Below are 288,358 nucleotides of genomic sequence, written 5' to 3' on the forward strand. Positions count from 1 at the left end.
GAATCCATTGTAGTTTCCATTCCAGGGACCCAACTGGAGAAGACTCTTAAGTTGGGCAAGCTGTGGGGTTTCTTTATCTTTGCAATCATCTTCTCCACAATTTGCTCTGGTTCCTATCAGTTCCATAATGTTAGCAGGAAAACCTGAGAATTTATTTTATATCCCTTTGGCTCTTGTTGTTGTTGTTTTGATTTGCTTTTTGTTTTTGAGGACAGCAAGATAGACCAGCTGGAGAGACAAAAGCCCACTCTCAACCTCGGGCCTGGTGACAGCACGCCTGTGGGATGTGCACTGCCTGGCCTGGTTCTGGGATGATAAGATTAATGCTCAGAGAACCCCCCCCCCAAAAAAAAGAACCACTTAAGAGCCAGGGCTGAGCTGTTTAGAAGCCCCCATGCAGCTTCCAGGCAATGGACTATGTTCTTCAATCACAACGGATGCTCGAACTGGAAAGGGTCATCCAGGGATAGTCTTGGTTTGACTTTTTAACATAGATACTACTAAATTTATTTCTAATGTTCTAGTTTTTTTCCCCCTCTTTTCCCTTTTGCTCTATCAGAGCTGTGTGAAATTACTAGAATGCTAGAAGTGATTTGTCAGTGTGTCCTGTCAGAAGTTGAACATTGTCTTCTCTGTGAAGAAAGAATAAACCCCTACCCCTGGTCAGGCGTCTTTGAGGGTGTCCTCTTTTCAGAAGGGTGCACTCTTAGGTCGGGTGGGGTGGACAGGCTAAAATGAAACCGCACCTGAATACAAACAACTGTACGCACAGGGTGAAACTGGAGATTTGGGAGCGTCAACAATAGACAAAGTCAAGATCAAGGTTGTACCAGCAAAAAGAAGGAAAATGGACAGGGCGGGAGGGTGAGCTCTAGAGAGCAGAGTTCAGGCGGAAGCTCCACCCTAAGCCCCCTCCTCCATCTCTCTGCAAACCTTGCTGCATCTCAGAAAGTTCGCCAAGTGATGACTTCTCCTGGAGAGATGCTTAAGACCACCACATGGTATTTAAACTGCCCCCCAGAAAACAGACATGTGATTTTCCTGTCTTCCTTTCCCATTTCTTCTCTGGGGGACTGGAAAATCATCCAGGAGTTTTTTTTGCTTTTTTTTTTAAACCTGAGCTTTTTCTAATGTGGTTTGATTTGGTCTGATTTAGATTGCTGCTTTCCACGGAGAGGCTTATTGGGGGGGGATACAGAAACTTCTCAGGAAGAGGAGTATTTCTGACTCTTGAATTTGTGTGTGTAGGGGAAGGACAGGAACCATGGCTCAGTGGTTTAGGAACCATACCACTCTGGTAGAGGACCAAAATTGGGTTCCCATCATCCATGTTGGGTGGCTTACACCTCCTCCAAAGAATCCAACGCCCTCTTCTGGCCTTTATAGGCACCTGTACTCATATGCACCTTCTCCTCTCCCCTAATTAAAAATAACACAAATCTTAGTTGGACAGTGGTGGTGTCTGCCTTACTCAGGAGGCAGAGTACCTTTAATCCCAGCACTCAGGGGGCAGAGGCAGGTGGATCTCTGTGAGTTTGAGGCCAACCTGGTCTACAAAAGCTAGTTCCAGGATAGGCTCCAAAGCTACAGAGAAACCTCTCTCTAAAAACAAAACAAAACAAACAAACAAACAAAATAAACAAAACACAAATATTATTTAAAAAAAAACAAACAGCAGAGATACAAGGAATGGAATCACTGAAGTGACTGGGGAAAAAAATTATAGCATTGGGTTGGCATAGAGTCTATAGAGAGAATTCATTTAAATACAGATGTAACCTGGAGAGGATCCTACCAGACAACTAGCAGAAACCAGCAATGACGATTTTAGTATTAATTAATTTTAAGATTGGCTAGCAACTTCCTAGAAAAGAGAAGTTGGAAAGCCAGGGCTGCGGCTGGGCACAACCAAGAGCTAGAAGTTAATCCTGTCCCCCTCCACTTCCCCTTTCAGAATGTTGGCTTCTGTTCAACATTACTTCCCCCCTTTTCTTTTCAGGGCTAAGCCTGGTGTCCCCCCCCCCCCAGTTACTGTAAGAGAGATATCAGCTAAAATGGTGAGCTTAGCTGCCGCTCTCAACTCTTTCTGAGGTTCAAAGAACTTTCGAGAGCCACGCCAGTCACTCTACAAATGATCTTGAAGAGAGTGGACACTCAAACCATGTTCATTCAGCTGGTTTCCACCAAACACTAGGGAGTATAGGCTCTTTTCAAATAGGCATATTTGGGCATGGATGTATTTGGAAATCGACCCTCTGTACTTGTCCATAGAATAAATTCTTTATAGTTTTCAAAGGATGAATAGCATGCAGAATCCAGCTCACACTTGACTGTTCAGATTTAACCAGGGATAATATTTTCTTAAAGAATCAATTTTAAATTGATTTTTTTTTATTTAAGCATGTACCTTTGTATGGGTATGCACATGTGAATCCAGAGGCCTACAGAGGCAAGAAGAGAGTGTTGGGTCCTTTGGAGCTGGAGTTACAGGTGGTCATGAGCTGTCTTATTAATCACTGAGCCGTGTCTCCAGTCCCACACTCCTCATGAGTCATCTCACCAAGCCCAGGGATAATATTTTTAGTAACAATACGATATTATCAATGACTCCACCTACATTTTGGAATCTGCTGAATTGAATAACAAAACATTTGTGTTGTGTTATTTTATGCTAGGTTGCGTTGAAGGTTGGCTAGACTTTGGCCAAAGGCTTCTCTTACAGCATAAAGTTCCTTTGCTGGAGTTATCTCTTCACGAGGGCGGAAGTGGGTGGTCCCCAGGTTTGATAAAGAAATGATAAAAATGTGGCCTGGGGCTTCAGAGTCAGATTTATAAATTACAAAGTAAGGCTAATCCTCAATTTTACCCTACCGGCCCTTTCTGTGTCTTTTCTCACAGCACCTTCCCAGGAAACTGAACAGTGGTAAAGCCGCACATGTTAACCCTTCCAAAAGATGCTTGCTTGCTTTGCCTTTTTAGGACTATGACCAAACCCAAGCTCTTGGGCACACTCGTAGGTGCTCTACTACCGGGTTACTTCCCTAATTGAATACTGTTTTTTTTTCAATCATAAATTCTCAAAATCAATAAGCTCTGAAAACTAAAGTATGTAAATAAGTAATTAGATGAATGAACAGGGCTGCAGAAATGGTTTAGTGATTAAGAGCATTGCCTGCTCTTCCAAAGGTCCTGAGTTCAATTCTCAGCAACCACATGGTGGCTCACAACCATCTGAGATCTGGTCTGCAGGCATATACACAGAAAGAATATTGTATACATAATAAATAAATAAATAAATATAAAAAAAGAATGAGCAATACTGTGAGCTTCCTAATGCTCCTTTCCCATATATTGTCTGCCTAAGACTGTTCTTGCTCCTTCTTTTACAGGGCTATCTAGAATTTTTTGATCATTGCTTTAGTTCATTTTTACTCAGCTCTTGCCTCATGTTTCCAAAGTATGTGAGGTCACTTACAATAACAAGTGACCGACTTGGAACTAGTCACCTATAACATAATACACACGGACTTTAAAATAGCAGCCTATAAATCAGGCCCAGAGAAATAAGAACCAGAGTAGAAAGTCATGGCCAGGCATGAAAGGAGAACTCAAGTGAACCCCCAGAGTTAAGTTTCAGGACTGGTCTAGGATTCCAGTGGAAAGGGAGACGTGATCTGCACACATCGGTCTCTCCTCACCTTTCTCAACACTCAGCTTCTTAGGGCAAATACACGCAGCTTTGCCTAATCCAGGGCCCCCAGAAGAAACTTCTGCTGGGAAGCTGTATGTTTCAATATCATCCCCGTTCCCACAAAACTAAAAGCGAGGAAGTCTTAATTGAATAAAACAACGAGTGACTATAAGCCGTGCTTGAGGTATGAAGGAAACAGTGAGTGTACATGCTATGACTCAGGAGACCTGTGTTTGTTTACCAATTTATGTCTCAGGAGCAAATAACTAGGGATTTAAGAACTCTCGCTTGTGTGCTCTGGAAACATCAGGCAATCACCTGCGCTGTTGCATCATTCTTTGATTCATGTGGAGAGAGCTGAAATGATGTTCACCTGACAAGTGCTTGCTGAATGATACAGATCCTGAGTTATTTTACTGTGCGTTTATGTTGCTCTTCACATAATGAAATACTTTTGATCAATGGGCCATGAAGAAAATAATAGTAGTGTCTAAGGCAAAGTTTTGTTTACCCTGTTTAGCTCCATCCTGGACAATAGCGACGAAACTGTAATAGATGCTAGGCTGGCAGGGGTTAATTCAGACATGTCTCAGCCCATCTTGATCATATCACACATTGGCCTGGAACGCCCAAATCCCCTTCTGCCTGCCTGTGGGAGTTTCCTGGGCCACTTCCTGTTCCCAGTCCCTGCTCCTCTCTTGTTCTGACCCCAGCTAGGACCTTGGCCCAGTTTCCTGGAGACAATCTGTGTTTAGCCTCTGGCTCCTTACCCCGAAGGTCTGTGGATGGGGGCTCCTGCCTTGCTCTTCTCTTCAAGTCCCAATGCTGGACCAGCTTGCTATGCTTCTTTGGATCTGTGTTTGGGTCTGTGAGTGGGTGTGCAACCAAACTCAGCTCCTTCCTGAGTGTGCTGGAGTCAGAGAGTAAACCACATGGTGATCACAATGATTTAACAAAGTGAAAATATTCAAAGGTGTATCCATACACACACACACACACACACACACACACACTCCCCTACCTGAAATGTTCAAACATGCATCCTTCTGTCCTAGTTACCTTTTTGTTGCTTTGATAAACACCATGACTAAAGAGTAACTTGAGTGGAAAGGGTTTATTTCACATCACACTCCCATCACTGAGGTAAGCCAAGGGAAGAAATCAAGGCCGGGAGTCTGGAGTTAGGAAGTGAAGACCATAAAGGAATGCTGCTTGCTAGCCTGCTCCCTCTGCTTTGCTCAGCTATCTTTCTTATACAGGCCAGGCCCACCTGCCTGGAGATGGCGTTGGCAGAAGTGGGCCAGACCCTCCTATATCACTTAGCAGTTAAGAAAATACCCCACAGACACAAGCCAGTATGATCTGGTGAATTCTTAAGTTGAGGTTTCCACTTCCCAGATGACTTAGGTCTGTGTCAAGTTGACAGCTGATCTAATATGACATCATTCATCCATCTCTTTGCCCATCCATCTGAAAAATGTTCAAATGTGTAGCCGTCTATCCATGTCTCCATTATGTGCCTGGCACTGAGATCATGGGAGTAAGTGTGATACTGTTTTTCTTCATAATCTTATATTAAAAATAAAGGAGATTTTAATTTTAAGACTTTTTGCTATGTATTTTATCATTTAGCTATAGAGAGGAAATAACTAAGCAGGCAATAGGAAGGTTGATATGGTAAAGATGATGTGTTTTCTATAGAGATTCTCAAAATGGGGTGATCTTGCCACTCTGAGACCTTCTACAACAGCTGAAGTGGTTTTGTTTCAGTTGTGAAGAGATGATACAGTGGCTGGAAGTCAAAGATGCCCCTAACCAGACTACAATACACAGGAAAGCCCCCATTGTGGAGGGCCGGACCACATTCTCCATTGCTTCTAGGAACAAAGGTAGAGATTGACCTCTGTGACCCCAAGGTGTGGCGGCACACGCTTTTAGTCCTGATGCCTGGGAGGCAGAGACAAGCAGATCTCTGTGAGTTCAAGGTGATGTAGCACACGCCTTTAATCCCAGCGCACGTGCTTTGTAACTCTCTACCGTCCCTGCCTACTCCCGAGGCATCATCTGGGATAATGGGCAGTGGACCCATCCAAGAGTGACACGTCAGAAGCGAGGACTGTTTCCTTTATAAGGGTTGGGTTCCATCTTATCTGGGTCTCCGCCATGTTGGCTGATGCCCGCTCTCCCAAGGGGCATTAAAGCTTTACTGCAGAAGTATCCTATGTGTACCGCGTGGTTCTTGCTGGCGAGACAGTAGCGCGGGACACCCCATAATGTCGCTAACTCTCCCACGGTACACAGAACAGCCCCTCAATATCACTAACTATGCCACAGTATACAGATCAACCCCCATAATGTCACTAACTCTCCTACAGTACATAGGACAACCCCCCATCAAATGTCAGTAAACTTCCCACAGTACACAGAACAGCCCCCCCATATGCCACTAACCATACCACAGTACACAGGAAAGCCTCCCATAATGAAGAATTATTGAGACCAAATTATCAACTGGGGGTGTGACTCAGCGGGAGGATGCTCACCTGTCATATACGCAAAAGGCCTGGGCTCTGTCCCTGAAGAAACTGTGAACAGAACTGAGGTGTAAAACTCCCGACGACTGGATATGCTGATCCAAACGTGTCCAGTGGAACCAGTCTACAAAGTTTCCTTTAGCCTAATGCCCATTGAGAGTTCCAATACTAGTGTCCGGCATTTGTTGCTCGGGCTATGGCAGGCATTCTGGTAATACTTTCAGCTGATTGTGTCATTGAACTCCGAAACCACCAAAGGATAGACATCATTATTAGCTTGATTTTAGAGGCGAGATGAGTTTGGCGGAATAAAGAAATGCACACAAATCCTTACCTGCCAGGGGAGATACCATGGTAACGAGGAGGGCTTTCCCAGGGTGAAACTTATCCAACACACACCAGATGTGCTGACCCCCGTGACTGCCACAAACTCAGCAGCATACTTGATGGCAGTGGGGGAGCTGGATACACGTTCTCCCCTGTTGAAACGAAATTTTCCTAACAAAAGGAAGAAACCCACGCAAGGGTGTGTGTGAGGGAGTATAACAGCTGCCTAGCATGCGTGAAGCTCTGGGTTCGATACCAGAGCTGCCAAAGAGACGAGGCACTAAGAAGAAAAGAAATCCCAAAGCTTGGCCCAAGGGCTCACTGACAGTGGCAGAGCAGGGCTTTCTGTTGACCCCAGGAATTGTGCCTCTTCATCTTCACCACAAGTGACCCCGTTAGCTCAGATGTGGAGCTCCCCCTTGAGCTCGCTAGCAGCTGCCTTCATGAGCTTGTGTGGGCCACAGGCTTCTGGTGGGAATCCGAGGGAGAAGAGGGTTGGCATACAAGTGCATACATTTAATCCAAATTTGGGGAAAGAGTGTTTTACACTTAAAAACAACGACATCTAGTTGAGATGGTTAATTAATGGTCCTCCCATGCAACTGTGCCGTGTTCCTATTAATCCAATCTAATTAAACCAAATCAACCCAAACTGTTAGTCATCTCCAGTCCGGAGATGGCTGTGTTGACACAGAGTAAACGGTAGCGCTATAAATAGCAGATGCAGGCTGACAAGCTCCTGCACAGCCGGTCTGCCTTCATTGCTGAAGATATCACCGCTTCGGCCTCCCCCGCCCCCACTTCTCCTTTACTAACAGCCCCCGGGCAGTTATGATTTAGAAAAAAGTTAGTATCGGACTGCATTCTTTGTCAAATTTTGGTGTCTCCTCAATGCAGGGCCCTTAGTGCACCGGCTTCCACCCCGCTGCTTGCACTACTGTGTCTGAACACTCACAGACTGTAAGCTGATCAAGTTCCTTAACCCCATAATCTAACCGATAGACGGTAATCGAATACCACCTCTGCCCATGTGATAGGGACGAATTCCTCTGTCTTCTCACCTGAGTACAACAGGCCTGTGCCACCCAGAAGAATGAAAAGGTAACTCAGAATATGTGGGGTCCGTACAGCCCAAGAGGATATCCCTATGAAGAGGAGGAGGTATGGGCCCCACAAATCGCAGGTCAGTGGGAATTCAGAATCTAGAACTCAGAGGCTGTTTTTCTCGCTCCTCGTGAGTTTTAAAAATGACTTGTGTTTGCCATAACCCATTGATTTGCCTGTTTCGTTTTGGGGATTTTTGAGACATGTGTGTGCCTGAGGGTGTCTTTAACACACCTGGAGGCATTTTTAGACAGGATAACTTGACTAGAGTTCATATCTGTTCGGTTGCTGGTGAGTTGAAACGCCTTTATGTGCGTGGTCGATAGCCATGTCTAGTGGGTTAAATGTCAAAGGTGTTGCCCTCTCTTGAAAAGGCGAGCTTGACAGGTGTGGGTGTTTCTGCGAGCAAGTGTCCCTTTGTCCTGTTTGTCATTGAGACCAGTGCAGCACTTTTCTCCCATAAAAATTAGAATGCCTCACAGAAACCATTTCATTTCTGACTTCTCTGAATCCATTGCGCAGTAGATGGCTGCCCAATTGTGTGTGTGTGTGTGTGTGTGTGTGTGTGTGTGTGTGTGTGTCTTCCATCCTTTAGAAGCTATGGAAAAGTTAAGTACTCTTTAAAATGTCAAGGTCCGCCACACGTTTAGGTCAGTACTATAGTTCTACATTTTAGAACCTTTCAGAAGGTATGCAGAGGTCCTGCTGTTAATCAGCCTCATTCTACGATACCCTTCACACTGCTCATACGCCTGCCCGCGACTACAAATATTCAGAGTCCTACTGGGTGAGAACAGGAACTGGCATCTGGTGCCTGCAACCTGTACCTGGAATGCTTTCTCAGTCCAGGGCCTCACGGCCCTTTCATCTGTTCCCATTTGACAGAGGAGACAGGCATGGTTTCTATGAGGCAGCACAGATGGGTCATCCAGCAAAGCTGCAAAGGCCTGAATGAGGGGCTGTGCTGAAGCCACCCGTCAGGGGCTCCCGAGTGGGAACTGTCCTCTGTGCTCAGACCTAGGGTTTCGCTGAAGGATTGCGAAGGAGGGAGGCAGTGGAAAGAGAGGTAGCACAGGAAAGAGAAGGCTGATGTGGGAATCAGGTTACCTCTAATTTTCCTCACCTGAGCTTCATAGCAGTTGTGAAAGAAACAAATTGCTCCAGAAAAGTGGATATCCTTTCTAAGTATATCTTGTCTACTGTTAATTTTATTGAGAACTTCATTAGTTCATATAACGTTTTGATTACCCCTTCATTCCTTCCTCTTCACTTCCTCCCCTGCCACCCACGTCACTTTTTCTCCAAATTACACGTGTTCTCTCTCTCTCTCTCTCTGTGTGTGTGTGTGTGTGTCTATCTGTCTGTTTGTCTCAAAGCCCCAAATAAACTCTTCTCTAAGTTGCCTGGTAATGGTATTTTATCACAGCAATAGAAAAGTAACCAAGATACTGAGTAGCTAAGGTTAACCTTGCATCCACACTCCTGCCTCTGCCTCTAAGGGGTTGGGATTATAGGTGTGAGCTACCATTCCTAGCTCTGAATATAGAGTTAAGATGCAGGTGGCAGGGTGTGCTGCAGACTCAATGTGTCACGTGATGTAAAGGAGGTTGTTGAAGATAAATCCAAGGTCTAAGGCCCACTGTCAATAAAATGAGGTGATTGCACAGGGAGTACGCTTTTTATTTTTAGCATCAGAAGTTTTGGGCTTGAAGAGTAATAACATTTGCAAGATTGCATGCAGATCATGGTCAAGAGCCTTGGGACTAGATGAGGTCATAAAAGGAGTGGCTGAGGCAGAAGCACATGCGCCCTGAGCTCCGGGTGTTCTGGTTTTAGAAAGCCAAGAAAATAAGGAGCGGCGTCAAGCAAAGAAGGGGTCCTCTAGACAGAAAAAGGACCAGCAGATTAATAGGAGAAGCCATGGAAGGGTGTGATTGGAAAGGGAGAGAACAAACAGCATTCAATGGTGCTAGTAAGTCAAGTAAAATGAAGAGTGAAAATTAGGGTGATTAGCAGGGCCCTGGTGACTGCCATTAGGATTAGCTTTGATGGCTTTGGTGTAATGTGCCCAGAAACCTGAGTGCAGTATGTTCAAGTGAGAATGAGCTGAGAACATTTGGAGACAGAAGCTAGAATTTTTTTTTTGAAGATTTATTTATTTATTATGTATACAACATTCTGCCTCCATGTATGCCTGCAGGCCAGAAGAGGGCACCAGATCTCATTACAGATGGTTGTGAGCCACCATGTGGTTGCTGGGAATTGAACTCAGGACCTCTGGAAGAGCAGCCAGTGCTCTTAACCGCTGAGCCATCTCTCCAGCACAGCTGGAAAATTTTTGAAGGATTTTGCTAGGAATGACAGCAGAGGAACCACACACACACACACACACACACACACACACACACACAGAGGTATGCTAGTGTGTGTGCACCCAGATGCATGTGGAAATCAGTGGACAATCTCGGTGCCCCCCTTGTCTATCTCGTTTCGTTTCTTTGTTTTTGTTACGGGATCTCTCACTAGGACCTGGGCTCATGGATTAGGTGTGGCTGACCGGTCAGCAAGCCCCAGTGGCCCCTCTCCCAGGCTTCCTTAGCATGGGATTAGACCTGTGCCACCATACCTGGCTGTTTGCATGGGTACTGGAAACTGAGTTTAGAGACGGTGGTGGCTTGAGTAGCAACACTTTACCAGCTGAGCTATCTCCCCATGTCGGAGAAACAGCCTTTTATTTGAGTAATGCAGAGACGCTTATTCTGACGCTTTTTCCTGGTGCTGGGGTTTGAATCGGGGGTCTCTTGTAGGCAAGGTGAAGCATTCAATAGACTCAGCTTTATTTATCTCACACCTCCCTGTTGTCTTTGGTACAGCACACTGTACCCATTTCTGGCGTGCCAATTTCTGTATCTCTCTATGCCTGGGGTTGTTTTTCTTTCTGGAATCTTGCGGGCGGGCAGCAAACAAAAGTGCCAGGATATGAACCAGGGAGCAGCTCTCACCAATGGGTGATGGGATCTGGAAGGTAAATCTCCTCTTTTTGGGGGGAAGAGGAGGTGGGTGGAGCTTAAGGTACTGTGACGCCACTGTGGAGTGAATCCACGGGAAAGAAGTTCCAGCTGTTGCCAGGGGTTGCGAGGCTTGCAGACAACATCCTCTATCGATTGTCTTTTCTTCCTTCCTGGCCTCATTGTCCTCTACTCTCCAGATGGAGTTTCCTGTAACTTCCAAGTAAATTACTTGTGCTTGAATCTTGGTTTCAGGGGAACCTAAGTTAAGATGTTTCATATTTAAATGCCATCTAAAACTCCAGGCAGCTCTGTGGTTCCATGTGCTGGAAGGACCACACTAGCAAGAGCGTGGAAGCTCCTTGCTTCTCCGCACCTTCCTGATTCCTTGCTCCAGCGGACTGTTCCTGATTCATGTCTTTTATAGTAAATGCTAACTTACGGTTTAGAGTTTGCAAAACTTGTGCTTGAAGGTCTCCGTCTCAACAAATGCTTTTCTGGGGGCCAAGTTCACTCAGTGTATCAGAAAAGTGCAAGATTACAAAACTTCTGCTAACAGTTCCTCGGTTTCTTTTCCTATCTGTGGCAATAAAGCATGGACATATTTGGTCTTTGTTCCTGGTTTCTGACACGGAACGTTCAGGACTCTGAAAATCTCCTCACTAATGAGGGTGATAGAAACAGCTTCTGTAATCTGTAAACGGCTTTAGACTACAGCTGAGTTCATGTTGCCGGGATGACCCTAGATGGCTTCATGAGGGTGGATGGTTGCTAGAGAAACCAAGCTCTCGGTGCAGTCGGCCCTACCCGTCTGAGGAGAAGCGAGGGGCTGGAGATTTAATGGAATCACGAGTACCTAGTGATTTATCAACTATTCCTTAAAAATAGGAACTCTCAATAAAACAAACACAGGGTTCAGAGAGCTTCTGAATTGGTGAACACTTGGGGATGCTGGGAGGGCGGTGTACCCAGACAGAGTGTGGAATCTCTGCTGTTCGTCCACGCCATTCCTGTGCCTCTCCTCAGTGGGCTGGGCTGTTCCTGACGAGTCCGTTATAATAAACAGGCGGTGGTAAGCAGCTTTTCTCCTGAGTCCTATGAACTATTCTTGCGAGCCACTAGACAGAGGAGGAAGCTGCCTTGACGAGTAGTTAGCTGATCAACAAGAAGTGTGGGTGGCAACCCAGGTCAACCGCTGGTGTCTGAAGTGAGATAGCCTTGGGGTAGGCAGTCCTTGACTGGTGGGATTGGTGACTCCAGATAGACTGTGTCAGTATTAAATCGAATGACAGGACACCCAGTCCATGTTGGCAGAGAAGTGCTTGGCGTGGGGAAACCCTCACACATTTGTGGTGGAAGTGCTAGGAGGAAAACTAGCAGGGAACTCCCACAACATAAATTCTCTTAAAAACATGCTTATTTCTTTCATTTTTAGTCATTAGTGCACTATGAGCCTTGCCATATATGAGGATGAGGGGAAAAGGTTAGCTTCATGCCAGGCATATTAATTTTGCATCTGTGATGTCTAATTATATAAAGTCTGAGGAAATTATTAGACAGTAATTCTCAGGGATCTTGGGCAATTTTTCTTTTAGGATACTCTATGAATATCAATTATTCAACCAGGAATCTCTGAGGGAGACAGCTAATTTTCGACTCGAGTAGGTTTTTAACTCTCCTTGAGAGACTAGATTTTTTTCTCAATGTAGTATGGTCACTTGTTATTAAAATAGACTTCTTCTAAGTATATGAAGAACACCAGATACCTCCTTTTATTGCTGCTAAACATGTAATTTCTCTTCTCTCTAATTTCACATTAGACTCAAATGTGTTTTCAATGTAAAATAATCTGTCAGCTTGCCCGTTAAATTGAGGAGGATCTTGCACTAGGAGCAGAGCCCTGATTCTTCTCCCATCTGTGCTTCAGTGTCCTCGTGCCCATGTCTCCTGAGAGGAGAGAAGCTGGTAGAAGTGTTGCATCTGTTCTTTCTTTACCGCGTCTTAAGATGTTGACAGGGTCACCAAACCCTAAACCAGCACAGCGCACCAATCTCTGATGGGACAAGTTTTGCAAAGGGGACTTTATGTATAAGGCTTCTGTCATGTAGAGACCAGCAAAAATCTCAAGTCTGTCTCCTCAGGGTTACGGTGTAGGAGATGGCTCAGTGGGCAAAGGCACTTGCTGCGCAGGTCTGGAGACCCAAGTTCAATCTCTGGAGCCCACGTTTAGGTAGGAGAGAGTAGACTCCATCAATGCTGTCCTCTGATCTCTGCATGTGTGATCATGGCATGATTGCCTGATGGACATACAGCAAGCACACACACAATAATCATGAATAAAATTAAAAAGAGAAGCACAGAAACAGATTCCTGAGTTGTTGGGGAAGGCAGGTGATAGTAAGCAGAAGCAAAGCTATTGGCCGGGTGCTTACGCTCAGCCAAACTATGCTCTCCATGGGCCCTTGTGCTGAAGATGGCTGTGTTTGCACAAACTGAGTGTGCAGGTTTTGCTCACGGAAAGTCAAAAGTTACCCAACAGACACTGGGGCTCAGGTGAAGAGACAGCCGTTTCAGCCGGTTTGAGATAAATGGCCTCCAAGTTCCCCCAAAGCAACTTGGGAGCCATCTCCACCTGATGCATGCATCCAAAGTGTCATATGCAGTCAAGTCACTGGGGCTCTAATGTTTAGATACAAGGCCTTTAAATTTGGTTAGAAAGAAAGTATAAGTGACTGAGAGGACAGAAAGATCAGGAGTTAAAAGTCAGCTATAGAAGCATAGCAGATTAGATGCCAGCCTGGCTGCATTAGACCCCATTTTAAAAAGCCAAAACAAAGAGGAAACCAAGCTAACTAACCAAGTAGCCAATCAAACAAAGCCACAAAACTAAAAGCAAGTGAAACTAGAAAGTTTTATTCAGGTTTCTCTTCTACTTATCTATTCTCCACAAAAAAAAAATCTGCTTTTTGAAAGAAGAGTTACTCTATATATTCTTTCTTGAAGAGGATTACTTGAAAGACATTTGCAATGTGTACTCTGATTGCTGTGTGCTAGCAAAATGGTTTCATCTTTGTCACATGGTAAGGTGGGCACTCTTCTTGTTCCCACCTTCTGAACCTGAAAGACACAGACAAGAAGCCATTGCCTTGTCCGAGTTTCCACTACTAGGTGGAGGGACAAGCCCTCAGCTACAGATGGTCTCAGAAGACCATGCTTCCACTCCCTATTGGAGAGTCTCACACTGATGGGTTCACTCTCCCCTCTGGAGCATCTGCTCTCTGTACCCAAGTGCTTCCTAGGTGTCTCCACCTCCCTGGCCAGCAAATGCTTCACATTCTACATAACACAAACTGTGACCGGAGCCCTGGTTCCCCTAAGAACACCCCATGACTCTGTTTTAGAAAATGACATCATCATTCAGGGAGTAAAGGCTCAGAGTTCTGGGCATTATCCTCGGCTCATCAGTTCCCCCTCAGCGTCTGTCTACAGCTGTTTTGCATATTCTGTCAGGCCTCTTATAGATAGATGTCTTTAATTTTCCCCGCTGTCATCACCTAGGGGTGGTGTAGCTTGTGCATAAATCACATCCACCATGGAGATTCATACATTTGGACATTGATGAGCCAGTGAAGTGCTCTCTCCCTTCCTCCCTCCCTACTTCCCTTTCTCCCTCCCTCCCTCTCTCCCTCCCCTTTTTTTCCCTCTCCCCTCTGTTTTTATTTTTAAGGCATGCTTTCCCAGGATGATTTCAATTCACAACCCTCCCTCTTCTGCTTCCAGGGAGCTGGGATTTCAGGCATATGCCACCATATGTCTATACAAAATGTCCATACAAATGTCTATCTGTAAAAGGAAGAAATGGAGTCTATATGGAGATGGGGTGAATTCAATGTAATGGAAAGAAGTGGCTGATGAGTTTGCCCAAGTAACCAAGTGAGGTTTCTAGTGTCTGATAACAGAAAGGTGTTTGTCACATCGGAAATTCAGCATCATCTGCTTGCGGTACCCTGTAGTCAAATGCTGTATAGAAATGGAGTCTTGCAAGGGAGTGGCCCTTCATTCTGGGTTCATACTTTAATGTTTCTTGTCTATTTGCTGATGTCTTAATTTTGATCTTTAAAATGACATTGCAAGAGGGGAGGGAGAGATGTTCCATGATGAAGATCATGTGCTATTCTTGCGAGCATCCAGTCCCATTCCAGCATCCGTGTCTAACATCTTACAACATCTATAGCCCAACTCTAAGGGACTTGGTGCTAACGGCCCCTATAAGTATTGGCACTCACGTACAGATATCCACACAGATGCACATAGTTAAAAATAAACTAGATCCTAAAACAGCCGGGTGGTGTTGGCATATGACTTTAATCCCAGCACTTGGGAGGCAGAGGCAGGTGGATCTCTGTGAGTTCAAGGCCAGCCTGGTCTACAAGAGCTAGTTCCAGGACAGGCTCCAAAGCCACAGAGAAACCCTGTCTCAAAAAACTAAAAATAGATAAATAAACTAGATCTTAAAACTTAAAGATTTATTTAAAAAATAACTTAGGAGAAATTATAAATGTGAAAAGGTAAAATATCACATAACTACCTGTCCCAAACAGCTATTTCTATGGCTTGATGAACATGAATCGCTCTCTGGATGAAATGTGAGATTTTATTTTTACAATTATATATTAAATCATCAATGAAGTTCATAAATAAAATGTTCATAAACTTTATTCAAATGTGTTTTGTTTTTAATCAAGTTTTCAGAGTAGTTCCAGAGATAAGTGGGGTGATGTTTTTTTTAAAAAGAAAGACATTTAGCTGAGTGTGTTGGAACTCATCTGTAATCCCAATATTCAGGAAGCTGAGGTCGCAGGATTGATAAATTCAAAGTTAGCATCAGGTTAGCTTTGGGCTATAGAGTGAGACCCTGTCTCATACAGTAACAGCAAAACCAAAATTGGAGACCTTGTTAGTTCTAAATTTTTATTTCCGGTGATGGAGACTGAACCCAAGGATCTGTGCATGCTGGACCAGTGCTCTATCAGGAGCTCTAATCAGGTCCCTAGAAAGCTTTAAATCACAAAGCAACAGATGTTAAAAATGCAGATAATAAGCAAGCCATTTATAGATGAGCTGTTCTAAAACTATCACTTTAGTGTGTCATCTTTTAGTCATCATTTAAAACCTGTCTGTTTCTTAGATGATAATATTTAATATTTTTAAGATGAAATTTAAGAAAGGTTTGTTTTTATTCTGTGTGTATTTGTTTGCCTGAGTGTATGTTTGTGCACCACATATGCACAAGGCCCTCAGAGGTCAGAAGAAGATGTCAGAGCCCCTGGAACTGGAGTTACAGTAGGTTGTGAACCACCATATGTGAATGTAAGAGCTGGGAACTGGACCTTGGTCCTCTGCAAGTAGAACCAGTGCTAGTAACTGCTGGGTCATGTCTCTAACCTCTTAAAATTACACTCTACCTCTATCTATCTATCTATCTATCTATCTATCTATCTATCTATCTATCTCTAGTGTGTGTGTGTGTGTGTGTGCCTGTTCGTGTGTGTGCCAGTATATGCCATGTGACGGATGTGGCAGTCAAGGAGTCAGAGGGCAACCTTGCTCCTGAGGAGTTACTAAGTTAACACAGTCCCTCCCTAGCCAGTTTAGCCTCTTCCTGGCTGGGCTTGTCCATCTCTGTACCTCTTCCTCCCCCAGAGTCCCCCAGGTCCTTAAGTTTTTGTTGTCAGGTTGTCTCAGAAATAAGAAAAATAACAAACATGCATATTATACAGCTTTTCACAATGGAAATATCAGTGTCCCAAAGTTGAAATATAAGGCCTTATTTTACCTTGTCATCTGCAAATTCTTTTTTCTAAATCCTTTGGTTAGTGGATTGTCCATACTGAGTAGCAAGAAGCAAGCATATATTCTAGTTTTTACTTGGAACTCAGAGATCCCAACAGGGTTTCTTCTGTAATCGAGAGTTATTTCATTGCTCACAAAAAAGTTGACAAAATGGAAGCAGAAGGCTGTGGTCCAGTACTTATGCAAGTGTAAGGACCCAAATGTAATCCCCAGAACTCACAGAAAATATGGACAGAGTAGTCCATGACTGTAATTCCAGCAATCCTAAAGGGAGATGGGCAGTAGAGACAATCTCTAGAAGATTGAGGGCCACTTAGTCTGGGTATACAACAGAAAAACAACAGACACCCTGTCTCCAGCAAGATACAGAGTGAGACTGTCACTGAGATTATCTGCTCACCTCCACATGCATGCTTTGTCATACATGTACCCATGTACTTGTATTCACACACACACACACACACAAACACATACACACAGAGAGAGACAGGATCAGAGATGGACAGAGAGACAGACAGAGACACAGGGACAGAGAGACAGAGATGGCAGGAAGAGGGAGAGGAGGAGGGGGGAAATGTGTGCTGAATATCAGCTGATGACTATAAATCTAGACTTTGTGCTGCAATACCTAGTTGTTTATATTCATGCCTTTCCCAGAGCTCTTATTTGTTACTTAAAATCTTTTTACTGTTTTATGGCTACTACACAAGCAATTGCCATCTGGTTATATGGCTTCCAGTCTTTAGATGTTTTCTGTGACTAGCTTTGCTGGAAGGATCCAGGGTCGATTCCCTTTGAGCGATGCATTAGATCATTGGCAATCTGGTTCATGTCTCGTTTCCAGCCCCACCTACACTTTCTTGGTCTAACCAAAGGAAGCTATGTCCTGGTCAAGCATCCTAGCCTGGTTCATAAGAGCATGACATTCAGAGTTGGGGAAGAGCAAATGGGATGAGTCAGGTGAGGCAGATAGACACCTGGAGACCTTCATAGCATTCGGAAGGGAAAAGCTGATTCCAGTTAAAAATCACTTGGCCTACATTTCAAGGATTCAACAGGGAAAGATTCCAACTATAGTCTTTGGGTCCTAAAGGCTAAATTTTGCAGTTTTTGCTATGCTGAGATCTAGGGGAAGATGTAATGTTGTCTGGGAGGCTGATGCTGGGACTCAGGATGCATTCTGAAGACAGAGCAGGCAAGTCACAGGAAGTAGCTGACTGTAGGGGATACAGGAAAGACTGGAATTGTCTTGAACGACTGGATAGATGAAGTGTGCACAGAGCTGGAGAACTCTGGAGGTAGAAGAGTGTAGAGGAAGGATGAGCACCGGCCTGCAGCAGATCAAGCACTAGGAGAGGGTAGGGCAGACTTTAGTGAAGGTTGCACTAAAGTAGGTCCCACTAAAATAGGCAGCTGGGACTATTTACTACAATGATGTTCCCAGAGGATAGCGGGAAAATGCTTGCCTTTTGATTGGACAAGGTTCTGGGTACAAAGCGCAGCAAGACAGAGAGAGAGAAAGAGAGAGAGAGAGAGAGAGAGAGAGAGAGAGAGAGAGAGAGAGAGGGGATGCTTCTAAACTCACACTGAGAGGTATGACATGAAAGGCAGGAGTGAAGCAAAGCCCTCTGGGATAATCTGAGTAGGCACACTACCAAAACTAGCAGGAAAGGCTTCATTAAACAAAGGCACAGGGACTATGTCTGCAGCTGTTGAATGCCCTGCTCCTCTTATGAGGACTTGGGGGTGTGATCTGCAGTGCAGCCCCTCCCCCAAACAAAGCCTCTCAGGAGCCCAGGACTCCTGGCTTACTTGAGTAAGCATGGTACCTATGCTGACCCATTATTTCTTTAAGTTGTTTAAAAAAGATTTATTTTTTTGTTATTTTTCATTATGTGTAGTGTGCAGATGTGCATATGGGTGTCAGCCACCACAGGGTAACTGGATGCTGGCACTGGATTTTCCTTGAGTTAGAGTTACAACTGTGGGCTGTGGGATGTAGGAACTGGGACTTGAAGTCTGGTTCTCTGCTGGAGCACTATCCCCTCTCAACAGCTGAACCATCTCTTCAGCTCTTGGAAGTTTCTTCTTTCTTTCTCTCTCTCTCTCTCTCTCTTTCTTTCTTTCTGGATAATTTATTTATTTAGAGACAGACTCTCTGGCCATTCTTGCCACTTTTCAGAAGTCCATTTCTCACACATCCCATACTATTGTTAGTGAAATATTTCAATAAAGAGTAATTTTTGTATAATCTATTTTTAAATATTTGCTTTTCACTAAAAAGGTCAATGTTTAAAAGAAATATATTCTATCATATCTTCGTTTCTCTATGAAAATGAAAGTTCAGTTGCGGAATGGTGGTGTATACCTTTAATCCCAGCACTTGGAAAGCAGAAGCAGGGGATCTCCAGCCTGGTCCACAGAGGGAGTTCCAGCCAGTGAGTCAGTGATACATAGAGAAGCCCGGTCTCAAAACAAACAAACAACAGCAAGAAAAACAACAAAAGAAAATGAAAGCTCAGGAGTCTCAGACGGCTTTTCTTCTGCATTTGCTTATGTTCCGTGAATACTGGTCAGGTTCTCTTGTTGTTTGAGGGCTAGAGACAAGAAAAAAATAAATGGTTCTTTTCAATGGCCCTCGGTCCATATTCCTGTTATAACTGCTTCCTTAAAGATTATTCATTGACCTTCAGTCCATTTACTAGTATGATTACTGCGTAGGTCTTGTGGCAGGTTTTAGATTCCTACCGATGGCACTGTTCTCACCTAACGTAGTTCACAGTGCTGTTCATTGCCTCTCGAGAAGGTCTGACTTTTTAAAAAAGATTTAAAACATTCATATGTACATGCGTCTGTGTGTGTCTGTGTGTGGGCATGAGCATTGATTACAGGTGTCTGTGGAGGCCAGAAGAGAGACTTGGGTCCCTGGGGTTGGAGTTACAGGTGGTTGTGAGCCAACCAAAGTAGGTGCTAGGAAAGATATTTGGGTCCTCTGCCAGGGCAGTGCGTGATCTTGGCCATCAAGTCATTCCTTTAGCCCCAAGTTTAAAGTGATTTTTTGTTGTTTAGATTCTCTCTCTCTCTCTCTCTCTCTCTCTCTCTCTCTCTCTCATCTATCTGTTTATTTTCCTGAGACATTCCTCTGTGTTAACAGTCCTGGCTGCCCTGGAACTACTAGCTCTGTAGGCCAGGCTGACCTCAAACTCACAGAGATCCGCTTGTCTCTGCCCCCGGAGTGCTGGGAGGCTGGGAGTAAGAGAATGCACCACCACGTCTGGCAATCTCTCTCTCTCTCTCTCTCTCTCTCTCTCTCTCTCTCTCTCTCTCTCTCTCTTTCTCTCTGTGTGTGTACACGGGCTGCAAGTGCTGTTGGAGGCCACAGATATTGAACCCCTCTGGAGCTGGAGTTACAGGCAGTTCTGAACCTCTCAAAGCAGCTGCTGGAAACTGAGCTCAAGTCCTCTGCACGAGCAGCCTGCACCCTTGACCACTAAAACTTCCCTCCAGCTGCAAGTCTCAAGCTTTAAGCCGATTTACCAAAGTTGTCCTTTCTCTCTTTCTACTTTCTATGGTGTTGGTGCCCAGTGCCTCTGAGCAGAACCCGTTTTTTGATTTCTTCCCAGTCCAAGTGTGTATTGTTCCCTCAGTTCGAATGCCCTCCTTGCTCTCCCTTCCCATCCCCCACAGGAACTTATTCACCCAGCAACCTTGTTACGTAATCCCGCCTAACTCCTATTTTGCATCTCCGCCTCTGGTGATGATGCTGTGGGAACCCTTCACTTACTCTTCTGTTTTGCTTCCTCTCGCCAAAGCTCCCACTGCCCTGTCCTCACTCTACCTTCTCCCATCTCTTGATATGGAGTCTGACTGCCCATCCAGAGCCTTTCTTAGAATGCAAATTCTTTAAGAACAGTGCCAGACAATAGAGTGAAGTAAAGATTTGCCGACCGAATGCAAAGATACAAAAGTACATTGATGTCCTAAGTAAAACAGGAAAAGGTTACCTAAAATATGTGGAATGTTTTAGAATAAGTAGAAAATGTTTTGCTTGCATGTACATTATACTATTCAAAACACTATTATTAACAATTGTTATTGACAACTATGAGAACTAAGTTTACAATTTGAAGACTAAGCTTGCATGGGAAAGCTTGGTCATACTAAAGATGTGAATTTGATTTTTCCATCTGTGAGAATTGATACAATTACAGGTGCTGTCAGCAACAAAACACTGCCAGAACTCGGTTCAGTTTAATAATAATAATAATATAATAATAATAACAATATAATAGTATTTTTGTTGAAGAAGTAGAAATTAAGGTCTCCTGCTAGTTTACTGGAAATAAATTTCTTTTGGAGTTTCTACCTAGGATTAAGGTTCCAGAAAATATATCGTTACAATGTGCATGAAGGAACACCATGGAAACCAAGGGAGACACATCATTTATGTCCCAGGCTTCTGAAACAGAATGACTGAAGGAAAGTGAGCCAGATCAGGGAACTTTCAGAAAGCACTGAGGATGCCTGAGTGGGGTCCTTAGCCTGGATCACACCCTAGAGAAGGATCCTATGGTTAGAGACAGTCAGAAATGGAACATATTGTAGCCACAGGACCCTGTGGCTTTATCACCTCTGGATGATAGAAAGAACATCTGTGTAAGTGTGTGTATTTCATGTATGGTCTTATTTTGGAGTGAAAAAAATAACAGTATCTACACCCAAATAGATGTAGTTATAGGAAGCTTGGGAAATTAGATTTCAAAAATAACTTTCTATTTCTAGGTCTTGGTTTTAACAATGTTAGCCACCGCTTGCATGTTACAGCACTACAATGTGACATCTTATTTAGTTCTGTTATTACTGTGAATTAGGGATTATTATAAAGCCCTGTTTAGTAGCAGAGAATATTGTGTCCGAAACAATGCTCATACTGGGCTTCCAGATATGCCTGAAATTCAGGTTTCTGTTATAAAACCAGTGTTTTCAACTATTTTACGTATCTTGATGACTCTGTGAGTTTATCTCTTCACATTTAAATTACTCATCTAAAAAATTAATTTTTCAAATCTTTGTTGAATAGTCGCTTTGAGTCTATTTTCTCTTCTTTAAAATTGCAGTAATAACCATATTGATTTCACAGGCAGGTGGCATGGAACCTAACGTGTTCATTGTTCTGACTGGTTTCCTTAACTTTGTTTTCTTGAAACCGGGTCTCAGGTAGTCCAAACTGGCCTTGAACTCACTGCTTAGCGGAAGATGACGTTGAACTCCCGATCCTCTTGACTCTGTCCTTCCAAGTGCTGGGATTACAGACATCTGCAACTGTGCCTATCTTTTGTTTCCTTGATTATTATTATTTTCCTGGTAGAAACATGTTAAGTATAGCAGAGATGTGTTAAAATACTCATTCGGGAGTGAAATTCAAATTATAGCATAAAGCTCCCTAGTGATATTCCCCAGCATGGTGATAGTGGTAGAGTGGTCAGAGTTGGGTGATACTTTATGTGGTGAATATTACGTATTTAAGAGAAAAATTTCTTTCGTTATAATATTTATTTATTTATTTATTTGTTAATTAATTTATTTAGAGTAGCCCAGGGTAGCATGGAATTCACTGTGTAGCCCAGGTTTGTTTTGAACCCTACCAAATCCTAGAGACTTAGACTGTGGCTGGGTTTATAGGCATGATCCCCCACATCTGGCTTCACTTTTACATTTCTTCTGTAATGAGAGTGTGAATGGTAAGTAATTATAGGTAGATACATTCTATAAAATGCAAAAATGCATTGTCATTGGCTTACCTGAGAATGTGAATTATCCAGTCATTAGACCACTAGTAAATGTATGCACCTGACCATGAAGGTGCCATTTTTTTATATTTATTTATTTATTATGTATACAACATTCTGTCTGTGTGTATGCCTGCAGGCCAGAAGAGGGCACCAGACCCCATTACAGATGGTTGTGAGCCACCATGTGGTTGCTGGGAATTGAACTCAGGACCTTTGGAAGAGCAGGCAATGCTTTTAACCCCTGAGCCATCTCTCCAGCCCCGAAGGCGCCATTTTTTATTGGTTGCCTTAGTCAAGGATGAGATGACCACTATTGAGACTAATATTCATTAAACTAGTTTTTCTTCTTTTAAAAAAGCATTTACTTGGTATTGTGTGTGTGTGTGTTGTGTGTGCGCATGCACGTGCGTACATTCCTGTGCCGTGGCATGCATGTGGAGGAAGTTCAGAGGACAATCTGCAAGAGTCCATTCTCTCTCCCTCCACCACGTGAGTTCTGGGGATCAGACCCATGTCGTCTGACTTGACAGTACATATCATTTGATTTTTGTTTTTCGAGGCAGTGCCTCATGTAGCCATGGCCAAATGCTATGTCTACAGGTGTGAACCACCATGTCTGGCTAGTCAGATAAAGGAGGTTTAATCAACGTTGCTTCACTGGGAAGTGAAGATGTAGGGGGTTCAGTAATCCCGAACTTCACCTTGCGGGTACTGAAACTATAGGCTTAATAGAGGAAGAATTGGGGCAGGGTTTGAAAGGTGTATGTGTGTGTGTGTGTGTGTGTGTGTGTGTGTGTGAAGCAGCGTTCATCAAATGTGTTGCCCTGACCATTACCCTGGCTCCCGTTCTGTAAGGTGATCTGACGAGATCTCTAGTACTCAAGCCTCGCTGTATAATACATTACAAATGAAATCTATCACGGAAGCCCTCAGCATTCCTCAGCCATCCTCCATCCCTCTTCCCAGATCTGGTTACTGCTAAATCCTTTGGACTTTATGCATCGTATCTGAAAATGGAACTAAGCGATCGTTCACATTCCTTATGGTTCTTTGATTCCACTTTGGAATCCTTAAACAGTCATTATTGTGATACAGAACATGGCTGAGCAACACCAAGAACTTAAGGTCTTTGTGGGCAGGTATTTTTTTTTTTAAGATTTAGTTTTTAATTATGTGGGTGTATTTGCACAAGAGTAGAGACATTCTATAATACTCAAAAAATGCATTGTTGTTGGCTTACCTGAGAATGTGAACTTGCTGATAACTAGAACACTAGTAAATGTATTCACCTGGCCACCTCGCTTCCCCCTTTACTGCTACCAGTTTTTATTGGTTTGGATTAGTCAGGGATGAGAATGTACCCTCAGAGGCCAGAAGAGGGTGTCAGATCCTCTGGACCTGGAGTTACACGTCCTGGGGTTACACGTCCACAGTTGAAAGCCGTGGACCCTCTGACATAGGTATTAGAAACCAAGCTTAGGTCCTCTGGAAAAGCAGTGGTTGCTCATAACCACTGAGCCACCTCTCCAGCCATGGGCAGGTATTTTATGAGCCACAATTACTTAAACAGTTTTGCATTTCAGTTCTAGTATAATAACAAATTTTGTATATGTATTTTATTTTTATTTATTTTAATTACCTTTTGAGGTACTTGGGATTGAACTTGAGGCCCTCAGAATGCTAGGCCAGTGCTTGGCTGCGTGACATTTTCAGCCTTGCTTATGTATTTTGCTAAAAGCTGTTTTTAGTTGGTTTTCTTTCTCTCTCTTTCTCTCTCTCTCTCTCTCTCTCTCTCTCTCTCTCTCTCTCTCTCTTTCTTTTTGGTTTTATGAGACAGGGTTTCTCTGCAGCTTTGGAGACTGTCCTGGAACTAGCTCTTGTAGACCAGGTTGGCCTTGAACTCACAGAGATTCGCCTTCCTCTGTCTCCTGAGTACTAGGATTAAAGACGTGTGCCACCACTGCCTGGTTTAAATTGGTTTTCATATCATACTGGGGATTATCAAACTATTTGTTCAATTTAAATTATGCCAAATTTAAATTTCTCGGGCCTTGTTTTATAATCTAAAAGTAAATTATAAGAAGCACTCATCACTTATTTTTTTAAACCTTTTTAGATAATATCACTACTGACTGGACAAATATGTTTCAATGAAATACTCTAATGATAGTAATTAAAACAGAATATGTAAATTTCACAACCATCAACCCTTTGATTATCTCGAGTTAATTTTTCCTTGACTTCTTTCAACGAAAGGGTATTTCTCTTTTAATCTTTACAGCTCAAGGATCATGCTTGATTTTAATGGCGTCTACTGTTGTTCCCACCAGGGTCTTCCATTACTTTTTAAAAATTTTATCCTTCCTACCTCCATGTGCCATAAGTAGTCACACCAACTCTGGATTGGCCTGCGTGCCTTTCTGGGACACAGTTCGGAAGAGCTGGGTGCGTCGGTGAAGGGCTCGGAGTAGAAAGGGAGGAGGAGGAGGTTTGGTTCTTGGGAATATGAGGAATTTAATCTAAGAGCAGCCAAAGAGGTCCTTTGCATTCATTTCTGAGGAGCTGTTGTGTCAGAGTGACTAGGGATTTCTGGCATAGACTTGAGGGGAACACTTGGACAGCAGGGTTGGCAGAATTTGAAGCTGCATTCAGCAGTATGTTTTCTCTCTCTCTCTCTCTCTCTCTCTCTCTCTCTCTCTCTCTCTCTCTCTTTTCCAGACAGGGTTTCTCTGACTTTGAAGCCTATCCTGGAACTAGCTCTTGTAGACCAGGCTGGCCTCGAACTCACAGAGATCTGCCTGCCTCTGCCTCCTGAGAGCTGGGATTAAAGGCGTGCACCACCACCTCCCGGCCGGCTCAGCAGTGTATTTTCTAAGCTGTCTGCTTGCTAAAGGTGCAGTGGGAAAGTTCAACATTTCCTTCCTACTCTCTTTCTGTCCCTACCTGCTAAATTTCTCTCTCTCTCTCTCTCTCTCTCTCTCTCTCTCTCTCTCTCTCTCACACACACACACACACACACACACACACACACAGTCGCCTTCCTTTTCCACATGAAGGGACATCGTAATTCTCCCACTGTTCCTCATGTGTGACATGGCATTCTTTATGCTGTATGACGTGGAAGCAGATTCCTTACTTGGAGTAACTTGGGTGATGGGGAAGACGTTTCCAGCGCTCCCTTCTCCACGGGCGGGTAAAAGCACGCCTTTACTATGAAACTACGACAGGAGGACCTTTGACCTGGGACACCTGAGACAATAATGTCTTCTGTGATCTCATTAGAATCTTGGTGTATATGTATGTGTACTGTGTGCACACTGGTGTGTGTTTTGCTTGCAGATTTTTTTCACAGTATGATTTAGAGAGGTCCTATTTAACTGACTTTCTGTTATGCACAGCATAGTATTAAAGAATTTTGTCATAATGTATAGTAAATATGCTAAGGAAAAATAACTTTTTCATTTTGGTTTGGGACATCTCACACTGTAATCCAGGCTGACCTCCCAACTCTTGAAGTACTGTTATCTTAGATTCTCATATGCTGGGGGGGGGGAGTTATACACACACGATAGGTTGTCCATGTCTGTCCCCAGGCATGGTTTCCCAGTAGCTTTGGAGCCTGTCCTGGAACTCACACCACAGACCAAGGCTGGCCTTGAACTGACAGAGACCAGCCTGTCTCTGTTGGGATTAAAGGCATGCACCACCACCTCCCGCCCAACTGAAGCACTCTTCACTGCTGAGTCTTCTCTTCAGCCCCCATCTTCACTTACTTTACAAGGCTTTTGTTAGGTCACAATTCATTCCTCATGAGCAAAATCTCCAAGGAGAATTTTATGAGAGGCAATGTAAAATCACTTGAGAAAGCAGCAGGACGGTATCCAGTTAAATCTGGGCCCTCTGACAGTGCTTTGCGGGTCTCCTGAGATTATGAAAATGACTGTCACGTGACGGTTAGATGCTGTAACCGAGGCCTGTAGTCCTGGATGGAGGATCAGGAGTTCACCATCACCCTTGTCTACACAGAGTTCTAGACCACCCTCGGGCTATATGAGACCTATCTTAAAAAACAAAAAGCAAAAAACAAAAAAGAACAGCTGGGGGTGTGTGTGGGGTGCACGCCTTTAAGCCCAGCACTTGGGAGGCCGAGGTAGGTGGATCTCTGTGAGTTCCAGGCCAGCCTGTCTCACAGAGCTAAATCCAGGACAGTCAGGGCTCTGTTACACAGAGAAACCCTGTTTCAGAGGTATGGAAAAAAAAAGAAAACAAAGCAAGAGCCTGTGAAATGACTTGGTGGGTAAAGATGTTTGTGTTTGTCACCAAGCCTGAGGACCTGAGCTCCAACCCTACATGGTGGGAGGAGTAAATGCCTATGGCCATTATAAATAAACACAAGCCACCATATCTGACTCCAGCTTTTATTTTTAGTGCACTTTAAGAAAATATATTATTCAGATAAAAAATTCTCTACAAGAAGTTTAACCCAGCAACTTTAGAAACGGGTTCAGAGTTGGCTGGTTTTCTAGACAAAGGTGTGGTCGGTTGCGATCCATAGATTTTGTTTTTCTCTATCTTTTGTACAAAAATTTCAATTTTCTTTTTTAGCAAAATTATTTTGAATTGTTCAACATAGCAACACCGAGGTTTGGGAGAGTAAAGATGACTCGGAGAGGTCTTTGTTCTTAACTCTAGGCCTTGTGGCTCTTAGAATATGTTACACACTTCCAAAGGTTCAAGGCTCATTATTTTTCAGGACTTTTGACCATTTTAATTTTTTTTTGTCTTTTTCTTCTACTCTTACTATTCCCCATATGTGAAAATGAGGCTGTTGTACCTTGTTCTCAATGATTTCTCTGGCTTTCCATGTGTGAGGTTTTGGGGTTAACTTGGATGTTGCAAGGATAGGGTGTGTTTTTAACTATCTCACCAGCAATGTGTTTGGCTAGAATTACTGAAAAGCTGTGAAATATTTTTCTGCATATCAAGTTCATATCCGCTTATAGTTCTGTGCTTGGTTAGCTTTCTGGAAAGCCAGCAAAACAGGCTAATGGCGCCTAAGAACCCTGAGTTGAGTTGTCTCCCTGGCGTCAGGATTCCAAGTCACTTAAGTCGGCTCTTCGCTCGAGCGCCCCTTCTCCCCCTAGAGGTCAACAAGCAACGGAGAACCAGAGCCTTGCACAGACAGATCCCTGTGTCAAGGAAAAAGCACTCAGAGCGCATGCTCTGCTGATAGTAACTCAGTAGCGCCATTTTCGTACGGGAAGGACTGACCACTAATTACGTCCTTAGGGCGCACAGCACTAAAGTTGTTCAAACTGGATCCTTAACGTTGCAGAACAAGTCCGGGGCCTCTTAGAGAGGAACCTTTGTACTCCCTGCAGCTCTCCAGCAGAGACTAAAGACATTATCTTCTGTTTATTTCTCTTGTGGACAAGTGGTCTTTTCCCTCTCCTTGGCTTCGCCCAGGATAGCCTACAGTACGAGACCAGAGCCTTCTTAGACTTTTGTGATGATTTTGCGCTCACACCGGTGGTCAAAATGACAGGATTTGGAGAACTGGATGGCAATGTTCTTTCCCTTGAGAACAAAGCCCAAGTGAGAGCAGAGTCTAGTACGTGGAGGACATCAGTCCACGTATTCCTGAGCTAGGAGGTAGCACTTCTCTCGAAATTTTTGCTTATATAAAGAAAGACACACAGATCCCGTCGGTGGTGGGAAAATAGGGGTTGATGGAAAGATAGCTGGCTGTATGACCCGACAAGGAGAAGGTCTGAGGGTTTTCAGTGTGAGTGTGTGTGTGTTTGTTTGTACGCGCGCGCACAGAGAAGAGTTTAGAAGAAACTGAGTGAGTGGAGCGTGAGAAAAAGAGTTTGAAAAGGGATAAGAAAAATCTGACGATGAAGAAGACTTAACGAATGCGGAAAGGGTAGTGGAGACAGAACATCCCAGCTTGCCAGTCTACAGCAGCTTCTTCGGAAGTATCCAGGTCTTTCTACCCATCTCTTTCATTCATAAGTTTCTGGCCCCGCCTGACATCCCCCACCCCCACCCGGGCTGAGGGCTAAGTTTCCTGTGTAGCAATTGGTGAAAGGCAACAAAGCCTTAGCAACTGGCTCCTAGTGACCCGCGGGGCGCCTGGTAACTGGGGCCCGAGGCCGGCGCGCAGAAAGAAGCCGAGCTGTCCCTTTAAGGGATGGCCGCGGAGCCGTGAAAGTGGAGGGGGACGAGGGAGGGCGGGGAGGCAGGTCTGGGGGCGGACCTAAGAGGAGGAGGAGAGGGAGGAAGAGTTGCTGTTGAAAGGAGGTGGCGAAGGAGGAGTCAGAGCAGCTGCTGCCAGCCCCGCGGGCACCACCGGAGTCCTGCCCGCTGCCGCACAAGTGGCCACGGGCGCGATCCGGGCCAAACGCCTCGTCCTCCATGATCACTTTGGGAGCCGGGGGAAGACTTTGCTCGGCCGTGAGAACTGGTGTGCGTTGCCCAGGCTTGGCGGAGACGGTACAGCGGCAGCAGCTCGAGCAGCAGAAGCTGCAGCTGGAGCATCAGCAGCAGCCGCCGCCACAGAGTCAGGATCTCAGCGGCTACAGTCTGGGGCGTGTGCGTCCCGCGCCCAGCGGGCTCGGTTCCCCACGGAATGTCCCCGGGGCGCCCCGCGCGCTGACCCTGCAGCCGCCTCCGCCTTGGGCGCCCGCCTCCTCCCTCAGACGGGCTCGGTGATCGGGACCGCGAGCTTCCCGGCTCCTGGGCATTGGGGGAAGCCCCCGGGGGCGGGTGACCTCAGTTGGCCACGACCCAGCCCTCCCCCGTGCGGATCTCGCTTAAGATGGCAGCGGAGTCAGGGGAACTAATCGGGGCTTGCGAGTTCATGAAAGGTGAGGAGCAGCCGCCCAGCATCCTCCGGCCCTTCCACGCCACTCCCCCCAACTCCTCACGGCTCTCCCCTTTGTCCCAGCTTCTGCCCTGGGTTTCTCCTCGGCCCTTGTCCCGCAGCTACTGCTGCTTGGCGCTTGGGCCCCTTCTCGCCACTCAGCTCCCGGAGGACCCCCTGCTTCCGGCTTCTTTCTCGCGTCCTTGCTGTCTCTGCAGCTTCCTCGTACCCGGACAGTGCGGGCTTCTCTGCCTGAGCTCCTCCTCCAAACCTCTTTTGGGGAACCTGCTCGGTTTAATCATCTGTCTGCTAATCCTCTACCCCTCGGTGGCAGGCCTGCGCTTTCAGGACACCCCCACAACCACTACCACACCCCCTAGTCTTTCCTTCCTTCCTCTTGAAGTCTGCTAAACTGCAGGGGAAGAAGCTCGCCTCTCCCCGTTCCGCAGCAGCTGAGGTCTGGAGGTTTTCGAACCAAACTTGTGTCTCCAGTTTTGCGGGTACCCACAGCTCCTGTCTGCACCCGCCCGCACGCAACCAAGGGGTGAGGGAACATTGAAGATGTTCTGCCCCCTGCTGGGTCCTCGTCTAGCCACTTGGGAAAGTTGTGCTTTAGGGGCTGTGTTGCTTTCTGGAAGATCGTGTTTCTACAAGAATCCCACGTGTTAAAGGGCCTTTAAATGATGCCTAGCAATTATTAATCTTTCATGCATGATCTGCGATCTCAGCCCCACTTCCCTGTTTCTCATGTTTTCTTGTCTTTTAAACTTGTCTTTCAGATCGATTATATTTTGCTACTTTAAGGAATAGACCAAAAAGCACAATAAATACCCACTATTTCTCCATCGACGAGGAGCTGGTCTATGAAAAGTAAGTTTCCCCCCCCTTTTTTTTTGCACACCCCTCTGAACTATTTAGCTTGTTGGTTCTTTCCCCCAAGAGTCCAGGAGGCATTAGTAGCTTTTTAAGGACCATAGTTTTGGGGAGGGGTGCAGACAAAATTTACATTTTGAACCTGTCAACATTGCAGTCCTTTCAGAATATCATGGGTATGAATTCTTCCTACTCCCACAGCGATTGTGGATTCCTCACACTCCCAAGAGTGGGACCAGGCAGTCGTACACACTGTCACCACCAGACCTGTAATTGGCTTGTGAATCAGTCACTAGGTATTTATGGAGCACCCACAGGGTACAGAGCAAGTGTGTGTGCTACAGGTGCTTGGGCTTCGCAGTTCACAAGGCTCTGGTTGTGTGGCAGGATGTTTTTGTTTGAGCAGTCTGTTTTCATAAAGTGGACCACAGGACTGCAGGGGGCTGGATCCACATTGCGGCTAGAAGGGCGGTTTCCAGTGTGATTGAGTTATTTTAGTTAGGTGCCCTGACGTGATGGTATTATTGTTTTTTCTACCTTTGAGTAGTAGAGAACTGCCTAAATAGCAACATATATTTTTTTGTTGTTATTTTGCTCCCCTGGATTAAGATCTGAGAGTGAAAAATCAGAACCCGGAACTGAGTTCTGTAAAAGCCCACGGATGTAAAGGAAAAGGCTATTCGGATATTTTAAGCACAGTAAAACATTAATTGGAGAGATCCATTTCCTTTCGATGGAAGCAGTAAATCTCAAGAAGTAGCAAGGCAGGACCGACTTATATTCTCCTACTAAAAGAGCTGGCATTTCAGAGCCGGCCCACACCTCTGATTTAGACATTTAATTTTACTTTGTTGCCATCCTAGTCAAGTGGACAGTTAATGAGTGGAGTTAAAGGAACAGTAAGAGCTGTCTAGGGTTGGTTCTGTTAAAATATGGGCAGTTCGGATTTAGGGCTGCCAAGGGGCCTTGAAGAGGGATGAGTCTGAACCTTCAAAACCCTGTCTTATGTGACAGAAAGTAATCCTTGGTTGTCACTTTATCCTAGGGGGTCTTGGGACTGATGTCCTCAGGACTGTCACCAGGACGGGTCTCTCAGTAGTGCTGGGAGGAGGATGCTTCTTGAATGGCTGGAGCGAGGGCGAGGGCTGGAATGAAAGAGGCTTTTGCTGCTGTTCATGAATGCCTCGAGCTGCCCCAGCAGAGAGGTCTGAGTCCCCGGTGTCGAATTACAGTGCAGCTCCTAGACAGACCGGTGTTCTGAGCAGCCTGTTCCCTGACCCTGTGCACCTGGATGATGTCACCACCATCAGTGTTTATTGAGTGGACACTCCATTGTTGGGCACTGTCGTGGCTTTCTTTTTGTTAGCTGAGGGCCTAGGGACGTCTTGTGTGCCTGAGGGTAGGGACTGCGTATGCGTGCTATTATGTGCACTTCTGCAGGGACGAAAGTTATTAATATGCATTTGAACAAGCTATGGTTAGTGAGGGCTGAGTCACATCCCTTGGGATTGCTAGGTGGTAGACTTCACAAAAGATTACAGTTAATCAACTAAACACAGTGTATCATGACTTTTTAGAAATTCTAATAATGAAAGTTGTATGCAATTTTAGTGTTTCTACTTTAGGATACAAATTGTATGCCATATATATATATATATATATATATATATATATTTTTCTTTTTTCCACCATGTTCCTCGTGTTTTCCAAGGACAGACTTGCTTAGCAAACCCATCTGGTTCACTTTGTGAGTTTGGACGTGAACTTGAAGCCACGAGAAACTGAGAATGGTGGCACCCATTTAATTCTAGCACATGGGGAGCAAAGGTAGAGGCAGGTGAATTGCTGTGAGTCTGAGGACAGCCTGGCCTACTCTGAGAGATTCTGACCAGTTAGAGCTACATAGTGAAACCCTTTCTCAAGGAAAATAAAAACAAAACCAAACCAAAAACTGGGCATGGTGGCTTATACCTGTAATCACTTGAGGGACGAAGGCAGGGGGTTGCTTGGAGTTGGAGGTGAGTCTGAGTTATACAGTGACTTCCAAGCCAGCTATAGAGTGAGACAAGGAAAGATTTTCATCCTGAACATGGCGTGTACTTGCCCTGGTTTGGTGTGCCATACCGTGCCACAGTAGCGGCTAGGGTCCTGATTACCTGCACAAACCCATCTTTTCATTTTCCCAGCGAATCACACTGTACTTGATGGTACAGAGAGTGACGTGATGAGCGTCCACGTTGCTGTCAAGGCTTAAGGAACTCCAAACCTACATGGTGGGTGGCTAAGGGGACCGCAATGAAAGGGGACAAAACTACCCGAGGGGGAACCTCACCCCTGGACTAGGAAGGGTGAGAACATGTCCAGCCGACATGCTCATAAGAGGTTCTGTGGAGATGCTAAGACTGACTTGAAGGATGGACAGGTGTGCTTTTTGGATATGGGTGTGAGAGAAAAGAAGAGCGAGGAGAAGGAAGCATAGTGCTCAGGGCATAGTGAGTCTTTCATGGTGCCTGGTGTGTATACAGGTCACACGGGGGAGGTGTGGAATATGACACTGAGAGGACCAGTGGGGACAGACGGAGTGCCAGCGCGAGGAGCCTGCAGTCACCCCGGTGTGCCTTGAGACTGTTCGAAGGGCTCTGGGACCGAGATGGCACGGCTGGATGCAGGCTAATTGCAAACAACGGAGTTCACAGCACATCACCCTCTGTGTCAGATGCTCTTGGAGGTGTTCTGTGTGACTACAAAGTTCACATTTCCCCACAATTCCACAATGCAAGCATTACTGCCGTCCTTTGATACAATGATGCCAAACAAAAGGGACGGTGAGGTTGGGTACGATGCCCACAGTCAATGAAATAGTGCAGAGCTGAAATTTGAAAACGAACCATCTAGTTCCGGAGGATATACACCCTCCAGCCAAAATATGGTGTAACAGCATTTAAGGCCCATTGGAGATGGTGGAAGAAACCACGCAGAGAAACGTCGAGATGTTTAGGAGGAAAGAGTCAGTGCCCGAAGTGAGGTGGTGTCAATGAGGATGGAAAGGTGGGATCTGAATCCATGTGTGGGTAGTTGATGAAGATGCTGAGGAAAAGGAATGGGCGGTTCTCAGGACAGTCTCTTTACAGTGAGCCCGAGAGCATCATGAGCTGGAACAAGGAAATGGGGCAGTTGATTGGCTTTGGTGATAAGAACAGGTGTTCTGTCTTGGTCAGAATGAATTTGAGAAATGTAAGGGACAGTTATATCATTTGAAAAGCATATACCTTAATTAATTAATTAATTTTTTTCTTTATTTTTTAAAAATATTTATTTATTTATTATGTATACAACATTCTGCCTCCATGTATGCCCACGTGCCAATGAAGGGTGCCAGATCTCATTACAGATTGTCGTGAGTCACCATGTGATTGCTGGGAATTGAACTCTGGACCTCTGGAAGAGTAGCTGGTGCTCTTAACCACTGAGCCATCTCTCCAGCCCATTTTTTCCCCCCGATTATTGATAGTGATCTAGTAGCAATCGCTTATCATCAGAGCACCAAACAGGACTCGAACCCGGGTCCTCTGACACTAGAGCAGAGCATAAGGCCGCTCAAGCTGCTTTAATTTTCTTTTCAAGATAGGGTTTTCTCTGTGTAATAGCCTTGACTGCCTTGGAGTTCATTTTGTAAGTTACTAACTCGGACTCACCTTAGAGTTCTAGGCTGGCCTCAAACTCACAGAGAGCCACCTGCCTCTGCTTCCAGAGTGCTGGGATTAAAGGCGCGAGGCTGCGTGCACACCTTTGAAATACTTTGAAATACTTAAAGTTGGAAGTTTCCCAAGGACACCATGCAGTATAAAGAGTGGAGCTATTTCTGAGGAAAAAGAGGTCAAGGGTTTTCAGGATGAGGGGAGTAAAGGAAGACACCATAAATAATTAGCCAGCCAGGAGTCAAAACCTGAAGGGAGAAAAGAACGGAGAGCGAGTGACTGTGGAATACGTCTCTTTGGCCTGTGAGTCCATGGGGCCCAGTGTAGTAACCTGGATTCTATCTATGGACTATGTCCTGGGGGCAGACACCCTAATGTCTGTCTTCAAAGAATGAAGTGTGTTTAGATACATCATCACAAGGGGCCTCATATAGCCCAGTCGCTATAATTATTTGCTGACTGTTCCAATGAAATGTCTCCTGTCTGAGTAAATTATCACCTCAAAAACTATTAACTGGGCTCTTTAAATGAGAGAATATGTTTAGTTCAGATACAGCTCTGTGTTTTGTGTAGAAGTTTGTTGAGTTATTTAAGGAGGCTCGAACTCTGTGATTGGAACAATGACCTCCTGGGAAGCCCTTGAACAAATTTAGCAAAATGGCTTCATGAGGTCAGACTATGAGATTGAAAATTCGAACTTGCTTTCTCTGTCTCTGTTTCTCTATCTCTCTGATTTCACTACATATCCCTAGCTGGCCTGCAACTTAATTTGTACAGCAAACTGGTCTCGAACTCACAGAAATCCGCCTGCTTCTCTTGAGTACGGGGACTAAAGGCTTACACCATCATGCCTGGGTTCTACTTGGTTCTTAAGAGACTATCTTGTTCCATGAAGGTCTGAGACGTCTTAATAAAACACGGATGATAAGAAATCATGCTTTATCCTTGGGTTCGGCGTGTTTTCATAGGCCAGAGTTAAAACAAGAGACTAGGCTGAAATACTAGTGGTTCAAACATTAGTTTCAGACCTAGAGCCTGGAAGTTTACCTGCATTGGATTGAACTCCCCAAAGCATACTCCTCTCCAGAAGAGCTGATTCTTTGGTACTGGAGATGAAACCTGTCATCTAAATAGAGGCTAACCTTTAGTAACATGGGTCATGGGTTTTGGCTCAAGAGTTAGCAAAGTGAAAAGTGTTCATTGTCAGAACCCTTGTATTCTTTTAATGGTGATCTTGGGTGTGGCGTTGGATGCTTAACGGTGTGGGAGGCCAGTTTGCGAGAAGGAAAGAGTGTAATATCTGTTTTCGATCATATGCTTTTTCATTTTTTCTGCCCTTGGGTTTTGTTTGTTTGGTTGGTTTTGTTTTTTGAAGAAAGGCACTAAAATTTCATGACATAGTATTAAATAAAGATGCCAAGACTGAATGGAATGCCTTTGATAAATCCAAGGATTGTCACCCAAGAGTGGGCAGCGTTGGCTGGGGTTGTACCTCAGCGGGGGAATTTTTGCTTGGCATGGACAAGGCTCTGGGTTGAACCCCCAGCACTGGAATAGAAGATTGAAGGGTGGACAGTCTTGGTTGGATGTGACGGCTCTTGCTTGCTTGGGAAGCTGAGGCAGTGAATCCTTGAGTTCAAGGCCAGATTGGTGAGCTCCTGCTTTAAAAAAACAAAGCAAAACAAAACAAAGCCGGGTGGCAGTGGTGCACACCCTTGGGAGGCAGAGGCTGCGAGTTTGAGTCCAGCCTGGTCTACAAGAGCTAGTTTCCAGGACAGGCTCCAAAGCTACAGAGAAACTCTGTCTTGAAAAACCAAAATAAATAAATAAATAAATAAATAAATAAATAAATAAATAAATAAATAAATAAAAACAGGGGCAAGGGATGTAGCTCAGCTTATAGAGTGCTTGCCTAGGATGTGTGAAATACTGAGTTCAATTTCTTGTGTTACATAAACCTGGTATGGTGGCACATAATCTTAACACTCAGTAGTGGAGGCAGGAGGAGGGTCAGGAATTCAAGGTCAGCCTGGGATGCACGAGACCAACTAAACAACCAACTAACCTACCAAAACCCTCAGAATGGCTCAGATCTTCTTTTTTCAAATAAGAGAATATATTTTGATTCAGTTTTTGGCAGTTTAATACATGTAAACAATGCATCTTGATCATTTTGATGTACTCTAATTCCCCTCTTCCACTCTTCCCAGGAACCCCCAACGCCTTCTCATTCTCTCCAGTCACTCCCAACATGCTCTGATTTTGTATCCTCTCTCTCTCTCTCTCTCTCTCTCTCTCTCTCTCTCTCTCTCTCTCCCTCCCTCTTTCTCTCCCTCTCTCTCTCTCTCCCTCCCTCAATAACCCACTAAGTCCAATGAGTGTTGTCTATTGGAAGACTGATCTTGTCGACATGATCTTGTGTAGCTAATCATGACTGCAGTGATGTCATGGGCACAACATCCATGCCGAGTTCCAGGGATGGCATTTAACAGAACTCCCCATCCTCCAGCGCTTAGTCCAGTTCTTCCTGCCTCTCTCCCATGATGTTCCAAGAGCCTTGGGTTAGGGGTTGATATTGATTAATTCGGGCTGAGCACCCAGTAGGCACTTTATCTTAGTTCTTTGCATAGTCTCTGCATTAACCACTGACCACTGCAGAGAGGAACTTCTCTGCCAAAGTTGAAGGCAGCCCTTATCTATGGGGATGAGCATAAACCTTTAGGAAGAAGTCTCACAATATCTTGGTTAGCAAAGCAGCAGCAGTAGGCCCCTCTCTAGGGGTCTGTGACCTCCAGAGCTATGATTTACAACACCAGGCCTGACTGCCTTCCTGTGGAGCAGGCCTCCAACAGCAGTTGGTTACCTCCTAACCTTCATGCCGCGATTGCACTGGTAGGTGCATCTTGCTTCACAGTCTTGCTTTTTGTTCCTCTGTCCTGAATGCATAAGTTGTAGGTGTTTACTTGAGTATATATGCACCCGTGGTCACTATTAATGTTACTCTGTAGCCTGCATTATGAGACAGTGCATGTATAGATATACATTTATGGTCAATTCTTCCTCTTCCTTTTCTTCTTCCTCTTCCTCCGGCAGTGCTGGCGAATCAAACCCAGGATTTCATGCGTTCTAGATAACTGCTCTAATGTTGAGGCTCTAACACTCCTAGCCCTCACAGTTAGTTCCATTTTTTCCCTTTTTTTTTGTTTTTCTGAGACGATGTCTCACTTTGTAGCTTAGGCTGGCCTTCAGCTGACCATGTAGCCTAGGCTAGTCTTGCATTCTTGATAATCCTCCTGTCTGAGCCTCTGAGGTGTAGAGATTGCAGAGAGAAGCCTCTGTGCTCAGTTCCATTCTGTATTGTGTGACCCACCACCGCCAAGCCTTACTTTCATATTTCTTTAAGAACTTTCTGTCTTGACCTCTTTCTTAGGTTTTGGCAGTGTATATATAGTTGGTCCTTGGTCTCCATAGTGATAAGTTGTTACTCAGATTTTTTCAGCTTGCCGGAGATAACCCTGGAGAAAACACACGTGCACTCAAGAGCTGAGGAGCCTTCTTCCAGGGTTTGCTTCTCTCAGGCAGCAGGAGAGAGTGATCCAGGCGGGCTGTGGGAGAGGGCGCTCTGTGCCAGGTCACCCCAGGGCGGTTTCATTATTTCGTTTGAAGTAGACTCCTAAGATATCAGATGCTCTCATTTGCGAGTTCATAAACACATTCCCAAGTCCAAAGCAAATGACTTATTTACTTAGCCACAGCTCAAAACAACTTCGTGCTTAAAAAAAAAAAAATTGAACATTTTTTTTTTTTAAATGGGACGTAAGGTAGCACAACTTGACATTTGTAAGTGGCTGGAAATGGCCGTGCAAGAAAGTAACAACACACAGATGTAGTGCAGGGCACTGTGCAAACTCATGTGTTGGAGAAACCCAGGGAGACGAGGAGACAGAATGGAGGTCAGCGTGTGAAGCTGTGGTCTTCTGCGTTCGCAGTGAAGACAATGAGAACTCCTTGCTGCCTTGGTTATTGAAGACGGACGGCTTCAGAGAGCTGTGTTTGATGTGTGATGAGCACGGGGCATTTTATGATGTCTGAGGGCCAGTACTACCAGTTTTCCTTCACTGTCACTAGCCCTAGACCAATACTGTGCTTGGCAGAAGAGCGCGCGGGGATGGGGGGGGCGAAGTTCAATTGGAATGAATGAGTAAGGGAGGCAGGCAGGGAGGGAGGAGGCAGGGAGGGAGGAAGGCAGGCAGGGAGGGTGGGAGGCACGGAGGGAGGAAGGGAGGCAGGGAGGGAGGGAGGGAGGGAGGCAGGCAGGGAGGGAGGGAGGGAGGGAGGGAGGCAGGCAGGCAGGCAGGGAGGGAGGGAGGCAGGCAAGGAGGGAGGGAGGCAGGCAGGGAGGGAGGGAGAGAGGCAGGGAGGGAGGGACGGAGGGAGGCAGGGAGGGAGGGAGGCAGGCAGGGAGGAAGGGAGGCAGGCAAGGAGGGAGGGAGGCAGGCAGGGAGGGAGGGAGGCAGGCAGGGAGGGAGGGACGGAGGGAGGCAGGCAGGGAGGAAGGGAGGCAGGCAGGGAGGGAGGGAGGCAGGCAGGGAGGAAGGGAGGCAGGCAGGGAGGGAGGAAGGCAGGCAGGGAGGGAGGGAGGCAGGCAAGGAGGGAGGGAGGCAGGCAGGGAGGGAGTGAGATTTCAGTCAGAGTCATCAAAGGTATGTTCAGGAAGAGCAAGAGTGTGTTTGGAAGAGGCAGTTGGAGAGCAGGCACGCATTTGGCCAGCTGGGCTGTGGGATGCTGTGTATCAGCCGCTTGGGCTTCCTGATGAATGGGAAGGAGCAGACCCATGCTTGGAGCACAAGCGCTTCCGTAGTTAGAGAGGATGAATGTTGGAGATACAAGTTTCTTTAGTTTGGACAGGCTAAGTAGGTTCCTGGGTTTAAGCCTGAAGGAGGAGCGACTTGCCTGTGGTTGTGGTTGTTTTGTGTTGTGAGGTAGGAAACTGGGAGTAAAAGGGGTTCCTTGTAATGGAGTCTTTGACTTTTGTGGTCTTAAAGCAGAAAATAGACAATCCCTCACCTGGATACTTGCCAGTTACTGGTTTAAAGGCTGAGGAATTGTGTGGGACCGCTGATCTCAAGGTCTCTGGAGTTATGGTTTGAGTTGGACCTTCCAAACTTAATTGTGGAATTTATTGTTTAGTTTTATAGGCTCTAATTTTAATTTAATGAAAAAAAAGTTGGTTTAAAAAAATTAGCCCAGTACTTGCAGGACCACCAAAGAAGTGTACATTGGGTGGGGCCATTCGAGTTATGTTGTTCGGGTTGAAACGTTTAATCCTTGATGACCTAGATGAATGACATCTGATAAATGACCATGACTATTTGTGCTTGGTGATGGGGTCCTCCATAAGAAATGTTTGTGTTTGCTAAAGGTAGTAAGTGGCTTATGCCTGTGATCCTAGTGAGTCTGAGGCAGGAGGATTCCTGTGTTTCAGGCTACAGAGGGAGAGCTTGCCTCTAGCAAACGAAAGTTTGTATTGAACTGTAGTTTAATTTTTTTTTGTTTATTGTGTGTGTGTGTGTGTGCACACATACACCATGGTGCAAACGTGAAGATCAGAGAAGAACTTTGTCGAGTCAGTTTCTTCTTCCCACCTTTCCATGGGGTCCAGGGATTGAACTCCGGTTGTCAAACTTTTCATGGCAAGCACCTTCACCGGATACACCATCTCCTCAGCCCCTGAACCACACTTTTAGAACGAAGCCTTTCTGTTATTAATCAAGTTAGTGTTTTGGTTTTCAACATATTCCTATCTCGTTGATGAGTGGAAGAATTTGCTAGTTGGGCTTTCTTTTGTTATAAGATATAATTTTCTTTTGAGGTCTAGAAGAGGTGCTTTGTTTCAGATTGGTCTCCTTCGTCAATCTCTTGAAGTAGAACATTTATCGTCTTTCATCTGAGATGCTGACAGTTCTCTAAGGTACCTCATACAAAGAACTAGAGAGTTCCATGTGTGTCTTTTGGAAGGGCTAGAGCCCAGCTCATGACTTCACCTACCCTAGGCAAGTGCTCTATCACCAAACTACATCTTCAGCCCACAGAAACCTTAGCTGAAATGCCGTATAGCCTTAGCCTGTTCTAAAATGAACCTGTTTCTGTCTTAATGAATGGACTGATTGTGTTCTGCAGCAGTCAGACTCCATGGTAAGGAGTCCATTCACTAAACAGTTCACTGATTCAGGTTTAAGGCTTTCTAAAGATTAAAGGCCTGGGTGGGTGAGGCGGCTCAGAGGGTGAAGATTCTTACTGCCAAGTTGGGTGAGCTAAGTTCAGCCTCTGGGACTCACAGGGTGAGAACTCTCTCAAGTTGTCCTTTTATCTCCATATACATGTGGCGTGCACGTGCATATGGACAGATAAGCTAGGTAGGCAGACAGACAGACAGGCAGACAGGCAGGTAGACAGACGTACAGAAACACACACACACACACACACACACACACACACACACACACACAGAGTCCTGCACTTTTCTTCTATATCAATGGCTCTTGTTAGCTAGCACTTTGTCTTCTGTTGGTGTTATTTGGTTAACTTTTATCAATAACATCTATAAATGAAGCTTTTTCTTTCCCTCTCTCCCCGCTCCCACCCTTACTCCTTTCTTCCTTTCTTCTCTGTTTTCCTTTAGACAGGGTCTTGCTCTATAGTCCACATGAGACGGACTTGAGCTTGTGATGATCCTCCTGCTGCAGCCTCCCGTGTACTGGGGTGACATCTGTGTGTCGTCATAGCTGGCCTTGAGTCAAGTACTTTGCTTGCTCACTGGGTTAGTGCACCTGCCTCTGACAGCCGCTTGCACCTTGGTCTACTGCTGAGACTAACACACAGTGGGAGAAGACACCAGAGATCTCATTTTCTGAGCACTGAGTCTGAAACAAGACTGGACGTTGTATGAGACTGAGCCCCTTACAAACACAGCTCAAGGGCTTGCATGGGTTCATGGGAAGCTTTAAACAAAAACAATCCCACTTTGGTGTTTTGCTTACTTATGATTTGGGTCCACTTGGATTGCAGATTGATGAGATTCCTGAGCTAGCAATCCTAGCATAACTGTTTTCTTTCTAATACTCATTTGTGTGCTTATAAGCTCGCCTTGTTTTGTATCCAAGTGTGATGGATCACCTCACTCGCCACACTCAGCCTGGCATAGTTTAGGATGCTTAGAATGAGGCATGTTTTTTTCTTTTCTTTTCTTCCCTTGTTTTTCAAATGAACCAACCATGTACATGTACCAATCCTTTATTTATTTATTTAACCGTCTCTGGATTGGTGCTAGGGATGCCCAGGAACTGACTTTTAGCTCAGCTGTTCCATAAAGCTTGTCCCGCAGTGGGTTTTAGACAATACGCTCGTTAAATGTTAAAGACTTAGAGCATTGTGAGCACTCTGAAAGGGGAGAGACTTAGAGCGTTTTTCTCTTTTGGCAGGGTTTGATGTATCCAGGTTAGCCTTGAATTTACTATGTAGCTGAACACGACCTGTTATGTACCTTGATGCTCCATTTTGTACAGTTTTGGGGATGGACCCAAGGACTTTGTGCATGCCGGGCAAACACTCTACCAAACGAGCTGCGTCCTTCAGGTCTTTGTAGACGCAACAGAGTCTGTGGAGTATGCATATTTGGGGAGCGACCAAAGGGGTGGGGATGAGAATGGAATTCACTGAGGAAGGATGACTGGACTGAGAGAGACCTAAGGCATGGGTAGGTGTTAACTATGGGCGGGTAGTTGCATAGGCTCAAAACACTCCTCCTGGCTTGAGCTTACTGGTGGTACAGTGAGGAAATATTGTGAAAATAAATCTCCAGCCTGGCGGTGGTAGCTTACTCCTTTAATCCCCGTGGTGGTGGCACATGCCTTTAATTCCAGCACAGAGGCAGGAGAATCTCTGCGAGTTCAAGACCAGCCTGACCTGCAAAGTAATTCCAGGACAGCTAGGGCTGTAACACAGAAAAACCCTCTCCCGAGAAACAGAAACAAAAGCCAAACAAGCAAAAGTCTCCAAAGAAAGAGCCGGTAGAAGCTGCACCACCTGGGTCCCTGGAGGCAGGGTTGAGGGTGCTGGTTCTAATTCCAGGGGCTTAGAGAAGTAACATGATCACTGCTAACCACTGAAACAACTAAAGCTCGGGAAAGTGCTTTAGAATCTTTTTTTTTTTCCCTTTTCAGAACCTGAGTGGCTTTCAGAAAGGCGAGAGTTAGCCTTTTCTGAACGGTGGGCCGGCCGTCACTCTGCTTCCGCCAAAGCCACGGGAATACTGTCTGCTTAGTCCCCTTGCTTTCAGTAGCTGCTGGTGAAGAACGGGGTTAACTTGCATGGTTTGAGAATGTTCCTGTGGGAGGGAGTTTTATTCTTAGCAGAGCATTCCTGGAGAAGCCGCCTCTTTCATTAATTGGCATCTTGAAGGGACTTTCCCTTCATTGTACTTGCTCCAGAGCGAAAACACATGAAATTATAGAGCTGTATGCCAGAAGGTTCCTTGTTTCTTGGCTTTAAGGCTGAGTGGTCACAGCGCTTCTTTTACAGAAGCAACAACTGAGGGCTTACACAACCCCACTGTGCCCCCAGGGCTAAAGAAAGTGTTAAGTGGAGGTTCCTCACACTTTTAGCGGGAGGCAGCTGGGATTTCCTGAGGATATATCCAGGGACTGGAGGGCTGATAATGAGACCAAGGCACCTAGGGATGACCCATGATCAAATCAGGACTGGAATCCTATAGTACCAAGTGGCCTTTAGTTCTTTTCGAGGTTGCCCTGTGCACTGTGAGCTTGTTAGGCCCACAGCTACTGGCATCTGTGACTGTGGCGGGTTGTGCTCTAAGGGCACGAGCGGGCTCTCGGACTTGTGCCCCAGTGTCTTATGTTAGTATTCACCAAGCGATTAGGAGCTTCTGAAAAGGTGATCGTTAGGAGTTTCTGTCATGACCAGAACCATTTGGTTGGAGGGAAGCATCAATAGTAAGGCAAAGATTAGCTGGTAGATGAGAGGCAGTACTGGTTAATCTCAAAAACAAACAAACAAACAAACAAAACAACAAAGCAAAGCAAAACTGTAGACACATGGACATCTGTATAACCTGTGTGTTGGAAGGACAATGCTAGTTTAGCATTATATGTATTTGCTGTAATACTTCCTAGTTTTCTCTGCAGGTGGTGAATTACTTGTATGTAGGGAATGGCCAGCAGTGGGCTCTCAGCAGGTCATGGAGAGAGCAAATGAACAGGCAGAATCAACAGAGCTCTTAAAAAAGAGTTACAGAGAAACCCTGTCTCAAAAAACCAACCAACCAAACAACCAGCCAACCAACCAACCAACCAACCAACCAACCAACCAACCAACCAACCAACCAACAAATCAAACAAAAAAACCCAAAACAAAAAAGTTAAAGGTGGGCTGGGCAGACACTCCAGTGGGTAAAGGCTTGTCTGATAACCAGAGTTTCCATTGCCAGAATGCACAGATGTATCCAATGTTATAGCACAAGAGTCTGCAATTCTAGCTTGCTCCTTGATGGTAGGCAGAGACAGGGAGCTCTCCAGAAGCCCTTGAACCAGGTATTCTGGCTCAAACAGCCATGAAGAGACTGACTCAAACAAGGAGAGGTGAGGACCAGCTCCCGAAGGTTGGTCTCTGATCTCCACATGCATCAGAGGCTCATGTGCAGACCCACACAAAGCATGTCCATACGGACATACAGACACACATACACACACATGCACAAATGAAAATGTGCATGCCTTATGTATGCCTTATACTCTTATGGTATTTTTTATTCTATTTTTTTAAAAAGTAATACTCTTTTTGATTTTATAAGAACTCTTTAATGTTAACTTGTAGCATCTTGCTTAGAAGGGGTGTCCATGAATTTTGTGGTGGTGGGAGTAGGCAGTGCTTGCCGTATTGCATTTCTTTGTGTCGAGGGGTTCAACAATTTCACACAAAACTACTGCTTCTTCTTCTTCTTCTTCTTCTTCTTCTTCTTCTTCTTCTTCTTCTTCTTCTTCTTCTTCTTCTTCTTCTTCTTCTCCTCCTCCTCCTCCTCCTCCTCCTCCTCCTCCTCCTCCTCCTCCTCCTCCTCCTCCTCCTCCTTCTCCTCCTCCTCCTCCTCCTCCTCTACAGGGTTCCTCTTTAAAGCAGCCCTAGCTGTCCTGGAACTAGCTCTTGTAGACCAGGTTGGCCTCAAACTCACAGAGATCCGCCTGCCTCTGCTTCCCAAGTGCTTTGATTAAAGGTGTGTGCCACCACTGCCTGGCTTCGCACGAAGCTTCTAATGTGTAGAAATACATATAGTGGGGCTTCCAGTGATGGTCTTCCTCAGAACAGACTCACGTAAATTACAGCTCACTAGAAAAAGCAAAGATAATGATAAGCCCTAGGTTTTGTAAATCTTGTGAGAAGAGCAGGACGCACTGGCGTGACTGGTGGTCTCTAGGCTCAGCTTCTATTTCCCATCACACTGGACTCCACACCTGTGGGCAGCTGGTGACTTCGGAAAATGTTTTATCTGTTCTTTGACTTCTCTCCCTTTGTCCTGACAAGGACACAGCCTTCCTTCTTTTCCCCCTGCTGCCTTCCATCTGCAGGGCTTCATATGCTGCCGTTGGCTCTTTGAATTTCTTTGCTGTCAAAACAAAGCCATGTGATTTTAGCTCTTTCCACTTATTGAGTGAAGAAAACCTGTTGCCCTGTGTTCATTTCTTAAGCTTCTCGGGATTCATCTTAGTTACTGATCTAAAATTTGCCGACTTTGTTAGAGGAAATGAATATATTGGTGGGGAGATTGGTTTGTTTATCCCCTCATTTGGAGATGAAGGTGCTATGATACAACGAAATGCTATATCCAACTCTTCCAATGAGACTGGAATATTGTCCCCCTCCTTCAAGACAAACAGGGGCAGGGTCTTTGCTTGCCATTGGGTCTGGAGGTACTTTGCTGGAATTCGACCAAACAGAGAAACATTGACTCGTGAGTGCTTGGACTACACGTTCAGGAGTCCACTCCACCTTCAGATGTTTTTCTTCCAAAAAATTAAATTAATGTATGTGTGTAGTTCACAGACTAAATAAAAGATGCCTTTCCAAGTTGCTTCCCTCACTTATTTTTTGGAATAGTATTTCTCACTGGAAGCAATTTATCTGGATCTATTTTTTTGATGCTTATCAATTTCTTAATGTGTGGTGGCCATCTTTGTTCTTATATTTTCATCTTGATTGATATCGTCCATTATTGCTCACCACAATCCAGTTCTGTGTGTATATTTTAGTGGGAAATGCCTTCAGTTTTCAGATATGAAAATTGAAATTTTAATTTATTTGTCATGTTAAGTAACCCTACACCCATTTGCCATGTTGGAGAGTTCCGGATCATTGGAAAGATGAGGTCCACATTTTATTTATTTGATTTTGTGTTATTGGAGGAGATCCGCTACCTTCCTGGAATTTGGTAAACTGGTTCTGTTCTTTAACCATTCTGCTTCCAAAAGTGAATTTATGTAAGTGGACTTCATTGTTCACCCGTGCAGCTCTGCGCGTGAGAACGAAGTTGATGTGTGGAGCTGGAATTACATGACTTATTCTTTGTGCTTCTTGTGTTTTGTTTGCATGTATCTGTGCACCGTGTGTGCAAAGCACATGGAGGCCAGAAAAGGGCATTGAATTTCCTGTGACTAAATTTACAGAGGGTAGTGAGCCACCATGTGGATGCTGGGAATTGAACCCTGGTCTTCTAGAAGGGCAGCCAGTACCCTTAACCACAAAACCGTTACCTCTCTAGCCCCAATTTTGCTTTTCTGAAGCTTGTTCAGCATGAATTTTAAAAGCTGAGATAATCACCAAAATTCCATATTTCATTTAAAATTATACAAGGGTCAATATATATGTTCCGATAGAAAAAAATGCCAAGGTATGTTTGTTAAATAGTGTTACTTCCAATGAACCCAAGAACAAGAAAATCTCTGCTGTAAAGATAGCGTTGCCCTAACCAGTGCAGTTAGGCACCTAGTTATATGTGGTTCTTATTTCCTCTCCTGGTCCTGGGAGTTGAACCTATGCCTTGTGCTTGCTGGCTGTGTGCTGTGCCACTGAGATACACCTCCAACACCCATTTTAGTAGTTTTCAGTGGATTTTTCTTTATATTTATAGCTTAACACCAACTGGGAACTTTAGAATAAAGTTAACACCACATTGCAAACTTTAGAAATAAATAAGGAACTTCAAATCGTTAGAAATTTCTCTTTCTGGGTCATTTTGTGTTAGATTATTTTTCCATGAACCCCGGGTATAAAGGCAGCCAATTTTAGTTCTATATGTTCCAAAGCATCCCCACCTTGTTTACCAAGGATAACACACACAAAATCAGTATTTTTTTTTTAAACTTACCTGAGGCCAGTAGGTATTGCCAGACTTGTAGTTGAAGTGACATGTAATTTGGGTGGCAGAAAAGATTTAAATGTCTTCCTCGGTAAGAGGGTGTTTCGAAGATGGGTCTCTGCAAACTTGATGGTATTTAATATGTTTGCACTCAAGACTGAGTTGAATTTAGAATACTAATGAGCATTTCTGCGTGGCGACTCATTTTTTATTGTACTGCATCTAGGACGTGCTTCCAAATGTGTAAGATACAGATACCCCCCTTGATGGGGAGGCCCATGTCGCAGCTGCTTAGGTGGAATCTTCATGTAACATTCTCCTAATATGTGATGTTGCGGGCATTTGGCTGAATGAGTCACTGAAATGAGGGAGTTTTGAGGACTTTGAGTCAAGCTTTAGTGAGGTTCCCCGAATGTGACTGGGAAGGCCTTGTGGAGCCATCTTGAGGAAGCTAAGGAGAGGGACAGGAGAGAAGAGTATTCTCTGTAAGAGGGCTGACCAGGGGCTGGAGAGATGGTTCAGTTGTTAAGAGCATTGCCTGCTCTTCTAAAGGTCCTGAGTTCAATTCCTGGCAACCACATGGTGGCTCACAGCCATCTGTAATGAGATCTGGTGCCCTCTTCTGCCCTGCAGGCATACACGCAGAAAAAATATTGTATATGTAATAAATAAATATTTAAAAAAAAAAAGAGGGCTGACCAGGGTGGAGGGTGTGAGGGTGTGGGGGTGAACGGTTGCAGTAAGAATGGGTGAAGTGTTTGGAGGTAAGGTGTGGATGTGTCCTGTGGAATGGAGATTCTGAAGGGGACTTGTTAGGAGACGGGATCAGTCTGGAAGACAGGAGCACAATATGTTAAGCTTTGGTTGCTGGCTGGTGGAGTCGTCCTTTAGTAGTGAGGGGCCACTCAGCAGTTTTGAGTAATGGGAGGAGATGAAAGCAGTGAGGTTAGCTGCTTGGTGAAATGCACCATCATTGGGAAGGAGGCTGCGAATTCAGGCAGAGTGTGACTAAGGTGAAGGGCGGCTGGGCTTCTGATGTCTCGGAGGGACCAGAAGGGAAGGGACATATGAGAATGGCAGCTTATTTGGTATAATAATTGTTTCTGCTGTACTATGTTTGAGAGGTTTTGTGCTTCAGTGACTCAGAAAAGCTTGGGGCTATTTTGAAGGAAAGGTGGTTTTCGGTGCACTGAGTTTGAGGTGTTGGAAGGCCTGTAGATGGTGGGTCCAGCACAAGGCTGAAGGTGAAGACCAGTGCTGGGTCAGGGGTGAACAAGAGCTCTCTTTCCCATTAGGTCACTGATTAGACTCTTGGCAGGAGATGAGAGATTTACATTCAGGTTGATGACTGTTTTGGAGATGTCGGGGGAGGGAAGGGGAGCCAACATGTCTTCTAATACAGGAAGTATAGGAAGAATGGGCAGGGAAAACGAATGGCTGCCTTTAAGATACCTGAGTGTTGAGGGTTTAAAGACATAGAGTCAGTGAAGAAGTAAAAGCAGGAAAGAGTCCAGTGGCAGTGGCGCACGCCTTTAATCCCAACGCTCGGGAGGCAGAGGCAGGCAAATCTCTGCGAGTTCGAGAGATTGAGGCCAGCCTGGTCTACAGAGCTAGTTCCAGGACAGGCTCCAAAGCTCCACAGAGAAACCCCATCTCAGGGGGGAGGGGGAAGGGAAGGCAAGAAAGAGTGTGTTCCACATGAGTTAATTCACATTCCCCTTTCCCTTAGTTACTTTTCAATCCTTTCTCTAAATGACAGCAAGGAGTTAAAAGGACTGAAGACTGAAAATTGCCCCAACAGTTCTCTGTGAAGAGATTGGTTAGAACTGTAGGGCACCAGTAGGGTGGAATTATGAGGTACCTCGGTTGGCACAGAGCAGACTACTTAGGTAATGAACCTATTCCTGAAGATAATTGAAATTTGATGACAAATTAGATGAAATTAAAAGTGAGCATCTATATTACTGAAAACTGTGCTTGTACTAAATGCTATTTTATGTGTGTGTGTATCTCAGTTTCTATGCAGATTTTGGACCTCTGAACTTGGCAATGGTGTTCAGATACTGCTGTAAACTAAACAAGAAACTAAAAGTGAGTATTCTAGACCTGTCTATGTTTCACAATTGCAATGTTTAAACCAGGAAACCTGCCCCGTGGGATTGCTTTGCGCACACACACTGTTTAATCAGGTGATTGGATCTTCAGAAGTTTGTGAGAGTTCACCCAGAAGTTGAAATCGATCCTCCCGATGATAACAAAGGACATATTAACCTCTTTCTTTCTTCAGGACAACGGCAACATGAGCTGCATGAAGTCATTGCAATGGTGACCTAAGAAAGGGGCACAGCCTTTTAGGTTGTTAATGAGTTTCTATCAGATTCCCTCAAAGGAGAATTTTTTCCAAAGCCTTTAGACCTGCTTGCAGATGCTACTATGGGGTGATGAAGGGTCTCATCAGGCACATAACCAGCTTTTGTTTGGTCAAGATGGAAAATTTTGCATATTTGTTGAGCGTCATCTCCATAGATTTAAGAACCAAGTGAGACCCATGAATCCGCAGTCATAGATTTACCCGCTGTGGCGGAATGTGGGCAGGCCTTCAGTCTTAGCCTGCTGTGTTTATATTCCATGAGATCCTTCTCATTTTCTGTATGCGTATGTGGATTTTGTCATGTAGACTTTTTCCTTTTAAACTCTGAGCGGATAAGAAAAAATGACATTGACAGTATTGAGTTTACTACATGGAAACCATTATTTATATTTTTTTTCCTTCCAATTTCTAAATGGACCTCTTGAACGTTTCAGACTGGGAAACAGTATACCATAATGTATGGTCATAGGGTAATCACAGACTTCTGATGCTTAGTGTTTTATTTTTTTATGTCAGATAAAGAGTCTCTGTTCTGCAGTACGGTGTCTTCCCCGCACAGCTCAGCGATTGCCTTTGGGTTTTTGGTTGAACTTCGACATAAATGTAGTCTGGCAGGGCATCTCCTGTAGAATACATTGTGTGCTTTATACATTTACAGATTTTTGCCCTTGACATCACCGTGGTGTCATCCAATATGGTCAGACAATGACATTTCAGTCAATAACTACATAGCACGAAAACTTATCATACACAATTAAGGAATTAAGTCATGCAGTTTTATCTGACTTGAAAATGTAACTTCATTTAAGCAAGCAAGAGCCAAGGAGCTGTTGTTTGTAGTTTAGGGAAAGAGATATTTTGATGATCATAAGGGAAGTAAATAATTTTTAAAAATGAACTTGAAATGATTGGAAGGATCACTAGTCAATGCCTGAACCTCATGTTTTCTTTGGGAGGATCTAGAAGTTTCCTAGCTTTCTCTCCCTTTCTCCTCTCTCTCTTTCTTTCCTCTCCCCCCCTTCCTCTGCATACATATATGTGTGTGTGGGGCTGGTCTGGCAGAAGACATTGCGTGTCCTGCTCTATCACTGTCCTCCTTGTTTCTTTAAGACAGAGTCCCTCATGATTTATGGACCTGCATCATATATCAATACAGAAAGTATGTAATATTACCAACTACATTTTAAAGAATTGCATATAAAGTTTACGAGTGCCACAGGATTGTGGATTCTTCTAAAATAATTTTGCTTGTCTATGTTTCTACTTTCTTTAAGAAATATAAATTTTTATATAGTTAGTAATTTTACAGTAAATAAGATGTGAGTTGCTGGGTGGTGGTGGTGACACACGCCTTTATTCCCAGCACTCGGGAGGCAGAGGCAGGCGGATCTCTGTGAGTTTGAGGCCAGCCTGGTCTACAAGAGCTAGTTCCAGGACAGGCTCCAAAAGTTACAGAGAAACCCTGTCTCGAAAAACCAAAAAAAAAAAAAAAAAAAAGAGAGAAAAAAGAGATGTTAGTCAATATTTCTTAGTATAAATTCAGATAAGTAAACATAACATTATCTATTAAAAAACAAGAGCCTTTCCCAGAACCTGGAGCTGACCATTTGGTTGTGCTGGCTAGGACAAGTTTCTGGGATCTACTTGTCTGTCCTCTAGGTCTGGGGTTACCAGTCCATGTGGCTTCCCCATACCCTACTTTTACATGGGTACAGTGGTTTCAAATTCAGGTCCTTACACTTGTATAGCAAATGATCTTTTATCCACTATACTACCTCCCAAGCTACTGTTTCCTGGTTATGCTATCATGGGAACTAAATACTATCTGAAATTACCAGGGGAATAAATCATTAAAGGAAGATGAATTTCATGCATCTAACGCAAGAGTCTACTTACAGTGATTGTTTTCTTCTCTATTATATTTTATATGTAACAGTGAGTTGGTATAGAGACTTGTTTAAATTTTCTTTTATTTCCTAAACTTACTTACATCATTATGAAAATTCAGTAAACTTCAGACAACCCCCTTGGTTCATCCCAGTGATCAGCTAGATGCCTGGAATGACATTTTTAGCTTTGATAGAATTAATTAATTAATCTGTAGCTCTCTGAAGGATTGACTTTTCAAAATTCAAATATTAATTCTGTGAACCACACCAGATAGAAACTCTATATCAGGAGACAAAGATTTACGCTAGCAATCCAAAACCGGAGTTGCTCTGTACTTGTGGAATCTGTTTCTTCTCTATAACATAGGAATTCTAGTCAGGGGTGGTAGCACAGGCCTTTAGTTCCAGTTCTCAAGAGGCAGAGGCAGGTGGATATCTGTGAGTTTGAGGCTGGTCTTCACAGTCAGTTCTAGGGCAGTCAGAACTACATAATAGAGAGATCTTGTCTTAAAAAAAATTCCAGAGCTTTATGGAATGGTAGTTAGGATTGTCTCAGAGAGTTTATATGAAAGATTATGTTCCTAATGTCACTTCTGTAAGTTCAGACAGGGAATCTAATCATAATTCTGTGAAGTTTCAAATACCTGTTTCAATCTTAGTGCTGTCATTTGCCTACGGGAAAGCTGGTCAGCATATTTTCAGGAATCTAAATGACAGCTGTCAATCAGAGCGAGATCACAAGGAGAGGTGGGAGGCCTGAGAGAGACGTGTGACCAGTGTCCCTGGTGAAGTCAGAGCTGGGTGTCATTGTTCACGCTCTTCTCTTTGCTTTGGGAGTAATCTGGGCCTTGGGTTTAGGATCCTTCTGTGCTTACTGACCCAGGTGTTTCCGGGCCTTCTTACCTGTCCAGTGGCTGTGGCAGCCACCCTGGCACCCTGGCTGTGTTATTTCCAGAAAGTTTAGACTCCACGCCCTCCTATTTGCAATATGTTCTTTCTGTTACACCCGTCTCACGGCAACTCTCTCTCTCTCTGACTCTACCAGCAGCATCTTTACACTTGCAATCTCCCCATCCTCCCAGAGCATCGGTACCGGCTGATGCCTCTCCTTCGCTAACCATGCTTCCTCGTGCTTCCTCATCTTGATCGGGGGCCAGGACACCTGGTTACCGTACCTTTCAAAAGTCTGAGCTTGCCAGCTCCACCCTTGACGTCTTCTTGTGGATCATTTCATGTACTGATTTACTGGGAATGAAGGTATTCTTGTCACCCGAGCCTTGCACTTTACCCCACTCAGGCGTTCAGTTCATCACCATGGCCTGCCTGTCTGAATGCTACATCCCACTGGCTTAAATCCTTGGTGTGTGTGTGTGTGTGTGTGTGTGTGTGTGTGTGTGTGTGTGTGTGTGAGAGAGAGAGAGAGAGAGAGAGAGAGAGAGAGAGAAAGATGCTTGTGATGACGTGTGTGTAGAGGTCAGAGGACACCTTCCAGGAGTTACTTTTCTTCTTCCATTGTGGACATTCTGGGGATCAAACTCAGGTTGTTGGGCTGGTGGCAAGTATCTTTACCTGGTGAGTCATCTTACTGTCCCCCTTTATAGTAGTATTTTAATTAGTTACTTCCTGTTAGAATTCTTCTCTTTTATGATTTCTTAATTTCTTTGTTTTTTTTAACATTCAAAATTTGATTAATTTTTAACACTGTGATTTAGGCACACATTATTTAATAGTCTGGAGACTTTTATTCTTTCAAGTTATGATTGTATGATTTTTTCCTTCCAATTTCATGGCAAAAAATGGATAATTTTTGCCCTGAATTCTATTCCAATTCTCAAGTTTCTTTTCTTTCTTTCTTTCGTTCTTTCTTTCTTTTTTTCTTTCCTTCCTTTCTTCCTTCCTTTCTTTCTTTTCTTTCTTTTTTTTGTGACAAGGTTTTTCTGTGTAGCCCTGGTTGTCCACGAACTTGCTTTGTAGACCAGGCTGCCTGGCCTTGAACTCAAAGAGATCCTCTTGCCTCTGTCTCCCTGAGTGCTGGGATTCAAAGTGTGCATTGCCACACCCAGCTTATGCTTCTCATTTCTTAAATGTCACAGATATTTTTCAGCTCAATGCTTTGAGATGATGTATTCCAAATTTACTGATTTTTTTTGATGTGTCTGTGCACATTTGATTCCCAATGACTTGACTTACGTTGGTCAGAATGGAAAATTGCCTATTACTTGAAGTGCCCCAAACAAAAGGCATTATCCCTACCACCGATAAAAGCATCTGCTTGTTTTACACTGCTTAACAAATTGTTACTAACAAGGTATGCAACCATATTAGGTCAAAGTGTGCTATTTCTGATCAATTCTTATTGTGGAGAAGCAGCAATTGAAGAGGAGAGACTTAAATGGCATGGGAACCATTGAAAAACCGTGGTGTGCTGTTTAGTGGGAAATGTCCTCAGTGAGGGCTGGGAGGGCAGGAATTGTCAATCTGCTATTTCAAGGGATCTATAAACCATGAAATCACATGTGCGCTTTGGTGTGTTCTTATATTTTCTTCTGGGAAGACTTACAGCATCTTGTTAATTCTCAGAGGTATCCTTGGTTCACTGAACTACAATATAAACGCTTTGAGGCTGTGTTAGAAGGAGACAAAATTGGCAGTAATTAAAAAATAAACACTACTTTCTCCTAATTTAATCAGTTAAAAAAAAAATCAAAGCTAATTGAAAAGCCCGAGAGTTTAATAAAAGTCATACAATTGAGCAAGGTTTTCTTAACGTAGTTGGTACTTTATTAATCACTGGTTTTATTTTTCCTCAGAGAAACAGAAACTCTCAGCTTGGGTCAAAAAAAAAAAAATTAGAAGAGAGGAGACGTTTTCTAGGGCAGCCACTTAAACCGAAAGCAGCTGCTGCTGTGAATCAGCAGGACAATTACAGTAATCTCGGACCGTGCAGAAAGGATTCAAAGGATATTCAGACCTGTACAAAGCTCCCCCATTACCTCTGCAGGATAAAAGCATGGGAAGAACGGGCATCCTGGAAGAAAGGGTTGTGTTAAAGCACTGAGGGGCCGGGCAGGGGCTGGGCTCTGGGAATGCCCTTGTGGCTGAATGAACCAGGGCAGTAATTCTGTCCTGGAACCCCGGCAGCTGCCACGCTCTCAGGTGCTGGTACACAGGAGCTCTTTTAGTGCCGTGATAGACACCGCCTTTCTATGACCACGAAAACACGTCGCGTCTCCTCCTGCAGCGCTCTCCTGTTTCGGGTTGATGGGCTTGCGGGAGAAGAAAAGCCAGCTTCATTCTGGAGGCAGTCCATGTAGTTTTTAGAGGTAGTGGGACCTTAACTCATGGGAACAAGCACATTTGGAGTCCATCAGACAAGGCATGGATCTTGCGTATGCATTCAGAAACTCTCAGCCGGGAGACCCTAAGAGAGTTCTCAAGTGCCTTCAAGTGTGTGAGCCGAATGGTGAAACACGCATGCACCTGCACACATACCTCCCTACCCTTTGGGGACAGGGTCTCACGTAACCTAGGTTGGCCTGGTTTAGCTGAGGATGAAGATGGTTTTGAATTCCTTATCCTCCTACCTCTACCTACTGAGAAATAATCTTATGAGTGATTTTTTTTTTGACCAAATGTGGCATTCATCAATGCAATCTACTGGGTTTGAAACAAAAATAGACCCTAAAGAAGCACTTGTTTTCTTTGAAAATAAAAAATTCAACCTGTTTTCATCTGAGTTCCAAGCAAAACATGAACCATATTTTATTTTGTACAGCCAAAGAAAATGTTCAAGAATGTCCCTTTCCTGAGAAAGCTGGAGGTAAACACGTAGAGTCCTGGTGCTCCCTGGAAGGCCTGTTCACTTTATTGCTTTGGTAGTGACCCCTGATGGCTGTCAAGGTGCTGATTGCCATGGCCATTGCTTGGCTGACCTAGTAAGAGAATGATGCCTTGGCCACCATGGTCCCTGAGCTGTGCTCTCCTTAATCTGACCACCATCACTGGCAACGAGATGTGCATGGGCTGTATTTCGTATTAAGGAGTATATTAATCTGGCTGTACTGGTATCTTCCTTACCGTGGACTGATTCACTTAGCTTCATTAGACACACTATCCTAACCAAATGACTTAGCTATTTTACTTCTAGCATGGCGAGCAACATTATTGAAAGGCTGCTTCAGAATCAACGTGGCTTGATGTGACCCATTAGCTCTGTTTCTGCTAGTTTTGCTCCTACCCGCATCACATTTTGCTGTTGGATGCTTACCTGGTTCGTGACTTCCCGACCTAAACAGAACCCGTGCATGATTTGTGTATGTCGCTGTCAGCCAAGGCTAGCCTGTGCTAGTCTCTACGTTAGCATGCCTTCCTTTCCTTCTCCTCCTGAGTTTCCACGGCTTGCTTGTCTTGTAGCGTTGCTGCACCTGAATGCAACCCTTCACGTAGCTTTTCATTCAAAGACAGAAGATGTGTATGTGGCGTCATCCCCTTGACCTTTGTGTCGATCTGTCATGGTGTCTCTTTGCCTGTTTGACAAGTACCATTAAATACGCTTGATGATTGTGATTTATGTGAATCTCGCAAGATTCTGATTCTCAGGTAAGTAAAACAGGTCTAGGAGTCTCTCTAGGTTTGACTATGTGAGTCAACAGAAGCTCCCCTGTAGACTATTTCTTTAGCTTGCTAAACAAAATAGTTATTGTGTGGTGCCTGCGTAGTTGTTCCCTTGTTTACAAGAAGCCTTAGCTGATATTTTGCATCAGATATTAACTTGAGATCACACCTGTGACTAGAGACAGGGTTTCCCCCATAAAATTATTTAGTTTGGCGACTGGGCACAGCAAAGTGGCTGGCATTCTGTCTACGAACATGCCCTATGGTGGCTAAACTCTCTTAAAAAATAAATTTGAGCAAGATGCAGTGACATGCACCTTTCATCCCTGCACTTGCAAGGCAGGGACAGTGTAGATCTCTATGAGTTCAAGGCTAGCCTGGTCTGCAGAGCGAGTTCCAGGCCAACCTGGTCTATAGAGCACGTTCCAGGGATACACAGCAAGTCTATTTTTTTTTTAAAAGAAAGAAACGTAAATCTGTGGCCAGCATTTATGACAGACATATGAAAATGTACACAGAATTTTGAATTGTACCTTTTTTCATACATTGAAGGATCAGACCGTGCTCTGCCCAGTTCTTGCATGGAAACAGCAGGGTTGAGTTTCACGTTCTTTGATTGGAGCTGCTTTGATTATTTGTCACCTGGCCCTCTCTCCAAGTTCTAGGACCCTGTGACTATCTGAATTTTAAGCCTCTGGAATAACTCTGTTGAAGGTGGCTTAGTTACAAGACCCCTGAAAGACCCTGTTTCCCAGGTGGTGTCTCCCGTGATGGATGTGTTTGTTCATTGGGGCAAAGGTTTCTTAGGAGTCTGTGGCAGCTTTTCTGTAATGTGCCTTTAGAAGGTAGATGGCGTGACTTGGAATTCTTTCACAAGGGACTTTGTTTTTCAGGAGGCAAATTGATTAACTGCATGGTGTTTCAGGATCACAGATTTTTTAAGGGGGCTAGGTGGTGTGCATCATATCCGCCTATAATATTCTTCCACAATTTATTAAAAAATGTAGACTAGTGAATCTCTCAGGCTCTCTTCTGCTGAGTCAGGAACTCTGGGTGGGCCTAGAAGTCAGTGCCTTCTAAGTTCTCCAGGACCTTCTGCAACCCTGCAATGGAAAGAAAAATATAATAATAAAATATAATGAAGTTTAAATTTAAATTTATTTTATTTATTTTTTTTATTTCTGAAAAATTTTCATAGTGCTGATGTTTTTCAGCCCAAGACTTATTCAATAAATTCTGAGCCACAAAATTTGTTATGGCCTCATAATTGTGATTTACACCAATTATCAGTCTCAGTGAGAGAGTTCTGGATTCTTCCTGCCTCCCACACTTGGCTGTGTAAGTGTTTGCAGCAGGCCTTTCCTGGTACCTGGCTTTTGTTTTGGTCAAATGCAACATGCTTATTGCATTCAAGCCTTGCTTGGGATCTCTTCTTTGAGAAATACTCTGAGTGCTGTTGAACCAGACCCCTCTGGCATCGTTCCTGTTGCCTTGGGAAATGATGGGATGTAGCAAATGGCCCACAGATATTTGCTGCTGTTGCTGCTGCTGCTAGGGTCCATTGTCTGCTTATCTTGTGAATGTTCAGAAGGTTATACATGCCAGTTTCAAGATGAAAATCTAAAATATCTAGATGGGCAGTGGCTATCGAGTATGCTTCGTCAATGAGCAGGCCAGAGGTCTTTTACCTTAGCATTCCTTCAGAGACATCTGTTTTTGTGTTTAAGACCGGCTTGATTTGACCAGTATTTACATTTTACAGTGTTTTTGTTATTTCTAAGCATCTCAGCTGAAGGAACCAAAAAAAAAAATCTATAAGAATAGGGCTAGCTTACTGAAAGCCAGATGTATGCTCTTGGCTTTGCAAACGTTCTCTTTGAAGAGCCAGGTCTACCTGAGAGACTACAGAGGAGATGGACCAGAGGGATGAGGAGGGTGATGTTCTGCCAGAGGCATGAGGCTCTCTGATGGACCTACGGCAGAATCTCAGAAAATGTCGGTGGGCTTCTTTATAAAGCAGAGCCTGTTGCGCCTCAATTCGGTCTCTCCCCGGATGGTAAAGTTTTTCTCTCTTATGTTTACTTTCCTGTTGCTGTGAGCAGATACCCAGGACAAGCAACTAGATCACAGAAGGGTCTGGCTGGCCGTCCGAGGAGACAGTCCATCTCTGCAGGGAGGCCTGGTGGCAAGAGTGGGAAGGGCTGTGCAAAAAGCAGAGAGGCGAATGCTGTCACCCAGCTTCCTTTCCTCTTTTGAATTCACTGTGGGCCCCTAGCCCACGGACCGGTGCAGCCCACACGCAGGCTGGCATCGTTCACACGCAGGGTAAAGCTTCCTGGTAGCCATGTCTGGAGGTCTGTCTCCTAGGGACCTTTGATCCTGTCAGTATGAACCATCGTCTTCATGAAAGATCTTGAGAGCTGTGTAGGTGTGTCCCCACCTACACAGGGGACAGGGGTCCTCCTTTTGTGGTGCTTGGATTGCATAACAGATCGGGTATGTTTTATTGAAAGGGCAGTTTTTTCATATTCGAAAGGGAAAATATTAAAGATTTTTTTTCTTGTCAGTCCAATCATACAAATTATTAGCCGAATAGCTGACAAAACGTTTTATTATCTCCAGCGCTTTTCACAGCAGTGTTAGGGTGTCCTCTGTATGAACATCGTCACTGGTGCCCATAGGGGACAGGGTGACTCTAGGAGGGAGCTTGGCTGAGGTAAGGGGACATTAGACAGGGCTGCAGTTCACAGGGCTCTTATCTTCTGTCATCTGCCTTGATTGGTTTTGACTTGTTAGGCAAGAACTGCACTCCCTGTGGCCTGACTTGGGACGGGACAGTGACCAGACTTCACTGTGGTCTGACCTAGAGGATGGTGTGCACGCTCAACTGCATGGGACCATTTCTCAGCTATAGAGCTTTGAAATAGTCCAAAAGTGTCTGAGCAGGATAAATGCTCCAAAGGTTCCTCCATAAGTTGGCTGTAAACTCACAACAAACCAAAGTTTGCTTCCCTCGGCGCGTTTCCATGGGGACTATTTTGAGATAGTTAAAGTTTCTAGGGCCAAGGAGATGGCTCACACGGACACACGCTAGTCTCACAAGCCCAGGGACCCAAGTCCATTCCTGGAAGCTGTGTGAGGAGCTGGATGTGGTGGCGTGTGTGTCTGTCATCGTAGCATTCCTATAGTGAGATGGGAAGTGGAGCTAGGAGAATTGCCTGGAAGATTGTGGGCCAGCTCGCCTGGAGCACACAGCACATCAGCAGAAGCAGTCAGAGACCCAGCTTTAATATGGTGGAAGGTGAGAACGGACTGCAAAGTTGTGCTCGGCCCTGCATGTGTGCCGAGAGGCACCCCTCTCATGCACAAATAAAGGAATAGTTAGCATTTCTGGATAGATTTTTTGAGAAGAACACTATCTCTTGCCGTTTCTGAAAGCTTGTGAATTTTCAGATTTTGTGAAGGATGCTGTGTGTGGTCATTTTTAAATGCTTGTGGAATGTAGAAAGTTGTAAGATTTTTTTTTTGTTTTTTGTTTTTTTTTTTTTTTTAAGGAAAATCAACTTGTGTGATCTTCACTTTAAAAACATTTATATACCCAGCGTTGAGAAAGTCTTCCTCAGAGCTCTGTCTTTCAGCTTCATGGCTCCATCTCAAGGCAGACTTCATAGCCTACATAATTTAGAATGAAAAAGAGAAAGAGAAGGAGAACAAGAAAGCATAGAAATTCAAAAAAGTCTTACTCAGAACCCAAAATAAAGCAGCAGAACCATGTAGCTGGGTGTGATAGGCACTCAGGTGATCTCTGCACCTGGGTGGGAGGGAGGAGAACACAGTTCAAGGTCATTCTTGGTTCCAAAGTGAGTTCAAGGCCAGCCTAGCTTACTCTGTGTACAAGAAGACAAAACGATAACAACCAAACACTGCAAACTCCACCAAGAGAGGAACATTCATAAGGAGAGAGAAGCAGTATGCGCTGTCACTCTTGACGAGTCGATTGATGCCACACCTTGAAACCTTAGTTTTGGTGTTACACCGAAATGCTTGTTAGATAAGTGGATCAATCTAGGGAATCCAGGCTCCAGCATTAGACTGGTGATGGTTTCCTCCTCCCAGTGGTTTGGGGACACAGGCCATACAAGAGCAGGCAGCAGGGAACTTTTGAGTTCCTGTGCTCAGTCTGACCCGTGTACAAAGCCTCATTGGTGTAAGGCAGTTCTTAGAGATGGAGACTCAGAGACCAGGGAAGTGTTTAAGATCCTACTTGATCATAACTTATATTAATGGAGAACCTAGTCCTCAGGAGGCAGAGGCCAGCTTGCTTTAGATAGCAAATTCTAGGACAGCCAGGGCAACATAGTAAGACCTTGTCTCAAACAAGACAAGACAGACAAACAAAGAAACGGATATCTCAACTTATTGGTGAAAAACAGGAAGTGGCATAAAATATTAACTAACAAATAGTAAAATTAAATAACTGCCAGAGACTCAGTAATTCAAAATCGAGAAAGCAACAAACTGTAGAAACAACATTGATAAAAACCTTGAAGTCTTCCTGTTTTTGTCTTTTCAAGACAGGGTTTCTCTGTGTAACCCTGTCTGTCCTGGACCTCACTTTATAGGCCAGGCTGGCCTCGAACTTACAGATATCCCTGTCTCTGCCTCCCGAGTGCTAGGCTTAAAGACATGAGCCATCCCCACCCAGTCAGCATTGAAGTCTTTAGAATAACTTCAGTATATACACTTGATGAAGTTGAATTTGACTCTACTTTTTTCATCTCTTTACTTCATACTAAAAAAGAACATTGGTAATCGCAGATTGAATCAGACAGACATTAATTTTCTAAAACTCAGTTAACAAGGACATTGCTATTTCAGACAATGTGATTTGGAATTATCCATGTTGAGGAGGGGGTATTTGAATAATCTCTTGACTTCCAGCTGGGACCTGTGTAGCTACCAGGTTTCATGAATAATCCACAAGGATGCACCTTGGTTCTTAGACTTAGCTTCTTTACTTCTAGAAAATAACATGGCAGTGGATTTTTTGTTGTTGTTGTTGACTGTGTTCAGTGTATAGGGTATAAAAATCCACTTCTGTTTTCTGTGTGAGTTTACAGACAGAATTCAAAGGCATTTGTGTGCCTGTATTGACTGGGCTGTAGAAACGGTCCCTGCAAGTATCGTCTTATGTGCCTACACTTAAATTGCCCTTTGTCACTAAGCCAGAACAGTCTTGCAAGCCAAGGAAATTGTGTAGATTTAATTGAGCCACATCCATGTGTTCTAGATTTGAATTGTGACTAATGATTTGATTTAATCTAGTAGGTATAATTATTACTTTTCATGTTTAGCATGTGCTCAGCAAACCATTTGGGTTTTATTTTGGGTTTACTTTAATACTTGAGCATGTTGCTTATTGCCTGGCATATAACAATTGCTTAATGATCAAGCTTGTGAATTTAATATATGTTGGTTTATGATATTCATTGATATCCTTTCGACGGTGCCTTTTCCCCATTAATCACTTACTTTAAGCTAATTAAAAGGGGGTACTTAAAAAGAAAAAAAAATTTAAAAGGGGTATTTGAATACATACTAGAAAGAAAAATTTAATTTTGGTCCCTAAAAATGAAATTTTTGGAGAAGAGAATAGAATAGTTGACACAGCTAAAACTGTGTCTGTGAAAGGAACATCAACATCTCTTGGAGTGTCATAAGTGAGAATAGAGTGTCATCCTGAGAATGAAAAGAGTGGCTAAGTCATCTCTGTAAGATCAAGAATAATTTACCGGAAATGGTTCCCGTGAATGGAGAATCAACAGTTTCCAACTGCACTGGTCTCCTTTCTCAGAGACATCCACGCTTGCTGTTATCAGTTCTTACATTAGGATGGATTCCAGAAGAGGGTCCAGTAGCCCCTCTCCCGCAGTGAGCTCCCTCAGCTAGGAACACTCATGCCCAGATACCGGAAGCTGGGGTTGAAAAGCGGTGCCTGGTAGGAACTGCTTCTCATGCTAAAGCTGAGAGAAGGTGGTAGCCTGCGCCTGTTTGTCCTGTGGTAACTCTTGTCCTTTCCTTCCAGTCCTACAGTTTATCAAGAAAGAAAATAGTGCACTACACCTGTTTCGACCAGAGGAAAAGAGCAAACGCAGCATTCTTGATAGGTGCTTATGCCGTGAGTACTTCATTTGTGATTGTTTCCTGTGGTCAAGTCGGTGGAGTGCTAATGCCGGTCTTGTATCCCAGCTAACACTGTTGTTAGATCGCAGGCCGCCTTCCAGTGGGATGGGAGGTGCGTCATTAGCAGGTTAGGAATGGATTGGGACTGGAAAGTGGACTGCCTTAATGGAGTACCCACTCTCTATTGTTGTTGTTGTTATTATTATTTTGCTTTTGATTGTTCTGAGTCAGAGTCCTCTCCATGGCTAGCCTGGCTTACTAGATTGCTCTTGAATTCGAGTTAGTCTTCTTGCCTCAACCTCCATAGTGATAGGATTTCATGCGTGAGCCATCTCGTCTAGATAGAGGTTTACTTTTGGGTAGTTAGTGAGAGACTCATGGAATCATGATGTGTAGCTCAGATTCTACTGTTACCAGCATTTTAGTGCAAAGAACATTTGTACCTAGTGAGGACATACCCAATGGAAAAAGGTATGTATCTGAGTGAAATACAATATTATGGAAAATATGAAACCTGCTAAAGTGTTCTTTTTGTGGGGGTGGGGGAGAGAGAACACATTCTAGATGGCAAAGGAGAGAATTATTATTGTTACTTTTTATCAATTCATACATTCATCTATACAAGAATTTGCAATAGAAAAATGAAATATAAAGCATGCCTATATTACAGCATCCCTGCTGACTCAATATGATCTTTCCAGAAGTTAAGTCTGAGTAGAAGTTTTGTTCTCTGGAAGCACGAAAGTGTCAGTATGACTTTAATTTGAGCATGTCACAGGTCCTGGAAGTTTCTGGATAGGCTGGGACTGATCCAAAGGAAGACAGGTATCATCAGGGCGCTAAGGTACCCGCTCCTCATGACTGTGTGATACCCACTGAGGTATATGCTGGTTCATCGGCAAGGGAGGATGCTGACATTTTTCCTCACCCCTAGGAAAGGCCGGGTGTCTCTGAAACCTGAAGCTTGCTGCTGTGTGACCTTTCTAGGCCTCATTTGCAGACTTTGATGCAACACACCGTACTCCATCATACCGAGCCCAAATTTCTATGGGGAGGGGCCTAGTGACACCGCTGGGAGGCCATCACAGTTACAGACAGGATGAGGACAAACCGAGTCATACTGTGAGACTGGGTCTTGCTTCAGAGACCTAAGTCCCTAGTTCTTTTCATTTCTTTTGTAAACCCTGGGGTCATCCCTGGTGGCTTCTTTTTGTCTTGTTCTGTAGACGAGTAGAGGCTAAGAATCAATAAAACATGGCTTTCTCATCCTGAAGGGGGCTCTGCGCTGAAAGGGTCAGGTCACCTTCTCTCTCTGTTTTCTTTTACTTGACTGTGATTGGACGCTATGACTCTGAAATTTCCATCCAGGTCTTAGGATACCTAGAGTTATTTGTAGTGTCAGCCAGGCTATTGTTTCTAGCTTAAGAGCACACAGAAAAAGGCAGCCATTAGGGGAAGGGTTGGTGAAACGCTAGCAGCTGAATTCATAAACAGGCATGCTATTTTTTTTTTTAACCTTACACTGATAATTGATGCTCTCTTGATTGACAGTGTGATTAAATATGAAAAGACTGTACCGATCTCTTGATTCAAGCCATGAACCAAGCATGTCTTTCCTATGGGGCTGTGTGATGTTTTGTGAGCATGTTATTCTTCGGCCCTTTGTCATAAAAGACCTCTGTCAGACTATCCATCTTCCTCCCTCCCTGCCTCCCACCCACCTCTCCTCCTCCCTTTTCTTTCTTTCTTATTCTTCCCTTCCCACGTATTATTCCAGTTTTGTTTAGAGTGGTCTCGTCTTTCACCAGTTACAGCTGGAGTTTTGAAATGAAGTCTTAACTATTGCATATGCTTTGGTCTCGTGAGAAAGGAGCCTGAGAGAAAACAAACCTGTTTCTGTCACTTTAAAGCAACCCTAGGAGAAAGAGCAGATTCGGCGGGAGAAGTGCTGAGCACAGCGCGAGTTTGTCTTACACCTAGTCACAGTCCCGAGGAGAAAGTGATTTTTTTTTTTGAATTGGCCATTTCCCAGCTGACTTTTCTGATTTTGTAAGTGTGCTCCTTGAGGGGGTGGGGGAGAAGCTGTTATATAAAAATGACATTCAGAATTGTGGTCCTTTCTTAAAGAGAGATTTATGCTTTTGCTTCTTGTATCTGTATGCATTAATTGTTGCCACAATCGTTATGAGACAGTAATAGGAATTACACATATCAGTTATATTATTAATGTGGCTAGGAGGAGAAGTTACTCTTATGAGGGAATCTTCTCTGAGTATGAGCAGGCCTCGAACTTGGGAGCAGTCATGTAAACCCTGAGACAAAACAGGTATATATGTTTTATCAAAGAGATAAGGAGTGAGGACGATTCTCTCTTTCAATGTGCCATCGGCCGTTGTTCAAGTGGCATTGGCTCACACTTTGAGACAGGTCTTCTCTGCCCACTTTGAAGAATTATGAAGACATTGAATTGTCTGTTGGATAGCACTATATTATGTATCTAAATTATCACAAACTTGTTGTGATGAAACATACCCTTCCCCTATCTGTCCCTAAACTGACTTATTGCCTCAGTAACCACCCCTTTCAGAAAAGCTAACCCTGACTATTAATGAGTCAAATTGAAAGTTAGTGGCCACTTCTCTTCCTTCGTCCCTCATCACATGTGACACTTAATCAGAAGTGAGACCGCCTCTAACTCTTGAAACATATAATGAACCAGAATGCGTCTTCCCACTTAATGCAGTTCCTAGACCAAGGCACTGCCACCATTTTCCTCGATTACCTCTGTAGCGCCATGCATTTCTTCCTGCTTTCCTTTTTTATTCTTGTTAACTTTTGATTTTACTTTCCATGCGGTTGTCAGGGTGGTCTTTACAAAATAAAAATGAGATCATCTCATGACGCAGGTTCAAATCTGGCGGCTGACTGTTCTTGGCCATCTCTTCCTTTCTGATTGGAACCCGTATCCTCGGGACCTCCGTGCTCATTGTCCGCCCGTCACGCTGGCCTCCTAACTGAATGTCACGCGCCTTGATGTTTTGCCTTTTTTGTTTGTTTGTTTTAAGCCTAGAACATTCTTACTCAAGACCTTTGCATACCGGTTCCTCCCCCCACCCCCAAGTTAGTGTCTTGGAGTCTTTTCCTCAAACTCTGCCCTTCTCCCCAACCCTTGCTCATTTCCTACATCTTCACTACTTTATTTTCGCCCAGCCTTTGAAGTTACTCATGTGTTCCTGCATTTACTTGCTTATTATCTCGTTCCCAGACCAAAGGGTAGGGACCTTATCTGTTTGGGGCACTGCCCTGTCTAGAGGGTGATAAAACATTTAATGAGGGGTTAGGCGCAGGCATTTGCTGGTTGAGTTGGAAGCTGGCCACTCGGCTGAGGCAGGATTCTTGAAACTTCCCGCTGTGCTGAATCATGGGTAGGTCTAGGATCGGAGGCCACCGCCGGGAAGACACTAGGATGTCCAGTGTGGAGGGGGCAGGTGCTGCGAGCAGCCGCTGTTTCCTAGTTGTGTGTGGGTACCAAACATCCATGCAGGGCCACACCGGCTGTCAGGTAAACAAGGCAAATACACACTGAAGGAATAAACCCACCGTAAAGTGGCAAGCTGGACATACAGTGTAAGTCCCTTTCGCATAATATCTGAGGTCATGTGTGAGCCAACTGATCACACAACAGAGTCAAAGGTGATAGTTGGTGTGATAAATAAGAATGACTTGTCTTCTTAAAAACAAACGTTCCTTTTTCTGTTTCGTTGTGGTAAAAGTACACATTTCCTATGACATTATTAGAGACAAAACAAACAAAACAGCTCCCCCCACCCCCACAACAAACTAGGACCTTATATGTCTGGGGCAGCTTTTTTTCCTATTTATTTATTTATTTATTTATTTTATTTTTTATTTTTCCAATCAATTATTCAATTATTTACACTTCCTTCCCTCCTCCCAATCCCCTCCTACTCCCCCACATCCCTTCTCCCTTTCCAACCCTGATTGAGAGAGGGCAGGGAACCCTGCCCTGTGGGAAGTCCAAGGCCCTCCCCCCTACATCCAGACCTAGGGAACTGTGCATCCATATAGACTAGGGTCCCCAAAAGCCAGAACATGCCGTAAAAACAAGTCTCTGGGGCAGTTTTTAGCCAACTGTCACCAGGCTGACTCTGAACCACTGTGCCCTATGCCCTATGTCTATGCAGGGCTTGGGATCGAACCCACGATGTCAGGTATGCTGGAAAGCAGCAATCCACAGGCCAGAGGTGTAGCCCAGCTCTTGGAACCGTTCTTTTTAAGTGGCTAGTTCCATGTATTGGCTACCTTCCCGAGGCGCGGCTTTGTTTACAGTTTCTCTCTTAGGTGGTTTCCAGCGTGGCTTAGAAGCTTTTTGTGTTTGTTTCCTTATCTGTAAGCATGGAAAGTCTAGTTAAAACCCTTTCTTCGAGAACTGTTGTAAGGATGGGAGAGAGAGAGAATATGAGAAACCTCATGTTCGTTGGGGACCCACAGGAAGGACTGCTCGTGACGCTAGGCTGCTGGATGGATGTGGTCACTGGGGATCTTAGCGGCACATACTGGTGAGGTCTCGTCACTCTCTGCGCTGTGACTCTGGAACCGGACGGCTCACATTTGAATTCGGTAGTTCCTTTCCAATGCTTTACTCGGTGCAGCTGTAGAATCAGGATGCTGAGATCACAGGAACTCCCAAACATTCTCACATGACATGAAGAAAATAGATTTCAAAACTGTGAGGGGCTGGAGACATGGCTCAGTGATTAAAACCACTGACTGGTCGTCAGGGGACCTGGGTTTGAGTTCCTGGCCCCACAGGGCAGCTAACAATTGTCTGTAATTCCAGTTCCAGGGGGATGCTGTACCCTCTTCTGGTCTCTGTGCATACACACATGCAGTCTAAATACTCATGCACATAGAATAAAAAATATAAGTGTAAATCTTAAAAAAGTATAGTCATGAGACTCTTGCCATGAACTTCAAGACTAAGTTCTTACTCTGTGTTACTGTATTTAGTTCACGGGCCTATAGGTTAGGCCAAGGAGAATTTGGTCCAGGCCATAATGTCTGAAGAAATGGGGGACAGGGATGGATTTATATAAAATGATATATATTATATATAAGCATATATGAGAAATTACAAAATTTAAGTTCAGAGTTAAAGAAGTAAGAATTTTTGGTTTGCTATAGTGGTGAATGCCTGAACACCCTGGATTTGGGAGGCTGAAACAGGAGGAACGGTGTGCTTAAATTTGCCTGGACTACGTAGTGAGTTCAAGGCCAGTCGGCCCGAGTTACATAGCAAGCAAATTATTTTCAGAGATGCAGAGGATGCTTAAACAGAGGTGGTAACCACATTGTCGCCTCCTTAGCTCACCTTTAAATCTTTGCCTTGCTGGAGATCTACATTACAGATTAACTGGGTGTCGCCTGAGTCAGACATTATGTCTGCACTGTGGATGACCGGGCTGAGGTTTGTGGACTTTCTAACTCTGCTTGTCTGTCTTTTATTTTGTAGACTACACATAAGGCTGTTACTAGGGTTTTAGTGTGCTAGTATGTCACCTTCTAATTGGAAGGTGCCATTCCCCATCTGGCTGGAAAGCAACCCTATGGCACAGCTGCAGGCTTGGCTTTGATCCCACTCTTACTCATCTTTAGGAACAAGGATAATAATTCCACTCTTAACAGTGGCACGGAGGCAGGCGGGAGGGGGCCTTGCCTGTAAAGGTGACATTGTGACAGTATTCTAAGCATTTAGAAATCCCTGGAAGTTCTGAGGCAGGACTGATGTGTGACTTTCCCAAGCTTCCCTTGTCAGTTCCCTCCTCCCATTCCCTGTTTTGGGCTTAGATCCTAGACAGCAGCTCTGAAGGTCTGACAGCCAGCTCCCTCCTTTTGTGTCCCCATCTTCCCCATCAGCCCCTTGTGTGCATAAATCCTTCCTTGTCTCAGTAGCAATCAGGTGGTTGTCATCTGATTTTTTGCTTAATCTAGTTCTTCAGCTGTGAATGTGAGCTTTTTTCTGTTGCTCCTTCTAGGATGGGATTTTCGTGTTTAAAGGAAGAATCTATTTAAATCAAATGACTTGCTCTTGTGAGATGTGGAGTTTACTTCAGTAAATATTTTTTTGGGTTCTATGAACCCCGCCTGCCACCACATTGGGTTCTAAAGAATATAAATAAGTAAAACAACAACAACAACAACAACAAAAACCCAGGTTAAAATATGGCCTTTGATCCCAGCACTCAGGAGGCAGAGGCAGGTAGATCTCTGTGATTTTGAGGCCAGCCTGTTCTACAAGAGCTAGTTCCAGGACAGTCAGGGCTGTTACACAAAGAAACCTGCCTTGGAAAGCCAAAAACAAACAAACAAACAAACAAACAAAAAAACCCCTTCCTTGCTTTCTTCCTTTCTTTAAAGCTTACTGTTTAAGGCTTATAGAACAGATTGTTGTACGTAAACTAGTTTATACAGTTGGCATTGTGTGAAATTTTAAATTTTATGCGTGCCTTAATTTTTTTTATATTGATTTGTGTGCATGACAGACAGCAGCCCGAGCGTAGAGGTCAGAGAACAGATAGGATTTTGTTCTCTCCTCCTTCTACCCAGTGTCTTCCAGGGGTTGAACTCAGGAGGCAGGCTCCAACGTAGCGTGCATCTTTATCATCTGAGACATCTTTCTGTCCCTATGTGCTTATCTGTTGGGTGTGAACCTTACAGCTCTGGAAATTTAATTGCTAAAAACTGTCACTTCATGATTTTTTTCATGTTGTTGTTTCTTTTGTTTTTGATATAGGGTATTACAGAGTTCAATCTGGCCTAGAACTCACTGTGTAACCCAAGCTGGCTTTGAACTCCTTACCTGCTTCTTATCTCATAGCAGACCTCTTGGTCCTCTGGTTCCTGCATTCTTTCTGCCTCTTCTTTCATAATGTCCCCCGAGTCCTAGGTGTCAGGGTTGTGTTGTAGATGTCCACAGTGGGTTAAAACAGAATTAGTTAAAGGTGGTTAAAATAAGTGTTCATGTGTTTAAAAGACTAGAAATTGATGTCTGGTTGGCTAACTGCCCATTCGTTTTGCTCTTCCGACTGACCTTGTTACTTCCTTTCTTTATGAACTTAGAATTCATCTGTGAATTATGATTTCTGAACTGCTTTAACTTATCACGAAATCTGTAGATTCAACATGTTATTAAAAGGGTAGGCCGAAGTTATCAAGAAAAGCACTGGTTCAAAATAATAAGGACATTTATATTAAGCGCTTATTAAAGCAGTATCTCTGCAGATGGCAGAGATGAGCGGCCTGTCATCCTTGCCCGTGGCTTCCTTGTAAATCTAACCATAGCATCATGCAGAGAGGAAGGGAGGGGTGGGATATGGTTGTGGCTGACTGGTTTCCTGTTGGCAGTTCCTTCCTTTAGAGGGTTGATAGGCAAGTACTCTTTTGTGACATTGCTTGTAAATGGGCCAATTTTTTGTTCTTGTAAGCCTGTGTTTTTGGTGACTTTGCAGCAGCCCAGGCTCCCTAAAAAATGGTACATCATTCTTCAGTCTCTCCAAGACTGGTGTTCTGTTTGCCTCTTGCACAGGGGAAGCCCAGCACCACCATCTCATCGTCAGCTCCCCGTGTGTTCCCGCTAGCTGTGAGCGAGGAAAAGTAGCTCTCCCTTTCTGTTGGCAGAAGCCGTCGTTCTCAATTTACTGCTTAAATATTTTCAGTATTTTGTTTTTAATCTACTCCTGGTGGTACGCTGAAAACAAGCTTGCTTTGTGCTCAAGCAAGCTCCCAAACACATCTGCTCATCACCGTCACCGAGTGAACTCACTGACTGAGCACTTCCCTAGCCTGTTTTAAAGTCTAGGTTCAGTCCCTACCACTGAGATGGCTCAGCAGGGAACGGTGCTCGCTGAGCAAACAGGGCATCCTGAGTTTGACTCTAGAACCCACTTAGACATGGAAGGAGGGAATGGGCATTGACAGAGTTGTCCTTTCTCCCTTTCTCCATATGTGACCCCTCTCTTATGTACACAGCAACATTGGAGAGAGAGAGAGAGAGAGAGAGAGAGAGAGAGAGAGAGAGAGAGAGAGCGAGCCAGCTAGGAGATAACAGATGTTCACACACCTGTTATCTTTTTATCTGTTAGCTTTGGAGTCTAAGAAGGAATGATTGCCACAGGTTCAAGGCTAGTCAGCTACAGATTGAGATCCCCCCATGTGTTTATGCATATATAACTACATATTTTTATTACATGCATTCATTAGGGAAGTGAGAATTGAAAAGCTCCTTAAAAATCCTTATGAAATTTCCTATGGTAAGACTGTGGCTTTTGATGTATTTATCGTGCCTTCAGTGAGACCATGTCCTGAGCATGTGTCCTTGAACATCCCTGGCATTTGCTGTTCCTTTTGCTCTGGAAGGAGCAAGCTCACAGGCAGACAGGCGCTCATGCGGGCCCACAGGCTTCCTCTCCAGTAGGACAACTTTACTAGGATCTATGAAGTCGGAGGTAAAACTCCCAAGTTTTATGCAAGGTGATGTTATTTCATGATCATGCTGGGGTAAGATTTAATAGCGAGTGGATGGGATGGTTTTGCTCTTTTGCGTCAGGCCTGCTAGATTCCCAGCTGGATAGATCCCATGGCTTGTCCAAGATCAATTTCATTTCTTGAAGAGAAAGACCAGAACCGAGTCCCTAGGCTGGAGCTTTGTTCAGGCGGAGCTAACAGAAGCTCCTCTTTGGGTCCTGGCAGCTACAGGATTGAGGCTAGCATGCCAGGAGGAAGGTACTGCGGTGTTTCAAGTACCCAGCCCTGTGGCTCTTCCAGGTGACAGCTGAGTGTTGATCCTGGCTAACTTGGGGAGCATCCATTCCCCTCTGTGTTCCAGCAAGGCGCAACCGTAGCTCTTTTTAGATTTGCTCTGGTGCTGTTTGTGGTTGACCTAGGGGAGTCCGGCTGAGTGGAGTGATAGGGGAATGGCGAAGGAAGTGGGTGAGGCTAGTATCTCAGGACAGAATTTGTCCCCTTTCCTCCTTACCCCACATTTGCACATGCCATTCACAGGTACAATTGAAGCCAAAGGTCTATGAGTTCACGAGGCAGCTCCTTTCTTCTCCCCGCTTCCTTGTTTGAGATAAGGATCTCGTGCAGTTTAGGCTCAGACTCAAGTGGTAGCTGAGGATTGACTTGCATTTCTGATCTAACTGCTTCTACCTTTCATGTGCTTGGAATTACAGGCGTGTGCCACCACATGCACTTATGCGTGGTGCTGGGGACTGAAACCAGGGCCTTGTGTATGCTAGGCAAGCACTCTGCCAAGTGAGCTGCACCTCCACATTGATTTTATATATGGAAAAATATAACAAAAGAAAACAGTATGCCTCCCACATTGCAATGTGAAAACCTCCCTCCCCTCCCCATTGGCTGGAGATGTGGCTCATTTGGTGAGCTACACCTCCACATTGATTTTATATATGTAAAAATATAACAAAAGGAAACAGTATGCCTCCCACATTGTAATGTGAAAACCTCCCTCCCCTCCCCCATTGGCTGGAGATGTGGCTCATTTGGTGAGCTACACCTCCACATTGATTTTATATATGGAAAAATATAACAAAAGAAAACAGTATGCCTCCCACATTGCAATGTGAAAACCTCCCTCCCCTCCCCATTGGCTGGAGATGTGGCTCATTTGGTGAGCTACACCTCCACATTGATTTTATATATGTAAAAATATAACAAAAGGAAACAGTATGCCTCCCACATTGTAATGTGAAAACCTCCCTCCCCTCCCCCATTGGCTGGAGATGTGGCTCATTTGGTAGAGTGCTTGCCTAGGATTCATGAATCCTTGACTTCAAGCCCTAGCGTCACATAGGGCATAGGGGCAGATGTCTGCACTCCTAGCATCTGAGAGGTAGAAAGGATAGGAGGATCTGGACCTCACAGTCACTCACTACCCTACAGAGAAGTCAAGGCCAGCCTGACTACACGATAAGACTGTGTCAAACAAAACAAAATCAGGACTGGGGATGTTTTTGCAGGTTTTTACGGGCCTGAATTTTGGCACTGCATGTGTGGGCAGTTGTTTGGCTTAAGATTAGCCCTCAACTCTCATGACCAAGTTGAAGGGAAACCGCCAGTGCTTTGAACTTCTCAGAGGCTTGCACGGCTAAATGACGGACTCCTGAGTTCCAGGTGGATTTTAGTCAGCTGAAGTTGGAGGCATAAGAAAAGCTGTTTGCTTTAAGTGCTCAAATAATAGAAACTTATCCTTATCACGTTATCATTTGAATCACTAGTTACCTTCAAACATCTCCCAAGGCTTTTCCTTCCTTCTTCCTGGCAGCCAAATAAGGCCTGCTGGGAGTAACCTTGAATAAGAAAAGCCCATACTTGGGTGTCAACTTGGGGCCCTGAACCGGCGGCAGTCTGAGTCTGCTAAGTCGGTATTAAAAGAGTCTGAATGTTCTCAAACCTTATACTTTAGATTTATAATGGATTTTGGATCGCCTAACTTTAATGTGTGAATTTCAAGACTCCCCCTCTCCCCTCAAGCTGAATGTATTGGCACACACATGTAATTCCAGCGTTTGGAGGCTGAAGCTGAATGACTGTGAGTGCCAGGCTAGCCTGGGCTATAAAGTGACACCCTGTCTCAAACAAAAGAACAAACTCCTTCAAATCTCTCAACCCAAACCAACCAACCAACCAACCAACCAACCAAAACTCAAAAAGAGTGACGTTCTATTTACTATAAGGGATTCAATTATATTTACATAATTTATATATTATATATTAAATGATATTCTTTTTCCATTGTGGAAAGTGAACTAATTCACTAAAAATCCTCCCCGTCTGCAGCTTCCTGAAGTTTTAGAGGAGGAGCCAGCTGCTGCTCCTGTTCAGTTTGCTCTGTAGACATCTCTAAGACTTATCGCTTGAGATGGTTGCTATATTAGTAAACATAGACCGGGCCCATGTGAGCCACTTGGTCCCCAGGTTACTGCTTGATCTTCTTTTCTCCTTTCACTTCCCACTTCCTCTTCCCCTGTCTTCCTCCCTCTCCCTCTTTTGCTTTCTTTCCCCTTCTCCTACACTCTGCCCCCCCCCCCCCCCGCCCCCAGGTCTTGCTCTGTAGCCCTGGTCAGTAGCATCAGTCTCTACTGACCCTTCAGCCTCTGCCTCCTTGTGTCTTTATTAGCTTTTCTTACTCCCCTGCCTTAACCTCCTTGCTGGCCCCTGTCCCTGCCTTTCTAAGTCTTCCAGGGCAAAGGCTTGAAGGGCTTTTGACCTTTCATTGTGTAGATCCAGGTTATATTTATTTATTTTTTTATTGATAGTGTAACCTAAAGCTAACAATTTAGTTTGATTGCAAGTAGCTTTGCTGGGTGTTTCCTTCACCTTTGCCTGCAGGAAACACTTTAGTGGGGTTTCACATTTATGGTTTATGCCTTCAGACTAATGAGCAGAGAGACCAGCCTTCCTGTGGGACTATGCATGCTGCCGGCTGAGTCACACCTATGGTTCTGTTCGGGAGTAGGTGTGAGTTATTCAGTGGGCTCATTTGGGGGAACTTCTTATTTAATCAAAATAATACAAACTTTTTTTTTTAGACAGTCTTCTTCCGGGTGTTTCTCCTCCATGATCCGTCTGCCCGCCCCCTCCTGTTCCTGTTGTCTGCAGCGTCATTTCTTACCATCTCACGCAGAACAAAGCTGGAGTATGGCTTTTCTCCAGTTGCCCCTAGTGAGCTCTGACGAGCTTCCCAGAGTCGCTCCTGTGTAGTCTCCCCTCTGCTAGAGCGAGTTTCTAGAGGATGATGATGCTCATCCATGTCCCCTGTGCCCAACTTAGTATCCGTCTCTGTGGTTTCAGTGAGTAAGGGAATGAATGAGCTAGGAAACCTCCCTGCAGGGATTCCGAGTCCCAGACCTGGGTGATCACGTGGTGAGCGTGTAAAAATGGTGCGGATGAAATTCCAGCTCAGTGTCTCCATCATTATAATATTCCATGTGATAGCCAATGCCTCCTTATCCCTGATGCCACTTTCTGAGATTTCAGTCAATTGTGGCCCTAACATATTAAACGGAAAATTCCAAAAATAATTCATAAGTTCTAAGTTGTGTACCATTTCAAGTAGTCTTATGAAGTTTCTTACTTCCTGGTTCTATCTCATGGAAGCTAGGACTTGTTCCTGCATCCAGTATATCCATACTGTATGTCCTACATGCTTGATATTACTCGCTGTCTTATTTTTGGTTTCTGTTTCTATTAAGAAACACCAGAACCACAGCAACTCTCCTAAAGAAAACATTTGGTTAGGGCAGCTTATGGTTTCAGAGGTTCAGTCCATTATCATGGCAGGGAGCATTGTGATGTGCAAGCAGGCACGGTCCTGGAGGAGTAGCTGAGAGTCCTACATCTTCCAGGCAACTGGATGTCAACTGAGACACTAGGTGGTATCCTGAACATAGGAACCCTCAAAGCCCACCCCACAGTGACACACTTCTAACAAAGTCACACTCGCTAGTAGTGCCACTTTCTATGAGATTATGGGGGCGAATTACATTCCACGCCCTGGCCCCCATAAACTTGTAACAGTATCACAATGCAAAATGCATTTAGTCCAACTTCAGAAGTCCCCATAGTTTATCACAGTCTCAACAATGTTTAAACTCTAAAGTTCAAAGTCTCTTCTGAGATTCAGGCAATCTCTTAACTGTAATCCCCTATAAAATCAAAACAAAGCAAAACAAAACAAAACAAACCAGATCACATACTTCCAACATATAATGACACAGAATATACATTACCATTCCAAACATTCCAAAACATAGGGAAGGGAGCATAGTAAGGAAATATTGGACCAAAGTAAGACTGAAAACCAGCTGGGCAAACTCTAAACTCTTCTTCAGCTTTATTGTCTGCAACACACTTCTCTCTTGGGCTGGTTCCACTCCCTTTTAGGAGTTTTCCTCAGCAGGTGTTCCATGACTTTAACATCTTCGGTTCTCTAAGACAATCTAGGCTCCGACTTCACTGCTTCATGCAAGGTCCTTCCATTCAGGGACACCCTGACACATACCTGCCTCAGTGGAAGTTGTGGGAGGAGATTTCACAACCCGTCTCTTCTGTCCTTAACTCTAAAGCCGGAATCACATGGCTGAAGCTTTCAAGGTTTATTGCTTGCTGGGACTAGAACACGGCCCCTTCACTTGATTACGTCTGTACCGTCTTTCTGTCCTTCACTGTCTGAGTTAGGCTGTCCTGACACTGGGTCTCTAGATCAGGCTGGCCTCAGACTCAGATCTACTGCCTCTGCTCCCAAGTGCTGAGGTTAAAGGCATGTACCATCACCACTGCCCAGCCCAAGAGTTCCTTTTCACTGTTAGAAATTTAGCTGGGTGGGATTTTGCCCTGAGGTTACCATTCCCTTTATTCCATTTCTTAATCTGTTTATCTCCTTGAATTTAGGATTTATCTTTATTCCACATCCTGGTGCTTTCTTGCTCAATCTGTACATTTTTTTTTTTACTAGACTTGCTTCTTTTCATTATAAATTTCCATGACAATTGCCACTAATCACACAACAGTCTCTTCTAGGTTGTTTTGAGATTTCTTCTGCCAAAGGAATTAATCCAAAAGACTTTACTTTAGCATCAGGCAAACTCTTCAGATAAGGGCCAAAAGCAGCCACATTCTACACCAAAATATCACACGGAGGATCCCTAGGTACTGTACTAAAATTCTTCTCCTCTGAAGCCTCTTGAGCCAGCCCCTGGCAGTTCAAATAACTATCAGCACCAGTGTCTTCCATGCTTCGACTAGCATGGCCCTTTAAGCAGTGCTTATGAAAGACTCCCAGTATGGGGAAACTCACTCAAGTCTCGGGTTAACACGACCCCCAGGAACTCACAAGAGACCGTCCTTGCTGCAGTCACACGAGGTTTATTGACAGGACAGGAACCAGTGCACTGGGGCCAAAATTCATTTCCCACGCAGGGGTAGAGAGTTCGACCCCGAGTAGCTGGGAGAAGGGGTATTTAAGGGAAGAAACCATAACCCAATAATCCCAAAGGGGTAGGGAGGGCATCATTGGAAAATTCTGAAAATACCAGTGATCATTGAAAAATTCCGAAAATACCAGTGATAATCACAAGGGGGTAACTCCCTTTTTCTCAAGATTATTCTCAAGATTATAATCTAACTTTATCTTCAGCTAGTTCCTGAAACAGAGTCACTGAACCGGCTAATCTAGATTTTTGATTCTTCTCCTGCTTAGATTTTTGGCTCTATTTTTTCTGCTAGAGGGGTCTAGATTTATCCAGGTCTTTCCCTTAAAGCATCCCACTGCTTTCCTAACCCAAAGAACCAAAGTCCAAATTCCTACAAACAGAAACATAGTTAGACCTGTTACTCCTGGTACCAACTTCTGTCTTAGTTAAGGTTTCTGTTGCTGTGTAGAGACACCATGACCACAGCAAAGCTTAGAAGGAACACATTTAATTAGGATGGCTCACTTAGAGCTTCAGAGGTTTGGTCCATTATCATACCATGGGGAGCGTGGGGGAGCACACATGGACAATAGCTTAGAGTCCTGCATCTTGCAGGCAACGGGAAGTTGAGTGAGCTACTGGGCAGCATCCTGAGCATAGGAAACCTCAAAGCCTGCCCCACAGTGACATATTTCCTCCAACAAGGCCATACATACTCCAACAAAGCCACACTTCCTAATAGTGCCACTCCTTATGAGGTTATGGGGGCCAATTACATTCTAACTACCATACGGTCTGTCTGTCTTGTATCTAATCTACTGTCTTTTCTATCTCATTGTTTATACTGCAGTGACCCTTACCATGTTACTACACCTGCATTATCCACCTCTCTTCATCTGGTCATATACGCACAGGGTGAAAATGGTCTAAGGAGATATTGAGAGAATGCATAATGCATTCACATTGCTTCTATTATAAAAGGATGTTACAATTTTTTTCTGTTATTAGTTTTTGTTGTTAATCTTTTATTTGGCCTAATTCATAAGTTAAGCATTATCATACCAATCATGACAAAAATGTAGTTCGCATTTTACAAAGTTCTAAAATAGTTTGGTTTCCTACCTCCAAAGAAGTGTATGTATTTGGAAAAATTAAGTTTTTTTTTCAAAGGATATCCTGGCTTTGGCCTGCTGCTATGATTAGCACAGAGATTAACAAATGTATTAGATACTAGATTTTGTATCTGACATATTGTACTTCTGAATTCAGGGAAGAGGAAGTTGTTGATTAAGATCTTCTATTACGTCATTGGGTGGTGGCTCACAAATCTCAGTACTTAGGCAGAGGCAGACAGGTCACTGTGAGTTCGAAACCAACCTGATCTACATATTGAGTTCTAGACCAGCCAGGGCTGCATAATGATATACTATCTCCAAACAAAACGAAGTCCCCCGAATCTGTTACAAATAAATTTTGAGATTTAAGGAACATTTGTCCCAGAACTTCTAAATTCATACGCTTTATGTTGGCCTCTGACTTTTTTCTTGCCCACTCCAGCAGCCTGGAGAATCATTTCCTCTGCAGAGTTGCTCCGGTGGCCCTGGACATAGTCACAGTATAGAGAGGCTTTCTCCATACCCCAGCCTCCAGCCTTCCCAGTCTCCATCCTCACTGCACCAGGCTCAGAACTTTTCAGAGGAAGCAGAGCCAGGAGGGATGGGATGGCGAGTTAAAGCTGGCGTTCTGGTATCCCGTGCTTTTGGCTTAGCAGCCTGGTTAAGTCCAAGTGCCTACTCCGGCATGAAATAGCCAGCCTCATCTTCCTCGCCATTTCAGTAGACCTCCCTCTCCGGCTGTGTTCTTTCTCCCTCCACTTCCAGCTCTTTCTTCTTCCCATCAGGCTGCTTCGCTCCTGCTAACTTTTCCTTTCTCATTCTCCTCCTTTTCTTAATTGGCTAATGCATAGAATAGCAATGTTGTGATAACTGGAACCTTTTCGTTCCTTGGCACAGAATCTTAGACTTACTCGAGTTTAAACTTAATAATGAGGTGGTGGTGCCACACGCCTTTAATCCCAGCACTCGGGAGGGAGGCAGAGGCAGGCGGATCTCTGTGAGTTCCAAGCTAGCCTTTTGTACATAGTAGGTTCCAGGCCAGCCAGGGCTACATGGTAAGACTGTGTCTCAAACAAACAAACAAACACAAAACAATGCCCCCCCCCCAGCTAATAATAAATTTCCAGGTAGCTTAAGCAGGAGTATGTCATTTATTTATTTCAATGGGAAATCTTTGACCTCCCTCCAGTCTGGCCCATTTGCTCATTCTTTCACTGAACAAGTATTTGTGAGCACGTGTGCTAGACATTCATCTGGGCTCTCAGGTGGTCGCGATGAGCAAAAGGATTTAAATCCCTGCCTCTCTGGGTTTATATTTTGCTGGAAGAAGGAAGGGTTTAAAAAGTCAAGACACGTGTGGTCGATGGTTGCCTGCTTCATATTGCAATCAGGGAAACCCTCTCTGAGCAGCTGACAGTTAAGATAAATAAGAAGAATATTTTGGGCGGAGCTATTAGCATATCTCAAAGGCTTCAGGCAGGGAATGAGTGGGGCGGGAGGGGAGTGAAGGGCAGGCCCAGGGAGCTGCAGTGTGGTGTGCGGCACAGCACTGACAATGAGCTCTGGGGTCTCTGTCTAGCTGGTATGTAAGGATGATGCTGTTAGGGAGTTAGCACGGCTTAACAGCCTGTTAAATTCACCTGCTCCTTGATGATTTACCTTCATGACTGAAATTTATAGTCTTCCAGCAGGACAATGTAATTGTTTACATGCTTGCCCTTCCAGGTCTTAACTTTACGTTCCGAACATACAACTCCATGTCTACAGGTTGCCACGCGAGCAAAGAGGTGGACGTGGGCCTTGAGTTGTAAAGGACCTTAGCACAGCCTGTTGGGACTCTCATTGGCTTTCTATTGTTGACACTGTCTTGAAATTTCATTGATTTTCTGTTCCATTAAGGCTGATAGATGCATACTGATGTTCAGGTCTGTGGCATAGCCTAGGTGTTCAACTTTAGGATGATCATGACAGGGGTCTTCAGGCATAACTGTATGTCAGAAGTACCCATAAATAATCGTAGCCAGACCTCGTATTTAGTGAGTTTGAATCTCACTAAATAGGTCCAGATGGCTGGATCCTGAAGTAGCTTCAAGGTTTTTGTTGTAGCTTATTAGTTGACTGAAAACTGGGAGCTCTTGCTGGGTTGGAAGATCAGAAATATATGTGCACGGGATGGTCTGTGTGGTCAGAAGCCTTGATTCTGGCCTTGTCTGTGATTCCTATGTCAAAGCAACTCTTTGTTGAACCAAGCTATGACTTGTCGGTGTCGGTGTTGGAATTATGGGGAATTCTCTACCTCACTTCTTTTCCTGTCTCTATCCCTTCCTCATTTTCCTTTCACTGGTAAACCTGAACTGCAAGTCTTGCTGCTGACACGAGAGAGAAACAGCCGGCCTGGGGTATGTGTTTGTGTGTGTGTGCATGTGTGTGTGTGTGTGTGTGTGTGTAGGTGAACATGTGTGCCGTTTTCTTGAAGAAGTGAAGTTGACCCCCAAGTGAGCCAGAATGGGGTTAGAGGTGTAGGTGGGGTAGGGTGTGTGGGAATGGGGATGGGAATTCCCAGTCGCTAGGGGGGAGGAAGACGGACTTTGTAAAAAGTCGGCGTGGGGTGGATCTGTGGTTGCCTTTCCTTGTCTCTGCTCTGTTTGCGGAAATCAGTAAGCTACGGTGGGTAGGAACTTGGCTACTTAAAAATAAAATCTTTGCATGCTTAAGAGGGATCAATTCTTTGATTTTCTTGGAGGACAATGCTGTCATGTGGCCTGTGTTTGCGAAGTTTAGGCTAATGCACGGGCAAATGACCACAGGATCTGGTCTGCAAACTCCCGTCTAGTGGGCCAAGCTCTTGTTTCTCCTGCGTCCTCTAAGCAACAACCCTTTTGTACATACTGGAAGAGAACAACCAGTTCCTTGTTTGTGCTCATTGTTAGTTTTTCTGTTCCTGAGCAGGTTCAAAGAACAGGAGGAGCTTACAAGTCACTAGGAGACTTGAGACCTGAGGTTTAGTTTGCACACAGCGTGGCTCTGCTCCAACTCCCCTGCAAAGTACTCAACACTCAGAGACGAACAGGATAAATACATTTGAAAATTCACTACAATTATTTCTTATTTATTTTTTGTGGGAAAGGTCTTGTGATGTCATCTAGGCTGGCTTCAAACTTGTGGTCCCTCGTCCTCAGCCTCTGAGTGCTGGGATCACAGAATGCCCCACTACATTCAGCTAAAATTTTAATTTAAAGAACAACGTTGTTGTTTAAAGTTCCTCAGACACATGGTCTGGTTACTAGATGGACACTGAACAGTCTGATCTGTCTACCTTCTTGCTGCTGGGAGATCAGGCCACTGTTTGGTGGGAAACAATCAACCTTGCCTGGGTTCTGTCTCTACTTAGCAGTCTTCCTCCTGTGTGTTTAGGAAGTGCTTTTTGTCTAATATTTCTCATTAGTTGTTGCAAGAATATCTCTTATCTTTGTCCTGCCTCTCGTTGTCCCAAGTTTTAAATCAGTCCTAATGAGAATACCGAATGTTGAGGAGTATGCACTTTGAAGTAAAATTGATATAAATATAATAAAGTAGTATTAAAGTATTGGAAAGAATTTGGGTTTTAATTCGGAATCACTGAAAATGTAGTCATTGGTTTTTTTATTTTTAGAACTTTACTATTCTCTATGGTTGCTATGTGTGTGAGTGTCTGTTCACGTGTGGGTGCAGGTGCACACGTGTTCAGGTGAACACAGGAGTCGGAGGACAGCTTTGCGGACTGTCCTTTCATTTTTCACGGCTTCTGGGGATCAAACTCAGGTTGTCAGGCTTGTGGCCGTCGCTGGCTCCAATTTTGAATTTTGATCGTGGGAAAATATTTCCAGAAATTGAGATATTTGCCTTTATAAGTAAACGTTGAAGTTTACTAGTTCATTTGTAAATGAAAGAATTTTTATACCACATGACTGGTGTTTGGGAAGTTTAAATGGTGAATCATGGGCCTGGTCTGTTACCAGCATCTCGTTTCTAACCATGCTCTGTTCCCGTGCTTTTGGGGTCTGCTTTTGGGTTTTGCCCAGAGGTGCCTCCTGGAGTGGATGATAGGTCATACATAGGCTTATGTTTCCCTGTGTGTTGTAACACGTGACCTGTGGATGCTCGTGTAACATGAGGAACTGAGGTGTTCTTAGCGGCCACACATTTTCTCGCTTCCTTCTCTGTCGGGTTCTTTAAACTATCCGGTGTGAGACCCCTGGTGTGATTTTCTTTGCCAGAGGCTTGTCTGTGTCCTTATGATTCAGTGGTGTCTGGGCTGTCTCCGCGGTGGCTTGCCCCAGGCACGAGAAGGCTACAATGTCATTGAAACAGCACTAGCAAGAGAAGTGCAACGGTCCCAGCTGTATAATCAGTTCTGGAAAGACATCTGTTCAGGCTGATTATGAAAATTCTGCTTTCCATCAAATTAAATGGGGAGACACATGTGGCTAATGTCTGCGATTCTCCCAAATTGCGCTCAGAGAGCTCCCACTGGCTCCACTCTGATTGTGCCCACGAGAGGGGTGGAAGAAGCGTTCCTCATCCAAATGAATTCTGAAATCCATACAGTCATGTCTGCTGCTTGTCAGCTGTCTGCTACTCCAAACCTCAAATGGACGTGTAGAGATGCCATATGAGATGCATTTCAGAGCCAGCACAACCTCAAACAAAGAAACACATGACAGTCGCTTCTAGATCTTGTTCTCCAGAAGATGCCAGATGGAGTCTTTACCCTCAAAAGACATAAGCAATGGGTGGGAGTGTGATACCCACTTCTTCCTGTCTCCTCGAGTGCACCTTGCCTCTTTGTCTGGCAGAAATATTGTGTTCTCCATTGCTGACCTCACGGTCTGTGAGTTCTATTGGACTGGAAGGGCAGAAGAATATCTTGTTTTCTTTTATACCGGGGTTCAGCCAGAGTGTGTAGGAGACATGATAGTCTTATTTTCCTTTTTTAATTAGAAGACTTGAACATGGTAGATTTAGAGCAGAACCAAAATCCAGGCTGTTGCGAACACAGTCTCATTCCTGCTTTGAAGCAGCAGGCTTGCCTATTTAATGTCAGCGATTGTCCTACGCAGAGTAATTTCCATTGCTGTAAGTTAGAACAAAAGTGGGATTGTTTGTGCATCTCAGAAATGTGTGCCTTTTTCCTATTTTTTTTAAATTACAAAGTTGAATGCAGATATTGTTTTATTTTCCTAGTACTGAATAGAATGGGAGGATAGGAATACGAATAAAATGTGGCAAAACATAAAATTTTAAACGTTATTGTTTATGGCAATCAAAGTTTAAATAAGTCTTCAGGAAAAAGTAGTTTACAAATTAAGCATGTTGACATTCAAGAAGTCTGAGGACCAAGTCTTAGATATCAAGGACAGTGCGTTAAAAGTTTTATGATGGCAACTCTTTACAGAGTTTCTTGGTGGATACTGTCTTTCATAGACATGCTCTCTGTGGGTATCTGTAGCTCGTTCTTTGCAGGTAACTGGAATCGCTTTCCTCTCTAGTCTCTGTCACCTTGAGTTTTTTTTTTTTGTCACAAAAGTGCAAATACAAAAAAAACATGAATAGTAACAGCAACTGTCCCTCCTTTGCATGCACTCAGTTGGAGAGACCCATGGGCCACCTCAGTGATCCTGTGATATTTTGAGAGTGGATTTCATAAAGCAGGGGTTAGTGCCATTTATTTTAAGGTTGTTCATGCTAAGATATTGTGAGACTTGGAGACAGAAGAGGCAGGATGGGGAAAGGGACCAATATCTGCACTTTAAAACAAGAGGGTTTCACTGAATGGCGGTCTCATTGCCATGATCTTAGCACTCACAAGGGGCATTTGCTACTGCATGTCTTGATGTTTATATGCCTGGATAGCCTTTTGGGTTTAGTTCTGTGAAATATCCAGATCTGGAGTCACAGAGAAACAGATGGTTGGATCAGTGTTCTTGTCACTGTGGCAAAATAACTGACAGAGCCACCTAAGGCAGGCTTTATTCTGTAGCATGGTTTTGGCAATTTTAGTGCATTCATCCAGATCCTGTTGATTCAAGGGGAGGCAGAGAATCTCATTGTTGGGAAGGTGGAGGAGGATGTTGATCATCTCATGGTGAACCAGGAGCAGAGAATGAAGGAGGGATTGGGGTACAAGTATGACATGAGTAGTCATACCCCTTCATGACCCTCTTACTCCAAGGAGGCCCCACCTTCTAGAGTTCTTTGCATCTGTCAACAAAGCACTGGTACCTGGACATCCAATCATATGAGTCTATGAGGGGCATTTTGTATTCAAATTGTAAGAGTGGGGAACAGGAGAAATTGTGGGACCAAATTTATCTCTTATTTTTTTAATCATAAACTGATTGGCCCATTAGCTCAGGCTTCTTATTAACTCTTATAACTTACATTGGCCCATTATTCTTATCTGTGCTAGCCACATGGCTCAGTACCTTTTTCAGTGGCGTAATCACATCTTGCTTCTTCTATATCTGGATAGGACTTCAGAGGGAGTGTCCCTCTTCCAAGAATTCAGTTCTTCTTGACCCACCTCTACTTCCTGTCTGGTTATCCCATCTATACTTCCTTCCTGGCTACTTGCCAATCAGTGTTTATTTAAAACACAATTGAAAGAATATAGATAATTGTCCCGCACCACTTCCCCCTCTGTCCATCCACAGTCCACTTTTTGGGAATGTGGGTGTAGTTTTCCAGGCTACTTCCTGCTGATTGGTGGCGCTGATAATCTTATGGGGACCTAAAGAAAATTTAGAATTATGATCAGGTCCTGACTGGAGAGTATCCTGTATGTCTTGATCATCTCAGGCAGCAGTCTTAAATTTGTTCTGGATGTAGAACTCAGACATCCGGGCCATCTGTTCCTACTGGAGATTTCTCAGGTGGTCTTTCTTGATCAAACCCAATTTTTCTTAACTCAAAATGAATCCACAGCCTCTTATTTCCCTTTTTAGCAGCATAGTCATGTCTTGCTTCTTCTGTGTCTGGATAAGACTCAAGTTTATCTCTTCTGTAGTCTCTTGCTATGGTAGACCTATATGTCAAGGGCAGTTAGGAGTAAGCTACATGTATGTTTCACTATTTTATCTTCCCGACAAACAGCATACAAAGGTCGGTCATACTATGACCTTCTGTCAGGGAAGTTCATGGTCCAATAATGTCCCCTCTTCACACCTCTGGAAATGGAAGTGTAGAGAATTCATGGTGCCCTTCATAGCCAAAAAAGCCTTGACTGAACCTTGGGCAGTTGGGTCCTAACCTCCCTCCTTTGTTAACATGCTCCCTAGTCTGGTGGTCAGGGCTTGTGAATGTTGTGTTTCTGTACACAGAGATCCTTCTTTCTGTTTGTTGTTTGTTTGGACTGTGATCAACTCTTTTAGAGCACTGGCTATATGCCTTGTGCTCTATGGAACCATGAAGATCCAAAAGATGTGAAAATTACCTTTATTAGTATATACAGTCTAGCTGGGGACACAGACAAAATCAGATAACCATAGAAACAAACTATGGACCAGAGAGATGGTCCAGCACTTAGTTTGAGGTTAGCCTTGGGCTGCATGCGACTCTGTTAACAATTAAGTCGAGTGACCTGAGATTTCTGGGATCTGCGTGGTTAGCCTCTGACCTCCACACGAGCCCTGGTAAGCATGCACATGCGCATGCGTGCAATTTCATTTTTTAAAAACTAAGTAAAGAAACCTGTGTTCCTGTTAATCATATTTGTGATTTAGAAAATAAAAATACCCTCGAGGCTTTAATCAGTTTTCTCAGAGAGTAAGTACCCTTCAATTTCAGCAATTGAATTTCTGTTATTTTTCTTAATAGTTTGTTCAAAAGATGGCAGCAAGAGGTGGGAGTGGCCTTTCCCAGGTAGGCTCTGCCCCTGCACCACTGCCATGATGGCTTGAAATTGTCATTCTAGCCATTTCTTTTTTTTATTATTATTTAAAATCAAATCCTTAAGCTTGATTGATAAACCTTTTCTTTAAGATTTTATTTATTTATTATGTATACAGTGTTCTGCCTGCATGTATGTTTGCAGGTCAGAAGAGGGCACCAGACCTCATTACAGATGGTTGTGAGCCACCATGTGGTTGCTGGGAATTGAACTCAGGACCTCTGGAAGAGCAGACAGTGCTCTTAACCTCTGAGCCATCTCTCCAGCCCTCCAACCGTTCTGAGTCAATTAAATTTCTTCCAGAAGAGATCTCCAGGAAACTGATGTTAGCAGTTGAAAGAGTTGAGAACTAAGGTTACCTGGGGTATGGACAACACTCTTTCCCCTAAAAGAGACCTCCTTTAAACTCTCAGGCTGGATGGTCAGGCTTAGAACCAGGTGGCTTTACCCACTGAGCCCTAGCTTCCTTTTTGAGGTATATGTAGGGTATAAGTAAATATGTTTATTCCAATAGGAAACTTTTTTCTTATTTAAAAAAAATAATGAGACACCCCTCCCCACAAATAAAATTAGAAACACAGTAAGGCTTGAAGCAGTGTCTCCATGGTCATTATTACCAAATTTATGGTCTGGTTTAGATGTCTGTGTGAAGGCAGTTAGAGTTTTTTAAGAATCACAGATTATATATTGGGGAGAGTAAATCATCAGGGCTGCAAATCCCAAGATGCTTCTGAAAACCATATATATTATCTTTTATAGGCTTTATGAATCCAGTGACATTAGCCTCGAGCTTAAAAGATAATTTAAAAGCCTTGCAAGCAAATTCTGAGTACGTTTTAAGTAATGACTTGTGGTGGTCTGGTGTTCTGGGAAGTTAAGAGAGATTTGTTATTTGACACGTCGTCAGTGTGTGATAGACACACAAATGCTTCAAAGTTTAAGCTGTGTGCTGATTCTGTGACAGAGTTTCCATGTGTAATGATATAAACACTTTAGATGGCATTGATTTATGCTACCGGAGGCGCTGCAAGAAAAGACTTGGTAGTTTCTTTATATATGATGTATGTGGCAGAAGAGTTAGTCTATGATAGCTGAAGTCTAGGCATCACTGGCTTGTTGATAAACATTACAGATTATTTTAGTTTGTAGTGCTATAATTTTTCGTGTGTTTTAAAATAAAACCCCTTTATCTCTTGATAGTTTGTGTTACAATTCTGCCTCTCCGAAATCTCATATGTAACAAATGAAAAAAAATCTCTGGTGCCTGGCATGGAACTTAATTAAATAGAAAAAAATCACTTTAATTAGCAGACTCGTGTTCAGTTAAAGAGAAGTAACTTGTATGTGCCACTCACTAAATTGGAGTGGAATAAAACACTGTCTTTGCCAATGATTTTGTCAAGTGGTATCAATCAGAATTAGGGAAAATTCTACTTGTTGGATTATGTATGTTAATAGCTAGTGAGTGGAGTAGAAAATATATACATACACACACACACACCCTTTTAAAAGCCAAAAAATAAATCAAAATATTTTGCTTTGAAATTAGCTTCAGAAAACATTTTTAGAAGTGCTAGGCATATCTAACACAACTTTGGGGCTCTTACTATCAACTATTTTTAGAGAAAAGATATATTAAGCATTTCATAACCACTTCCCATTTAAAAAACAAATTTGTTTACACCTGCACAAAAATAGTAATAGAATAGGATGATCTCTTTTCTCCAATTCGTCGTCACCTCGATCCCTCACAAACCTCTGTTGTTAACAGTTTGAAATCACGTCATTTAAAAACCCGTGAATAGTTTCAGGAACTGGGAAAAAGGAGTCCTTTCCCCAGGATGTTTGGAGTCGGGGCTGTGTTCAAATGCCTACTCCACTACAGAGTGAGGGCGGGAATTTGGAACAATCTGTACATTTTTGGACTTTGGATTCATTGACTACAAGGCTCGCAAACGTTAGTTTCCTTCCAGGCTTCCATCAGGCCAATCCCCGCTCTCTCTGTCTCTGTATCTCTGTCTCCCTCTCCCTCCCCGCACCCCCTCTCACCTAAGAAGATCTGGCATTGGAACACATACAGCATGCGTATGTCCTCTTGCAAAAAGATGGGATTTTGTATTTTAATGAGCGACCGTGCGAGCATCTTTCAACAATGAACTCTTGTCTGAGGAGACTATTTTCCCACTCTCCCTAAGTACTTCCCTCCAGACTGTAAAAGGTCAGCCCAGAACAGACGCCCCAGGGATCTTCCTGGAATTTAGACGGGCTCTGTTGGGTTTCACTTTGCACCTATTAATAATTTAGCACTGGGATAAAAATAAAAACAAAGGCTCTCATCTTGCAGCGTGAGAGCATGGCTCATGTGTGCTAAGTCATGCAGGTGAGGTGGGGAGGGGGGCCCGGTGGAGCAGGCCCTTCTGAAGAGCTCTTTCATGTGGGCCCTGGTGGCTGCCTCCCGCAGCACTCTTGCCTCAAAATGAAAGGGAATTAGTGTAATTGCGCTTTAGGAGGAGATGTAGTTTTACTTTTCCATGGTGACTGTATAAACTTTAATTATCTTATCTAAACACAGCAGCTTTCCCTGGTAGCAGCCATAGGCAACTTTCAAACACCCATGGCCTCCTCGAGCTCGAGAAAACACTGTTTCATCACCGGCTCCATTACATAACCCACCCAGTAGGGTTAGTTACTACAGATAGTACTTGAAGCTAGGATTGGTTTAAATGGACTTTTAAAGTGATTTGAGCTGCAATTAGACTCACGATTCTCAGCCTGCAACCCCAGTGACTCCTGCCAGTGGCAGTCCTGTGGAAGGCAGTTCATCTTGGGTGGTGTTTGTACGTCAGAATCGGTTCTCTCCAGACCTTCTCTTCATCTGGCAGTGAGATGGGAATTTGCTCTTGAGGTTAGGTATGCTTGTATGGGGGACACACACACATGTGCATGTCTCTGTGATTATGCGTGTGAGGCCAGATGACAGCCTCAGGTGTCATATCTCTGCTGTGGTCTTCCTGGAGACTCTGGTGCTGGAACTTGCTAAGTAAGTAGGTTAAGATAGGCTGGCTGGCTAGTAAGCCCCAGGCATCTGCCCATCTCTGCCCCTTAGTACTGGAATTATAAGCACACAGCAGCACACCCGGCTTGTCTGTCCGTCCGTCCGTCCATCCATCCATCCATCCATCCATCCATCCATCCATCCATCCATCCATCCATCCATCCATCCATCTATCTATCTATCTATCTATCTATCTATCTATCTATCTAATCATCTATCTATCTATCTATCTATCTATCTATCTATCTATCTATCTATCTATCTATCTAGCCTGTCTGTCTGTCTGTCTATCTATCTAGGTGGGTTCTGGTGATCGAACTCAGGTCCTCACGTTTGCAAAACGACCACTTTAATGACTGAGCCATCTCCCCAGCTACTAGATATACTTTTTTTTGGTCTTTGTCTATTATTTTCTAATATTTTCTCTAATATTGTACCAGTATTCAATAGAGAACCGGATGTGTACTGTTTAGGCAATATGTTACTAAATAGAAGTTGTTTATGTTTTTATAAATTCCTTCTTGTTGGTTTATATATGTTAGTTTATCGATTTGTCTTTGGCATTAGGAACCAGGGTTCTTGTGTTTTCCAGTGCTATATAAATTCCTTCTTGTTGGTTTATATATGTTAGTTTATCGATTTGTCTTTGACATTAGGAACCAGGGCTCTTGTGTTTTCCAGTGCTTTTCCCAGTATTCATAAGTTCCATGATGATTTCACCAAACCTGTAGAGAGCCACACCAGCTTTCTTTGGGACAGAGGTGTCCCTTGACATCCATGGGAAGAGTGCTCACTGTGAGTACTGAGTGTCATACCACGCGCTGAGTTCACTCCTGGCCATCTTCTATGAAGGGCAACGAAGCCACTGCTGGGCTTTGTGAGGAGACCCATGACGGTGGTACAACTCTCACCCCACACTGTATCTGTTCAGTGGAATCTGTGAACTCTAGCTGGCTTCTTCAAGGACCTACCCCCACCTCTAAACACCCACCCCTTTGTCAGCCTAAGGCTGCTCATCTCAAGCTGAAAGGGGATGTTGGCGACTTGGCTGGCTGTCCAAAAGGCAGCAGGCCGGGCATAGAGGTATATATACCTGTATATATCTGTGATCTTAGCAGCAGCTGGCCAGGCATTGAGGTATATACCTGTAATCTTAGCATTTGGAATGGAGAGCCAGGAGGTCCACTGTGAGTTTGAGGTCAGCTTGGTCTGGGTAGTGAGTTCCAGGCCACAGAGCTACAAATTGAAACCCCGTCTCAAAACCAAAATAAAACCAAAGAGCAAAATAACGAAAATAGAAATCTAAAACACGCAAGAGAGCAACAGCTTCTCCATGGCTTGGGACCTCACGTGGAAGAAACAAATACAAACTTGTTGAGTAGTGAAATCGGTTTGGTGTAGTGTTCTAAATCTTCTTTATTGTTTGTCTGTTGTAGGTCATCTACTTAAAGAAGACACCAGAAGAGGCCTACAGAGCACTCCTGTCTGGCTCAAACCCACCTTATCTTCCATTCAGGTACAGCTGCTGCTGGCTTGGGCTACACTTGGCACGACCATTTCTTAGAGTAAGGGTACGGGGTTTTGCAACAACTGTCTAACCATTGTGACCATGATGCTGTCTGACCTGAAATGAGAACTTTTTTTCCCCTCTTCTTTGTTCTGAGGATAATTAGTATTTTTTTTTTTTAGACTCTTCCCTCCAACTAAGAAGAAAAAAAGCATGGCTTTTTCTTTTTTAGAGATCTTCCCCGACCCCAAATCTTTTTTTTTTTCTTGTATTTTGACAAAGTACCCAAGGTGCAGAGGTCCTGATTTATGAACTAATTAGATTTCAGTAATTACACTGCAGGTTTATCCAGCCAGTCTTTCCCTGCACGAGCATGGATTGAGCTCTGTCTGCCTGGCAGGGCTACTGATAGACGCTGGACCCACAACTACATCCAGGGACCCAAGATCCTCTGTTTATTTCTGTTTATTACACCCATCTTCAGGAAAGTTCTTCGTCATTTCAGCACTGGAGGGGACTGTGTTAGTGTGTGTTGGGAGTTTGGAAAGTTTCCTCAGTCTGTCTCATGGCTGTGCAATGTACAAGACAGTATCTAACCACTCTCCTACAGTCAGATCTACAGGTCATTTCCTGTCCTTCCCATTGTGGCTTTTCATTCACGTCGTCTCAGGTGTGTTTTAAGAAGCTAAAGCTACCGTAGAGAGTTTTACTGCGCTGTTAGGCATCAGGACAGAACAGTCGTCAGTTGAAAGGTACTCATTACGAGAAGAGGACTTCTTAGGCGTTCAGAGGTGCTGGTTCTCTGGTTAAGGCACTCGTGTCTTACTAGAATTTTGACTTTGACCGTGACTCCAAGTCGTTTTTTCCGACTTGGAAAAAAAAAAGTTAGGTTTACACTAAACTGTGTCACTGAGCCCAGCCTCTCTGCACACTGTGTGTGTGTGATGTAGACAGCGCGCCATGTGGTGCATTTGGAGACAGTGAGGTGTTCAGATGAAAGGATGCTATTGCTCTTCTGGAGGTGGACAAAAGAAGTCACCTGCGGGCTCCCCCCTCCCCCTGCTAGGAAGTGAGTTGTTTCTAGTTAGAGACTGCCTGAGGCCATGGAATGTTTTCACAGACCTCTTCACACCTTTCTGGGTACCCACTGTGACCTTGGCTTCATTTCCGCCTAGGTTATGACATTTGCAAGGCTTTTTAATGCTCTTTATTTTATGTTGTACTTTTATCTTCATTGTCTAGACAGTCTTCAGTTGTTGCTGTTATGTAACTGCTGTTAGCATTTATTCATTTAAAAATTTCCTTTTAAAAATCATGTGTCTGTGTGTGAGTCTGTATATGTATAGTGTGAATAGTGTATATAGTGTGTGCATGTGAGTGCTAATGCCAGCGCCAGTGTTAGTGGAGGCCAAGGGCATCGGATCCCTGGGATCTGGAGTTAGAGATGGTTGTGAACTATTTGTTATGGGAGTCGGGAATTGATCTTGGGTTCTCTCTAGAGCGCTGTGTGCTGTAGACTGCTGAGCCATCTCTCCACCCCACCCTAGTTATCCATTTAAGTGTAATTTTTTACTGTTTGCATTTTTTTTCTAAAATGGACTTTTTTGATAGCATGTTGAAGGTGGGGTTGTCATTTTTGTCTGTGCTCTTCTTTCTCTGAAATGTCTGAGTTCCCATATGTATTAGTTATTTTCCGTGATAAGACACGGTAAATGTGACTTCGAGAAGGAAGGGCTTATTTGACCTTCGGATCCCAGAGGGATGACAGCCCGTCATGGCAGGGTGCAGGCAGCAGGCAGAGGGCAGCAGGCAGAGGGCAGCAGGCAGAGCAGCTAGCAGAAAGAGCTCACATCTTAAACCTCAAGTCCTAGCAGAGACTGTTGAATGGGTGAGGCAGGTGGCCTTTAAACATAAGAGCCCATCCCCAGTGACATACTTCCTCCAGCTACACACACCACCTAAAGTTGTTGTCCAAATAGCACCTCCAGCTGGGGCCGAGTATTTCAAATGCCCAACCCTAGAGAAGATATTTCTCATTCAAACCATCACTACTATTTGAACTGTATATTCTCACTATTCCTAATAAGAGTCTTTTTTTTTTTTTGGCTAATGTGAACTTAAATAACGCTCCTCTTCAAAATTTTGTTCATTTAGCCTACATTTACTTGAGCTGGCAGTTCTATGAAACCCCATTTCCTACCTAAAACGTTGACAGTCCTCTTGCCTGTAATTCTCTAGTACATTTTATACATCATAATATTACACAAACCATGGAAGCAAACTTCTTATAATTATTTATTTGCATGGATGACTTTTCTTTTGGGAGTGGAAATTGATGTTTTCCTATTTGTGTTGCAAGAGATTTTTTTACACACACACACACACACACACATAATATATGTATGTATGTATTGTTTTTTTTCCCATACCAACTATGGGAGTCTTGGTGATCTAAAGACAGTTAGAATTCGTTACCACCACTCTACAATACAGTAGAGTGTATATAAATAAATAGGCATAGGAAATAATGCTAATGTCCTGTTAGAGTTCATATGGAAACACCAAGGACAAAGATTTGGCCATGGAATTGATGAACAGAGGTGAGATCTAAGATAGCCCCGTAGGGCGCCTTTCATGGTAGGATGAAAACTGGGCCCATGAGCCCAGGGGTTGATTTTTGGGTACTTTAAAATTCATATGGCATAGGCTTTCAAAAAATTATGTCGTGTTTAGTAGAGTACTAAATCATATGAGGTTTGTAATGTTTGGTATCAGTGCATTATTAAAATAAAATAATTGATTTATGTCTTTTTCTATTTGAAGTCATAGTTTAACTTTGTAGCTGTAGCACTGTATGCACCTGACTGAGGTTTCCCTAAAGGGCTGGGGCAGATAGCTAAATTGTCAAAGTGCTTGCAGGACAAGCATGAGGACTGGAGGTTGGTGCCCAGAACCCGCATGGAAAAGCTAGCTGCTGTGGCACGCGCTTGTAATCCTAGTGCAGGGAGGCAGGGGCAGGTGGGACCCTAGCCAGCCTAGCCTGATCAGTGAGCCCTCGCCTCAACTAAATAAGATGGCCAGCCCCTGGAAACGGGTTCTGCACGCACCTTCACATGCACTCACACACACATAACCATGCAAACGTGCCCCCCCAGTGCACTCACACAGGACCACACCGACACGCAGACTCACACAAAGTCCCTGAAAATGGGACAAGCTCAGAAGAACGAGTTGTGCACTGTTACCACTTCTTGATGGACTCAAGTGTGTTTGTCTTTCGTGAGTTGGTCATCCCTGGTGCGCTGTGGCCCTTTAGAAGTAACATTGGTGGGTTTACTGTTTGAAGTCATTCTTGGGGTGCTCTCCTGAATGTTAAGGTGTTTGTGTTTAAAATTTGTTCTTTCTCTTGTACTAAGAATGGCCAATGTGTTTATCAAGAGCGACTGTAGCTGAAAGCTGGAGGGAAGGGATATTTTCTTCCTTTGAGTCTGTCTGTCCTCAGGACCGGCTTGGCAGCTGGCGTTTATGGGAACAAGGGACTTACAGTTCTGGGGCAGAGCCAGCAGAGTTTGACTTGGCAAGCCTGGATGAGTTTGGTTGCGGCTTCTCCTTTTCAGCATGCCCCAAGCTAAGTCTATGCCGTTGGTCAAGCATTTTATAAAGTCGGATTATTTGCTTCTTGTCTAAAGACCCACAAAACCCCTGTCCTTAGTGAATTGTTTTTGTGGCTAGCCAGTGTTAATGGTTGTCAGATCTGCACTTTGAGATACTCATGCAATTGTGAAAGCTTCGGGTTTTACAAAAACAACAAACATTGACTAAATTGCATACTCTTGAGATTTACGCATGCATGTGTGCGTATGTGTGTATATTCGCATGCATGCAGGTACACACAAGAGGAGGTGTGCTGTCTTCAGGTGCTGTCTGCTGGTTCTCTGAGTTAGGGTTTTTCTCTGGCCTGAAACATGTCAAACAGGCTAAATGTGCTGGCTTGTGAGCCCCAGGAACCCACCTGTCTCTGTCCCCCCCATACTTTGATTACAAGCATATCTGGGAGGAGTTGGGAGAGGAGAAGCCACAATCAGAATAGAATGTATGAAAAATTTCCTTTTCAATCACAAAAAAAGATCACAAGTAGAAAAAAAATATCTTTGAAGTCTCACCCAAATCGTTCCAAAACACTACCACCAGTAACCAAAAACCAAACCAGACCAAACCAAACCAAACCCCAAGCATGCATATAGCATTGTGCTATATTTGGGTTCTGATGCTCAAACTCAGATCTTGCCTACAAGGCAAGCTACCTTGCCAACTGTGCTGCTTCCTTGGGTCGCTGGAGTTTTTAAATTAGTTTGGTAAGGTTTTTTATTTTTATTTGTTAGTGATCATTCCTAAATGTGCCAAAGTCAATTTGTGTTCTATGATAGCCCAAGGCTACACAGAGAAACCCTGTCTTGAAAAACCAAACCAAACCAAACCAACCAACCAACCAACCAACTAACCAACCAAACAAATCAAACCAAACCAAAGCAAAACTGAACCAAACCAAGCCAAACCAAACCAAACAACAATAAAACAAAAAAGAAAGGAAAAGAAAAACAAATTAAGGGGAATAAAGTCACTCAGAAAATAAGAGCCAGGGTCTTAGTTTTAAAGACTTATTCAGGAAGCATGGTAAGGAAAAGATTGCCAGGTAAAGAGGGACTCAGATGGCCTCTCTCTAGCTGTCGGTGTGTTGTTTTGTCTTTGGGAGTTCTGGGTAAGTCCAGAAATAACATTTGTGTGCCATGCTCCTTCTGACTCCCCTGACCCTAGAGTCCCCACCCCCAGGCTTGCCCAAGAGTCTGGAGTCTCTGGCTCTTAGGTCATGGTTCCCAGAGTCATGCGCCCTCCAACTTGTCAGAGTTCTTCCGAAGTTTTATGATGGTATCGACACTCAGGTTCCACTACCGGAAGTTCTGATGCAGTTGACGCCAGCTGAGATCTGGGTATTGGCTTCTGAATGCTTTCCGTGTGACCCTAACGTGTGACCTTGTAGCCACTTCAAGAAATGCTCTCGGATGATAGAGGACATGAAGCACAAGCGGAGTGATCAAAGTTTAGAACTTCTCTCTTGGGAGTTTATAAAGCGTATTCCTATTTAAAAGAGTTGATTGGTGTTGAATAATAATCTGTTTAACCCGAAAGTTTCCAATGTATAGATTCCCTCCCGATTAACACAAGGCAGAACTATTCTCTGGAACATTCTAAGGCAGGTTTCCTGATTCACACCTGGGTGGAATAAAATGATTCCTTGGGATCAGAATAATTTGCTATGGTTTGTAGAACTGTTTTTGTGCCGTTTCTGAGAGTCTGGGAAATAAAAGTGGCTTTTCAAATAGTGACATTTTTATGCACTATGAACCGGGCTAGCCAAGCTTTCTCCCAGAACATCCTGAGATCAGTCTGCCTTAGCCAGACTCTAATAAACCTCCCACTGACAATCCTTTAATGCCACTTACTCTGCAAATGGACTCCTAGTGTTTGTGTTCAGGGAGGTGTTTGTTGTGTTTGCAGATGACCCTTTGTGATGACTTGGTTGCTGAGCTATGAGGCTGAACCTTAATGGGAGATCTCAAAAGCAATTATTGTAGATCTATTGGGCATGCCAGAACCTGCAGTTCTTTTAACAAAGGCTCAGAAGGGTCAGCCACTTAGAACTTGGCACAAGGATACCTTCTTCTGAAGCAAAGCAAACATTTGTTGGTAGATGTTGGTGATTATAAAGCATATCTCTTCACATTAAACGTACAAGATACCTGCCAGCTTAACTATGGCATCATGATTGTTGGTCAAAGTTTGTTTAGTAATTAACTTTTTACTTCAAAGGGTAACAGTTCCTAACCACATATATATTTTTTCTCTTGAGTTTCCAAAATGTGGAAACAAAAATGTGTTTTGTGATGCCACTTGTTTTTTGGGACAATTTAGTCCTGACTGTCCTGGAACTAGCTCTGTGGACTAGGCTGGCCTTGAACTCAGAGAGCTCCTTTTGCCCCTACCTCCAGAGTCTGAGATTAAAGGCGCATACCATTGCATTTGGCTAAAATGTTCTTTTGATTTTTGGTGGTCTTGGGGGTCCATCCCAGGACTGTGTGGATCTTTTATAAACTGTTGATTTGGGTGCTTCGCATTGGAGAAGAATTCAGGGAGGTGTGCAACAGTTGACCTCTACTGTCTAGCCTGCTTAGTCTGTTCTGAGCAGCTATGTAATATTTTCTGGAACTTGGGTAGCCATGGAAAATGAACTCTTGCCATGTTTTTCTTCTTAATAAAATGGCAGTTAAACACCATTTACAGAGCCTGAGACCAGAAACAACCTAAAGTTTTGTGACCCCTTAAACTCACAGGGAGACGAGATCCAGCTCTCTCTCTCTCTCTCTCTCTCTCTCTCCTTCGTCATCATCATCACCTGCTCCACAAATCATATGACAGTGATTTGTGTTATGAAAGTTGGTTCATACTATTTTTTCCTATTACTACTTTTGTGATTACTGCTACCGAACTTTCTGTAGGGCAGCCAGTGCCAAACTTTTTCGTCCTCTCTGTGTCTAGCAGCCTCGGCTGTTAAGGTAGAATGACAAGGGATTGTAACCATTACCTTTATGACAATTTCCCATTATCTTTCTTAGTTTAATTTTTTTTCCAAGACATGGTTTCTCTGTGTAGCAGTCTTGAACTCACTTGGTAGGTCAGGCTGGCCTCAAACTCACTGAGATCTGCCTACCTCTACCTCCTGAGTGCTGGGATTAACATTATTTTTATTTTTAAAGAAAAGTTGTGGGCTGATGGGATGGCTCAGTGGTAAAAGAATTTATTTATCTGATGAGGATCAGAGTTATGATTCCCAAACCCATTGTTTATAACCCCAGTGCTGGGGATGCAGGCATAGAGGGTGGGCATGGGCAGATTCCAGTGCTTGCTGCCAGTCAGTATCGGCAAATCTAGGTTTAGAGCGAGATGCAGTCTCAGAAAGTAAGTTGTGGGGCTGGAGAGTTGGCTCAGTGGTTAAGAGCATTTGTTGTTCTTGCAGAGGACCTGGGTTTCATTCCCAACACCTACACTGTGGTCCACATCCATCCTTAATTCCAGTTCCATGATATCCAATGCGCTCCTCTGACATCCTTGGGCACCAGGCACACACATGCACAGAAATACATGTAAACAAAACACTCAAAACATAAAAAATAAATTATCAAAAAATAGGCTGCAGGGAACTGGAGAAATGGTTCAGCAGTTAACAGTACTGTTGCTTATACAGAGGATGCTGGTTCAATTATTCTATGAATGTCTTCATGCTCATAGCCATTTATGACTCCAGTTCCTAGGGACCCAAAGGCCCTCTTCTGACTTCTTAGGATACAGGAATGTATGCGGCACACACACATGCAGACAAAATATTCTTGCACATAAAACGTAAATATAGATTAATAATAAAAATAAACGAGAGCAGTAATGAAAGACACCCAATATTGATATCTGGCCTCCAAACATATGTACACACACACACACACACAGAAAATCTGTATTGTTAAGTGGGTGTCAGTCAACAGTTGGTGAGAGGCTCAGAGCAGAGCTCCATGTCTGTCTTCTGGTGCTATAGCTGGTCCTGCACAGGTCTGTCTTGCCTGTTTGCTGTGACTTTTAAGTCGTGAATTAGAACCAAGTTCTTATTTATCTTTATTTCTTTAGATGAGCCAAGTGATTTGTCTGAAATAGGATGTTAAGTCTGAAAAGTGGGAGACTGTTTCACTGTTTACAGTACAGGTTGGAAACAGCTTTGGACCCTACCCCCATAAGGTTATTTGACTTTGTTCTTTCAAGGGCAGCTTTGTTGTCTCCACAAAGTTATTTTCATCTTGTTGATCCAAAAGCTATAAGCAATGCAGTCTGTCATTCCCTGCAGCGCTCACTCATACACAGTCCATCTGCTCAGAGGTTGGGAGTTCTCAGATACAATGTAGTATTATGATATCATGTAAGATGGACACAATAGTGTCCAGTTCTCAGGGATTATATAATACAGGGTCATACAATATAGACACAGTAGTGTCCAGTTCTCAGGGATTATATAATATAGGGTCATACAATATAGACACAGTAGTGTCCTGTTCTCAGCGATCATGTAATATATAGGGTCATACAATATAGACACAATAGTATCTAGTTCTCAGGGATTGTATAATAATATAAGGTCATACACTATAGGTACAATAGTGTTAGTTCTCAGGGATTATATATAGGGTCATACAATATAGACACAGTAGTGTCCAATTCTCAAGTCTAGGGCTGCACTGTTCACTATGTGCTCCTGAACACTTGGAATCTGTCAAGTCTGAATTGAGTTTGATTACAATTGGACATTAAATCGTGAGCCAGTGGGGTGGATTAGTGTGTGAAGCACTTGCTGCTGGACCGGATGACTTGGGTTAGGTTTCTGGGGACCTACATGGTGAAAGGAAAAGTCCTCTGACTTTCATGTGTGCACCGTGGCACATGTGCACACCAATGTGAGAGATAACACTCACATATGAACACATTGAATTTAAAAAATACTTTTTTGAAAGAAGGGAAGCTATAACTCTATTGAATAGGTACTGAAATGATAACATATAGTTGATTAAGCAAAATATATTATTAAAATTAATTTGGTTATTTTTACGTAATTGCATATAGTAATGTATTTGCTTCGATTTTACGACTGTCACTATATTTCTATTGGTTAGTAATGATATCAGTTACATTATGCTGTTTTGAAAAATAATTTAAACGTATAGCTTTGAAAGACCAGTGGATCCCAGCAACTAAAGGAGTTCAAAATTTTATGAACGAACTCCTAGTGCACCCATCATTTATTCTTCCCTTTGTTTGTTCAACAACACGTGCAAAATAGCTGTGTGCACAACTCTGTCCTGTTCCCTGGGCACACAGACAAAGGCCACGCTTTCTGTCTTTAGGAATGCCAGTCTTGTGCTTGAGAAGCACTTAGAGAAGCGCTTAGATGACGTTTGGGATCATTTCCAGTCTACCACTTTCCAATCAGTCCACGGTTCCTGACTGCTTATTATAGAGCCTTTCCAGAGACCCATGGGCTCAAAGCATGTGCAGATGAGAGCCATTTGTTGGTACCTGTTAGTCCGCTCACCGTCAGTTCCTTTGACGATGAGTCCTCACGTTGCAGAGCCTGTGCTTTGTCTCCATTCTTCACTTGGGACATCTTTGTGTCTCACGTGATTGACCTTCACACTGTTTCTTCACTCTGAGTGGTTTCTTAAATTCTTAGGTTACAGAAGTGGTGTGTTGGCAGCTTAGCTCTACAGAGTGTCCGTGCTTGTGTGAAGGCAGTTATTTTCAACTGATCTAGGCTTTCAAGATTTCTGAATATTTTACAATCAAGGCTTGGGAGCCTATTTATAAGACATGTCTGATGTCTGGGACCTGAGAAAATCAGGCCCTTTCATCTGTGAGTCTAGTCTCCTTAAGTATTTTTTTTCTGTTTTTCTGAAAGCTAAATACAAAAAGGAAAAGAAAACACGAGGTTAAAATAGTCTCTGTTGTCCATTGTATTCAGGCATTCATTGTCTGTTTCTTGTTTGTTTGGATTGATGCTTTCAAGATCACTGTAGACTTTGATAATCACCCAGGAGCAGCTGATTCAGGTGACTATGAAGCCAAAAGTCACTTTAGAAAGAATTGCCAGGATGGGTGAAGTTCAGATAATGCTGAAGAGTGAGGCAGAGCTAAATCTGTGTTTAGATGTCTCTAGTCTGAGGTTGGTGGTAACGTAGTCTTCTTTATTGAAGGCTAGCTATGACTTTGTCTTCAGCAGCGGACAGGCGACTGGGCAGTTAGATGTAGCACCAATAATAAAAACCCACAGTCAGATATTGGGGTTCAACCCAAAATCCAGAAAAGCAAAGCAGCCGAGCCACTAGAGAAGTCTTACCTCTACCAAGGTTGGGCGACCATAGATTAAGGAGACTAAGCAGCCTATGACTCTCTCTCCTCTCCTCTCATTTTATATTCCCTCTAGTGCTGGGATTAAAGGCGTGACTCCCTAGTACTGGGATTAAAGGTATGAGCCACCACCATCTGGATTTGTTTCTCCATTGATCCTGTGTAGCCCATGGTGGCCTTGAACTCACAGTGATTCATCTGTCTCTGTCTCCCAAATTCTGGGATTAAAGGTGTGTGCCACCACTGCCTTTAGTGGCTTAGCTTTGCCCTTCTGATCTTTAGGCAAGCTTTATTTATTAAAACATAAATAAAATATCATATGTTTAGAAATTTTGGGTGTTTAGGTTTTGTCTTCTTTCCTAAATAAAGAGCAGTTTTTGCTCACCACTCTGCAGAGTAAAGATGTGGTCAAACTATCAGTACAGATACTTCTTAGGGATGTAGTTTTCCCAGGTAGCCAGGGTTGTGTTCATTTCCCCCTCCTTTGAGAGGTAAGTGAGAAAATGCAACAATGATGTGGGAGGTCCTTCTGCATATGTGCTGCTTTTATTGGTTGATGAATAAAGCTTTTTGGGCCAATGGCTTAGCAGAGTAAAGCCAGGTGGAAAATCTGAACAGAGATACAGGGAGAGAGTAGGCAGAGTTAGGGAGACACCATGTAGCTGCCGAAGGAGACAGACGCCGGATCCTTACCAGTAAGCCACAGCCTCATGCCAATACATAGATTAATAGAAATGGGTTAATTTCAGGTGTAAGAGTTAGTTAATAGGAAGTCTAAGCTATTGGCCAAGCCGTGTTGTTATTAATATAGTTTCTGTGTGATTCTTTGGGTCTGGGCAGCTGGGAAACTAGCAAGCAGTCTCCTTTTACACAACACATCCTCTTACTTCCTGCAATAAATATTTGGTTCAGTGGATGCGAATAAGAATGAATGGACACGTGGATGAAATATGAGTGATGAAACAAGCCAGGAGTGAAGCACAGCTGAAGGATTTCTGCATACTCTCACCATGACCTAGCTGCTCAAACTTCTATTTTGTTTCCCTACAGCACATCTGTTTTAGTACTCTGACGAAGGAAGAGTACTGCCTGGAACATTGCTTTCTTTTGGCTTTGTCAATCAGTACTCGTTGATAGAGAAGACAGAAAATAATGACCATGAATAGACAGGAAGGATTTGAAATTAATGCAAAGAAATTTGTTCTTGCTACTGAGAAATGAGGCTGTAGGCTACTTGAGTTAGCCAAAGGAACCCTAAAATATTATAGACCATTTTCTCAATGAGTTCCCAAGCTTCTTTGTCTAATTTGAGTATGTAATCAGAGACATTTATTTGTTACCTATTTTGTACCAGGTGCTGAGGTGACACTGATGAACAATAAATGTATAGTTCCAATACTATTATAGACACCGAAGTCAAGAGTCAAAATAAGCATGCCAGGAGACAATTTTAAATTGTAATTACATCCAAGTGTAAGGGATAGAAGTCTAGAAACCAGATCTAGCTCAAGGTAGGGTTGGAGGCCTCCCAGAGAGCTGTGATCTTTGAGCTGAGGTCAGAAGGTACCCTAAGTAGAGACGAGAAGAAGGTATATGGAGATACCCCGAGTAGAGACGAGAAGAAGGTATATGGAGATACCCCGAGTAGAGACGAGAAGAAGGTATATGGAGATACCCTGAGTAGACGTATGGTGTGGGAAGTCCTCCTGTCTATGTGTTGCTTGTATTGGTTAATGAATAAAGAAACTGCTTTGGCCTATAGCAAGGCAAAACTTGGCTAGGCAAGGAAAACTAAACTGAATGCTGGGAGAAAGAAGGCAGAGTCAGAGAGAAGCCACATAGCCCCACTGGAGACAGACGCTGGAACTCTACCTGGTAAACCACAGCCTCATGGTGATACACAGATTAATGGAGATGGGTTAATTGAAGATATGAGTTATCCAGAAATGTGCTTAAGCTATTGGCGCACAGTATTACAAATAATATGGTTTCTGTGGGATTGTTTTGGGGCTGAGCAGCAGGAAACGAACGAACAAGCGGCCTCCTACTACAGAGGCGAGAAGAAGGTATACGGAGATACCCTGAGTATTCGTGAGGAGAAGGCACAGGCACCATCAAAGGCAGGGGTTCTGTGGAGAGCCACGAGTGGCCAGATTTGAACTGCAAAGGGAAGGCCACCGAGGCAGGAGACGGAGTGAGTGGACCAGGAGAAAGGATGCTGAGGGGCAGGCGAGGGCATCCATGACAGGGCTATGGTCCTGTTGAGGATTTAAGCTTTACCTGAGGAAGTCAGGAAGGAGATGTGCTTGTAAGAAACACCCCAGTTTCAGTGAAGAGAACTGGTGAGAATGTCTAGGAATGGTTACGTTGCTAGAACTGGGAGTAGAATGCTTTCTGGCGACCCCAAGAGGGAAAACAGGGATGCAAGTAGAAAAGGGGTCAGAACTTGATGGATGGTGGGAGTTGTGTTATTTCATTTTGTTTTTTACCTACGATGCCAGAAGACTAGATTATTGTTGCTAGTGACTTTGGGTAGGGGAAAGATTTCAAGATTCTCTCTCTCTCTCTCTCTCTCTCTCTCTCTCTCTCTCTCTCTCTCTCTCTCTCCTTTTCTTCAAGCTGAATCTGTCTTTGAACTCATTGTGTAGCTAAGAATGATCTTGAATTTCAGTTGTTCCCTACCGTGCACAACTTTATTAAGTGCTTTGGATCCAATCTAGGGCTTGTGCATTTTAGATGAGATTTCTACCAACAGTGCGATATTCCCAGTTCAAGAGATTTTGTTCTTACACAGTGAATTTAAGGCACCTAAATGATTATAGTATTTTCCAATACTATAATTTTTTTTGTTGTTGTTGTTAAGATGAGATCTTGCTGTTTATTTTAGGCTGGCCTCAAACTCATAGAAAACCTTCTGCCTCAGTTCCCAGGTCCTGGGATCCCAGGCACGTGCCCCAGCACCTGGTTGCTGTACTCTTTTGGAGTTTCTAGATGGTTTACTAGAGAGAGAGATTTGAGGGCCACTGCAGAGATGATTCTGAGTTAGGAGGGTGTCCCCTCCTGCCTGTAGCATCAGCACCAGCTGAGAGCTCTAGAAATGCAGGGCCTCAGGCCCTTAGACCTGCTGATACAGAAGCTCCACGTGGCCTATCTGCCTGATTTTAAGGAGCCGCCCAGGTAATACTGTTGCACGTTAAAGTCTAGACAGAGGGTCTGCAGCGACAGGAGCTGGGGCCTGGGTTGGCGCTTGCTCAGGCCTCCCTCTGAGACTGTGAAGGATAGCATTGCAAGGGGGTTTGGGGAGTAATGATAGAGAAGTAGAATGAAAGCCCGGGGTTCTGAGAAGAGAGTATCAAAAGGAGAGGGTGACTTCTTGCTGAGATGATGCTTCCAGAATGTCCCAAGGATTGAGAGTGAGCAAGTAAATCCAGAGACGCAGCAGATGGGTGGTTGCCACGGGTTTGGGAGGGGAGTGGCTGCAGAGGGATAGTTTCTTCTGGGCGTGGTATCAACGTTCTGAACTGGATGGCCACAGGATCGTTCTGTGCTCACACTAAACATCATTAGAGAGATCAGGATGGTCTGCAGTGATCTCATTTCTAAGAGAGAGTCAGACAAGGTGTTAGCTGAAGGACCATATGGAATCGAGCAAGTTCTGGATGACTGGCTCTTTTTCAACGATGACAGAGGCCTAAAAATATTTAAGTTTTGTTGTGGAGGGGAGTCATATGGAAAGGAAAGAGAGAATCCAAATCCTTGAGTAATGACTCAGGACCAGGAAGGGACTTTTCATCAGAGCCCGGTATTTCCCAAGTTCCCGAAGTCCTTTTTTGTTTTATAGCACAGATTAAAAAAGAACATTGTTGGCATGGGCTCTTCCAACTCTGCAGGTGTCTTGGTGGCTTTCAAGGGCATCTGCTCTGTTTACAAACATTTTTTACTGTTCTGAGGGTGATGAATATCCACAGCTCGGGTTGGTTTCTTTGATGGGATGTAACACTGCTCCCATGGAGTAAAACCTTTCAACTTCTTCAGTGAACTTTCAAAGCCTGTTTGAATCAATTCCTTCAAGCTCACCTCAGGAAGGACTCAGTGTGACCACTTCTCCAGCCCTTCGAGAACTTTTCTGTTAATTACTTAGTATTTTTTTTTTTGATCTTCTAATCTATTTTCTATTTATCTACCTGATTTCCAGTTTAAAGACTGTGCACCCCTCCCCACCATCCCTGTCTGGCTTGATTTTGGCAAAAGGAAGCCGTTAGCCAGAGTCGACAGAACATAGTAGATGCACGGGTCAGGGTTCTACCTTCTCTGGTCTTTGTTTTTGTGTGTGTTTGCTTTGGCCATCTCTGTCCTGTTTACTTTCCTGCAACTGTGTATGAGCCAGATGCCCCTGATAAGTCCCGTCTCTCTTGCTCAGTCTGGGGGCAGGATGTAGGATCCTGTGGTTGTTAGCTAACAGTCATGGGGCTCTATGCATGACTGCGTCTAAGCCACTCGGCACAGTAGGTTCTCAAGGCTTGTCGTCTGTCCTGGGATGGAGGATAGACGGAGGATATTTGCTTCCCTTATTCTACTTCACTTTGCAAACCTTTTGTCTTTTTAGCCTTCAGTGAAAGCAGCATGGCGCACCAACCCTGTCCATGGCATGTGAACTTTCCTCTCACTGAGTCACCGAGCTTGCCTGTCAGTCCCTTGTAGTAGTGGGGCTGTGAAGGTCCAGGAGATGTCATGGGAATATCGACATTCTCTGCGGACATTCGGGCAGCCTGGGTCAGGCGCTTCCTCCAGCACCTCGTGTTTATATACCTGTTCAAGTGCGTCTAGGGGGAGGGTTGGGCTCGGGGTATAAGGACCCCCGAGTCTCTCTCTTCTATGTGCACACATGGTGTGTGCACTGCTTGTATATGAGCATGCCCACATGTTTTTGAGACAGGAACTCTTGCTGGCCTGCAGCTTGTAAAAGAGGTGAGGCTCTCCTGGGCCCTGTCCCTGTCTCCCTAGTCCTGGGATTACAAGTGCACCACGCCAGGCTTCAAACAAGACAAAGTAAAACAAACAAACAAAATAGAGATTCTGGGAATCCAGTGTAGGTTCTCAAACTTACAGGACAAGGAATTTCTCACCTGAGCTCTCTCCCCAGCCCTTAAACTCTAAAACACTTAAAACAACAGCTTTTAGCCTAGATTTTCTAAGAGAATCCAGAGTACAGTGAATCTGGAAGAGAAAAACATTGCATTTTCAGTTTCCCTCTCCTAGTTTCTGAGATCAGACTCAATTGCTAATGTTGGACGTTAGCTAGAGTGGGATCAGCAATGTGGCGGTCACAGTAGAAACCACAGGCAGACACGTTATCACATTGCCGATCTATCTTAAGATACTATCTATACTTATACTGTCTTGAAAATTAAAGCAGTTACCAAATCCGAGCATGGCGAGGGGTGGCCTGGGAGCTTCTCCGTGCCGGGCAAGCACGCTCACACTGCCACATCCCCTCTGCAGTTGCAAAGCACTCATCAAGGTGTTGTGCATTCTGACTTTATATTTTAGTTAACTTGGTTTAAATTTAATTGAGTCCCCTTCCTGTTAGTCCTATGTCTTTTATCTTGTGTACAAAACATGTACTACAATGAAGAATGGGTCTGTAGACACTATCAGATTGCTGGTTAAGGGGTTGCTGAGATATTTAGCTTTAAGATAAGTCCTCGTCTCCTAAAGAGACTTCCTGTTCACACAGGCTGACAGAAGTGTGAGGGCTTACGGGACATCTCTGTTAAGCTGTGCTAAGTCACCCTTTCTATGCTATGCTATCGGATACTGAAGCTCCGTCATGAAGCGGTTGCTTTTTAACTCACGGCGTAGACGCCACAGGGTCAAGCTTCCTTGGATAGTTGGTGACATAACACTTGGTTTTGTGTTAATTATGTGTGAAAGGCAGAGTTCTTCTGGCACCCTCCCGGGATGCTGCCCTTGAGCCAACCTCGTTGGGGACATTTGACTGTGCCAGGTTCAGTGCTTGGCAGTCCTTTTTCTTGGGTCAGCAGTGGGGCCCAGCTGAGGGACTGAGAAACTCAGGGTCAGGTTTCTTGCTGTGGACACCTCGGAGCGCTGCTCCTTTTAAAGCTCCAGGGCCAGTTCTTGCTTGACCCGAACTTGATACTTGAGGTTTAAGTTGCCTGAAACAGGCCTGTTAAGCCGCTCTACAAAACAGCCCACAGCCCTCAGTCTTCAGTACAATAGGCTTAAGTATTATTTTTAATTAGAAACATGGTTTTGGACTGGACAGATGACTCAGTGGTTGAGAACATAGATTGTTCGTGTGGAAGACCCAAATTTAATTCCTAGTACACGCCTCAGGTAGCTCACAGCTGCCTATAATGACACCTTTAGGTGTGTCTGACCTCAGACACACACACACACACACACACACACACACACACACAATAATTTTGGTTTTGGTTCCTAGTCTTTTTTTAAAAATTTATTTATTTTGTATGCTTTGCACGTGTATCCCACGGGAAATGGAGTTACAGACAGCTTTGAGCTGCCGTGTGGGTGCTGGGAATTGATCGTGGGTCCTCTCAGGTTCTCCCAACCACTGAGGCATTTCTTTCTTTCTTTCTTTCTTTCTTTCTTTCTTTCTTTCTTTCTTTCTTTCTTTCTTTCTTTCTTCCTTCCTTCCTTCCTTCCTTCCTTCCTTCCTTCCTTCCTTCCTTCCTTTCCTCCTCCTCCTCCTCCTCCTCCTCCTCCTCCTCCTCCTCCTCCTTCTCCTCCTCCTTCTTCTTCTTTTTTTCTGAGACAGGGTTTCTCTGTGTAGTGTTTGCTGTCCTGGAACTCGCTCTGTAGAACAGGTTGGACCTCTCAGACTCACAGAGATCTATCTGCCTTCCTCTGCTTCTCGAATGCTGGGATTAAAGGCATGCACCCCCACCACCTGGTGGTTCCCCAGTCTTTCTGAGAACTGTTCATAGTGCATTCAGAGCTTCTGTTGCTGCCAGGAAACTGAGCGAATTGTTGGGTGGATTAGCTGCATTTTACTTACTTTCTGCTTTGTTGTGGAGGGATGTCATACATGTATTAAAGTAACTTCCAGGTTCTGTGGACCCGCGTCTGTCCCCCGCCCCCGGGCTCTGTACCTTTTTAGGCTTGGATTAACTGGTTCCTGATGGGAGGTTGTTCCCCTCCCAGAACACTTTTATAGTCACACATACTTCATTTGAAACAGCCCCATTCACTGTTATTAAGAGTAGTCATGGACTAAGTGTCCTGAGATGCTCTGTGATCTCGGTTCTTGGGAAACAGAAACAGAGAGATCGCTACAAGTTTGAGACCAGCCTGGTCTACACAGTAATTCCCAGTCAGCTTGGACTATATAACAAGATTGTGTCACCCCTTCCCCCAAAAGATAATAGTGGCTATAATATTTAAGTGAGTATGCAGTGCCAGTCATTAGATGGAGGACCTCACATAATTTTTATGACATCTGATAACAGTCCTGTGGATGATAGAGACTGTCATTATCTTCCTTTCATATACTAGGATACCAGGTTTCTGGTAGGTAAAGGTACTCCTTCAAGCCTGTACCCATGGCAACAGGGTGGAAATATGAATGAAGGCTCGGGCTCTTGAATCTGCTGTGAGGTCCAGCCTGCAGGCCCAACTGACTTAGTAGTTTCTCCTTTGAGAATCTGGATGCACGGTTCTAACGTCCTTTATTTGTGCTTGCAGGGATGCATCCTTTGGAAACTGCACATACAACCTCACCATCCTTGACTGTTTACAAGGAATCAGAAAGGTAAGGCTCTCTCTCTTCGCCAAAGCTGGGAAGGGATAATTGTCAACCCTGTGCCTGTTGTTGGAAGGCTCTAGAGTCAGTAGCAGAAGGCTTTTCACTTCCTGGATAATTAATTGATCTGTAGAATACAGTCAGTCCTCAGTTTCTGTGCTTTTTTTTTTTTTAAATTAAAAGGTTTATTTTTCTTATTCTTTGAAAATTTTATACATGTCTATAATGAACTTTTGTCATTTTTTTTATCCCATTAACCTCTTTCTCCCCCTACCGCCTCCTACACGTTGGTTCTTTATTCCCAAATCCAGTCAACCTTAGATTGAAAATATTTGGAAGTGGAGAACCCACTGGGACAGGAAAGTGGTGGGCGGTGGGGGAGGGGTGGCAGAGAGAGACCACCCTTCCCGTTTAAGCCATTTATTTGTACTCGGAGACAAATTTGCTCCCTCCGTGTGTTGCCGTGACCATGGCATGGCTCCATCGCCCATTTGCCTCATTTTCAAGCTGACTCTTAGTGTGGGAGGGGCACGAGGTTATCTAAGCCACTGTTGTCAGTGGTTGGCCGTATGCCAGGCCGAACTGAATCATAGAGTCTCAGGGTGGGACCCTGTGGTCTGTGTTTGAACAATACCTCCGGGTGATTGATGCTCTGTCAAGTTAGTTAATTAAGCATAGTTATTTAATTATTTATGGGCCTAATGGAAAAGTTAAGCAATGTCTGGCCCAGGTTTAATTTACAGCCCGGGAAACTGCAGGCTGTACCGTGAATGCTGTAGAGGGACCAGGCACAGCTACTTGGTGAACCGACAGCGGGCATTTGTCAGCCAGAAACGTGGCTTTCCGTGACCTGTTCAGCTGTGAATCTAGTTGCAGGGTTTTTTTTAGTGCAAATTTCTTTTTTTCTGCTATAATATAAAATGGACGTTGTCCTGTTTTGAGAAAACCAGTTTAAATATGCTATCTATTCAGTGTATCTGTTTTTAGATACACTGTATCGGTAATGTAACGGTATGTGTAACGGTAATGACTTTACCGTTCTTCAGCAGATTTTCTTTTATTTTAAAGAACTTTTTTGTGTCTGAGTGTTTTGCCTGCACAATAGGTATTTACATCATGTACATGTAGTGCCTGTTGAGGCCAGAAGAGGGCGTTGCAACCCTTGGAACTACAGCTACAGCGGGTTTTGAACTGCAAATGCACACTGGAAACTTTACCTGGGTCCTTTGCAAGAGCAGCAAATACTCTTGACTGCTAAGCCAGCTCTCCAGCCCCTTAAATAATCTAACTTTGTTTTGTTTTGTTTTGGCTTTTCGAGACAGGCTTTCTCTAGAGCTTTTTGGAGCCTGGATTATAACTTGCTCTGTAGACCAGGCTGGCCCTGAACTCATGTAGATCCACCCGTCTCTGTCTCCCAAAAACTGGGATTGAAGGCGTGCACCACCACCGCCCAGCAAATAATCTTAAACTCTCAAAAACTTTAAAGGAGTTAAAATTACAAAAAAACAAAATAGCAACAATAAAAACTATGGAAGCATTCAACCCCACACTTGCCAGCGTTACAGCCAAATGTTCACCCATAAATAGTAGTCTAGAGTTTTATGGGCAGGTTACCCAACATATTATAAGCCACTATTAAAATATTTAGGAACCACGCCTGAGGGAAGAAAGCATTTATTGTCCTGGCTGTCATTATTTTGCCTCTCCTTGCATCTGACAGAGGCTGTCTCTTTTGTAGTGCTTGTGAAATCCACAGTTCCCTCTGGACCATCCCTGCCCTATTATGGTATCTGGCATCTCAATATAGAAATTTATGACATCCTTCCTGCCCAACAGGAAAGGTGTGACTTTATTAATGAATAAAGGCTTTTCTAAACATAGTCTTTTCTCATGTTGGAGTGTTCTTAAGTACAGATGATGTTTTAAAAGGCTCTGATAGGTTTTTTTTTTTTGTTGTTGTTGTCTCTGACTGAGACACACGTGCCCGTGTAGAGTCCCTTGCTTAAGGTGACACATGCAAGGCTATTTTCATGGTACCGAGTGCATATCCTTTTGGGAATGTATACAGAGCGTGGTCATGTTTTTGCCTTTTAAGGGTATTTTTTCAGATTTTGATATACTTCCTTTATCATAACACTTTGTTCACGTATTTATTTATTTATTTGTTTTTTTGTTTCTGTTTTTGTTGTTTTTTTTTGTTTTGTTTTGTTTTTCGAGACAGGGTTCTCTGTAGCTTTGGAGCCTGTCCTGACAAGGCTGGCCTTGAACTCACAGAGATCCACCTGCCTCTTGTTCATGTATTTAATATGCAGGAAAAACATAAACATAAAGGCAAAACAGTACACTGAGATTTCTCTGAAATTAATAGCTGTATGGATGAACTAATTAGCTATTTATTTTAAATAAATTAATTATTTAATCAATTAATTACTACTATTTTTGAGATAGAGTTTGGAACTTGTTATGTGTACCAGTCTGGCCTTGAACTCACAGAGGATTAAATGCATTGCCACCATGCCCAGCCTAATTAGATTTTTTTTTAAAAGATTTTATTTATTATGTATACCATACAGTGTTCTGCCTCCATGTGTGACTGCATGCCAGAAGAGGGCACCAGATCTCATTGTAGATGGTTGTGAGCCACCATGTGGTTGCTGGGAATTGAACTCAGAACCTCTGGAAGAACAGTCAGCGTCCTTAACCTCTGAGCCACCTCTCCAGCCCTGCCTAATTAGCTTTTTAAAAGTTGAGATAATTATAACTTATTGAACGTGTTCAATTTACTTTGTAGGACTCATTCAGTTGGTCATTGTTGCCAGAATTTAGTATGTGTAAGATCCATCAGGGAAAACATGCTAAAAAACTGCCTCTGAAGTGAGGGTGGCTTTCAGACTTTGACGTACTGCCATGATCATGTATGATCATACCCAATTGTGTATATGTTGTATGAACATACACAGACAACCACATAGTTTAAAGATGAAGGGAGAAGAGGTGGATTGTTGAGTTTTCTTTGGACCTATTAGTGTTTGTGTCCCTAGTCTGGGGCCGCAGCTCAGCTGGTAGCATGCCTGTCTAGTGTGCACAATGCCCGGGGTTCGATCCCCAGCACCACCTGCATTGGTTATGGTGATGCATACCTGCGGTCCAGCGTTCAGGAGAGGGAGGCAGGGTGATCAGCCAGTTCAAGGCCAGCCTAGGCTACGTGAGACTGGGTCTAAATAAATAAATAGCCTGAAGAAACTCATCTTGTACCCTGATCCCAGAGAATCTGATTTACACTCTGGGAAGGGCCCAGGAGCCTATTTTATACGCAGTCTTGGTGGTTCTGGTGTGGAAGGTCCAAGTCCCACGTTTTGATATGCACTCTTATCTCCACACACTGCAGCTTGGCTTTCTGGCATCTGTCTCTCCCCCCACCACCGAGATAGGGTTTCTCTGTAGTTTTGGAGCCTGGCCTGGAACTAGCTCTTATAAACCATGCTTGCCTCTAACTCACAGCGATCCACCTGCCTCTGCCTCCTGACTTCTGAGTGCTAGGATTAAAGGTGTGCGCTACCACTGCCCGGCGTATCTATTTTTAATGACTCAATCATAGAACTTTTAAGTGTATCTATGGTTTTATATTCGGCTGTCATCTCTATAACTTCCTGGTGTATATATACATATGTACATGCATATACATACATACATACATAATACATACATGCACACATAGTTCTATTTTCCTGCAAATATTAGGTGTGAACAAGCTAGCTAATTTTAAAAGAGTTTTGTCACCGCTTAAAAAAAGTGTATGAAGTATTTCTTTTGTTAAAAAAGTTCATTCTTCCTTCTGAATTTTAAGAGCAGATGGTATATCCTCAGGCTAGCCCAAACTACCATTAGAGAGCAAATGCCTCCAAAACAGAGTTTTAGAAATTCAGGGCCATTAAGGAAAAAAATGCCCTTTGTGGTAAATATTTTGTTTCGGTAAATATTTTATTATGGTTGAAGGAAGACAAGTTTGTCTAAGAAGAACTGGTTTTGCTCCTGTGTGAGAAGTTAATCGCTGTCATATATTTTGTCCTGAGTCTCGTTCCCGATAGGTTTTGGCTATCGCTTTTCTAGAATGCTCCATTTTATGTGTGTTCTTAGTTTTGCATAGAGAACGGATATAAACTGGGGAGGAAGCCCCTTTTCTGCGGCACACGTTCCCGGTTCCTGGAGTATATAGTTCCAAAGTTGTCACTGGTATAAGTGCCCTTGAGAGGCAGTGAAGAGCTCAGGTCCGAGGCTGTCACACCGAGGTTGGGGGGACCATTCTGGGATTAGACATTCCGGAAGGGACGAGGAGGGTGTCGCTAGTGCTGTGTACAGACAACTAACTCGGTTCTACTTTCAGGGATTACAGCATGGATTTTTTGACTTTGAGACATTTGATGTGGATGAATATGAACATTATGAGGTTTGTACACTTAATTATTTTTTTAGAATATAATTTCATGTTGGTTCATTTTTTTAAAAAAATCAAACACTATTACTTGTTAAATAAAAACCATTTATCATTTAAAAAATAGTGGTCAGCTTTGGTTATTAGGGGTCATCAAGTTTTAATTTATATAGAAGAGCTCTATCTATCTATCTATCTATCTATCTATCTATCTATCTATCATCTATTTATTATCTATCTATCTATCTATCTATCTATCTATCTATCATCTCCCTACCTACCTATAGATTCATTCTCTTGTCAAACTTCATTGACAGTCTCTTTGTAATTTTGAAGTGTAGTTTGGTAGTGAAATTCTAAATTACCTATGCATTATAAGGTCTCAGTTAAGGCAAAGTCAGGTGCTATAAGACTCTCAATGAAGAGTCATTGAAATGCAGTTGCTTGCACTCAGTACCAACGCTTGGCCACTTGTTTCCGTTGCGAACCCAGCTCTTTTCCCCACAGCACCATTGTGAACTCTGCCTGCACAGTGATGAATAGTGTTCAGGGATGCTTGTCTACCCAGGGGTGCCATTCAGAAGCGCTGAGGAACACTTTGGGGTAGGAGGAGGAGAGGTCCAGAAGCATCGATATTTCTGTGAGCTGAGGAGCCTGCAGAATGTGAGGGGACCGACATTGCCTGAGCATAGCTCGTCTGTTGAGTTTTTCCAGGAGAACCATCAACTCCATCAGTCTCCCTAGCAGGTGAAGCTGACTTCTCTGCTTGGGCTGGTGTCCGGAGCATGTCTATTTGAGTATCTTGCTTGTGTGTCAAGTCCACCCTGTGCTTGAATTAAACTGTTCATCTTTCATTCAAACTTGTCTTCTGATCCCATCATCTGTGCTAATGGAGGGGCATCTTGTTGTTTAGCCAAGCTCAAGACTAGAATGCCCCCTTTGCCCGCTCTGAGCATTGCGTTCCCGTGGCTGGTGACGGAGGATGCCCTTCCGTCGTTCCCTTTACCCTGGGTCGGAACTCTTCTCCCTGGACTGTTGGAGTTGCTCTCTACCTGAGCACTGGTCCCTTTCTCAGGCTCCTTCCACAAGCCAAGCTGGATGATCTTAAACAGCACTTCATCTTGTCTTGTTCTTGGCCCCGAGGTGAGCTGTGTCCCACTACTTCAGCTCTGTCAAGCTCCGTCTGCCTCTGGAGTCTCCACGGTCCTGTTCCTGTCCTTCCGAGCTGCCCGCTAACCGATTCTCAACCTCCTCTGTCCTGACTGAGATTGCTTTTTGCAGTTCTCCGCCTTTCTTACGTCCTCCTCTCCCTCCTCCTCCTCCTCCTCCTCCTCCTCCTCCTCCTCCCTCCTTTTCATTTCATGCATTCAGAATCTGTGGAGACCAGATCACCCTTCTGGAATACCATCACCTTAGTTTCACCATTCACAATTTGTGCCTATTTTTCTAACATCAAGGCTATTTACATACAATTTTAATTTTCTTTCTAGTCTGCAAATTCCCTATAGATGGGACACGACTTAAGGGAAAAACATATTCTGTGTTCTTGCATAGAAATCCGTAAGTTCAGAAACATTATGTCTAACAAAGTTAATAAGTTTAGTATTTTTTTTTTTTTAAAATTGAGTCTACTGTTCAAACTGTGTGTGTGTGTGGGGGGCATTTTTAGTACTGGCAGAAGAATCTTTTCATTTTAGAAAGAAAGAGAAAGAAAGGAAAGAAGGAAGGAAGGAAACTCCAGATAACTAGAAATAAAGGGCAGTGTGTTTCTAATGGACAAGACTGGTTTAAACATATACATCACTTATGCAGTCATTTTAAAAGGTAACTGACCTATACTTCTTCTCCTGGAATGATTTATTTATTGGAAGGATAGTGCTTATAGTTTGACTCTTCTTTGCAAAAATAAAACAGGTCCTAAAAGTCCGCTCCCGATCACACATGTATGCATACAGCCATAGTGTGGGTTGTGTTTTCTCAGAGGCTAATGAAGCACGGATTGTATAACCTCTCACTCACATAGGGGCCTCTTAACGTTGTGTACCTAACTGTGCTCATCCCCAAAGAGCTCCAGGCCCTGGATCTCTGCCCTACGCGTATGAGCACGGAGAACATACCATTAAATATGCTCTTAAATGCTAAAGACATTTCAATTAAAAGAGCCGTTGAGGTGTGTGGGGTAGAGGGAGAAAAGGAGGCCCAAACACTGTCACACAGAGAAAAACGACACAGCACAGAAACCTAGCTGACGTCCCTCTCCCTCTCTACATGCTGATGCTGAGACAGCTGTTGATCAACAGCGCTGCGTGCTTCTCACAGCCAACCCAGCAGCCGGAATCTGGTAACAATGTGGTCCTCCTGCTGTCCCCGGAATGAAGAAGAACCCAGACAGCAGGAGGAGAGCACTGGATTTTGGTGACTGTCTTGGAAGGATGCTCTGTGGCCCAGGCACTCCTTGCCAGGATGCCCCCTGCTGTTTACACTGCTCCAGGGAGCCTGGCCATTTGGTGAACTGTGAAACAGCCAGATTTGTGCACCTCACTTTATACAACAAGGCCAGTATTCCAGGAGAGGACTTGTAGGTTTCAAAGTAAGCTGTATTGTTGATAGCAATTGTGAGACTCGCTGGGAACAATCTGGGGATATTCAGGATGTCTTTTCATAGGCATTTTTTTTCTTTTTATTGAGAAAGATGTAATCCAGGTAGTGGCACAGGGCTACACAGAGAAACCCTATCTTGAGAAACCAAAAGAAAAAAAAAAAGATTCCCCCCCTCCCTTTTTCCTCCACCCTCTTTCTGTCTCTCATTAGAAGACAAACAGGCTTCTAAGGGATATTAATAAAATAATATAAAGGAAAAGAAAAACTAACACCAGAATAGGACAGAACAAACAAACTGAGGGAAAAGAACCCTAAAGAAGGCCTAAGAAACAGATATAGAGACCTACTGGGTTACGCAATCAGGAAGCCATACTATATACTTAAAGGACCTGTATGGTAAAAAGAGGGAAGAAAGACAAAGTACATATAAATAAGATAGAATAAAATAAAAGTAGAAAATAAGATAAAATAGAAAGAGAGAGAGAGAGAGAGAGAGAGAGAGAGAGAGAGAGAGAGAGAGAGAGACTGACCATCTACTGCTAGGTAGGTGCAGCCTACTGTCTTAGTTAGTGTTTTGTTGCTGTGAAGAGACACCGTGACCATGGCAACTCTTATAAAGGAAAACATTTAGTTGGGGCTGGCTTACAGTTCAGTTCAGAGGCTTAGTCCATTATCGTTATGGTGGGTGCCATGCAGGCGCACATGGAGCTGGAGAAGGAACTGAGAGTTCTGGCGCTGCAGGCAGCAGGAAGTGGATTGTGACACTCAGTGTTGCTTGAGCCTGCCCAGACAGTCACGCTTCCTCCGGAGGTCACACCTCCTAATCACGTCACTCCCTATAAAAGCTATTGTCTTTCAACCCACCAAACCCACCCTTGGAAGTAGTTTGCTTCTCCAGTGAGACTTCCTCGTAGAAAACTAAATTTTCCTTTGCAAGTGATTATCAATTGGAGATTGCCTCTGGCTTAGGAACGAGGGCTTGTATCCACTTCCTTCAGTTCTAGGACCCCATCTGGGTCAGACCGAGCAGGTCCTGTGCCCTGTGTGTGCTGCCTCAGTCTCTGAGGGTTCATATGTGCGTCAATCCTGTTGATTTAGAGTCCTGTTTTCTTGGCCCTCTGGCTCTTTCCCTCCCCTCTGTCTCTAACACACTTTCCGCTGGAGTGTTCCAAGGTCTCCAACTTTCTGCTTCTTGTCTGTCAGGGTTTCTGTATGTGTCCTGTGTGCTGCAGGAGGAAGCTTCTCTGATGATTTCTGAACAGGGCACTTATCTATTAGTACAGCAGAGTGTCATTAGGTGTCATTTTATTGCTACTTTTTTGGGGGGGTAGAACAGTAGTATTTGGCTTTCTCCTAGGTCCCTGGGGTATCTACTCTCAGGTTCTTAACCATCAAGGCAATGCCAGGTCTGGGTTCTGTCTTGTGTAGTGAGTCTTAAATCGAATCAGATGTTTGTTGGTTCCTTTTACAGATTTCTGCCACCGTTGCACTGACCTATCATGCAGGCAGTAAACCTTTGTAGATCAACAGGTTTGTGGTTGGGCTGATGTTTACCTTTCTCCTGTGTAGCATGCAGAGTACCTTCCTGTACCAAAGATGCTAGCGGAGGGGTGGAAATTATAGGTAGGCCCCGACTTGACTTCTCCGAGTTCAGTGAGTTGTGTAGGTGTTGTCTTCGGCAATGGGGCCTTCTTGTCAGTTTATCTTGGCAGCAGTGTGGCCAACAGCTCAATCAGATGTAACGCAATCCTGGCTTAGAAGCTTCATTTTGTGACAAGAGATGTTCAGATGGGGCCCCTCCCCATTATTTGGTGATTGAGTTTAGACTGCCTTTATATGTATATGTTTTAGGAAGCGTCTGCTGTTAGGTTTTCATACTACCCCCATAGGCTGTTTCTCCCCATATTCCCTTGCTCGCTCTTACCTCCCCATCCTTACTTGATTCTCTTGTTCCAGTCCCCACCCCCCGTCCACCCATAGCTATCTATTCTATTTCCCTTTTCTAGGGCGATCTTTCTGTCACCCAGTCCCCTACTCTGTACCTAATCTCTTCCCCCTCCCACTCCAGATGGTTTCTTTGTGTAAATGCATTGGCTGTCCTGGAACTCCCTTTGTAGACCAGGCTGGCCTTGAACTCACAGAGATCCAACTGCCTCTGTCTCCCGACTGCTGGGATTAAAGGTTTGCCCAGCCCTCTATATCTTCTTTGTGGTTATAGCTTGGTTATCATTGACTTAATAATAGCTAAATCCACATATAAACAAATGCATGTTGTGTTTGTTTTTCTAAGTCTAGGTTACCTCAGGATGATTTTTTTCTAGTTCATTTACCTGTGGATTTTATGATTTAGTTCCATTTACCTGTGAATTTTATGATTTTATTTTTTTAAGTGGCTGAGTAATACTCTATTGTATAAATATACCACAGTTTAAAAAAATCTCTCTGTTGAAGGACATCTAGGTTGTTTCCAATTCATGGCTATCATGAATAGAGCAGCAGTGAACATGGTTGAGCAAATGTCCTTGTAGTGGAAGTCTTTGTAGTGTAGAGGAAGTCTTCTTTGAGTATATACTCAAGAGTAGTATAGCAGGATCTTGAGGTAGATCAATTCCTATCTTTCTGAGGAACCACCATATTGATTTTCATAGTGCACTCCCACCAGGAGTGGAGGAGTGTTCTCCTTGCTCGACATCCTTGCCAGCATGAGCTATCATTTCTCTTATTGATCTTGGTCATAGACACTTGTTTACTAAACTACACTTAATATATAATATGGCTCGAGAAGTTCAGGCACTTGGGAAGCTGAGACAGGAGGATTATCATGAATTCAAGGCTAGCCTGGGTTACTGACATCCTGTGTCAAATAAAACCAATTGACCAATGAAAAGAAACAAAAGAAAAAAACCCTTAAGTCAGTGAGACCACGACTCTGTGTGATAGCAAAGAGTTCTTCCTCCATTTTTATGTTTGTATGTGGTGTGACCATATGCACAGTTTGCACGTATGGGGGCACACATGTGTTTGTATGTATACAGTGAATGTACATGTGTGTGCCTGTGGAGGCCTAAGGTTGATAAATCATCCACTATTCTTCTACGTTATTCATTAATGAAGAAATTGGTCTCTCAGTCAAATTCAGAATCCATCCATATGCCTCTTCTATGACTCCCCTGTCTCTGCCGATGGACGCTAGGATACAGGCAGACCGCCACGCCCACCCGACATGTGGGTTTCTGGGGATCCAGTGCTGGTCCTCTCACTTGTGTGGCAGGGGCTCTAACTGTTGTCATCTCAACCTTTTACAGGAGGTTCTTACGGTCAGAGCGCTACTTATAAATACAGATGATGGGTCAGCAAGGCAGAAGTACCTGCTGCAAACCTAACGCTGAACTGACGTCCGCTCCTCAGAGCGTGCCCCCTTCCACCTGCCAGTCAAGGCTCTAAAGCACGCCGTTTGTAATCAGCCAGATAAATAGTTTAAGCATTCCAACAGCCATATTTAGGAATGCTAAAAAATGGTGAAAGTGTTTTAATTAATATATTTAAGTAATATATTAAGAAACAATTAATATATTTAAGTAATATATATTTAAGTAATATATAATGTAGTACTCCCACATATTTTAACATACAGTTAACACAGAGATCATTAATGAAGTATTTTACTTTTTTTTTTTAACGTTAGGTCTTCAAAGTCTAGTGTGAAGTTTGCCCTCTGGCATACCTGATTTTGGTCTGTTCACATTTTAAGTTATAGTAGCCATGGGTATCCAGAAGAAAGATCCCACAAGAACGACAGGCTTGGCTGTGTACATCACGTGTCCTCCACTGTGACACGTGACGCGAAGCCTTGGGGACGCCAGACAGGGTTTATCTTCTTGCTCTCTCTGATCTGACTATTCACGTGAGAGTCCTTCACGATTGTCCAATTTGGAAGGTTTGGAGAAAGACGTCTCAGGAATTTGGCTGTTTTCATGTGACCCACACACAGATGGCTCATTCCCTTCAAGACTGAGAAATAGCACCAGACATGGGTCTTGTAAAATGCCCTCCAAATGCGGTCTCTCCAGGGTCCATGCCAGCCCGTCTGTCCTGCTGCTCACACTCACAGTGCTCAAGCAGGCCGAATTTTGCAGCAGTACTAGAAATATCCAGAAACAACCAGTCAGGCAGTCAAACAGTCAAAGTCACCAGACGACAGTCTGCGAGCTCCCTGAACAGTCAGTGTCAAAACGTGTGCGGTTTCTAACAGGGCTCGTGAGGTATTCCCAGTGAACCCGAGAACTAAGACAGCAGCCCCTCCTTTGAAATCTAGCTATGGATCAGCTCAGAAAGATCACATAGACCTTGTGTCCTAGGGAGAAATGGTGACGCTGAAAGAGCCCTAGTGTTCAGTTGCCACTGACTCTGTGTACCTGCGTATACATGGACAGTGCGCCCTCTAGTGGTGACGCCGGTGCCGAACCTTCCGCTTTGAGGACCCTGGCTTAGTAAATTGTCTATACACCTCGTGTGTGTCAGCGTTCCCTGTGTTAGTTTGGGAGGAGATTGTTCCTGCCTAACAGACCTAAACTCTATGGGTTTAATTTCTATCCACCAGGGAGGATCCAAAGTTGGATCATCGATTTGTTCCCTCTGCTTTCCAGAAGGTATTCTGTTTTTGAATAGTGGCCCTTGAGCAGGTGACCTCCCAGGATAACACAGAGGGGGATTATCTGCTAGCAGTACCTTGTTACTACTAACAAGGAGAAAGGAGCTTCAGCGGTGACGTTTAGTGTGTGTGTGTGTGGGGGGGGGTGGATAGGGGGGTTCTCATCCCTGTCATTCACATTTATTACCTCTCTTTTGGTCCATGCAATTCCAGAGTTGCCCTAAGTAGGTGATTAGGTTTAAAGTTTGAGATCAGCTTCAGAACTTAGCAATGAGATTGCTTTCTTTGAACTGCTTTATATCTGTCACCATCCCCCACCCTGATAAAACTGCCCCGTTTTTGAAGAACACTTCTTTGTGAAAGGGCACTGTCAGATGGAGGGGCACTTCCCCCATCCCCCGCAGACTGTCTAGTTATTGGTGACTTGACCTTGTTCTCTTAGGCTTTGTTGATCTGGCCACGTCTTGACCTGGCAGTGAGAGGCACCTGCCTATTGTCTGCTTGAGCACAGAGGTGCTGCTGCTTCCGCAGGCACAGGGCTTCTTATTGGTTTTACCACGGCGCCCAAAGAGCACGATTATATTTGTTCAACGCCCAGTAAACACAGGTCACACCTGTTGGCAGCTGAGGCCTCCGCTTGTCCCAGCCCCTGCCCAGGCAGCTCCGTTCTGATCACTATGACGAGGAAACTTTTTTCAAAAAGTGACACCTGGACTCGGAAGATGGCTCAATCCGAAAAATGTTTGCCCAGCAAGCATAGAGGCCAGATTTTAGATTTTCAGAACTTACCCAGAAAACTGGCTTGGCCGTGTGCAGTCTGCAATCCTAGCACTGGTGGAGGTGGAGGAGAGGGTTGAGAGGAGAGGGTTGAGATAGGCAGCTCACTCTATTTACACGGCTCTCCTAGAAGCCGTTCCCAGCCCTTGTCGCTCATCTCGAGTAGTGTTAGGGGATACTGTTTCCACGTCTGTGTCTTCCGTGTACCCTGTGTACTCTGCTTGTGGGCAGAAATGGTGTCTTATTTGTCTTTGCGTGAATAAAGCTACCCCCTAGCAGAGTAGACACACCACAGGCACAGTTGGTGTTTAGGGAATGAAATAGCGGACAGGCTGATGAGTCCGAGAGCTTCAAAAGCAGAGTGCAGCGCCGCTCAGGGCATCTCGGGAGAGCTAGTTTCAGTGGAAGCTGATCAGAACCTTTTGCTTTTTTGCTTTTGAGATTATAATTTTATTACAACATTTCTCTCTAACCTTTCCTCCCTCCAAACCCTTCTGTGTACCCCTCCCCACTCTCCTGCAAATTCATGGCCACTTTTGTCCCTAATTGTTACTGTGTGTATCTGCATATACATATATCTCTCAATATAAACTGCTCAGTCCATATGATACTACCTATAAATATGTTTTTAGGGCTGATTGTTTCCGTTCATGCTCTTCCCTGGGGCAGACCAGGTCTCCCACTTCCCGATTTCATCAGTTGCCTGTGTCGAGTTGAAACCTCATGGGCTTCTTTCTGTTCAGTTTGGTGTGTTCATTGGTGTAGCACCTGTTCAGCTCACAGTAAGGCAGTCGTGTTGGTAAGACTTTATGGGTGTAGCTTCCGATATTGCCAGGAGACACTATCTCCCTGCAAACTCTCTAGACCGAGATGTTTAACTAAGAACCCATTCTGATTTTGTAGTACCCTTCCAGGGAACAGATAACTCCACTTAGAGTATTTTTTAATCTAACATTCTCCCACCTGAGCTATTTCGACTTTAAACTACTCTTTGAAATGATGTACTTTTTTTCCCTCATTAGCTTATCTGTATTGCGAGACTTTATGACTTAACAAAATCAATTTGCAATGTAGATCTAAGATCGGGTTCATATATGATGCCAACTTAGTTTCTTATATGGTTTGGGTATGTCAAGGCTGACCTTGTTCTTCATTACATAAGTAAACTGTTACCCTAACCAGTGGATGTTGACTCTTGACTTTCCCCCTTAGCGTACTCTGTGAGACCCAGTGAAGTTTGTTAGGTCTTCCATCCCATGTCCACAGCTGGAGTCAGTGTGTGCTGGGGCAAGGCTGAGCTTGGGAGTGGCTCTGTAGAACAAACTGGAATGGAATCTGGATGCTGCTTAGTCTGTGATCTTCCCGTGTTTAGAGACTGTGGGCAGGGCGGTGTACTCCTGGCCTGGGACTGGGGTCAAGCAGGCCCCAGAGTGCAGGTGTGTGGGCATGTCCTCTACCATCTGGCGCAATTATGGAGGTACAGCTCCCGTGGGGATCTGGCTATGAAAACTATTTGAAGCATGTTTCTGGAGCCATCCTGTTGTATTTTTTTCTCCACTCAAAGGCCACAAGTTTAAGGAAGTCAGATTCCTTCCTGGCTACTCCAGCTGTTGCTGGGAAGGGACCCAGGGTTTCCACGTGTGCTAATAAATCACGCACATTGCCAGTTACACATCTTATTGACGAAGTCTATAAAATGTTTTAGATTTTCCTCCCCTAGACAATCCCTCATGTGTTTTTCCTTCCTTTTAATTTATTGTCTGATTTCTTTTCTTTCCTTCCTCTTCCTTCCCTGATTTATTTCTTCGTATTTTTTTGTGTTTGGATTTTGCTTTTCTGAGACTGGGTCTCACTGTAGCTCAGGTGGCCTGGAACTCATAGCAGGCCCCCTGCTTCAGCTCTCTGGGTGTTGGGATGACAGTTACCTTCTTTTACTAACTTCCAAGCTATTTGAGATGTGGTCTCTAGAACTAGTATGGTCTGATGTTCCTGCCGGCATAGGAATATTCCCAAACCTAATAGGTCGGGTTTGGTCTTCTTCCTCGGGCAGCTCCGTGGCTCATCGCTAATTGTGAAAACATTTTCCTTCCTTACTTTGGAAGGCGGTGGGGCTTACATTTCTCTTGCTGCCATCTCTGGTCATCTTTTTTAACCTTTTAAGTCTTTTTGTTCCCTTTGCTCACGTTGGGATCCTGCTATCATACGACCTCATGATTTCCGGTTGAACACGCTTTCTGTGTTTTGAGTACACTGGCTTTGAAGTTTCAATAACAGCATGTTACTTCTGTTCCCAGGCCTCATTCCTTGAGCATTAGAAATGACATCAGCAAGCATACTGGAGTTTTGTATCCTGTGGTTGAGTCTGCAGGGGTTGTCCACTGGCTGAGATTATTGGGACAAGCTCTCTCTCTTTCTCCCATCCCTCTCCCTTGCCCATGGCCTGTCTTCCCTACTGTCTGTCTCCCTTGCTCTCCTAGGCAGCCCACAGTGGACACACCCCAGGTCTTCCACCACACTCCCATTCAAAAGCAGAGCTTACACAATAATCTGGAGTTTGCTGCTTCTCCAGAGCCAAAGAGCATGGAAACTTAATTTTAACCCAACAACTCAGATACAGATTATACTTCCAGCTCATAAAAGGTCCAGCTTCATGGCACTGTTTACATTTTGTAGTGAAGCTGTGCTATTGGTGTGAATTCACTGTTTTGGAGCTTAAGAAAAATGCAAAAGCATCTTTAAGATGACTTTCTAGATAGACATTGCACTCTATCTGCCCCCCCTCCTGTCTGGGGATCCTTTTGGGTGGTACCCAGCAAGTCTGGTGCAGCTCCTCTGTAACGGAAGAGGCGGACAGTAATAGTGCTCTCTTCCTGGGGTGATGGCAGGGATTAAATGAGGGGCACGCTGTAGTGTTTTGCAGAGTGGAGCTGTAGCTCATATTTGCTGTTACCATTCCCAAATCAAAGCGATGAGGATACCTCTACCTATTTTATGTGTTGCACCAGGTTACAGTTCTTAACACATGCGTTCTGGGAAAGCATGCATGATAGAAGAATAGGAATGTAACGGCCGGCTAGACGGCTGATAGTGGTAGTCTCGGCATCAGCCTGAAGGCCTTTTGGCTTTTACTGATGACCTGTGGCAATGGTAACAAGTCCAGACATTTGGACTGGAAAGGGTATTTGTGAATAGTACACCAGAGATACACATGTATTTCTCGCAAGTGTAGAAGCATGCTTTCAAGTTAAACTCCATTTTAAGAACAGCAACTTAGCTATTCAAGAGAAATTGTAATCTTTTGTGGCCTGGAGAATCCTAGAGCATGGTCGGTTACAGCATCTAGACACATCCATTCGAGAAATATGACGTTTGTCCGCCTGGGGCTCTTCTTGTAGTGTAGATCATCTGCCGTTTTCTAACTGGTATCCGGTGGTAGCTTTACATCAGCCTAGATGCTGAGCCAATGGCCCTTGTCTCATCCTCCCTTAGATGTTTCTTTAAAAAATGGTGTAGGGCTGGAAAGTATCTGAAGTTTCTGTTTGATCTCGATTCTTTAAAGTTTAATCAGGAAAACAGGTTTGTGTCATTTTAAATATTCTGTCATTAACACCTTAGGGGCATGGATGATGGTTCTGGGACATCACCAAAGCAATTTACGTTGTATTAGGTCAGCTAAAAGCCGTAACCTTCTTACTATTTTTCTTTCAAGCTTAAATCTAAGACCTAAATCCTATTGTTCATTCTACAAACCTTTCCCAGGCTGCTCAATAGAGCCTAACATCACCTAATGCTTACCATTTAAGGTCGGAAGGTTCACAAGCACAACTCTGTTGATACTGTAGTGAATTTATCTTGCTGATGTACTATAGTGGCTTTAGCTCACTGCCTCTATCCAGTGACTGATTATACAGGGTTACTGTTTAACCAAACAGATGGCTATAATCAAAATGAACAGATACTGTAACACAATATATTCATCTAACCTCTTTAGGGGTCAAGGACACAGAAATAGTGAAGACAGATAGCCACTGCCTTCTACTGTTGATAAGGGATTGCTTTTGTCTGTTGAAAATTGAAGTCTATGCTTAGTCTTGAATTTTTACAGTGTATTAAGCTGACTCAAGGGCATTTTGAATCTTTCACTTCGACTGTTTCATTTAAACAAGAAGCTGTTTAATTTCTTAGTGTAAAGTTATACATTTGATTCTTTATTGCAATTGTTACAAAGAGATAGCTACATATGTGCTTATATGTCTGTAAGATCTTAGGGTCTTATGAAGAGAGTATGTTTATTAGGATTAGGCTACTACAGGGGCTATATTTTCAGGATGGCGTGTAAAGTTTCCTTAGTATCTTATGATTGGAAAGATTTTAGGAATTAGCCAGCCACGTTTTGAATTTCGTGGCGGTGGAAATGGGTCACACAAGCGAAGCAGTTCCTCTGAGTTCCTTGACGTTCAGATGCATTTGATGTGTGTTTATTTTGTGCTTGCTGAAGAGTTCAAGCACTGGCTCAGACGCCTATCATGGATGCCCTCTTATAAACCAGAGGAGGAGTTCTTTACATGGAAACCGTTGCTTCCCTGATGAAGATAGAGACATGGAACCAGGGGTGGAGTGGTTTGTGTGCAGGTGTGAATATTTGTAATGCATTACCCAGAAGTCTCCCAGTCACCTGCAATGCCTTGGGCTATAACCCATCCCTGTTCCATCCCTGTTCCAGTTAATAGCTCAAGGAAAGGAAGAAAAAGGGAGGAGGTACTGGAACTAGGCAAGGTGACCCATCTTCTTGGTCTGTAGGCCTTTTCTAACAATCACTTTGAGTATGGAGACCAAAGGCTAATGCTAACCAATCATTCACCCTGCAGATACATTTCACTTGGTTTCATAGGAGTTAAAAGCTTATCGAAAGAAGGATTTCACGGAAAAATCTAGTTGAAAGATCTGACCCAGTAAATCAGCTTACCAGGGTGATTAACCAGAGCTACAAGTGGCTGTCCTATTGCCAGAGGTTTTGAGTGAATTCAGAGGCAGTGGTTTGCAGTGGTAGTCTATGGGTCGTGACCCCTGGGGGTTCAAGCGACCCTTTCACGGGTATCGCTTTAGACCATTGGAAAACACAAATATTTATATCATGACTCATAAGAGTCGCAAAATTACAGTAAGGAAATAGTAACGAAAATAATTTTATGGTTGGAGGTCCCCATAACATGAGGAACTGTCACCACGAGGTGGGGTCTCAGTACTAGGAAGGTTGAGAACCACTGCTCGAGGGTATAATGTGTCCCATTCCGCCTTCCTGACAGTCTTTAAATCGGCACCAGAAGTAGACATCAGCTCCACTCAACAATAACAAAAGCAACCAGGAAAAGAGGGGAATGTGTTTATTGTGGATTATTATAATGATTATTACCATGGTCATGAAAGGACTTAGATTTTACGTTTTCTCTTACCTCAGCCTATATATTTTATTTTTGTTGGAATAAACACTATTTTCATCTTACTTCATTGTAGACTGACCAGGAGACATAACTTTCAGACAATCTAAATATTTTGTCGTTTGGGTAGAATGCAGGGACTTTACAAATAGCGTTTTGTAAATCAAGTGCACCTTGAAACTGCTGTCAGCTTTTTTTCGTTCAAGACCCGTTGATCTAGTACTGAAAGCATGATAAGTGGTTTTATTTGTAAAGACTGCTTAAGTTGCATAAAAATTATAAACTATTTTCTTTTCTTTTTTCTACAAATTCTGCCAGCGAGTTGAAAATGGGGACTTCAACTGGATTGTTCCAGGAAAATTTTTAGCGTTTAGTGGACCGCATCCTAAAAGCAAAATTGAAAATGGTAGGTTGTGTTCTCTTTTACCAACTAAACGTTTATTTTAGTTCAATTTCATTACTTCCTCTATTTCTGAATCTGTTCTTTTCCTTTGCTAATATCTTTTAAGGAATATTTGTTTATAAGTTTCAAAATTAAATGGTACATTAAATACTAAACTTATAGTATGTGGCACTACAACCTGTTTTATTTTTATTTTTTAAAAGCAGATTTATTTTTTATGTGTATGTGTGCATGCATACATGCGTGTGTGTGTGCCTGTGTGTGTGTGTGTGTGTGTGTGAGAGAGAGAGAGAGAGAGAGAGACAGAGAGAAAGAGAGAGAGAGAAAGAGAGACAGAGAGAGAGATAACTGTCCCATTTAGGGTTGAGCACTCAACTTATTCTCAGCTTCTAACTGAATGTATGAACTCTGCACTGACAGCTGCTCACAGCTTCTCTGACCGTGGTTGTGAGCAGTACTGGTTTGTGGCTTGAACAGATGTTTAGAAGGCAGTTTAGCAGGGTGTTCAGTTAGCAAGATGACAGCAGTAGATATCTCCCCTGCCTCCCACCTCCCAGGGCCTATGACAGCCCCAGTTTTGTCCAGGTTTATAGTTCCAGGCATGGGTTCCCTCCCATGCAATAGACCTGAAATTCGAGCAGAAAGCTGTTGGCTGCCCCCGTAGAGTCAGGCGCTGTTGAACACACAGTGGACACATCCTTGCCTGACAGGTTGGTCCTGTAGTCTGTAGGATCCACAGCTGGGTAAGGCGGTTAATACTTTCTTTCTCAGTAGCCTGCATCTTCTGATGTTCTGAAAGTTAGCTAGCAGGGAGGGGGTTTTCAGGTTAACTCCAGTTTGATTTTCCTGTGTCCTCCATCCAAAGTAGGCTGTGTCATCAGCAGTAGGGTCTTACGATCCAGCTATGGTGGACAGCCAAGGAAAAGCTGTTGCTAGGAGGAAGCCGTATAGTCAGGAGAGTTGTTGTTGAGTCTTCAGGGTGTGTTTGTATGAGCAGAGAGAGCAACTAGGGCATCCATTGAGCCACCTTAAGTCACGCTGTTTTGGCAGTGGGGAAAGAGCAGGCCTCTTTTTTTTTTTTTTTTTTTTTTTAAATAAGTTTGAACCAATGATTTATAACTATAGAATGAAACACATATTTTGGATTTTAGATTTCAAAACTTTTTTTTTTAAATGGACAATGCCATACCCCCCCCCCCCCCACCACACACTCTCGGGGGTTGGAGGATAGCTTGAGACAGAGAATCCTGGAAATCTGAAGTCTTAGTAGGGAGGCTGAAGCCTGGCTCTCTGTCCCTTACTGGTTGCGGGACCTGCAGTGAGCTTCCTAACTTCTCTGAGCATCGGTTCCTTGTATAGCCCAGTGTGGGGAGTTGATGCTCACCTCAGGCATCTAGTGAGGATTGGAGGAGATACCAGATGAAGGGTCTTAAGGCGTCAGGTCCGTTAGCGGCTACACAATTATATTTTTATCACTGATGAGCTAACCAGCACATTATCATACACGGACCAGTCGCTTCAGCCAGCTTTTCTTCACTTTCCCACCCTTAGAGCGAGTGCTGGGAAGAGATGAACTGAAGTCTCTTTTAGCTCTGAAATTGTGTGTGGTTAGCCTGCTCTTTTGCGCCTCTGGGTCCTGAGCCTCTCTGATGCCATGTCGCCATCTAGTGGCGAAATGGAGTAAGGGTTGGGTGAGCCACCCATCAGCCCTGGGTAGACTGATAGGTCCCAGCAAACCACATTGCTAAAAAACTAGTTCCTCATAACAAGTGTCCGAACGCGATGATAACACTGCCACACACTCGTTGAGAAGTCATAGGATGTTTGGATTATTTCTTGACTTTAGTTAATTCAAAGACATTTTAAGAGTTTCTTTAGTTTGTTTTTAAAAACCCCATGCTATTCCCCTACTTGGTTGTAAGTTGAGCCTTACCCGAAATAAGCACCGGCCCAGGTGCTGGATCTGAGAGTGTTTAAACGCTGCCTAGCTACGTGAGCCTGGACAGTAAGCCATCCGGGCATTAGTTATTCTGTAATGGTGGGGTTTACCGAGATAATCCATATGGGGCACTTTATATGGTGCCTGGGGCACAGCACGTGATTAGGTATTGTTACTGTCATCATCTCAATGTGCAATACCATGTGTTTACCAGTATGCCCCAGGTGCTTTCTCCAAAGATACCCACGGTTTCCCTTATAGTTTAGGTGTCTTAGCCCAACCTTCCATCTACTCCTCCTGAACATTCATGTATAGGCAGAAATTCTCACACCTTGGTGGTAGAGACACCAGATAGGCATCAAACTTGGCAGGGGCCATCAGGGATGTTCAAGGGATGCCAGGAACCCATGCAGCTGCTACAGCCAAGCAGGGCTTCCCATGGACTCGGAGTCCCTACAAAAGCTTTTATTTCCTCACGACAACCCTTTGCCCTGAGCTGGTTGTTTGGAAATTATCTTACCAAGGAAACCAATAGGGAAACAGATTTGACTTCCATAAGTAGAAAAGCCCGTGCTTTCTCTCTGTGTATAAAATTACTGTGTCCACACAGGAGATAAGTAAGCTTCTTGTAGCCTGTTCTCGCAAATGTCAGGCTGGGATTGATAAACCCTGCCTTCCAGTTCTGCCTCCATCTTTGTTGACCGCGGCCAAGTTCACCAGCTAATGCTCTTCCTTGCAGGCAGTAGAACCAGTTCTGTAAATGAGCTAAAATGACATCTCTTGGCCTACGTGGGGTAGCTCACAGATGCCAAGAGAAGCCCGAGAACTAGAAAATGGGCAGTGACCAGAAGAAATAGAATATCTTCAGGGTTCATGTAGGAGAATGGGAGCCACGCCTGGAGACTCCAGACAGAAGGAAATTTTATTCACGCATTTTTATAAGACTTTTAAAAATTAGCATACATGGTATTAGATATCATTGTGGTATTTTGGAAAAAAGTGTGTTTGAGTAGAGTTGCTTCTCTACCATCCTACCTACTGCCCCTATACCCCAACTTTCTACCATCTTACCTGCTACCCCATACCCCAACTTTCTACTATCTCACCTGCTGCCCCCTATACCCCAGTCCCCCACCATCTCACCTGCTACCCCCATACCTCAGCCTCTCTTATTCCCTCCCCCAGTTTCTGTTCCCACTTTCACGTCTCTGTGCCCCTCTGACCGTCTTTCCTCTGCTTCCTTAGTGCCTCCTTTCACCCTCTCTTGCTCTTCTCTCTAGTTTTCTAGCTTTATTTGTATCTCTGTCCATAGCTACAAATACAAGTATACTACAAACTAGGACCCACATATGAAAGACAACATGTGGTTTTTGTCTTTCTTAGCATGGGTCGCCTTGCCCAATATTATACTTCCCAGAACTGCCCATCTTTATTTTTTTCCTTCAAATTTCATTTCTTTACAACTGAGTAAAAGCCATGCAAATTGGTACCACATTTTCATTATCCACCCATCAGTTTATGGACATTTAGGCTGATTCCAATTCCTTTCTATTGTACATAGGGTAGCAATAAATGTGAATGTGTACATATCTCTGTAGCAGGATTGAAGTCCTTTGGATATAGGTTCATGAGTTACAAACTAGGTCTTTACGGTCGATCTGTTTTTAACTTTTCGAATGACCTCCATGTGGCTTGCCATAATGGCAGTACTAGAGTACACTCAACCCACAGCGAATAAAGGCTTTTCTTTCCACATATCTACAGAAGCACCTGTTGTCTGACCTGATGTCAGCCACACGCAGGCAGGGAATTTAGTACAGAGTGTTTGTCACAGTGAAAACTAGCAAGAAAGACAGCCATGAAAAGTGGAGCGGGTTCTGGAGAAGGCAGGGAGTCCTCTTAAGGCTGGAGATGGGAGGACTGAGGATCACGGAGGCTGGGGATAGGAGGCCCGAGGACCATGGAGAAGGAGGAGGAACTTCAACAGGTGCTCAGAGGGACTACCCACTGCTGTGTAGATTTGGGGTTTGAGGAGTGGGCACCCTGAGGCTCTGCTGCCAGAGAAGACATCTGGCTTGTGCAGGGCATGCCGAGCTAAGCTGGGAGTTCTGACGGAAGTGCTGTCAGAATAAGAAGAAAGCCTTTCTTTGGTCGCCCTATCATCTCTCCTACTTTGAGAGCAAACAGGAAGGATGCTGGAGACGTAATTTGCATATAGACTAGCACGCAGTCTTAGAATTACAGAGTATGGCCTTGAAGGGCTGGCTTGGAGCCGAGAGAGAGAGAGAGAGAGAGAGAGAGAGAGAGAGAGAGAGAGAGAGAGAGAGAGAATACCACTGACGGGATGAGCAGGCCACGGAACCAGGAGCACAGTGTGCAAACCCTCTGGCTCACTCTCTGAAGCCCCTCATCCCGGTGAACTCCACATGAGGTCAGTTCACTTATCTGGTCTGCCAAGAATCTGCCAACAGTTGGTGAGCCCTGAATGGGTGAATCCCAAATGACTGATAGGTGGTAATTGGTGTCTTAGGAAATTAGTCTTTTTAGTTCCTGGGGTTGCAAGGGCTTACAGTGGTCCAAATTCCCAGTGGTCACTGTGGATGATTGGCCAAGAATAGATCAGTGGCCCAGTTCCCTCCGAAGCTCCCAAGAATGCTCACTTAGTGGGGGGCATGCCAGGGCAATCCGGAGATTGTCTCCCCCACCCTAAAAGTGTTTCCCAAAAGTTACCCTCTTAACTTCCTTTGAAATGCTAATATTTTCAGTTGAACACACATATATTTATGCTACACGTATGATTGATTATACCAATGTATACACTGTGGGGTGGCTGTCAAATTTAACACGTGGATCCAGCCCAGCACACTGCTTTTAATTATAGTCAACATGTACACTAGGTCATATTCCTCCTGTCTATTGGACCCCTGTGGCCACCATCTGCCCACATGTTATTGTAAGGAGGTAACTTTGAGAAATCTTATATGCTGTGATTTGGACATTGCAAATAATAATGAGTCATAACCCTGTTTTGCAGGGAGTCATACTGTAGATGGAAACTGTAGCTCTGGCTGCAAAAGAGCTCTAACTGTAGATGCAATACATTTGTTAAGTAAAGAACAGTATTCAAGGGGGACTATCGCCACGCCAGTACTGCCCCGCACATCTGAATACTTCAGAACTGCCTTTGTTTGGGGCTCCAAGACTGTGCGCCAGCATTCGGATAACAGAGGTTGCTACTTTCACCTTTAATGAACTCTTTCCAATACAGAGAAGGTTTTGGGTTTTTTTTTTTTTTTCGTTGTTGTTGCCCCTGGTGTTTACAGTTAGGTCAGCCGCTGTTTTGCCGGCTCCTCTGTGAACTTTCACACTCTCCTGAAACAATCTTAACTTCCCGAGAGCAGTGAGATTCGAACACTGTACTGTTTATTCGAGATGGACTCCGCCTCTCTGCTCACTGCCCCTGTTTGCCTATAGGTTACCCTCTCCATGCCCCCGAAGCCTACTTTCCGTATTTCAAAAAGAACAACGTGACAGCAATCGTGAGACTGAACAAAAAGATTTACGAGGCGAAGCGCTTCACAGACGCTGGCTTTGAGCACTACGACCTGTTCTTCATAGACGGCAGCACCCCCAGCGACAACATCGTGCGAAGGTTCCTGAACATCTGTGAGAACACGGAAGGGGCCATCGCGGTCCATTGCAAAGGTGTGCTCGAGGTCTCGGGGGCTGTGCTTGGGAAGGGCGGACCGGTGCAAGACCGGGGGTGATAGAAAACAGCGGGGTGCTTTCTTTTGTATTAGACTGTTGGGATTTGAGCCTATTTGAATAATCCCTTCCTAAAGGAAGGATTAATCGGATTAATCGCCTTGCTGGTGGCCCAGCTTTCTTGACAAATCAGAGCTTGGAGTTTTTCTAAGCCCTGGCTCTCTGATCATCAAAAGTAGGGGAAGCACAGGGGTGGCCTCAGGCCAGAAAAATCATCTTTCCTTTGGGAACGTGTTGAGAGGGAAACGCTGTTGGCCCCTTGTCCCCTTTCCCTTCAGAATTATCTCTTCTCCATACTCTTCCACCGTCTGATGTTTAGTGCTTCCGTGTTGGAGCGTGAGTGTGTGTGTGTGTGTGTGCTCACGCGTGTGTAGGTCAGAGTTCGTAAACAGGTGTGTCTTCCTCAGTCACTCTTCAAGGTGGTTTCTTTTTTTATATATATTATTTTTTATTGTTTTGAGACAGGGTCTGTCACTGACCTAGGATCCTGCCTTTTTGGTTGCACTGGCTGGTCAGTGAGCGCCAGGAATTCTCCTGTCTCCCCCTTTTCGACTCTGGATTATAGGTGGTTGGCGATTACAGTGCCTGGCTTTATTGTGGATCCTGGGGCTCTAATCGTGGGACCCCATGCTTGTTTGGCAGACATTTTACTGACTGTTGTCCTAGCTCCCCTCCATTGCTTTGTTTCAATGGTTTCTCCACCCTCTTCTACCCCGATTCCACCCCTCTCCTAAGTCCTATGCCTTATAGAATGGAGGGTCGTTCCACCTGCTGTTTGATGTGGGGTTATTTTCGAATTAACTGGTTTAGCTGTGCAAGGTTTACCTAGCCTCTGGAATGGGCACCCCGATCAGAGTATAGCAAGTGTAGGCCTGTTGCAACAAATCAAAATGCAGGATTCCCAGTTAAACTTGAGAGTTGCGTAAACGTCGAAAGAAGCTCAGATTCCGCTGCAGGTTTTCCAGTTTTGCGGTCTCAAGATTTCAGCTGAAACAAATCACTCCTGCGAAGGGAGCCTCTAGTTCGCCTCCCGCAGCTCTTCACGGTGCCGCGAGGTGGCGCTGCTCACACGGCTTTGTGTCCACAAAAGGGTTTTGCATTTTATGCAAATCGTCCAGTAGGTGTTGGGGATGGTACAGTTCTTTTCATGTGCGGAGCGCTGCTGTAACTGCCTTATTCAGACAGTGTGGCTTTGCTTCTGACAGAAATTAAAATACCATTTTGTAGGCCCTTGTTTCTATGTTTAAGATTTGAGTAGGTGGAGGAACTTTGCTGAACATGTGAGCTGTAACAGCGATGCGAAGCTGCATTCTCCCAGCAGCCTGGAAGCGAAGCGCACGTGGCCCTGGATTTAGGAATGGCTCCCGAAGTGGGGCTGCAGCCACCTTTGACGCAGCTCTTGTGCGGTCCTCCTTCGCGAGGGGTAAAGCCTGGCTTGCAGGACAGTCCTTTGGACTAGGTGCTCCGTTCTCACTAGCTTGTTTCTGGGCTCTTTTCCCCAGGCAGGGAGCTGGCTTGTTCTGAATGTGTTTCGTGGGCACCCTAAGTTTGTTTTATTGTAACCCTCCCGGCAGGAAGGAAGATACTCTAAATAGAGTCTTGTGCCAGCTGCCTTTGGCTCTCAGGCTGTTGAGATAATGGACCCCAAGAAATTGAATTTTCCTCAGGAATTTCGTGCTGGGAGAAGGAAAAGTCTGAAGCCTGGTGTCAGCTAGAGGGATAGCTCTCTCTCTCTCTCTCCTCTCTCTCTCCCCCTCTCCCCGTGGTGTGTATGTATTTCACATCACTTGAGAGCTTGTAGGATCAGGGTCACTTTGCAGGTCTTAAGGGGTCACTAGACCTCTTTGTTCCTCCGCGCACTGAAGCGCCTTGACCGTATCTCCTTTTCCGATTTCTGCTATCAAATGTATCTTTAATTAGACCCCTGAGGAATGGGTGACTGAACCTGGCTCGTTTTGTGTGTGTGTGTGTGTGTGTGTGTGTGTGTGTGTGTGTGTGCAGGGCAGGGGTGCTGTTGGGGTTCAGGCTCCGACCTTAACTCTGGTAACAGCATTGCCGTATTGTTTGCTCAGACACAGACAAGGCCGGTGTTTCATGTGTCAGCATAACCCGAGGGCTTGTGGATTGTGGTGGTGAAGGCTCAGAAGGAGATGCTCCTATCATCTCCTTCAAAGTTTCAATGTATATGTCTGTCTGTCTATCTATCTATCTATCTTTCTATGTATAAAATCAGCATTTTTCCTATGAAATTAATTTGGCCTTTCCTCTAGTCAATTGTTTTACTATTACTAGGTCATGTGTCTATTTGTGTGCTTATAAGCCATATTTTGACTCAACAAATTCAAGGGAGAAGGCAAAGCTTTCATTTTTTATTTAAAAAATATTCATATAGTATTTTTTTAAAAAATCATTTCTCCCCCTCCTCCGACTCCTTCACTATCCTCCTTACCTCCCTACCCACCTACCCTTATGTTCTGTTTCTCTCTCAGGACAACAAGAAAACAAAACAAAACAAAAAAAAATGAAAATCAAAACCAAAATCAATAAGTTCAAACAAAATAAAATGAAATGAAAACCCCTACCCCCACAAAAACATGGCCAACTACTTCTGGGTATGGGATCTGCTCTGAGGTGGTTAACATATACAGTGAGACTCCACTGGGTTGAACAGATTTCCCTTTGCTGGCAGGTGTCTATTGCAGATAGCTTCTCACTTAGGGGTGGGGCCCCATGTTCACTTCCCCTCTCACTGATGGGACCCTTTCTAGCTTGAACATGTGTGCAGATCTTGTGACTGCTGGGGCAACCGCTGTGGGAGTGCTGGCCCTGCCCTTGTGAGCTCACATGTGTGCGTCAGTCTTGTTCTGCGGTAGATGGGAATGAATAGATCCTCCAGTGTGCAATGTGCAGAGAGAGAGATACTTTGGAGCACTTGGTCCTAAATGGGATAAATTTTTACCCCCCCGCCACACCACACATCACACATATACATATATACACCACACACACACATACACACACCACACACACACATACACACACACACCACAACACACACACACCACATCACACACACACCACATACACATCACATCACACATACACACCACACACACCACATCACACATACACACACCACACACAGTACACACACACCACACACACATATATACACCACACCACACACATACACCACATCACACACACACACACACCACATACACCACACATCACATCACATATACACCACACACCACATCACATATACACACACACCACACCACACACACACACCACATCTCACACATACACACACACCACACACACCACACACACACACCACATCACACATACCACATCTCACACACACACACATACACACACACACATACACACACACACCACATCACACATACACACCACACATACCACATCACACACACACACACACACACACACACACACACACACACACACACAAGGTTCAGGGATCTAAGTGGAAGCGGAGGTAGAGCAACTGTAAGAGCCAGAGGTGGTGGATGACACCAAGGAAACAGTGTCTTCCAGACACAGCTTTCATTTAAATGTAGTGTCTCTCTTGGTAGTTCATCACGTCTAAGACATACTGGGGAAAGAAGGCTCTGGGGTTCAATATTTTTGTTATAGGTCTTCTTTGTATATCACTTACCTGTGAATGTTTGCCTCTTAAGAAATAAATATAGTCCAAAGCTACACAGAGAAACGCTGTCTTGAAAAACAAAAACAAAAAAGAATATTAAAAAAGAAATGTTTATACATTTTTCCCATCACAGATTTTCCCCAATATTTCCACGTCACTTCTCTAAGGTGTTGAAGTGAGTTTTTATGGAGGACGTCACACTTACATGAGATGCTACTTAAATATCAGGTGGCTCCATCCTTTCCCCCCACTTGTTCACACATGTAGGATTCTTCTGTGAGGTCACGCGAACCTTTGGCTTAATTGCAGATGTTTTATTTTTAATGGCGTACTTAGCTACCTGGGCTTGCTAATTACTTTGACATCTGCCCTGATTAAGTCAGCTTAATTTTCTGGAGAGTCGAGCAGCACTTCGTGTTTTAATTGCGCTCAAAAGAGGTGGAAGGGCGCCTCCTCTCCTTTGCTAAATGAACTCTCATGGGGACTGCAGAGAGTGTCATGCGTCAACATGCAGGGTTACATGGAGGCGTCCGACACAGCCTCGTGCAAAGGTGTGAAACCCACAAACCAGTGTCCGCGGTCCCGTCTGTGGTTGGTCACAGGGATGGCTGTGAATACAAGACATTTTCTAGCAGGAATATTAATCTCCAATGCAGCACTGCTGCTATTCTGTTGCGCGCATTTTGATGCCCTATTGGGAATCAAAAAAGGACTGGCAGTCTGAAGCACTTGGAATAAATAGGGCACCATGCACCCTTGCCAGGCTGTGCCAGGGAGCCCTTTAATTATGGATGCTTTCACATTTTTGCTAAAGTTTTAATAGAAACTTAGCGAAGTACTCCTATTCTGTTCCCTGTGGTAAGAGCTCCCAACTATTGAGTGCTAAGTAGGTTCTTTTTATAGACCTAAAATTATAGACTCCTTGCAAAAGGGGGGGGAAGCAACTTCAGTTTCAGAGAAATTTGAAAATTTGCAGCACCACCTTTTGGGTACGAGTGGGATGGGGGAACCTGGCTGGGGGCACAAGGCAGCTCCGTGCATGAGGAGCGGTTGGGGGCATCTCCGTGAAGAAGCCCACCTGCTCTGCAGACAGGGACCCAACCTGGAAAGCGAGGAGACTGGCTGGTCCTGGCACCTGCTCTACTGTGCTTGGCTGTGTTTCCTCCGTGCCGTTAGCTCTCCAGAGAATCAATCTAGCAATTTCTCCACACTAAAGCGAGAGTCCAGCGCCGACTGTGTTTAACTTTATCTCTTATTGACGTCGATGTTTGGTCTGGGACAAAAGGGTGCTTGACCGTAGGACACACACGCCTGCCTCATCTTATAACAGTGGATGTGTGCTTTCAAAACGGAAAGGTGAACGGGAGGGCCACACCAGGCGCTAAGGGCATGAGCAGGACTGCCCTTTGTCCTTTCCTTTTCCTGTTTGATGCGCATTCTAAGCGGTAGCGCTGTCAAGTGGCTGGACTCCTTGTGTTGGGTAAAATCCTTTTTATTTTTCCCTGCATAAAGTACAGATTTACAAGCGGGGAATAGGTACCCGTAGCAGTGCAATATCATGGTGGGCGATGAGAAGGAAAATGTCTATAGATGCCCCCGGGAAGCGGTAATATAAAAAGGTCAGATGGCTCAGCAGGTAACGACGCTTCCTGTCGAGTCTGCCCACTTGAGTCTGATTTCTGGATCCATGCGGTGGAGGAGATAGCCGGCCCTTGAAAGTTGCTTTCTGAACTCTACATACACATGCATACCACAGATAAGTAATGTCATTAAAATAACTACGGAAAACTGACTTAAAGACATTCGTTTTCTATGCATTGACACCCCTTTAATTAGATTGGGCTTAAAAATTGATAAACAATAGTGTATATTTCACCATGGGACATTATGACTGTTTAATGTTGCATTACATAATCCTGGGAGATTAGATCATCTTCATTATTTGACCAAGGAAAGCAGAGAAAGGGGCCTTTGAAAATACAATATTCTGTTTCTTTTTCTTAAGTCAGTGGTATTATTTATGTATTTCAGCACCAGGGATTTGAACCTAGGGCCTCATGCATGCTTGACAAACTCCCTGTCACTAAGTTAAGAGTCCTAGCCCTAGACTATTTAGAAACAAAGCTATTAACTAGAATCTCTCTCTCTCTCTCTCTCTCTCTCTCTCTCTCCTTCCTCTTTCTTTCTGATAGGGTCTCACTATTTATCCCAGGCTGGCCTTGAACCTCATGATCCCCCTGCCTCTGTCTCCTCTAGTCTAGGATTACAAGCATGCACTGCCACACCTGGTTTTTCTATTTCCTTTTCTAATGAAATGTTTTTAGGGATGAATTTCAGGGTTAGAAATTTTAGTCATTTTAAAATTCACTGTGACCCAACCAAAATGTCTTACTAATTCATCCGTCATTCCTTATTGCTGTATCCCAGCCCCTCTTGATCATCTTTGCACCCCTGCCTCCTTCCATCCTTCCCTTCTGCCATCCTTTCCTCCCTCCCAGCCAGTTTCCTCTGCCAGATCCACTTGTTTCTATCCTGTCTTTCTCTTACCCTAAAAGGCGGGGCAGTTTCATTTTGTGCTTTCCATTGGTGAAAGAAAAATGTAGGTGGTTTTGTTTTGTGTTGTTTTGTCCCCTTTTTACAGACTGGGGATTGAACCAGGGGTGTTGTGCATGCTTAGCAGGTGCTTTGCTATTAAATCACATCTCCAGCCTGAAAAATGTATACGCATGCACACACACACACACACACACACACACACACACACACACACACACACTTTGGTTTTCCAAGGCAAGGTTTCTCTCTGAAGCCCTGGCTGTCCTGGAACTCACTTTGTAGACCAGAGTGACCTCGAACTTAGATATCCTCCTGCCCCTGCCTCCTGAGTGCTGGCCTCAAAGGTACCGTCCATTGGGGGGAAAATGTGTATTTTTACATGAGAGAAATTGTGGGAACATCAGCCATGGCTGCTGTCATTGTGCTAGAATCCAGTGGACAGGGGCATCCCCCTGTTTTTGTGGATACAATTGCTACACTCGGCATTTCTTCTGTTTCCTTTCCTACAGCTGGTCTGGGAAGAACCGGGACGTTGATAGCCTGTTACGTCATGAAGCATTACAGGTTTACACATGCTGAAATCATTGCTTGGATCAGAATTTGCCGACCAGGCTCTATCATTGGACCCCAGCAGCACTTCTTGGAAGAGTGAGTACCCTTGCCTGTGACTGTACTTCGTTCTTGCCCCTGGTCCTTCCTACTTCTTGTTCCCCAGCCCTGGACCGATTATGAAATGGCTGCGTTGTTGGAGAAGGCGGTGCCTCGGGTGGACTATTGTTGACTTGACAGCTAAGGTGCTCTGATCCCGTACTTTCTGTCTCTCAGATCAGGCGACAGTGAGAAGAACACACCATCCCTGCCTACCCCTTTTCTGTCATCTTCTCTGATGTGGCTACAGCGCAGTTTTTGTGTGTCATCTCGCTTGGCACTGTTCATTCCCTTCTTTTGTTTGCGTGTCTAAAAGCAGAATGACTTAAAAAAAAAACCCTCACAGCTGGGGTCAGTCACTGGGTTTAGGGAGACGAGCAAGCTGCTAGTGAAACTGCAGCTTCTGGCTTCGTGCAAGAAGGTGTGGAGGAATGGAAAGGTAAGACGAGGTGTCCATCCTGGTCCAGGTCGCCGCCGGCTCTCTGCTCGTCAGTCGGGAATCCCTTATACATCCACTGTGCTTCTGCCTTTCCTTTCGACCCCAGGCCGCCAGGTGGAAAGGCACGCTTTGTAAGAATGCTCTTTCTAAAAATATGAAGCACTTTCGCCAATTTACCAACAAATGGGGGGGGGGGGGGTTTGATTTGTTTTGAGGTAAGGTAAGGTTTCGGATAGCTCTGTTTGACCTTTGTAACATGAGGGGCTGGCTTGTTTGGGTTTCTGTCCTGCCTGGCCCCCCAGCTGTTTAGTCCCAGAGAAAAATCACACTGAGATCTCTATAAGTTATAAAGCTGATTGGCCCATTAGGTCTAGCCTCTTACTGGCTAACTCTTTCATCTTGTTTAACCCATTTTTCTGATCTATTTTAGCCATGTGGCTCAGTACCTTTTTCAGTGGGGCAGCTCACATCCTGCTGCTTCGGTGATCTGGGCAGGAGTGGGAGGAATCAACTTCCTCCTCCTCAGAATTCTCCTGCTCTCCTTGCATCATTTCCACTTCCTGTCTGGTTTTCCCACCTACACCTCCTGCCTGGCCATTCAGCGTTTATTTAAAACATGATTGAGAGAATACAGACAATTCTCCTGTACCAGACCTTGACCTCAATATGTAGCTGAGGATGACTTTGATGCCTTTGCTTCTACCTTCTGAGTGCTGGGATGGCAGGTGAAGTGAGACATGGCGTTGGGGATTGAACCCAGAGTGTTTCGAATGCAAGGCAAGTGCGCTAACCACAGGGCAACACTTCCGTTCTCACAGGGGAGGAGATGAAGTGGTCCTAGTTGCCTTCCGTCCACTTTGAACTTTGAACATACTCTCCATTGCTCATATCTTAACGCAGACACTCCCATCCTTTGCTTTCCTGTTGGAATGACTCTGTTGACTAACTCTGTCTTTTCTATAGAAGGATTCTATTCTGACATAAGTCAGTTTAGTTTGGATGAGGCGACCTACGTTAGAAAGAGATCCAAGGAAGCTTTTAAGATCTGAAATGATTAAGAAGTCTGAGCCCGCGGGATTATTGGTCGACCAGTCCTCCAGGGAAAAACTGCTAAGAAAACAAGTATCGGGAGATGGGCAGGAAAACCTCTGCCTGACAGCGGGAGGCGAAAGTGTAATGAGTTTTACAGAAAACTTATGCTTAGATGGGGTCGTTAAAAAGACAGACATGTCTAGGCTTTCCCCCGTGGGAACAAACATAATTAATCTGTTGTTAGGGTTTATTCTTAATGAGACTCCCAACCACAGGCTTCCGCTGGTTGCCTGTCATGCATTTTATGCCTCTGCAGCACGGGGTGAATGCCATGTGCCTATTATATTAATTGCTTGGTAATATTGAATAAGTGGCCTCCAGGTTCAAAACTCGAAACCCAAGTGTCCCTAGACCTAGTTGCTTAAGCCATTTTCTCAGTCTCAAAGTGACCTGTTGGAAGGCAGCTTCTTCGAAAGGTACATCATTTCCTTCTGGTTCTCTGCTGGGCACAGCTAGGACCCAGGACACCACTGTTTCAGGTCACCGTTTTATCCCCCCCTCACGATGTCAGGGTTCCCCATCCTCCCCCTTTCTCCTCGTGTCCACCTCCCAACGCTCTCCCCACCCCATTTTTCTCTGCCTTCTCTCGGAATGGTACCAGAAGAAATTAGGGTCACCAGGCAGCTGTGCTCTGGCTTGAAGCAATGCCTTTCATCTGTAGGTGCACACACTATAAGACTTTGGCAGCATCCTTCGATGTGAGTCATACTACAGTTTTCAAAGTATCTGCCTATGCAAACTGGTGTGCGGGAATGACCTACTTCCATAGCTAAGTATTGTGATGCTTGGATCAGAACCTCCCAGAAGGTAGATTTCTTTTATACTTAGTGAGAGGTTTTAAACTTGCATGGACTAATGCCCGTGTGGCTCATGGGTTCTCCCAGCACTCTCTTAGCTAGTCTTCTTCAGGATTGTGTGGTCCAGGGCTGTTCTGCCAAGTATCAAAGAACTTCTTACTGTCTTGTTCTCTCCTCTTGGGCCCTCTGTTTTGCCTTTTCCTAGCCCGTGATTGGTGTAGCTCCTGGGGGATGTCATTTGGTGTAACTGGGACACACATTGATTCAACAGCTGCGTATTGTTTGCAGGCTTGTACCAGACAGCCTTCTGAGGACTCTGAAGGGCTGCACTGGATAAATAAGTTTACTTACTCTCCCTCTCCCCATACTTCCCGTTATTAGTCTTAGAAACTTTATTTCAAATGCCCTTTTCCTGCCACTTTAAACACAGCACTGAGCTTTCTTCTAGGCGATTTTGTGTTAACAGCGATTTCTCTTTGGCTCTTTTCCTGTGTTGCTGCTGAGAGCCGACAAAAGGCTTTCTCTGTGAAGTGTAAACAGCTCAGAAGAGAGCTTGTCTCATCTTTTTTTTTTTATCATGCACCCCTAAGTTCCTCACGAGGGGACTTCGGAGTAGTTAGTCTCTGCCTCGCTTCTCTGGTGTCCCAGTCACTGGCTAAGAATTAGCCTCCCAGGAAGAAAGATTTATTTGAACTCATGGCCTCCGAGGCCCATGATTGCTTGGCCCTGTTGCCTTTGGGTGAGCTGCAAGGCCGTGCATCCTGGCAGGCGGCCGATGGAGGAGCAAAACAGCTGGTTCCACCTGGTTATGGCTGGGAAGCACCCCACACCCAGTGACTTCACTGGTGACTTAAGTGACTTAACTTCCCTCTATGTTTCATCCTCCCATGGGACAGGGGCCAACCATAGAGACCTTTGGGGGGGGCGCATTTAGCATTTTTTGACATTTGCTGTTACAATTGTCTAGGTTTTGGGTTTTGCTAATAATATTTCATTTTCCTGTCGAGATCACTCTTGTCTACCTTTGAGATTGTGTCAGACACGGCAGGGCCCTTCCTTTCCTCCTTCCCACCCTTCGCTCTTTCCTTCCTTTCTCTTAAACATGCATTGAAAGCCGCTATAGAGGCACCTGGGAAGTTTCAGCAGAAGTGACAGCTTGGTTTTTGACCCATAGAGTTTATACTCTGGGGTTAAGGAGAAACGTGCAAGCAGAAAATGTCTAAATTACACAGCATCTCTGATGGATACCATGCAGAAAAATAAACCAGGAGAGAAAAATGCGGTGGAGGTGGAGGAGAAGGCAGCTGTAAATAGGGATTGCAGTAGAAAGCACAAAGCACGTGGAAAACCTGGAAGACTTTTTCTGATTTTATCTTTTTCCTTCTGGTTTAGTTTTCAGTCTGACAGGTAGACGGCATATACACGTATGGTATGCACAGTGGTCTGAGCTGTGCATGTATTATGGAGTGGCTGACTAAGCGGATTAACAGATGTCTCTCCTCACTTACTGTCATCTGATAAGGCACAAACATAAAAATCCACTCTTTCAGCAATTTTCATGTGTATGGTATGTGGCTGTTAGCCGTCGACATCATTCTGTACCAACAGCCTGGTTGAGCGTATTCTTCCTAACTTTGGTCAACATCTCCCAACCCTTCACCCCCAGCCTCTGGCGGCCATCATTTTTCTCTCAGCTTTTGTGAGTTTGATGTTTTAGTGTTTGTACAGCAAGGGACTGCGGCATTTGCCTTTCTGTTCTTAGCTTATTTCACTTAACATAGCCCTCCAGGCTCTTCTGCTTTGTTGCAAATGGTGGGATTTCCTCTTTTTTTCTGTTTGTTCACTTAAGTCTGAATGCAATTACAGAATACCCTGCTTTCTTCGCATGGATGGATACTTGGTCTGATTTCTTGGTTATTGTTGCTTATGCTGTAGTGCAGACAGGCACACAGGTGGTTCTTCAACGTACTGGTGCAGTACTGAGTTACTCAAACCATCTTGCCTTTTTTTTTTTTTCTTTCGAGAACTGTGCATACTGTTCCCAATAACAGCCATGACTTACGTTCTCCATGGGGGCAATGCGGCCAAGAGGGTCTCACTGAAGGAACAACAGTTGCCCATGAGAATGTCTGGGAGGCCCTTGGGTTACAAGGGAGAGGAATAGCAGGTGATACCAGAAGGTATAGAGGTCAGGCCACTCAGTGTCCCGAGATTTCATCAGCTCTTTTTATCTATTTATTAGTTTTCTTTATTTTGTGGGATTGTGAAAAGTCAGTGAAGGTATCAAAAACTTTTATTTTAAGGTAATTGTTAATTTGCGTATATTCAGAAATAGTAGTGAGAGATCCAGTGTGCCCTTTGCCTGTTCCCCCAAGTCCCTAACCCTTCCTAGACCAGAGTGTGGCTTAACCAGGATGTGGATGTTGGTGCGGTCAGTGGGGCTTGTCCATCCCCGCCAGAATCCCTCGCTGTTCCTGCTTCTTCCCAACTCTGCTGTCTAAACTCCTGGATGCTGTGGGACACACACAATCTCACTCAGGCCTTGGAAGGCTGAGGCAAGAGCAGCCCAGGTTTGAGGACCCAGCCTAGACTACATAGTGAGACTCCCTGTCTCACTCAAATAAAGAATAGCAATTTTATGGAAATTTATATAAATGTGCATAACCGTGGGGATCAGTGCTGTCTATCAAGTGTGATTCTCTGAGAGTCACTTTTCAAGGACAGTAGTCCTTGATGTAGACATACCTATTGTCATGCTGAAGGTCACCTGAACTGTTTCGAGTTTTTTGCCTTTACTGTCAGAGATGTCATAAAGGTGTAGGCTTTTATGTGAACATGTGACCACATGTTTTCATTTCTTTGTGCTAAGTATCATTTGTGTGACCTCTTTCCTCATACCTTTGAGAATAATCTTGCCTGTATCTGCAAGCAGTCTTGCTGGGATTTTAATTCCACAATGTTAAATGTTGAATCTTGACTAATGACAAGACTTCTGATCCATGAAAGTATCTGTGTATCTCAGTCTGTTTTGGTTTCATCGGCCATGTACAGTGTTCAGACTTCATGGCTTCTTTGCTTTACATTTAAGTCTTTGCCTTGATGTTTATAAATGCTATATTTCCACATCACCACGTTCATTGTGAGTAAGTAGAAAAACGGTTGATTTTTTAAACGTGTATTTCATATCTTCAAAACTAGGAGGGGTGTGTGCACGCCTGTGTGCATGTACATGTGCTTCTATGTGCATATGTACATGTGAATTGTATGCAGGGGATGTCTCCATATATAGTGGTGCAATCCATCAACAGGACAGTTCCTTTTTCCTGTTCAGTCTGTATCCTTCTGTTTCTTCTCCTGCTGTGTAGACTAAAACGTCCAGCAATTTGATAAATGAGAGTCAAACGGACCCCCTTGTGCTCTGGATCCTCACTCCTCGGGGAGTGAGGTGCAAATCCAGAAATTTGTCATTAAACTGGTGAGAACTGTTGGAGTTTTTCTGAAGATACTCTTCATCAATTTGTGGACCTTCCCTATATTTCTGGTTTTTTTCCCCCCTGAGTTTCTATTAGTATTAATTTCGATTTTTTTCAAAATCTTTTCCTGCTCATTGCTATGATGACCAAGACTCCCCTTCTCCTTCCCTTCTTCCCCTTCATCCTCATCTTCCCCCCTTTTTTTCCTTTCTCTTCCCTCCTTTTAAAGACAAGGTTCCACTGTTGTCGTCCAAGTTATTCCAGAATTCATGGTGTCGCCTTGCCTAGACTCAAATCTGTGATCCTTGAACCCCAAGCTTACGAGAGCAGGCGTCACCTGTGCAATGCTAACCTGGCTGCTGTTTTCTTCTTTAGCCTATTGACATGGGTGGTTTCATGGATTGGGTTTTGGATGTGGATGAGCCCTATATTTCTACACTAAGCCCCATGAGGTCATGGTATACAATCCTTTGTGCATATCTGTGAATCCTATTTGGTGTCATCTTGATACTAGGGACTCTTATATCTCTATTCATAAGTGGTATAATACTCTTTTTTTTGTGTGTGTGTGTGCTATGTTTGTTTTTTGTGTGAGGCTGATACCAGCTTTAGAAGGAGCCCTGGGTCTGGCTTTTGCTCTTCTATTATAGAAAGAGATTATATGCAATACATGTTAATTCTCACTCTCTTTTTGAGACAATGTTTTGCTGTGTTGCCCAGGCTGGCCTGGGTAACTCTCCATCCTCCTGAGTGTAGGGATTACAGTTGTGCACCCCTCTGCCTGACTAAAACTGGCACTCAGTATTTCAGTACTTCCTAGACTTCTTCCATGTTTCCGATTGCCGAGCTTTTCAGCCTTGGTAATACTTGTATGTGGGTTTTCAGGTCAGCATCCCTGATCTGAACTCTGGACCCAGAGCAGCTCAGGATCCGCGACTTCAGGCGGAGGTGTGCTCCCTGGCTACCATCATTCCTGACGCCTTCTGTGCCCTTTTGTTTCTGTCAGTCTGGTTAGAAGTTGATCTTTATACCTCCTTCACCGGCTTTTTTCTTTCGTTAATTTTTAAATATTGATTTTTGGTTTTGTTCTTTCTGTTTCTCACCTTCTAGAAATAAAGTCTCTCTCTGTGGCCCAGGCTGCTGTAGAATTCCATATGTAGCTCCACATTTCATTGATTTTTTTTTGTTCTACATGTTTTATTTGTTTTTAACCTCATTGATTTATAATTTCACATCTGCTATTTCCATTCATTTCTCTTTTTAGTTTACTGTGCTCTTCTCTGAGTGAATTCTTAATGTGTGACGGAGAACGTTGGTTCAAGACATTTAATTCCTTACTAATGTATGCAGTTAGGTATCTTTATTTGAGACAGGTATGCTCTGGGTGTCCTGGAACTCATTCCTCTCAGGATCTACCCTACAAGTTGTGATGTGCTATACTTACCTTCCAATCACATCTGTCCATCCATCCATCCATCCATCCATCCATCCATCTCCTGACTCTTCTTCTACCTTCTTTCCTATGTTTTATATTCACCACCCCCTATCTGCTATCTAATCTAAAATGCTGTCTTCTTGCAAGTTTTTGTGGTGTCTAGAGAAATGTTAGCCTACCCTCCCCATTTATTGTTATTTTAACTATCTCTCCAGTGAACACTTAGAACCACAGTGGAGGGCTTCATAGTCTTGCTTCACTGTCATTAGAATGCAGGAAGAAAATGTCCACTTTGTTCATCCTTGTTATTCGTGACTGCCACGGTTGTTCCTTCATGTTGTTTGAAAATTCCTCCTTCTAGCCTTCTCTTTTGGTTTAAGGAACTTCTCATGGTGATTCTCTTATCTTGAGTCATGTGTATGTGTGTGCATGTGTGTGTATGAATGCATGCATGCCATAGCACACACTGGGAGGTCAAAGGCCACCTTTAGGTGTTCTTTGACCACAGAAGCATTGAAGGAAGCCATGTAATGATCCAGGTAACGAGGTCTTGCAAGCAAGGCCCCTGACAATCCTGGTAGGGGTGGGATTCTAAGATCCCATCTTAGTCTTTGCTGGTACGCTAGAATAGGGACACGTTTGTTTTGCCTTTTTTCTTTGTGGTGTTTGGTTGTTCTAGAACATTCACTGTGGAAAGTTTTCCTGTTTTACTAGGCTTCCCCTTTCTGGCCCTTGGATTATAGAAAGCAAGATTTTGTTCATGGGAAAAACTGTTCATCATTTGTGGCCCATTCCCTTCTTTAGAAGCAAATATGAGATTTACATACAAAAAGAAACCCCTGCAACCTCTTTGCTATGTTGTCTCTTGAGTCTCATGGTTCTTAACTAGTTTGTCTTCATTCATTTGTTTTATATATGGGATTTAAAAAATTGATTTAGTGAGAGCAATGAAGGAGAGTATGTACATTTTATCTTCCAACAAATGGTGCTACTGCCTTGTCTTGGGAGAAAATCGGCGTGGCTATAGTGTTTGGTCTGATGTCTGTTATGATAGGTTGAATTGATGTGCCTGACGGGACACATCATAATCTTTTGTTCCTGTTGGGTAGCCTTAGAAGGAAAGAGGAACTCTGCAGAACTGATTAAGGATTTTGGTTTTGGTGGGAGTATCCTGAACTACCCAGTGCCTCTGCTCAGATTTTGCAGCCTCAGAAAAGGTTCAGAGATTCATTTAGAGAAGGCAGTCATGTAGAGAATACATGGCTGTACTTTGAAGGTGGAGGAAGGGGATGTATGTTAAGGAGCTTGGTAGTCATTGGACACTGATAAAAATGAGAAAACGGATTCTCTCCTCAGAGCTTCCAGAAGGAACTAGTCCTGCCCACACTTTGGTGCTAGCTTACTGAAACTTTGATTAGAAGCCCAAACTGCAGAGCCAAGCGGAAGTGAACTTTTGTGTCTGTTTGAAGCACTGTGTGTGTGTCCCTCTACAGAAGCTCGTGCATCTTGGCGTACTCAGGAAATGCTGACGATAAGATGTTCAGGTTCCAGTGATAGATGAGGTTATTCTGAACTTCTTGTGGTTGTCCTACTTTTTAGCAGCGGGGGTGGGGAGGGGGAGAGGAGGGTCGTGTGGTGCCAGAATTGCTCAAGGAGGACTGGGCTGCAGCCTGTACGAGATGAATCAGATAGATGGAGGTCAGCCTTGGGAAGGCTAAAAAGGAGCCTGCTGCAATCTGTCAGGGAGACAGGCTCACTCAGAGGCTAGATATGGGCTGAAGAGTTAGAGACACATACCAGGAACATTTCAAGGGGAAAAAAACTAGGCTTTGAAGATCGATTCTATGAAGGATGGAGAGTATGAAGTCAGCCATGACGCAAAATCGTGAATAATTAACAGGGCCATTAGGGGAGGAATGGGGGTGACAACTGTTCCCCAGTTTCTCCATCTGTCACAAGTGATGGAATAGGCAGGAGGGACTGCATTTTTTTCTTTTGGAACTGAAAAGCCAATCAGGGCCTTTTGAGCTGTATCAGTTCTAAATCTGTGTCTGTAGAAAAGCTGGTTAGTCATATCCTAATTTCCTTGAAAATTATAAAAGTCTATGTCCAGGTGGATGGCTGTGTCCTGGATATGCACGCTTCTCTGTCACTGACGGCACTGATGCACATGGCCAATCAACCATCACATCAGCAGTTCCGAGCCTCTTTGTTATGGTCTGGTATTTCTCTATTTAGAGATTTCCCCGGGATATAAAGAAAGCCGTGTTTGTTCAAAATACGCATCAAGTGTTTTTCTTAAACTTGAAACCAAAAATACCATTCTTGAGCTATAAATATCACCACAGGCCCAAAATGTTTCTTCTTTTAAACGCCCTCTAGATTCATAAGATGACAGTCAGATATTTCCAGTCTTAAATCCGTGGATTTCCAGCTCCACCATCCTGCTTTCCTAGCATGGCTATTATGCGAGCTGCCATCAGAGACTGTTCTGCATTCTCAGGGAGTTGCAAGCCCCCTCTTCAGGGTCCCCCCCCCCATCAGAGAGCTTAAGGGTCTTTTGTTAAACACTCACCCTGACTGAGCAGATCTGGTGTGGCCTTTGAAAGTCTGCATTTCTAACACAATTCACTTGTGTGCCCCCATGCTGGTTCTTACCCCACATTCAGTTAACAGGGAACTTCAACTCACTTTTACTCTGTTCTACCCTGTCTTAGTCAGTTCCGTGAAGAAACACCAAGGCCACTGTTATAAGAGAGAGGACTTAGTTGGCACTGGGTTACACTTTCACGGTTTAGTCCATTATCATCATGGTGGGCAGCATGGCAGCGCAAAGGCAGACAGGCTGCTGGAGAGGTAGCTGAGAGTTCTGCATTGGGATCCGCAGGCAGCAGGAAGATAGAGCCACTGGGCCTGGCTTGGGATTTTGGAAACCTCAAAGCCCACCTCCGGTGACACACTTCCTCCAATAAGGCCACTCCTCCTAATCTTTTCTAACAGAGCCACTTCCTGGTGACCAAGCATTCAAATCTATGAACCTATGGGGGCCATTCTCATTCAAACCACTATATACCACAACTATATACCACAAGTTGCCAAGTTACACCACAGCTTTTTTTGGTGCTTAGAAAACTGGGTGAATTAGTCTCACAGTTGGGTTCAGCTGGATGAGAAACTAAAGTAGTTTAACTACTTTTTGTTTTAGGAAATTTCTGAAAATACACACACACACACATGCATATACACACCCACACACCCCACATATGTATACAAGCTCAAAAGAAAATGGATTAGGTTTCTATATCAAATGACCAAATCATGGATTTTGATGGACACTGAAGTTAAAGTTGGTTCATCCTGATCAGAAGTGTCCTGGATTGAAGGAATGGTAGCACGAAAGAGCCGGGATTATGCGATACATTATTGGCTCGCCGTAAGGCAGTGAGGAAGAGTGTGTGATCCCCAAGGAAAAGCAGCTGAACAGTGACTTTTGTGCAGCCTGTATTCAAACCCAGAAATACTTAGAACGGTGCAACTGACCTGACTTGCACTAACAGCAGGTATTTACAAAGAGGCATCGAAACCATTTACCCATCGGCTCCCATTGAAGCCGAGTTATTTACTTATTTTCTCATCTCCCGCATCGTTCCAGCCCAGATCCGACTAATTTGGGCCAGGATGTGGCCAAAATCAATTACCCCAGTCCTGGCTACATCTCTCTAGGAGGCTGCGTTCAAATCAAGACACATCTCTGCCTGTTGCTTCTAAGAACGTATTAGTGAAGGGCCAGTCGTTTCTTGCTCTTGGAAAATGCACTGCGGGGTTGAGAGATTGGCTTCCAGCAGATGTGTCAGCTCGATGAGAATGGAGTTTTCAATGTTAAATACTTTAAAATACATGTTTTACTTCTTTTGTTTGAGACGAGGCTTTTAAGGGGCGACAGACACCACTATAAAAGCGAGCACCGTGTGCGTCGTCTATGGGAAGGCATCTGCGTGAAATGCTGCTTCCTTTTGCTCAAGAGGCAATTGCGTACATCATCGCTTAGCAACACTCGGTTCAGTGCTGACACTTTATTCATCTTTAATATTCAGGTTCAGATCAAGTCTTTCCAGAGACAGGGTAGGCTGAGTCTTTTAAAGCAAGCAAGTGGAAGCTGTCATTTGCGATTTTCATCCTGCCAGCCCTGTCCGAGTTTTTATTTTATCCCTGTTGTTTGAATTAGACATTTCTTTTCACTTTAGCTTCTCTTAGGTCCTTTTGGGTCTGTTCTATTTCATATTGTTTTCTTTTAAATCTCAGAAAAACACTACCGTAACCTCTGAACTTGGGGCATCACATTTAAATATCTTAGCTCAGCTCCTGAGACCCATCATACAAGAACACTTCCATTCATCCTCTGCTGCAGGCAAATTCATCAGCCCTAGGTTCTCTGCTTGCCATTTCCTCAGCCTGTGCTTGCCTTGGAGTCCGGGGTGGGGGGTCAGGAGGGTATTCTTGTCTGGGTGAGTCCCGCTTGTCTTTCCAGATGTCCTTGCTTTGCTTAAAGACAGGGATGTGTTCTGAGAAATGTGTCTTTAGGCAATTCTGGCCACTGGCTGATATACTTTGCAAACATGCATGGTGTAGGCTGGCCAGTCACCAACATGGAGGTGCATGCAACTGCTACATTATAACATAGCATTGTGCTTTATGGTAGACTTCCTTTTTCATAGGGGCAGGCAGAGGTGGAGGGAGGGAGGGGAGAAGTGTCTGTGCATGTCTGTGCAGGTGCATGTGCACACAGACACTTGACCTCTGGACTCATAGGGGATGGCCGACTCCTTTAGATAGGCTGGGCCCCTTTGCCTTGGGTTTTGCATGAGTCTGGGCCACTGGCCCTCAGTATGCTGGATTTCAGTTGTTTACTTTCCCCATCTTAAGAAACTTCTTGAGGAACAAGGATTCTGTCTTTTACCTTAAATTTCATCTTTTCTTTGTGCTTCACAAAGAAAACTTTGTGAACTTGTCAGCATTGGTGGAACAGGCAGAGCCCTTCCTTGCAGTAACAGTTGAGTGCTCTGGTATGAATTCATCAGCCGTCTTCTGACCTATTATTCTTTCTCTGTCAAGGACGCTGCTATTTCCTACTGTTCAAAGCCCATAAGAAGAGTCTCACATCCCATTAGGGTGTGAAGTAGAGAGGCTGAGGGGCTTCAAAAGTGAAGGCAAGACGCCTTGAAGATATGAAAATATAAGAGGCTAGGGTACGATTTCCTAAACATTTGCACAAAGCAAAGAAATACTGCGGTTGTTTTGAATCTGTGTTTCTACAGCTGGTATAGAAAATGAACTCTGACTCGGTGGTATCTAACGTCATCAGTTTATATAGCCTAGGCTTAGAAAATACGGCTTGAGAAGTAGCTTCCGAACGCAACTTCTACCTCGATAGAAGACAGGGGCGGCCTGACTCACTAGTAAACTAGTGTGGATAGATTTCTGAACTGTGGTTCGTATTTTAAAAATCTCGTTCAATTTTTAAAATATTTTGTTTCTTTAGACACATAATGGTCTCTTCTATGATTCTATCACCTTCCTAGTCTAATTGTTAGATATTTGGTTAATATCTTTCTTGTTAAGATATCATAGCATTGCGTTGATGATTACAGTTTATTTTATTGTTTATTTCTCTCATTTTTACAGGAAACAGGCATCATTGTGGGTCCAAGGAGACATTTTCCGATCCAAACTGAAAAATAGGCCTTCCAGTGAAGGAAGTATTAATAAAATTATTTCTAGCTTGGATGATATGTCTATTGGTGGAAACTTATCTAAATTACAAAATGTGGAAAGGTTTGGAGAGGTGAGTTTTCCCCGGGAGAAGGCTGCCTCCTTAGCACCAGCCTTCTTCATGGTTCCCCACTGAACACGTGACACGCGGGTCTATCTTTTCTTTCTTTTTTAAACATTTCTTTTTTTCTGTGTGTGTGTGTGCGCGCGCGCGTGCGTGCTACATTGCGTATGTGGTGGTCAGAGGATAACTTTTAGGGATTGGTTCTCACCTTTTACCATGTGGGTTCTGGGGGATCAAGTTGAAGCTGTCATCAGGCCTGGCGGCAAGCGTCTTTGCCTGTTTATCTGTTCCCTGAGCTCCCGAGAGGGCTGTGCTTCTAAGCGTGGGGTCATTGACCTCTCGAGTACAAAGCAGAACACAGAAACCGGTTGTCTTTGTAAAGGAAGACATAAAGCCACAATTTAAGGGGAGCAATTATAAAGAGAGTGATTCTGATGTAAGAAATATTTATAGAAAGGCAACAGTAAAGTAAAGTTTCCGTTTGAAAACAGACATAGATCCTGAGAAGAGTTTGACGTGGCATTTGCCGCCGCCGTGCCTAGCACAAGCGGTACTGTGAAAGCCTCTGATTCCTTCTGGTTTCTAAAGCATCAGAGGGAAAGCAGAGTCAGGACTACTTGTTTTGCCCAGTCTCTCCTCTGAACAAACCACTTTAAAGAGTCATTCTTTAGCGGCTGATCTCATCTGTACTATACCCCGTGAATTAGGCAATATCTCTGTGTAGTAAGGAAATTGTGTTCCGGAGATGTGTTTTAGGGCATGATTCGCTGTCTGTCTGATTCCAAACTCATTTTTTTTTCCTTTTTTTCTATTATTCCCTACTACCTCTGAAGTAGCAGGAAGTGACGTACAAAGAACTTGGAGCCTGAGCATTTTGGGAGCTGGAAGCTACTGTCCTAGTATAATTTGTTCTAGTTTTTTTTCCTGTGGAAAAGAAATGAGAGTTCCGAAACTGTGATTTGCCCAAGGGTCTTGAATTACTGATTAATGGAATCACTTTTAGAACTGGGTATTTAATTTTTAGTTTATCTTCCTCTTCCTCTCCCAGTTCTCCCACGAAAGGGTTTATAGCCTAGGCTAACCTGGAACTCAGGATGTTCCACCTGCCTCAGCCTCCCAAATCTGGGATTATGGGCACAAGTCATCAGACCCGATCCTACTTCAGCTCTTCGAGTAACATTGTGCCCGAGGGAAAGCTGAGAATTTGGATCATATTTTTATATTCCTCAAGAAACGGGACTGACTGGGGAGATGGCTCAGTGGGTGAACTTTGTTGCCCTGTGGCTGTGAGAACTGAAACTTTAGATTCTCAGAGGTCACAGAAAAGCTGGGCAAGTGTGGTAGCCGCCTTTAATTTCAGAACTGGGGAGGCACTGGCAAGCTGACCGGATGAACTAGGCAGTGTCAGCAGCATCATTCAGTAAGTCAGGTGGAGAGTCGTCAAGGAGGATAGCTGATGTCAACTCTAGAACTTTGGACAGTTACATGCATGTATATGTATACACGTGTGACCATGTGTATACATGGCATGTGCGAGCATGCACGCATGCACGCGCTTACACACACACACACACACACACACACACACACACACACACACACAGAGAGAGAGAAATGAGTCTGATGAAATATTTAAGCACTAAATGTAGTTTACAGCCCCTCAGCTGGATGCCCATAGAGCCAGACCAGGGCCCCAAGGAAGCTTGGCCTCCAAGAACCTACATGGTAGGAGTGTGTAGCTGTCTCAAACCAATGCTTGGCATCCCCCAAAGGCTTCTCTTAGATAGAGAGGCATCCAGAGCTTGGTGAGGGAGAGGGGAGCTTCATTCTAAGACACAGGATGGAGATGGGGGCAGGAACTGGTGTTAAATCTTGTGTTTGTCTCCCAGGACATCCACAGATGGATGGAGTGGCTGAGTTTACTGTTGAGTCATCCGTCCTGAAAACTGTAAATCTTAGCCAAGGTCGTGATATTCAGAGCCTTTGTTGGCTTTTTCTTGCCTCTGCTGCAGTCTGGACTATAGAAGCAAATGAAGGATCTGAGCTAAATTTAAATGAGCTAAGATCGCTAAACAAGAATGCTTTTTCTTTCCTGTTCTGGTTTGTGACTTCAGAAAAGATGAGTGTAACATTGTGTCTGAGGAACACAACTGCCTTTAACCAACAAATGCTTTCTAAATCACAATCTCTTTAAATTACTATCTCGCTCAGCGGTTCACAACCTTTCTAGTGCTGCAACCCTTTAATACAGTTCCACATGTTGTGGTGCCCCCAGACATAAAATCATTGTCGTTGCTGCTTCACAACTGTAATATTGCTACGGTTCTGAATTAGAATGTAAATATCTGTGTTTTGGTTATAGAAGATCCCTGGGAAAGGGTCATTTAACCACCCAAAAGGGTTGTGACCCACAGGTTGAGAACCACTGATCTAGCAGACCGTTTCATTTCCATCCATTTTTACATTCCTATTTGTTCAACTCAGGATTAATTGCCGTTTACCATTGGAGGATCAGAGGATGCAGTATGATTGAGATTTAAAGTATGTCAGTTGGAAGTATAAGTATATATTTACATGTTTCTTCCCCAGCTTAGTTTATTCAAGCCCACACAACAAAATACTGGAAACTGTGTGGCATATGAACAACAGCAATTTATTTCAAGGCATTCTGGAGGCCGAGAGATCCAAGGTCAAGCGAGGCCTTGGCCGAATCACTGATGGGGGCCTATCTTCAGGTCATAGATGGTACATTCTCCTTGTCCTCATAGGACGAAGGGGAGAAACAGTTTTCTGGGACCGTCTCCACTCCTGAGGACTGCCTCATGATCTAACCACTCTCGAGAGATCCGCACCCTCCCATCACTGTGGGTTAGAATCTCAACATAAACTTGGGGGCAACACAAATCTATAAATTTCGGTGAGGCCCATCAGAAGTTATTGTCATCTTAGCCAATCATAAGTGCTATTGTTCTTACAGCTGGAATAAAGAAATGAAGAACAATAAAACAAAGCAAAAAGCCCTCAGGTACAATGGAATATTAGCTACTGACTTCCTTGTTGGGACCAAGTGTCTGGCAAGGAACACTTTAGGGAGGAAGGGCTATTTTGGCTCACGGTTCGAGGAGACAGAGTCCATCACTGCGGGGAAGGCGCAGCATCAGGTGTTTCTGTGGCCGTGAGAGCAGCTGTTCATGTCACAGCCAGCAGGAGCAGAGAAACCAGGCCTGGAAGCTGGGAATGGCTCTAAAGCTCAAATCCCGCCTTTCCCCATCCTTCTCGGAGACTTACTTCCTCTAACCAGGCCCCACCTCCTGAAAGCTGCACATCCTCCAAAACTCCAGCTAGGGACCAAGTCTCCAAATGCAGCAGCCTGTTTGTTGCATCCATATTGTAACAGGTGTGTGGCCTTGCTGAAGGACTTCCACGCGGCTTTTGGGCTACGCCATACCTAGCTGATGCCTCATGCAATGAATGCTTTTGGACTCTTTGCTAGATTTGTTTGTCTAGTTCTAGCCATGGAGCATTGCACAAAGAGGGGAAATTCAGTGGACTCAACAGAGTTGGTGATGTGTTTACTGTTTGGTGAATTTCGGGCAGAAAAATAAGAGTGCTGTAAGGATTTTAGTGTGGTTCACGTTCCGTGCTGGTGTGTAAAGGAGGGGTCCTTGGTGGTTCTGGATTTATTTACTTGGTATGTAAAGCACAAGAGGCTACATCCCCCTCCACATGACCATTATAAAAATAAAAGGTTGAAAGCAGAGGATCTCAATTGCATTTGGTCTTGTGGATCTCGGCAGTGTTCCCGTGATTAGTGATTAAGAAGCAGTGTGACAACCGAGTCTGCCGGCATAAAGGAAATCCATGGCTAGAAAGGCTGGGACTTTCTGGTAAATTTCTCAGCATACTCGAAGTTGTTAGGAATCTTTCAGCGCAAAGTGGTGCCCTTGTGGAACCTGGATTTCAGGGCTGTGAATTACACTCATCACCCATTTTGGGGCAGCCTATTCACCCCTGCTGAGCTGTGAGCTCTTCTCCCATGCTGAGGTTTTTTAACCTGTTCCCATTACATTCTGCTTCCTGGGCTGCAAAGTCTTCGTAAATGTGACTTGAACAAAGAGAACTTAGCATTTCAGATTCAAGGATAAAAGGGAACAGACATAAAATGGACACTTACTCAATCGGTGCAAGGACATTACATTGTTGAAACACAAAATAATGCCAAAAATAAGGATTCTCTCTGATATTCAGGGGCCGAAGAAGCCATTGTGAATTGGGATTCTAGAAAAAAGTGGCCAGAAGGAGGACTGTGAAGAACTCTAGTACAAATACTAGAGTTCAACTAGGAATTTAGTGGTTACACCCACCTAGGTAGCACCCACTGTGTGCCAAGAACCCTTTTAAGCCCCTTACATGGATTAACCATGTGACCATAGAGCACAGCCACTGGAAGGAACTATGACCCTTTGAGAAAGACATAGCAGAGGCAGAGAAAGGCAGACCCCTGCACAATGTAACACAAAGACTTTACCGAGTTGCCCTTTGAACGTAGACACACTGGTTCACACCCTGTGTTTCTTCAAGAGCCCCTGGTGTGGCTCTCACACTTTACACATATGACTTAGAGCAAGACCTTGGCCAGCTCCTCCTCTGAAACTCCTCTCAGAGTCACAGTAAGTTCAGTCTTTCATTTGGCGACTCTAGGGCTGTGGTCCAGCCTCCGCCTACCAACCAGCAGATGCCCTTGACTTAGAGAGGTGTTCATTCTCTGCTGGTGCTGATAATGCGCAGCCAGCGTCATGTGACTTCATGACTGACCGGATAGGAAAGTAGTGCTACGTCTTTGAGAACTGCATCTTGGAGCTGTTGCATTTTATTAAGCCAATCAAGTGCTCGCAAAATGCATCTTAGGAAATTAGGAAAGTGCATCTTAGGAAATTCCATAAGAGAAGCACATCTCCAAAGCCTTTCTTTGAAGTTCCTTGCTTCCACTTTCAGGATGGAGATGTCTGTTCTATCTGAATGCCAGCAGGAGCCACCAGAGGCTATCGGGAGGGCAGTGGTAGCACCCAGATTGAAACTTCGGGGTGCCTCTTCTGGCTTTAGTGTAGAAGGCATTGCTGAGGTCCACAGAAGACTGGAATAAAGGGTCAGGGAATTGGGGATGGGGAAGTGGTCCAGCTTTCAAAGGTCCTGGTCAGTGCAGCAAGGACAGACTAGGTGAAATCTAACAAACCCAAGCTAAGTTGCCTTCCTTCCTTTGCCCTTTCTTTCCTTTCCTCTCCTCCTTTCCCCTGCCTCCTTCCTTTCTTTACCTCTTGTGGTGTTGGGATGAGGCCCAGAGCCTTGCACATTCTAGTCAAGTGTTCAGGCTCTGCCACAGAACCACACCTCCAACTTCTGAAACCCAATCCCCCTTCTGATCTCAGCCATGTCCATATGTTTAGCTCTGTATCTCGGGAGGCAAGAATCTGTTTCTTGTTGTTTGTTTTGTTTTGTAGTTTTGAAGATTGTATAACCCAAGGCAACTCTGTTTTGACTAACATTATATAAGTTTGTGTTAAGAATCTGAGAACACAGAGAACCATAGTAGCACAGGCCTTTAAGCCCAGCGCTTGGCAGGGAAGAGGAAGAAAGCAGAGGCTCAGGAGCTTGAGGCCAGCTTTGTCTAGATAGTGATTTATGCACTGCATAAATCCCTGCCTCAAGAATAAACCAAACCGAACACAAACAGGCAGAAAATGTGTTCATTTGCTTACTGGTGGTTTTGTGATTTTATCTCTGTACCTCTTAGTGCCTCAAATGCCCTTAAATCTGTACTTAAATAGCGGCATGTTCTATCCTTGGCTAGGTTTCTTTAGACCTATCCTGCATGTCTAGATCTTCCTTTACTTTGCCTTCTCCTTCCTCATGTCCTGATGTCTGAGCAGTTTGCAGTATTCTGGTCTAAGCCATCTTCTCTCATCAGACTATTATAGAAGCCACTTAACTGTCCGCCTCATTCCTGGTCCTTTCTTCATTCTCTAGCCGTGGAGCAGCTGGAAGGAAATGCTTGCAATATATTCAAATACGTTTCTAAGCACATGCAGAACTCTGAATGAATGAAATGTATACAAATAAAAATTATGAGAACTTCATGGTTTCTAAACACAAGGTGTGTCTACATCCCTAGAAGTGAAATGTGATAGAGATAGGATGCTATATCTATCAAATATTAAAGAGATACTCTAAAGCTTTGCTAGGTGAAGTCTAGATATTTATTTTGGAGGGTAATATATTAGCATTTAGAAGAAAGCTTTAAAATGAGCGTAGCAATTCCGTTTCGCGAACTTTCCCCCTCCCAGTGTTAGGGCAGCGTTGGACAGTCATCTGCATCCAGGATGTGTTTGTCAGAGCTGTGCACAGGGCCGAAGGCAGAGAACAGCCTGACCTGAAGTGTTTGTTAAAGAAGCAATTTGGTATGTCTAGACAACAGAACTTTATGGGGCTGTAAAATGGCAATGCAAGGTTCTTTTTCATGTCCTGGAACGGCACAATAAACATGCATTTTTAATGAAGAAATCACTTGCGAAGCTGCCTGCGTAACACAACCTGTTTTGTTAGGCAGAAGAATGTCAGGGTAACGGGTGAGAGCATAGCACAGGAAAATTCTGGAATTCTGGAGAACTGTGCCTTTTTTTTTTTTTATTGCTTTTGATAGTAAATCTGTAGATGATGCAATGTTTCCAGGCTTACCTGTATTTTATTTCTTAAGGCAATATATGATAAATATACTATATATAACCTGGTGTCTGTCATCTACCACATCTATCAAACTATCATCTATGTCTGTCTGTCTGTATCTCAAACTATCATCTATGTATATATGTTTGTTTGTATGTATGTTTGTATGTATGTATGTATGTGTCTGTCTATCTGTCTGTCTGTCTTAGTTACTTTTCTGTTGCTGTGGTAAAGCACCATGACCATGGCAGCTTATAGAGGGAGGAGTTTGTTGAGGCTTACAGCTCCAGGGGGTGGGGAGCTTGGCGGCAGGCAGGCAGGCAGGCAGGCAGGCAGGCAGAGCTCTGGAACAGTACCTGAGAGCTTGTATCCTTAAGACAACAACTATGAGACTGAGAGAGGGTGTACCCAGAAACTTCCAAGCCCATCCCCTCTTCCAATAAGGCCACGCCTGCTAATCCTTCCAAAACAGTTTCACCCACTGGGGACCAAGGACTCAATTGCCTGAGGCTGGATGGTCCTTCTCATTCAAACCACCACACTCCACTCCCTGGCTCCCACAGGCTTGTAGCCATAGCATAATGGAAAATATATGTAGTTCAACTTCAGAAGTCCCCATAGTCTTTTAGTTCCAAAACTGTTTAAAAGTCCAAAGTCTTTTCTGAGACCCAAGACACTCTCTTAACTGTAAGCCCTTGTATAATCAAAAGCCAAACTGTATTCTTCCAATATACTATGGCACAGACTCTACATCACTATTCTGAAAGGGAGGTGAGGAAATGCTGGGCCAAAGCATGATTGAAACCCTGCAGCGTAAATTCCAAATCCTGTCGCTCAATGTCCAATGTCAGAGGACTTCAGTGGCTCCACCTCTAGCTGGCTGACCACAGTGCAACTCTTCCTCTTCCTCCTAAGAGAAGACACAGTGTTCTCCTCCAGGGCGCGTGAGCTGGGACTACATATGTATTGCTCTCTTCTTTAGGAGTGAGACTTCAGTAAGGTAAAGGAATAAAGTAAAAACAGCATATTAAATGTATATAGTTAGGTGGGTGATCGTTTGTTATAGTATTATTTTATGTTTTTGAAATCTGTCATAGTGTGGGTCAGGCCTCAGCACAGAAGGCTGAGGCAGGAGAATCAGGAGCCTGAGTTAGTGAGGCCCTGTCTCAAAAAAAAAAAAACAAAAGACAAAACCAAAGAACAACAACAACAACAACAACAAAAATTTAGCATTTTAAAATTTGCTACTCAGTGAAGAAAAAAAACCCATACGTAATTATTCTTTTAAATATCCTGTTCATTTTATTTAGCTGTATATCTTTTAAAATTAGTTTTCTTTCCAGGTATTATATAAACATGACTTAAAACATGAAAATAAAATACTAAAAGAAAAATATCCTATTTCCCTTTTCCCCAGACCTCTAAGTAGACCACAATGCCAGTTTCACTGTTAATTTTCTAAATATGAAAATGTGTTAAAAATTTTTAATTTTTAATTTTTTTAAAAAATTTAAAATAAAAAGTCTTTCTTCTACCTCCTGTGGTAGATGGGAGCTAGCTCCTCCATCTCCTCACAGGGCTCCTTTTGAGTTACCACAGAAAAACACTCGCCAGCCACTTCTACTTTTCAAACTGAGGAACTTCAGCAGGAAACATACTTCCCTGGTTGAGAGGTGTTGGCCCTTTAACTCCCAAGAGTCCTTGAGTGCTTCCTGGAAGGTGAACTCATGCAGAAGTGACTGTGTAGATGTCTTCAGCTGTTTTACCTTGCATGCTTGTAAATCGGTTATGTCCTTTGCCACAGTGGCTCCTATACTATCTGGAAACATTTATGATGTATTTGTAGCTCGAGGTGTGCCAGGCTGTCTTCCAAAGCCCAAGGTGTTCACACGAGAGTTTCCGCTTTTGATCCATTGTCCTAGACAGGTTTTAGATACTCCAGTATCCAGCTCCATGACCCTTTGATTTGGAATTTGACCCATATATTTAGATGCTGAGTGTTCTGTAGTATGTGCTTACTGCTGAATTCCTAACACATTTAAATGGCTTAATCTACAGAAAGACCATTTACATGTTATCTGTAACTGAAGATGATTTTGTGCTCTATTAGGAAATCGGTATAAAGCTAAACTGTGTGTAATGACCTTTCTATGGGACTTGCCTGTTTTTCAGAGTAATTTTGAAGATGAAGATGTGGAACTGAAAAACAACGTCACACAGGGAGACAAACTACGTGCCTTAAAAAGCCAGAGGCAGCCTCGCTCCTCGCCATCCTGTGCATTTAGGTAGCCCCGGCTTACACCTTTCGGTTCATAGTGTACTTCCGTTGTGGGTAAAACATTTCATCTTCACTTCAGAATACCGTTTTACAAACCCCGAGTGTTCCTGTGTTTTCTTTTCACCCTCATCGCCGGCTGTTGTGTGTTTCATCGCTGTGGGGAGTAGCTAAAATTGAAATGCTTCTGGAAACAGGTGTGACGTCGCTGTTTCTGGAATTCTGCCTCAACTTGCGGAGCAGTTATTTTAGACCAGCAGTAATTTCTGTTGTGAAGTCTACTCGGAGATTCCCAGGCGCGGTGGTGGCAGGTCCTCACCAGTGTGCCAAGGGTTCGGATCGGAGCCAGCCTGTGAAGTGGAGGTTGTGCCAAGTTTTGTGCCAAGTTTTGGCATATCCCACTACTTGACTTCACCTTTGATTTTTGAGATTTGGATAAGCGATTCCTCCATGTGTCTAAGAAATTATAAGCAATCTCGAATTTGAAATCAGTTAACTAAATCAGGTCTGGGAGTGGTCTTCTGACCACAGAACAGTTGAAACCTCGTGTTAAAAAGAAAGAAATCTTACAGGAGAAGGAAGGGTTCCATTGGGACAGCAGTTCTCTACCTGGGGGTCGTGACCCCTCTTGGGATCAAATGACCCTTTCACAGAGGGTCACATATCAGCTCTCCTGCATGTCAGTTATTTGCATTATGATTCATGACAGTCGCACAATTATAGTTATGAAGTAGCAATGAAATATTTTCTGGTTGGGGGGATCACCACAGATTATGAACTGTGATTATAAGGTTACAGCATTAGGAAGGCTGAGAATCACTTTATTGGAAGAAAGTATATATGCAAGTACATATGCATTCAGGCCCAGCCCTTCCTGTACAGATCTCGGAAGCCATGTTTAGATGTGAGTTTTCTTTGGAATTCTCTGATATTTTCTCAGGGGGTAGACTTCAGTTTCCGCAATAACACTATCAGGAAACACTACTCTACTGAGCAATTACATTGCCACCTTTTTGGAAAAAGCAAGATGCTCCAACATCATGGTGAAATAACACGCATGCGTTACCTGCTGGCGGGAGGATTCATTTTGTAAAGTGTCGGAGGCTGATGCCCACCGGCGTGGTTTTTCTCTCTTGATGGTTTGGTATCTTTATGTCTCTGCCTCAGATGTCATAGGGTGGTGTTTGTTTAGCTGCGTGCACCTGGTCACACCTGAGTTCTTGTCTTTGATTTCTGCAGGTCAGATGATATGAAAGGACACCAAAGGGCAGTGTCCCAGACTTTCAGGTACTGTTAACAGATATACAAATATCTAGCTGTCGTAACTATGTATGGCTTTTTAGACATATTTTCCAAGCATCAAACCCCATGAAAATAGACATAACTACACACCTTTTTCTATCCATTTATTTATTTTAGTAGCTGGAATAAAACTCCGCTCTTTCACTGAGCAACACCTTTAGCCTGTCTTACAGTTTTTCAAATTGTTTTTTTTTGTTTTTTTTTTTTTTTTTTTTTGGTGTTGTCATTTTTGTTTTTGAGATCAGTTCTCTCTACATAGCTCTTTGGCTGACCTGGAACTCATTACATTGACCAGGCTAGCCTTGAACTCACAGAGATCAACCTGCCTCTGCCTCCTAAGTGTCGGCATTAAAACCATGCCTGGCTTAAACTTAATTTTAAAATGATTTATTTGTTTTTATTTTACGTGTAAAAATGTTTGGTTGCTGTATATGCACCTTGTTTGTGTGTCTGGTGCCTGCTTTCAGAAGAAGGCACTAGACCCTCCCGGGACTGGAGTTACAGACAGGTGTGATCTACCATGTGGTGCTGAGCCCCAAACCTGGGGCCTCTGCAGGAACAGCAAGAATCACTGAGCCTCTTCCCAGCTCCGAAACCAGCTTCATTTTTAATGTCTACTGTTGAAAGGGCATTTCCTGCCCCCGCCTTCAGGTTGGGTGCTGGTGGTCATGACCTTTACACTCTTGGAGCTCCCAGCCCCTTCTGATCTTCAGTAAACTCCATGGTGCTCTGTGACTTTCTTCTTTTCAACCCAGAGATAGAGTCTGCTCTCCTCCCGTCTTTCGCTCTCCTTACGCTACTTTTGTGTGCATTTGTGAATTGCTGTGTATGTAGGTTTCTTTTTCCCTCTTTCATCCATAAGAGGAGGAACTATTAGTGCTTCTCTCTTGTAAAAAGGCCTCCGACCCTCCTATTGCCAGGTATTGCCAGGGACCATTGTGGCACCTGGCGAGAACCTTGGATGTGATTGATCAGTATTGTTGATAAAACGGGACAGAGATGCAGCCATTTTCTTCTTAGGATTTCATTCTAACCTATATTGTTGAATGGGTGGTTCTGCTCGGCCCAGGCTTCGTCAAAGGCCCGAGTCATTTCCTGGCATAACCTTTCCACTTTTGTTTGAGGGGAAAAGATGGTATCAGCAGTGCTTAGGAGGGCAGGTGGTGAAGGGACGTTGAAGCAAGGCTTTGTGAAGCAGAGAAGAAAGCACAATCCAGTTTCATCACAGGGTTTATCTAGGACAAAAAGCTAGAGTGAGTATTGAGTACTCTGGCTCAGAGTTTGTGGCTGAGCTCTGGCTCACTCTAGAGGAGTCACTTTCTCCTTTGTGCCCACCGGGAACTTGGTTATGGATCCCCTGATGAGCCCTTGGGAGTGGAAAGGAGAGACAAACAAGTCTTTGCCGAGCTGCGGAAGGATAGCATAAGAGTCATCACTTACTGGGAGTGTGCTCATTGAGCAGACCGCTAATCCTGCTTGGGAATTCACTCAAGTCTTGCTGGGGGAGGTAATAACCAAATAGACCATTCAAGGGCAGGTGGTAAGAGTGAGCTCAAGCGGGAAGTTGAAGGCCAGAGGTGAGGAGGGGCAAGGACAGAGGATGCCCTGCAGGAGAAATGGGGTGAGTGCAGTGTGGTCAGGAAGCCCACAGCTAGGTGAGCATGTCTAGTCGACTTCCCTGTTTGTTTGACATGACAAAGACTCTGGATGCAGCCACACATGAGTTGATAAGTGGCATTGCCCCTCATCTGTGTATGGAGACAGGTGAGAGCCAACTAAAACGGATAGGGATGTTTGCGGTCATCACGCCCTTGACTATGTGGGTTTCGTCTTGTGAGGCAAAGAGGACCCACTTGGAGAAGCAAATGCCAGATTTTTAGAGGTTTCCACAAGCCAAGCCTTTAACTAGGCTTTGTGGACCTGGAAGAGAGGTTAGATGGCTTGAATGGCGAAGTAACAGGAGACAGTTTAGATTTCATCAGAGGGGATTTACGGTCTGAATTGCTGAGGAATGAGAGGGAAGCATGAGAAATATTGGTGGCCTCATCCTCTGCAGGGCAATTGCCAGCTGGAAGGGAAGGAATGGATTTGTGTGGGACTTTCTTACCATTTTTGGTGCCTTTTGGGGCACTGAGCTTTCTTAATTTCCTTTGTTATAGTTCATTGGTGAGTATTTTAGGTAGCACAACGGCGGTGTGACACTCTGTCCTCTTTTCCTCCTCTCAAGATTAAGTTCCTCCCCGCAACCATCTGTGTCTACTGTGAAGACCCCCAAAGTGTGTTTGTCCCCTTCAGCAACAGCCAAAAGGATAAACAGAGGTTCTTTGTCTTCGGGCGCAAATATGAGAAGGTAATTTTCCTCTACCTCTTCCAGAACTCTAGCCTGAGGTAAGAAAGGCCTACCGCAGGCAAGGAATATATGGCTGCAGGTCTGTGAGGAGGGGCTGGGAAGAAGTGGAGAAACGCCAAGGAGCCCTCTAGTTTTCTGGGGCTTCTGGTCCTTCCTCCCTGACAGGGGATGAGGCTTCAGAGGGGGTGGTTAGGTGTGCACTGGTGTTCTAGCGCCTCTTCGCTTTGCTACGTGTGGTGTAGATTAATCAGCCATTCTAATGATCAACAGTGCTGTTGGTCACCCTCTGTGTAGAGACGGCGGGCACCAACTCAGATGGGTAGAGATGCTTGATACCACCCTATGCTAGAAAATGTCTGGGTTAAATCGTGGACTTAAGTCGGCTTCCAGACTCTCTGCGTCTGGCAGATACCGTTCTCAAATGTTCGATTTTAGGACCAACCAGTGTTTAAGCCAGTTTCTTGGGTCTTGGTTAACTGCTTCTGACCAAGAAACTTGGCATGGATGAATAAGGCCACAAGTGATGATGTCACCAAGAGTGATGATATTATTTAGTCATCTGTGCGGATCAGAACCATCTTCATTGATTTCCCACGATGCTGTCTTCATATATGAGTAGACATTGTTGTCTGTTTCTTTTTCCCTCCCCTCCCGTGTTTCTCCGCCAGCTTCTCTATAAACTCCCGGCTAGCCAGTTCTCTAGGGAACTTGAACGCCACGACAGATGACCCTGAGAACAAAAAGACAGCCTCACCCACCAAGGCAGCCTTCATAGCCAGCCCGTTCACCAGTTTCTTGAATGGCAGCTCCCAGCCACCTGGCAGAAATTACCCTGAGCTCAACAACAACCAGTACACCAGCAGCAGCAACAGCAGCAGCAGCGGTCTTGAGGGCAACCTGAACAGCTCCCCAGGCCCCCTGAGCGCCAAGCCCGAGGAGCACACCACCATCCATAGACCCTCCTTCTCCGGGGGGCTCTCTTCCTCCTCAGTGAGATTCCTGAGCCGTTCTATCCCCGTAAGTTCACAGACGCCACCTCTTGGTCCTCAGAACCCTGAATGCAACTTCTGTGCCTTGCCTTCCCAGCCGAGGCTGCCACCAAAGAAATTTAATAGTGCCGAGGAGGCCTTCTGATCGACGCCTTTCCTCTCTGTTGTGCAACTGCCCATGCGCTACATTCTGCTGGCTCCTCTTCGAGTAAATGCCGAGTTTCAACCGGGTTTTCCTCCTTCCTTCTTTTTCTTCCTCTCCCCGGTGAGGTGGGTTTTTCTTTAAAAGGGAGAGAGCTTTCGTTCCCTGGGTCGCAGACACTAAAGGCTTTGCTACTTTTTGGTTACGTTTCCCAAGCCTTCTGAATATCTGGTACCAGGCAAAGGCTCCATTCATAGCGTTGGTTTTGCTCAGGTGATGAGAATGATGTTTTCCCTACTCCCCAAGGTCAGGATTTGGGGCAAAGTCATGTGGGGCATGCAGGAACTCAGTCTCCCCACAGCTGAGCACCAGGCCTCCTGCAGGGAACTGACCCACAGTTCTTTGAAGTGGCAAATGAAGGTGCTAATAAGAGGTCAGAGAGAGGTGCCAAGGTTGGAGCAGGTAGTCTCTAGGAAGACATTTAAAATTAGCCACCCCTCTTTTAGAGGCAAGTGAGCACTGCAAATGATTTTTTTTTTTTTTGCCAGAGGTCTTTATTTAGACACCAGATTCCCCTTTTACTGGCCCCATTGGACTGAAAAATCTATTGGTCAAGTCTTCAAAAATTTAATATTTTGATTGTGTCAAGAGGTGTTGATATCCATAGGATATGAATTTAATTTGGGAAGGGGAAAAGGGCAAATAGAACTATATGCTGCATAAGAAGAAGGTGAGATAGTGGGTCTGTTGGTCGCACTCTGGGCAGGAGCGAGCCTGGTTCCCTGGGAAGGCTCTGTCTGCATTCTGCCATGCGCCTGCTCTTTAGCCGTTTGCTCAGCCAATCAGCAGGGTTGAAGAGGAGAGGAAGAAAAGGGCTGCCGAGTGGTCCACGCAGCAAAACACAGCATCTGTGGTTAGTTCCTGCTAGGACCCAATTTCATTAGCCTGTATGAAGTTGTTCTCTGTACTGAGAATTGAGTGATGTGGTGTGTGTGTGTGTGTGTGTCTGTGTGTCTGTGTGTCTGTGTGTTCATGTGTAGGCTCTCAGGATTCATCTTTATTACAAGCTTCCTTTCTAAAGTTGATTTTTTTCTACATTCCATATGCAATTCTTGCATGTATAAATTTCCATGTCTGATTTTTATTTCTATAAAAAATTTCAACATTATCTTAAAAAATTTTAACCTTTATATTTATATTATGTGTACAAACACTTTGCCTGTATGTATATGTGTATGTATGTAAGTATGTATGTGCACCATGTGCATGTAGTGCCTACAGAGGCCAGAAGAGGGCGTCACATCGTTATTTTAGATTCTGTTATAGATCAGGGTTCCAATTAGTTATCTACCCCCTCTTTGACCTGATTCTAATCTGATTCTAATCCCTTTATATACACTGAGATTTGTGTCATAAATATGGAAATCCATGGGTCGGGGTAGGGCTGGGTGGAGGTAGGGGTTGCAGGGTGGGCACTAGATATGAAAGGACGGTGTATTTAAACTTTTACACTGTGTCCACACATTTTGTGCTTGACAGAACGAACTGGGCTCAGCCAATGTTTTCACACATTGTTTTGCGTATCAGCCTCTTTTTTAGAACTGACTGCGGATCTTTGTATTTCCAGGAAAAGTGTTATGTAAATAATTATACAAACAGCTCATAGATTACACTGCTAAAGGCTTGTGCCATCCACACTTGAAGTTTGATGCCAGAAGCATCAGTGAATTGACAAAAGTCTTATATAAGTTCTGGGATCCCTAGTTAGTAGGGAGAAATGGGCTACCCATTCTCCTCTGCTAACTGGAGCCTGGGGGAAGGGGTGGGATTCTTTGCACAGCACTGCTCCCTCCTGCACCCCATGATGTTTCCCTAAGTGAGCTTTGGCCTCATTCCACACTAAGCTGCTTCTTTTTCCCTTCCTCCTCCACATTCTGCTTTTTGGCTGGAATATGGTGACTTTCCAGTAATTATAAAATATAGGCAACTGAGTTGCCACTACCCCTGCTTCTTCCTTTGTCATTGTAAAGAAAGGCATTTGTGACCAGAATTGGCAGTATGGCCGCCCTTTCCTCCCTCTCAGCCCAAGAGTAAGGAAGAAGCAAGCAGGTTCCCTGTGTAGGCCTCCCTTCCTTTATCTTTGCCTCAGGAGCCTCTGTGACCCCCTGCCATGTGAAAGATTAAGTTCGACCCTTGATGGCCAGCTGGTCGCAAGTCAAATGAACATGGAGGGCCCCACTTCATGCCGTGATAAGGAGGGGCTCGGAACTGCCCTCCTTCAGTGTATGCCAAGCTTTTCTGTGGTACTGGCCGCAGTCCGTACTGCGGAAGCTCAGGCAGTGCAGGACCCAAGAACAAGGAGGACGGACTCACTCAACACAAGTGTTTTAGGGGACATCAAGCACTTGCCTCTGCAAACAGAGGGCCCGAGTTCAAATCCCTGGAGCCCATGTACAGCTGGACCGCAGTGCACGTATGTACAGCAGGACCGCAGTGCACGTCTGTAACCTCAGTGTCCCTGTGGTGAGATGGGTGGCAAACAGGAGAATTTCCAGGAGCTGCAGGCTAGCTAGCCCGGCCTCCACATCCCAGCGACCTATGACAAAGAGGCTCTGTCCCGGAAACGAGGTGGAAGGTCAGGACAACACCCAAGGTTGTCCCCCTGACTCCCACGTGCGCCCGTGGCATGCACATCCCACCCCACCCCACCCAGCCCACTTGAAACTTCTTAGGTAAGAAAATGGAGTCTGCGTGGTAATCGCCTCCCTGTTCCTTTAAGAAAGACCCAGAAATTCTTGGGGGATGGGTGTTTAGAGGGAGTCTAATATTTTAAAAGCTACAATTAGCATCTCTTTTGAAAGCTGCAATTGCTCGCTCGCTTTTTTTTTTCTTTTTTGCTGCAGCTCAGCCCCCAGAAAAATGTAAAAAATGATTTCCTTGTTCTGTCATTAAAATTCTTTAACACGGAAAACAGGAATAAATGTTAAGGCATCCTTGTGGTTGTGGCGGAATGCTGAGAGGTAGTCAGATGTCAGTTTTATTATCTTGACCTCTGGGATTCGTCTTGTCTCTACCGTCCAGTGCAAAAGCACCAGGCTTCCCGTTTGGTGACCTCCTTACTGTAGAAATCAGTTAGATTCCTGACTGAGAAGTTTTCAAGTGCTTGAGGAATGGGGGGCATGTGACGAGGGTGTGGGTGGGGTGGAAGTGTTTCATTAAGTTGAAATTGCTTGTGGTATCTGTCTTGAAGATTTGCGCGGTTATATTTTTAATGACACTTTTCACTGAACTGCTGTTCGTCACCCTGTCCTTACCTGACCCCCAAGCCTGTGTTCCGGCATGCTGTTTCTCCCATAAGCTGTTCTGTATCCCACGTTGGTCCTCCATGTAGCACTTCTCAGGATGGTGGATTTGTCCTGTAGGCTCTAAGCACTGTGGGAGCGGAGATGGTGGCACCTTGATTTCCATGGTTACATGCCTGGATCCTGTTATACAGTAGGCACTCAGCAGGCATATATTGATTGGATAGAAGGATGGATGGATGTTTAAATGAATGCGTACGGTAAGAATGATCACTTCTGTTTTATGTATAGAAATCTCCCGGGGCAGAGAGAATAAATTTTCGCTCAAGATTGTCCTGCAAACAGACAACAGAATCATAATTTGAACCCAGGGCAGCTGAAATCCCCCAAGCACAGTATTTGGATGGCTTTATGCTGTGTATATACTGTTACAGGGGGATTAAAAGCTAGGGATTTCGATGATAGGTAGTTAAACAACATTTCATTTTTTTCCCCAGTAGGCCAGAGGAACTGTGAGGAATAGCTAGTGTTTTAGTTAGTTGGGTTTGGGGGATGAATAGGAGTCTGGGGAGATCCTAGTGAAGGCAGGAAGGCGGGGAATGGCCGCTCCATGCAATGGGGAAAAGTGGGGACAAAGTCCCACCTGACTCTTGTAGTTGAGTTCTTAGGTTCTGAAAAGAAGTTTACCTGGGTTCAAATTCTGTTTCGGACACCTTTCTCTTTAATGGAAGTGTTGGGCAGCTTGTTTAACTTCTCTGTGCCCCAGGGAGAAATTGTAATTTTAACAATCAGGGGCAAATCAAATTTTCTTGCTTGTGTGAAGCTTGAACAATATTTCAGGACTGTTTAAGATAAGGAATATATAAGGGTTTTTTTTTGGTAAATTTTATAGAAATATGTGGCTGTGACTTTGATAATGGCTGGTGATTTACAGGATGTTTGAGCTGATGTCACCATGTCCGTTGTAGTCGAATGGCTACAGTGTTTGAGAAAAATCCCATTACGTGTTATGCAATTGTTTATCAATATTGCATGGTGGTTGTCAGCTATTATTGCTAGTATTGCTGAGCATTCTTGGGACAGCCGCAGGCCTGCATGGCTGAAGACCAGGGTGGGAGGTTAAGCCAAACTAGGAAGTAGAAGTAGGGTAGGAGGTGTGGGGACTTTAAAACAAGAAGAATCAACAGGATTGATGTTTTAGTTGTACAACTAATGCTTTTAAAGTATTATTATAACTTTTTTCTTTTGAGAGAGGCTTCTTTCACTGTGTATCCTTGGCTGGCCTGGAACTCGTTCTGTAGACCAGGCTAGCCTGGGACTCATCTGTCTCTGCCTTCTGAATGCTGAGATTGGTGGCATGTGCCACCACGTCCAGGTTAACTTTTTAGTGTACCAAGTAATGGGTTTTGTTGAGACATTCTGTATGTGTCTATTTCTGTACTTTGCTCACCTTCATGCCCTCGCCAAGCCTCCTTGTTTCTCCTTCTTTCTCCCTCTTCCTTTCGAGTAGTTCCTCTGCTTTCATGGTGTGTGTGTGTGTGTGTGTGTGTGCGTGTGTGGGCATGCATGTGTGCGTATGCATGTATGTGTGTGTGAGCGTGCACATGTGCGTATGCATGTGTGTGAATGTGCACACATGAGTGTATGTGTACATCTGTGCACGCATGAGTGTATGTGTGCATGCATGTGCATGTATGCATGCATGCATGTATGTGTATGTTTGTGTGTATGTGGGGCACAAGACAGAATATAGTTTTTCCTTTTTCTTCTTTACCTTCTCTTGTTCCCTCCTTCCCAGCAATGCCCCCCTCCTTTCTTGTCATATACATGCACATGTATGTTGGTATGTGCATATTAAAACCTAGATTCCACATATGAGACAAAATGTGACCTTCATCTTTTTTATTCCAGCTCAACATTGTCTGCAGTTTCATCCGTTTTCCTGAAAATGGTGTTTTCGTGCTTTGTCTCTAAGTCAAACTGCGTTGTGCATCTTCACTACATCTTTATCCACTCACTAGTTGGTGGGCATCTAGCCCAGTTCTGTGTCTTATCTTGTAAACATGGGTGTGCAAGCATGCCTGTGCCGTGCTGACCTAGAGCCCTAGGAGTGGTATAGTGTGTCGTATGGTAGTTCTACCAGGATCCATAGTGACCACCCTAATACCATCCTGGTTGTCTTAGTTTGCTTTCTGTTGCTGTGGTAAACATGACTAGAAGCATCCTGGGGCTTGGAGGGTTTGTTTCAGCTTACATTTCCAGGTAAGAGTCTCTCACTGAGGAACTCAAATGGGGCAGGAACCTGGAGGCAGGGGCTGATACAGAGGTCATGGAAGGGTGCTACTTACTGACTTGCTCCTTGTGGCTTGCTCAGCCTGCTTCCGTATGGTACCCAGGACTACCAACCAGCGCAAGGGTGCCACCATTCATAGTCTGGGCCCTCCCACATCCATCAAAAAACAAAATTCTGCACAGGCTTGCCCACAGGCCAACCAGTGGAGGCATTGAGGGTCCTTTTTCCAAAATGACTTTAGCTGTTGTCGGCTCGACATAAAACTAGCCAGCACACCCGCCACCAGAGGATAAGATGTCCCTTCTAGCCTCGTTGACTTTTGTTACTTTTTGTTTTCTTGATGACAGTCATTCTGACTAATGGAGTCTCTATGTAGTTTTGATTGTCATTGTGTGATGGCTAAGGACGTTGGACATTTCATGTATGTCTTGTCATTTGTATTTCTTTTGAAAAATGTCTGGATGGTTCATGTGTCCCTTTTTCTGATTGGATACTCTAGGGTTTTCTGGTTTTTCTTTTTTGTTGCATTTTTCTGGATGTGGAACCCTTGTCAGATGTATAGCCGACAAAGATTTTTCTCCCCTTCTGCAAGTTCTGTTTTTTTTTTTCAGCGCAAAACTCTTTAGTTTAATGCAATTCCATTTGTCAATTTGCTTTTTCTCCTGAGCTATTGAAGTTCTTTTCTGAACGTCCTTGACTATGCCTGTGGAAAGATCTGCTGGAGATACCTTCCGCACCTGTGTGGAAGGGAGCTCCTGGTGGAATACCTGGAGACGTGTCAGAGCCCTCTGCCATGCTTAATGCCTGTGTATGTATAGTATGTTTGTGTGGGCACACATGTGCCGTAGCATTTGTGTGTGGAGGTCAGAGGACAACTCCACAAACTTGGGTCTCTCTTCCTTTCTGTGCATCCCAGGGATTGAACGCAGGCCATCTCTCCTAGCCCTATATTTAGTACATGAAAACTTAATCACATCAAAATAAAATTAGAGTCCTTAAATAGGCACTTTAAAAAATGATGTTCAAGCATGCAGTGTTGTAAAATAGTGCGTGTTATCTTTTAAAAGATGTACATGTTCAGTCACAAGACTTCAAAGAAATTGTCATTTTCTGTTTTGGGCTTCACATTATTGCCGCTTTGTGGGGACATCCCTTCAGAACAAGAGGCTGAAGCAGTGACTGTCGGACTTCTAAATTTGATGAGAGTGTTTGGTGAGACGCTTCCCTGCAATTAGATCTTCTGGAAGCTGCTTTGGGCATCGCCTACTAAAAGATTTTTGTTGATTTTTCTAAAATTGTGGCCTCCATTGAACTTCTTAGTTGTCCACACAAACGTTAATTGTCACATGTCTCTGGAATACTGCTCTGGTGAAGGCTGTAGGTTCCATCAGAAATGGAATTCATTGTTTCTAGAATGTTCCCAGTACTCTTGGTTCTGCTGTTTCCTTATTCCCTTTGCTGTGTTGACATCTTTTATGATTTTAACTCAGTCTCTTTTACTTTTAGCTTCTATTTTAGTTTTCTATAATGAGCTGCTTGGTCTCCGTTGGATTTCTGCATCTCTTTTGCCCTGTCTTGTCCCCAACTGCTGTGGCCTTTTGCATTCTTCCTGCACTGTATTCTCATTCACTCTTGGCTTCAGGAAGCTATTTCTCCAAGTCCTCTGCTCTTTTCACCAGTTTTTCTTCTTTCAAGATTTTTGTTATCTTCTGGCTCCTCCCTCAACAAACTGAACTCACCCAAGTGCTTTCCCTTTCAGCTTGTGCGTCTGTCAATGAATATCTAGTACTTGTACTTGGTTCTTATTGACATAAAGCCTTGGTTTTCTATATACGAGCATCAGTATTTATATATACAATAATATATATTATTGTAATTTTAAATTTACTTCTTATAGACATTTTATGAGGTTCTTGAATTTCAGAGTTTTTAATATGTTGCTCAGACACATAAAGTAATGAAAAGTTGACAAACCTACTTGGTTTCAGGTTGGAAGGAAAATGGAAAGGAAATACATACTTCTGACTTTTCCTGAGTCACTGCCATTGCTGCCTCCTCACCCCCCATCTCCTTCTCCTCATCTTCCTCTTCCTCCCTCTCCTTACCCCTCCTCCCCCTCTTCTGCACTCCCCCCCCATTTTTGACACAAGGTTTTACTGTGTAGCCCAGCCTAACCTCCAATTGTCAATTTTTCTGCCATTAGCCTCCCAAGTGGCAGGATGGCAGGCATGTGCCACCTTGCCTGTTCCCATGGTTAGTGCCCATTCTTGTGTTAAGCTGGGTAGGACTTTCCTTTGGTTGTGAACACTCTGGGTGAGCAAATTGAGTAGCCAATGCACCATTAGATCTTTCTCTGGTCTACCACCAGGCAGACTGTAGGTATATTCTAGACATAATTGATACTTAAGTAAGGCTTGGAATAAGATAAATTCCAGACTTGTTCATAACAAGTTTGGTGAAAGTCTGAATGATTGGCAAGTACATTAAAGCATATTTCATTGTTAATTTGGAACATTGGTGATGACAATGATGTGCTACTTATTGATTTACTGCTCCCAGTAAAAATTTCTTACCGCTCAGTAATGTATAATGGGTTTTCCTAATTTCAGTTTGATTCCCTTTCTCTGTTTTGAAAATAATGACCCCATCTTCACTTTAAATATGATATTTAGTCATTGAATCATTGTGAATCGTTTACTAAAATAATAAATGACAAAGCCAAAGTTGAAATTTATTAAATATTTTTGAATTCACATTTATTTAATTGAATGTTAGTGTATGTAATAGTGAAGGTGGTTCTAGATTTCTAAACTTCTATTGTCTTTAAATTGCTGTGATTATTTTTTTCACCCCTCGTCTTTGTTCTGGCCTTGCTTTGGAGTGATATATTTTTTTTCAGTGGAGAGACACTGAGACATTGGTAATAGTCAGAACGTGAACTCCGTCCCAGCATTAAGTCGTAGCTTTGGCATCTGCTCAACACTGCTGCACATTTGGTCCCCTCCCAAAGGACCCGGGCATGTTATTTGTGAAGGTATCCCATTGTTTCATGGTCAGCAAGGTGCGGGCGATGCCTTTAGGTTTGCATGCAGCTTTTTCTGTAGTGTTTGCAGATGTACCGAGCTGTGATTTCAGTCTCCGGTGCTAAACAATGCTTTACATTAAGCTGTCTGGATAAAGCCTGCCAGCTGTTTGCGTCTCTCCATTTGATAGCACTTTTCAAATACAAGATTTGCGCTAAGTGGCAAAGTTTATTTTTAAAAACGTATGGTTTAAAAAAAGGTGGTTTGTATTCTCTTAATTGCTTTTATTATGAAGCTTAAATTTACTTACTCATTTTTCTCATCCTCTCTATTTCTTTTTTCTACCTTGTGGTACTGAGGACTGTTTTAGAATCTGTCACATGCTGGGCAAGTGCTCTGTCACCAAGTTAGTTATATCTTCAGCACTTTCGTGCTTTATGTTTTTAGGAGCAGGTCTCATTAACTCTGTAGCTCAGGCAGCCCCTACTTGAACTTGTGATCCTCTAGAGTAGCAGGGATTAACGGTCTGGGCTACGTGACCTAACTGTATCTTTTTCCTTGTGTAATAACAACAATACCGTTAGGTGTCATTCATTTTTATTTTTTTTCATGTCTAAGGAGCCAGGAATAAAAGAAAGTACTTTTCATATGTTTATAAAGTTTGACCAATCAGAAACATTCTACCTAATGTATAGTATATATCTTCACTACGGAGCTCAGTATTGTTTCCTTGAAGCAAAGTCAGAGACACACATTGTTTTCTACCAGTCTCATTCATGCATCTCCTGGCTCAATTCATCTTCAGACTCCATTCCTAGTCCTGCCACTGTGTCCCCACTGCCAGCTACCACTTAAAATATCCACTTTCTAATTTAAGACTGTAGCACAATTAATAAAAAGCCAGAGACAGATATTGGGGTTCAAGCTGAAGAGCAGGAAAGTAAAACAGTCACCCCTCCAGAGAAGTCTTACCTCTACCAAGGCTGAGTGACCTGAGCCTCCGCCTCTTCCCATTTTATATTCACCTTTAGTGCTGGGATTAAAGGTGTGTGACTCCCTAGTACTAGGATTAAAGGTGTGAGCCACCACCACCTGGATCGGTTTCTGCATTGACTTTGTGTAGCCCAGGGTGGCACTGGACACACAGAGATCCCTCTGCCTCTGTCTCCTGAGTTCTGGGATTAAAGGTGTGTGCCACCACTGCCTGGCCTCTAGTGGCTTAATTTTGCTCTCTGCATTTCAGGCAAGCTTTATTTATTAAAACATAAACATCACTGCGTAAGACTGTGTCAAAGGCTTGTAGGATGGGTTGTATTGTAAGAAGATTTTTTTCTTTTGCTTTGAAATGTATTAGTTTCCAAGCACATCCAGGCAGAGACTTACGACACTCATTGCTGTTTGTTCTCCTTGTGTTCTGATGGCTTTATTTTGTTTGCTCGCTATGGAAAATTCTGCTATCATGTTTTAGATGTTACTTTTCTGCCTTCCCTTTGCTTCCTCCCTAAACTTTGGAGAGAGACAGATAAAGCCTCCCATCCAGTGTGCAGCTACCAGCTGAAAGTACACAGCGTGCAGCAGCTACACAGGAGAAAAATGAGTCTGGGATGTTTATGCGGAAGCCCGTCCCTGCAGCTTCAGTACTTCCGACCTTTTTAATATTTTTAATCCTGAGCTCAAACTAATACTGGGATTGAATTCCTCTTTTGTTTTCCAGGTCCTAAGTGTCTTTTACAGTATGTGCTCTCGAGTGTATACCTCTTTATGGAGTGCGATGTAATGACTTCAATGGCCTCATCTTTTTTAACCTAGCACTTCTGATTCCTTTGTGGTTACAGTAACATGCTATGGTTTTTTGTTCTCTCTCTATGATCTTGAGGTTCTCAGATGCTCAACCCTCTCCCTGATGCTTTGCATTTCTGCCTAGGAGACTTTGTCTTAGATGTGACTTTGTCAGTTCTCAGTGTTGCCTTCCTTCTGTGGTGTATGTAGCATTCTAGTTGACAGGTTCACACTGTGTGTGTGTGTGTGTGTGTGTGTGTGTGTCAGAGGTTCATGTTTGGAGTCTTTGTCATTCTCCACCTTATCTTTTGAGGCAGGGTCTCTCACTGAGACCCTCCCTGATTTGACATGACTGACTGGTCTGTAAGCTCTGGGGATCAGCCTGTGTCTGCCTCCCCAATCCTTGGGTAGCAGGTATGCACCCCTGTGCTTAGCTTCAGTGCAGGCACTGGGGGTCTGAGTTCAGGTCTGATGTTTGTATGATAAGCACTTTGCTGTGGCAGCATTTTAAAAACTTGTCTGCTTTGCTTTTCCTTCATCTAATGAGTTTCTCATCTTTTTTTGAAGTTCCATTTCATTTTTTAATTGATGTATTCATTATGTCTATTTATGGCATCCAGTGTGATTATATTTTTGGCATGCTGTCATATTAGGATGATTAGCATACCAACTGCCTTGGCCATTTATCCTTTCTTATGAGTTCTGCTGATTTGTGGGGTCCTTTGTCTAGAAACTGGTCCAAATAACCCAGGCTCCTTTCTTGGTGAGCTGGGCCCAGGCTTTCTTCTCAGGCATAGATGTAGGGATGAATAAGCCCTGGTCTGTGGATGGTGGCCCATCTGGGAGAGCCTGAGTCAGCCTTGGCTTCCTGCCTGGGGATTTCATCCCATGTGTTCTTGAGAACAGAACAGCTGGCCACCTCTGTTTATCTCCAACTCTGTAGTCAGTGGCCTACCACTGAGACTTGGTTTGTTTCCAGGTCGCAAGGATGTTGATCTTGCTTTGCGCCCTGCAGTGGTTTTGCTTTCTTCCTTATATCTTACAAATATTTAATTTGTCCATGGAGGGGTTTGTTTGGATTAGAGCTTGTGCTGGTCTATCTTGACATTAAGTTATAACTTTCCATTGTAGGGCCTTTTGGCACTTAGCCAATCAACTTTTAAAGATCATTGCCCTCTGCTTGCAAGCACTAATCTCCCGATTTTGTCAATCAGTTCCTCACCTTCTTGGACACCTGCTCCTCCTAACTACCATTGCTTACGTTCTGTATTCCCAACCTAGACAGCCTTCCTCCTTCCTGCCACCCAGACTCTCCTGTGCAGCTTTCCTTGGCCACCTTAACTATAGCCATCATGGCCTTTTCCAAAGTCATCCTATTTTCTAATTTTGTCTGCATCATTCCTCGCTTTCATAGAGAGTTGCCTACCTCATGGTTATAGACCCTGGACCCTTGCATCTAACATCCCTACACCCAGCTCACGGATGTAGTACTGACTGGTAAAACTGAAGTGAGACAGACATATCAGGTAGAAAACATGACATCTAACTTTTGGGTATCTCCTATCTAGCTTTGGGATATGTTTACCTATTTGTTGTAGGCTTATTTATTATATAGTTTTATAATTTTGCATATTGAGTAGGTTATTTCTTTCAGATTTTGAAATTCTCTTTCATTCCCCATTCTCTGACTCTTTATTTCTATATTTAAGGCCTCTTTTTATTGCAACCCCCCCTCTCATATACAGGAGGTGTTCACGTCGAATGTGTGTTCTTGCACAGATAGCACATTGTTATGAAGCCGTTGAGTCTGCCACAGCTGCCGCTAGATCCCATCAGATCTTCCCACGAAGTACCTGTTGCCAGTGTCCTTCTGTTCTCACCTCTGCTATGAGAGTTGGTGTTTATGAACTATTCTAGACCCTCTGTACTTTCTTCTGCCACGAGCAATTCTTACCTCTAATTTTTCATATACTATGTCCATATTAGTTTCTAAAACAGAGTTAATCAAGTTGTATTCATTTGGCGTTGTTCAAGGGTTCTGTCTGTCTATAGAGACAAGTCTTGATCTCTTGGCTCAAGGTTCCTCCCCAACATCCCTGTGTCTTGTTGTCTGTGTCTTCTTCAGTGGCTGTATTCGGTGTCTTGGCATCCTGTATCCATGCCCTGATTGTGCCTGAAGCTGAGCACATGACATTCACTCTGTGTTTTTTTTTCTTTCATTTCTGTGACTGGTTTTATATTTCCTGACCTGTTGGCACAAGTTCTTTGGATGGCACATCTGTGCCTGATCCAGGTGGTTGCTTCTCAACTCTCATCCAGTACTTCACACACCTGTCACTCACTGTCACGTAGCCAAGATTTTCTCTCTTCTGCTGGCTTTTGAACTGCTCAGGGCAGCTTTGTTTCCCGAAACTCCACAATATGCCTAACCAGTCATATTGAACTAAAAGTCGGGTACTATCTGTGCTCATGCTAGTAAGTAAATGAGCCTAGAAGGTCACATACCCCTGTTAGCCTTGCTCGTGCGTGAAACACTAGTCAAAAGAAAACCAAGTTTTCAGTTTTAACATCAATATACAGTAATCTGGAAGTTGTCTATTTTTTGGAGGAATATGGCTTTACCAAGATAGAAAATAAATTTAAAACGAGCTTGCATCATTATAATTTTGGTGTTCGGATGAACTGAAAACACTCATGTCATGGTTGACTGAGTCAAGCAGGGTGTCAACAATCTGTCATCTAACAATTGAACTCTTTGTGATTGTTGAAAAGCCTATATTAAATTCTTCCAGAAAAAAAGACTCTATTAAAAGCCATGTAGGAAGGTAAAAGAATATTTCACATCATGTTTTAATTAGCCAGAATTGTCTTCTTACAGTTTGGGGCTCTTGGAATACATAAAGGACACAAGGAAAATGTATATACCGTTTTCAAAGCCAATTTTACCACAGCACTTTAGGCTTTTTGTGTTGACATGGTGACCACAAAGCCTTCTCCAGCGGTGTTTCAGCTATAATCCCAGAAAAGTTTGCATTGCGTCACTGGGAACGAGCTCTTTAAAGTGTGGAGAAACCACATTTGTGGAAATATGTATAGGTGTGCACATTTTGCCTGTTAATTCTTAAGCAGTAAAAAAAAAGGCTCAAGCGATTATAGAGACATGGAAAGGATATGAGGGGACATAAAGGAGATGTAGATTAAAATTCCCCTGGTGTTCACGTGTTCAATACTTTGTATGCAAGAGTATAAAATAAAATCCTCTATTACCAAATGTGTAGTTATCTTAATTACCTAAAATGTTAAACTAACCTCCTCTCTTTGCTTTATTTTTGGCTCTATAGTTGGAATTCACACTGAGGATAACAAACAGACCAGATTTTTCTTTCTTAAGAGGCTCAGGGAAATAGATACATAGAAATTCAGAGTAGCAAAAGGGCCACACAGAAAGGCTCTGGCTTCCCGGGAGCTAAGCTTGAGAGCATTTGTAGAAGTCACTGGAGCAGAAGATACCTCCTTACCTGTCTACTGTCAAGGTGTTAATCTTCTGTCATCTTTTCTTATTTGTTGCTTTTGACAGCCAGCTTATGGCTGTATTTACTGTCTGTACTGTAAGTATATCTATAATTATGAGACATTTTTCTGCCACAGCTAGGTAGCTGGGTTGTTTAAGAAAGAAACGCGCTCCCCACCCCAGAAGCGCTGAAACTTTAAAGTTAATATGTACATCTGCCAAAACAGATTAGAAACAAATTTCCAGAACAGAACAAGCAGTCTTGATCTCTTTGCCTAACACTTTGTTTTATAGCAAACTTTCCCTGCTTTCAGGGAATGAGACTCCTGGGTGAAAGCTCATATTTTGACATAAAACACTTTGAGGCTGAAATGTCAAGCAATTAAGTTTAACCTTGTTTCCCAAGTCGAACATTGCTGCTTTATTTTATGGTATCCATACTAGAACAATGCCATGTATTCATAATAGACTTGATCTAGTCTGAGAGCCTCATAGAACTTACTGATCAAATGAACCCCAGATTAAATGTCAGTTATATAAACACTAGCGAACATAAAATAATTTTTATACTTCAGGTCTCATGACCACCTCCATTATCTTCATCATTATCTTTATTTATTTATTTTTGAGACAATGGCATTGATACATGAAAACATCAAAAAATGCTGAGCAAACAGAATTAAAACATCATTTAGCCAGAATACTCCAAGTATGGATTTGCTTTTGAGATAGGGTCTCTCTGTGTTGTCCTGGCTGTTCTGGAACTCACTGTGTAGACCAGGCTTTCCTCTAATTCACAGAGATTCTCCTGCCTCTGCCTCCCTAATTCTGAGATTAAAGATGTGGGCCACCACATCTGGCCATGGGAATGTTTTTTTATAATGAATCCCTTTTTATTCAGTTCTGATAAAAAAGAATTTCAAAACATACTATCTCCTTTAATGTGATACATGAAATATCTGTTTTAATTTATATAACTGCGTTCTTATCAGGGTGAAAGAGCCTGCTAGCTGGAAGAAGTAGTGATTACAGGATAAATGTCTGCCAGGCTCCCAGACTTCAGATTCCATTGTGGACTAGTTGAGCAGTCTGGGGCAAATAACTTCACCGCTATGTGCCACAATTTCCTCATCTGGGAAATGGGCAGTATGAAGGACTTATTGAGTAAATACATAAAAGATGTCTAAACTGTGTCTGACGTATAGAAAAGTACCCAGTGAACATCTCAGAATAGATGGCCTGCCAAGGAATGTATCTAATTTATTAAGAACTCTAAATGGGTTCTTCTTCATCTGGCTTAATAAAGTTAATGGTAATTATAGTGCTTTTCAAATACAAAGTACCTTCTTATTATAAAAATTAAAACTCTAATAGCTGGCTACTATCTTCGTTACATTAATACTGGTTGAGCATCCCTCATCAGAAATGATTTTGAATTTTATTTGCATACACACACACACACACACACACACATTATGTTTACTGGGGTCTGCATATAACCAGATTATGTGTGCTCTACAACTTAGGATATAGTGTGAAGGTAATACTGTGCACTTTTGGTGTTGGTTCTTTGTTTCTTGTGTCTGTGTGTTGACTTTCTCACCCTATGAGGTCCCTGTGGAGTTGCTACTTATGTGTAGTCAGTTGTAGCTTTTGAAGTCTTTTGGAGTGTGGACTGCGCTCCTGTGACATACGGACAGTTGGAAGACATTCTGGACAGTTGGTCGTCCTGCAGCTGTCTGCACAAGAAGCCTGAAGTCACGCTTTGCTATGGTGTACATTCCGTTAAACTAGCAACTCAGGAGGCTTTAGGCATCCGTCATCTGTGCCGAGATCCCACATGCAGTGTACAGGAGGCTTTTCTTCAAGGTCTCCGTGGTCGAGCACAGGGGGGGACCCAAGAGCGCATGAACCCTGATCTCAGTCTGTAGGCACTCAGTGCTTCGGAATCTAGTGTTTACTGCCGTACACTGTTCCTCCTCTAGAGAAAAGGCCTTGGAAGCATTAGCTGCGATTTCTTGAAGTCAGTGTGTCTTGTAGACTCTGTCCGGTGTTTCTCTTTCCCCTTTAGTCATTAAGGAGTTTTATTTTTAGACTGAGAATGAAAGGAAGTTAATTTCTTACAAAACACTGAACTTGCAATAACTCGCTCAACACATTTTTTACTGATCTTTTTTATTGTATTCTTTTAGCTTTCCTTCTACCCTATGAAGAAAGAAACCATGGGATATGATCTGTTCTGAGAACCTTAGTATTGAATTTTCATCCTGCTCTGACTAATATGTCTATAACTGTTTGTTGGACAAGTGAATTGGCAGGACCAAAGGATTGTTTGCAAAGCTTGGCAGAGCCATTTCAGCAGTGTAAGGGAGCAAACTGGGTGTGCAAAACACAAAGCAGGAGGGACTGTGGCAAGCTATGTTTAAAACTGGACCAAATCCCAGGGTCTGTGGGCCTTTGCTATACAAAAGCAGAAGCTTTAGTCGGGAGGCCAGTGAATGCATTCTGCATGCGAGTAACAGAAATCTGAGGTATTCTAAACTATTTCCGCTTTCCAGATCAGGGAGCTAGGAAATTAAACCTATAAATACACACCTCAGTTCACGACATGCACCTGATGTCTGAAGGAAGTTTCCTTTCAAGCTGTTTGCTGTATTCTGCACTGACTGGGAATGGACGAATCCTGGACTCTCTAAGAGAAGTCTGCCAACACAACTGTGCTGTTGTAACCTTGTAAGCTATTTTAGGAACCCTAATTTCTGTTGGTGAGAGCGTTGGCAACTTTCCTAATTGGAGCAAAAGCCCAAGTTGAACGTTCTGGAATGCACAGGGTCTGGAATGCACAGGTGTGGTGTTCTCGCTGCCAGGGAGACACTTCCCTGGCTGTGCCTCTGACTCTGAAGTTTCCAGACTTCAGGAGATGCAGGGAGTGGGGAAGCAGTTTGGGCAATGATCGTCAGTATAGCTACTGCTCAGCCTGTGGGTTTGATCACATCAGCCCACCCCACAGGACATTTCCTCTGTGGGATCACCACTTATATTATGTTGCTTAATTCTTATCGTCTCCCTTCTCTTTCGAAACTTTGCTTTAAGCCAAATCCAAAGAAAATCAGCCTACAAAGACCCTGTTCCCTTTTCTAAGAGTGCTTGACGTTGGGTCTCTTTCGGCCCCGAGAGCCGCCCCTCTTTCTTTTCCTCCCGTTCTTTGCTGGTGGTACACAGTGTTCATTTTAGACTGTGCACATAGCTATCTTGTTAAATAAATATCTCCATCTTGATTTCATGTGTTATGTCAGCGGGTTTCACCTTTTGTGAATAAGGATCATAACTGCCAACTTGGGTTAAAACTATTTAGTAAATGGCTATTGATGCAGAATAAAGTTTCGTTGGACTTCGAGATGAACAGTTAGCTTTATGTTTTCATAAATTTTTTGGAATTGCTCTTTGTCTTTGTGTGTGTGTGTGTGTGTGTGTGTGTGCGTGCATTACTGATAGCTGTATCATCACCAAACTGGACCCCGTCTTGAAATTAGTAAGATCTATTAATAAAATACTCCTGTTAACAAAAGACTGCAGTTCAGATTGAAAAAGTATTGCGGGAAAAGAAAGCATCCTGCAGAGAACCACGTGGGCTTTGTTGCTGTAGGCATTTGATGAGAGGAACCGTGCAAAGGGCTCTTACCGCTCAGAACCGATCCGTATTCTCTGTGGCACCACTATGTGCTGCTCAGAAACAACTTTGGTGAGCTGCCCGCTGCTTTTATGCTTTTCCTGACTGTGTCTGCTGTCCTGGCATTCTGACACGTGCCCCTCACGCCCCTCTTATGTCAGTGTCCCCGCTGCTGTGGAAGGATCTGAATTGTTCACCCCTGCTCACCGGCTGTGCGGTTGTCACAGGACCCTTGTGCTCATCAAGCCTTTGGGTCCTCAGATGAGATTCCAAAGCCAGTGTGCTTTGTGTTCCCATAATGGAAAGGATTTATAAGTATTTATTAAACTTGGGCATTCTTAAGGACTGTCTTTAAGCGGCTGCTAATTCTGTTTGATAAGCTGTACATGCCACTTACGTGTATTAAGTAAAAAAAAAATCCCAAGTTTATTCTAGTAGCTCCCAATTAGTTACAACTATCATTTATTTAATATTTTTGAGTCAGAGTCAGTATTATTACACAAAGGCTCAAGAATCAAATCAAAGTAAAGGCTACTCCTTTACTTTCAGTTGTTACTTGATTGTAATCACGATGAAACATGATTAAATCTTTGGAAATAGAAAGTGTTCTCACAGCTCCTTTACCTAACCAAATGTCTTGCTTTCTTAGTAAAAGTGCTCTCTCCCCTCTCCTTTGCTTTCTTAGTTCATTTCATGTGTCTTTTACATAATAGACCTGAACTGCTTTGTGTTGAAGGAGGAGGCTGGAGGATGCTTTAGCAGCTTGACGTGCGATGGTTAACCTCAGCTTGTGTCTCTCCCTACACAGTCCCTTCAGTCTGAATATGTTCATTACTAAGGCCTTGCCACTCCAGCGAAGGCGGTTCCGTTCTTACACATCTGGACGCCCGATGCGGAGGGGAACAGCTGCTTGCCCGGAGGATGTCCCTCTCTTCTGACCCTAGAGAGTGTTAAACACAGCGCCGTTAAGAGACTTGAGACCAGAGCACTGGCTAACGACTACTGTAAATGCACTGTCATGATCTTAATGGAGGTGTCCATTCTTGTAAAGACAGTTTTCATGTTGAATTTGGTATTTTTCAAAGGTTATTTTTAATGTATTTCAGTCATGCATTTGTTACTGCATTTACATGTACAGTGTTACATTATATGTGTATCGTGAACTTTATAAAAGACTATTTTGATAATTTTATAAGTATATAAAATTATGTAAAAGCTAGACTATATTTTGATTTAGACTTTCCTGCTGTTTGCTACCAAAAATTTGTATTTTAAATTTGTTTGGTTTCAGTATGGTTTTGTCTATGGTGAGTAAATAATTCTTCCTTATTAAACGGAAGTGAGGGAGTACCTTTTTAGGAAGTGACTTTAAGGCTCCCCCTGTGAGTTCAGAAGATGAGAGCATTCTCTGCTGAAGTCTGCCTGAATTGGAGTTCATCCAAATTTGTCTCTACCAAGAGTGGTGTTGTTTGGTAGGGTTTATTTAGGAAAAAACTTTCCCCTTTTGTTTTTGTTCTTGAACTGTTTGAGTAGGAGGCTTAAAAACAAAACAAAACAAAAAAAAAACTTTACCACCTCTTTAAGACCAGAAATCGCTGTGAGTCTCTCCTGAAAGCATGACTTTTTTCCTCTATGAAATGACAGAACATTCCAAATACTTTATTTTCTTTCCTCCTCTCATGAGTGCTTTATAAGAAAAATGCCTTAAACCATGTATTTTGCTTATACCTCCTTGTAAATATGCAAAGGAAGGATACGGATTTTAAGAACCATGCCTATAGTTTGTGAGAACATTCTCAGTAAATGTACAATAATGCTGTTAAAGACCAAAAAGCACTCCAGAAGAGCTAACAACTCAGAACATTCTGTTTTGGGTACGAGGTGATCATTGCCTGCTAAGCAGGCATGGTCCGATGTCAGGTTCAAAGCAATGAAGGAATAAACCGAAGAAAATGCTGCTAAGTCGATCTGTACACTAAAGGAGATAGATTAATGGAGCGTACCCCCCATGTCTAGACACGGGTCTGCCTAGAACCGGTTGTCAAAGTGAAAGGCCCCTGCGGGTACATCCAACCCTTTCATGCGTGTATGATTCCGTATTTGTTTCCTGAACTCTATGGACTTCTTGTCTACATGAGACAGGGAGTCTTAGATACTGATTCTCTTCCAGGCTGCTTGAGAATGGGCAATGCTAGTTAAACTGATCATGCAAACTGCTTTATTCCAACTGTTGAGTTATTTATGATGTATTTATTAGGAGGGGGTATCTTCAGACTAGTATCTATGCTTCAGTAAGATACCTTGTTCACGTTTTACACTTTTTCAAAGGCATTGGAATGAATGTTTGACTCAGGTTTGTTGACGTCATTTCCCCTAACTGCAGTACCAAATAATTGCACTCACCCGATGGAAAGTTGAGTTATATGTTTTTAGAATCAAAACACACAAAGAGGAATTAAATTGTTTATCTTTTCTAAAGTTGAAAAGTAAAATATTTTATTATGAGTTAATTATTTTAAAAAGTTGGTTCGTTGTATGGAAGAAAATACTATTTCTTTCAAATTCTCATTGAAAAGTAGTTGCAGCAGCATTTGAGATGTGGGCGAAGAGAGCCCTGCTATCATTTTTAGTTGTTCTATGAACACCAATGAGTGCAGCTACTAAAATGATTGTAAAGTTGATTCCTGTAGATTTTCCATAATTACGTGTGTATATATGTCATATGTATCTACATGTGTATGTCTTAAGCTTATTTATACACATGAACATACATAAGGCACACCAAGAAGGGGATGTATATACTATAGAGATTATATAGTAGAGAGATTCTCCACTTATAATAAAAATTGTTTGCCATGTATTTTGTTATGAATAGTTTGTCTCCCAGAAGATATTTTGTTCTATTTTGAAGTGTAGAAGAATACACTGCTAATAAATAAAAGTTTTACGCAATTTACTCCTGGACATTCGTCATTTCGATTTTGAGTTCTTGGTGTCCGTAAGTCCCTTTGTAACTTTAGTTTGACTCCACGTGGTTGGCTCTCTTTGGCTCCCTTGGGCTCAGAATTATTGATTTTTCTGCTATTTTATCTTGTATTGATACCCTTATGCTGCTCCTCATGCACAAGACCACACTTTCAAAGCAACCTTGTTCTTCGGATCTCACAGACATCAGAGGATACTGGATTCTTTCTCTCTCTCTCCAACTCTGAATTTCTTTTCTATTAAAACAATACCGCTAGGGACCCAAGCTATGGTCCTGCTGCGCCGTTTGCAGCTGTCGATGATGCTCGTGCAGCGTGCTGCACGTCTGTTCCTTTTGGAGAAGAATGACCGTGTTTCGTTTTCTTTATCTTTTTTTTTTTTCATTTTACATACCAATCCAAGTTGCCCACCTCTCCTCTCCTCCCGCTCCCCCAACTTTTCCCCAACCCCCATCTACCCCTCAGAGAGGGTAAACCTGGCCCATCATTTGATGCAGGACCAAGCCCCCTCACCATCCCCGTATCTAGACTGAACAAGGTATCCCTCCATAGGGAACGGACTCCAAAAAGCCAGTTCATGCACTAGGGATAACTCCTGGTCCCACTGCCAGTGGCCCCACAAACTGCCTAAGCCACACAACGGTCACCCGCACTCAGAGGATCTACTTCAGTTCTATGTAGAGTCTCCCGCTGTCAGTCCAGAGTCAGTGAGCTCCTACTAGCTCTGGTCAGCTATCTCTGTGGGCTTCCCCGTCATGATCCTGACCCCTTTGCTCATATAATCCCTGCTCCTTCTCTTCAACTGGATTCCAAGAGCTCGGCCCCAGTGCTTAGCTGTGGATCTCTGCATCTGCTTCCATCAGTTACTGGATGAAGGTTTTATGATGACAGTTCGGGTGGTCATCAATTTGATTACAGGAAAGGTCAGGTCAGGCACCCTCTACACGATTGCTAGATCTTAGCTGTGTCATCCTTGTGGGTTCCTGGAAGTTTCCATAGCGTCAGGTTTCTCTCTAGCCCCATAATGGTTCCCTTTATCTCTTTTCTTGCTTACCCTCCCTGTCCCTCCCCCAACTCAATCATGTTCTCTTATGTTCTCCTCTCCCTTCCTGTTCCCCCTCCCTCCTCTCCCCCTCCATGTTCCCAGTTTACTTAGGAGATCTTCTCTATTTCCCCTTTCCAGGAGGACCCCTGCATGGAATGACCATTTTTCTTAAAGGAAAATTACAGAGCTAAATCAGACGAGCTATTCCGGGACCCTTTCCAGAAAGCACGGGAAACCCTCTCCTGTGGATAGGAAGGGGGTTTTACATCTTCAGGGGATGTTGTTGTTTTCCTCTTCTCAGTGCTGGAGGTGGAGTCCCAGATTTCATTCTAAGCAGACTCTGCAACCCCGGCTTGTGTCTAGAGTTGGGAATTTATAGTTAACTCATTCTCAGGCAGGGAACGAAACAGCTGAGGTCAAAGGTTATCAGGGGATGGCCTCTAGGAGGTTTTTTTTTGTTTGTTTTTTTAATAAATCCATCGACCAGTTTCAAAGAGCAGAAAAAAATCTTTGGTACAGCTTGAGTTACTGTGGAAAGGAGGTTAAAATGAATCGAGTTAGCTCACCTCATCAAACTCTTCACCGGCTGGTCATTGCGTTTATGTGACATTATTACACTTAGATGTAGAATGATTTGTCAGTCTTAAAACATATCTGGAAACACTGATCAGTTGGTAATATTTTAAATCTGTGACTCAAATACAGCAGGAATATGGATTTACCAACAACACACACACACACACACACACACACACACACACACACATACACACACTTCCCTTTTTCTATTTTGTATTTTTAAGACAGGGTTTCTCTGTGTAGCCCTGGCTATCCTGGAACTCACACTGTAGACCAGGCTGGCCTCAAACTCAGAGATCTGCCTGTCTCTGCCTCCCGACTGCTGGGATCGTGCGCCACCACCGCCCGACATATAACACACTTTTAAGACTGCTCTTATGTGCATGTTTTCTTTGGTCACGTGTTCAGCCATCTCTGAAATGTTTCTGTCAGTTGGTGTCTGAATTCAACAGAACACTCTAGTGCTGCAAGGGCCTGTGGTCCTCTTCCCAATGCATAATAAAGCAAGAATTTGGTCACTGGGTGTCTTTTCTGAAGATTAAATTGGAGTAGTTACAATTATGGAAAGACAGAATTTCATTGAAAGATTGAAGTTATTTACAAAGGAGTCGATCATAGAGGGCAGCCACCATGGCAGACAAAGGAAAATGGAAAATAACGTATTAACTTATTTTGAACCTAATTGAAATGTTAATATATTCCCACCTGGTTCCTCCTCTATGGACTGAATTATGATAATCAGATCAAGAGGGAGAAAAAAATGGCTTTTCTAGAGAATTTTAAACATTTTTCTTTTGGTAAGTAGAAAGAATGACATTTAAAGCAAAATATACATCTTTTGGGGGAGGGAGTTGGTTTTAAATGGACACTTTCACACCCGTGCCTTGTTTTAACTGACATATCACTGATATTAAGGCAAGGGACTTCACCATTAGCTGTTTCTCCTGAGTTTTAAGCAAGTTGACCAAGACATGTGTGCGCAGTTAGACTGCAGGGGAGAGTGGGTGGTGAGGCCTATTCATAGCTGTAGAAATGGCTACAAACACATAAGCACGTAAAATCATTGCAACTTGAAGCATTTATGCTAGATCTCCAGAACTGGGAAGAATGGAGATTATCCATCAAGTCTGTTTTCTTTATATTCCAACTCTTCTAAAGGATCTAGGGCAGGGCTTCAGCAGCGCCCCGCGGGAGGGAGCACCGGGGCTGGACGCCAATTCCAGAAACAGTTGATATTAGGACTTAATGGTGAGATTGCCAAGGTATCTGTCATCCTTTCCTAAGTCTAAACAAATTGAAAACACCCCTTTAGATCACACCAGGACTCTTACTGAGATTTATTGTGCTCAAAAATTTAGGAATTTTTTTCTTAAGTTAGATGATCAATTTTTAACATTCAGAACCCCAAATAACTAGAGAACAAAAAACTGAAAAAAATCAAAACCAGAGACCATGATAGTACAATGACTATATATCATCTATCTGCCTGCCTATCTATCTATCTATCTATCTATCTATCTATCTATCTATCTATCTATCTATCTATCTTTTATCTATCTATCTATCTACCATCTACTATCTCTCTCTCCACCTATTTATCTATCCATCCATTCATCCATCTATCCATCCATCCATCTTTCTAATCTATCACCTATTTATCATCTCTTTATCTGTCTATCACCTACTTGGCCTGTGGAAGGTATGCTGTAGCTTTTATATAACTATAGCATTTCCTTTAAGAATTTTAAAGTTAGATAAAACCTGGAAACATTGAAGCTCCAGAGATTCAAGATTAAAGGGGCTGCTTCCCTGTGGTCTTTGTAGGGTAAGGGGTGGAGCAGGGCACTGATTAAATTTGGATTTCCTACAGGCAGAGAGCCTTTTCCTATCATCGCATACATTTTAAAAGTTCTGACCATAGCCCACGAGGATCATTCTTGTTTGTTTTCCTTCAGTTCTGGGAAGATTTGATCCTGTTGAATTTTGCCTACTGAATTTTGAGGCAGCTGTAACAAGGCACACCGTCCATGTGGTCGACTGGGTTAGACAGGCCTGACCTGAGGAAAGATATATTTCTCTTCCTCTTTCTTCCTCCATGCCAGTCTTGGGCTTTTCATGATGCTTTTGATTTAGCTAGGAGTTCATGTCCCATTTAGATCGTGTGCCTTCCATGGCCAGAGTGGAGTCACACAGTGAGGAAACTGTCATGCCTTGTCAGAAGACACATTGGTGGTAGAACCAGGGCTCAGAGCCTTGTGCCATCAAAAAATAATCTTTGCTTGGGGTGCAGGGGAGTCTGTATGATATTATACCAGAGGCCAGATAAGGGACAATGTTGTGCCATGGCAAGAACTGGACTGCTGAGTACAGCTGTGACCTTTGCCAGCTAAGACAACGAACGGAGAGTTCTGGATAGCTTGATCTGTTTTAAAGTCAGATCTGCTGGGAAAATTATTCTTAATTAAGGATTCCTGTTTTAGTGACGGGTTGTTAGGATTGCTAATTTTAAGGTAAAACAAGAGAGGAAAAGTTCACCTTTTCTGCAGGAGAGAAAAAAAATCAACGAGTAAGTCAGGATCTTAGACCGGGGGAAACCCCGTGTACTGGGGATCCCTAAGACCCCCTCCCAGTTTCTGTGACTTCAAGAAAGAATACAAAGTAAGTAGCGGAAAGGGAAAGGCCTAAGGCTGAAGTCTCGGGCCTCAGATCCAGTCTTTACAGAGTCCTCTCTTAGTAGAGTCCAGCACATGGTCCCCAGTAGCCACTGGCGACCCCAGGAAGTGCTACCGACTAGGAAACCCACAAGAGACCAAGCGACCATGGGTGTCATTGGCGGTCCTGTGCTTGCCCTGCTCAGCAGCAGCAGGATTCCAGGCTCCCAAAAGGAGAGCAAGATCTCATATAAGCCAAATCATTGGCGTCATCCAGGCACAGAAAGCCACTTTTACCATTGCAGGGAGTTTTACTTTTCTATTTTTATATTTTAATTAAAAATTTTTTCAGTCCCGCCCCCCACTTTCCTCCCTTCTACCTTCCTTGGAACCCCTCCCATGTATGGCCCCACTCTCAAGCCGATAATTTTGCTACTGTTATGAATCATAATGTAAATACCTTATATGCGGGGCATCTGATATGGGGGACTGTGATGACCCCCCCCTTCCAGGGATTGCGACCCACAGGTTGAGAACCACTGTGTTAGCACTTGGGTCTATGCTTTTCAAGTACATTAATCTGAAGTGGCAATAGTTTCTCCATAGTTCACAAAAAAACCCAATAAACCACTGTCCCATATCTCCATATTGCACTCATTCCAGGCCAAAGCGGTGTAGAGAAAACACATTCACATCTTTGTTTTTAAGAATTATCATTTATAGATGTGGCTCCGTGGAACAGCATTTATCCAGTCCATGCAAATAGAGGGAGAAAAGTGTGTGTGTGTGTGTGTGTACTAGCCTAAAGATTTTGCTCACAATAGCTTTTTCATTTAGTTGTTATTAAATAACCAAAAGAAATAAAGTATATCCATGTAATTTTAAAACATTACCATTTAAAAATGTTAAAGGAAAACTAATGATTGCCCAAAGAGGCAACACAGGACATTTTATTTATTTTTTTTAAGTTTATTAAATTATAAAAGTTTCCATTTCCGCCCCTCCTCCCAACACCCTCCCACTTCCCCCACTCCCTCTCCTCCTCCCTCTCCATCCCTAAGAGTAGTCAGGGTTTCCTGCCCAACACAGGACATTTTAAAAGGATATACTGAGAATAATAAACACGTATGAGTGAAAAGAATGTACAGCTTAGCTATAGTGCCGTCACACGGGATGTGCTGCCTGACTCACAGCGATAATTATGTTGTTAAAAGGACTCCCGAGGCTTTTCTGCTTTGCCAAGTCCCCAGTGTCAGACTGGCCATCCAACAAAGGGAGTCTCACTCAGAGGCAGCTTTATTATACTTGTTCTGTTGGGGCTCTGACTCACAAGACCAGTCCAGCCATCACCCAAGAGCAGGCAGCATGGAAGGTCTGTGGGTGTTTGCCCATTTTTTTCACTCCCCCAGAGTTGTTCATCATATTAAATTTTTTTTAAAAAAATTTAAATTTTATTTTTTTATATTTAATTTTCATTTTATTTCATGTGTTTGAGTGTTTTGCCTACATGTATGTCTGTGTACCACAAGCATGCCTGGCATCCATAGAGGCCAGAAGAGCGTATCAGATGCCCTGGTACTGGGGTTGCCAGGTGAGTCACCGTGGGTGCTGGGGACTACACCCAGGTCCTCTGGAAGAGCAACAAGTGCTCTTAACAGCTGAGACATCTCTGTAGGCTCTATTTAATTTTTTAAACCAAGTCTTTAAAAGGTGTTTTTACATTTTGAGCCATTTCCTTACATATTTTCACCCACTTATCTTTTCATCCTCTCACCACAGTGCTCTAAGCAGCTCCGAGAAGGATTGACTTAGGTTCACGGTTTGAGGGTATGGCTCATCATGAAGGGAGGGCACGGTAGCAGGGGTGGACCTGAGAGAATGGAAGCCGGGGCAGAAAGCTGCTTGCTCACCTCAGAGATGGGACAGGAAGAGATACCGGGCTATACACCTCATGGCCTGTACTGCATGGATGCTCTTCCTCTAGTTAGTTACATCTCAAGTCCTAAAAACATTAGGACCTCTCAGAACAGGGCTGTCAGCGGCGGGGGGGGGGGGGTGTGTCCCAAACATAGGGGCCCGTGAAGACAATTTACATACAAATCTTGTTTTAACATGGTAAAATATTTTTAATAAACAAACAAACAGAAGGAAAAGAGCCCAAGAGAAGGCACAAGAATCAGAGACCCAGTCATTCACACTCTCAGGAGTCCCATGTATACGTTAAGCTGGAAGCCATAATATATTCACAGAGGACCTGATATCGACCTGGTGGGTGCTGCTTCAGTCTCTGTGAGCTCATAGGAGCTATGATCGTGTTGATTTAGACTGAGTTCTGTTCTCTGGGTGTCCTCCATCCAACCTCTGGCTCTTATACTCTTTACCCCCTCCCCCCGCCCCAACCAGGGGTTCCCTGAGAGCTGGGGAGAGGGGTTTGATGGAGGTGTCCCACTGGGGCTGAGTTTCCAAGGTCTCTCACTCTGCATGTCTGCCGGTGGGGTTTCGTATGTGTACCGCTGCAGGAGGAAGCTTCTCGCATCGTGACTGAGCAAGGCCTGCGAGTACAGCAGAATGTCACTGGGAGTCATTTATTCGAAAACTTTGTTTTATTTTGTTTTGTTTTTAGAGGAGTAGTGTTTGGCTTTACCTAGGTAAGTCATCTGTCTATCTTTTCATAAATTGTTATGTTTTTAGTTATGTGTGTGAGTATGTCTCTGTCTGTGAGATCAGAGCCCACAGATGACGGATCCCCTGGAGCTGGAGTTACAGGTGGCTGTGAGCCACCTGATGTGGGGTTCTGAGACTCAAACTCAGGTCCTCTGGAAGAGCAGTACATGCTCTTAACTGCTGAGCAACCTCTCTAGCTCCCCCTCCCCCATCCCTGATTTATTACAGAAACCGAGATTTAGGCAACAGAAACCTTATTGAACCCAATAACTGGTAAGTACCTGGCTTTCCCCCAGGCGTGGCTAGCACCAGAAGGTCTCCACTACCAGCAAAACTTCATTTGCTCCTCAGTGGGGAACACAGCTGCTGACAGAGGCCATATTTGCCACTCAAGCTTTGGTTACTGGAAAAGCGACTGCGCTGACTGTCAGTTCTGAGTGGCTCCCTCACCCCTGGGCTTGTGAACTGTTCTTGGAGTATGATAGTGGACTGGTGGGGCCAGAACTGGGCTCACAGAACAGAGAATCTTGTTCAAAATCAGATGAAAAATACTTTCAGGTCAGCAGAGATTTTAGTTCCCACAACATACATGTAGAGAGTTTTGCTGGAAAGACGGAATGCATGTCCACACACAGTATACAGCAGGCCAGGTGCTGCCGGACGACTGTGGACAAGAGGGCCCCGGGCATAGAAGTAACAAACAGATACATAAAATATTGTGATATTTTATGCCCCATCCTCAAGTCTGTAAATCTTTAGAGCAACTTCTGCTCAGGGATGAGTCTGCATGCGAACACTTTGAGGGGTGTACCCTGGATAGGAGGGAGTGAGGCCACCCATTCAGGGATACTTTTTGTCCCTCCAGACTGTGAGCACAGAAGACTTTGGGTTGATCTGTGTGGTTTAAATGGCATTAGGAGTGTAGTAAGAAGCACAAAGGGGATAATGACCATAACTCATGAACTTCATGACACAGCCTGCTAATATATTTGACAGTTGTTTGCCTGTGTTATATGGCAGAGAACACAACACACATTTACACTACATACACACTCACACTATGCCCTGTCACACACACACACATACACCACACTTGCCACATACACACACACCGCACATACTACATATATAATACACACTATATATACATTACACACATACACACTACACATATAACACACACACCATACACACAGATCAAACACATACACACATACTACACAGACCATACACACAGATCAAACACACACATGCCATCATATACACACCACACCACACACACTATACAGACAGGCCATACACACACACTATGCACTCATACCACAGACACACACACACACACACACACACACATTGCACAGCCCTTACTTTCAAACTCATTGGATCTCTTCAGTCACCTGAAATATTTCCTCATGTTTGCACATGCCTTCTCCAGCTAGCCTCTGTCTCTATCAGATTGAAAAACTTTCAAGTGGATTTTTTTTTTAAAAAAAACAACTTATAGTCAACCTTTTACTGGAAAAAGGTCCACTTTTGGACAAAAACCAAAGTTAAAAAGCCAAAGCAATTTTAACTCAAGTTGGTTTTCCTGGAAAAGCTGAAGATGCAGCTCAGCAGAGAAACGCTTTGGCTTCTCTACAAATCCACACTCAACACTAACAAGCTCCGTCTAAATATCCTCTACTTCCGTGACTTTCAAATAGCTGAGTGGAGAAGAACCGTCTGCTGGTTGGTTTATTCCAGAGCTGGTTGAGAGGCAGACTCTAGCTCCCCAGCCAGCAGACAGGGAGCAGATCTAGGTGACCTGGTATGGAGATTTGGAAACCACAGCTCACTGAGTTAATTCACAACAGGCAAGTGACGAGATCTCTAAATTGATAAGACTCCAACAAGGAGCTACATTTTAGAAGAATGATCTCCTGACTGCAGTTCATTTCAAAAGAGCTACCGGACTGTGAGAGAACTCCATCATTGTCCCTGTGAGTTTGGTAAATGCCATTGTGTTTGACTTTCCACTTCCTTTTTAATAAGATTCAATCAGATGGTGAGAGTCTTCTGAGGCAGCTACAGCAACACACCATAGAAGAGGGAAGGTATAGGTGACAGAGATTTATTCTGTACCACTCTGGAGGCCGAGTGGTCCAAGATTAAGACCCTATCAGAGTCAGTGCCTGGTGAGGGGCTACTTCATGGATCCTAAATGATGCAAACTCTTTTGATATGAGATCTCTTGCTGTATGGGTACAGACGCAATTGTGAGGCTCTGCCCTCACCATTATATCATCTCCCTGTTGTGGGATATTTGTGCACTATGAAGATGTATTGCTGTGATTGGTGTAATAAAGATCCGAATGACCAATAGCTAGACAGGAGCGTATGGGTGGGACTTCTGGACAGAAAGAGAACTCTGGGAAGAAGAAAGGCAGAGTTGCCATCCCAGACACTGAGGAAGCTGGACGGACAGAATGGGGACGAGGTGATAAGCCTTGTAAAAGAACATATATTAAACATGGGGTACTTTAAATTATAAGAACCTGTTAGGAACAAGCATAAGTTAAGGCTGAGCTTTCATAATTAATAATAAGTCTCCCTGCTGTTATTTGTGGGATGGCAATCCAGATGAAAAAATACTATTACATCTCCCTAGACACTCCATCTCCTGATACCATCACCTTGTGGGTTAGGATTTCAACACCTGAGTTCCAGAGGGGTACAACCATTTGGGAACAATATCAATCAATATCAATGGCACTTAAATGGTTTTTTTTTAATTGTAAATTCTGTTGAGAGGTCAGTAAAAAAAAAGAAAGAAAAAGAAAAGAGTGTTATATGTCTCTCTAGAAAAATGCACAATACATTTTTTTGTATATAAATTTAGGGTGAGTCATTATTCATTTAAAATGTTTTCCTTAGCTTCTGCCTTCGACAGTGTCTTACTACTGTGAAGAGACACGATGACCACAGCAACTCTTATTAAGTTAAAGGAAAACATTTAACTGGGGTTGGTTTAGAACACTATCATCATGGCAGGAAGCATGGCAGCACACAGGTTGACATGGTTCTGGAGAGGAAGCTGAGGGTTCTACACCTGGATCAGCGGACAGCAGGAAGAGAGGTAGACACTGGGTGTTTCTTGAGCATTTGAAATCTCAAAGCCCACTCCCAGCGACACACTTCCTCCAGGCCATACTGATTTCAACAAGGCCATGTGTCCATAGTCCATGCCACTCCCTGTGAGCCTAGTGGGACCATTTTCATAAAAAGCTCTATATTCTACTTCATGGCCTCCATAGGCTCATAGCAAAAATTCATTCAGTCCAATTTCTAAGTTTCTCTATACCTATTACTCATTCGAGGAAGGGACCACAGGATGAGTTTGGGGACCCACTAGACCTACTATGAGTCAGACTTCAGCCTAAACTCCATTTTGGGGTTTTAATTCCAAATGTAGTCAAGCTGGCAACCAAGAATGCCATCACAAGTCCACCCCTTGTCAACTTGACCCACGATTATATCTTCTTATGTTGTGATTAGTTTCCAAATGAAAACAATAGCCAGGTCAAGATAACACCTAAACATAGTATAGCTATGCAGCGTACAATCACAAATGCATTGTATATTTAAAATAGGTGGTAATGTCCCTTGAGGGACATCCTTTTAGTGTCTCAAGGATAATGGACTAAACCTTGGACTGTAAGCCAGATCCAACTGAATGGGTTTTCTTCGTAAGAGTTCCCGTGGTCACAATGTCTCTTCACAGCAATGGAACACTGACCAAGACAGGTTCCCATGTTACTTGAGTGTGTGCTTTACAAACTCCCCACCTCAGTCAGATTTTCTGCAGATGATGTCACATTTGACATCATTGGCCCATGGCAGGAGTCCCCATGCTCACCAATATGCTCAATACACTGATGCTAAATTCCGACTCCTTTGCCAAAGTGTTGGCATAAATCTAATTGTTTTATGCCACCCCTCCACCAGGTCCATATAGATCTGATCCAGGTGATGTCTTTGAAAGGCAAAACAACTTGTTTAAAGTTACTTGGATGGTAACAGACTCTGGATGTGGCTTTGACCCCTTAACCTTTTTGGTAAACTGCTTAACTCTGGTCTTGCTGACGTTTTGGGATGCATAATTCCTTACTGTAGGAGAGCTGTCTTGTAGATTGTGAGATGTTTCTCACACCCTTGCTCCTGTACTCATGGGATGGCAACATCATATCCTCACCCAAGGATTTGAAAGCTGGAAATTTCTCTTGGAGTTTCCCAATGCAACCTGGTTGGTGTGCGTTTGTTGCGGGGTGGTGCCAGTTGTATTTGAAAAGGATTGCTTTGTGGTTCACTCCTGCCCCTGATAAACTGCTGCTGCTGATTGAGATTAGCAATCCTCTAAAACCTGAGGATGCAGGAGAAAAGGAGGGCGTCATTAGGGCAAGGTTTTGTATGCCCCCTTATGAAAGAGTTCAGGTGGAACAGGCCAGCTCTCGAGTCTATAAATTCCTAACTTCTAAAAACTTTAGACTTTCGTGTGGAGGCAAGAGCTTCTATGCAGATGAATGACAGGTAAGTCTGGTCCCAACCAAAGCAACTAAGGAGTTTGCTCCATTGAAAAGTCTGTAGTCTAAACAGGTCCTAGGCCAACACGAGTTTTGGTGGGATAATCTCTGAGAGATCCGAGGAAAGACAATGGGCTTGTGGCCAGTCTCGGTGTTGAATTAGTGACGTTGTTAGGGGGCGTGGCTAAAGCAGAGAGGGAAAGAGACTGGAAATGAATAGTTACTGCTGCCATAGACGCTTTTGTTTCCTGGACGCTTGAGCAGTCCAGGCCCTTGCTGCCTTGCATGTGGAGGACTGTGGACTTCAGTGTCGGAAAGCACCCTGGTTCTTCAGAAAGTCAGCAACCGGGGATGTTTCCAGCAAACGCTCTGTTTAAACAGCATCTGGCAGCATAAGTCACAGAATGTGGTTACACGAAGCCTTTAAGTATTTTAGAAAAATAACAACAGCACTGTTCTGTGTGACCCTAATACTAGTTTCTCTCTTGAGAAGACAACCGAGGTTGAAGTTGTGGTTCTACAGACACCCCCTTAGGGCCCTATGCAGTGAATTTTTAGTCAGGAACGCCGATCAAAAGGAGAGCCTTGCTGTCAACCAGCTTCTCACGTTAAAAAGGGAATCGCAGTACCCGGGAAACAGGGGGCGCCCTGGTCCTTTGGGATACACAGGTAGATAACCCGGTAGTGGCTGAAGCATGTGCCAGCTCTTTGTTTGCATCTTAGGGACTAGGACACAGGGAAGGCCAGAATGAGGGCAGACTCTCAACTCCAAGGCCTGTGCTCCAAACACTCCGTTCCTCCAAAGAGGCCTCAGGCACCAAAGAGTCCAAAACCTCCTTATATTAGCCAGTCTAGTCTTGACAGAAACTAGAGTTACAATTGAGGAATCATCTCCACCAGATGGGCCCATGGCCGTTCTCTTGACTGCAGGTTGATGTGGGAAGAGCTAGTCCTCTGTGGGCAGTATCGCCCTGGGGAAGGTAGGCCTGGGCTGTGTGAGAAAGGTAGCTCAGGGGTAGGGAGCAAGCCAGGAGAAGCAGGCCAGTAAGCAGTATTCCTTTCGGCTTTCCGATTCCAGTTCTTGCTCTGGCTTCCCTCAACGATGGACTGTACACTACAAGAGGAAATAAACTCTTTCCTCGTTCCTCAAATACTGGTATCAACTGGGGACCGTGTGATCAAACACAGGAGCCCATGGCCAGGGCATTTCACATTGGGTGGACATTTCACATTCAAACCATACCGATCCCCAAGTGGGGTTGATTTTGTGTATGGATAATCCTCTGGCTGGCTGTTAAGGAAATGCCTACCTTTTCCCAACTCTGAATCTCTTGGCTCAAGAAATATGGAAGTCTTGTGACAAACACATGGACACAGGATTTCACTTCATGAAAGAAAACCAGAGGGGTTGTTGTTTATGTCAGATGAGCTCTTGACTGCAAGGCCAGTGCAATTGTGGCCAAGACCCGAGTTCTAAAGGTTCAACCCTCAGAATTCAGTCCAGTTTTTTCATCTTTCCTCTACAAAGGATTCCCTGACTTTAAACACAATGACATTCACTTTTCTGTGGCTGGTCTCATGCCCACTTATTTATGGTTTCGTTATAACCTTTAGTACTTTGTCTTAATATAGTTTTTCCTTATCTGCAAACCTGCTACTGTAGACTGATCTCACCAAGGGCCAGGAATGGATCTTAGTTATCTTCAGACGCTCACTGCCCAGTACATAAGGGAGATCAGTACGTGTGTGTGTGTGTGTGTGTGTGTGTGTGTGTGTGTGTGTGCATTTATGTATTGGGCAAATAAGTAGGTGCACAAATAGGTTGAGATGTACTTCCCTGTCACTGTACTGCCCTTGACAACACAAGAAGCCTACTGTGGGCTGGGGAGACGGCTCGGTTGGTAAGACATGCCATACACGCATAGGACCCCTGAGCAACAGCACATGCCGATGATCTTAGTGCTGGGGAGGTAGAAACCGAGGATCCCTCAGGCTCACCAGCCACCAAGTCTGTCCAAATGGGTGGGCTCCGTATTCACCGAGAGACCTTGTCTCAAAGTAACATGGAGAACAACAGAGGAAGACATCTTGGAGGGGCTCTAGCCAGCCCAGGCCTGGCAAGCATGGCTCTGGCAGACCTTGCCCTTCTCCCCAATTCCATCTGAAAACCTTGAGATCATCTTCCTGAAGCTAACCCCCAAGGTCCATCCCTTATTTGACCAATCCATCCTCTTGAGACTGATTACCAAGGTCCAGATATCAAAGCATTGAAGTTCAGCAATCAAAAGCCCCCTGTGGCTGCCTTAACTAACATGCCCAATTAAAATTAAACACCTCATCCTAACATGGGATTTTCCATTGAACCTTTATAAACTGCGATTTTCCTCCATGCCGTGTCTGTCTCCTCTTTATCCAGAGGTAGTTGTTTGTCATTCCCCGCCGTCCCTGGTACAAACATTCCTTCCCCGTCCCTTGTTCCCTTCCCCTTCTCCCCCATCTCCCATCTTTGTCTCTTTTCTGCTCTTTGTCTCTCTGGGGCAAATAAATATTCTTTGTGCTGAGAACTTGGTCTTGGGGGTCCTGAGCCGATACTGTTCCCGACACACCTTGCATTAACCTCTGGTCTCAACAGCCGTGAACACACACACACACACACACACACACACACACACACAAACCTGACACTTAAAATTTATACACTATAATGATAAAATAATGGAAGTAGAAAATAAATTTGTAAATTTAAAAATAAAATTTAATAATATAAATTAAAAATATACATAATACAATTTTCTTAGGAAAAAGTTAATACTCAAACAGACTAACTTTAAGAGTGATTAAAATTATAGTAAAAAGCATCAAAGAAAATGATCAGTTTTACATTTTATACCAAAGCTTTACAAAATCTGAAAAAAAACTTGCAGAAAAAGAAAAAAGCCACCTTTAAGTTATGAATTCATCATCACCGTGATACCAAGAAATGAAAATGAAAAACTAAAATATTAATATAGAAACTACTTAATATAAAATATATTAAATATAACCCATTCTTTCAACACTTACAGGAGAAAAAGCATCATTTCATATAAAAGCTCTCAGTAGGTTTGGGCAGAAATGTTCTTGACGCTAAGGCGACACGTCAGGAAATGACAACTAAGGCCATATTTGCCATGAATTCTTGGGAACTTCGAGGGTATCCATGAAAGAGATGGCGATGGGGCAGAACGCAGACTGAAGAGGGAGTTTAGCTAGAGGGTCTGGGTAGAAGCAAGGCTGTAGAGAAGAATCAGGGTGGCTTCTGGGTAAGAGTGAGATCCTGGAGTAGGACCAGGCTAATCGGAGAGGAAAGCGTGAGAAGAGACCCAGGAATAGAGCATCCAGGATCGCTGACTAAGGAACCCATGGCACCAGAGTATTGTGGGCGAGTCCGAGGGAGCCTAGGAGAGCAAAGAGCAGTCCGGAGTGAAATGGCTGGAGGATGTGTGTTGTGTGTGTGTGTGTGTGGGGGGGGTGTAGAACCCTCCAATTTACTAATTAGAGGCTGCTGTTGACCTGAGGTGAAGCTGCGGGGAGAACCAAAGGCAGGGTGGGAGGACATTCAACAGGAGAACAGGAAGTAGAAGCACTTCTACGCCAAACCGGAAGTGAGCTGTGTGGAGCCACCCTGGGAAGGAAGTGAAGTCCAGGGAGCCTTCAGGAGGCTGTGGCGAAGTCCAGCATCCCTGTGAGTGCACAGGGGTGCAAACAGTGCAGGAGAGAGGCTGAAAACACACCAGGAACGGAGATGGATGGACTGAGCTCCTCTACAGGCACTAGGAAAGTGACAATAATAATAATTAATAGTAATAATAATAAATAATACCTAATTTTCCAAGAAAAAAATAAGTAAAACCATGCTGTCACTCATTCATTAACCCAAAAAGCATTTATGACGTATCTATCATGTGCCAAGCCAAGTTCTGTCACAAATAAGAAAAACACCCTTCCTACCTTTATTGCTTCAGTCCAATGACCTAAAACAGAAATGAAACTAAATGAAAGCCAGACAAGACTTTGGCCTATCAGGCCTGTTCTAAATAAAGGAGTATGTCTTTGGAAGTACGTATGCTTTCATGACAAGGAATCCCTCAGATTGGTCCTTACTGCTTGTTAGAGAGAACAGCAGAGACCCAGAAGCTGGAAGTCAAACACAGAATTCCTTGATGACTAAGGCAATGCATGGCACTTGAACTGCGGTGGCATACTTGAACTGTAGCTGATAGAGGGATTCCTGGTAGCCCTGTCTGATGTACTTGAGGCTTTAATGCAGAGAAAGAATGGTGGACGGAGATGAGGGCAAATGCTTCATCTTATCAACAGGCTGGCCATCTGGACCTTGGTTCCAGTGAGACCAAACTACTGCCTCTTTCTGCTGTTGCTCTTTCTACTGGAAGCCAGGATCTACTCATACCCGTTCGGCCATGCTTTTTAGCATCATCGGAATTCTTCGCAGTCATCGACATGACTGGTTTTCATTGGCTTTGGAAAGGAAAAGTGTGTCGGGGGGGTACACGCTGATTTTCCTTCTGGAGACCTCAATGACAGACTGGAAAAGGTTCCTGACCTGTGAGCCAGGTTTGCACCCCATGTTCCACACCATGTTCCATACCAAGTGGCAGAATGAGGAAGGAGAAGAGTTAAATGTGTAGGGACTCAAAGGTAGTTCAGAAGAAAGGGGCCTTTGACATTGCTGAGTGAAGCCCTCTGTCCTGTCAAGGTGGGAATAAGCTTCAAGGCTAACTGATGGTGCCCTCTTAGAACTCAGGACATCTGAAACTCCAGGCGACACTTTTGTATTGTACGTGTTTCCTCGTCTATATTGAGTTAAATTTGTAAATAAACAACTTTGCCAGTGGTTGGGAGGGCATTTGGTATACCTTTTGGGGGAAAAGTTCCCATGAGCACACGTAAATCAACACTTGCACCAAAGCATATTTGAACACTAGTGCAGAATCTCTGTGATATTCTGCATCATGAAAAGCTCAGAGGTCCTTGCTAGGCATACAGAGAGTGTTGAGGGAACATGCTTTTCCCCAACACCTGTTATTCAAAAATAGCCTTTAAACTTTAGTTTAAGTTTCATAGCAAATCGGGATAAAAGGCACAGAGTGGGGACACGGCTCAGTAAAGCGCTTGCCAAACAAGTATCAGGACTGAGTTCAGAGTCAAGGCACTCACATAAAAAGTCTGGTGTGGTGGCACACATCAGTAATCCCAACTCTGGGGAAGTAGGGGCAGGTGACTCCCGGAGCTCAGTGGCCAGCCAGCCTAACTCAACCATGTTGGTGCAGTGAGAGACCCCGTCTCACAAAATACAATGGAGAGAGATTAGGGAAGGCATCCAACTTCAACCTCCAGTCTATGTATGAGTGACCTACAGAGAGAGCGCAAGAGAGAGACAGAGAGAGAGAGACAGAGAGAGAGAGAAACAGAGGAGAGGGCAAGGGAGCTCCCACACAACCCGTGCCTTGCACAAGCACATCTTCCCAGTTATCAATATCTTCCACTAGACTGGTTCAGCTGTCACAGCTGATGAAACACCCTGACATATTTTCAATGAGTCCATAGTTTACATGTGGGTTCTTTGGATGCTGATTGTCTTGTAGGTTTGGACAAATTTGCAATGAAGAGTTCTACCATTAGAGTATCATACAGGGTAGTTCCCCTGCCTGCATGCTTATTCACCCCTCTCACCTCCCCATCCCTAGCCCCCCACAGTTGGTGATCTCTCTCCACAGTTTAATGTTTTCCAGCATGTAATACAGTTGGGGTTGGGTAGTACACCACCTTTTCAGAGCCCCTTCGCTTACTAAGAATCTTTCCAATTTCTTTATGTGCTTTATGTTTTGACAATTTCCCTTTCTTGTGAAGTGGCATTCCATTATCTGGCTGTATTAAAGACACCATCTTTAGACCACCTGACCATTGTATCCGCACACCCCTTTCATCTCACCGAAACACAAGCCGAACTTTGGAGAGGTGTCTAGCGACGAGAAGAAAAGAATAGACGTTATGATTTAAGCTAGGGCTCACATATTTTCTGTAGCAATTACTCATGTCCCACTTTGCCAGATGGGGGGAGGTGAATTTCAATTCAAATGTAAAGTCATTTTCCCTGAAAATAAGCGGGAGTATATTTATCTCTGAGAAAAAAAATGTCTTGCCTCCAGGATGAATCAGACTGAGATGAAATTTTACTCTAACATTTAAAAGAGAAGAAAAGGAAGGAAAATCAGACAGAGAGAGGGAGGAAGGGAAAGAAGAGAAGGGAAGGAGAAGAGGGTAGTGAGAGAGAGAGAGAGAGAGAGAGAGAGAGAGAGAGAGAGAGGGAGAGAGACTAACTAACAGAATTATCTGAGCAAGGTGTTTCTCTCCCTTTTACCAGTTAGAAGTTACTGAATAATTCATGACAGCAGGGAAAGGCTGTCTTCTCCCTGGGTGATGGATAACGGAGCAGGAGAGTGCTTGCAGTGGGTTTGCCACATCAGCCAGCACTCTTGCTTCTGAGCACAGGGTGCGCTCCTCTCCAGCTCAGCTTTTCTTGCAGCCAGGCATCCTTGAGGTTGCTGCCTGCCCACCCGCCTGGGCTTGTAGCCTCACCACTTCACTTTCTCCAATTCTACTGCCAGCTGAGGAGACTCCCCACAGCTGCTGGCTCCTGCCTGGGACCATGTGTGTGGATGCTGCTTGGGAGAAGCAAGGCGCTTGCTCCTGGCATGGATCCCAGCTCAGTTTCTCCTGTTGACTTCTGGACCACAGATGCTGCTGCTGAGGAGGGATTTCCTGGCATCTCTCCTGTTATCATCAGCTAAGGACTGGCCCCAAATCAAGGTACCTTCTACTATGTCTCCTTGGCATTTTTTTTCCCCAGCCAGGGTATCTCCACTTTCTCCCCTTAACAGGGGCTCTGGCTGGCAACAAACATTCTTCTCTCTCTCTCTCTCTCTCTCTCTCTCTCTCTCTCTCTCTCTCTCTCTCTCTCCCCCGTGTGTGTGTTTGGGGAAATTGTTCTTGGTGTTGGCATGACCTTAGAGCTTCCCTACTGTTCACTGAGTGGAAAGCGGACCTTCTCTGTCACTGGAGACATTTCTGAGGCAGGCACCTGTCATCTGCCACCCCCGTTTCTCCTTCAGCTCCCTCTCCCCCTCCCCCAACCCATTATTCGGCTTCAGCCTTGTGCTGGTGGCAGAGGGCTGAAGGGATGTCTTTGCCCTCCCAGCAGGCAAGTGTCAGGATGGCCCGCGCTGCAAGAAGCCAACGCTAGGGTGCGAGGTGTGAAGAGTTGTCCAGAATGACCAACTCCTCCTCCACTTCCACCTCCTCCACCACCGGGGGATCGCTGTTACTGCTCTGCGAGGAAGAAGAGTCCTGGGCCGGTCGGCGGATTCCGGTGTCTCTCCTGTATTCGGGGCTGGCCATAGGGGGCACGTTGGCCAACGGCATGGTCATCTATCTCGTATCGTCCTTCCGAAAGCTGCAGACCACCAGCAACGCCTTCATCGTGAACGGCTGCGCAGCGGATCTCAGCGTCTGCGCCCTCTGGATGCCACAGGAGGCGGTGCTGGGGCTCCTGCCCGCCGGCTCCGCGGAACCCCCAGGGGACTGGGACGGTGGTGGGGGCAGCTACCGCCTGCTCCGGGGAGGTCTGTTGGGCCTCGGGCTCACTGTGTCCCTCCTGTCCCACTGCCTCGTGGCGCTGAACCGCTACCTGCTCATCACCAGGGCACCTGCTACCTACCAGGTGCTCTACCAGCGGCGCCACACGGCGGGCATGCTGGCGCTGTCCTGGGCCCTGGCGTTGGGTCTGGTGCTGTTGCTCCCGCCCTGGGCGCCCAAGCCAGGAGCTGAGCCCCCGCAAGTCCATTACCCCGCGCTCCTGGCGGCGGGAGCGCTGCTGGCACAGACGGCGCTGCTGTTGCACTGCTACCTGGGCATCGTGCGCCGCGTGCGCGTCAGCGTCAAGCGGGTCAGTGTGCTCAACTTCCACCTGCTGCACCAGCTGCCCGGCTGTGCAGCCGCCGCCGCCGCCTTCCCCGCCGCCCCACATGCTCCGGGTCCCGGTGGCGCCGGGCACCCCGCGCAGCCCCAGCCCCTGCCGGCCGCGCTGCAGCCGCGTCGCGCACAGCGACGTCTCAGCGGCCTGTCGGTGCTGCTGCTTTGCTGCGTCTTCTTGCTGGCCACGCAGCCGCTGGTGTGGGTGAGCCTGGCCAGCGGCTTCTCGCTGCCGGTGCCCTGGGGCGTGCAGGCGGCCAGCTGGCTCCTGTGCTGCGCCCTGTCGGCGCTCAACCCTCTGCTCTACACGTGGAGGAACGAGGAGTTCCGCAGATCCGTGCGATCGGTCTTGCCCGGCGTCGGGGATGCGGCTGCAGCCGCCGCGGCCGCCACCGCGGTGCCAGCCATGTCCCAGGCGCAGCTGGGCACCCGGGCGGCTGGCCAGCACTGGTAACTCACCTGGCCCTGGGGAGCTTCCTATGCCATCTGCTGCATCACCTCCTCTCTTTGTAAGCTACCCCCAGCCCCAGAGAAGATCCCCGTGGGAAAGAGTTTGCCTTCCTTTCCCAGTGCAATACCTGAACCGAGGTCTTTCCCTAAATGGAGTCCCAAAGTAATCGTGCACCACCACCAGATTTTTCTCCTTTGTTCCCGTGTTTTAGAGGCACCCTTACGTCCAGGCACCCAGACTGCAAGGATTTGTAAACTGACGTTTTAAAAGAACCAGTTAATTTATTTCAAGTTTGCTTTGAAACATAGCTTTCAAAACATACAACTCTTCCAACCTCCATCGTCTTATATATGGAGCGCCTTGAGTGTATGAGTGTGTGCATGAGTCAAAGGGAATACTATGGAGGAAGAAACTGTGTGTGTAGACAGCATTTTAATCATGCTTCCTTCTGTTACAGTTTTTAGTCTTTGTATATTGGCCTGAAAGAGTGAAACCACAGGTGTGTACCCCGGTGTGTATTGTCATTGAGACCTCAAGCCCTTTTTTCTTTAAAGGGTCATTATTGAGTCATTTATGAAGCGAGATAGACTCTCAGTCAGTGAGGAAACAAACCAAATTTATTGTTTTACACCCCTCTCTACTCATCTCTAAGGTGGAAAGCTAGCGTTGGGTGTTACATGTAAAAATTTCAAGCTTGCTAGTGGATGGTCTGAAACCAGAAATGGAATTTTGGAAACAAAAAAAGGGGGGGCTATCTATTTTAGGTAGTAGCTTCACATTTTCTAAAGCATGCACACTTCCTGCTACCCACATTTGTAATCAATTTATTCGCCTCTGAGTGTGACCGCAGCTTTGAACATTCTGTACTATAATGGTTGCTAAGGAGAATGAATACTGCCTTCTCTTTAAAGATGTCTCAATGCACACGATATACTTAAACACTAATGCCATAATTGCATAGCTGATGTTAGCTGCCATTGCATGCTCCTAGATGCTAGAACATATTGGGCATGTGGTACCCAAAGCAATACCCACGAGACAAGGACATTTTACTTCTTCCAGACGCCAGAAGGGATGGCCTTTCACCATTTGGAAAGAGACACAGATACACCTGTGGCTGCCTAGAGTTCTGGTCTTGACCTGGTTTGTGAGACAACTGCCATTTGGAACTTCGGTTCCTACATGAAACTGATGGTCAAGATGATACACGAATACAGATTGACTCTCCAAAGCCACTTGTGCTTTTAAGGGGTTAGGCAAGTCACCCGCTAGGAAGTATCACTGTTTTATGTTATTCATATATATTGCCATGCCATTTATTATCAGTATCATGTCTGTTGAAGATGGAATAGTACACTCAGTGGTGTGTCAAAGGCACGTTCCAAATGGGACTCTACTCTCCAATGTCTCAGTTGAGGTTTCCCATCTTCATCTTTGTTTTCAGATACATTTTCAATGTGCAAAACCATGTGACATCATCTCATGAAATTAAACAGGGAAGACAGTAATAAGAGGCACAGAGCAGTCTGTTAGCCACATCGAGTCTGGGGCCAAACAGCCTCAACAAACTTCATAATTCAGAAGCAAAGACAGCTTGCCTTGCTGCACTCTTGGACCAAGAACGGTAGGAACACTTGTACATTTGAATAATTATGGGAGACACAGAGAATGGACATCTTTGGAGGAAAACAAAATAAAATAAATGTTTGTCCCTAACAATACATCAGCAGTCATGTTATTAACCAAACTCTGTGCATGAGCTATTTCTCTCACGAGCATTTCATCTGTTCCCGGCTTCCTGTATTCAGATATTTAATTAAATTTTAGATAATGCTTCTCCTGGGTCCATTTCTTCTTTCTTTGGGTGTCTTCTCTCTGTCTCTGTCTTCATGGTACTGTACCAGAAGACACTGTGTTCCCAAACACCAGAGATACAAAGTGACTTCTAATGTTTTCTAAAATGCTTTCTACTTCCTATAGCTAGGTGAGGTCATTACACTGGTCTAGGAAAAGAGTTAGGTATGTTTCCTTTCTGTAAACATTGTGGAATGGGCCACAGAGAAATGGGGATTTTTCCATTTGGGGGTGCAGTGGGACATCTTTCAAAGCCTTCTAGTTAAGTGTTGTCCTTGTTTCCCGTTGTGGTGATGCCAACAAGTTCACTCTCTGTCGCTATAATGCGCCACACACAGAAAGATTTACAAATGAGGATCTGATACCTTGCCATGTTTCTGGCTAGCACTGAGAACTGTTGGCTGGCACCGTGCCATATGGGAGACCTACTTCCGATTAATTTACTAGTAATTAACTCCGCAGGACTGATTCACTTTTAAGTTTGAAGCCGCAGCGACGCATCTAAAAATGTCTTCCTAGGCACTGCCTGTGAGTGTTGGAGTGACTTCTTTGGCAAATTAAATGAATAGAGACTGTGTTCTTATTTAAATGAAACTACATATTATCCACCCAGGAATTAAAAAAAATTCCCAACTGCTATCGGGCTTCCCTAACTTGCGTTCTGTGCTTTTTTTCCCTTTATGTACATGCCTATTAACATGGGTAGCATCTGCCTTCCTTCTGCATCCATTTAAAGGGCTGAATTCCAGGACATAACAGTCTGTATCTGCAGTACTTTCTTCTCAAAATGAAGACTCTTAATAAACTAGAATTCTGCTTGGTACAGGGACTTTTGCCGATGTTGTTTCAAGTCAGATAAATTTCTCCTTGTTCTCAGAATGACAGAAAATATTCCCACACTGGAAAGTATTTCTTTTCAGAGGGACCCAGTGGAGGAGGGCATGCAGTGGAGGAAGGGGTGAAGGGCAAAGAGGCTTTCTTTAAACACTGATAAAGGAAGTTGGTCTGCTTTGAACTCACAGTGGAGGACAATGTTGTCCTTCTGGTGGCGACATGTTCACTGGCTTTGGCATCACCTTTACTGCGTAGTCCAGGGGTTCATATGATACTTGCCTAGCTCTACAGAACCCTTGATGGCTGATTTTCTTGACAAGGACCGCCATGGTGTGACTCTACATGAAGAACAAGGAGGATCTGGGGCAGTGGCTCAGTCAGTGAAGTGTTTGCTGTGCAAATATGAGGACCCGAGTTCAGATCCCCACAATGCGTTTAAAAAGCCAAGCATGGCACAACACAGCTGGGATTCCAGCGCTGGGGAGGCTGAGACAGGAGAATCCATGGAGCTTGATGGCCCGACACATTGGCTGATGGGTGAGTTCAAGATTTCAGTGAGAGACTGTCTCGCACGTGTGTATGCACACACACACTCACATTTGTGCACATATGAATATTGTACGCACACACACATGAACATTGAGAAAATGATGATGTCCCTTCCTCTCAAGGCCTGTCCTTAGTGTTTGTGACTTGTGGGCCAATGGTGCTCCTCGTAGAACTTTGGGTCTATGGGAGGGTGACAATGTCTTTCTTGGTATTTACCCTTTTAATACCTCTAGGAACCTCATATAAATGCTTCCTGCTCACCCCGCAGACCTGAGTTCTGCCTGTGTTCCCATCTCAGCCAGCTGCCTTATCACCTCTGTTATACCCGGGCCAGAGTAGCCCCTGGAAGTGGTCTCTGACTCTTTGGGTAGAGAGCTCCTGGGTCCCAGGCACCTGCATCTGTTGAGGGAGACACAGGCTCCAGGCTGGCATAGGTCCTTATAGGATAAGTGGTCAGAGGAGGACAGAAGCCCTAGCCTTAAAATGCAAGACCTAGATTGGAGTTCGGGTTTCTCTGAGTGCAATGGCGCTGTCAACACTCTCGTTTAAAGACCCTGTTCAGGCACCCTTGCCCAGCCTGTCCCACCTATAGGGCCTCCTTAGTGAAGTCCCACACTGAGATTCCCAGATACTCCTGAAGGCTTGATGCATAGTTGAAAGTGAGGGGAAAACTGCAGCTGAAGAAGAGATTGAGTGTGTATGTCTGTTGGAAGGATGTGATGGGTACTCGGGATCCCCTGCACCGTTTTCCCTGCAGCTGAAGAAGAGATCCGATGTAGATGTTGGTTGGAAAGACGTTTTGCGTACCTGGGATCCCCTACACCATTCTCCCTACTGCTGTGCAACTTTAGAATTTTCATTAGGACACATGCCTATGAAAGTGCAGCCCAAGCTAAACAAATAATAAAAAGAAAGAGGAAAAAAAAAAGGAAGAGCACAGAAAGGAAAGAAGCCACGGCCTGAGATCCCACAGGGTTAATTACCGCAGACACTGGGCTGAAAGGTTGGTCTGCCTCTGGACCACGAGACTGCAGCTCACATATGAAGGTGGCAATCAGGACTTTGAATGAGGCATGGAATCCCCTTCACGGCGTGACCACCCCTTAAGCCTTCTCTCGGATTCAGATTTGCTCTTAGAGCCCAGATGTCATACACACTCGCTCTCAGCACAGAGCAGCTCCATGTCAGCCTCCCGCCAGCCAAGAGCCTTCCAGGGTTATTCCAGCCTTTCCCTCTGGGCAGGGTTCATTCACTGCCAGCACCATCTGCCTCCTCATCAGGACTCTACCCGTGCCTTGGGCTCCTTCTCCACAGACTCCATGTACAGTACAGCGCCAGGCGTATTCCCTCCTTATATTCCCCTCTTAAAACTTTCTCTCTCTCTCTCTCTCTCTCTCTCTCTCTCTCTCTCTCTCTCTCTCTCTCTTTCTCTGTGTGAAAGAGAGAGAGAGACTATTCAAAACTATATGTTTTTCTTTCATTTATTTTTATCTATTTTGTAAAGGAATTTTTTTAACCACCAGTCATTTGAAGTACATTATGTATTTAATATATTTGTAATTGATAACAGTAACTTTTTATATTTAAATGATTTCATATACGAACAAATAGGTATTATTATGACATCTTCTTCATACCTATGTGTTATGAGAATGACAGTTTTTAAAGAAAAAAGGTTTGACTTGTTCTTTTGAGTATTTATTTTTCTCTTAATGAAATAGACCCAAGAATAAATTTTAGTTCCCAATTCATATCTCACCAAAGGTTGTACAGGGTAATAAAATATAGAACCGGGAGACAGGCATAAAGTAACATGGACGTCTGCCCCTTCTGTTTAGCCAAGTTTTCTTTGGACTGCCAGCTCCCGAGTAATAACAGAGACTTTTTATAAAGTATGAAAGCTGGGCCTTAGCTTAGGTTTATTTCCAACTAGCTCTCTAGCTTTTATAACTTAAATTAACCCATTTATATTAATTTATTTTCTGCTACATTCTCATTACCTTTCCTCCATACTATATATCCAACTTTCTCCAGGTCTTGCTGGCAAATCTCCTGCCTCAGATTCTTCCCAGAGTTCCTTTTTCTACCTGGAAGTCCCGCCTATCCTCTCCTGTCTAGCTATTTGCCATTATGTTCTTAAACCAAACAGAAGGTGCCTTAGGTGGATGAGGAGGACAGAGACATCTTTACACAGTGTGATCAAATATCCTGCAACACTTCTGTCGTAGTCAAACTGTCTACAGGACTAAATCAACATTAAGATATTTTGGTTCTCATCACCTCTTTAAATTCAATGCGGAACTGTGGTAGGTGTGCAGTTATTTCTGAAGGTCTGGAGTTTGATTTGAGAAAGCCCTATATATTGTTAATCAGCGACCAGGCACTGCTGCCAGAACTTGGGAGAAGTAACTACGGGATGTCTTTATTTTTCTCTGCAGTTCAGAGAGTGGCAGTCCGGGAGAAAGTGCTGGGAACCACCAAGGTTGAGGTTTTGCTATATTTATTAGGCAGAAATGACTTGAATTTTCAGAGTCTCTTATGCAATTTAGGCCTAGTTTCCAGTTTTGTGCTTTCAAGGTTAGAAAATTGTGTGGCATCTTTTGTGGGGCAAGAAACAGACACTGTGCTTTTAGCCAAAAAACAGTTCTAGGACATGTTAGCTTGGCTTTACACCTCTTAGTACTATAACTTATATCATTCCAAAAGGTTTTATTTTATGTGTGTGTGTGTGTTTGTGTGCGCATGTGCATATGTCTGTTGTTTTTTCATGCCATTAAAGGTCAGAGGACAACTCTTGGAAGGATAGAATGCATGCACTAGTAAACCAAACTGTCACCCTCATCTTCAATAAAGTTGGAGTTAAGTCAGTGGGATGGTTCAGATAGAGGTGCCACCAACAAGATGGACAAACTGATCTAAGCCGAGCCTGGAGGATGTAACTTAGTATGGCTGTCAAGAGAGGGTCACTAACGCTTTCCTTACCAGGCTAAGGTTAGCATACATGGGTTGAGTAACCTTCGTTGGTTCAGACTGAAAGAAAAGGACTGAGACCACATGTCTTTCATGGAAGATCTTGCTAAAAGAGGACTGCTCTGTGGAGAAATTTGGATGGGTAGCTACTTCCTGTGTAGTAGGCAACTCACTTCACCCCGAACAAGTGGTTTGAAAATAGGGAAAGAGGCCAGCAGTGTCAACAAAAAAATCTTTTCTGGGGGAAGCTGGACAAGTAAGACAATGGCATTCTTCTCTCTAAGTACGCTTCCTGTGGCTTTTGAGGCAGGGACAGGCAGGCATAGGACACAGTCACTGTGAGGAGCCCTGGCGCTTTGTATCCAGATATACGTCCAGATATACCAGGCAGAGGAAGTGCCTTCCATTTTCTGACCCGTGACGCTAAGTGTAAGCTGGAACAGCAAATAAGGGCTATCTCTAGGATAATTTTGAAAACCATGTTATGAAATATGACTAAAGGAGATGATAAGCTGGAGAAAAATGGGTAAATAGGAAAAAAAGGTTGTTAAAATATCAAAAAGATTGTTGATAATGCGGCCTGCTGCTTCTTTTCACATTTACAGTAAAAGATAGGTATTGAGCCAGGTGGTGCATTCCTTAATCCTAAACCACGGTAGACATAGGCAGGAGGGTCACTGTTAGCTCACGGCCAGCCTGGGGTACATAGGAAGAACCTGTCTCCAAAGGACAAAAAAAGATAAGGCAGGTATCGTGGTCTGTTTTATGACTGATGATCTTCCTCCCTGTCCATAAATGTCACCAGCAGAGGAGATTGACGACTATTGAACTCAAGTATAGTTGACTTCAAAGCCTGGGCTTATAAACATAGTGTAAAAATGCAGAATCCAGAGCAAATGCTAGAAGCCAGGTTTGGCTGAGTGGGTGGGAGATAGATTTCAGTTTAATAGAAGGAAAAAAGAACTTTATCTCAAATTATAAGTGCTCAAAATAGTTGGGGCTGTCTCGGGAGATTATGACTTTCCCAGCACCTGAAGGATACAAGTTGAGGTGGAAGATTAACTTGCGAACGGGCGTCTATGCCAGGTGGAAAGCTTCCCCGTGAGAAGCTGGAGATGCCTTTAAAGGCTGGTTTCTGTGATTACATAATTGCTTTTCTGCTTGGAGGTGACAAACGCTACCTTGTTCTGGGTCTGTGATATTTCAGCTGATTAGTCACAAGGAGCATGCCTGCTTCATGTCTTACCCTCACCAACCAAAGAGAAGCAAGCCACAGTGACAGCATGTATCCCTCTTTGGGCACAGGGACACCAACAGGACACATTCTTTGTCACTTTGTCCAATTCATGCTTCTTCTGGTCTGTCTCCCCTTCAGTCCCCAACCTTTTTTTTTTTTTTTTAAGAGGAATATAGCTTGGAAGAAGTGTATCTTAACATTTTCTTATACTAAATACGAAGACACAGTGTATTAGCTAGACACATTTAATTTTAATAAGGACAACATTTTTGATTGCTTTATTTTGGTGGCATGGAACAGATCTGGATGAAAAATAAGTTGAATGAAAAATAGACTAAGGTCAGCTTTCTCGGGAACATTGCCTTTCCTGAATGCTGTTCTCAGCTGAGGGTTTTGCATGTGACACAGTCTCCAGCAGGTTTTAACCAAACCCTATTGTGATGGCTATTTTTTGTTGTCAGTTTGACTATATCTGGAATCAACTACCTATGAGAAATTTTTGCTTAATTTAAAGTAGCAAGCTCCACTTCTAATCTGAATCTTTTGAGGTGGGAAGACCTACCTCTAATCTGGGTCACACCTTCTGATAGAAGCCTAGACACAGATATGGAAGAAGGAAGCTTTTGCTCTGAAATTGCTTGCTTTTGTCTTGCTAGCAAGTCCATTCCTTCACTGACATTAGAACCTACTCTTTTTTTTTTTTGCATATTCTGGCATATACTTAAGCACAAATGAGACTTCAAACCTCGTGTACTGGACAACTCCTGGACTCTTGTACCTTCCATTTATAGGCAGCCATTGTTGGATTAGCTGGACCATAGCTTGTAAGTCATTCTAGTAAATCCCCTTAATAAATAAATTCATATATATATATATATATACATACATATATATACTATTCATTCCATATGTTCTGTTACTCTAGAGAATCCTGACTAATGCACACGACTAACGTATATGTCAGGACTGGCATAGGGCAGTTATAAGCTGACCCTCCCAGTGTTTTGACACAGTGAAGGTTAGATCTATATACTAGAAGCTCCTAGTGCAAAATCTTAGCACAAAACTGTCTTGGATTTATTCTAGGTTAGTAACAGAGACTGGGCTCACAAGCTTAAAATCTTTAGATTCTATGCTCTCCAATTTACTTAAACAAAAAGAATAAACTCCTAAATTTATAAAAATTGTATTTGGTGAGGTAGGGTTCTATAGAGAAACAGACCTAATATAGTCAAAGAGGATGTATTTGATTGGCTTATACAATACTATCTGGGTAGCCTGACAAAGACTGTATCACAACAGAGAAGTCAAGAATCTGATATTTTTCTCAGTCCATGAGACTGAATGTCTTAGCAGTGCCAATGAGGTGCTAAATATCTGGAGGATTCTTAGAAAGATGCTGGTCTAGAGTCTACAGTGAAAGCTGAAGAAGCTGGTTCTAATATCAGTGAAGGAGCAGCAGTAGTAGGGTAGATGAACTTGCCAGCAAGAGTGAAGGCAAACAGGCAAAGAACAAAGCTTCTTTCTTTCATTTCCCTTTTATCTAGGTTGCCACTGGAAGGTGATGCCCACTTTAGGGTGGGTCTCCTCATTTTGATAAGCTGATCAGGAAAATCCCTCACAAAGGTGCCTAGCAGTCTTTTAATTAATTCTAGATTAAGTCAAGCTGGCAACCAATGTCAAGCAACTCAAGCACTTGGTATTAGCAAAGAGAGACAGTGCCGCTGATCTTATTTTATTAGAAATGATCATGATTTTATCATCTTTATCATTGCTCTCACCATTTCAATAATTGTTTGCCAACAGTTGAGAGCTGTTATATATAAATTGACTTTTCTATTTAAAGACTTACAAGTATTGACCAGCTCATTGTTCTATGGGTTCACTGTTTGGATGGGGCCACGTGGGTGATACTTCTGCTATTCTCAGATGAATCTACATATGAGCCTGCAGTCAGCTGATAGCCCATGGACCACACATCTTCCTGGTATTTGGCTAGCTTTAGTAGGATTTATACTTGAGTGGTTGAGCTAGCCCAGGCCCATTCACACGAGGGATCCAGCTTCTGTTATCTTTGCTAATGCATATTGAACGAGTTACATTACAGGGCAAAATCAGCTTGAAAGTTCGTGGATTGGACAGCTAACACCCACTAGGACAGTGTTGAGAAGCGGGACCTCTCAGAGGTGGTTAGGACTCTGCCTTCGTGGATGATGAGTGGGTTGGTTATTGTGGGAGAGGGTTCCTTGCACAGGCATGGCATTGGATTGCTTTCCTCACTCATGTGTGTCTCCTTGCTCTTTGGCATCACTCATGCAACAAGAAGGTCCTCTTCATAGTCAAGCATATAGTCTTGAGGCTGGTGCAGAAGGGTCACAGGGTTGAGGCCAGCCTGGGCTACTGGGATACATAAAGAATCACAGGTCAGCTGGGCTACCGAAAACTTTGTATCAAAATACAAAATAAATAAATAAATAAAATCCTGAAATGAAAAAGTCCAAAAAGCTTTAAATTCAAGTCTCTAACTCTTGAGCTCCCAGCCTCCAGAACTTCAAGAAATCTTCCTTCTTTATAGATGACTCCATCTCAAGTATTGTGTTATAGCACCAAAAAGTGGATGAAGATGTTTAATCCTAACCCAAGGTTCCTTTTGTCATGAAGCATACCATATTCATAGGCACTCTGGTCTGGAATATGACAGTGAGTGATTGCTCTGCCTCCCACAGACGAGGAACTCAAACTAGATGTCGGTGTTTGACTGCGAAGGAGAAGTTCAGGAAAATGAGGCAGAAGGCAAACATTTTATGGATATAGCCGTATTTTCCTTGTACTGCCACCCTTTGGGGTCAATTCTATGGCTGGCCTCTAAAGGTTTAGCAATTTCTCTGAGTAAACGTGAAAATTGTTAGTTCTCTTTCGTAATACTAATTTTTTTCTCCATGTTACTTTTAATCAAGAATCAGGTTTTGGTTGTTAGTGTTTGTGTTACAAGGCAATTAAAAAACAAAACCAAACCCAGGAGATTGTATTTCAGACATGATCCCTTCTGGGTCCCAGTGCATCTGTCCCTAGGACTTCCAGGCACTCTGTTATCTTTCTGGCCTGTCTGCCCATGTGACAAGACTCTTTGCAAAGCCTGCCGTGTGTGCTCACACTGCATTCCGGGTGACAAGTTGACTGACACAGTTGTCCCCTGAAGTTACCTACCTTGTCATTGAACCGCTCCTCCCACCAGCCCCAGGACAGTGTGTAAGTTACACTGTTTCGGGATACCATGTTTCTGAACACAGTAAAAACATAGAATTGCATGAGCTTGGATTTAGGAAGAAGAATTATTATCTCTCTCTTTCCATCTCATCCTCTGTGTGTGTCTCTCACATGAACTGAGAGAGAGGGGAGGTGGAACTCTCAGAGGTCAGAAGATAATTTTCTGAAATTGGTTCTCTTCCTTCACCCTGTGGGCACTGGGGACAGAGCTCAGGTCACCAAACTCGGTGGCAAGTGCCTTTATCTTACTAGCCCAAACTTAGCCTATTAATGAATTGTATTATTATAGAACATTATGTCTCTGACAAATGTCTTGGCCAAATTTTGTCTTTTTCTCTTTGGACCAAGTTTTCCTTGCCCGGGTTTGAGTCTACACTGTCATTACAAAAGTATAGAGGTCCATTGCTATCATTAGAAAAAGCAACACACTGCCCGGGAAAGGCTGAACCCCTTGAGCTGGGTTGGCGATTAAGGGAGACATGTTTCTTGTCTTAAAGATCATCTTCTCTCATTAAAAAAAAAAATCAATCTCGCTCTACTCTGGAAAAACCATAAGAGCAGGAGAGCTCATTCGCAGAGATGAAGATATAAATGCATAAAAGGCTGGCAATTTGCTATAGCTAAAAATACATCCCATCTAGATGCGTTTCCATCACGGGTGTTGCTAGTGGCGCGTCCAGGCTTCATTTGTGAGAGGGCACCTCACCTGAGCCTGAAGTCAGGATGGGGTGCAGTGGCTTTAAGGGACTTTCTGCAAGGTGTGCACATTCTAGCTGTCTCTGTTTGACATTAGTGTCCCTTTCCTGGAGTCAGGTGACCGCAGGCCCATCACAGTTTGGTTCTGGTCATTTACATGAGCCTAACGTGTGCCTGTGCGAAGTGTCTCTTCAGCCTGTGCCTTCTGCAGACGGAGATCAAGTAGGGGAAATGTAAAACAAATAATTCATCACTACTGGAAGCAGCAAAAGGCGAATGCAGGAGCCGATACGAAAATGTGTAAGAGGGAGAACAAAATCAAAATGCCAGAGGAGCCTGAGCATCAGAATTCAAATCAAATCAAGTTAAGAAAATTGAAAAATTTGACTGTACAAGAAAACAAAGAGACTGACCCAAGAGTTATCAGATAGAAACTGGTAGGAAATTCGGATTCAGGATATCACAGATAGCAACATGTAAGAGCCAGGACAAAAAATGTAAATGCTACTCAACCCGTAGAATGATCACCTTCCAGAATGGGCGTCGCCAGACGTCAGCAGATCAGTTGAAAGCCATTATCTTAAACCATTTTTGGAAGGCAATTTGAATTCAAAATTATGGACTGCTCCCAAAGCATGGTTGCTATCAGAATATGCTCTTATATTCACAGACTCCGGAGTGGGCAAATCGTTGCAGGCGGGGCTGAAATGCTCTTTCAAATCATTTATGTTGAGTTGCAGTCCTTAGCTTAAGGGCCATCAACATTAGATTGCCAGCCCCAATTCCAGGTGAATTGATGCTAAATTGCTGATTGGATTACAATACTTATTTTAAATCTAATCTAGGAGTAACATTTCAGGAAGTCAGTCTGACAGAACAGTTAGCAAAGATAACAGGGTAGAAGAATCCAGAAATAAATCAGGGAGTGTATAGGTTTGAGGGAAACAGGGGATAATCTTTAAGATGTTAGTTTGCTACTTGAAAAAATGTCCGGCATATTCGCTAATGAATTTCTTAAGGCTGAACAAACTTTTAGACATAATTACTTCTTGAATGAGATGTTAAGGGAATCCAACAATCCTGTGGCTACAGCTACTGCTTTTTAGGTCGTTTGGACAAGCACTGGCCACTGGTCCAGCTGCAGTCTGTAATAAGCTGCAGGTCTAGTTTCATGTTTTCCCTTTATATCTTTTCCTCCTCCCTCCTTTCCTTCCCCTCTTTTTTCTTTCATGAACCACTTGCTCAGGGAAGCACGCACTCATCGACAGTGTCCTCAGTCTTCACGTTCTTGAGTAAAGACGTAGAAAGCTTGACTGCTCCATTCGCGGGCAAACAGAATGAAGGGTTTAGAGAAATTTGGAAGTTTTACCAAGGGAGGGTTTTGTAAAAGCCATTGATGTTAGTGGAGGCTGATCACATCTCAAGGAAAAGGCTACTGAGTGCTATTTCTCATCATATTATAGAATAGAGACAACAATAAATGAAGCTCAGAAGTAGGGACCTGCAAGCCCAGAGAATTTTCTGAGCTGCCTTCTAGCTTCAGGCTTCAGGTGAATTTAGCCAGTGTTGTTTTTTTGGGAATAAGAAGAGTCCTCTGTTCTTGACTCATGTCTCCTACTTCTTGTAAGAACTAAAATGATGCTCACGAGACTTCTGACCCTTGCAGGGCCCTGGCTGCGGTAAACACGTTGATTCAGTTCCCGAGGCTGCTTTGAATGAGATGCAAAGAGGAAAATCGTGTATTTACTGAATTGGAATAGGACCACTTAAAAGCTGTAAGATTTTTAAGCCTTGATGCAAAAGGTGTGGGAACTTTGATGGGGGCTACAAATCTCTGAGACTTTATTGTCCTGACACAGTGTTGATTTTCCTAAGTAAACAAATATCTCTTTGTCCACAGGGATGCTACTAATAAAAGAAATAAACTCAATAGCGAAGTCTATTTTCCCTGTTGAAACCATTTGAATTTGGGGGGTGGGGAGGTGACTTGCCAGTTCATCATGTAGGTCAGTCACTGCGGGAAATTAGGGATTAACTCTTTATGACTCTAAGATCTAGAATACAGCTCCATTGCTACCCAGAAAGTCTTTGGACAGGGAGGGGTGTCGGTGAGAGATCTTTAGAGGAACAGAACCAATGGAATGAACGCCCATTACAATACAGTTTGGGTGGTCCAACACTGGCCCTTTGCACACTGGAGAGGCTGAGAACCCGGTGGCTGCTCAGTTTGTGAGGCTGGCTGCCCCAGCTGTACCGTTCTGGTATTAATAACTCGGAGGATGCTGGAGAGCTGCTAGCTTCAGCCTTCTCTGGAAGATTGGAGGAGCTGTAGTCAGCAGTGAAGAACAGTAGCGACAGTGTAGAAGTACCTACCGCTAAGGACTAAAATCAGCAGTACCCCCACTTCACCCCACCCCCACCTCCGACTAGCCAACCTCTTTCCATTTAGGCATTTCCATTTAGTACTTTCAATGGCAATTGAAAGTACTGTCCACTCCGGGGGACTGTCTTCCCCCTATCAGTTAATACTTGGAGGAAACACTCTCGCCTATATGCCTACAGCTGTGCCTTTAGTTCATCCGACCGACTGACAAGCAAGATTGAACACTATAGGTAAGATGAGAATATTTCAAGGGTCGTTCTGAGGAATAGTAAGCCTGTGGCTTTTTTTTTTAATAAGTTTTCTCTTCAGGAGTGAGGCCCCTGCAGGGCTCCTGGTTTTAGAAAGCATCGAGGCAAGCTGGACAGTGGTTTCGAAGGCTCTGTGTGGATTTTGATTGGCTCAGCACCTTGTAATAAACGCAGTCTGAGCCTGAGGAACAGAAGCTACTCCAGTCTGCTGATAATCTAGTTCTTAATGTCATCTGATCTGGCCTTCTAGTTTAGAATGCAGGTTTCTTCCTAGAACTGTATCACATAATTAAAAAAATAAGGTCCAACAAGAAAACCTCTCAAGTTTGATTAGAAACGACCATCCTAAGGCTTTTTGAAAAAAATTACTCTAAGAAAAAAATTGGTGTATTATGATAGGATTCAAAGTAGAGTATCCCTAGTATCTACTGACTACAGTGTGTCTTTCGGTTCACCTCCAGCGCTGTTTCTCTTTGTGGACTTAAAAGAGTTATTGGAAACAGCTTACTGGGAAATCCATCATCATTATCACAGGAGAGACAAGGTCAACATCCCTACCTCAGGCCCGCCAGAGGGCGTGCCTCCCTTCCTCAGGCCATCAGATGGTATAGGTTCTTTTACAAAGGCATTCAAAGGAAAGCTTGCTTGTTTTCCAATGTTCTTTTCCTTCCAACAGTCACAAGTACCCTTATGGAAGGCTTATTGTACAATGCTCTTTCACTAGGGTGTGGTCCCTGCAGTTGTAACCCTAGAACCAAAGATTTATCTTTCTGGTGATTTCTTTTGGCATTGCTCTTCTAGCCTCATAGTTTATTTCCAGTTTCAACACTGAGAAATTCGTCATCATCAAGATAAAAAAAAAATTCCAAATGTTTTTACTTATTTGTGTTGCTGAAGATCAAACCCAAGGCCTTCTGGAGGCTAGGCGAGGCTACATCATTGTCTCCCAAACGGCATCGGATCTCGTAGAACTGGAATTACAGATGACTGTGAACCTTCATGTGGGTTCTGGGATTTAAACTCCAGTCCTCTGGAAGAGTAGCCAGAACTCATAATGACCGAATCCTCTCTCCAGGCTGAAAGACAAAAACCTAATTCCTCTGAGATTTCTCCACTCTTTGGCTTTATAAAGAACCTTTTTTTATGCTTGACTCTCTCATATTTCTGCATCTCGTATTTCTGTATCTTTGTTTTCTCTTTTCTTTTCTTTTCCAGCTCTATCCTTAAACATGGTCTCACGGGTCAGGTCCCTTTGACAACGTCCACACGTTGTTTTGACCTTTCCTGTTTTCTTGTTCTGCAGCTGTCATTCTGCCAAGCAAGTGCTGATCTTCCAGACCCCACATGTGTGCTAATAAGTGTTCATGTTCTCAGACAAACCCAGCGCCGCTTACTCAGTCCCTCTCTCTCCTCCATCTTCTTACGCTCAGCTCACGCTGACTTAGTCACATTGACTTTGTCTAATTTCCTAGACGGTTGGTGCTCTACTTAGCGTCCTGATTGGTTTTTTTTTTTTAAGACTAATCTTTATCTGTAAAATCGTGTGCATGTGTACGTGTGTAGGTCTGTGTTTGAGTGAGTGCAGGTGACAATGGGGTCCAGGAGAGGGAGCCAGATCCTCTGGAGAGGCACTTAAAAGCAGTTGTGAGCTGACAGACATGGGTGCTAGGAAACCAATTCCGTTTATCTGAAAGAAATGGTGTGCTCTGTCTCTCTAGCCACACCTTCTGACTTTGATAAACTATCTCCTTTGCTTACAAATCAGGTAGACTCCTCTTTGACACCTTACAGCTGCGGGTAGAGACACCCAAACTGTTGCGCGCTGTGCCCGCATGCATTCCTGATAAATTTCTATGTCACACCGCGATTCACAGAACTCTTTGATAACAGTCTGTAAGTCTCTCTACACCATAAAGTTTTTAAAGAATAGTCCTGTATTTTGATTAATGTCATTTCTCTACTAAAACCAGAAATTTCATAAGTGTTGATCAGATGAGGGAGATCTTTACGGAGAAGCTGTGCTGTTAGTCTTCAAACAAGGATAGTTCTGAAGTTCAGTGGATACGCCTTGAACCTCAGAAGTGAAAAAGCAACCACAATGGATGAGAAGAGAAACTCTTCAGAGAAGGGGAGAGAGCACTACCCACTTCCCAGCTGCCAGTGGACTCTGCAGAGAGAGAAGGTTACAGAGCCCGGGCACACAAGGTCATCAGGTGTGGGGGAGGGAAGGAGGCCAGAGAAAGGGCTAGGGAATCATTAACAGCTCTGCTTTCTCTCCCGTCTCATCTTCAACCCAGAAACAGGCCTAGTTGCACAACTGTCCCCCGCCCCTCCTCTCTTCATGCTTTCCTGCCCTCTGCCCCCACCCCACTTCATGCCTCTATTCTAGTGCAAGCCACTCTGGTTCCTGAAAGCCCCTGTGCTTTTCCTCTTCACAGTCTATTATCAACCCAGCAGTTTTAGAGCTCCTTTTGGCCTGCCAAACGTGATAATGTCATGTTTTATCTTAAAATCCTCTAATGGAATCCCATCTCCCTCCCAAGGACCTCATGACTCTTGCGAGATGGTTCTTGGGAGACAAGAATGCTCATCCTTGCTGTTCTTGTCCCTTGCTGTTTTTTCCTCTGTCTCTTCACTCCTGCCAGGCTGGCTGCCTTGCTGCTCCCCTGGCCTCTAGAGACGTACTTTCATTAGCGTCTGAATAACACTGACACGTCTCAGCTCATGCAATCCTTCTTCTCTTTTGGTATGAGAAACACATATCATGTTCATGGTTCTGAATATTGCTCTTTTTTACAGCAAGACACAAGGAACTTAGTTCTTTTTGTAACTGATATTTTTTTTTTCATCAATCAAATTCACCATGATTTATGCGGTCACACCGTCATTGTTGAACATTTGAATAGTTTCTAAATGCTTCCTAATACAATCATTGGTGCAATAGGTAACTTTATAATGAAAGAGGTATCTAGATGGGGGGATCCATTATGGGGTTAGAGAATCTGGGCTAGGGAAACTCGGAGGAATCCACAAGGACAACCCCAGCTAAGACTGTAAGCAATAGTGGAAAAGGGTGCGTGAATTGGTCTTCTCCTGTAATCAGGAGACTTTCCTAATTGTCATCATAGAACTTCCATTCAGTAACTGATGGAAGCAGATGCACAGATACACAGCCAAGCACTGTACCGAGATCCGGAAGTCCAGTCGAAGAGAGGTAGGAGAGATTATATGGGGGGGGGGTCAAGATCATGGAGGGGAAAACCACAGAGACAGCTGAGCTCTTGGGAGCTCACTGACTCTTGCCTGACAGCTGGGGAGTTTGCATGAGACCTAAGTAGTCCTTCTGTATGTGGTTGACAGTTGTGTGGTTTGGTCTGTTTGAGTGGCCTCTGACAGTGGGACCAGGATCCATTCCTGGTGCATGAGCTGGCTTTTTGGAGCCCATTCCCTATGGTGGGATGCCTTACTCAACCTTGATACAGCAGGGAGGGCCTTGGTCCTGTCTCAACTTGATGTTCCAGGCTTTGTTGACTCCCCATGGGAAGCCTTACCCTTTCTGAGGAGTGGATGGGGTGTGGGTTGGGGGAGGTGAGGGGAGTGGAAAGAGGGGAGGGAGGGAAAACTGTGATATGTAAAATGAATAAAAATTTTGAAATAAAAATTAGCAAAAAAACCAGGTAGGTTTATAAAGTTACCTTAGAATATTTGTGCAAGGATATCTATAAGACACAAAGGGATGCATGTTTTGGCTAAAGGGTAAAACACATTTGTAATTTAGATACATATTGCCAAACCATTCTTCCCAATTGACAATGTAGTTAGAAATTCCTTTCGATATAGAATTTAAAACTAGAAGCCATTTATTTTTTTCTTTTCCCCCTCACCTGTCAATATCTTTTACCCATTTAACTTTTGGGTTGTTGTTAAATTTCTCTGACTCTCTTAAAATTATTTTATATCATAATGATAAACTCTTATCTATATAATGGATTAAAGTGTAAATTTTCACCTTTAATCCCAGCACTTGGGAGGGAGAGGCAGGGGATCTCTGTGAGTTTAAGGCCAGCCTGGTCTACAGAGTGAGTTCCAGGACAGCCAGGACTACACAGAGAAACCCTGTTTTCAAAAAACAAAAACAGCAGGCTGTAGAGATGGCTCAGCGATTAAGAGCATTGCCTGCTCTTCCAAAGGTCCTGAGTTCAATTTCTGGCAACCACATGGTGGCTCACAACCATCTGTAATGAGGTCTGGTGCCCTCTTCTGGCCTGCAGAAATCCACACAGACAGAATATTGTATACATAATAAATAAAAAAAGAAAAACAAAACAAATACCAAACTTGTTTTCTCTCAAGTTATTTGTTTCAGTCTAACAGATATTTTAATTTTTCTCACTGTTTTATTTATAAATTTTATGTAGTGTTTCAATACCTTATATCTGCCCTGTCTAGAAAAAACATAAAGGCAGTCAGTTTGCAACTTTGACCTATTTTTGTGGTAACATTATCAGCAAATTTTAATTTCCAGTAAGTGAGTTGTATTGCTACTTTCCATCTATTTTCTGTAACTTTCCTGTATGCTGAGCATAGACTGCTGTCTCCCGACTAATTTTGGAGAAATATACAAATGGCCTCTACTGCAGTGCTTTAACATGTTATTTTATCCTTATGATAATCACACAACTATACATTGGCTAGGGATAGGCCACACAGGATGCTCTTGTGTTGCTGGGCAACAGTCGCAGGCGGTAGCACCCAGCGGTATGGTGATGAGAGAGTAACAACCAGCCATGCTGAGAGTTTGCAACGGATGCGGTGTGTTGTTTCTTTACGTTAAGCTGTCCACTGGGTGAGGTGCACTAAGTGCATTTCAGTTTGTAGCCTGGACTCGTTACTGCTCTTTTGCGTGACAAAGCGCTATAACCAAAGTAAAGTAGCAAAGAGAGTTTATTCTGGCTTACGGTTTCAGAAGGATAAGAGGAGTCCATCACCGTAGGGAGGCACGGCAGCAAGGGACAGGCATGACGGTGGGTGCAGGAAGGTCAGAGTTCACATTCTCAGCCACAAAAGCAAAATGGAGAGGACAACCTAGAAGTGCGTCATGGCTACAGATTCTCCAAGCCCATCTCTGGCGATGTGGCTCACATTCAAATACTCCTTAGTGTAACTAAACGCAACAGTACCACTGTCTTTATGGTTTACAAGACACTGTGACCAAGGCAGATAAAAGAAGGAGTTTATTTGGGACTTGAAGGTTCAGAGGATTAGTTAAGAGTTTATAATCACCATGGTAGGGAGGATGGCAGCAGTCAGGCAGGCATGGCACTGGAGCCGTAGCTGAGAGTTGACATCTTCATCCACAAGCATGTATTAGGGAGAGCTAACTGGGGATAGGGTGAACTTTAGAAACCTCAAACTCATAACTCGTGACACACCTTCTCCAACAAGGCCACACCTCCTAATCCTTCCCAAACACTCCTGCCAACTGAGGAACAAGCATTCAAACGCCTGCGCCTATGAGGGCTGTCCTCATTCAAACTACCACAGACACCAACTGGGGACCAAGCATTTCTCAATTAACCACCACAAGTATTTACAACTTACGATTTTTTTTTTCAGAACAGAACTTCACTGTGAGCAGGAGAGCATCCATAAAACCAACTGGATTTTGACTTTTAATTTAATTTTATTTTTATGAGTGTTTTGCCTGCTTGTATGTATAAGTACTACATGTGTGCATTGTGTCCAGAGAGGTCAGAATGTGGCACTGGAGCTAAAGATGGTTGTGAGCCACCACATGGGTATGGGGAATCGAACCCAGGTCCTTTGCAAGAGCAACAAGTAGACTCAACTGCTAAGTCATCTCTTCAGCCCCTTGGGTTTTGATGTTTTCTCCCATTCTTTCTCTTTCTCCTCCTCTTTCTCCTTTTTTGTTCCCAACATCTCCAATGATATTTTTCCCATTTTCTTTTGTATCTTTAAGATATGATTATTTGTTAAAGAGCGGTAATGCTGGGTCTTGAGGTAGATTGATTCCCAATTTTCTGAGAAACCACCGTACTGATTTCCAAAGTGGCTGTACAAGTTTGCACTCCCGCCAGCAGTGGAGGAGTGTTTCTCTTGCTCCAATCCTCTTCAACATAGGCTGTCATCAGTGTTTTTTTTTGTTGTTGTTGTTGTTTTTTTAATCTTAGCCATTCTGACTGGTATAAGATGGTATCTTAGAGTCATTTTGATTTGCATTTCCCTATTGATTAAGGCTGTTGTGCAATTCCTTAAATGTCTTTTAGCTATTTGATATTCTTTTGCTGAGTGTTCTCTGTTTAGATCTGTACCCTCTTTTTAAGATTAGATTATTTGATATTTTGATGTCTAGTTTCTTGAGTTCTTTATATATTTTGGAGATTAGCTCTCTGTCAGATGTGGGGTTGGTGAATATCTTTTTCTATTCTGTAGGCTGTCATTTTGTCTTATTTACCATGTTCTTTGCATGACAGAAGCTTCCTTTATTGCTTGTTGCTCTCAGTGTATGTGCTACTGGTATTTAGGAAGTGGTCTCTTGTGCAAAGGAATTAAAGGCTACTTCCCACTTTCTCTTCTATCAGGTTCAATATAACTAGGATGCTCAATCATACCAAAGGACACTAGCTCAACTATGTTCATAGCAGCATTATTCATGACAGTCAGAACCTGGAAACAACTTAGGTGCCTTTCAGTCGAAGAATGGATAAAAACAATGTGGTAATTTATACAATGGAGTATTATTCAACTTTTAAAAACAATGACATCATGAAATTTGCAGGCGAATAGATGAAACTAGAAAAAAATCATCCCGAGTGAGGTAACCCAGACCCAGAGAGAAACACGGTATGCACTCACTCCTAAGTGGACACCAGATGTAAAGCAAAGGATAACCAGACTACAACCCACAGCTCCAGAGAAGCTAGGCAGCAAGGGGCACACTAAGAAGGACACATGGATTAACCTGGGAAGGGGAAATAAGCGAGATCTCTTGGGTAAACTGGGGGTAGAGGGCGGTAGAGGGGAGGGCATGAGGAAACTGGATGGTTGAGCTGAGGGAGGGATGTAGGGGAAGAGCAATAAAAAAAGATGTCTAGATAGAGGGAGCCACTAAAGGGTTAAGGAGAAAACTGGGGCTAGGAAAATTCCAAGGAATCCACAAGGATGATACCAGCTAAGACTCTAAGCAATAGTGGAAAGGGTGCCTGAACTGGCCATCTTCTGTAATCAGATTGATGGCTATCTTAATTGTCATCATAGAACTTTCATCCAGTAACTGATGGAAGCAGATGTAGAGATTCACAGCCAAGCACTGGGCTGAGATCCGGGAGTCCAGTCAAAGAAAGGAAGGAGAGATTATATGAGCAAGGAGGGTGATTATATGAGATTATATGAGCAAGATCACGGTGGGGAAACCTACAAAGACAGCTGGGGAGCTGAGCTCTTGGGAGCTCACTGACTCTTGCCTGACAGCTGGCAGCTTGCATGAGACCTAAGTAGTCCCTCTGCATGTGGGTGACAGTTGTGTGGTTTGGTCTGTTTGAGTGGCCTCTGGCAGTGGGACCAGAATCCATCCCTGGTGAATGAGTTGTCTTTTTGGAGCCTATTTCTTAGGATGGGATGCCTTACTCAGCCTTGATGCAGTGGGGAGGGCCTTGGTCCTGTCTCAACTTGATGTTCCAGGCTTTGTTGACTCCCCATGGGAGGCCTTACTCTTTCTGAGGAGTGAAGGGGGGTGGGATGGGATATGGTGAGAGGGTGTGGGAGAAGGAGAGGGAGGAGAAGCTGTGGTTGGTATGTAAAATGAGTAGAAAAATTAAAAGTATGATAATGTATTGATATCTTTTAGTGATGGCTATTCTAGGACTATTTCTCTGAATATACAATATGTCTCTTTTTTTTTGTATACCAACTCAAGCTTTCTTTCATCTTGGGCAGTTTCCTTGAATTATATCCTAGGACATTTTTTTCATTGCTTCATTTTCTCTTCTTTGGGATTTCAGCCATATTATGCTGAATCTCTGCTTGCCTGTTTTGTGTGTTTGTCCCTTCTGTTCTACAGTGACTGATTATATAATAGAACAACTCAGTGGATGGAAGATGTATTTGGACTCACAGTCTCATCATGGCTGCTTGGTTGTTTCCTCTTGGATAGAACGTCTCAACAGTAGAGGTGTGTGATGGGAGCTCGTCACTGTGAACAGAAAGCAAAGAGTGAGAGTTAGGAACAAGACAACTATTGCCAAGCTTAGCTGTAAGTTTTTCTCTGTCTCACCTGGTCCCGCTGGACCTGATTCTCTCTGGCCTGCTGGTTCTTCTGTGAGTGAAGATCATACTATTTTGTCCCTTCCAACTCATATTATAAGGTGTCTCTTTCAGATCGCTGTACTGGGCATATTTACTGCATATTTTTTAGGTCTTTAACATCAAGACCTTCCCCACATTCTTAGCTCTTCCCCACACTTTCTTATGCATGATTTATAATATGATATGATACTTGCTGTTTCTCTTTGTTTCTTAATCTCACTACAACTTAGTTGTTTTTAAGGTCCCTCCTCACACTTTTCTTATTGCTTTGTAATAATATTTTTCCAAAGAAAACACGGAGCAGTAAGAAGACATACGCTTGAGTGGGCTGTGTGTTCCTCGGGGAATGGCAGGAATGAGGCAATGGTATTGCAAAGGGAGAGTAAGCAAGTGGGACCCAGCAGGCTATCACCAAAGGCTCCTCATTTCCCTTGGTTTACGTGACGGTAAAGCATGATCAGGTCTAATTTGGGGGCTTAACTTTGAAGGCAGCAAGATGATAGGAACTCATTACTATTTGTAAAACAAATAGATATGAATTGGAAGGATTTGTTAGGATTGTAAAATTCAATTTTCCCACTGCTCCGGTTTCTGAACATGGAAACATCATCACCTGGAGCAAATCCAAATCCAGGCAGTTCTCTTTCATTTATTGGAACTTTTTTATTTGAGTCTGTTTACATTTATAAAATTTCGAAGTGTGTTTCCTGAATGGTGCGTCTTTTCATGAGTATTTCCTTACCTAATTAAGTCTATGCCTTATGCCTGCTTTGAAGAAATGTACCCACTTTAAGGGAGAAGTTTTGGGTAGTAGCAGGGAGGAGTTTTAGTGTATAGTAAAGGTAGGATCCTACTTTAATTTGAAGTCCTTGTTCCAAGTCAAGAATGCACACTGCCTCCCCCTGCTTCCTCTTGCCTGCTGCCGTCCACTATTTTTCAGGACAAAGAGACTAAATGAATGTTCTTGAAAAATCAAGTACACAGTGCAGCGAAACTCCAAACAAGAGCAAGGAGTGGACACAGGAACTCTCATTCATGGTTGCTGGTGAGTGCACCAAGCCATAAGGCCATTTATTTGGAAAGTAGTTTGGTGTTTTCAAGGAAAACCAAACACCCCAGAAATGGTGTGGATTGGTATGCGCTGCCTCAAGTGCTTTGAGTGCCTATGTGCACATACACACTTGTGTGCAAAGACTTGTAACAGCTGTATTCATAGGCACCCCAGTCTAAGGCATTTCAAAACGCCCTTCTTCAGGTGCTAATCTATGGTGTGCCGCAATAATGGAATACTCAAGGATAAAGAGAAATGAGCTATTAAGCTAGGAAAGACATGAAAGAAATTTAGAAGCATTTTGCTAAGAGTAAGGAGGTCATCTGAAAAGACGAGAATATCCTAGAAAAGGCAAAATAATAAGAACCAAAAGGTTGAGTGTTCGGCAGAAGTTGGAATCGGGTGGGGGAAGGACACATGAACCAAGGGAACACTTGGGTTTTCTAGGGCAGCGAAAGCATCCTATACAATAAAGTAACATTATGTGTTTGCTTACATCTGCAGAATGTATGAAGTTAATGTACGTAGACCTTGAAAACTATGACTTTGTTCATAGCAATATGTCAGCATGGATTTGTCAGTTAAAGCCAACTCTCCACACTAATGCTAGGTGCCAAGAAAAGGGAAATGTGCCCCAGCAGGTGGGGGCAGAAGATTATGTAAACTTGGCCTATTTTTTAATAAACCTACAACTGCTAGCAAAACAAATACTTAGTTAAAGAAGAAAACAACAGCCCTAAATTTCAGTTTTCTTAGGAACCTGGACAAGGAGACTATAGATTAGTGGGGGGAAAGTGTAGTGAGGGAGCTGCGGGCAGGCCTGCTTTTCATCCCACACGGCTCCCGCACGGCTAGGTTAGCCCCAGAAATAACAACACACAAATTGTATTCATTTAAACACTGCCCGGCCCATTATCTCTAGAGAGTTAGTTACTGGCTAACTCTCACATCTTGATTAACCCATTTCTAATAATCTGTGTAGCACCACGAGGTGGTGGCTTACCGGGAAAGATTCAGCATGTCTGACCTGGTGGTTGGCTCCATGGCGTCTCCCTCACTTCCCTTCTTTCCAGCATTCTGTTCTGTTTACTCTGCCTACCTTATTTTCTGTCCTATCAAAGGACTAAGGCAGTCTCTTTATTAACCAATGAGAATAACACATAGAAGGCCCACCTACATCAGGAAAGAATCTACTAATTTCTCTTATTACAGAGTTGGTTGGGGGGTGGGCAAGGTCGAGGAGAAATGGTATCTCCAAACATATGCAGGTGCTGAGACAGAATGGTACTGTGGGTACCTGAGCAGAAGAGTGGGGCTCTGGAACGGAACAGAAAGGCCCAGGGCCAGGAATTGGATAGAGAGGCATCTCTGTAAACAAGGTGGGGAGACATTTGAGAGACGAGGTTCAGAGAGAAGGGGATTCTGGACTACAGGTGGAAGGCTCCGTTCTCTGGAGTGAGGAGAGAGGTAACAGTCAACTACAGGTTCAATAGGGCAGATTCAATCGCTATTGTGACTCTGGTGTAAAACCTCCAAGCCTACAGCCAAGTCTGCCATGCACACAGTCACTGGATTCACCCGAGATCAGTTGTTGTGGTTTTAGAACTCTATAGGAAAGGAAAGGGAGTTGGGGTGAGTTCCACTGAAGAAGACGGACAGAAGACTACTGGCCCTCCACCCTGTGCTCAATTTTGAATGCACGGCAGAAACAGAGACTGGAAGCCAGGGTGACCATGAGAAGCCCCAGAGATTTTGTTTTTGCAGACATCTTGGGAAGAGCATTGAATGAATGAACAGGACTCAACACAATGTCCTATGAAGAGGACAAGGTCTTTCGGTTTACCTCAGCATTACCTGTGCCTTCTATTGTCTTTGTTGTTGCTGCTGCTGCTGTTGTGTTAAGGGTGTCTACACGCCAATGGAAATTAGCTCTGGTTCAGCTACATCTTAAGTCTGATCACGAAGGGATCTGGCCGGAAGTCCAAAGTTGCACTACATAGTGGAGAGGAAGCAATTACGGAACTGACCCTGGAAAGTGGGGTCGAGTCAGAAATGGATGCAAATAAAATCATTTAACCTTTGCAAACAGTCTATTTTATTTGTATTTTTTAAGTCTCTGTGTGCAGGTGTGTGTGTGCAGGGGGTGTTGGGAGTGTGGGTGCACATACTACTATGAGCAAGTGGAGGTCAGAGGTCAACCTCAGGTGTTGGTGCTTGTCTTCCATCTTGTTTGAGACAGGGTGCCTTGTTTGCTTGTGTAAGGCAGGCTAGCTGACTGGGGAGCTTCTGGGGGCTCCTCTGTCTCCCGTTTCCTTCATAAAGGATTACAGTCTTGTGCTTCTCTGCTCGGCATTATGGTCCTGGGGATCCAAGCTCAGGTCCTTGTCCATGTATGGACAAGGGCTCTCTCCTCTGACCATTTCCCCAGATAAACTATTCCACAGTTAAGCAGAAGTTCATTGCTGCCATGAAGCTAGACAGCGCAAATGCAGATTCAACCACTGATGAATTCTGTTGTCTTGACTTTGAGAAAAGTGCCAGGGGAAGATTCGCCAAGGTTCTTTCACGCAGTGTCTTCCACACTTAGTCCATTTGCATAGTTCGTCTCTTTTAGCAAAACAACTCAGAGCTTCAAGGCAGTTCCGATAGACCCAAGCTGGGAAATAAAAATAATCCCGAGCTCTGAACTGCAGATGAACTTCACGTATTTTTAGCAGGCCTTTTGGATAGTTGGTGGGGCCTGCTTTTGGTTTTGATTAAGGCTAGAATTTCAATTGCATTCAAAAATTTCAAGATGTATGATCAGTGGCTATAGTGATTGCAACACTCGGGAGTCCCGGAGGGCTGCAAGTTCCAGGGGAGCCTGAACTCCCTTACTAAACCCCAGGACCACAAACAAAAGCTAAACCCAATTAAATGGGATTTTAAAAGCATATCACAGCCCCTCACCCTTTTCCTGCTTTTTGCATAATCACCTGTGAAGGCAGAGAACGTGGGCTCTCTGCTTAGGGACCTGTGATGTTAGAGGTGGTGTCATCAGCAGCTTCCACAGCAGTATGCTAACGAGGAGCCATCCCTCTGACACCTGTCCTTGCAGTTTATTTTAATGTGGCAGTATAAACACAGGTTCTGGTTGGAGGGGGATTATAAAATGACAGCTTCTCATCTTCGTCTCGTTTGCTTGGCTGTGTGCAAGCGCCTTATCCGAGCCGTTGTAGGACTCAATGTGGTCCACCCCTTGGAGGGCCACAGTTTATTTCTCTTTTCCCGACTTCTGGACTGACTGCACTGTCTTAATGATACATGTAATGTTTTCAGCTGTGCTGTTTATTGCCAACTCTGTTTTGCCTACTGCCTCAGCAGCAGAGGGTCGCCATCAGTTTCTACCCTGGAGGCAGAGGAAAATGTGCGCATTTCAGTTGCATGCCAAGAGACATTAGCTAGTGGCGATGAAAGACACAAGATTAGTAGGAAAACGCCATCCTACACACACACACACACACACACCTGGACCTGATCTTGCTTCATCTCACAATACACATACCCTTGAATACAGATATATATGTTATGTTTTTAAGACTTCTTTTACTTTAATTATGTGTGTGTTTGGGGCTTGTGCACTTGAGTGTGAGTATCCATGGTGGGCAGAGGGGGCAGATCCGCTGGAGTTGGAGTTACACGCTGTTGTAAGTCACCTGACTTGGATGCTGGAAATTAATTCAGGTCCTTTGACAATAACAATATGAGTCTATGAGCCACCTCTCCAGTGCCTAGTTTTTGATAATTGCCTGTAGACATACATTATATCATTCTTGCAAAAAATTTTTTTGGCAATTTTCTCTATGTAAATGAAAGTTAAATTTAATTGTATTTTGGGAAAACATTTGGCTTTGATGTTTTTACATGAATAATCAACTGCAGTGGTTATTATCAAATGTCTTTTGGAATGAAAAAGCAATTATTTATCTATACAAAGTATGAAATGTTTTCACAGAACTGAGTTTCTCTCACAAATATGTCTCATCAGCCACTGTTTGGAGCAACCCTACCCCACAGGAATGTTAGTGTTTTATATGGTCATTTCTGAGGCACATTTTTTGCCCCCAGGGAAACTGGCTAACCCTAGCAGTTCTGAGTGGGTAACTAAACTGTAAGACTAGCTTTATACAAATACACACAGTCAAATGAAAGGAAACTGCCAACAGTAGCTAAAGATTGAAAACGGGAACTAAGGAAATGGTTCAGTGTGTAAGAGCACTTGCTGCTCAAGAATCAGGGACTGAGTTCAAACCCCTAGAACTCATGATAGGAATAAACACTTAGCTATTAGAACAGTGTTCAGAAGGAAGCAATCACGATATCAGCATGGCATACATTGAGACGGAGAAAGAAATGAAAGGCACACTGATCAGGAAGGAAGGAACAAAACTCTGTCAGTGACATGGTTGTTATACATTGTAGACAATCTCTAAGATTTGAAAGAACAAAATGTGAAACTAATTTGTGGTTATGGTAAAGCTGCAGGATATAAGATTAATAGAAAGAGGAAATAGTTTTCCTTTATACATTATCAACAAATGACTGAATTTTTAACCCAAAATACAATACTACTTACATTAGCATCCCAAAATTATTTAATTAATCAGATATTTATTTAAATACTTTTGCAAAAATCTGATGTACGATTCCCGTCTGTATGCTATGAACCTCTTTTATTGTCATTGATTATTAAAGAAGCTGCTTTCGGCCGGTGTTTTGGTAGAGTAAAGTCAGGCAGGAAATCAGAACAGAGATAGAGAGAGTAGGTAGAGTCAAGGAGATGCCTTGTAGCTGCTGCAGGAGGAAGACACGCTGGACCCTTATCAGTAAGTCACAACCTCGTGCTGATACACAGATTAATAAAAATGGGCTAATTTAAGATGCAAGAGTTACTTAATAAGAAGCCTGAACTAATAGGCCAAACAGAGTTGTAGTTGATATAGTTTTGTGTGATTATTCAGGTCTGGGTGTCCAGAAATCGAACGAGCAGTCTCTGCCTACACAAATCTAACATGATCCGTACAAGATACATATAAAAAATCATAAAGTTCTGATGAAAGAATTAAGCAAGATCTAAATAAATGAAGAGATATTCCACATTCTATCAAGGGGCCAGTGACTCCAAACCACATCTGTAGATTTAACACACTCCAAATCAGAATCCTTTTGTTTGGTGGACATTGATGAACTAGTTCTACCACTTACGTGGTATATACATGTGCCTGTGTGTGTATGTGTGTATATATATATGTATGTATGTGTGTATACATGTGTATCATGTGTATGTGTGTGTACTGTGTGCCTGTGTATGTGCATGTGTATCATATGTATGTGTTTGTATCGTGTGTGTGTATAGTGTGTTTATGTACATATGTATAACTGAGTATCTATACGTGTGTGTGCATGTGCCTGGGTCATTAAGGAAGGATGAAGCCAGAGAACTTTAACACTATTTAAGACTTTGTGTAAAGATACAGTAATTATGACAGTGTGGAACAAGCACAGAAAGATAGATTGACAGAATAGAATAATAAGCACACGGAGTAAATAAGCTGTTGACAAAAAAGCCAGGGCAGGGGGGACTGGAGAGCTGGAGAGATGGCTCAGAGGTTAAAAGCACTGACTGCTCTTCGAGAGGTCCTGAGTTCAATTCCCAGCAATCACATGATGGCTCACAACCATCTATAATGAGATCTTTTGCTCTTCTGGCATGTAGAAAGAACACTGTACACATAATAAATCTTAAAAAAGAAAATAGATATTAAGGAAAAAAGTCAATGCAATTCAATGGTGAAAGGATGATTTTTTTTAAACATATGGTCACACACACACACACACATACACACACACACAAACTTTTTAAGCCCATAAAATAATGTTTACAGGAGCTATAGTCATAATCACTCAAACTTGGGAGCAATAGGGTGGTCTTCAATAGGTAAATAAGTGATATAGTGTGTTTTTATTCAATGGTATGCTATATATGGAGAAAGACCTAGAAGTTAAGACAAAATATGGATGGTGCTTAAATGTATACTGCTAGATGAAAAAAAGGCAGTTCAAAGAACACTACATACTGTATGACTGCAGTCATAAAAAAGGTAAAAATTATGGATGAAATGGATTTGCTGCAAGTCCCGGGCAGCTTGCTGTGGTAAGCAGCCAGTCCCAAGCAGGGACTGTGCACGAGACCACGAGGCAGGAAGGTGGCTGGTCTCCAGCAAGCCTTGTGGGTGTCTGGCTGGTCCCAGGCGAGCAGAGCGGGATCCCAGCAGTGGTAGACAGTGGGTCCCGGTATGGTGCAAATCCCCACAGTGGACAGTCCTAAGCAGGGACAGCGCACAAGACCACACAGGAGGTCTTCAGTTCTTCATGTGATGGCAGCGGGAGGGTGAGGGAGACAGATACATGCATAGGCACGCCATGCAGAGTGAGGTTGGATATTTATTCAGGGGGTTATAGATGGGAAAGGGAGAAGGGGAGAAGAACAAAGAGAAGAGAGAGAGAGAGAGAGAGAGAGAGAGAGAGAGAGAGAGAGAGAGAGAGGAGAGGAGAGGAGAGAGAGACAGAAGTGGGGAGAGAGGCAGAAGTTGCCTTCCCAGAGGAAGACTGAAAAAGAGAGAACTCAGGCCAGAAGCTGAAGATCAGTCTGCCTCAGTGGATGGGGGAGGGAGTAGGCGTGACTTGTCTCTTAAAGAGACCGAACAGTCATTACAATAGAGACAGTAAAAAGACTGATATTTGCCAAGAGTTAGGGGTTACGGGGAAAGGGGAAGGAATAAATAGATAGAGCATTGTAGCACAACGCCTGCTCTACATGCTACATGCTATGATATGGTTTGTAAGTTGGGTAAGGGGCTGGAGATCAAAACACACACACACACACACACACACACACACACACACACGTAATGCCATGAATGCCCCAAGAATGCTCACTTTATTGTATTTCAGGGCAACTTATATATTTATATAGGGTCTCCTTGACTAATGGCCTTGCCCTAACTCTCAGCTACCAGCCCACCAGAAACCACTCCCCTGCCATCAGGACCTCCTGAGGATCCCTGTTTGCTCAAAGCAGCTGCAAGCGTAGGAAAACAAGTTGTTTACTCTGGCAGGCAGGGGGTCACAGGAAATTCAGGGTCTGGAGGTCCACAGTCCCCGACAGAGCATGGGAACTTTTTCAGAACAGTTGAATGCCATTTGGTGCGGCACTGCAGTAATGGATACATATGATTCATGTGCTCAAATCCACAAAACTTATAATGAAAAAATGAACTGTAATACAAGCCATGGGTTTTGTTGATAATGATGGATTGGCTAGGTATCAGGTCACAGGTGACCATGGAAGGTGGGGACAGCAGACACTCGGCCTACTCCTACACTGAGAACACAGCTCCATTCCGTGTAAAGGACCATGCTATTCACCCAAAATGCTTGACCAAATAAATTTAAGTGGGGATATTTTGGCTCATGGTTTCTGACGCCCCAGGACACCATCAGCTAGCTCCAGTGGCTTTTAAAACAGCGACAATGCAGAACATGACACAGGAGTGTGTGGTGGGGGAAGCTGTTTAAGTCAGGCCGTTCAGTAAACAAAAGCGACAGGGCTGGAGGTCCAGGCAAGATATGATCCTCAGGAGCATGTCCCTAGTGATCCACTCCCTTATACTACCTCCTGTATCTAAGTTTCCGTCTCCTCCCCAAGGCTTACAAAATTATGAGCCCATCAATCAGTCCATTGGTGAGGCTACGGTCTTCAAGCTCCAGTCCCTCTGTTCTCAGCGCCACCTCTGCACATTGCTGCACTGGGCACCACGCTTTTAAAATATGAGCCTCTGGTGGGATGCTTCATATCTAATCCAGAGCAGTAACCTAGGCGTCATGGTGATACAACCCAAGACCTCTATCCCCAATTTATGGATCCCAGATTGGATTTGAAAAGTGCTCCCAGACACTCTCTGACACGGGCCTTCCTCTGAGCTCATTCTGTATCCTCACCCGGGCCCCTCTGAGATCAAGGTGCTACCGTATTAAACCGGCAATTGACAGGATGTGCTTATGAGGATGTGAAATGGCCATTAACGTGCAATAACGATTTCCCGTTAAGTAAATGGGAAACTTGGAATGTGAAACCCGGGTGCTCTGGGTTGGAGACAGGTTGTTTCTGCGACTCTCTGGTCCCCTCCTCTAGGTGGGGGGAGATCCTGAGCCCGGTGTTTATTTGGATGGTGAAACTCCAGGGACTTTTGTTGAACAGACCGTTCCCCTTCCAGGCGAGACTGCTGAGAGTGCAGAGTTCAGCATCTAGAACAACATCTTCCTGGACAAGTGTCTCTCTGCTGGGCAGAGGGCCTGGAGCACTGGAATGAGACGAAAGGTAACTGCAGGGTTTGGCACGTTAGCCAGTAGACAGGCGTTTATGAGTATTTCAGGCCTTTTCAACTTGTATTTTTTTGTTTACTTTTTTTCCCCCAAGAGAACGAATAATTTTTAGGTTGGGAAGTTGTTTAATAGATTTTTCAATTTAAAAAAAATAAAAGAACTTATTGTGCTTTTCTTTGTGTGCATATATGTGTGTATGTGTGCACGCACGTGCATATGCATATGTGCACACATGCACATGCTCGTGTGCCGTGTGCCCGGGGAAGCCAAAGAAGGGCTTCAGATCGCCCAGAGTTGGAGTTGCAAGCAGTTATATGAGTTGTCTAACCGGGATCCTGGGAATCAAATGTGTGCCGCATGCTCTCTCAATCACTGAGACATCTCTCCAGCTGAGAGTCACGGTTATTACTCTCACTGGCTGATAGCACCTGACCAATCAAAACGAATGATGGACCAGGGAGTGTGGATCCAACCCCTGATGTTCCCATTTTCATTTCACACAGACATGTTTCAGTTAAGGTCAGCAAAGTGATCTTATAATCCATCAAACTGAGGGGAAATTCTTTCCACTACCAAGTCAATTCCCTTTCCACAAATTGGGGTCAAAGGAAGCTGAAAGCAAAAAAACGTAAGTAAGAGCGGAACGTTAGAGCTCCAGCAGGTGGGAGGCTCCCCAGGCGCTCTCCTGTCTTCCTCCCGTCTCATGTGCCACTTGTCAGGCCTTTCTTCTGGAAAAGGTTTTAACAAGCACAAGAGGGCAGTTTACCTGCTGGCCTACGCTTATAAAAGAGGCAGGTTTTCTTATTTAACAAAAGCTTTTCGCGTGACAGCGCTGGCTGGACTAGAGAAAACTGATGTCATCCTACGCTGTAAATCAGTGCCCGAGGAGCTTCTAGTGGGGTAGAGAGGACAGAGTGAAGACAAGACAGGGCTGTTGCAAATGGCCTAGGAATAAACACTCTGGAAGCCTGTGCGCAAAGTATGGTCATTTGGGACCACTGAGCCCAGGGAAGGACCTGAAGGGAAGTAGCGTTTACCGAGTGCTCATGTGTTAAAGCAATAAAGAGATTGTCCTAGTCTTATCTAATTCCTCTGCTAGCCTCTTCATGGTATGGGGGCAAGGGGAAAACTCCAGGCAGCAGGACCGTTTTCACAGATGGAGATGACAGCTGGAAGCAGGCACGATATCTTGGAAGTCAGTTCCAAGGCAAGGCGACTTAGTCTTCCTTTTGTTTCTGTAATTTTATCTAGACATTATATTTCTACAAATCAGGGCCATCAAAATAAGTGGATCCATAGGTGGATCCATAAGTGGATATGGACAATTTAGGGCTTGTATGGAAATGCTAATGCTAAGGTTTTTTTTTTTTTTTTTAAAGATTCTGCTTGGCATAGTATCCTGACAACTAACAGTTCTAGCCCCAGCGCGGACTAACTTGGTTTCTAGGCCTTCAGAAAGTGCCTGTCCTCTTATGTCCTCTTCTGCATCCTTTAGGCATCTGCTGAAAGGTTGTTTTGTTCCTTTTTAAAGGAATCTCCTTGAATTTTTTTTCCTACTGTTGCTCTGTACAAAATTCAGGGACACAGAGTGGCCGGACGGTTTGGAGCCTCTCCCGGAAAGCTAACCTTCTCTGAAGGGGGTGACTCGGAGAAGGGGAAATGCTTGCTTTTCAAAAATGCCTCCTCTGGGAGGCCACGGGCGGCCTCACTTCTGCACAGTCAGGGAAATTTCATCCTCAGATAAGGGAATTGAGGATAGTTGGCTGTGATTGCAGAGAGATTCCACAAGGACAAATGTTCTGGGCACAGTCAAAGCCATTACCCGGGAGCCAAGGTCTCTTTGTTTATACCCTTGGTAGCTTTTCCTGCATTCCCGTCTTAATGGCTTCAGCACCATCCCCATTATGAGTCCGGTGCGTGAGGCGCAGTCTACAGGGAATCAGCTCAGGCTGTAGAGGTTTTCATTCATTCATTGATTCCTTAGTTCATTCATTCCTCGGAAGCAGGGGTTTCTAGTGCTAAAAGCCATTCATTCCAGAGCGTCAGTGTTTTTCTAGGGGAAAGTTGGGAAACTGCTGTTTCTGTTTCCTTTATCTCTAACGGCGTGTGGCGGCTGAGTTTCTAAACAGTCACATTGATGAGTGGTGGCCCCTTTCCTCCCTTTGGGTGGTTGAAATCCTTTTACTGAGGAAATCTGTGACCGTAAAGGCGAATTAGTTTTCTACGTTCATTCTCCCCTCGGGGTCTGGGAAAGGGCAAACAAGACTTAAGAGGACATAAACAAACAAGCAGCCAAGGTTTTATGTCTAGGTACGAAGCCTGCGTCCGTTTTTTAGCCACCACCCTCCTACAAGTGAGTCTTGTTTTAGGGAACTGAACCCTGCTTTAGGTTTTGGGTTGGTCTGGTTTGGGTGGTGGTGGTGCAGTTCACCCGGCGGTCTTTCTCAGCTGCCACACCCCCGTCAGCCAAATGCAAACACCATCTGGTGTTCATAGATCACTCCATTTTGTAGTCAGTTTTGAACCTAATACCTTGTCAGCGAGAGTGGATACGAGGACTGTGCAGAGGATGTGTGTAGAATGTTTTGAGCAACAGCATATCATAAAGAAAGAAAATTTTCTCATACCCAAAGGGATATTCACTTATCAAAGCAAATATCAAGACAGAAGTGTGAAGCCCAAGTGACCCAGTGCAGTGAGCAGGCCGCAGGCACATGCGCAGTACAGCTGGAGCTGCGGGCTGTGCCCGTTTCTGTCACCCTCCACTTAGATAATCCCGTCACCACCCCACACATGCCTTCCCCTCTCTCCTCTTCTTTATTAACTCCCCGGAATGGGCCTGAAGCTGAATTTCATTCAGCACCTAGAAATAACTCAATTTGGTATTTCCTGAGATTTTTGAACGTGCTAAAAGAAAGCCTTAAACACAGACTTTCATGCCTCTGGGAGCTGAGTGAGATGCTCTTTAGGAGAGAGAGCTCTCAGGAGCCCTGGGAACACGTGATGGAGAAGATCTAACGTATTCTGTTCTTTTCTCACCTTATTTTTCAAAGGCGAGTTCTTGGGGCCAAATTTAGGTTCTTGCAAGGGGATTATGTTACCAACTGAGCCATCTTCCTGGCCCTTACCCACGTTCATTAAAAAAAAAAATAGTGGTCTGCGTTTGCCATGACACACATGTGGGGGTCAAAGGACAGCTTCTGGCAGTCAGCTCTCTCCTTCCACCATGATGAACATGGGGACTGAACTCTAGGTATCACCGTGGGTCTTTACCTTTATCTCACTGTTCTGTCAAATTCTTCTTCCTCTTCTTCATGTGTTAAATCCTGCATTGTCTTGAATCATTGTCTCCAGATTTTCTTGCTTCCTGTATGTTCCTATCCAAAGCCTCAACGATTCCTTTTTATGTTCCTCCCTTAAAAACTTCTATATATTGTTGCTCCCTAGTGATTAGCATTGAACCCTTCTCTAAATTGTCTTGTTCATCTTCCAGGGTTTAAAAACAATCTTTATGTGGTTACTTTTTTTAATTTTAATGGTTATCTTTCAGAGTTATATACTCATAAACATGTCTACTTGACATGTCCAAAATAAATTCTAAACCCTTGCTTTATTATTTTTTTTAAATTTGTTTTCTATTTTGTAGTTCTGGTTGTCATGGAACTTGTTATGTAGACTAGGTTGACCTTGAACTCATAGAGATCCACCTGCTGCTGCATCTGCCTCCTAAGTGCTGGGATTAAAGGCATGAGCCATTACACCTGGCAGTCTTGTATTATTTTCAAAATTTATTTAAAAATTTTAAACATTTAATTTAAAAAGGCAACACAATCAGGGCTCAGAGGTTAAGAGCTCTGACTGCTCTTTCAGAGGTCTTGAGTTCAATTCCCAGCAACCACTTGGTGGTTCACAACCATCTACAATGGGATCTGGTACCCTCTTCTCATGTGCAGACATGCATCCAGGCAGAACACTGTATACATAATAAATAAAATTCTAAAAAAAAGGTAACACAATCATCATCACCATTATCTAGCAATCCATTCTGGCGCTAGAAACTAGAAACTATTATCTCTCATTTTTTAGCCTTCTTCACCTCCTTAGTCCATGGAGTCAGAATTCCATCAATTATGTTACCACAGCATATCTGAAGTTCATTCTTGTCTTTGTCTCCACTGTAATGTATAATGAGGTTGACAAGCTTCCTACCACACCAAAGAGGTATCCACTACTGTAATTTATGGACTCTTGACTCTTCCTTGGATCCTGCGACAGTTTCTTCATTAATAACTCTGCCTCCACCCTTTCTCAACCCTCATAGGTAAAGCCACTTGAAAAAGTAAAACTGTCGTGGTTCAGTGTGGCTATTCTGGGAATGTGTGACTGGGGCTTGAATCCTGGCTCCCTCACCAAGCCTATGAGGTTAGACTTGAAATGGAAAGAGCTATAATGATTCTGGTAACCGCACCTAGCCGATAGAATCATTATAATAATTGGATGGACGTTTTCCAGTTGGTTGAGTAGTTTTTAATGAATAGAAATTCATTAAAATTAATGAATTTATTAAATTAATTAATACAAAACGCTTATTAAAATGTAAATAAGAGCAAATCTGCTAGTGGCTTCCTACATACTTGTTTGAAAATTCAGGCTCCACACCAGGCCTTCCAAGTCCCACATGTCTTAGCCTTGCCTCCACCCTGATCTCATTTCAGGTCACCTTCCCTGACTCTGAGCTCTAAAAAATCAGGCCTTCTGCTTCCCTTCTATCTCAAGAGCTTTTCACCCTCTCCTCTCTTGACCTAGAATCTTCCAGTGTCTAACTTCATTGCCTATTTCAGACTCTGCCTACATGATAGACCTTAGCAACACTTTCTGGCCCCCGTGTCTGAGGAAGGTTCTGCGTATTTACTGCCACAGCTATCCTTTGTCATTGGCACACCCTCATTGCAATATTTGGCAATTATATTTGTCATTCTTTTTTGCCCTTCTCATCAAAATATAACTTCCAGGAAGTCAGCGTATGACCAGTGCAGCCATTGTTGGCTTGCTGCTGTCCAACACGGTGCCCACAATGTGACGTCTTGTTAACCTTTGATAAATGAAAAAAACGAAGAGCTGCTGTTTCAACTTTGAACTCCCAGCAGAGAGTGATCTGTGAGTCAGAATCTAAGTTTCTGTATCCTGTGTGAGATAATACACCCCACAGTACTGGTCACTTGCCTATTTCATGGCTCAGTAAGATATGAGACACTGTGGGGCAGTTGTCAGCCTGGTGGAGAGATAGAATTGGATATGCAGCTAGAACCCTGTGGTTTTGTCCAGCATCCAGCATTACACCTTCTCTGTGACCTTGCAGAGGTGATACATATCCTAGACACTCACTTTCCCACTGGAAAAAATGAGCTTTTTGGAATAATCAACTCATAAGTTTCCTTAAGCATAATATTTGGATTTAGGTATCATGTTTCTGCACAGTAGTTAAATCATGACCTCTGGTTCTCCTGGAGGAGATCAGTCCCTGAACTGCAGGAGAATGAAGAACCATCCCCAGGCTACCTTTGGTTGCCCCCTAGAGGTAGTAGGTTAAGTCCCTATGACTGGATGCACCATGCTCTTCAGACACAGGGCCTGGAAAGCCCAGAGCTAGAGCTGACCTGAAAGCCTTTGCCCCGAGGAATAGTTTTTATGGTACCAGAAGGCACCACCTACCAACATTGCTAGGTACAGCCCTACCTAGCATTGCTGCCTATAAAGCACAATGACCAGCATGGCATGAAAGCCCTAAGGGTGCAATAGTGGCATGCATACCTTAGCGGTAACCAACAGCTCTTTAATTGGACTTAAGATCAATCAAAGAAGAGGAAAATCATGTCTGGTACCAGAAACCTAACCAACTCCCCAGAGATAGTGAAGTTGTTGACCTTGGAGGAGAACCTAAAACTACATCTGTAAACAGAGACTGCCCTTTTGTTTCCCGGCCATCCAGACCTGAACAATCACACAAAACTATATTAATTACAATATTGTTTGCCCAATGGTTCAAGCATATTTCTAGCTAGCTCTTAAATCTTAAATTTACCCATTTCAATTACTTTTTAATTTCACCACAAGGCTCATAGTTTGTTACCTAATACCTTGCCTCTTGGGCGGCTACATAGCGTCTGTCCTGCCATAGGCCAAAGTAGCTTCTTTATTAACCAGTGGTCATAAAACATATTCCAAGCATACAGAGGGGAGTCCCACATCATACCACTTTACTAGCCAGCACAATTCCTAACTATAGTCTCAATATTTATTCTTGTAATCACAGATAAGTGTAGTCCTCATCTCTCATCAAGGAAACGTCTCTCGCAACAGATGGAGACCATTACAGAAAATCACAACCAAAATGCAAACTGGCAAAGTGAAGACGCAGTAGATACATCTACAAAACAGCCTCCATCCCTAAGTCTCAGGAACCACTGTGGAAGAGGGGTCAGAAAGATCGTAAGAACCAGAGGATCAGGGAGTTGGCTGTTGGATTGTGTCTCCTGGTTATGTCAAAAGCTACATTCATAAAGTCTCACCAATGCAGCTGCTTTAACATGAGTGGAACAAGGACAGCTCCTATTAACATGCCAAATGGGATGGGAGAAAGCCTGAGACTTCAGCCCTACACAAAGAACCACAGGTACCTAAGGAATGCTGAGAGTGGGAGAAATAGCCTTCCCCAGGGAAGAGCACAACAATTCGCTACCCAGTGCCAAATGGTCAGCCTGGCCAAAGACATACAAGTAACACTATGCAGACAGAGTAGGCTGTACTTAAGAATATACATGTATATACATATGTATATAGGAATGTATATGCATATAACAGCAATTCATGAAAATGAAGGCCATGAATTTGAAAGAGAGCAAGGAAGGGTATATGGGAGGGTTTAGAAGGACTAAAGGGAAGGGAGAAATGAGATGATTATATAACGTTCTCAGAAAGAAAATAAAACATATTTTTAAAACTCATCAGCAGGTGCTAGGACAATTCCTTTGGGGATTTAAATGGGCAAGGATTTAATCTTTTCAGTGCTGTTTGCTGACTTCTGTGTGTTCCCTGGAGTCTTACCTGCTGTCACTTTGTATGAAATCATCTCCTTCCCCCTTTCTGTGCATTCTTTGTTCATAACTTAAGAACTATATCAACACACACACTCAAACACACACACACACACACACACACACACACACACACACACACCATTTGCCTTTCTCTTTGACCTTATTTTTAAATCCCACACTGGATTTATTACTTAAGAAAAACCTTTCTTCTATCAGCACATGAAAGAACAGTCTCAGCGTCATCAGGAGATTACTGACTTATTACTGAAAGAGAGGAACACTTCTTACATTTTCAATCCCACTACCCCCAAGGCCTTTGAGCATTCCCAGGGCTCTCTAACAACATCTAAAATGGTTGTGTTCAGTTCTTCCCTTCTTACACACTCAGATGCTCTTCTTTAAGGATAGTTTAAAAATGCTTTAAGTTAACTACTAGTTAATACCAATATTGTAATATTATTAATGTTACTATTGACACTATAAATGTTTGTATTTTGGAATATCCTTGTAAAGAGTATAAGTTACATTTGTGGTAATGAACTATTACAGGTTTGGGGAATACATGAGCCTCCATGGTCTCTCTTTTATTATCTAAATCCTACCAATTCTTCAAGGACCAACTTGAATCCTACCTCAACCACAAATCTTTCTTTATTCCTTTGTTGGAAATAAAGCTACTCTGTTTGCCCTTTCTTTGAATTGTAACACACCATTTCTTCATTTATCCATGAAGTTAGTTATTTCTTCATTCTGTAAACATCTCCTGGCGTAGACAAGTCTGCTTTCATGAAGTTTATACTCTGCTAACAAAGTGTCTGTATATATTACATAAGGCTTTTTTCTTACACATCAATCTCTTACTTGATTGATGGTGGTAAGTATTATAGAGAACATAAAGAAAGAAAGGTTCAGATACTTGGTGTTTCCAGAGTTGAGATGATACCTCAAGGAGACATAGTCTTTAAACTGGACATCTCTCAGAAGCTATGGAGTAAGCCAGAGAAGGGTTCTGAGAGGGGAGAAATAGCAAGAGCAAGGCTAATGCTTTAGTCCACTGTGCTGCTATAAGAGAACACTTTAGACTGGGGAACTTATGAACAAGAGAATTTGCTTTAGGTAGTTGTGGAGGTTAGGAGTATCATGTCTTGTTGGCAGGCAAGGACTGGTTTCCTGTCTCATGGGAAGTGCCTTTGCTGTGACTCCTCACATGACAGAGGGCTAGCTTTCCAGTCCTCCCTTAAGAACTCTAATAATTACACAGCGAGGGCTCTGCTTTCATGACCCAGCCACTTCCTAAAGATCCCATTGCTCCATTTGATTCTACTGGAAATTGACACAACCTTCAGAACGTAGCAGCCAGTGCGTCTGGAAACCACCAGTTCCTGGGAGTCTAAACGGGAGATTGGAGTGTAGAGATAACATAATGGCGGGATGAGAATGGAAAGTAGAACCTGGAGCTATTGAAGGACTTTGGTTCTTACTCTGAATGGTGTGGGAAGCCATGGTGGTATTGATAAGAGATAGAAGCATTCGAATTATTTTTCAGAAAGACCCATCTGGTTGCTGGGTTACAGAAAGGTTGTGGTGGGTCAGGGATTGAAGCAAGAGCATTGTCAATAGGCCAAGGTCATGGTGTTTGTGGTGCAGATGATGGGATATAGTCTGTTATCGCAAATGTTTGGAAAATTTTGAAAGAGCGAGCCATAAATCATGCTCAGAGGTGGGCTATAAGAGAAAGGTTGATGGAAACGCAGGTCTGCAGGGCTAGAGGCTTGACTGAGGACATTTTACACATGTTAAATGGCGATTAGACGTTAAGGGTAGGTTTGGAGTGGGTGACAGTATGGATGAGACCGGAGTTCACTGAAAAAGTCCAGGCTAAATAGGAATATTTGGAAGTCCTGGGTGTACAGGTGGTGTTTAAGGACTTGAAAGTGTAAGAGGCCACCAAGGGACAATGCGTTTATCTGTAAATTTCTTAAATTTCTACACTTCATTATTAGTGGACGTTCACTCGCACCCTTTGTCCCGTTGCCAGAACAAAGTCCTCTATGACGGCCTGTCATGCCAGAACTTACCGTATACTACTGTCATAAAAACAGTTTGGGTCTGAATCAACGTAACAACTTAGAAAGAACAGGCATCTTGGTTTAGTAATGAGTTAAAACTGTACAAATGTTAGCACTGAAAATGTCAGCAGGTGGTCTCAGAAAACCTTGTTGGAGTGGGTGTCTAGAGGGGAAGGGAGGAGGGGAAGAGTAGGAAAAGGATGTGAGGAAAGGGGCCCTAGAGTTGGGGGAACAGACAAAAGAGACTTACTCTGGTCCTGTGGGTAGTTATTAATCAAGTAAGAGATGCCAAAGCCTGGATTTGAGTTTAGGTCTTAGATACAGTGGAAAGAATTAGAGGAAGGTTTAAAACAGATCCCCAAACTTGGGCCTGACTGGAGATTAGAACAAAAGTAGTCATCCAGGAAGACTCCCGAAATCTGGAGTGTTCGATGTGAAAGTCACTGTTCCCCCACCTCTGTCCTCAGAAAAGCTGAGAGTTGGCGAGGATGTATTCATGATTGTGTGGCACTGTGCCTAGCTTATTTTACTTAGCCCAGTGGCTTCATCCATGTTTTCAAAATTAAAAAAAAAATCAAAAAAACCCAATGTACTTTGAAAGGTTCAGTACGTGAGATAATGTATAGAGAGTATTTAACAGCATCATTAGAATATGATAGTGCTGATATCACAGTCTTCATGCAAACCACGATAAGGCAATACAACAGGGTGCCATAAAGAGTGGGGACCAAATCAGAATTCAGGAATCCTGGTAGTTTTATGAGTAAATTAATTTTCAAAAAGTGATTTCATCATTTGCTCATCTTTTCTTTTTTTACTCTCCAAGTAATGAACTAAGAGAATTTGATAGAGAAAAATAAGTTACTCATAACGGTACCATTTCAACACAATAGAAATTATTATTCCAGAGATTTTGGAGTCATGAAATTTGTCTTACAAAATGCTGCTCATGTTTTCATTTCTTCTCTACTTTCTAAGACTTTTTAATTTTTCTCTAGAGTGTAAGTGTTTTTCTTTTCTGCTATGGCTTTAAAATATCTATATTATAAAGCTAATTAACTTCGATCAGAGGTGTGGATTAGGAATGGCTAATGGGAAAGAAATAATATAATTATAAAGAGAAGACATTTAAAAACTGATAGCATGGTCATGGGAACAGTCAATACTTAATTTAATGGAAGGATGATATTGATATATCTGGTGGAGAGAAATATAGTGTTATGACAGACAATAAGCCCTCTCTTATCTGCTGCTTAGTTAGAACTCGGTGCTCAGTGTGGACATTAGGGGGGTGTTTCTGACTTTCTTCCCTCTTGTCCTCACTATCAGTGTGAGAACTCAGCATATCCCACTCCCAGCTCTTCCTGTCATACACACTAGTAGTCACTTTGCTCTGATGGGAAAACAGTTTTAGTCCTTTTGTTTGATTTGTATTTTTTTAGTGGTAGGCTTTAGAAATCTAATTAGAAATTTAATTAAAATATGACTTTATTATCTTCTTAATTTGATGGATTTTTAAGTCCCCTAATGGCCATAGAGTCTTTAACTCTCCAGAAACAGTGAGTGTGCTCATGAGAACTTCCAGAAATCAGCCAGAATTTAGCACTGCTTCACCCTACTGCTTCTGTTTGGGTTCCCACCCATCAGCAGTTCTTGTGTTGGGGCCACAGATTCCTGTCTAAGTATCTTGTCTACATTTTCTGTGTCCCGAATTCCATCCTCCTCACAGCTATCAGGTAAACTTTTAAAAAATAACTTGCATACAATCGTGTTGTTTTCTAGTCCCATCCTATAGTAACCTCCACTATCTCCCTTTTCTTGTAGGATGAGTCTGAACATCTTGGTGTAGTACAGAGGCCTTCATGATCCCGATTCTGCCCACCTCTCCAATCTTCTGCCTCCTTCATGATCTAGATTCTGCCCACCTCTCTAATCTCTTGCCTTCTGGGCTCATATCTTATGCCCATCCCTTTTACAAGCTGAAACTTCCTGAGACATTCTGCTATTTCTAAATACTTTTGTGGATCTGCAGTGTTTTCTCCTGGTCCATCTTTCCCTCTCTTTCCCAGAGTGTCTCTAACTCCTTTATAAGTAATTGTGTGTATCATCCAGGGGTTATGCCTCATGACAGACTTAGTGTGCCATGTGTTCATGGTATAAAACTGTATCACTCTAGACACAATTCCTAAAACATCCTGTGTAGCGCTTGATGCTCTTTCTAGCTTCCCCATCTCTGTAGATGGAGAGAATCTTGGAGGAGGATTCCGAGGTTATAGGGGATGGTAGACCGACTGAATTGGAAGCCTGGTCACGCCTTGTGCGACCTAAATAGGAACACTCATGACAGGCAAGATCATGGACAAGGAGAAAACCTCTATTGTGTGTCCCAGAATATGAGGCTTATCACAGTAGTTGGTCCATAGAGAGGAGCAGATGTGTGCACAAAACTTTCTTCTTTCGAGATCTAGATCTAAGACAGTTTTTGTTTGTTTGTGTACAGAAATGAAAAGGGAAAGTTTTTTGCCTTCTTAAAATTCATATTCTGGTGGGCAAAGCTAGTAAATAATTTTTTTTATTTATTTATTTGTTTGTTTGTTTTTTTTCAAGACATGATTTCTTTGTATAGCCCTGGGTGTCCTGAACTCACTCTGTAGACTAGGCTGAACTGCCTGCCTCTGCCTCCTGAGAACTAGAATTAAAGGCTTGTGTCACCACCACCCAGCTGATAACAAACAGTTAATACAATTATAAAACATGATATTTAGGGTTCATAAGTGCTATGGTACAAGATAAAGAAACAGAATGGACAATGGACTGAGCTCCCAAGGTCCAGTTGAAGAGTAGAAGGAGGGAGAAGACGAGCAAGAAAGTCAGGACTGTGAGCAGTTGGTCCATCAGCTGAGGCAGTGTGCCTGTTCTACTGAGATCTCACCAAGGCCAGCTAGACTGGGACTGAACGAGCATGGGATCAAACCGGACTCTCTGATTGTGACTGACAATGGGGGCAGACTGAGAAGCCATTGATAAAGACACTGGGACTTTTATTTTAAACGGCATGTTCTGGCTTTTTGGGACCCTACTCTATATGTATGCACAGCTTCCTAGGCCTGAATGTAGGGGGAGGGGGAGGGCCTTGGACTTCCCACAGGGCAGGGTTCCCTGTCCTCTCTCAAGTAGGGAGGGAGAGGGAGGATGGTGAGTGGGGGAGCAGAAGGGGATTGGGAGGAGGGGAGGAAGTGTAAATTTTTGAATGAAAAAAAAAAAAGGAAGCAGAATGGAGACAGAGTAGCCTAGGTTTGTGCCAGAGAAGGCCATGCTAGGGATGTTGTATTATAGAAGACCTGGATAAAGCAAGAGATGGGCATTGTAGTTGGGGAAATAGAGGACAGAAAAGTCAGGGACTGGGTATAGGAAATAGCATGAGAGTTTATATCAGTAATATCCAGAGTGTGAGGAAGAGCAAGCAGTCAGGAGTGAGGTGAGTGGAGGGAAGCTAGGGGAGGAATCTTAGCATGCCTCAGCTCTTCCCTTGTGACCACGTGGACGGGAGGTCACTGGAGGATGGCCAACAGTTGAGTGGCATTTTACGCAGTCACTCTTGTAAACGGAGGTGGAGTTTTTCTTTTGTCTTGACTCCCAGTCCCAAACAATCATGCAAAAGCTTATATTAAATTCAGAATGTTCAGTCTACAGCTCAGACTTATTACTAACTAGCTCTTACAAGTCAAACTAACTCATTTCTATTAATCTATAATTTGCCACATGATCGTGGCTTTACCTGTCCTCTAGCATCTTGCTTCCTTGGTGGCTGGCTCTTTTCTCTGACTCTGCCCCTCTTCCTCTCTATATTTTCAGTTTGGCTCTCCAACCTAGACTTATTCCGGCTTGCTATAGGCCAAATCAGCTTTATTACTAACCAACAAAAGTAGTACATCTTCACAGCATACAGAAGTATTACCCCATAGCACACTCTGTCTAACATGAGAACAGTCCGGACCTGGGATTGATGCGGGCATGTTTCCCTCTGCCTCCGATGCCTTTGGCCGCTAAAGGCTGTGTCTCTGGCTCCACAGTGCAGCCACAAGCATGCTTGTCAGTTGTCTTGTGTGTTGTGGCACTTCATTACCCTCCAGCTTTCAGAGCTAACCTCATCTGACTTTCCTCATTTTCCTCTTCCTATCAGGCTGCCAGAAATCCCCATGGCTCCCCCCAAGTTCAGGTGGCAGTGAAAGCAGGAGGCTAGAAGAGGCTGAGTGGTGTGTGGTGGGGATTGCCTGGGATTTTGTTTACATATTTTCTTGTGGGATTATAAAAAAAGATTAAGTGGGCATTTGCCGTTGTGTACATATACAGCCAGTTCTGATCGGAGAAACAATGCCAAATAAACAGCTTTGCTTTATTCATTCAATCTTTTATTCATTCAATAACAACTTCAATGCTTATTATGACTCAGAAGACTAGAATGCATCTCCTGCTCGGAGCCCAAAAGGGACAACGCCTAGACACATACACAGTTTAAAGGAAGGCCATGGGGACAGCTGTATGGTTTATCTGGTAAAAGTGTGAAAGTCTTGAAGGATGAGATGGTGAGTCCACGTCCTTGCCCGGGACTGGCTGGCTCAGGGACAGTAGCAGAAGATCCTACAGAGGAACGGAAATAAAGAATAATGCAGACATGAGCTTAGGGTCACGGCTTGGTGCGGTTACGGAAGGCTGATAAAGAAACAGTGCAGATTTTAGCCCAAGGAGCAAGGGGAGACCGGGCCCTACAAAACAGAACCTGAATGTGTAGAAAGATTTGGAAGAATGAATGACCACAAGATTGTAGGCTGGGAAAACATAGTCTACAGATATAGAGATATTTGTTCGAAGATGGGAGTGCTTGGGAGAAATGCGTGATGGGAGAAGTCAAGCACACGATAAGGTGCCTCTCCTGCAGAGCATCTGGCCTAACTCCAGGGCAAATCCCTGATGCTCAGCTCTCCCTGGAGGGATGGACGTGAAGAAGTGTCTTCCTTTGCCTATTTGTGCCCCAGAAGGCCTTGGAATGCTATGGAAGGAAACCCAGTTTCTTTAGGGACTGAGAACATCTGGGGATGAGCTCAACCCCAGGAGGGAAGCTAGGTGGCACTGCATTACTGCCCAGCTACTGCCCAGGGCATCTTTGACTTAGAATGAAATTTGGTGGCTCTAAACCACCCAGCGAAGCTGTGAGCTAGACGTTCTGGAGACTTCTAGAGAAAGGAATGTGGAGTTCTTTCTGCCAAATTTATACAATCAATCATTGTTTTTTGGCTTAGCTGGTACAGCTGCCTGAGCTGTGCTATCAAGGACATAATCCTATCTGCAGATGAAGATCACATTGTACTTTGCTATTTGAGAAATTCTTTGTTGGATTCTGGTAAGTAAAGTGTTGACGTGATTGCAGATGTATTACCCTTGAAGCTTCAAAACAGAGAAGATGCCTATGTTCTTCAGTTAGAATTCAAAAGAGGGACACAAAGGGGCTCGGTGGTGGAGGTGGGAAGCCCCCTGAGGCCTAAAGAAGAGTTTTCCAGGGTAAACTGTGGCTGTTTTGATTTCCTTAAAACATTTCTTCCTGGGGGTTTAGCCTTAAGTACTAATTAGTTTGATTATGACCCTTTGCTGAGAGTGAGCAGTCTTCAGCAAGCAAACAAACAAAACCACACTAGTAAACAATAACAAACAGAATCAAATGGTTCGCCTCTAAAGCAAAGTGAGCCTGGGAAGAGGACTAGACATTCTCCTTTGATGGAATATGCGGCTATAGAATGTGATCTAGAAGAAGATGATCTAAGTCCAGAGGAAAACAGAGAGCCAGGGCTTCTGTAGCAGAGACTGTCTACAGAGTTTGTGGTTTGCGTTGAAACATTGTCCCTGCATGGCATTTTTCTCTTGACTTGGAGTTATAATATGGCACTAATGAGATTGAACGAGGGCTTTCAGTGTAGCTCAGCAGCAGAACACATGCTTAGCATGTTCAAGGCTCTGGGCTCGATTCCCAGCACCACAAACAACTAGTGTAATGGTAGGATTCAACAAAACATTCAACCACAATCTTGTCACCAGCTGTAGCTTCCCTTGTCCCTCACATGAGGGGGTTGCTTCTTGCTACTTGTTAGCTGGATGAGATTTCTGGGGAGTGGGAGGAGTCATAGGAGACAGCTGAGGTGAAATAGAAATTTTCCAAGACCACGTCATGCGGGGAGAATTGGGATTGGGACTCTGTGGTAATCTTCGAAGCACAGCAGAAAATAGATGTTCTAGAGAAGGTCAGATCCACAGAGCCCAAAGCAGGCGATGGGCAGAAGTCAAAGCAGGACAGAACCAGAGAGAGATACAGAGGCCAGAGAGAGGAAGAGGGGGAGGTGGGAGAGGGAAAGAGAGAGACTGGGTATAGGTTGACCTGGTAGTAAAGTTTGGACCAGTTGCTTTCTATACACTTTTCTAGCTACAAGCTGATATATTTTTGTTTGTTTGTGTTACCTTTATTTTATCAAGACAGGATTTTGCTGTGTAGCCTAGGCTGGTCTGGAATTTACAATCCTCCTGCCTCCGCCTTCTTCATGCTAAGATTCCAAGCACGTGTCATCAGGCTCAACTGATACCGATGTAGCTTTTATACAGTGAAATTATCAGCTCTATTGACCTTCACTCTCTTCTGCATGGAAGTGAGGAAATAGTTGTACCTGACGTGCTTCTAGGTATGCCCTGAATTGTGTGTATTACCTGTGTGTACACACTCACACGTGCATGCACATGGAAGGTCTACATCAGGAATCTTCCTTAACCATTCTCTGCCTTTCCATTTCTGCATGTTTCTCTGTATGTGACATATGCACATGTATGTGTCTGGTGGCTGGGGAGGCACATGGAGGCTCTCTGATTTCACTCTTGGCTTTAATCTTTGAGACAGGACTTTTCACTGAACTTAGAGCTAGGCTAGTGGCCACCAAGGTCCAGCCCAGAAATCCTCATTTCTCTCTGCTCTCCCCATGCTGGGGTTATAGTATTGCATAGTTACACTGCTCTGTATGTAAGTTCTTGGGATCCAAACTCAGGTCCTTACGTTAGCTCAGCCAGTGTTCTTACCCACTTAGCCACCCTAGTCTCCCGTCTTATTTATTTGGAGACAAGGTTTCTATCCGGACCTGGTTCTCATCAATTCATCTAGGCTGGCTGGAACCCACTTGTCTCTTGCTCCTCAGCACTGGAGTTAGAGACACTTGCCTCTGCACCTAGCCCTTTTGCACAAGGGTTGGGAATCCAAGTCCTAGTTCATGCTTTACCCACACCCACCAAGTTATCTCCACAGCCTCTGCTTCACTAGCCAGTCTTGTATTAAAGCATTTGCTTGAGTCTTATCACTGCGAGTAAGGTAGAGATGTCCTGACGAAGTGTAATGAGAAAAGAGGCTATTCAAGACTCAGGGAATTATCAGGAAACAGTAGAGGCGTACGACTAGAAATAAACTTGGTAGGCACTATTCCCCGAGACAACTAAATGCTTTGCCATCTTCTTTCGCCTCTGTTTTGTTCTCAGACAACCTCACCTTGCTGCCCAGTCTCACCTCAGTCTTCTCGGCTCCATCCTCCAGTGTCAGTCAATGTGTGTGACAATCGGATTTTAGTGCATTGAAAACAGGGTTGAAAGAGGGCATGTCTCATTTCCTTACAACTTTGGGTCTATAGTTTGGCTATTTTGGGTTGAAATCAGTCAGCTGTGATTTTGAAATCTCCAAAGTTTCTTCCAGAATATGTACGCCAATTTATAAACAGTGAAAATAAACAAACAAGAAAAGCCCAAATTGAGTTCTTTGTAAATAGCCCATTTTCCATATTTAGTGAAACTTTTATTGCCAGGATATTTCTCTTCCTCTCAAGTTCCTTTTCTAACATACATACACACACACACACACACACACACACACATTCACACACACACTCACACACACACAGATACACACACACATACACATACACACACAGATACACACACACGTACACACATACACATACACACACAGATACACACACATACACACATACACACATACACACATACACACACACACACATACACACATACACACACACATCTTAAGGAATATTTCTTATTTCATAGTCAGGAAAATATCAGTTCTGAACCAGTGAGTGCTGTGATGTCACATGTTGGACCAAGTAACCATAGTGATTCATAACAGTAACAGCAGACCCGGGCAGAACAATTACACTCTAGGGTCTTAAGTAGGTTCTGTGGACATGAAGTACAATAATAAGTATATAATAATATAGATAATATAATGTATTATGATATATAGTATATATAATATATAGCATGCCAATAAGCATAGTAAGTCTATGAAACTGTCAGTTTGATAAAATTCAAAGAAGGCTTTTGATATCATGCAAGTATTAATTGGATTTGTATGCATGTCGTCTTTTTGTTTTTTCCTGATTTTTATTTCTTTCAGATCTGCTTTTCGAGGAGACTGTTTCAAGGATCTGGGTTCCTCCTGGTGTTCCAGTTTCCCAAAGAACATGCTTATTGAGGCTGTGAGAAGAACATCCTTTCCCTTGATTTCCGATGTAGAAATACGGCTAAAGCAGGGTTAAGTGTCATTACCCTTGTGGCTACTTTACAGAAAAAAAATCACATTCTACTACTGGGGAAGAGGGTTTGTTTTGTTCTTTTAAAAATGCATAGTTGTGCATTTTATTAAAGCAAAAGTTAAAGAACTTTCTCTGTCTCAGCAGTCAGAGGTAGGCGCGATCTTGTTCCGTTACCCCAAGTGCCCTGTTGGAAGCTGGGCACTGTGATTGTACTCATGGCCTCCCTATGCTTCTGAGAAGCAAGACATGTGCCTAACATCACCCAGTCCTCTCATCTTGGTCAGGGCCAGGGCAATGCCAGCATCCCGGATAGGGTTACAACAGCTTCTCATTCAGCATGGCCTTGACTTCCCACTTTAGATAATTCAGGACAGTGTGTTCTCTGCATTGGGAAGAAGTGGGGCACGAACTTCATCAGATATGTGTGCTTCTCACACTTGCTTAAAACGTTTGTTTCCTACGTGAAGGTCATGTGTTTTAGACTGAATGATAGTGTTCAATGTTTGTCCCAGGACATCTCAACCTCATGCCTGGCACGCAGGGGTCAACATATCAGCTTCTCTGCTCATTCATTCTGGGACTATCAAACCCTTAATCTCTTGGAGTTTTGGTTTTTAATCTGGAGAGTAAGATAGAGCGCTGTATAAAGTATTTCATAAACATGGTATTTTCCTATTGAGCTTGTCTCCAGGCTCCTTCTATTCCTATATGGCTAACCTCTAACTCCTCCACAAAGCATTATGAGATAGGAACTCATCTCATTTCATAGAGAAACTGGCTGAGGGACCCATATGACTGTCTCCAGTGATAGAGACCGTACAGGGAGTGGGCCATCTGATCTTATCCTCAAAGTGTGATCCACATGCTAGCACCATTAATATCTGGAACTTGTTCAAAATGCAAATTCTCATCATACTCTAGACTAACTAAATCCAAATGTTTGGATGTGGGGTCTAGGGATATGTGCCTCAACCAGCTCTTTGAGTGATTCTTAAAAGTATTAAGGGCCAGCATTCTGTGTAACGCTGGATGTTTGGGACTTGCACTGAAGACCAGGCTGGTCTCAAACTCACAAAGATCCATCTGCCTCTACTTCCCAAGTGCTGGGATTAGAGCACTGCCTCTGTCTCAGCAGTCAGAGGCAGGCGCTATCTTGCTGCTTTTCTGGTACTGCAAGTGTCACGTTGGAAGCCGGACACTGATTGTGCTCATGGCTTCCACATGCTTCTGAGAATCAGGACATATGTCTAATGTCACCCAGCCCTCTCATCTTGGCTAGGGGCAGGGCAATGCCAACATCCCAGCTAGGGTGATAACAGGGTCCTCATTCAGCATGACCTTCACTTCCAGGGTCTGGAAAGTTGTCAACAGTTTCTAGTCAGTTCTGTGGTTGTTTCCTTGCACCATTACTGATCTGCTCATACCCATACCTCATCCAGCTGTCCTTGACCCCAGCAATGGCCTTGAAGGTAACCAAGTGCTTAGGACAAACTCATCCTTCTGTGACTGTCAGGGTCAGTCACTGCTTCCCCCCATCCATCGGACAGGATCCTGTAAATCTTCTCAACTAGAAGATTTTCTGTGTCTACAATTCAGACACTACTCAAGCCACTGAAAATGCTTTTGAAAATGAGAAGATTTACTGGCGAAAGGCACACGTTTCCCTTCCTTCCCACTCAAGGGACTTTGATAGGCTTTATCTGATCCAGGAGATTTTCAAGGCTTTTAGTTATGTGAATTAACCAGCAAGCGCTGCATACTTCTCTCTTTCTCTTGAAAAAAAAAAAAGGCAATGTTTATGACCACCAGTGATAACAGATGTTGTAAATAGAACAATTTGGGGCCTTGCCAGATTGTTATATAAACCTTCAGGGGCTTTTAAAAATTCTTCTAGTAAAGAATGGACCTTTTCTTCCCATGGCCTTCACTCAATCCCAGCACCCTCCAGACACCTTATCAAATGAGACTGAATTCCTTCCACTTGGTTGCAAATGGAGAATGGCGATGTTACATTTATAGAGTGAGAAGAGACAGAAAATCTCAACAGGAGAGAGAGAAGTATGCTGACTCTCACCATTAAATCAAGATTGACTACTAAAATTCAGAGAGTACCAGAGAAAAACAAAGATTATTTGCACTCCCAGCATTCAGCACTAACCAGGGACTTATAGTGTACATATAAATTCGTGTTGATAGCTAATTATACTTTGGACCAATATTTTACCAACAACTAAAACCTACTTTGTACCCCCCTTTTCACAGTGCAATTATCTTGGTTCTTCAAGAACACACAAGTTCTTCTGTGTGTGTTCCTGCAGACACTCAGGAGCTTCTGTTGCTGTTGGCTCCATGTGCCAGATGTCCTGTGTCACACTGAGATGCCATCTGTGCAGAGATGGGAAATCATCATCAGATATGAAAAGCCACATGGGTTGTCACTCCTAAATCAAATAAAGTGATGGGGTAAAGTTCTGATGTCCCTCATTCTGCCAGCCATAGCTTGTCTTTATTTTTCTCTCTTTCTCTTTCGAAGTATTAGATAGTTCCATTTTGAAAAAGTTTAACTATTAGGTACACTCAGTCATTTTTCTTACCAAATTAGATATTCCAAAATAACATGTGGATTATTTGCTTAGTCTTCGTTTCTCTCAGGGAAATTCTGTTCAAGGAAGAATAACAACAACAACAACAAAAAAACCATTTTAAGGGAAATTCCAAGGATCAAATTCAGGCCATTGAGCCATGACTTAACTCTTTAGTTGTTAAGAATGATTAAAGATAAAGAGTTTGCTCTAAGTTTGAAAGGAACTTGGGCTAGGCTGTATTTATACTCAAATAAGTCTGGGAAGAAAGACTCTTGAGTGTAATGAAACCACTGATCATGAGCTTGTTATCAGCTGAGTGCAGTTGGCTGCATTCTTACCCAGCTGATTTCAGTGGGTGGACACTTTCGTTTGTGGTAGGCCTGTCTGTTTTTTTTTTAAACAAATTGATTTTGTAAACACAGTAATTTTTTATCAAAAGGTGACAGATCTAAATATTTGCCATTTCAGGGTAAGAATACCTATCTGAATAGGGTGCTAGGCAAAGGCGACTTCTGTGTTTATACGAGCTAGAGAACAGACTTTGAAGGCAGGGGAAAGTCACTCTTCTTGCTTGGAACTTTTCTCAAATGATTAAATCAAACTTCTTCGCTATCTTCCCTGGACAGATATATAGCATACACTTGTTCCTAGACACATACATAGCACACACATGGTCCTGGGCAGATACATAGCACACACATGGTCCTGGGCAGATACATAGCACACACATGGTCCTGGGCAGATACATAGCACACACATGGTCCTGGGCAGATACATAGCACACACATGGTCCTGGGCAGATACATAGCACACACATGGTCCTGGACACATACATAGCACACACATGGTCCTAGACACATACATAGCACACACATGGTCTAGACAGATACATAGCACACACACAGTCCTAGACACATACAAAGCACACACATGGCCCTGGGCAGATACATAGCACACACATGGTCCTGGGCAGATACATAGCACACACATGGTCCTGGGCAGATACATAGCACACACATGGTCCTGGGCAGATACATAGCACACACATGGTCCTAGACACATACATAGCACACACATGGTCTAGACAGATACATAGCACACACACAGTCCTAGACACATACAAAGCAGACACATGGCCCTGGGCAGATACATAGCACACACATGGCCCTGGGCAGATACATAGCACACACATGGTCTAGACAGATACATAGCACACACATGGTCATTCATGATCACAATAGTGTTCACTCTTTATTTGAGTCCATGTTTTTTCTTTATATAAAGAATAGATACTCCTTATATTCTGTAGATAGTAAATAGACTACAAACTGTGTGTTTAAAATGTAGTAAATAGTTCAGATCTAGAAGATATGTCCTCCCGAAGAAATGTAAAAATACTTTAATTAATTAATTAATTAATTAAGATTTTAAACACCTTTCCTTTTTAACGCTAGTTTTATTGACTACCCCAAATCAAAGAGATCTACTGTGGAGAAGCCAAGTGGTTTACAGAGATCTGTGAGTGGAAAAGGCATTTAAGAAGAAATAATATTTTCAGACATTGGGCTCAATAACGTGGGTAGAGGTCCCCTCTCAAGGAGGTGGAGCATCCATTGAGTACGGGTTGTGGTGAGGCTGCCTTTCCATAGAACAGAGTAGAGAGGATAGAGCGGAGAGACAGTGGCTTGAGGGCTGAGAGCATGCAAATGCTGCTTCAGCCAGATCCCTACTAATTGTGACAAGACATGGTAATATAATTTATCCTCAATGTAAATCCGTTGGAAACAGTACGGTGATGATGAAAGACCACCAGACAAATTTCCATACAGGAGCATCCTCAACATGCATGGCCATTATTTATGGCTGTGGGAACGATGTGTGTGCATCTGCATCAGGAGAAATGATTCCAGGAGTCTGACCACATGACTATGCCTCAGAGCAGCAAAGTGGAAGTCACAAGAGATGACCCTGTGCAGGACAATCTGGGGCTACTCACAGAGGGACTCATTTTCCATGCTAAGAATTTTGTCCTTCCCGTTGGTAATGAAAAGCAATGGGAGGCTTTCAAGAAAGAAAGGGCCATGATCTGTAGGAAGATAGCTCCTATTAAGAGACTGGAGGCGGAAGAATGAAGAACGCAGGAAATAAACTTGAGACAATGGAATGTGTACTGTGTACTTTAACCATTCAGTGGTTTACTAATTCAGTGAGTTAGTCAATAAAGCCCATGTATCCAAACCTAAGGGTTCTTGACCAGTTAGGAGGCTGGTGAAAGTAGCTGTGTACCTATATATGGAAGCTCTGGAGTTAGGCAACGACCTGGCTTCACTCTTGGGTGTAGGCTCTGGCTACCCTTGTGCAGGATTCTAGGTGAATGTCAGAACACCTCTCCCGCTGATCAGGGCCACACCAAGACAACTGGACACTTAGACGGGAGGGTAATCTGACTTTCCTTCAAGCTCATAATAGAAGTTGAGGGCTGGTAAGTGGAGTACTCCTTCTCCCCAAGTTCAGAGCAGTTCAGCCCCTGTGTAGTAGGGAACTGCGGGCAGGCCTGCTTTTTGCCTCACCCGGCTCTCGCACGGCTAACTTAGTCCCAGAAATAACAACACACAAATTGTATTCATTTAAGCACTGCCTGGCCCATTATCTCTAGAGAGTTAGTTACTGGCTAACTCTCACATCTTGATTAACCCATTTCTAATAATCTGTATAGCACGACGAGGTGTGGCTTACCGGGAAAGATTCAGCATGTCTGACCTGGTGGCAGGCTCCATGGCTTCTGCCTCATAGCCCTCTTCCCAGCATTCTATTCTGTTTTCTCCGCCTAATTTTCTGTCCTATCAAGGGGCCAAGGCAGTCTCTTTATTGACCAATGAAAATAACACAATAGACAGATAACCCTCCTCCATCACCCCTGGGTTAACACTCTCCACCTCTTTAGAAGATTGCTCAGCTAGGCTCTCTGATGTTTCATACTTTATTCAGAGATGACTTTTCTCTCCCTTCATACTTATTACTTTAAAAGTGAGGGTCAACATGGTACGCAGCTATAGAAAAGGGCAAACTTATAGGTCATCGAGGTTGGACCCCTCCCTCAACGTCTCCTTTGGACCTCACCTTCTGTTTCCCTGGCAACACAGTCAATTTAATGAAGAGGAAAATATCATGACTGCCTCTCCTTAGAGCCTGAAATGCCACGCGAAAGGATGGGGGAAGCATAACAGTAACTCCTCCTTGAAATGTAAAATGTTCCATGTAAGGGAGGATGCTGGAGGTAGCAAAGCTTTGCTGAAGTCCTTCAAGGGGCAGTGGAAATAACCTGTAAAGTTTGTTTCACTTCTTAAATTCATTTTAATATAGCCTGTTATATAATTTAGGGTCAAAGAATGGGATCTAAGTTGCATTTCTTTTTGTCCTTGGCTGGAGATATGGCCTTGTTTTCTCTTTTTAACTTTTATTTCTCTCTCATACATTAGATCCCAACCACAGTTTCCTATCCCTACACTCCTCCCAGCCCCTTCTTCCCCCACCTCCTCTCGCTCCCAGATTAATTCTTTCTCTGTTGAGAGAGAGAGAGAGAGAGAGAGAGAGAGAGAGAGAGAGAGAGAGCGCAAGAGAGAGCAGGCCTCTCAGGGATATCCACCAAACATGGTCTAAAAAGATATGAGACTATACGCAATACTCATACCACAGCTGGACATGGAAACCCAGAAGGAGGAAAAGAGTTCCAAGTGCAGGCAAAAGACTCAGAGACATCCCCAACTCCCATCGTTGGGAGCGCCACAAGGACGCCCAGCAACACAACCATAAGCATATGCACAGAACCTAGCTCAGATCCACACAGGGCCCATGTGGAGACACGGCATTCTTAACCACTCAAAAGATGCTACAGTTATCATCTAGCTGGTTCCCTGGTAAAGAGTGGAGCCATACCATTGTTTTCCGCCTTATAGAGTTAGTCTAAGTCCCAACACCTGGACAGGACTGCCCCTTCAGGAAAGCTGTTTTTCCCGAGTATAAAGTCTACCTCAGAATGTGGGCTAGCACAAAGGTCTCTTTGATCACTGTCAATTCTCACACATGAGAGCCCTTTTCTCCTCAGTGGCCCCTTCTTTTTTTTGAACACTACCAACTCCTACCTTACTCTGTAATAAACGCTGTCTTCTGTGTTCTTTCTGTCTTTCCTGAATTCTTCTGATTGAAAACACAAGGTCTCAGGAGCTGAGGCGGCCAGAGCATGCTTCCAGTGACCCTTCTTTGTCTTTTTACATCCTTAGTGAATCTTCAGCACTGGGAGGCTCTGGCTCCCCTTGTACATTGGGATCTGGAGCAGTGCTTTGTCTGAATTGCCTTTAGATTGAGCTCTAGTTTTATATGGAAGATAGACATGAAATAATCCTTTAAAAATATTTGATTGGTGTTCACTTGGTTTTATGACTTTAAATAAATAACAGGATTACCCCTGTATCCCTCCGCAAAGCTCGAGACTTTTGATTTCCCTATCTGTTTTTGAAGCCTCTCAGAGAATCAATAGCTCCTAGCCCCGTGTGTGCCCTTGGACAATACCTGAATGCACATGTGGGGCAGAGAAGTCCACCTTTGGCTGTGTTCATGTTTGGGAGTAGGTGGGTGGATAGCTCTTTCTTTGGAGCCCAGCAGAACAGGGTGCTAGCCAGAACATGAGAGAAATAATGGTTGGCGTCCATCACAGCGTTTCTTCAAGGAACAAGCATTTCAGTGTGAAGGGTACTGACTTCAGCAAGAGGAAAGGAGGCAAGGTGGAGTCTGGGTTTTGTCTCCAAAAGGTGAGGAGAGGCTGGGGTCCTATGAGTATGAACCCACGGGCAACCAGAAATTCAGTAGGTCCAGATGAACGTCCAGCTATATCATTGCGTGTGAACCTTTCCTTGGCCCAGCCTGTGCCTCTTTCAACCTAGCTGTTCTTTCTTTTTGTATCTCTAATTTTTTATAGCTAGGGTTAATCCAGGCAGAGCTCTGCACAAGCTGCAGATAACTTACTGTAATTTAAGCCTTTTCTTTTAAAGCTGTATTTGTAGCCTGCTTCATCTCTAAGGAGAGGTAAAACTTTACTGCCTGGTGGGAGCGGTTCTGGCCCATTGGAGTCAGGAGGCCTTGGGACTGGGTAGCACCATTTGCTGTAGACGCTTCTTGGATCTGCACAGCTAGGGAAGATTCGAAGAGCTCCATCAGCCTTCCTCAAGCTTCAGGATGAGGCTGACATGCCTATTAGGGAGGCCAATAGGGAGGACAGTCTAACTTCATTTTGACCTCCAATTCTTTCTTGCTAGTTGGGCAGATGACTTAACCCTGGAGCATCAGATACTTCTCCTGGAAGATGCAGATAAGAATAGCTGCCACCTCCCAGGACGGTTGCTATGAAGGTTGAATGAAATGCTCAGAGCTCCGGGATGGCACCTCAGCCTTCGTCAGACACTCAAGAAAGCGATTAGCTGTTACCTTAAAAAGAGAAACCAAACGGAGATTGCACTCGCTACTATTTTCCATTGAGTCTGAACAAACATTGGCCTTGTTTCCACTGAGAGAAAAGGGGTGTATGGGTGGGAGAGAGGAGGTGAGCGTTTCAGTGAGCTCGGATGAGTGTATCATGCAGCTGAAGACACGGATGCAGCGCAGGCAACCATGGGGATTGCTGTGAGTGACACCTCTCCTCCTCCTTAAGGCTCAGTGCTGAAGTAATGACACGGATGACAGGGTTTCATGTCTCCCCCAATTTTCCTGCCTACGTGGTTAATCTAGGCCTTTTCTCTGTACACTGTGCCTGATGAAGAAACCAGGAGTTTATCAAGGTGTTGGAAATTTGTGTTAAAATTTTGCATCCAAAAATGTATTATCGAGACCGCCAGGGATCCTCACCCTTTGTCAGAAAGCATAAATAAAATCATACTGTGTATTAAGACTTTCGAGGAGTTAGAGTCTAGGTCTCTTTATCTGAGAACTCACTATATTTAGACAAATATAACAGAGCAAAAAGACAAGAAAACAATCACCTGTAGCAGTTATTAAACATCGAACAAGTTATTTTTATAGGGAAGAAATCCCCCCCCCCGCCCGTCCGTGCTTCTCTTTCTCTACTTGGAGTCAGGGTCTCATGTAGCACAGGCTAGACTCAAACTCATTATGTGGCTGAGGATGATCTTGAATTTCTAATCCCCCTGCCTCAGCCTCCCAGTAGGTACCACAATACCCTTGTTTATGCCTTGTTGGGCATCAAACTTTGGGCTTCTTAACATGATAGTCAAGCAATCTACCATCGAGCTACCTCCCCTGCCCCTTAAGTTTTAGTTTCTTGGAGGTGACTTGGGAAATGGCATTGCGAGAGGGAAGGGGAGGAAGGGGATAAGCTCATTGCTTTCTTTCAAATTTTTAAATCTTTTATTGTCTATTTATTTTCTATGTCCACACATGTGCACACACAAGCATGTGTGCATGCCATGCCATGAATATGATAGTCAGAGAGGAAAATGTATGGGAGTGGGCTCTTTCCTTTCACCAAGGGTGTTCTGGAGACTGAACTTAGGTCATCAAGTTTGGTGCCAAGTGCCCTTACCCAGTGAGCCATCTCGACAGCTTTAACCTTCCCTCATCTTCAAGATGGAATGTACCCACACACCAATGATGTTATAGCTATGAAATGATTCTAAGCATCCATTATTCTTACTATACACCACATCTAGTTACAAAGAGTTGTAGGGAAGGAGATCATCTACTTGGTTTATTCTTCCAGGTCATAGTCCATCATTGAGGGAAATCAGGGCAGGAACTCAGACCGGAACTTGAAGGCATGTCTGACTGCAATTCCTTGCAGTGTTATCTCTAACCAGGAAGCACACTCACAGGCGAGGAAGCGCAACAGATATCACGGAGGAACATTCTTTGTTACCAGGCAGTGATGCTGGCCACGATGGGCCGGGCCCTCTTGCATCAGTTAATAGTTGAGACCATTCCCACAGACACAGTTCAACTGAGGATCTGCCCTCAGAACTCTAGGCAGTGTCAAGTTGATAATAGAAGCTCAACAGGATGTCGTCCCACATGTCATTATGAAAACCGTCAAGCCCAAAGCAAAGTTAAAACACTTGTGTGGCAAGCGTTTACGTGGCTCCCAACTAATGTTTCACTGCTTCTGTTCACCGTATCGCCTTCCTGTCCTCAGTTTTAGTCCATCCCAGAGAAGTTGCAGGCATCATGCCCTCCCTCTGAGCACCACCACATCCGCATTATTAACTGCAGCTCAATATCTATGTAGGTTCCGGCCTAATGAAAGTTGTAACCACAAATTTCCACTTGTTATTGCTTCTTGGCTTTTTGGCTAAGATTGAGGACAACTTGACATTTGTTAAGTCTTGGCATCGATGTGATCCTAGCCCTTAATTGAGAATACATTGCTATCACTCCAAATATTCCTCCCCCACCCCCGTCTCCCTAGACCAGGGGTTCTCAACTTTCCTAATGCTGTGACCGTTGATCACAGTTCCTCAAGTCGTGATGACTCCCAACCATAAAATTTTTCCGTTGTTACTTCCTAACTGTGATTTTGCTACTGTTATTATCATAATATAAAATCCAATGAGCAACTCCCATGGGAGTCGTGACCCACAGGTTGAGAAACCGTTGCCCTAGACAAGCTTCACCTTCATTTCCGCTATAGGGTGTTCTAGTTTTTCCTCGTCTAGATTAGTTTTTTTCTGTTATGGAATGTTATAAAAACAACCACATAAATTATTGTCACCTGTAACCAATACAGCCATCCCTTTTTACTGCTGAGTCATAGTCTATTATTTGTTTTGTTTATTCATTTTATTGATGGATATTAGAGCTTTCCTGTTTGTGATTACCATGAATAAATCTTCTATGGACATTTCACATGATTATATTGTGTGTGTGTGTGTGTGTGTGTGTGTGTGTGTGTGTGGTCTTTGCATGTGTACATGTATGTGTGCAAGTGTGCTTGCCTTTGTACACTCAAATAGTTAAGATAGTGTTTCTCTCACTGAACCTGGAGCGCACTGTTTCCCACTTAGTTTAGCAGTCAGCAAGCGCCAATGAACCTTCTGTATTGGTTTGCCCTGCAGTGCCAGGGTTGCCGGCACGTGTGGCTACATCTGGCTTTCTATGCCGTGTTGGGATCTGAGCTCATACACTCATGCTAGTGCTGCAAACACTCTTAACCACCAAGTATCTTCTCGGTTTCCTATGTGAATCTTTGCAGGAACTCACGCCTTGTTTGTTTGTTTGCGGTAGACACCTAAGAGTAGAATCGCTGGGTTGGTGCATGCTTGTTTTTGAAAGAGAGGAGCCTTTAAAAATCACATCACGCTCTTGTCCACAGCTCTTCAGTGACTCTACTGTAGCAAATATAAACTCTACCACAGCACAGGTCTAGAGAGACTCGTTTCCCTGACTCCCCAGCTCACTCTTGTACTAAGCACATCTCCTGCCCCAGCACCCACCACCTAGCTTGCTCCTCTCCATTCTGCTCCTTAATGAATCAAATGTGCCCCTCACTTGCTCACACCCTTGCTGCTACCTGGGCCAACAACATGATCCTTTCTACTCATTGCACACACCGACTCATTCTTAGTGAGTCAGCAGATCATAGAGTCACACTGTCCATCCACACAGGCAAGCAGTCTGAGTATAAAGCACCTTCCCTAGCCATCTTAACACATAAGTCTCTTCTCAGGGCTTTGTCTTATGGTTTCTTTGCTTTTTCATTTTTACTTACTCTACTGTCCTTTTTTCCCCTATGTTGCTTTTCCTGCACCTTAAGCCTCTCCCTACCCAGGTCACCTATGACCCCTTGATTGTTCAATCTAGTGGAAATCTTTTTTTAATATTTATTATTATTATTATTAAAAATTTTCACCTCCTTCCATTTCCCTCCCCCCTCTCTTCATTCCCCCTCCCCCTCCCTCTCCAGTCCAAATAGCAGTCAGGGTTCCCTGCCCTGTGGGAAGTCCAAGGTCCTCCCCCCCTTCCAGTTCTAGGAAGGTGAGGATCCAAACAGACTAGGTTCTCACAAAGCCAGTCCATGCAGTAGAATCAAAACCCAGTGCCATTGTCTTTGACTTCTCAGTCAGCCCTCCTTGTCAGCCACGTTTAGAAAGTCTGGTTTGATCACATCAGTCCTCCATCAGTCCTGGAAATCCTTTTCATGCTCCACAGAACTGTGTTGTTTTTTTTTTTCCAGAACATCTGACACAGTGGACGGTTTCCTTTGCTTGAAATTTGTCTTGTCTAGGTGCACCTGCAACTGTCTTTCTATATCTGCATCCACATCCTCGCTCTCCATCATCCCTTTACCTTTACATGCAGGGCACACTGCTCTTCTTTGGTCTGACTTCTGTTGTGCCCCATACTCCGTTTCTGGAGGATCTCTTCTATGTTTTCAGTGTCAACCATTACTTAAATATCGATTGCTCTTCAGTTAGATTTTCAATCTGAACATGGGCTGAATCTCTCTAATTTTATTGCATTGGGTTAGACTTCAGAAATGGGCTGCAGTGAGCTATTCCTGTCCGTCTTCCTGCTGTGTGGAAGAACTTGCCCTGCAATCTCTGCTGACTCTCACTCATGCTTACCTGGTAGAGCTCTGCAGATGCGACACTGTGTGAGTCCCTTGCAGTTTTAGTCTGTGTCTCTGGAAGTGTTTGCTTGGTGGATACTGGTTCTTGTGACTCACCTGCCTCGCTATGAGAAGCTCAAGCCGTAGGAAGAGGCACGTGGAAGAAGGCAAGCTGAGCTCCTATCCAGCAGCACCAATGGCCAACCACGTGGGTAAGCCATCCTGGATGTCCAGGGCTAAGAGCCCTCGGAGGACATTTGGCAGAAACTGTAGAAGAGACTCTAATGAAGACTCATGATGCTGGCCCTGGTCAACTCAAGAGCCCTAAGAAATAATCACAGCTTGCTACGATTTTGGAGCGGTTTGTTATACAGCAATGGGTAACTGAAGCAGGAACATCTGAGTGTGTTCTTAAATAGAACAGACTTTTCGAAATGAAATATACCAGTGAAGGAAGCATTTCCACATGGCCAGGCATTGTATGCATTAGGGGAAAAAGAGCTGAGGAGGCTAGGGTGCCCTGGGAACCCTTATGTCAGAGACACCTGCTTGAGGAGTAGGTCAGTCACTGTTATTTTCTTTCCTTCTCAAATAATTGTGACTTGGAGAGATAGTAATGAAAACGGGCCTTGAGCCTGCTGTCACGTTGACTGTCACTATAGGAGGTGACACTCACCTAGGGTCGACAGGATTTTCCCTGGGAAAATTCAAGGCTCTAAATCAACCCAAGAGAACAAAGTAAACAAACTAAACAAACTGCTTTCTCCATCCAGGAAATAGCTCCGGTCTGGCTGTAGCTCATGCCAAAGAAATTGGCTTAGGGAGTGTACCCTGGAATTGTCTGACTTATGACTCAGGGAACTCAACAGCAGAAATGTTGGCTGATGTTAATGGTATGTGGGGGGTGGGGGAAGAAGAGACTCCCTGAGATTTGAGACTGCTGTTACCCAGCCCTTCTTTATGGTATGCATGCAAGTAAACTCGGCACGGGTAAATATGCCTTTCCAGGTTCCAGAGGAGCATATGCTTGTCTCTTGCATCAAGAAAGTGTTACTGGCCTCTTCCTGTGGACACTAGTATAGCCCATCTTTTCCTAGCGGCCTGAATCTGGGGACAGACGGAAATGAAGTACTGTCACTCAGATGAGACGGCAACAGTCCACTTACTCAGGACTATGCATCTTGAGTGACCAGCTAGAGACACGTTTGTTCCAGCAGGCTTGGCTGGTGTTAGAGCCACAGCTTACACTGTAGACTCCATGCCAGTAGGACTGGACCCCCATGGGCCATGTTATGAATGACAGTGGGGTCTCCGTTGCTAACTTACAGGAGGAATTAGCCTTATGTAAATGTTACAAAGGTATCATAGGATACAAAAGTTCTACATTGGAAGGAGTCCTACATATAAAACCCAAACTACATATTTTATTGTTAAATGTGTGGGAATGTGGTCACTCAGTTTCTCAACAGATAGTTGTTGAGCAACTACTGTTTACCAGGCTCACCCTAGGGACAAAAACGTTTTGTTATTTTTTTTTTACTGAAGATACCTAACCCACACGAGAGGCTGCCGGCTGTACGAAATGCTGTTTCCCTTATCCTGACCAAGATCAAGGTGCTACAATGGTGTGGATCATGGCACAAATCCTCTTTTCTCCTCTGGACAGTACCAAACGCTTCTAATACCCAAGGCTTCCATGTTTGTCTTTAACAGAAACAATCAATTATTTCAAGATTCTAGTGATTATTTAGGTTGCCAAAATATTACTCAGCAAAGGTCTTTGTAACTAAGCTATCAAAATTGAAACTTACTCAAGATGGTGACTAAAACCCCTTGGTTTTTGTTGACTCCATGGTTAGTCAACTAGACAGTTGACTAAATCACTGGCATTATTTGAAAATTTAGGAGACTGTTAACCTCTCCTTGAGTTTGTCTCCTTGTTCAGTGCAAGTATTTTTCAAAAGCCCCTAATGTGTGTAGGATGCTGCACTGAATTCTGAGATAAACCCCAAGCTCTGTCCCCTGCTCGAGAGTCACTTCAGCTGTTATTTTTATTACACTGCTTACTTGTTTCGTTTCTGTTGTTTATTGTATATATGTGTGCATGCTGTGTGTGTGTGTGTGTGTGTGTGTGAGAGAGAGAGAGAGAGAGAGAGAGAGAGAGAGAGAGAGGTCAGAGTGCAACCTTTCTACCATGAGGATGCTGGGGAATTGAACTCAGGCCGTCAGGCTTCTGTAATTCCTTTAATCCTCCCAGCTTTGTCATGAGCCCATAACTCTCATTCAATGACACATTTAGGTAGTTGAACCACTCGACCGAGAAAAACAATTAACTTCTACATGCAACAGCTTTTAGCAGCTACAGGTATAATCTTGACTGTGACACTGCCTTCTGTCACAGAGAAGAAAAGCAAAAGGCAAAAAGGTGTCAAAATATGGTGGGATTCGTGGTGTGTTCTCTTTTCAATTTTGGGCCATGGCTGCGTGGGTAGTGCTTCTCTCAGAACTGTCTGTCCTAGAGTACTCAAGATATCTTCCTGTCTCCCTCCCAACACACACCCATACACACACATACCTACACATACAAAACACACAAACATACACACAGACCAGATACACATAGATACACACACACACCATGCATACACACACATCACGTATATATAAGCATACGCACACACACACATACATGATTCACTATATTGAACAAATGGTTCTGACAGACAGATTCCTTAGACTGTCCAATCTTAGATGTTGAGACAACATTAAATAGCATGTGGGAACTCAGATAAGATCCAGTAACTGAGCATGAGCAGGGGGGTGAAAATTTTGGCAGCAGTGAAATATTTCTGATTGTGTAACAACCTAAAACAATTACAAACCAAATGTGCAGTGAACTCTGTGGGTTCCTGGTAGACCTTGCCATATTGCATTGTGAAATTTTATTAAATTTTTAGTTCCAAACACACAGCACATGAACTTTGCACTGGGCGCGCCCTCACTCCCTGCAGCAGCAACAAATAAGGCCTGAAACTCCTCAGCTGTTGAATGCGCTGAGCTGCAGGCTTCTCACTGTACTTACAGTTCTCTGCCCTTACAGAAACACAGCGGCTTAGTTAGAGAAAGCACAACTTTCAGTATTTCCTACCATGATTCCTCAGCATGTATCAAAGTACTGTATCTTTGGGTTGTAATGTGTTAGATATATATGCATGTTTGTACAATTGGTTTCCATATTTAATAGTCAATAAATGTGTATCAAAATTGCTTGAAAATTGATTTGTTTATGGCTTATTATCTGTAAATTATTTGAATACCTCTTTTATTTACCTATTTAGCCAGGTTCATGTGAAATTTTCTTGGGGAGGAAGGATTTCGAGTGTAAAAAGTTTAAGAAGCACTGGACGCAGAGATGGGATGTAAGAAACTTACAGTAAGCGGCAAATAAAATCCCCGAGACACAGGATCATTAAATTCCTTCCTTACCAAAGATCAGAACAATGTCTGTGGAAAGGTCAGAAAATGTAGAGATACAGCATTAGAAACAAGAGCCAAATAACCAGCAATATTTAATCCCAGGTGAATGAATTGCATTCCAGAAGAGTCAAGTAGTTACAATTTCCAATTAAATCTTTGCTTTGAAGTCTCCTTCCTGAAGGTCATCAAAATAGATTTCAGTTTTGCTTTCTAAACCCACTTTTGCTCTGGTAGATTAAATTTAAAGCCAAGCCAAACCATCCAAGCAGAGTTTTGGACTCTGCAAAGTGCTCTCTTGCTCTTAGTCGCTGTTCTATCGCCATGAAAAGACATCATAACCATGTCAACTCTAATAAAGGAAAATGTTTAATTGGGAACTGGCTTATAGTTTCAGGGGTTCAGTTCATTGCCATTGTATCAGGGAACATGGTGGCGTATGTGTCAGATTTGGTATGCTGGAGAAGTAGTTGAGAGCTACATCTTGATCCATAGCCAGAGATAGAGACTCTGGGGCTGGTGTGGGGCTTTTAAAACCTCAAAACCTATCCCTAGTGACTTACTTCCTCCAAAAGGCCAAATTTACTCTAACAAGGCCACCCCTCCTAAACCTTTCAAATAGTTCCACTCCCTGGTGACCAAGCATTCAAATATACAAGGCTATGTGATCATTCTTATTCAAACTACCTATTTATGTCTAACATAGCATATAATCCCCCAGAATCTTAAGGATGAGGATGAATCATGATAGGCAAACCAGCTCTAGGCAGAGAGCACAGACATCTAGCCCACAGAAGTCTAGATGGAACCGTCAAGAGAGCTCTTCAACCCTGTTATACATTCCAAAGGGGATGCGCTCCACCGCTGCCCTGCCAACAGTGAGTCACTGGATGGCCAGCCCTCCTCCTGCCTCATCACACAGCAACCATCCTATCAGAGGTCTTGTACACCTGTATTCCCTTTCAACCACAACTCTCGCTGTCTGTTTCAATTGCTATTTTCTGGTGTTGCTTGTCTGGTTTCTCATTTCGCAATGACTCTGCTTTTAATTTAATACATTTGGATTAATTGTTCACGTCGACCTTACATTGACAATTACTCAACTTTGACATTGTAAATGATGGATAGAAAATATTGAAGTTAAAAAGTGTTAGGGACTGATGTGGCCATTTAAACTGTGATCTTAAAATTAGAGCTTGATTAGGGATGAGAATGAGTTTGTTGTGCTTTATAGCCTGGGTTACATAGCAAGACCCTTTCAGAGGAAGAAAAAAAGTTTACTTAGACTATGTATAGGTAACATTCATTAAGAAATAAAGTTCATCTTTGTTTGGGTGTAAAATTGGGAGCCAGTTACTATATTGTAAGAGCCATTTATATTTATTAAAATAATGTGATTGTTATTAAATATCATTGAGGTTCTACATCTCAACAAAAACTTTGTTTAAATATAAGGGATCAAATAAATGTGACATAGTCCTGTCCTTTGGGATTTTAGGTGGAAGACAGACCACACCCCTTAAAGAAAAAGTTTTTAATGGAGATTTAAAGACCCGAGAACCAACTGATGACTGCCAGCTAAATAAATACTAATTCTTAGCTAGAAAGAGCAGAGCTTGGACTCCTTCTCTTGTCAATATTGTAGCGTGAGGACTTCAATTCTTCAAGCTTTCAACTTTTCACATATAACACAGAGACTGTATTCTCTGCCCACCATTTCCGTCAGGTTTATGTAGGATTCAAATACGGGAGCATTTATGGAAGCGTGGAATAAACTATAACACCCTTGCATTAATCCTTAGTGTGACCAATTTCCTCCCTCTGTCTCACTATGGAGAGAGACTCATAAGCTTTTTGCCTTTCTGTTTGAGTTTAGGAAATATCTGAAATTTCTATGATGTGAGTCTATTGCATGGTATAATCATATTATACCAAAGAAAGGGATCTCAGCAGACATTTGGGCTCCTCAGTGTGAGGAATCCAGCACCTCATCCTGAAGATAACATTGTCAGAGGAAGGAAGCCATCCTTGGAGGCTGGCTCCGTTTCAGAAAAGAGTATTCCGGTACCCTCATTGGACAGTGGAGCTGACTGAGTTTTCATCACTGCACATCTTTTTAACAACTCTTTATGAGAAGTCTCCTTTGCACCTGAGGCCTTGATGTCACGAGGGAAAATGGTGAAGGGCAGGGCACTCAGTCCCCACTGCTTCCCTTGGCTGATAACTTCTTAGCACTGATATACCGATCTTCTCTGTCCTTCCCTCCCCCAAACCCCCAAAGTTCGTTAACTATAAAACACACGAGCAGTCTTACATCTTTAAATATTGAAACACAAAGTGGGAAGAAGAAGGCCATAAAATCTCTTCTTTTCCATTGTCAGAGGGACAGTGATGGCCATTCCTCGGAGTTCTGAGGGTGTGCAGCAAGAAGAGCCCCAGGTGGGTGTGGAACCTGAGTGGGCTTCTGGTCAGCTGGTTCTTTCCCTCCAACAAGTGAGTGAGGGAATGGGAGCCTGGGCAACATAAGCCAGCTGCTTTCCAGTGTGGGAGCTTCTGGGGGCAGTTACTGGGCTGAGCCAGGAAAACAGTCTGAGCCAGTAATTAGAGAATTTCACAGCTTTGTTATGGGCTAAAGCAATGTTTTCAGGCTGATGGAGATCTATTTGGTCAACATGCCTAAACGTGGAATGACTGCTAAGCCGGGTGACGCAGTAAGTTCCTCCATCCCTTGTCCGTAATTTTCCTGATACACGTGGCCTCTTGGCTTACTGTGAGATACAATAAACATAGAACATATAGTGTGCAAAAGTAAATCAAGTAAAAGACAGCTAATGAAGCCGTATTTGAAGCAAGAGCTGAGGTGAACTCCCGGGGAATCCTGAGGGCGAGATCAGGTGCCACATTTCCCAGGGTAACTTTCACATGAGTGAAGCAGCTTGGGACAGACCTGAGAGGTGGCCGTCCTATAACTCTAAAACCGCGGCAGACAGTTTGTAAGCCAGGCAGCAACTGTGTTTAAACTGTGGACGGCACGAAATTATTCTCATCTTCGATTCCACCTGATTCAGCAGGCTTGGCAATGTTCACTTACCTTTAAAAAAAAATCTCTGTCTAGAAAGGAGAGGCACGTAGATGCGCTGATACTGAAAGTGTCATCGGAACGTGTCGCTAGGCTGTAAGGCGCTAGAACTCAGTTATAAGCACGGGAGTTTCTGTTGTCAACCGGAGTCGCTCATGGGGCTTAAGAAACCCCTGCAAGTGTGTGCTGGAGTCAAGACAGTCAGTTCTGCCGCCTCAGGAAAAAAGCCCAAGTGAGAACAGGCTATGTGTTTTCCAGGGCAAAATCTTTTGGAGTCTGATCTTTTTTTTTTTATTTTCTCCGAATTTCAGAGTTGCAGACCCTATCACTAGACGGACTTAGCGCTCTTGCTCAGTGTGTTAGGGGAAAGGCAGAGCAAGAGTTCACTCTGGGCTTCCCAGACTGTCGCTCCCCGTCTTCCTGTCGCTAATATTGAGCGCATGACTAAGCTACTTAAGTAAAGTCCTGAATTTATGATTTACAAACCCAGGAAAAGGGCATTTATCACTTGAATCACCCTAGAAACATGTGTCAGGATTAAAGAGGGAAATTTGTCCTCTGTAAACTCTGCCTCAGACTATTTAAAGCGGCTGTTTTGAGGAAACTTGTATGCTCTCCACTGAACTGCGGACTGTGTTCTCTGGATCCCAGTGAACCCCGAAGTACGCGTCTCGAATGCTCAGCGGGATGACTGGTTCCCATCAAGAGTAAAACTGAAAATAGGAAGCCCTTGGCTGCTGACTGGGAGATAAACTTGCTTAAATCGTCTGCCAAGAGCAGCTGGTCATATGAAAAGTCACGTGACTGACCAGAAGCGATGGGAGCTCGGAAGGTGCCAGGGTCGATGAGTTAAATAAAGTGGATGGGTCCACTCGCCAGCTCCAGCTCATGAGCCCTACTGTATTTCAGCCTGCGCCGCTGCACTTTCTCTGATGTGCTCCATCAGACGACTGTGTTAAAACTGACAAGTCAGGCAATACCGAGCGCAACTGGCTGCTCACTGCTATTTGCTGTTCATTGATTCACCTGGTTCTCTATTCAATACATTTCTAAGACCTTCTGTTTGAGAAGCATGGCAAAAAGAACAGCAACATTGTTTTCTCATTACTTCTGACCCCTCTAGTGTCTGCTTCTCTTTCCTGGTACTCACTAGCCCTTTGGTTATAATTTCCACGATAGCTTCATGACATACGGCCTTGGATTATAGCAACTTGCAATCATGTTTCGTGTTATTCTTCAAAATCAAAACAACTGCTTTGCGATATTTTTCTTATATTTTTCATAGTAAAGTATACTCCATAGTATTTTAAAAGGCATTTGTCTTATTTTTAGTTATGTGTCTGTATGGTGGTATGTTTATGTGAGTGCAGGTACATGCAGAGGCTCAGAGAGCGGCAGACCCCAGGAGCTAGAATTATACTTGGTTGTGAATCACCCATTGTGGATGCTGGAAACAAAATCCTGGTCTTCTATAAGGGTATTGTGTGCTCTTAATTGCTGAACCACATCCCCAACTCCTGTTCTGGGGCATTTAAAATAGCATTGGCCTAGAGTGTGCTCTCGGTATTATGAAAAGACTGTGATGGCCTGAATATTTGTTGAACTGGATAACTGACCGACCCATCTCATACTAAGTTATGCTGCTGGGACAAAGAAGGCCAGATTTTTAAAACCTACGTCATGTGGTTTAGTTCTCACCCATGTCAACGTCCACATTGGATAGCATATGACCTTACTTCTCCTCTATTTTATTCTAGGATCTGGGCAGGAGGAGCAGCTTCTATTTGGAGTAAATGCGTCTTTGGTAGGGGACAATAAAAAGATGGCAGAAACGTATGCTGGATCAGAAATAGCAGATATCACTTCTGCTCAAATTTATTGGTCAAAGCCAATTATGAAGCCAAACCCAATGGGAAGATAGGTCTAAGTTCCCATGAGGAAGGCAGTAAATATTTGGAAATAAGAATATAAGATCTTAAAAAAAACCATTTCATTTTAAGCAGCTGAAATATTGCTATCTACCTATCTACATAAAATTATGAGGTGCAAGTAAAATGTTGTAAAGGTAAGAGGAAGAAGTGGCCTCATGCATCTGGGCTTCTTTATGCCTGGCTTGAGACAGAATGTGTTCTTTATATTGTGAATTTAAAAGTCATATTCTGTGAGAATCAACTGGGGAAAGTATGAATAGAAACACTTTATGATTGAGAAGATAGTGTGAAAAGTTCACTTTGCTGGAGGAAAAGACTCCACAGCAAGGGATGCTATCGCCCCTTACTTTGTGAACTGAGGAGTTTAGCATCTACCCAGCGGGCAGACAACTGGAGGTTGTGAAAGCTTGCTGAAGAATGGGTTGGAGAGATGTTGAAGACCTTTATGAGGCTTCTTAAAGAGCTGAAGAAGGAGGTAGTAAAGCCAGAATCAGGGAGGTGGCAAGCGTGAATCAAGACAGAACACACATGCCAAGCTGCAAAAGCAACCGGCATGAGCTGCGAACAGGTTGGTGTGGGGAGTCACTGTGAAGAAAGTTAGAAACAGAAGATGAACAGAGAACGGTGGCATCATGCAGTGGAGAAGACTTGGTAAAGATAAAATAAAGTGGGTGAAAGCAATAACATGTAGAGGGGGCCCGGGCCTGCTTCATTATAGAGAATGGCCTCAGACGTTTACAATGACAGACACTAAGTAGATCCAGATGGTCTGCAGGAAGCCCACCCTGGAGAGAACGGCAAGTACTGAGACTCTTGTGAAGTTGGCATGTCGAAGACATACAGGAAGGTCATTGTGGTGGGAGTAAGAGGCATGAAGAAGAGTAGACATTAAACTGGAAAGGCAGGTCAGATCGTGAGGAATCTTGAATGATTTTATCCCACAGTGATGGGAAGCCTTTTTTAAAAAAATCTTTATTTCTATTTCTGTGTACTGGTGTGTGTCTGTCACATGTGTGAGGGTGTCTGCAGAGGCTACCTGATGTAGGTGCCAGGAACCACTCTCTGGTTCTCTGTAAAAAAAATAGTATATACTCATAACTACAAGCTATCTCTCTTACAGTCTTGGGTGAGTTTTGGGAAGGATTTGTGTTTAGAGAGTTGGCTGCTCTTCTTGGCTGCTCTGTAGAAAAGGTACATAGAAGGGATCACCTGAAGCATTGACAAATTGGGGGGTTGTTACAGCAATGCAGGCGAGAGAAGACAGGGTTTAAATGAGAACGACAGTAGTTGTCATCGGGAGAAAGGAAAATATTCTAGATAGGATTCTAGTATTTTTGCCACAGCTTTATTTCACTATATAACTTTTTATTTCATTGATCCCTTTAAAGAGCACAGTTAAATGACTTTAGAGACATGCTGGGATTAAAACACAGGATAGAGAGAAGTGTGATGACAATGCTGTTATTTGGGTTGTGGGTTAATGCTGGGGAACAATGGTCTTTTATCCTGTCATTATTACAATACAATACAATACAATAATCCTTGTATTATTTTTTAATAAAATGCTGATTGGCCAGTAGCCAGGCAGACAGTAGAGGTGGGGCAACAAGAATTCTGGGAAGAGGGAAGTTCTAGTCTACAGCTATGACCCAGCCTCAGAGGAAAGAAACAAGATGTCACTGCCTCACCAAAAAAGGTACCAAGTCATGTGGCTAACTCAGACAAAAATTATGGGCTAATGTAAGTTATAAAAATTAATAAGTAAAACTCTGAGATAGCGGGTCAACTAGTTTATAACTAATGTAGACCTCTGTGTGATTCTTTGGGCTTAATGGCTACAGGATCAGGGGGAACAGAAAAAAACCTCAGTCAACAGGCTAAAGAGCTACATAAATTCTGGGGGCATTTACTGAGTTTTAGAGCAGTAGACAGCAGCATACCTATAACAGTGGATGGAAGATGATCTATGAGCACACAGAGAAATAACATTCTGCGTCATAACATATATTTGCCGATTATTTTCCCTACACAATAAGTATATCAAAGGTGTAGTTTTTCAAATCTGGATATACAGTCAGAGAGATTAACCGTGGGTACTGACTTGATAGTCATTAACCAAGCTGTGTGTTTTGGGAGCTTTATAGTACTACTACCTGCGGTGGGATTGCTCTCTTACCCAGGACAGAAGATAAATTTCTTCTGGAAGTCAAGTAGCATATCACCATGCATTAGTTCTTCTCTGGAAGACCGAGGAGCAAATTTTGGTGCTAGTTTTGGTAGGCTACAGAATCGCCTCTGTTGGCATCCTTTCCCAGTGCAAGAACAATCGCAAAATCAGATGATGAATCCCCATTGCCCAGTAAATCACTGATATGTGAAATTGGGTGATCTCCATTGGGATTCCCCAGCATTAATTCTGCAACCCTGAAGAGATGTGCCAGTTGCACTAGTAAATTGTGTGTTTATGTAACATAAATTTACAAACAGACTTGTAACATGTAGATGTATACATTAACACAGCTGGAAGACTCAGGCTTAACACTAGTGATCCACATTCATTACTAAACCCCGGATAAGGAGGAAGAAAAGTCAACTGGGTTGAACATAGAAAGGGAAATAAGAATTAGAGGGGAATTGGGGGGTCTGGATTTTTGCCTTATTTGGGGACCCACTTGTCTCAGTTATACACTGACGTATAGCCAATCATAATAATGATTTAGGGTTACAACTCTTTCCTGTAGCTTCTTTTAGCGTTGAGAGTTGACTGAGCTCATCTGGGTGGTCTTTACCCAGGGTCTTCATGAATTTTTAACCACATAACTATATAAAGACTCTACTAAGCATCATTATCCGTATCCGACACTTGGTTTCCTTGTATTTTCTAACAAAGTGACTCACATTTTCTTACATGGAAGTCCAAGGCTCCAGGAAGTAGCAAGTTCAAATTCTCACAGAAGTACAGTCTAGGGCTGACATAGTCTCACCATGACTGCTTTCTTTTGGTTGAAATAGTTAACTCAGATTCTTCTGCACAAGGCTGTGGAATTGGGTAGAACAAAAGAGGCTGATGATAACCATTTGATCAGTGAGCTACACTTTGTGAGAAAAAAACCATTCTCAACTCACATGGGAATAATCAAACCTTTCATTAAAAGATTATTGTAAACCTAATTCTATGATTACTCGTTAGAATGGCAATTATTAGATGGATAGGAAATCTTAAGTATTGATGAGGTGATTAGAAACTTTTATGCTATTGTTAGAAATGTGAGTAGCATATTCGTTGTGTAAAACAGTTTGGCAGGTACAAAATAAAATAAAATTACCCCATTATTTGGCAATTCTATTCTATAACATTTATCACAAAGAATTGAAATTTGGGTCTTAAGGAGGTATTTTCACATGCCCATGTTCACAGAAGTACTAGTCAAAAATAGCTAAATCAAAGAGGTAACTTTGTGCCCATTGATGGATGGAGGGATATGCAAAAGGGTATTTATAATTATGCCACTTTAGTAAAAATAAGAAAATCTAAAAGAAAATTAAGTGGCTAATACAATCAGTAGAGGAAACAAACAAACAAAAAAGCCCTGATTGTCTAGTGTATGGTTAGGTTTAATTGTCAGTTTGACACAGTTTCGGATTACCTGAGGAGCCTCTCTGAAGGATTATCTAGATCGAGTCTTGATTGCTTTGGTTGATAGAAGAAGATTCAGTCCCAAAATGGATTGCACCATTTCCTGGTTTGGGGTCCTGGACTGTAGAAGAGGACAGAAAGTTTGCTGAACAACACACATGCACGCACTCCTTTTTCTCCATCCTTGATGATAGACATGCTGTGACCAGCTACCTCGAGTTCTTGTTGCCTTAATTTTTTCTTTTTTGCTATGATGGACTATAACCTGAAATCAGGAGCTAAAATAAACCATTTCTTCCCAAAATTACGTCTCATCTTGGGATTTTATCACAAGCAGAGAAATGAAACTGAAATATCGGGTTCCTGGTATTAGGCTCATCCTGCAGTTAGAAAATACGATATGGGTAGGTTTTTTGATCTTGAAAAACTTATCCAAGATCTGCACAGGATTTTCACAAGTTCAAGCCACCAGAAAGGAAAAATTTGAGAGCTATGTTAGTGTTACAATAAGGGCTTGGTGGAATCTTGTGGAAAGGTTCTGTCATTCATTGGCTCATTTATAAGAAATCTAAGATGGCTCCGAAAGGAAGGTGAAATGACCTCAGCATGAACACCCTGAGAATCCAAACCGTCGCATCCTGTATCAACAGAAGTTCTTAGCAGCACACCCTGATACACGGGACCAATGACAAATACCGTAACTCAAGTAAAAAAAATAACAAAAATCAGCCTGGGTTTCCAGAACTGCCCAGCTAATCAGAAAGCCTGGAACTATTCCCGGCAGTTTTTTTGAAGTCTAGACAAAGCCTCAAGATAACCCTTGGACCACTGATCTACTGCCAGTGGGGTGTAAAAAAGACAGAGATCTATATTACCAAAGGGATTTTATAGAGAAGAAGTGTTTTGCAAAGGAGAAAAAGCCAGAAAAATCTGCAGAAATCACTTCTGGGGAGTGATAGGGGAGGGTGGGAGAGGACAGGGAAGCATCAAGGAATGAAGAAACAGTTCTGCCATGTGGAGGAAGTTGATCAGACTTCAGCTTCCCCAGGGGATAAGCAACTCCTTTTTTTTTTTAATTATTAACTTGGACTTGGCACCAGATTTGTTCTCCACATAAAGACTCCAATTCAAACCCAGAAAAAACCCTGAGGGTGGTGAGAGGGTTTTTAATTCAGAGATAATGATAAGCGAAAATCTCTTTTTGCTCACCAGTGATGCTCAAGTGGAAATTTTACATCCCAGAGTAGCTGCTGGGAAAAGCACTTTGGGGCGCTGTTTACTTGCCTGTGAAAATGTCTGTGTACTAATGACTTGGAGTGCACAGGTAGCTACAGGTTGGGCCAAAGGTATTACAATCGCATCCAGCTACAGCACTTGCATTGTTTCAAGAATTTTTAATGCCCAGATTGTTAGGCCTTTGACATTTCCTGAGAGTCTTAAATAAATATCATAAATACATTGCATAGATTCATGCACAATAGCTCAATGATACAGTTCATGTGTCTTCTAAGCTTCCTCCTGACCAGGAAGGACGCCCGTTCAACTTGGTGAATTGCAGTTACAAATATTGTAAGGAAACGCCAAGTGATCGGGCTTCTATTGAGAAGTTCATCCCCTCTAAACCCATTCTGAGAAAATAATCACAATAAACACTCTAAGCATAGCCTCTGCTATAGTAAGCTCCACTTCTAAATGAAATTTCCATCTCAGACATATACAGGAACAGTCACAGAACACAGAACAAAGATGAAATCAGCACAAATAGTCACCAAAAGCAGATAATACTAACTGTTCAGAGGAGCAAGTTATGACGACCTACAACAATGTGGGTGGGTACCACAGATACAGAACTCAACGAAGGAATCTAGACATGAAAGGATGGCATCAGATAAAGTTCCTGGGTGGGGAAAACTAGGGTGAGAGGACAGTTGTTGCCTCGAGAGGATACTAGCTGGTGTGAACACGAGAAAAACAGCTAAGAGTCTTGAGATGCCCCATCATGTCTCCGAGTCAGTTAACAGTTATGTGTGTAAAATGTGATTGAGACATGACATACATTTAAGAGTTGAGAAAATTACAATTGATTTAATATTTGTTATGAATTAACTTGGAGGAGAAGATATATACTTTCTAGAATTTTGTATTTGAAGATATGGATTTCAAGCTTGTACTCTGTGCTCGTTCTGTACGGATGGTATGTTGCTAATACAGTGATGGCAGTATTTGATAATTACCTGCAAACACAGTATCCAGAATCTTACAGAAAGAAGAAAAATAGGACACTGCAGTCAAAATATCTTTTCCTTATGAACTGGAATCAGAAATTTAATATAACTAATTTAATATAACTATCCTTAACCATATCGAGGATACATGATATAAAGTCAGCTCATTTATGTCCCGTGGTACTTTTTGTTAATTCTTAATTGTTCTGAATTTTTAAAAGTTTTCTTCAAGAGTTGTTAAGTATAGGAATCTGAGTTGCATATAGGCAAACAGTCCCCCTTTTGAGGGTGTTGTACAAAGTTTAATTCAGGCTGGTTGTCTAGCATTACGAGTGTACTGTGAAGGGAGACTGGAAACACTGGGAGAATGAAAGAGTAGACGTATTTCTTCTACAATGGATTAACTTCCTTCCTTCTTCCTCTCTCTCTCTCTCTCTCTCTCTCTCTCTCTCTCTCTCTTTCTCTCTCTCTTTTCTTCCTTGAGTCATAATCTCATAGAGCCCAGCTTAGCTTTCAACTCCGTCTGTAGTTACCTTGAATGGTCCTCCTGAATGCTGGGATTACAGGCACATGCCATCTAGCCGTGTTCATCCAGAAGTGCGGACTCCATCCAGTGCTTTGTGCGTGCTAGACAAACACTCTACCAGCCGAGCTCTACTTTACTTTCTTAAAATAGTTTCCCATTATTGCTTTTCTCCTTCTGGTAAAGTAATTTTATTAGTGACGGCTTTATATGTTTTAAATTAAATATCGTTTTAAAAGAAGCAAACTCGAACTGATCAAATTGGGAGAAAAATTCTTTCCACAACTTTTTTTGCCTACTGTTCTTGGTTGAAGTAAACCAGCTCTAGGTCACAGAAACCTGCAGTCTCATTCCTGTAATTTGGGGTGTTCAGCATCATTAAAGGATCAAACACACAGTAGCTTGGGGGGTATCACCCTGGAAGCCACTGATGGGCAGTATCTCCCTAGGGTGTTGTAGACATGAGTCACCCCAATCAGGAGATAAGGTCAGTTAGAAGTAGTTTAACTTTTAAATGAACGTAAGTTCAATGTGGACACATCTTTTGCAGGACAAATTTCATTTATTTCACTAAGCTCATAATCCTCAGTATATCCAAATGGCAAGAATAACACTGTGGGGCTCCAGGTTCATAACCTTTGGTCTGGATGCAGTTTCAAAACCCCGTTTCTTGGCTGCTGCTTTGGAATCATAAGGAAAGGTCAAGTGGGTCTCGGTGGTGGCCATGGAGAAATCACAACTTAAAAACAAAACCTTTGGACTTTTCGTAGAACCCAGGAAGCCAGGGTTTTGGTGCAGGAGTCTTAGCCTCTGAATGGTGGAGGGTGGAGGCAGACCTGCCTGACAATGGACGGTGCTTTCCTAATCTCTGCTTCCCGAAACAAAGGATTCTTGTACCAGCTGTTTATGGAGACGGATGGGTGAACTTCTAGTCAGCAGTATTTGTAACTCTAGAGAATCTATGGATGCTAGTATGACGGGCGGAGCGGTCAATGTTCTCACTTAGAATTGGCAAGAGGTTATTTTACTGGCTTCAAGTGAACTGAGTCCACTCCTGTCTATGTTGAACACCTGCCACGAGCCAGATACTGTGATGGGTACCAGGTGTCGGAGGCAGCACCGAGTCTCATGGAGCTTGTAGACCCGTGATTCAGACAAACAGGGGAGCATCACGTACTAGGGTAACAGGCATTTGGTAAAAGCTGTGTCCGTGACTGTACACATCGCGACTGGCCCAAACTCAGATTTCTTCATCTAAGATAGTAACTATCTTATGAGATGGCAATGGGGATTAACTGAGGTCATGCGGTTTGACTCTTTTTACACGGTTGGCCAAGACCAAGCTCTCAGCGTTTAATGTAGTCCCATAGGTACACATACTTACTGAAAACTGCATGTGGGTACACACAGAAAGAGTGTATTAGTCAATTTAAGGGAGGGGCATCAAATGTCTCTTTCGAGAGACATTTAAAGACTTAGAGGAAGAATAGGAAAACTAGTTGGGAGTGGACATTGCCACCAACAGTGGGTCAGAGACAATTGGCTGGAGAGCACAGGTCTCTCTGGGAAATTGAGGCTAGATCAGAAAAAAATACTAGCGAATAACTGTAGGGGCTTCTACTCTTTTCACGGTGTGAGCGTTCTCACTATGTCTCATTGTAACTACCGACTGTTATTAAAGAATTGCCTCACCAAATGCCTGTATTGAAACAAGAAAAAATAAAATGAAACATCTTTCTGACCAGTTTACATGGCATCCGCAATACCACAGTTTCTGGGTTAAGAAATTGTGCTGATGGTAAGTCACAAGTCATTGGTGTGATTTCGGCCAAGTAGACAGAGCATTCAATGAGACTCTTGAGAAGATAACTCTGTCTTCAGAGAGGAAAGAGAGCCAGTTGGTGGTGGTGATCCAGACCAAAAATGAAAGTTAGTGGTAATCATGGTCATAATGGAGTTGGGGGTGGGTGGATTTAGATAATAATAGTACTAACTTGATGTGGAAGTTTAGACAAGAAGAATGTGCAGAAGTCAATCTGAGTGTAGAGCTTGACCAACATGAATGATATAAGAACCATTCTCCAATAGGGCAACTTAAGACACACACTAACGTATAATTTTGAGCTCACGAGATTTACCTCTTTACCCACGTTATACTTCCAAAAGGCTGATGCCAGCTCTGTGTGTCTCTGGCCAGAGACTGATGTGGAAGAGATGTAAGGATTTGAAAATTATCTGTACATAGATGGTAATCGAAGCTTAGTTAGCATCTAGGCTTATAGGGAGAACCTATGACTAAGCCCATCCTATAAAGGACTGGGTCAAGAAAAAGATGCAAAGAAGAGGTGCAGCTGTGTTGTTCCGGGGATAAGCGGGAGACAGGAGTGAGCTTCTAAAGGAGGCAACACTCAGTGGCCTTGAAGACGCCCTTGGTGAGAGCAGAAATAGCGAAATGTGAACTGTAGCCAATGGAGGGAAGCGCGGCAGTCTCTAGAGAAGACTTCCCAAAAGGATGGGCAAGGAGCATGAGAAAGCATTAAACACCATTAGTCATCAGAGATGTATCAAGCAAGACCACACAGAGACAGCACCTCAACTCATATGGTTAGTCACAACGGCACAGTTAAAAAATGCTGGCAAGGAGCAGAAGGATAGGAACCTGCATACCAGCTCTGGGTATAGTCCCCCAGGAAGTGGTCTCCACGTGTGGAAGAGATAACTATGTGCCCGTGATTATGGTGGCACTGCCAATAATTGTCATTTGCGGCAATGTGACTGAAACCAGGGAAATGTATGCGAAGTGATGTAAGTCAGATTCAGAAAGACAAGTACCACATGCTCAACCTCTTCTATAGGAGCCCAAAACATTAACCAGCCATGTCCCAGGGATGAAGTTACCTGAGAAGAAAGAACTTACAGAAATAAAGCTTTCTTTTGGCTCACTGTTGGAGATAGAGTCTATAGGGGTAGGAGAAGAACGGTGGGGGGAGGGACTCCTGGATGCGGCAGTAGGACCATGAGGCTGCTCGTTCACGTTTCTACTGATGAGAAGTTGAGACAGAGTGAAAAATTGAGCTGAGCTATAAACCTGAAGGGCTGTTTGCTGGTGACCTACTTCCTCTGGCTAGGCTCTACCTTCTAACGGATCCACAAGCTCCCCAAATAATACTCTCACCACTGAGGAATCAAGTGTTCAAACACATGAACCTGTAGGGATCAATCTTCATTCAAACCATAACACTATGAGGAATATTTGGGGTAATCTAGGCATCTTGTCTATCAGTAGTAACCGGTTCACACATCTGACTCTCAAAGACCACTTCCAATTACATCACCACACTGTGTTTCCAAATATCTATAGCACATGCATATACATATACAAGGAAAGTTCCTATTATTAAGGAGATATTACAAACAAGTTTTTAAAAAGATAAAGCACTCTAAGGGAACTGGACAAAAGATCTGAATAAGCAAGTGAAAGACAAAAGGAATGACCAAGAGACAATTGCTAATAAGAAAAAAAGGTCAAGCTTCAGTGTGACATTTCCATTTATAAAGACTAAACAGAATCATATATGCCTCTAAAGGTAGGAGTATGTTTGGGAGAACATGAAGGAAATTGCTACAAAGTCTAACTCTGGTGAAGAGTTAGACCGTGGAAGGATTTTTTAATGAAGGGCTGGAAGAAGATCTCAGAAGAGTAGGACCCTGGGCTGATTCTCTGCACCTCCATGGCAGCTCACTATATCTGTAACGCCAGTCCTAGGAGATCCAGTGCTCTCTTTGGGTCCTGGAGCCACCAGGCGCGCACACACCTGTTTCAGGCAAAACATGCAAGCACACAAATATAGATATAAACAAAATTTAAGAATATTGGTGCTGGAACGATGGCTCAGTGGTTAAGAGTGTTTACTGCTCTTGTAGAACACCCAAGTTCAGTTCCTTGCACCCCTGTTGAGAGGATCACAGCCATCTGAAACTCCAGTTCTAGGAGATCTGACACCATTTTCTGGCTTCTGAGAGCACATACACTCATGTGCACACATCCACAAACAAATACACACATACGCATAAATAGATATAAAATGAACCTCGGGGTGTTTTCTTGCAGAAATATTTAAACACACAAAGGATAATGTTATGGCTCTATTTCAATTTACCCATCAACCAAACTTAGCAACGGTTAGCATTATTTGATGATACTATCAGTTTTTATTCAGAGAAAAATAGCCATCTAAGTGTATTTTTATTTAATATCCAAAATCAACCCAACTCAACAAAAGTGACCTGCAGCTGTGGGTCATTAGTCTAACCTTTGAAGTAGGAAGAGGCTTTGGGAGCTGCTTGAGCACAGGCATCTCTAAGCTGTCAGCTGCATAGCTAGAGGGACAGAACACCCTGTCTGGACACCACAGAATAATTTTTGATTAGAAAAGTGACGTCAGAGGAAGACCACCTGCTCTGTAGGGCCAGTGTATCATCCCTACCACCCATGCCCCAGCCTGTGTTTTGGAAGCAACAACTTGATTTACTTGGAGCTTAACTTTCATCTCTTAATTCAGCCTTGCTCCAGTTCTCAAGAGAGCCCAAAGCTGAGAAAACACACAGCCTTCCTCTTTTTCAATAGGGTGTGCGTTGGATAGCCAAATTCTTGTCACAAGATGTTAGTCTGGTCCCATCGGGATGCGTCTTGTTAGAAATTCAAAGTTGTTTGGAAAGATAAGTAGATATTCAGCTCCTATTTAGAGTGAGGCATCAGATTCCAAGGACTGAAAGTGAAGATGATCACCCCAACAAGAATACATTTTTTTTCAGCCATCACTAACAGTAGACATTTTGGCCAGACTTTGTAGTAGAGTCGGGTGATAAATGTGTCCAGTATTTGGTCTTCTGAACCTTCTGAAATCTACAATGAAGGGTCCAGTTTGCCTTGCTCTGTCTGCCAGGCCATCCTTTCCTATGCTATCTCTCTGCTCTTTACCTCACGCTTCAGACTTGGCCCACAATTCATTGTCTTTGATAGACAACACTTAGAATTTACTGCCGCCTCTGCTAAGAATTTCCCAATCTTGTCTACCTGTTCATCTGCAATTCTCAGAGCACCAGTCATCACTGTGGACTGACTTCCCAAGACCAGAGCAGGACCTGTGCGCATCACAGATTGCTCCCTGCTTGCCTTTCTTTGGGGATTACAGTGCAACATTATTATTATTGTCATTATTATTATTATTATTATTACTATTGTGTCTGTGTGTGTGTGAGGGGAGGGTGAAGGTGGGGGGAGACATGTGCCAGGGTGTGGAGAGGATAACTTTGTAGAGATGGTTCTTTCCCTCTCTCTACCTTTATGTTCTCAGGATCAAACTCAGGTTCCCACAGCAAGTGCCTTTTCACCCACTGAGCCACCTTGCTGGTCTCGGATGCTTTTACTAAACCTTAATATGCACTGAGGGAAAAATCACAATGAATCAGCAGCTGAAGAAGTGTCAGAGGACCTGGCTTCTGCCTTCTTTTAGAAATTTCATCACTTTCTTTCCCAAAGGCAGGCTTGGGAGCCAGAAGCTGATGTCTGAGTGACTGCTGTAGTCCCCCGGCTCCAAAGAGCATACTTCAGGAAGCAAATATTTTCAGTAAATTAAAGCAAGAAGCAAAATTTTCTTATGCAGGCTCGTTTCTTGTCTTCTTGCTGTTCATCAACAAAGGAGACTTTTCCTCTGAGTAGGCATTATGATGTATTATTATCTTCGCTGTTAGTCTTTCTGCGAATTGAGACACTTACAGGTAACAGGCAAGAAAAAAAAGTCCCCTTGGCAAATTGACTTCAGAGAAAATTCCAACACCCATTGTTTTCCTTGATTTCTTTTTGGCAAGGGTTCCAAATTCTGGCTGTGGTTGCAAAGTTTGAGTTTACTCCAATAGGAAAGGAGATTCCATCTTTATTTATAGCCACCGCTGACAGCCCCCAGCATGGGTGGGAGCCCAGGATTTCTGGAGCCAGCCTTGGCGTCTGAGTTTTCTGGATGTAGGAGTCCGAAATGTTCCTGTAAGCCTTCCTGAGTGAGGACTCTGTGCTGCTGCCTCCCCCAACAACAGAAGCAGGGCTTCTTCGTAGTGTACTTTGTAACAAAGCTTAAATTCTCCTTAGCGTTAGTGATTCTGCTAATAGACAACAAACCTCATAGATTGGAGCTTCAGCCTGCCAGTTCCAATTTGCCTCAAATACCAGAAAGAAGGGGAGAGGGAAAAAGGGTCTTCTATTTCAAAGAATCTAAACTATTATCCATGTTATCCATGTACATGGTATACCAAGGATGACATCATTTATGCCCTACATCACACCTCGGCATGGGTGTTCTGATTCGCCCTACTGTAGAGATGATGGGTTAGAGTTTTAGAGAGGCTAGCATGCAGTCAAAAATAACATACTCCACTAAATCAATAGAGGTAGCATGTGCCAATCAAGAATATGTATGCCTTCATTTCTCTCTGTTTTGATTGTGAAGGTTGGGATGTTACCACTTGTCTCAAGCACTTGTCACCATGATTTGCCAACAGTAACGGACTTCTGTTACTGTTAATATGGCGACCTGGAAATTTGAGCTAAACCCTTTCTTAAGCTGTCTATTTCTTGGAGTGTTTTGTCACAAAAACAGAAATACAACTAGATTACATTATTTTTCCTGTTTCCTTCTAAGACTTGCAAAAGTGCCTGGCTAAAGACAGTGTTCACAAGATGCTGTAAATGACCACAA

General features: G+C 43.7%; 2 protein-coding genes across 6 annotated transcripts; both read left to right on the forward strand.

Moving 5' to 3' along the window:
* The first annotated feature begins 23,406 nt into the window (after positions 1 to 23,406).
* Positions 23,407 to 184,897, forward strand: Cdc14a (cell division cycle 14A). 4 transcript variants are annotated; one of them, XM_048456674.3, is made up of 16 exons: positions 28,623 to 29,178; positions 29,954 to 30,044; positions 48,185 to 48,260; positions 61,129 to 61,221; positions 88,775 to 88,854; positions 106,570 to 106,636; positions 111,012 to 111,074; positions 124,845 to 124,932; positions 130,343 to 130,573; positions 137,378 to 137,516; positions 150,435 to 150,594; positions 159,478 to 159,590; positions 160,820 to 160,867; positions 163,110 to 163,232; positions 163,901 to 164,249; positions 182,750 to 184,897. In XM_048456674.3, exons 1-16 carry the CDS (start codon positions 29,130 to 29,132, stop codon positions 182,777 to 182,779), a joined length of 1,800 nt encoding a protein of 599 aa, XP_048312631.3. In that variant the 5' UTR covers positions 28,623 to 29,129; the 3' UTR covers positions 182,780 to 184,897. The 4 variants fall into 4 exon arrangements, with proteins under 4 accessions (XP_085533915.2, XP_085533914.2, XP_048312631.3 ...); XM_085677789.2 differs by lacking the exons at positions 28,623 to 29,178; positions 182,750 to 184,897 and adding an exon at positions 23,407 to 23,448 and having other exon boundaries at positions 163,901 to 164,452; XM_048456673.3 differs by lacking the exon at positions 182,750 to 184,897 and having other exon boundaries at positions 163,901 to 164,452.
* Positions 184,898 to 202,655: 17,758 nt separating this feature from the next.
* On the forward strand, positions 202,656 to 206,741 carry Gpr88 (G protein-coupled receptor 88). 2 transcript variants are annotated; one of them, XM_085677791.2, is made up of 2 exons: positions 202,656 to 203,293; positions 203,685 to 206,741. In XM_085677791.2, exon 2 carries the CDS (start codon positions 203,754 to 203,756, stop codon positions 204,906 to 204,908), a length of 1,155 nt encoding a protein of 384 aa, XP_085533917.1. In that variant the 5' UTR covers positions 202,656 to 203,293; positions 203,685 to 203,753; the 3' UTR covers positions 204,909 to 206,741. The 2 variants fall into 2 exon arrangements, with proteins under 2 accessions (XP_085533917.1, XP_085533916.1); XM_085677790.2 differs by having other exon boundaries at positions 202,664 to 203,293; positions 203,682 to 206,741.
* Positions 206,742 to 288,358: the final 81,617 nt, after the last annotated feature.

The sequence above is a fragment of the Myodes glareolus genome, chromosome 17, assembly GCF_982192425.1.
Source record: "Myodes glareolus chromosome 17, mMyoGla1.1, whole genome shotgun sequence".
In the NCBI taxonomy this organism is placed as follows: Eukaryota; Metazoa; Chordata; class Mammalia; order Rodentia; family Cricetidae; genus Myodes; species Myodes glareolus.

Bases quoted from the DNA above. Each gene is read 5' to 3' on its own strand.
- Cdc14a (XM_048456673.3), top strand. From the start codon at position 29,130: ATGGCAGCGGAGTCAGGGGAACTAATCGGGGCTTGCGAGTTCATGAAA. The intron at 124,933-130,342 runs GTAGGTTGTGTT...GTTTGCCTATAG, and splicing joins TAAAAGCAAAATTGAAAATG to GTTACCCTCTCCATGCCCCC. The intron at 150,595-159,477 runs GTGAGTTTTCCC...CCTGTTTTTCAG, and splicing joins ATGTGGAAAGGTTTGGAGAG to AGTAATTTTGAAGATGAAGA.
- Gpr88 (XM_085677791.2), top strand. From the start codon at position 203,754: ATGACCAACTCCTCCTCCACTTCCACCTCCTCCACCACCGGGGGATCG.